At 45.8% G+C, this 206632-nt stretch overlaps 3 protein-coding genes and 1 long non-coding RNA gene across 9 annotated transcripts; all 4 read right to left on the reverse strand.

Moving 5' to 3' along the window:
- Window positions 1–16095: 16095 nt before the first annotated feature.
- INPP5K (inositol polyphosphate-5-phosphatase K) lies at window positions 16096–55065 on the reverse strand. 5 transcript variants are annotated; one of them, XM_048823820.2, is made up of 14 exons: window positions 54798–55060; window positions 54112–54189; window positions 41994–42101; window positions 40696–40804; window positions 37739–37855; window positions 37205–37380; window positions 34112–34223; window positions 33328–33437; window positions 29782–29808; window positions 27664–27856; window positions 24766–24903; window positions 24048–24131; window positions 21086–21190; window positions 16096–19546 (listed from the first exon to the last, which is right to left on the reverse strand). In XM_048823820.2, the coding sequence occupies exons 2-14, from the start codon at window positions 54123–54125 to the stop codon at window positions 19448–19450; spliced, it is 1392 nt and encodes a 463-aa protein (XP_048679777.1). In that variant the 5' UTR covers window positions 54126–54189; window positions 54798–55060; the 3' UTR covers window positions 16096–19447. The 5 variants fall into 5 exon arrangements, with proteins under 5 accessions (XP_048679777.1, XP_048679779.1, XP_048679776.1 ...); XM_048823819.2 differs by lacking the exon at window positions 16096–19546 and adding an exon at window positions 19556–20030 and having other exon boundaries at window positions 54112–54186; window positions 54798–55065; XM_048823818.2 differs by lacking the exon at window positions 16096–19546 and adding an exon at window positions 19556–20030 and having other exon boundaries at window positions 54798–55064.
- A 3475-nt stretch (window positions 55066–58540) lies between these two features.
- Window positions 58541–107727, reverse strand: PITPNA (phosphatidylinositol transfer protein alpha). The gene is given in 14 exon segments (XM_075120920.1): window positions 58541–61481; window positions 63682–63751; window positions 64505–64627; window positions 67314–67424; window positions 67683–67760; window positions 73329–73412; window positions 73846–73920; window positions 78889–78896; window positions 85442–85533; window positions 89794–89939; window positions 100962–100992; window positions 107531–107574; window positions 107576–107650; window positions 107653–107727. Coding segments are annotated over 13 exon segments (975 nt in total). The 5' UTR covers window positions 107713–107727; the 3' UTR covers window positions 58541–61481; window positions 63682–63703.
- Window positions 107728–108289: 562 nt separating this feature from the next.
- LOC125624049 (uncharacterized) lies at window positions 108290–115907 on the reverse strand. Its single transcript, XR_007353190.2, has 2 exons — window positions 115027–115907; window positions 108290–112272 (listed from the first exon to the last, which is right to left on the reverse strand). It is a non-coding gene; the product is annotated as an uncharacterized LOC125624049 (long non-coding RNA).
- Window positions 115908–125482: 9575 nt separating this feature from the next.
- Window positions 125483–182014, reverse strand: SLC43A2 (solute carrier family 43 member 2). 2 transcript variants are annotated; one of them, XM_048824332.2, is made up of 14 exons: window positions 181928–182014; window positions 178211–178407; window positions 166818–167022; window positions 165474–165529; window positions 164308–164384; window positions 155277–155369; window positions 152769–152902; window positions 152073–152272; window positions 151361–151507; window positions 136810–136948; window positions 136350–136482; window positions 134070–134143; window positions 132296–132419; window positions 125483–130501 (listed from the first exon to the last, which is right to left on the reverse strand). In XM_048824332.2, exons 2-14 carry the CDS (start codon window positions 178368–178370, stop codon window positions 130340–130342), a joined length of 1704 nt encoding a protein of 567 aa, XP_048680289.1. In that variant the 5' UTR covers window positions 178371–178407; window positions 181928–182014; the 3' UTR covers window positions 125483–130339. The 2 variants fall into 2 exon arrangements, with proteins under 2 accessions (XP_048680289.1, XP_048680288.1); XM_048824331.2 differs by lacking the exon at window positions 181928–182014 and adding an exon at window positions 180316–180520.
- Window positions 182015–206632: the final 24618 nt, after the last annotated feature.

The raw sequence follows: 206632 nt of genomic DNA on the forward strand, positions 1-206632 counted from the left end.
GTCCAAACTGAAATCTCAGTCTGTCTCTGACATCTCCTTGTAGATATGCCATCAGCGCAAACTCAAGAAGGCTAAAACAGAACTCCTAATTTTATCCTCCTCTCCAGCCACCCAAGTCCTCTCTGCTACTTCTTTTCTTGACCACCATTCTGCCCATAATCTGGGCGTCATCTTCGACTTGGACCCCTCTATAGCTCCTCACATTGAGGCTACATCTAAATCTTGCAAATTCTTTCTGCATAACATCTCTAAGATATGGTCTTTCCTATCCATCAAAACAGCTAAAATGCTCATCAGCTCATGTCTTGATTTTCCCACTTGGGCACCTGGCACTGGCCACTGTCGGAAGACAGGATACTAGGCTAGATGGACCTTTGGTCTGACCCAGTAGGGCTTTTCTTATGATTACTGCAACATCCTTCTCTCTGGCCTTGACAAATGCAATCTTGCCCTGCTCATATCCATTCTGAAAGCTGCTGCAAAGATAATTTTCCTAGCCTATCACATTGACCATATCGCCCCTTTCTTTGAAACCCTTCACTGGCTCCCCCTTCTCTACCACATCATACAAAATCTTCTTGTCTTCACTTTTAAAGCCTTCACACCTATGTTCATCCTTCCTATCCTCTTTCATTCATTATAAAAATATTGACTCCCTCCTCTGAGCAACCCATGATGCCAGCCTCCATCGCCCACTTGTTAAATTTTCAAACAAGCACATTCGTGCTTTCTCCCATGCTACCCCTCACACTTGGGAAAAGCTCCCTGTAAAAATCCCCAAAGCTACCTCATTATCTTCCTTCAAATCCCTCCTTTACCACGAGAGCCACAAGAAACTGGACAATGGCTAGGCTGCTGACACCACAGCCTATTATGCTGATCAGCACGGTTTCAATGTATTCCTGTGACAATTTGGGGAATGTCTGTACAATTTATAAATTGTGAGAGATTATAAACTCTTTGTATTTTAGCAAGCTGCAAACTCAATTTTGAATGTAAGGACTAGTTACCTTCTCTGGTGGCTCTTTAACCCCCACACTGAACTGAAATTTCAAAGGGTAGTGAAACCAGGCTGATAACAGAGGGTCACTAACTTGGGATAGTCCTCTATTCAAATGCAAACATCCTATGCAAAACATTGGCTCCCAACCAGGGAGAAGTCACCTAGCAACAAAGTCACCAGGTAAGGGTCTGGGATCACCTGAAGAGGCTGATCCACTTGACCAAAGGACTAAAAGGTTATAAAAGGACTCACAGGGGAAGACTAGGAGAGCCACACAGGAAATCTGGGCAGAAGGAGGGAAGGGGACAGCCTGGACAAGGTCAGAATAGGCAAGTTGGGGAGAGGGCAGGTGAAGCTCCATGTTTCAGCACACAAATCACACAGTGCAACAGAAGGATGCTGGGTGGCCCCAAAAGACTATGACTCCAGCCCAAAAAATGCTTCAGATTGGTGAGGAAACTGAGGCAGGAAATACCTATAGGGTTTATTATTTTTGTATAGATCTGTGTATTTCTCATGCTATTAAAGAGAAAGCAATGGTCATTTAGAATTTTGTGCTAAGTCTGTGTATGTTTAGTGTTTACACCAAGCACATGCCCTCTTAGCCCTGGTCTACACTAGGTCTTTAGGTCGAATTTAGCAGCGTTAAATCGATTTAAACCTGCACCCGTCCACACAATGAAGCCCTTTATTTCGACTTAAAGGGCTCTTAAAATCGATTTCCTTACTCCACCCCTGACAAGTGGATTAGCGCTTAAATCGACGTTGCCGGCTCGAATTTGGGGTACTGTGGACACAATTCGATGGTATTGGCCTCCGGGAGCTATCCCAGAGTGCTCCATTCTGACCGCTCTGGACAGCGCTCTCAACTCAGATGCACTGGCCAGGTAGACAGGAAAAGAACCGCGAACTTTTGAATCTCATTTCCTGTTTGGCCAGCGTGGCAAGCTGCAGGTGACCATGCAGAGCTCATCAGCAGAGGTGACCATGATGGAGTCCCAGAATCGCAAAAGAGCTCCAGCATGGACCGAACGGGAGGTACGGGATCTGATCGCTGTTTGGGGAGAGGAATCCGTGCTATCAGAACTCCGTTCCAGTTTTCGAAATGCCAAAACCTTTGTGAAAATCTCCCAGGGCATGAAGGACAGAGGCCATAACAGGGACCCGAAGCAGTGCCGCGTGAAACTGAAGGAGCTGAGGCAAGCCTACCAGAAAACCAGAGAGGCGAACAGCCGCTCTGGGTCAGAGCCCCAAACATGCCGCTTCTATGATGAGCTGCATGCCATTTTAGGGGGTTCAGCCACCACTACCCCAGCCGTGTTGTTTGACTCCTTCAATGGAGATGGAGGCAATACGGAAGTAGGTTTTGGGGACGAAGAAGATGATGAGGAGGAGGTTGTAGATAGCTCACAGCAAGCAAGCGGAGAAACCGGTTTTCCCGACAGCCAGGAACTGTTTCTCACCCTAGACCTGGAGCCAGTACCCCCCGAAACCACCCAAGGCTGCCTCCTGGACTCAGCAGGCGGAGAAGGGACCTCTGGTGAGTGTACCTTTTAAAATGCTATACATGGTTTAAAAGCAAGCATGTGAAAGGATTACTTTGCCCTGGCATTTGCGGTTCTGCCTTTGCAAAAGGTTTCTGGGGAGGGCAGCCTTATTTCGTCCTTCATGGTAGGACACTTTACCACTCCAGGCCAGCAACACGTACTGGGGAATCACTGTAGAACAAAGCATTGCAGTGTATGTTTGCTGGCATTCAACCAAAATCCGTTCACGCGGTGGGAGGAGGCAAAATGCGACCTTGTAACGAAAGCACATGTGCTATGTATGTAATGTTAACAGCAAGGTTTACCCTGAAAGAGTGTAGCGACTGTTTTATAAAATGTGTCTTTTTAAATACCGCTGTCCCTTTTTTTTTCTCCACCAGCTGCATGTGTTTCAATGATCACAGGATCTTCTCCTTCCCAGAGGCTAGTGAAGCTTAGAAAGAAAAAAAAACGCACTCGCGATGAAATGTTCTCCGAGCTCATGCTGTCCTCCCACACTGACAGAGCACAGACGAATGCGTGGAGGCAAATAATGTCAGAGTGCAGGAAAGCACAAAATGACCGGGAGGAGAGGTGGAGGGCTGAAGAGAGTAAGTGGCGGGCTGAAGACAGGCTGAAGCTCAAAGGTGGCGGCAGCGTGATGAGAGGAGGCAGGATTCAATGCTGAGGCTGCTGCAGGACCAAACCAGTATGCTCCAGTGTATGGTTGAGCTGCAGCAAAGGCAGCTGGAGCACAGACTGCCACTGTAGCCCCTCTGTAACCAACCGCCCTCCTCCCCAAGTTCCATAGCCTCCACACCCAGACGCCCAAGAACGCGGTGGGGGGGCCTCCGGCCAACCAGCCACTCCACCACAGAGGATTGCCCAAAAAAAAGAAGGCTGTCATTCAATAAATTTTAAAGTTGTAAACTTTTAAAGTGCTGTGCTTAAAGTGCTGTGTGGCATTTTCCTTCCCTCCTCCACCACCCCTCCTGGGATACCTTGGTAGTCATCCCCCTATTTGTGTGATGAATGAATAACGAATGCATGAATGTGAAGCAACAATGACTTTATTGGCTCTGCAAGCAATGATTAAAGGGAGGAGGGGAGGGTGGTTAGCTTACAGGGAAGTAGAGTGAACCAAGGGGTGGGGGGGTTCATCAAGGAGAAACAAACAGAACTTTCACACCGTAGCCTGGCCAGTCATGAAACTGTTTTTCAAAGCTTCTCTGATGCGTACCGCGCCCTCCTGTGCTCTTCTAACCGCCCTGGTGTCTGGCTGCGCGTAACCAGCAGCCAGGCGATTTGCCTCAACCTCCCACCCCGCCATAAACGTCTCCCCCTTACTCTCACAGATATTGTGGAGCACACAGCAAGCAGTAATAACAGTGGGAATATTGGTTTCGCTGAGGTCTAAGCGAGTCAGTAAACTGCGCCAGCGCGCCTTTAAACGTCCAAATGCACATTCTACCACCATTCTGCACTTGCTCAGCCTGTAGTTGAACAGCTCCTGACTACTGTCCAGGCTGCCTGTGTATGGCTTCATGAGCCATGGCATTAAGGGGTAGGCTGGGTCCCCAAGGATACATATAGGCATTTCAACATCCCCAACAGTTATTTTCTGGTCTGGGAATAAAGTCCCTTCCTGCAGCTTTTGAAACAGACCAGAGTTCCTGAAGATGCGAGCATCATGCACCTTTCCCGGCCATCCCACGTTGATGTTGGTGAAACGTCCCTTGTGATCCACCAGAGCTTGCAGCACTATCGAAAAGTACCCCTTGCGGTTTATGTACTCGGCGGCTTGGTGCTCCGGTGCCAAGATAGGGATATGGGTTCCGTCTATAGCCCCACCACAGTTAGGGAATCCCATTGCAGCAAAGCCATCCACTATGACCTGCACATTTCCCAGGGTCACTACCCTTGATATCAGCAGATCTTTGATTGCGTGGGCTACTTGCATCACAGCAGCCCCCACAGTAGATTTGCCCACTCCAAATTGATTCCCAACTGACCGGTAGCTGTCTGGCGTTGCAAGCTTCCACAGGGCTATCGCCACTCGCTTCTCAACTGTGAGGGCTGCTCTCATCTTGGTATTCATGCGCTTCAGGGCAGGGGAAAGCAAGTCACAAAGTTCCATGAAAGTGCCCTTACGCATGCGAAAGTTTCGTAGCCACTGGGAATCGTCCCAGACCTGCAACACTATGCGGTCCCACCAGTCTGTGCTTGTTTCCCGAGCCCAGAATCGGCGTTCCACAGCATGAACCTGCCCCATTAGCACCATGATGCATGCATTGTCAGGGCCCATGCTTTCAGAGAAATCTGTGTCCATGTCCTGATCACTCACGGGACCGCGCTGACGTCGCCTCCTCGCCCGGTATCGCGTTGCCATGTTCTGGTGCTGCATATACTGCTGGATAATGCGTGTGGTGGTTAATGTGCTCCTAATTGCCAAAGTGAGCTGAGCGGGCTCCATGCTTGCTGTGGTATGGCGTCCGCACAGAAAAAAGGCGCGGAACGATTGTCTGCCGTTGCTCTGACGGAGGGAGGGGCGACTGACGACACGGCTTACAGGGTTGGCTTCAGGGAGCTAAAATCAACAGAGGGGGTGCCTGTACATCAAGGAGTATTTCAGGCAGGACTGCACGGAGGGTTCCAATAAGAAATGGTGCACCTAAGTTATCGTTGTTATTGGAACAAGGAGGTTAGCCTGGCCTCTGATTGATACATGGCTAGATTTACCTCGCTGCACCTTCTCTGTGAGTGACTGCAGTGTGACCTAGAGGAATGAGTCCCCTAGACAGGGGAGGAGGCAAATGAGTACAAAACAAATCTGGTCTATTTCTTGTTTTGACCCACTCCATCTATCTTTTACATCTTTGGCTGGCAGCAGACGGTGCAGAAGGACTGCATGCCATCCACATCTCATGGCTGCTCGGCAGAAGATGGTACAGTACGACTGCTAGCCATCCCCATCTCTTGCCTGCCTGGCAGAAGATGGTGCAATACGACTGCTAGCAATCCTCATCTCTTGCCTGCCTGGCAGAAGATGGTACAGTACGACTGCTAGCAGTCCGTATCGCCTGCCCGCTCACCATAAGGCGGTTCAATAGGACTGACTGCAGGACTAAAGAGAATGACCTGGTCAAGTCACTCCAAATTTAGTCCCTGCGCCCATGTCTGCCCAGGCGCTCCCAGCCGACGCGGCCAGGAGCACCTCGGACACGATGAGGACGACTACCAATCGTATTGCACCGTCTGCTGCCAGAAGGCAAGGGGTTGCTGCTACTGTGCAGCAAAGCCGTACCGCGTCTGCCAGCACCCAGGAGACATAGGGTGACGGTTACCTGGGCGGGCTCCATGCTTGCTGTGGTATGGCGTCTGCACAGGTAACTCAGGAAAAAAGGCGCGAAATGATTGTCTGCCCTTGCTTTCACGGAGGGAGGGAGGGAACGGGGGCCTGACGACACATACCCAGAACCACCCGCGACAATGTTTTAGCCCCATCAGAGTGCTCCATTGTGACTGCTCTGGACAGCACTCTCAGATGCCCGATTGTTTGCCATTGCTCTGACGCTGGGAGGGGCGCTTACAGGGTTGGCTTCAGGGAGCTAAAATCAACAAAGGGGGTGGCTTTACATCAAGGAGTATTTCAGGCAGGACTTCACGGAGGGTTCCAATAAGAAATGGTGCACCTAAGTTATTGTCCTTATTGGAGCAAGAAGGTTAGCCTGGCCTCTGATTGATACATGGCTAGATTTACCTCGCTGCACCTTCTCTGTAAGTGACTGCAGTGTGATCTAGAAGAATGAGTCCCCTAGACAGGGGAGGGGGGGAAGCAAATGAGTACAAAACAAATCTGGTCTATTTCTTGTTTTGATCCACTCCATCTATCTTTTACATCTTTGGCTGGCAGCAGACGGTGCAGAAGGACTGCATGCCATCCACATCTCATGGCTGCTCGGCAGAAGATGGTACAGTACGACTGCTAGCAGTCCGTATCGCCTGCCCGCTCACCATAAGACGGTTCAATAGGACTGACTGCAGGACTAAAGAGAATGACCTGGTCAAGTCACTCCAAATTTAGTCCCTGTGCCCATGTCTGCCCAGGCGCTCCTGATCGACCTCACAGAGGCGACCAGGAGCACCTCAGACATGACGATGACGGCTACCAGTCGTACTGTACCGTCTGCTGCCATAAGGCAAGGGGTTGCTGCTACTGTGTAGCAATGCCGTACCGCGTCTGCCAGCACCCAGGAGACATAGGGTGAGACATAGCCTGAGCGGGCTCCATGCTTGCCATGGTATGGCGTCTGCACAGGTAACTCAGGAAAAAAGGCGCGAAATGATTGTCTGCCCTTGCTTTCACGGGGGGAGGGAGGGAACGAGGGGCTGACGATATGTACCCAGAACCACCCGCGACAATGTTTTAGCCCCATCAGGCATTGGGATCTCAACCCAGAATTCCAATGGGCAGCGGAGACTGCGGGAACTGTGGGATAGCTACCCACAGTGCAACGCTCCGGAAGTCGACGCTTGCCTCGGTACTGTGGAAGCGCTCCGCCGAGTTAATGCACTTAATGCACTTAGAGCATTTTCTGTGGGGACACACACACTCGAATTTATAAAACCGATTTCTAAAAAAACGACTTCTATAAATTCGACCTTATTCCGTAGTGTAGACATACCCTTAAAGAGATAAATCAGAAGGCACACACCTTTAGGTGAATTCTGGTAGATTCTGTGTTTAAGCAACACAGAGCCTGAAGGGGTCAGCACTGGTAACAGGGACAAGGCAGTTCAACCATGGAAGTATCAGCTCTCAAGACAGGATGCTAGGCAGAAGGACTGCACTCCAAGTGTGCACCTATTGACAACAACACTGGGAAAGTGCATGGACTCTGTTCAGTGGCTGGATCCCATCACAGCAGTCTGGTGAGTGGCCAAGAGGGGCTGATTGACTGGACATGTGACAACTCCCCCATCTGTATCCATCTGTTGCTTGTCTCATCTCCACCTCTGATCTCTCATACTTAGATTGAAAGCTTTTAGGAGCGGGAAGATAAATGTCTTTTGTTCCATATTTATACAGTGCATGAGGTCTGACTCGTTGACTACGGATCTGCAGCACTGTGATAATACAAATAGAATATTGCCAATTCTAGGCATTAATAATCATAAGTCAGGTGCTGCAAAAGCATGAGATTTTAAAAAAAAACCCAAACACATTTTGGGATCCTTCTTTTTGCCTTCTAGGGTAATGATGAGGTCACATTTTAAAAGTTTTCTCAAAAACCAAAAAGGCTGGAAAGGTTTTTGTTTGTTTGTTTGTTTTTTAAAAGAAAAAGTAAGCCAAGATTCTCACATTTCCATTACTCAAAGTGCTGGAACTTGCAGGGGGAGGGAGGGGAAGGGAGAAGAGGAGGAGATGGACGACACCCAACAGCTATCACAAGACTTGCAATAAAATAATGGAAGTTGCTAACACTGAAAAGCAAAGGAAAAAATTAAGCTCATACAGCACTGCAAGGCTCCCATCTGACAGGCAGTGGATCTCCCCTTGACAGTCAAGTTTGGGCAACTACAAATTAGGGTGACCAGATAGCAAGTGTGAAAAATCGGGACGGGGGTGGGGGGGAGGTAATAGGAGCCTATATAAGAAAAAGCCCCAAATATCGGGACTGTCCCTATAAAAGTCAGGACATCTGGTCACCCTACTACAAATAGGCTCTTGCTGAAACTACTTGTGAACCCCACCCCCTAGATATTCCACAATGCAACCACCAGCCTTCTGAGTAGGGTGGGCCAATAGCAGCACAGCTGCATGTGCTCTGCTCTCTGCACTAGCTGCCAATAAACTGCAGGGTGAAAAATCAAGGTATTGGTTACTGTATATACAAAGGTTTCAGAGTAACAGCTGTGTTAGTCTGTATTTGCAAAAAGAAAAGGAGGACTTGTGGCACCTTAGAGACTAACCAATTTATTTGAGCATAAGCTTTCGTGAGCTACAGCTCACTTCATCGGATGCATATATACAAAGCCTTACGTCCAGATTTCCTGAGATCTTATCTCCACCTCTGACCTCTCATACAATCTAAAGAACACCAACGCAAAGTCCCAAGGGTATGCTTGAAAGCAGGCTCTATGCCTCCTGAATCTGTTTCTTTGGGAAACAAACAGGAAACTGGCCACTTTTAGAAAAGCTAGACGATGCATCTATTTGACCAAGCTTTCCTGATCCACCACAATATGGAAAGGAGGGTGCTCTTTATCTCTCCTAATAAGATTAAATGTCTCAATTTAAGATTTATAAAGGTACTCGTACTTCAGTGATAGGTACACTAATGAATGTATTATAACAAACATTCTTGGGCTTTGCAGGAGCTCATAGCTATGCTACCTGCCACTCATTTATAAACAATAAACATGCTCTATACCTATATATTGTGCATATAGTTAGGCGATGAAAAACATACTTTATTACTTTAGCCTTATCCTCCACTCCTTTCCCCCTGGCCCCTTAGCTCAGTGGTTCTTAACCTGGGGCGCACGCACCCCAGTGCAAGATGCCCTTTCTAGGTGTGCGAGACATACCTGATTTTTTTAGAAGGTAAATCATCGAAAACACAAATTAAGCACAAGCATGTAAGTACAACTACTTTGTTTCATCAAACCTATGTATTTATTAACATTATACATTTAACAATTACTGTAATATACAAACAAAAATATATCTAGGTTTAAAGAACTGACCTACTTCAATGATTTTTGATAAGGGGTGCAAGGACATATCTTGATTTTTGATAAGGGGTGCAGGCTGCAGTAAAGGGGTAAAGGCAGAACCACTGCCTTTGCTTGTCTGTCTACCTGTTATGTCTGCTCTTTAACAAAGATAGTCCCTGTCCCAGAGTCATTTACTATACATCTGTATAGCATCCACACACAGTGGGGCTCTTACCTGGCTTGGGTCTCTACATGCTATTCTAATACAAACAATTTTACTACCACCTTTTAAAAATGCTCCTGTATTTATTAAATATAAGAATTGTTGAATTGTCCATCTAGCCTGGTATGTGTCTCCCACAGTGGCCAAGAGTAATACTGTATTTTATTGTGCAATGCCGTACCATAACGGGAAGTTTTCTTACCTCAGACAGTGATCAATTTATGCCCTCCTGTATGATCACTCAGTCTTAAAATTCTAAGAATTATCTGGTGTGCAGATACTTCGTTATCCTTCATTCTGTTGGGTGGTGTGTGGGGGAGGAGAAAAGGAAGAGGAAGAGCAGCTCATAAAAACTATAAGAAAAGCATAAAAGCTTCCTTATACCTGTAGCTCTGCCCTGAAACCCATACACATTTTTGGGTCAGCTGAGGTTGCTCATGAAACCTTATTGCTGCCCCTTTTCGACCTGAACAGGTAGTCAACGTTTGGGTCCCTGGATGTGTTCCAACTGGGAACAGAAGTTGGGGACAGTAAATAAAAAAAACCTGCATCAAAGAAAAACCTAAGACTGTACGAAGTCCTGTGTCTGAACATGGAGGGAATCAAAGAGCAGGAAACAGCTTCTTGTGGTCACAACACCACGAGCACTCTTTTAGCCAGCACCACAACACAAAAACTGCTTCCCAGGTTTCTTCCAGGGTCAACCACGTTGCTGTCAGCTGCTTGTTCAGGCTCTCTCTCTCAGGCTCTGTCTAAACTACAGACCTTACAGCAGCAGTCTCCTGTGTAGCCGCTCAATGCCAACAGGAGAGAGCACTCTTTGGCATAATTAAGCCACCCCCAACGAGCAGTGGTAACTACATTGGCAGGAGAGTGTCTTCTGCTGACACAGCACTGTCCACACCGGCACTTTTATCAGTGAAACTTATGTCAGTCAGGGAGTGTTTTTTTCCCAGACCCCTGACTGACAAAAGTTTTACTGACAATAGTGTTAGTGTAGACACAGCCTCAGTTTGTTCTTATCTGACCCCCGTTTCTGATCTCATTTCCACCTCCCTCCCTACACCTCTACCCAAAATAACACTCAGTCAAAAGCTCCTTGGCAAGTTCATAAACCTCTTTTCTTTTAGGTGGGGCTTATGGTTATGTTACTTGAAGAGTAAATTCACATCTAATAATTGTCATGGGTTTTACTCAACTCATTACAAGGTTTCACCCAGCTCAACCATTATTTTTGGCATTTCCTAATCTGAATGCTTAACAATGCAAACAATATTCACAACAAGTGGGTTTTGTTTGTTTTTTTTTAGAAAAAAATCCATAATTTTGTTTTCTCGCTAGACACCATTGGAACCATATATCCTCTGCAAGGTACAATGAAAACTGAAACAAGGGATTCATGTGGAGCCCTTGCCTTATTCAGTACGTGTCTTATGCAAATGAAACATTATGTCAAGTGCATAGTTTATCACATAAGCCAGTATGCACTGAATGAAGCAGAGCTTCTATGTGCTCTTTACTACAAAGAGAATGAGACTGATCTTTAACTGCATGTCATATTGCTCAGTAAGCCATGTATGCACATACATCCTTCCTTTGCTTAGAAGAAAGTAAACTGTGTTTAAAAATTGGACCCGGGGTGCAAAGATTGCATGAAATTAAATTTTCAACTCTTCTCATAAGTCAAACAAATCAAAACCAGTTTTCATCTGAACAATCAGCATTTCTGACTAAAGGCTATTTCACTGCCATCTTTCTAATCCCAGTTGATTCAGTATTAGAGCTGCTAAAAATGAAAAAAAAAATTATAATGGAAAGCGAATTTTTTTTTTGCTACTACTCACTCAGGTGAACTGTTTTTGCTTGGGAAAGTTAGAGAAGATTAAATTCTGGGTAGTGACCAGACATGGAAAAGTTCTACCTGAAAAGTGAAAACTAAGTTTTAGGCACGACATTAAGTCACCCATGCCCTTCAAGGACTCTTGGCAAACTTCTCCAACAAAGCAAAAACAAAACAACAGTGGACAGAGGGTTCATAATCACAGGAAGGTGAGTGAAAACAGATGTTTATAAGTCAAAGGCTTAGGCAAACTTAACTGTAGCTGTCACTAGCATTCTAACTATATTTACCATGCAATCTGGAGAAAAAAATATGAAAACAACTAGGGCCCTTTGGCTGTGCGGCACATACAAAACATTATTAGAGTAGCTTGCCACTAGCATGTTTGGAACATTGTTGTATAAAAATGCATCTGTCTGTCTGTCATCTGAGATGAAAGCAGCTTCTTTTGGTAATTTAGTTTTTCAAGGAAGGACATTCCCTCACTGCAACTTTTTTTTTTTTTTTAAAGCACACAGTTCCATCAAAAATATTTCTCCTTGTTGAAGTCTAAAAGCATGTCTACACTTACGAGCCCTACAGGTGCACCATGTGTGGTGCAAATGCTCTATGCTGATGGGAGAGAGCTCTCCCGTTGGCATAAAAATCCACTCTCACAAGAGGCAGACACTACATCGCCAGGAGAAGCTCTCCTACCAGCATAGGACTGTGCACACTAGCACTTATGCCAGTGTAATTTACGTTGCTCAAGGGGGTTGTTTATTCACACTCCTGCATGACACAAACTATGCTGGCATAAAATGTAATGTAGAGATAGTCTAAATGTTACCACGGATGGGGACTAAGGGAAGAGACACCACCCATTCTCTCTCTAATACCAATAATTTAGCATTTATATAGGGACTCATCTTCAAGGTGCTTTTAGAAACATTTATTCAAACTTCTTCCTCTCCTTGAGCCAAAGGAGAACCTCCTGCTCTTCACTGACCTTACCCCCCCCAGCAGTGAGCCTGTAAGCCAACGGTCCCCTAACTTTTCATGGTTATGCCCCCCCCGAAGTCAGGGCTGCAGCTCCAGGGGTGTGTGTGTGTATGTGGACATGGCCAAGGGGGCTGTGGCTGCAGCGGGGGGCAGGTCTGCGGCTGAGTCTGGGGGTGGGCCGGGAGCAGATCCACAGCTTGGAGCCAGGGCCAAAGTAGAGATGCGAGCGGAGCAGGAAAGGGTGATGCTCCCTTCCTGCCCCCTTGTGGGGCTGGCCTGAGCCCCACCATGCCCCCCCCCCGAACGTTCCTCCTAGCCCCCACAGGGTGTGTGCCCAAGTTTGGAGACCACTGCTAAGCAAAAAGCAACTTCCTGCCCTCATGTGCATCCTGCTCCACTCCCAGATGTTCACTCTCCATTAAGCTAGCCACTCCCTTCCAGAAGTTTCCCAGCCAGAGAAAAGGACAAATTTCTGATATACAAAGAACAGAGGGCTCAAAGCCAGAGGAAGGTGAGGACTGACTTTGTCTCTGGTGCTCTGGTCTATCTCCACCTTTCCCAAGCCACAAATCCGCCCCCAGACTGCCACTCTAACCCATACTACTCATGAAAGTGTAGGTTATTTTTTTAAAATCAGGCCCTAAATGTTAGTCCTGGAGTGGTATTTGTAGCAATTTGGCTCTAAAAACAGCTGTATCCTGCATTAGAGGCCAGACTAAAGTACTTTCCTCATTTAAAAACCCCCTGAAACTTCAAATCAGAGAGACTTCCCTTCTACAGTCAAACAATTTTTCTGATTATTTAAGGAGCAGAATAAATGAGCTCAGTGATGCTACCTTGTGGCTTACTTCTCTTGTTGATCATTAATAAATGCTAGAAATTGAAAATTGTATTGGTTTGCAGAGTCAATTGACCTCAACAAATCTGGTTTATGGCAGAGATGGAAACGCTGTTATCAGAGATTGGAGGATATCCACAATTCTAATATGCACTTATACTATCTTAAGTACAAGTGATCTGTTTTGGAGTCTCTTGCCAGGTTCTATTAAAAGAATAATTTTATTATAAAGGCACATAGTAATTCATGTTAATTCATGTTCATCACATCTTTATAAAATCCTAGAGATTATGGAGATTTTCTTGTTATATAAAAACAAAATCCGATCAAACTTTATAGACTAACCAAATAATATATATGTTGCATATTGGTCTATCTACACTCAACTTCCTTTAAATTCAACAGGATTCTAACCAAACGTACAATACTTTTAGTATTTTAATAATTCTGAAAATCTCAGAAAGAGAATGCAACAAATAATCCTGGCACAACATTAAGTAGACTTTAAACTACTGTACACATTGATCAGTTCTGCATTAGGAATCAGAGCTAGGTTTCATGGTGGGCAGCTAAATGTACAGCAGCAGTAAAATAAGATGTTATACAATATATAAATTATGGGAGGTGAAAATGCAGAAAATGTCATTATATGAAATGACATTAGATCCTCACCTTGCACTACATTTAGTTGGCCAACTTATCTCAAACAAGACATAGCAGAAATAGAAAAGAGCCAATGGGAATGGAATGAGGAGACATCAGGGTTGGAGATTTTTATATGAAACAAGATTAAAATGATTAGGACTAAAGTTTGGAAAAGTAAGGAAATATGTTGTCTGCCAGTTGGGCTCCTATTTATCATGTACAAGAAGACAAGGGCATTATGAAAACAGAAAGGCAAAAAAGCACCTAGTGTATTTAAAAAAAAAAAACCCACAACCAAACTTGTAACTAATGAGCCATGTGCCATTTGTATTAGCCAGATTTGGATACACAGAATACCAAAACAGACTATATATTCCAGCAATTTCTGTGAGTTAGCGTCACCTTATTTTCATCATCTGATACACTGCTTACCTCATAATTCTGTCTTTCCCCAAAGAACTGTGAATTATCCAGGTTTTTTTATTATGTGTGAGCTTCCAGAAGGATCTGAAAATCTTAAATGTGCTTTCATCTTCTCCCATACTAGTTAAAAGATATTTTACTCCATGTAGTGGGGCAGCTTCCCCACGCCTGAAGAACAGGGGTTAAAAGCAGCCCTGGAGAGGGCTGCAGCTGTGAAAGGCTAGGCTGATTGGGGAAGCAGCCACAGGTATGCCCAGCCCAATCAGGCCACAGCTGGCCCTATAAAAGGCTGTGAGCCTATAGCTGAGAAGAGTCTCTCTCCAGTCCTAGAGTGGGAAGGGCTAGCTGCCTGAGAGCAAGGTACCTGAAGCAGAACAGAGCTAGGGAAAAGGGAGCTCCAGCCCAGAAAACCTGCAGGCCCTGGTGAAGGCCTACAGAGGTACTGGGGCTAAAGAGGTGCAGCTTGGGGATAGGCAAAGGTAGCAGGTCCTAACCCCTTGCCAATGATGAGTGGCCATTACAGACTACAGTCTGCCCCAGTGAGCAGGGACTAGATGATGACTGGCAGTAGTCACTGAGGCAAGGTGGGTTTAGACGGTTAGGGGTTCCCCAAGGAAGGGAGACCCAGAGTGTGGGGGTACTGCAGGGGCAGAACTTTAAGGTAAAGAGGCACCAGGGACAAGGAGGAACATGGGGCCAGCAGCAGGCAAGACACTGGCCTACAGAGGGCGCGCTGTATGCTGAAAAAGAGCTAATTTCCAGACGACCAACAGGAGGCACCGTGCTCGTGAGGCTTTGCTTCGCTACACTCCAGGTTTGCAAGATGTTGTCTACAGAGCGTGATACACTTAATTTCCAGCATTACTGATAATGGTGATTAAAAGTAAGTCGCCTCCATGGACCATTTCTTCTCATACTTACTGATCAGAAGTTAGATCTAAAGTCATCAATCAGCAAAGTTCCAAAATCATCTGTTAAGAAATCTGTTCAAAACTGAATGTATTACTTAGGCCTTGTCAACACTTAAAACTTGTAGATACTGTAATACTTAGTGAAGATACTACCTAGGCCTACCTCAGAACTACTCCCATCAGCAGCAGTAGCTATGTTGACAGAAGCCCTTCTGTCAGCATAGCACTATCTACACCTGAGGTTAGGTTTGTATAGCTACGTTGGACAGGGGTGTGGATTTTCCATACCCTTGAGTGATGTAGTTACAGCAACATAAGTTGGTAGTGTAGATGAAGCCTAAGACTTCTATTTCACTAATTTATAAAGTTTTGGAAGGGCATTAAAACAGCTGTGCAGTATATGTAAGCCCTTTATGATATTTAAAGAAAGGTTTCCAGAAAACTACTCTATTTCCTTCAGGGATAAGGAAAATTCAAATGACACTACCATACCAGGTGAAATGTATTCCTGATATAACTAGGGATAAGTCCAATGAAGTAAATGGACCTGTACTTGGGTTAACTAGGGCTGAATTTGGACATACTTGCCACCCACATGGAGTATATGCTTTTTCTGTTGAACTATCAGAGACCTTCTTGCTGACCTGACTTACCCAGAACTTCAAAGTGCTACAAAACCAATGAGACTAATGTGTAAAAAAAAAAAAAAAAAAAACACCTTTCCCCTAACTCAAAAGATTCTGATAGAAGAACGCTTCAGCCTTATGCGGAAGACCAGATTAAAGTAGTTTCCTTCTGCCTACAACTTGCAGTCTGGAATTCAATACTAAAGTGACCCACCCCAGACAAGCGCCTCTTGCTTTTGCTCTATATATCCAGCATTCTAAACATTTTAAAGTTTCAGATTATTTTTGTACTCAGATACCCTTATAGCTGAAGGGCTTTCTGGCCCTTTAGGATCCAGTTCAATGGGAGAGACATTAAATACAGAACTCCTTCAAAAGGGAGAATTTTATTTCAAGATGAATCCACTATCTCCAAAGGAGAATTACATTACCCCTTGGGCCCTTGTTTGGAATGATTCAATCCCTTACAGTGTATTTATTACTACCCTACTGCAGCATAATCTCTTAATACAAATATCCAACTGCACACCAAAAATGGTTATCAAAGGCTTGTGTGAAAATTATAATACAGGGGAGAATTCCCCCTAGCTCCTCAAAAAAATCAGTCTTCAATTGTTTAAAATACAAGAAGTGATTAATGCACTTAATGGACTCTTCATCACCAAGACTCACTTCAAACTGATACATGCAGTGCATTAAAAAGTAAATGGATTTAAAAGCCATTTCTAAATATTATACAAGTAAATTAGTATTTAAGGAAAAAATTAAATTCCATCAAGAAGCTGCATGATATTGGTCACAAAATATTCTTTAAAAATCCTTTATGGATCAAGGTAACAGACAAAATTTAGAATTAATTTGCTACTGTATGTACAATGCCTAACAAAGGAATCTATAAATATGATCCAAAGCTCCTCACCAAGACCCTAGGGTATTCGAGTCTTATGTAGTTAGTGGATAAAGATCTTACTGTTGGAAAAGCCTACAACAGATGTGATTTTGATCAGAGTCCTGTGACATGAAGCCCTAAATTTATAAAGGGCACCTTCCAACTCCAATAATTGACCAATGGTCAGCCCTCACGTGGTGTTAAGAAGCAGGGATGTTGGGAACCATGTAAACTTCCCTACGTCAGTGTTCAGCTCCTGAAATATCTGCAGAGATGCCTACAAATGGAATGTGTGTCCTGAGCAGCAGAAATTGGATTTTGGTCCCCGCCCCATTACCAGCTGTGCTCAGGAATTTGAAGAACTCAGTTCCCTAGTCTTTTGTATTTTTCCCCATGAACCTCCTCATGGGAAGCATGAAAACAGATTTACACAATCAATTTCAAATTCAGAAAAAAAAGAGCTTAAACTATAGTTAGTTTTGTGACGCAGTAGGGGCATTTAGTGTATTTCTATTGAAAACAAACTTTGAAAAAGTTCTTTAGTGTAAAGCAAATTTTACACAACAATGGTACAAATGACAATACAACATAATCTCATTTTATAGCAGCCTATCAACAGGATTACATTTTTCATGTTTTATACGCAAGAACTGTATTAATTCTTGTGCTGGTACACAGTATCTTCTGCCCCCACACTTGCTGTTGGCAAGTGAACAGTTCCCAGTGCCAAAGCATTAAGTTCAGACACTTGACAACATAAATCTAACTATATGGGAACTTGCATAATGACAGGTTTCAGAGGAACAGCCGTGTTAGTCTGTATTCGCAAAAAGAAAAGGAGTACTTGTGGCACCTTAGAGACTAACCAATTTATTTGAGCATGAGCTTTCGTGCTCACGAAAGCTCATGCTCAAATAAATTGGTTAGTCTCTAAGGTGCCACAAGTACTCCTTTTCTATATGGGAACTAGAAACTTCAAAAACTAGGTGGTCTTTAATCCAAAAAGCTCTGACAAGCTAACCAGAGCATTCTACATGCTGCTATTTCCAAAGCTTAAAGCTAAGGCCTTCTGAACCCAGAACATCTTATACACCAGTCATAACTACAGCACCTTAAAACAGATTCAATTATCAGGGAATTCACTTTCTAACTCCAAAGGCCATGTCTACACTTGCGAACTTACAGCAGCACAGCTGTACTGATGCAACTGCGCCGCTGTAAAAATCGCTCATGTAGCCACTCTATGCCAACGGGGGAGAGCTCTCTCCTCAACATAATAAAGTCACTTCCACGAGCGACGGAACCTATGTTGGTGGGAGAAGCTCTCTTGCCAACATAGCACTGTCCACACCAGCACGTCTGTCATCAAAACTTACATCATTCAGGGGTGTGTTTTATATAAATTTAAATAAATTATACTAACAAAAGTGGTAGCATAGACAAGCCCTAAGATAGCTAGTCAAGGCTTCAAGACTATGAGCAGGAAGGAATCCATCCTGTTTCCCCCACCCATTCTCCAAAAATATATACACCAATGTCTTTTGTTTCTAGATCTCCTTTTCCTGATCTGAGTTTTGTATTTTCACTATTGCCATTATTTACAATACACTGAGAGATAACTAACAGATTACTTATCACAAGTTTGTATGTTACTGAAGTTGTGTACCCATGTAGAAAGCAGAGAATGGTAGCAAGGAGTCACAAGTATCCTTTACTGGCTCTGCAATCTAAGGGTCTATGGAGGTTTATGAATGGCCTCCAAAAGTTTCATATAACCTTTACACCCCTTCCTCCCCAGCAAATTAATTGCAATAAGATAACAAACCACTTTTTTTTTAAGCTTCTTTTAATATAATTTAACAGCTGGAAAGGAGGAGTTAGCATCATGTGACCAGTCAGCTCTTTGCCAATAAGTGCTCCATGGACCACAATTTAAGAACTATTTTAATGTTGGTAAGCAACAGCATTTAAAAAATTTATTTCTGAAACCACATGATATTGGATCGGCTCCAAGTTGCCAGCTAGTACAAAAAGGTCTGTCTTGTTCCTGGGGGTAATAGGCAAATTCCTCTATGATTTTCATTACCAATGAAAGAGGCATCAGAAATCACGTAAAAGTTTGGTTTGCTGGATGTATGCTTGTCTTTAACATTTCGAGCAGGGAAGTTATTCAGAAAGATTATTATTGAAATGTGGGGCAGAAAATAAAAAGGGTCAAAAGTCAAAGGAAAATCCATGTGACCCAAATACCTTGTTTTCTTATTACTTCTGTTGCCCTACAGTTGGTTGCTTCCAAAGATATCATTTGCTAACATTTATTCATCAAAATTCAAAAATACTTTAACATAAGCTCAATAATTGTATATCTAATAAATAAAACTTTGTTTTTAAAATAATTTCACTTAAGTTCTGAAACACTTAAAAAAAGTCCACTGCATGGTTACTAAAATATCTCCTACAAAAAGCAGGAAAGCAGCAGTCCTGGAAGCTGCTGCAGAATGCTATTACTTTAGATTAAATCACTGGAATAGAGATCTCCACTATGATCTCATGCTGGCCAGCACTGATCAGGACCTGTCATTAGAGCCCTGGTTCCATGCAGGACCACTAGAGAGTTACCTCCTATGGCGACAATAGAAATAGTCATGTCCACAAGAAATTACTTTCTACAGAGCTTTTAAAATCTATGATCTGAACAGCCCTACCTGTGGGACCCTTTGCACTGCCTGACTCCATCTCCTACAGAGGAAGGTCTATAATCGCTAAGAAACAGGGAAGGTAAGCATCTCTGACATCTGAATCAATATCACTAAGTTCTGACTTCAGAACTCATTATATGGCTCAGGACTGTGAGGTTTCTCTACGCCATTGATGTTTTCCTGTGCCATTTCCTTGTCTACTGATCTCCTGCTTGGCTGAATCTAAAAGAAAAGGAACATGTTTTAAAAAGTTAATATTTGACACACATTTAGAAACAGTGTTACTTTAACAGTCAATATACAATTAAATGAATTAGATGTCCCAAACAGACTTGCTCAGAACTGAGACAAGTAATACAAATAGATTCCATTTGGTGATGAATGTTTCATTGAGGTAACTATTTAAAAGTGTATGGAAAATTTTAAACTTGCACACCAAGGCTCTGACTATATAACATGAAAAAAAGCAAAGGCATGCCAAACAACATTCTTGCTTGAGTTTGCCAGACCTGTACAGTATGTTGTGCCCACATACAACAGAGCCACACTGCAAAAGCAGATTGTATTGGTTGGTTGCAACCCACAGGAAATCTTTAGCTCACATCCAGCTGAAATGAAGCAGTCTACAATGTTTTCTCCCTGATATGGGCAGGAAGCCACAAATGTTGCAGATTCCCCAATTCAGGCAGTCCTCTTCACTAGAGCCCTGCATGGATACAAAATCTGTATCTGCATCTGATCCACAAACACAGTCCATGGATATAAAGTGGATATCTTCAGATTTGAAGGGCTCTACTCTTCACTCCATTCCACAACGTGGTATTTTGAGTTTGAAAACCTCCCAAAAGCCCCTGCTCCCAAGAATAGTGCCGACACTGATGTTTCAAGCATCCCAGAGTACATAATCTATCTTGCAGCTGGGGCTATGTATGGATATGCCAAAATGATTCTGGCAAAGAACGCTGGTTTAGGGACAAGCAAGAAACAGACATTTCATGTAGTCTATGCATTTGCAACATTTTCCTCAGATAGATAACCTGCTGTTTATGTTTCAGTGTACCAGTATTTCTATAGGCTGTGAGGATGGGCCACCTCCTCAGAGATGGATGAAAAAAGGTCAGAGGTACGATGAATGCCTGGAGATGCAACTAAAAAGACCAGTCATCTGGAAAGCATTGCTGTACAAATGTCCTATAGGAGTACCTAAGGGGAGCTCAGTGATGACCAGGCAGTCAGAAACCAGGTAGCTCTTAGAAAATTAGGCTAAATTCCCATCTTTCTGAGGGCCAGGCATCTAGGTGACAGTAAGACTGAGGTTTCATAAACTGGAGCCTGTGTCTGAACTAGTTGGGCCTTATTTTGCTATGACATTCAGATATAATAAATACTCAGATTCCTTCTGGGCATTAGTACCTTTCTTTGCTTGAGGTTTACCACTACATTTCCCTCTTACATCTCACAGAATGCACAATTAACCCATGGAACTCATTGTATTGAGGATGTTGTGATGGCCAAAAGTATAACTGGGCTCAAAAAAAGAACTAGGTAAGTTCTTGGCGGACAGGTACATCAATGGTATTAGCCAAGATGGTAGAGGATGTAACCCCACGCTCAGGGCAAGCTCTGTCAGAGACAGGACATGGGCTAGATGGACTGATCCAATACGGCTGTTCATATGTTTTCACAAACATCCAGCTGCATATACAAGGAAACACACGCCAAGGCTCCTTCAGCATTAACCAAAACTCCAGAACATTTTACCTGGAAGGGCTGGCTGATACCAGCTATAGACTGCAAATTATGGCTATAATAACAAAGGAGAAACTCTCCTCCTGCATGGGGGATCTCATCAGCACTGATGTAAACCTGTCAACATGAAAAAAGGAAGACAACCATCAGCAATTTCACTGACAAAGCAATTAATAAAAAGCAGCCTTTACTATATACTAGAACTAGATCATAAAAAGACAATACTGAGTCTTTACAACAGATCCACTGTATGCATGTAAATCAGGGAGGAAGAAAAGACCGTTCTTAACACTTCATTCAGGGGCTAGAGCTTCATCTCTTTCAGGAAAGTGCAAAAATGCTTAGTCTTATTATTCTGCAGAGGCTTCTCTCAGCTCATGATATGCCAGAGAAAAAAAGTCATGGGCTACCACTCATCTCTCAATCTGTATTTTGGCTCAACTTTTTGTAGCTTGACATTAATCTCCCTCTCAGGAAGACCAAGTGGGTGAGGTAATCTCTTCTATTGGACCAACTTCTGTTGGTGAGAGAGACCAGCTTTCAAGCCACACAGAGCTCTTCTTCAATACTTCAGGCATCACAGCTAAATGCAAGGTGGAACAGATTGTTTAGCTTAAGTAGTTAGCACATAGTCTAAGGGACCATTCAAGGTAGAGTGGCCTGTTAACAACTTTTGTCCTACAACTGCAGAAGATGGGGGAGTGGGTTACAGATTGTTGTAATAAACCATAAATCCAGGGTCTCTGTTCAGTCCATCAGAGTAGCTGCCGTGTTAGTCTGTATTCACAAAAAGAAAAAGAGTACAAGTGGCACCTTAGAGACTAACCAATTTATTTGAGCATAAGCTTTCGTGAGCTACAGCTCACTTCATCGGAGCTGTAGCTCACGAAAGCTTATGCTCAAATAAATTGGTTAGTCTCTAAGGTGCCATTAGTACTCCTTTTCTTTTTGTTCAGTCCATGATTTTTAGTGTCTAGCAGAGTTATAATTTTAAGCTCCCAGGCTCATCTTTTGAATGTATTGCACTGGTTTACTTTGAGGATGAGGACTGATAGGTTATAGAGTGATCACTTTGTGAAAAGTGTTCATCCACAGGATAGGATGTTTTTGCCTTTTATCATTTTCCTCAGAGTTCATTCAAAAAGCACAGAGATTGTCTGGTTTCATACACATGGTTGTTAGGGAATTTAGTGCACTAGATGAGGTATGCCATATGTTATGACAGGTATATGTAGGATCCATGGGTCTTGAAAGGTGTGGTTTGCACTGATTGTTCTGGTAGGGTGTGGTGAGGCTTGGAGTTGGTGTGTCCTGGTCTGTGGGGAGTTTGCTTCCGATGAAGAGCTTGGAGAGGCTGGAGGACTGTCTGAAGGCCTGAAGCATGGGTGAACACTTTTCACAAAGCAGTCGAGACCTATCAGTCTTCATCCTCAAGAAAATCTGCATAACACTTTCAAAAGATGAGCCTGGGAGCTTAAAGTTATAATTCTGCTAGACACTAAAAATCATGGACTGAACAGAGACCCTGGGTACATGGTTTATTATTACAACAATCTGTAATTAACCCCCCCTCCCCACTAACCACCTCCTTTTGTCCTACAATTGCAGAGGTGTTAACAGGCCACTCTACCTCGAATGTCCCCTTAGAATATGACAGGTTTCAGAGTAGCAGCCGTGTTAGTCTGTATTCACAAAAAAGAAAAGGAGTACTTGTGGCACCTTAGAGACTAACCAATTTATTTGAGCATAAGCTTTCGTGAGCTACAGCTCACTTCATCAGATGCATCCGATGAAGTGAGCTGTAGCTCACAAAAGCTTATGCTCAAATAAATTGATTAGTCTCTAAGGTGCCACAAGTACTCCTTCCCTTAGAATATATGCTAACTACTTGTGCTAAACAATCTGTTCTGCCTTGGAGTACCTTTCCCAGACCTGAAGAAGAGTCTGTATGGGTTCAAAGCTTGTCTCTCTCACCAACAGAAGTTGGTCTAAGCAAAGACATTAGCTCACCCACCTTGTCTCTCTAATATCCTGGGACTGACATAGCTACAACTACACTGCACATCCATAAAAAGCTATATAACTACCCTCACATTTCACAGATTTTGAAACTATCAGTGACCAGGGACACCAGAAAATAACTGATTAAGACCTGCCTTGGCACTGTCACCTAAGCAGCTTTTCAGAGGTTCTGAGAATCTACTGGAGTGTTGGACTGGAAAATCTGATCAGTCTGTCCACTAATCCTGCATCCCCAAGATTTTGAGAATAAAAGGTCTACTTTATTTGCAATTAATTTGAACCTCTATTTAATCTGACAAAACCTCTGGAACTAAATAATTTGCATGAAAAATAATATAGCTTTCACCCTTATTTTGATCACTTTTAGAACAGTATTACTAAATAATTTAATCACTGTCTTATAGAAAGCTAATAAGATGCTAAAATTCTCAATGAGAAAAAAGGACCAAAGAAGATTACAACAAAAAGCGACATTAATGGGACATTTGATACACTATGACAAAACTATATGATATCCATGCTGTAATGAGCAACCCTAGCGGTCATAGAGGTAAAGAGAGTCAGCCACTTATTTCAGAGATAGAAGCAGATTTATTAAAATAAAACAACGGTACTGACAACAGTTCTCTATGCAATGAAGAGTCATTTCTGTAGAGGGGGGAAGAAATCAAGTAAAACACTGTCTTGGCAGCGCACACAGACCTGGGAGAGAAGTAAGAACAGAGAAAATGTGTTGCATCACTTTGCAAAAACCCTAATAAAATTAAGTCGGAGTGGTGAAGATGGGCTACAAAGACCAACTCCATTACCAGCTAGCATTCCTTCAGTTGAAGAAAGATTACTCTTATAAAGAGCCTTGAAAATGAGCATGGGAGAAAAACAACAGAGGCAGGAGCCCTTGAACCCAATAATATTAGAAGCCCACGCTAAAAAAAAATGGTAATTCCCTCACTTGAGTAACATCTTCACTGGACGAAATTTCATCATCTTTTACCCAGGTATAGGTCACATAGTCATTCACATGCCTGAATGCCACCTGCAGGGAAAGACAGAAGCCATCAGCTCTCTAAAAAAGTAAAGCAAGACACACTGGGGCAACATGGAAAACCTGAGAGTAAGATATCTGCTCTTTTTAGTATATATTACTGTAATTTTAACTAAAAACATTCATTTTAAAAATTAAACTATTTTCAAAACATGCACTGAGCATTAGTCAACAATTTATCGTGAGAGAGAGAGAGATATTTCTGTACCCTAAACCCTCTGCTCTCTTCCTTCCATTTCTGCTCTCCCTTGCTACATTATACCAGCAGACAGGGGCACTTTGGGGAAGAGATTATTCTTCACTATGTCTCATACCTAGCACATTGTGCATAAATAATATTTTACCACACTTTACAAAATATTATTTCTAGGGATGATAAAAATAATTATTTTTCTGTCCACCTAGGCATGTTACCAAATAACTAATAATTCAAGAGTTGGGTGGTTCCAGGCATATTGAAACTACCAGCGACTAGCGGCACTAGAGAATAACTTGCATTTTAGATCTCTAAATAAGGGAAGCATGCAATGCCAAATGAACTACTTCCCCACCACCAATCCCACATCTGCTTTACTGCAAAGATATTTTTATTCTGCAGCGAGGCATGATATTCTGGTAATGTCACCTGGTAGAGCCCAATCCAGTCCCAGGTACTGCTTGGAAATTCAGATAACGTGGAATAGCTGATTAGAACATCCCGTGCAGCATTCCACTCACCCTCAGGATTCAGAGTGACCAATGGAGTGGACAAAAGAGGCTTTATCTAGACAAGAAGGAAGACTGTTTTGAATATATCCATCAGTTAAGGCCTGTTCTACACTGAAAAATGATATTTACCTAGTTATGTTCCTTTTTCCTTACGTGAAAAATTAGTTTGGTCAACCTACCCCGAACGTAGACTCAGCTGGGCTGGCAGCAGAATTCTTCTATTGACTTAGTTACCCCCTCTTGGAGCGGTGGATTAATTACAGAAATGGAAAAAAAGCCCAACCATGTATGGCGTATCTGTGTTGGCACAGCTGTGCCACTGTAGCATCTACAGTGCAGACCAGGAGGTCTCAGCCTTTTTCTTTCTGAGGCCCCCCCAACATGCTATAAAAACTCCAGGCCCAGCAGGAAACAGAGGGGTGGGTGGGCTCTGGCATATTTTGACTTCTACTGGGGGGGGAGGGGGGGACCTGAGGGCGCTTGAGCCAGCTCTGCACCCTGGGGCCCAGAGGAGGAAGACCCACCTCCACCCCGACTCACCTCAGTGGGCCACATCTGGGTTGGGGAGGCGCAACCAAAAATTATAACTCAAGGGGTGGGGAGGGGCTCAGCATAAAGACTTTGAAAACTGCTCAGGGTGCAGGCAGGGGATAGCTAGGAGCTGTGTGCAGTGAGGGATGTAGCTCAAGGTGCAGAGAGAGGGGTAGCTAGGGGCTGTGTGAAGGCAGGGGGGTAGCTCAGGGTGCAGGGAGAGGGGGTTGTGTGCCAGGAGGGCCCCCACTGCAGTCACTGCTCCTCAAAGGCTCTCCAGGCCCTGCAGCCAGGTCCCTCCACTCAGGAGGCTCTTACCGACTGCGCAAGCAGCAAAAGGGGGCTGAAAGCTGAGGAGCAATCACAGTCCTGGGCACCAGCAGCAGAAGATGGGGGAGCACCATGGCTGCCTGCTCCATGGCACCAGCCAGAACAGCAGCTGCCCCACACTGCCTGGCTTCAGCTTCCCACCTGCGACTTCGCCAAGGGGCGGGGCCTGAGGGGTGCTGAGCTGCCCCCAGGACTGTCCCAGTCTGGTTAAGACACTACAGTTTTTTTTGGGGGGAGTAATGCCCCCTCATGCCCTCCCTAACTCCTCCCATGGGACTATGGGACCCCCTGAAACTGGCTCACATCCCCCCAGTTGAGAACTGCTGGTGTTGATTAGCCCCCAATATTTTACCTTTGGTACGCAGCAACATCTGTTGTGGGCCCTTAGTTGCATAGGGATAAGGGGAACATCTGACAGGGTAACCAAACGGATTGGGGGGGGGAATAGTAGACATCATATAGCTGGACTTCAGTAAGGCTTCCGATAGTCTCACGTGACATTCTCATAAGCAAACTACACAAATATGGACTAAATAAAGTTACTATAATGTGGGTAAACAACTAAATGAAAACTGTTCTCAAAGGAGTAATCGTCAATTGTTTGCTGTCAAACGGGAAGGACATATCAAGTGGGGTCCCACCCCGTTCAGTATTTTAATTTACAATGTGGATGATGGAGTGAGAGTGTGCGTGTGCTTATAAAATCAGGAGACGAGACCAAGCTGGGAGGGGTTGCAAACACTTCGGAGGACAGGATTAGAATTAAAAATGTTGATAAATTGGAGAATTGGTCTGAAATCAACAAGATTAAATTCAGTAAAGACGAGTGGAAGTACTACACATAGGAAGGGAAAATTAAAAATGTACTTATACAGAAAAAGGGGAAATAACTGGCTACACAGAAGTATGGCAGAAAAGGATCTGGGGGTTATAGCAGACCACAAATTGAATATGAGCCAACAGTGTGATGCTGATATGAAAAAGGAAAATGTCATTCTGGGATGTATTAACAGGAGTGTCATATGTAAGAAGAAGAAATAACTGTTCAGCACTATTCAGCAGTGGGGAGGCATCAACTAGAATACTGTGCCCTTTAAGAAAAAAGTGAACAAATTGGAGTGAGTCCAAAGGAGAGCTACAAAAATAAGAGGTTTAGAAAACATGACATGACCTGTGAAGAAAGGGAGAAAGAACTGGGCATCTTAGGCTACAAAAGAGACAGCTGGAGGGGAGGAGGGATGATAACAGTCTTCAAATATGTAAAAGATTGTTATGAAAAGGATAGTAATCAATTGTTCTCCATACCAGGGCAAAACAGGAAGTAATTTGCTTAGTTTGCAGCAAGGGAGATTTAGGTTGGATATCAGGAAAAGCTTTCTAACTAAAAGGATAGTTAAGCACTCGGGTGACCTATTATAGAGGTTGTAAAACCCCCATCACTGCTGAGACCAGGATAGATAAACACCTGTCAGGGTTGGTCTAGGTATACTTAATCCTGCCTGAATGTGGAGTGATGGACTAGATGACCACTTGAGGTTCTTCTCAGATCTACATTTCTATGATTATAATCAGGAGCAAAGGCTTAACAACAGGTCTAGAATCCCTGAAATACCTACCTCACTGTGTGTGACTTGCCTCTCAGGAAGAGGAAGCCATTAAGGAAGAGAAATTCTCAACCTGAGTCATGAGCCTAAAAGTCTGAGGATGAAGAAATCTTTGCTCATTTGTAAAAAAAGCCAGTGCAAACAAATTTTGTAATCCAGAAGAAAATATCTGAGACTGCAAACAGCAGGGCTTCATCTTGTTGTGTTTGTCACATTTCTGCTTATGACTTACATAAAAAGATTCAGAGAAATAAATTCCGTAAATTAGGATTAATTTTAGTTTTGCCTTTAAGATTACCATTTCTTAATGGGGAGATATTTGCTCCAAAATTATAAAAATGGGACAATACCTGAAGCCCGAAGGTTCCTGTAACAGGTTTGTGATCACTGATGCCATAGCTCATGTGACTGATATAGTTATTCAGGGTCACAGAGATTGTCTGCTCTCCTTCACACAAATCTCCATCCTCTGATGGATGCTGGGAGAGATTCTTCACCCTCCAAAGAATTCGATCTGTCCATGCTGGCTTCCGTTTCTTCCCACTACAAGAGTATGAGCAGAGTAGATGAAAGGAGGAGAAAAAACAGTGGCCAAAAGCTACAATGTTATGTAACTATATAACATCTATTCAAAGTTGATCCAAAATTGTAAAAAATTATTACAACATTCAAAGCAATCACATCTCAACTTCATTTTACAACTCTGCTCTAGCATGCATTACAGCCAGACCCATGGTTTATTAAATTCAATTGAACTTCACTGTAAGAGATCAGCTTTCATGAGTCCCTCTAACTGGAAAGAAATAAAATGAAAAAGAGTGTGGGAATGGATTAGTCAGTCAGTTTCATACAGGAAATGATGCTTTCTCCTAGAATTCTCTCCAAGAACATGCAAGAATCTACAGTTAATGCAGAAACTGTCCTGACCTCAAGCCAATGGCCATCCTATAGCACCCATCAGACATTTCCTGACTTTTGCTGATCTGTGTCACACGTTGAGTATTTTTTATATATTCTTGGTTCCAATATTTTTTAAAGAACAGAAATAATTTTGTATTAATAGCCATCTGGACAGCTTCACTGATGCTAATTATGTAGCTAGTAGTTTTTCCATACTATTATCACCTGTTACGTAGAAGAGACAGAGCAATGGATTCTGCCAAGCTACTCCAGTGTGTTATAATGATAGCATAATTTCTATACTTAGTACACAAGCTTTTCCCTAATAAAATGCTTTATAACATCTAGTAGAGGAAAGTTTGCGTACAGGCAGTAGATTCTTGCACCTAAGTAGCCTGCAACCACGTGTCATGTCATAACTGCAACCACTATGGTTTGGAGTTTCCTTTTATACCATATATCAACAAGAGAAGACACGAGCCTTTCCGGATTCTCTCTGTGATGGGAAGATAACTTTAAAGCAACAGCCCTCTTTATGGACATATCACTTCACAGTGAAATGGAGAAAAGATCATATCCTATGGAAGAGGAATTAGAATGCATTGCATTTAATTGAATTACAAGGGTTAAAGGAGCACGATGCGTAAGGAAAACTGTCAGTTTGACAACTTTCAACAAACTACCATAAACCAGCTATAAACTGCTCAGATTAAATTCAGCACCCTTCCCCCTCCCTACATGCAGGTCTGACTCACCTTAAATGAGAAATGGAAGGATTTTAAGTGATTAAGTAAATGTACACATGAGGGAACAAATCCCATGTATTCCAGTAGAAATACAAACTGACAGAAATCTTTAAAAGCTGCAATATGTCTGCTCTGCTGTGCAAGGCAATACGAAAATGAAGAGCCTGAATACAAAGTTAATACACTGTTTCCTTTATCTGATGATACGGAATAACCAGATAGAGAAGGGAAGCTCAGAACATATATACCACTATCCAGAACAATATAAAATATACCAATCCATTGAAAGATAGTGGTTGGCTGGTTTAAAGCATCCTTTGTGAACATACTCAGAATGCAAAAATGTCTGCCTGTCCCCCCACCTTAGGTGAATCAAAAAACCTGCATTAATATTAACAGAAATTGAATGCACACATTAGAGGTGTTTAAATGAAGTAACTTGAGTTACAAAGAGTTCATGATATTCATATTTAACAAACTAATGCCACATTACTGTGTCAAGATTTCTCAAGTTGCATAATTACTTATATTTGTTGGTTACCGAATTTTAAAGCAGGTTACACTACTGCTATCTGTTCGTGCTCAGGTAAAAAGCCCACTGCTTTCAGTCCAGACTAATACATTAAGATTAGTCTCAGTGATTCTCTTGACGTGCTACAGCAGAGAAGAAGATGCTACAACTTTCAATTAGATTCAGGAAATTCGTGCAGAAAATCAGAAGTCTGATTTTCAAGTATTTCACAAGAATCAAATCAAAATCTGAGCCTTTTTTTGATTCTGCAATATCTACAATCTAAGAAAGCCAGAGAGTCGTCTTCTTACTTAAACCAAAACAGTGTCTTCTGCCCCCTGAAAATAAAAATAAAGATAAGTATAAGACTCCTGATGGTCAGGAGCTAATTTCTCCATTGCAATGTGCCCTGCAGATCTTGTAAATAATAAAGCAATTTGGAAACAAATTAAATTCACAGATTAAATATTTTACAATCTTTATTTAAAAAGTTGTTTCAAACATAGCTTTATGGATGATTTAAAGCAGTGGTTTTCAACCAGGGGTATGCATATCCCTGTGGGTATGCAGCGGTCTTCCAGGAGGTACATCAACTCATTTAGATATTTGCCTAGTTTTACAACAGGCTACATAAAAAGCACTAGCGAAGGCAGTACAAACTAAAATTTCATACAGACAACTTGTTTATACTGCTCTATATATTATAAACTGAAATGTAAGAATAATATTATATTTCAATTGATTTATTTTATAATTTTATGGTAAAAATGAGAAAGTAAGCAATTTTCCAGTTAACAATGTGCTGTGACACTTTTGTATTTTTATGTCTGATTTTGTAAGCAAGTAGTTTTTAAGTTAGATGAAACTTGGGGGGGGGGGGGGTATGCAAGACAAATCAGACTCCTGAAAGGGGTACAATAGTCTGGAAAGGTTGAGTGCCACTGATTTAAAGCAACTAAAAACTTCCCTGTGGTGTCCCAGAAGTCCAGGAAAATAACGGACTGCAAATGTGAAGTATCATATATTCATTTATTTAAAACATCAGGTCATTTGTTTCCCCCCAGAACTTTGCAAGGCAACATTAGTCTCTGATGACAGTTTATAGGCCTAGTTTGGGCTTTAACGAAGTTAAGTGATCAGACTTTTTGGCATGCTGAACAATCTTACAAAGACAGAAACTGGCTAAGAAAAGGAAAATAGGATTTTCAACTGAGGAAAGTTCCAATGTTCTGTACTATGTCCAATGTTTCATATATTAATCTGGAAAAGTGGGTAAACGGTGTCAAAACGTGCTGATGACAATTATTTTGGTTAGTCAAAACTAGAGACGGGTAATGAACTACAAAAAGATCCAACAAAGCTAGATGAACAGGAAACAAAAAGGCAGATAAAATGTAATGTTAACAAATGCAAGGTAATGTACATTGCAAGGAATAATATAAACTACTCATAAACCTTAACGGGTTCTAGACCACTGGGGGGACAACTTGGTCATAGTGTGGCAAAAGTCTAACAGCAGAAAAAGAGATTTCATGTATAAAAAATGAGTGAGAAAAATACCACAAATATTACAAAGCCATTACATAAATCAGTGTAATGCCTTCAAAGGTATAACCAGATCCAGTGGCTAGAGGCTGATGCTACAAAAATTCAAATAGGAAAGTATGTTAAATTTATTTTAAGTGTAGCTGTGTGTAATCAACCATTAGAATGGCTCACCAAGGAATGTGATCAACTTGAAGTCTTTCAATCAAGAGTTGATGTCTTTCTAGAAGCTATACTGTAGTTCAACCTTAAATTACGGGGCTCCATTCAGGAATTACTAGTTGGATGGAGTTCTATGGCATGTGTCATGCAGGTCAGATTAAATGATCACAGTGACCCTCTTCTGACCTTAAAAATTGTATCTATGAATGCCATATTGAGCTCTGATAACTATCTCACAGAGTATAGTAGAAATAGAAGAGGGGCAGAGAAAGGCAACAGATGATTACAGGTATGGAGAGAATTCCGATGGAGAGGGTAGAAAAAATTGGGATTGTTTAGTTTAGAGAGGAGACAAAGACAACAGGACATGACAGAAATACACAGACTGAATGGTGTAGCCAAGATAAACCAGGAGCTCCTATTTATCTTATCTTCTCATTATACAAAATCAAAGGGACAGTCAATTAAATTGAAAGGCAGAAAATTTAAAACTGATAAAAGGAAAACATACATAATTAAACTGTGGAACTCAGCCACAGGATGCCACTGAAGCCAATATCTTAGAGGGCTTCATGAAAGGATTAGAGATTTATAAAATCATGACTGGTGTAAAGAAAGTAGACAAGGAAGTGTTGTTTACTACTTCTCATAACACAAAAACTAGGGGTCACCAAATGAAATTAATAGGCAGCAGGTTTAAAACATAAAAGGAAGTATTTCTTCACACAATATACAGTCGACCTACGGAACTCCTTGCCAGAGGATGTTGTGAAGGCGAAGACCTTAATAGGGTTCAAAAAAGAACTAGATAAATTCATGGAGGATAGGTCCATCAATGGCTATTAGCCAGGATGGGTAGGAATGGTGTCCCTCGTCTCTGTTTGCCAGAAGCTGGGAATGAGCGACAGGGGATGGATCACTTGATGAGTCCCTGTTCTGCTCATTCCCTCTGGGGCACCTGGCACTGGCCATTGTCAGAAGACAGGATACTGGGCTAGATGGACCTTTGGTCTGACCCAGTAGGGCCATTTGTATGTTCTTATATGGGTAACAGAAACATCCACAGTTGTATTAGATAAGGCACTTCTGTTTTTTTTAATGGGATATGAATTCATGTTTTAGCAAGAGTCAGCCACTAAAGTATGGGGTTTAGGAAGATAACCTGCCCACAGAGAAAGCATTTCATAGCTTTGTGCTCTGAGGTTTCTTGAATTTTCCTCTGAAGTATCTGGTATAGGCCATTCCAAGAGACAAAGGATGATGATAGTAATTCATTATGTTCTTATGAAGTAATGAAATCAGTTTTCACATTCAGATAAAACAAAATGTGTTTAGCTTTTTTTCTTAAGAAATAAGAAAATGGGTTCAAAATATGAGTGTATCAACCCACAGGGTATTCTTTTATTAAAAAACAAAGTTGGGCCCCTGAAGACAATGCTTTTGAATAAAAAGATTTGGTGCCTGCATTGTCCATTTAGCCCTTCCAAATACAAGCTCAGACCCACATTGCCACTCCCATTCCCCTCATGTGACATGGAAACAGATCTCTTCAGCCAGAAGACTTCATTTATTCAGCATTGCCCATTGAATGACCCAGATAAACTAATAGGTCTAACAGCCTCATAGTCAACATGGGGGACAGATATCAAAGACCATGGAAGGCTGAGCCTCCATAAACAGCCTTGCGTGGCCCCACCCACAGTCCACCCCCAGACCCCTTCCTGGTGCTGTGCTGCGGGGGGCTCTTACCCCCCCCATGGCTGGGGCTGGTCTGTGCTTTGAGGCTGATGGACAGGGGGCGCTGCCCACCTGGTGCTCTGGGGCTGAAGGGGGCACAGCACCTGCCCACCTCCTCAGTGCTCCAGAGCTGGGGCCGCAACACCTGCCTGGCACTCTGGGATTGGGGGCACTCAGGCAGTCCAGGGCCGGCTGGGGGTGGGGGGGAAGTGGCTGCGTGGAGGTTGCTGCTCTGGGCTCTGGCAGGAGGGGTGTGGCCTCCCCAAGCCCAGGGTTCACCCACTGCCCATGATAGTGAACTAGCAATCTGGGACAAATCTAGGCCTGTTTAGTTGATCAGACTGATGTTTACTAAGGCACAAGGGTTATCTCAGACCGTTCCCTGACTGAACACAATATATTGTGCTTTTTACCTCGTGTCATACACGTCAGAGTGAAGATCGAACTTGTAAGTGGGTTTAAACTGCAAGGGACCCTCTATAAATTCCTGGAGAAAAGCTTCCTTCTTCTTTGCTATATTTAACTGTAGAAATAAAACAAATGTTATAAACAATGTGATATAAAGGGAAACCTGTAAAGATTACGTTTAAAATCAGAGATTAAAGAATCATTCATGAAGGAGATGAGAAAGCATCTTCTAAAAAGGATTCAAAATTTTTTACACACTGCAACACATCTTCCAAACAAAATGCATAGGGGCTCCTTCGCTACTGCTAGAGCCTTTAAACTAACCCTTCTAGAAATACTGCAGCAGTTATTCTGGAAATGCAGATGTGCTAAGGCGAGCCCACTAATAGTTTAAACTGGGGGTGCGGGTAGAGAGACAGAGACAATAGGACAATTTACAAGCCAGTAAAGTTCACTGAAATCTTCAGTCAGCACTGCACCCGAGTCAGAATGAAACAGAGCAACAAATTATATATATATATATATATATATATATATATATATAAGTTAAGTAGGTAATATTTAAGACTGAAAAGAAAGACTTCACAGCTATACCACTCCCAGTAAGGAAAGAGTTAGGAATAACAGTGGGAACTCAAAGCTACTCTTAAGTTCGGCCTCTCTAAACAAGGGACCCTGTAGTCCCTGTAGGAACTTTGACAGAAGATGAGAGAGCAGAAGCGCCAATGTAAGCTATTCTTTAGTATGTGTCAGGACTAGAACCAGAAGAACATTAAAAAGGGACGATACCTGGTCCTTTTCCCATAGTAGATTGTATCGGCTATTGCTTATTGACTCTCGGATAAAATGTATTCCATAATCTGCTATCCGGAAGTTGAGATCTCCAAACCAGAAAAGAATGCTATTTAAAAAAAAAGGCAGTAAGTGCTCATGGTTTCCTATAAAGCTACACATACCTCTGTGTGCGGGGCGGAAATCATGAAGATAGGGCGAGATTACTATACCTTATTCCATTGCTTAGATACTTTTCTATACTTCTAATCTAAACACCACAAACAAAATCTTCATTTAGTGACAGTTAAGGTTACAGAACGTCATATCCACCAGTCCAAAACTTTAAAGGGATGGTAATCAAAATTAAATGGAAAGTTTCCTATATTCCTTGACACGTTCAACACTGCCTACTACACAACAAACTCCAGCACTCCACAAGGCCTATACTTTCAATTTCAACAGGGACCAATACTCATGGGCAGCGGGTATCAAAGGCAGGGGAAGGCTCAGCCTACCCAAACTGCCTCTGTGGCCCTGTCCACACTCCACTCCCAGGCCCCCTCCTGCTTCCTGTCGGGCCCACAGCTCTTCTTTCCCATGTGGCCAAGCCCCGGGCCAATGGCACCAGAACTCTGTGTGTGTGTGGCTGGGGAGCCTGGGCAGCAGTGGGGAGCCGTGGCAGACCCTCCACCTGCCTGGGCAGCCCCCAGCCCGAGTCCCCATCCCCCAGGTTCCCCAGCCGCCTGAGACAGGAGGAGGGTCCACAACTCCACACAGCTGCCTGAGCAGCTCACCTCGACCCAGCTCCAGCGGGGGGTGGAAGTGGGGAGCTTGGAGCTGCAGCCCGGCCACGGTGAGAGCCACAAGTGGGCAGCTGCGAGGAGCCACAGACCCTCCACCTGCCCCAGGGGAGGGGGCAGAAAGCCCAGGGGCAGGAATAAGGGCACGGGGTTGCTCTCAGCCCACCACACCTCAGGCTGGTGGAGGGTCAGCTGCAGCTCCCCACAGCTGCCTGCCCAGCTCTTATCATGGCTGGGCTGTGGCTCTGAGGTCCCCCTAACCCCGGCCAGAACCAGGTCTGGAGCTCTCCCTGACAACTGCCTGCCTTTGCCTCCACCTCGGGCGGCCCCCCTGACACACACACTTTGGGGATGGCTCTGGTGCCCTTGCCCAAGGCTGAGGCTAGTGGAGGCCGGCCTGCAGCCAGGGACCCCGGGCGGCTGGAGCCAGTGCTCACACTACCCACCCACCCGGCGCTCGGGGCTGTGCTGCCAGTTGACCCAGCACTCCGGGGTGGGAGTGGGGCACACTCAGCTGCCTGCCTGCTCGCTCGCCGGGTGCTCCAAAGTTGCGGGGGGGTGGGGGGGGAGAGAAGAGGTGCCACTCCAGGCTCCAGCAGGGGAAGGGCAGCAGGCCCCGGGCAGAAGGGATGGGCCAGCCAAGGGCCTACCCAAGCCCGCCGGTCACTCACAACCTATGCCAATACTCCAGTGTCATCAACATTTTGTGCTAGACTGCAAGTTTAATGGCACCCTCAACAATACTGAGGCAGAGTAACTTCCAAATGACCGGTGTATGTGATAATAAGCGGTATCAATCTGTTGATACCAGGACATCTTCAGACACTTAAGGTTTTGCACTATAGTGCAATTTTGATGAACCTGGGGTACATATTGCTTTTTTTAATTTGTTGGAGATGGGAAATGAAATCCTCTAGGAGTAGGTTATCGACAATGTTGAACACAATACAAAAGAAGCACGGAAATGAGCCTTTTCCTTTCACTTCTCAGTTCCATATTTAAGGTTTTGCCCTGCTAGGGAACGTCCTAATACTTTACTGAATGACAGCTAATTTATTAGGTTTTTTTAATATAGGGTTGGGGCACTTCAGTGGATCAGTAGCCAGAGAAGAAGAGATATCAAATGACTGAAATGTGAAATACTTATATTTTGGTGCACTGCACTACAGATAATGGGAATTTTTTTAAATTACAAAATATTTTCCTATATGCATTGTTGTTGTAGCCATCTTGGTCCCAGGATATTAGAAAGACAAGGTGGCTGAGGTTGTATCTTTTATTGGACCAACTTCCGTTGGTGAGAGACAAGCTTTTGAACTTACACAGAGCTCTTCTTCAGGTCTGGGAAATGTACTCAGGGCTTGTCTACACTGTGACATTTGTCAACAAAAGTTTTGTCTTTCACGGGTACTTAAAAAAAGCCCTCCCCTGCCCGTGAAAGACAAAAGTTTTGCTGATGCAAGTGGCAGTGTGAACGCTGCTAGTGGGGCTGGAAGTATTTTGTCAGCACTTATTGACAGAGAGCGTTCACACAAGCTGACTTTTAGCAACAAGGCTGTGTCGACACTTAAACACAAGCCCTCAGTGTGTCACACAAACACAATGTGAAAGACTGTTTAGCATAAACAGTTAACATATTTCAAGGAATTATTCAAGTTGAAGTGGCCAGTTAACACCACTCCATGGGAGCGGTTGGGGGTGTGCGGGGATGATGATGAACTCTTACTTTTACTCTTTAAAGCATTTTAAGTAATTCCTATAAAATTAAAAAGTAAAAACCAGACTAGTGGCCTGAAACAGATAGTGGAATATTTAGGTTAGAAATCTGAGAGACAGTATAACACTCAGGGCAATTAAGTAATAAAATAACTTGCCAAGAACTGGTGGATGGAGGCTCCATCAGTAGATGTTCTAACAAATCCATTTAGGTAGATAAAATTGCAAAAATGCAGCAACATACTCTCTACTCACAAAGAGAAAGGAGAATCTCCAGCATATATGGCTTTTATCTTCTAAAGGCTCCAACCACTAGAAAACTACATTACTCAAACTAGCTAACTCAATACTACTTGAGATTAGCAGAGAGTACAATCCTGCAGTACAAGCCTCAGACCTCCAGGAGATCTTTTCCAGCTCTTTCCATTTGAATTCAAGCAACACATCCACTGAAGAGACATTTAAAGTAAAAGTGTGACATGTGGAAGAAGTCCTCAGACAAATCTCTATTTAAAAGAATGTTGTGGAATGAACCTATGACAGACACTATTATCTCAGAAATGGTGCACTAGTACTTGGGTGTAACACTCACTCGTGGTCTAGAATATTTGGCACATTCTCATCTTCAAACTGCTGCATTTCCAGAATTTTCTCAAAGTCATCCAGTCGTTGCTCAGCATTCTCAATGTGAGCAGGCAAATGACAGTTCATGAAGCAGATCGTATGACCATAGAGGGACATGCGAATGGTGACTCCTCCTTTGTTCCCCTGAAGTGGAGAAATAACAGCGCTCTTTGAAGTTATGGTCAACAGCTGCAAATTTATCCATTGCTACAACATATGTAATTTCAAACAGTACTATTAAGGAATAAATATTTTGGTTTTGTTTTAAATTTACAAAAGCAATATTCAATATCTATCATTCAGAAATCTCTCAGCCAATAAACTGGTGAAATTCTGTGGCCTGTGTTATGCAGGAGGTCATACTACATGATCATACCTATCCCTTCTGGCCCAGGGGTGGGGGAAGAATCTATATTGCCAAATAAACCAAAAAGCTCCCCAAGAAATCCACATCATGTAGTCATGCAGTAAACCATGCCAGCAGCTCTCAGATATCCTTTACCCAATATCCATAAAGGCCTGTGCGCGTGTAGTGAGTGTGAATGTCCCGTATGAAGGGGATATGGGCATGCTTCACAAAGACCAGCAGAAGGAGTCCCTGCATTCGAATGGATGAGAGCTGCAAAAGATGAGAAAAAGGTCACAGTCAGGTTACATGGAGTACTTGGGATACCACAAATACTGGAGTCTGCTCCCTGGGCCTTTAGTTGGAGAAGGCCACACCCAAGGTTGCATATTCCCTACAGCAAGTTTGACCTAAAGTTTATGGCAAAGCACATACTGAAGAGCTTCTGAAAGTGCCACTGACTGGAAATTCTAAGGTAATCTCAAATTTAAAAAAGGAGTTATTTTGTTGAATTAAATATTAAACTGATCAGCACAGTATTCCTTGTTACTTAAATTGAAAGTACATACAATGCTGTCTCTAAAATTTTAATTTTCAAACGTATTGTAGAATTTTGTGCTGAAAATGCCTAATTGTATTGTAGAAAACATCAGAGGGAAACTGGAGGTTTGGACAACTGAGGGTTGGAGCTTTTGGCACCTAAGAAGGTACGAACATTTAACGATGTTTCTGCTGAAATAATCAGCAGAGAAATAGTTCATGTGGACCTTTAAAGGTCAGGTGCTCAGCACTTTCTAAAAGGCAGGGCCCATAAGTGCATCTCAAAATGGACACCAAGAATTGACACACCCAGCATCACTAGTCACTTTTGAAATCTCCATTCCAAAGAGTTCACAATTTAGAGATTCAAACAGACAACTCTGAAGGACAAAATATTTTTCTTGAGTTGGTATTAGTCCAACGTTAGTCCACGTCAAGTGTTTCATGTTACTAAACTCTGAATATCTAATCCCTGCATCCTGACCCCGCAATGTCTCCCCTTTTCACGCCATTTCCAAGTATGAAACTGGAGCTATGTCTATTAAAAGTGCGATCATAATATAGATAATACTTGCAAAGCACTCCTAAAGCTGTGTCTACACTGCCACTTTCAGCGATAAGTCATTCAGGGGTGTGAAAAAACATGCCCCTGAGTGACAGAAGTTTTAGCGCTGAAAAGCGCCAGCTACACTCCTGGCTATGAAACCACCACCTCATTCAGGGTGGCGTTTGGTTTTTTTTTAAATCACCAGGGGAGCTCTCCCCGGCCATAAAGTGTGTCTACACTGTCCACGCAGCAGTGCTGTCACGGTCATGCTGTAACATGGGCAGTGTAGACATACCCTAAGCACGGGCACAGCTTTCACCGGCAAAGCTGCGTTGAAAACCATTTCGCCAAGCAAAACAAGCTATACCAGCAAAAACTGTTTTGCTGAAATAACTGCCCCTGCACTAGGTTTTTGTACCAGCACAGCTGTATTGGTCAGGGATCAGACCCCTTCAGACCTGACTAATACAGCTATACTTGCAGAAGCCCCTAGTATAGGCATAGCCTGACCGCAGAACACTAATTGTATGAAAAATGACAGTTTTCAAAGGTCAAATATTTTTTTTCTGCCTCACTAGCCTACAGCTACTATCTGTAACAATACTCATGCTTAGATGGAACAAATCATGTCATTTCACTCAGAATCTGAGACCATACACAGCTGGAGTTTTTAGTCAAGAATAAGTTTTGCCAACTGCCCCCGCATCCCAGCATCGCAGGATGGTTACAAATGCTATTTAAAAGCTCAACCTCTAGCCGACGGGACTGTAATGCTAGGCATCTGCAGAACTGACTATCAGCAGTGCAAATACCCTTACTCCTGCAAGGAAGATTTAGTTTACTGAATGTTACTAAAGCTATGATGCCCAAGAGGCAAATAAGGCACTATTTCTATTTTAAGATGTGTTGAGATTCCATTTATTTCCAGAAATATTTGTCTAAAGAGAATCCTCATGGAGTTGAAAATCATAATTTCCCAGTAAGTATATAATGAAGTTCTCTTAGGAACATTAGACACAAGACTCAGCCTAAATATCTGAATTTCAGTGCTAATTCCATTCTGTTTGGAACTATCAGATAACAAAATACACCAACTGCAGTCTTTTAAATCTTCTTTATTAAATAAATGGTGCATAAGTGGCCTAAAAATTTCTCTCTTCATAAAGCCTGACCACATTTTAAGGTCGCTTTCACTGAATTCATTGATTACATATAGCCATGTGACCCAAGTTTTCATTATGAAATTCTAGACACTTCTTCAGAATGTCAAGAAGAACAGGTCTTCTGAATAGTGAATTCACTGCATTTCTTTTTCATATTTAAGCAGTTTATTTCCACTCATTTTACAGCTAATAAAAATCTTACCAAGCACCATCAAAAGCAATGTCATTCCTTGAGATGGCTATAATGAAAGCAGATGCCTCAGTAGACTATATTATTAGCAATTATAGTACAGATCCCAGTGGATGCACAGATGAAGGAAATATTCCAGAGACAAAAGAGAAATAGTCCTACTGTGGCCTCAAACACTATACTCAAATTAAATCCATTCATGTACAGCAAAACCTGAGGTAAACTTCTTCATTACTCTGTTCCTTTAGAAATTTACTCTCTTTGGAACATGAACAATATTACTGGGGATGCTCATGTGCATGGGGTTCTATGAGTCTGACACTATGGTAATGGGAACCATATAAGTACCTAGAAATAGAAAATTTATTGTCAAAAAATGTCATTACTCCCAGCTATTCAAAACTAGCACTGAAACGCCACAGATCCAAATCTTATTGCTAAAACTAAGAGTGCCAACATTAGGGAAGAATACTTCAGAAAGTGGCTGTGCCAACAAGCCAGCAGGTTACAAGTCTAACGGAAAAAGACTTGCGTATAGAGATAACTATCAGCATCTGTACAAAAATACTCAGTATCAGTTGCCCAGGTATGCCCGTTACCCACAGTAATCAGACTTTGGAGAGAAAAAATAATGAATGAAGGGTGCTAACCATTTATAGAATTGAGAAGTTACCTTGATATAACCCAAAGGAGAGAATACGGTCATGAAGAAAATGCTCCACGGATCATCAAATGCCAAGTCAGAAAGGAAATTTAGGATCTTGGAGTTTACCTCCTGTAAACTGAATACAACAGGGTTACTCATATATCCTGGGCTCAATCTAATCCATACTTTTGACAGAGTCCTCATAAATTTTAGGAGCACAAACAGGTAAGATTAACATCATGACATCCTAATAGACTTTCCTAAAAGCAGTTATAACGTTTCTTATTCTTACCTATGCATGATACAGTAGGCAGTGTAACCTATGTGTGGCGCTAACTTTTAAAACAGGAAAGTTACAGGGTCTTAACCAGAGCCCTGACCTATGCTCAATGTCAAAATTCATGACAAATGCAGGGTGACAGAAGGTGGAGTGACAAATGTTACCATTACAAGGTGTTGCTGCAACTTAGCTGAAGGAAAGAGAAGGGGCTGGGTTGACTACAGGGTGATCTGACAGATCAGAACCCCACTGGCACTGCCATGGGGTGACTGAGGCAAAGACAGAAACCCCTTAGAATCATAGAATATTAGGGTTGGAAGAGACCTCAGGAGGTCACCTAGTCCAATTCCCTGTTCAAAGCAGGACCAACACCAACTAAATCATCCCAGCCAAGGCTTTGTCAAGCCAGACCTTTAAAACCTCTAAGGAAGGAGATTCCACCACCTCCCTAGGTAACCCATTCCACTGCTTCACCACCCTCCTAGTGAAACAGTGTTTCCTAATATCCAATCTAGAACTCCACCATTGCAACTTGAGACCATTGCTTCTTGTTCTGTCATCTGTCACCACTGAACAGCCTAGCTCCATCCTCTTTGGAACCCCCCTTCAGGTAATTGAAGGCTGCTATCAAATCTCCCCCCTTTACTGACACAATAGGCAAGGAAGATTCTGCTCTAACACTTGGGTCCCCTTGGTACAACAACTGCCAGCAAGGTAAGAATTTTTAAAACTTGTAGATATTTGAGAATGTGAGCTTGTATCAAGGCACCTAAGGCCTGTAGTTCTGCTACATAAAAAGATGCAAGATGGGAGCTGGGAAAACAAGCAGACAGTTCATCACAATATGTTCCTAATTTCTATTCGAAATCACTAGCCCCCAGCCTTTGGACTTCTGCATTTAGTGATACTATGATCCAATGCTTCACCTTTCACAACCGTCACAGTAATTATGGCGGTTCAGAAGAACTGGGTAGTTACTGAAAAACAAAATTTTGGCAGTAAATGTGCAGAAAACTGACCACGGCATCATTTATCGCATACCTACCCAATAACATACATATCCATACTCGGTCCCTGTGAACTGAGCTGAAGTAAGCCAGTGACATCAGGAGGAGGAGAAGCTGTGCCCACATTCCAGGTTACCAAGTGCAGTCTACATATAAAAAATAAGACAAAATTGAAGTCTAAACAGGTGAGCACAGGAGGATCCAATTTTCCACTACAAAACTCCCATATGTGAAAAAAACCCAAGATTTACAAATAATGACAAATTGAAAACTATCATAAAAGCTATTTACTAGCTACACAAAAATTTAACAACTCGCCAATCAGAGAATGAAACCTGAACTCTTGGCACTTGTCTTTCAGCTTTTTCCCCCAAATCAGGAAAGCCTCATCTAGCGTGCGAGACACTTCCTCATGAATCTCATCATCTGAGCTGATGTCCTCCACACAAGCCATGAGTTGTGCCACTCGTTGTCGGAGCTGTAAGCGACCACTGGACCCTGTACTGCTGAAACTTGCAGAGCGACTGCGGAAGGGGTGCAGGCTTTCTAAATCAAACAGGGAGAGGGATGACGAATCCTGAAGTGCATCTTCACTATTCAAGGACGCCATCTGGGCAAAAGAGCAGCAAAACTATACTCCAAAGTGCCAGCCACATTTACCCTTCAAATCCTGAGTACAGGAAAACCCTCAGTGGCACACTCACAGCGTTTTTCAGCTCAAGTTTTAACTCTTGTGAAATTCAGCATTATTCCTAGCAAAAATGTATAGTGCTTCTGCAGTAAAGCAGAAAGAAATACAGCATTAAGATCAGTCACACCCTACTGCTTCTGACAAAAGCTGATGAGTCCTGCCCCACCTCACATACTAAACCATTTCTTCCTAACAGATTTAACTCTGTTAAGAGCTTGAGGTTTAAGAGAATTTATTGCTGATGTGATTTGAATCACATGTTTCTATCAGCTGTTAGAAGAAATGTAATCTCCAACTTCTAGGCATGTGCACTACTCAATTCTATCTGAGTGCAGCATAAAAAGCCACAAGGATCCTAGAGCGTCTGATGAGGGGTTCCAAAAACACAGACCTGCCACCTAACTTTTCAAACAGTATCTAATACTGTACAGTTTTCCGAGAAAGAATTATTCAATATTATTATATTGCAGGTGGTCTTTAAAATACTAAGCTGCTAATTTCCACCTACCTTAGGTTCACAGACAGCATCCATTACCAAAGTATCTGAATAACTTACAATCTTTAATGTAAGTATCCTCACAACATCTCTGCGATGTAAGGCAATACAGTAGAACCTCAGAGTTACAAAAACCTCAGGAATGAAGGTTGTTTATAACTCTGAAATGTTCATAACTTTGAACAAAATGTTATGGTTGTTCTTTCAAATATATTTACAACTGAACATTGACTCAATACAGCTTTGAAAGTTTACTATGCACAAGAAAAATGCTGCTTTCCCTTTATTTTATTTTTAAAAGGAATTTAGTACTGTATTGCATTTGCCTCTCTTTTTTCTCTGCTGCTGCCTGATTGCGTACTTCTGGTTCCAAATGAGGTGCGTGGTTGACTGGTCAGTGCGTAACTCTGGTGTTCAGAATTCTGTGATTCTACTATATTATTATTCCCATTTTGCAACTGGAGCACAGAAAGACTGAGATCACACAGGAAATCTTTGGAAAAAGCAGGGAATTGAACCTGCATCTCCTCGCTCTTAGGGTAGTGCCCTAACCACTGGAATATCTTTCCTCACAAGTTTCCCTTTGAAATGTTATACTGAAGTTAGCCAGAAGGTATAGTAGAATAATCTGATACTGCAGTAAGTGATGGGCCTTTCATATATACTACAGTCCACCCTCTACTATGGAAGAGATGGATTACCTGAGAAAACTCTCCAAATTAGCATTCAGAAGGAAAGCCAGATGGCGGTGAAGATACAAAGCCAAAAAACTATTGAATACGAAAGCTCAAGGGGAAAATATCAGCAAATATTGAGGAAAATTGAATTCCATGATGTCGCTAAACAAGAGAGGAAAAGGGCTGACAGCCTCAGGATCCACACCAAAAAAAATGAGAACATGAGAGGTAAAACCAAATCAAACATTTTGAGGTTTAAGCATTCTCATGAGCTACAGCTGTAGGACAAACTTCAGAGTAGTGAACGTATAGCTATAGAAACAGAATGCGAACAGCATAGCACCACAGGCATTAGGCAATCCCAATGGACGGTGTATAATTCTCTAAACACGTTTAGCACTTTGTAACTCTCTACCAATATTAACTGATCCTCAACGATCACAGTGAGTAGGTATGATAAGATCCTCACCTGACTGACAACACAAGTAAATTGTCTTGCAAAATAAGGAAGCTACTCAAGGTACTCTATTTTTCTATCATCTTATCATCATGGTGATCCAAGCACCTAGCGTGTCAGAACACTGTTCAAGCCAGGATAACCCTATTCTAGACATTTGGATCACTGAGCAGGGTATTCCCCACAAATGAGCCCTTCCCAAGCATGCTTTCTGCATAATGCTGATTTACAATAAGTTCCAGAAGATTGGAAGAAAGCTAATGTTGTGCCAATATTTAAAAGGGGTAAATAGGAGGATCTTGGAAATATAGGGCTGTCAACTTGACATCAATCCCAGGCAAAAAAAAAAATGGAATGGATGATATGAGACTTCTTTAATTCTTTATTAACCAAGGGTAATATAATTAACGTCAATAAACATGGTTTATGGAAAATAGGTCTAGGCATACAACTTGATATCATTTTTTGATTAGATTACAAGTTTGGTTGACAAAGGTAATAAAGTTGCTGTAATATATTTAGACTTCTGTAATGCATTTACTTGGGACTGCACACAATATCTTAATAAACTAGAACGATACAAAATCAACATGGCACACATTACATTGATTAAAAACTAGACAACTGACAGATCTTAGAACGTAATTATAAAAGGGGAATCATCAAGCAGCTAATGTATTTCTAGTGTAGTCTTGCAGGGACTGGTCCTTGGCCCTAGTTAACATCTTTATCAATGACTTGGAAAAAGGCAAAATAATTTCTGACAATGTCTGCATATGATATGAAATAGTTATAATGAAGAGAATAGGTCACTGATACAGAGTGATCTGCATCACTTGGCAAGCTACATGAAGGCAAACAATGTACATTTTAATATTACCAAATGTAAGGTTATATATCTAGAATGTAGGCCATACTTGCAGGATGGGGGATCTCTATCCTGAGAAGCAGTGACTACGAAAAAGACTTGAGGGGTCATAGTGGACAATCGGCTGAACACGAGCTTTCAGGGCAACACTGTAGCAAAAGGTTAATACAATTGCTGGATGTATAAACAGGAGACTACTGAGTTGGAGTAGGGAGGTTATATTACCTCTGTATTTGACACTGGTTCTGATGTCCACAAGGACGACGAAAAACTGAAGATGGTCCAGAGAAGAACCACAAGCATGATTAAAGGTTTGGAAAACATGCCTTATAGCAACAAATTCAAGGAGTTATAATATCTTAGCCCTGGTCTACACTAGGACTTTAGGTCAAATTTAGCAGCGTTAAATCGATTTAAACCTGCACCCGTCCACACAATGAAGCCCTTTATTTCGACTTAAAGGGCTCTTAAAATCGATTTCCTTACTCCACCCCTGACAAGTGGATTAGCGCTTAAATCGACGTTGCCGGCTCGAATTTGGGGTACTGTGGACACAATTCGATGGTATTGGCCTCCGGGAGCTATCCCAGAGTGCTCCATTCTGACCGCTCTGGACAGCGCTCTCAACTCAGATGCACTGGCCAGGTAGACAGGAAAAGAACCGCGAACTTTTGAATCTCATTTCCTGTTTGGCCAGCGTGGCAAGCTGCAGGTGACCATGCAGAGCTCATCAGCACAGGTGACCATGATGGAGTCCCAGAATCGCAAAAAAGCTCCAGCATGGACTGAACGGGAGGTACGGGATCTGATCGCTGTTTGGGGAGAGGAATCCGTGCTATCAGAACTCTGTTCCAGTTTTCGAAATGCCAAAACCTTTGTGAAAATCTCCCAGGGCATGAAGGACAGAGGCCATAACAGGGACCCGAAGCAGTGCCGCGTGAAACTGAAGGAGCTGAGGCAAGCCTACCAGAAAACCAGAGAGGCGAACAGCCGCTCTGGGTCAGAGCCCCAAACATGCCGCTTCTATGATGAGCTGCATGCCATTTTAGGGGGTTCAGCCACCACTACCCCAGCCGTGTTGTTTGACTCCTTCAATGGAGATGGAGGCAATACGGAAGTAGGTTTTGGGGACGAAGAAGATGATGAGGAGGAGGTTGTAGATAGCTCACAGCAAGCAAGCGGAGAAACCGGTTTTCCCGACAGCCAGGAACTGTTTCTCACCCTAGACCTGGAGCCAGTACCCCCCGAACCCACCCAAGGCTGCCTCCTGGACTCAGCAGGCGGAGAAGGGACCTCTGGTGAGTGTACCTTTTAAAATGCTATACATGGTTTAAAAGCAAGCATGTGAAAGGATTACTTTGCCCTGGCATTTGCGGTTCTGCCTTTGCAAAAGGTTTCTGGGGAGGGCAGCCTTATTTCGTCCTTCATGGTAGGACACTTTACCACTCCAGGCCAGCAACACGTACTGGGGAATCACTGTAGAACAAAGCATTGCAGTGTATGTTTGCTGGCATTCAACCAAAATCCGTTCACGCGGTGGGAGGAGGCAAAATGCGACCTTGTAACGAAAGCACATGTGCTATGTATGTAATGTTAACAGCAAGGTTTACCCTGAAAGAGTGTAGCGACTGTTTTATAAAATGTGTCTTTTTAAATACCGCTGTCCCTTTTTTTTTCTCCACCAGCTGCATGTGTTTCAATGATCACAGGATCTTCTCCTTCCCAGAGGCTAGTGAAGCTTAGAAAGAAAAAAAAACGCACTCGCGATGAAATGTTCTCCGAGCTCATGCTGTCCTCCCACACTGACAGAGCACAGACGAATGCGTGGAGGCAAATAATGTCAGAGTGCAGGAAAGCACAAAATGACCGGGAGGAGAGGTGGAGGGCTGAAGAGAGTAAGTGGCGGGCTGAAGACAGGGCTGAAGCTCAAAGGTGGCGGCAGCGTGATGAGAGGAGGCAGGATTCAATGCTGAGGCTGCTGCAGGACCAAACCAGTATGCTCCAGTGTATGGTTGAGCTGCAGCAAAGGCAGCTGGAGCACAGACTGCCACTGCAGCCCCTCTGTAACCAACCGCCCTCCTCCCCAAGTTCCATAGCCTCCACACCCAGACGCCCAAGAACGCGGTGGGGGGGCCTCCGGCCAACCAGCCACTCCACCACAGAGGATTGCCCAAAAAAAAGAAGGCTGTCATTCAATAAATTTTAAAGTTGTAAACTTTTAAAGTGCTGTGCGGCATTTTCCTTCCCTCCTCCACCACCCCTCCTGGGATACCTTGGTAGTCATCCCCCTATTTGTGTGATGAATGAATAACGAATGCATGAATGTGAAGCAACAATGACTTTATTGGCTCTGCAAGCAATGATTAAAGGGAGGAGGGGAGGGTGGTTAGCTTACAGGGAAGTAGAGTGAACCAAGGGGTGGGGGGGTTCATCAAGGAGAAACAAACAGAACTTTCACACCGTAGCCTGGCCAGTCATGAAACTGTTTTTCAAAGCTTCTCTGATGCGTACCGCGCCCTCCTGTGCTCTTCTAACCGCCCTGGTGTCTGGCTGCACGTAACCAGCAGCCAGGCGATTTGCCTCAACCTCCCACCCCGCCATAAACGTCTCCCCCTTACTCTCACAGATATTGTGGAGCACACAGCAAGCAGTAATAACAGTGGGAATATTGGTTTCGCTGAGGTCTAAGCGAGTCAGTAAACTGCACCAGCGCGCCTTTAAACGTCCAAATGCACATTCTACCACCATTCTGCACTTGCTCAGCCTGTAGTTGAACAGCTCCTGACCACTGTCCAGGCTGCCTGTGTATGGCTTCATGAGCCATGGCATTAAGGGGTAGGCTGGGTCCCCAAGGATACATATAGGCATTTCAACATCCCCAACAGTTATTTTCTGGTCTGGGAATAAAGTCCCTTCCTGCAGCTTTTGAAACAGACCAGAGTTCCTGAAGATGCGAGCATCATGCACCTTTCCCGGCCATCCCACGTTGATGTTGGTGAAACGTCCCTTGTGATCCACCAGAGCTTGCAGCACTATCGAAAAGTACCCCTTGCGGTTTATGTACTCGGCGGCTTGGTGCTCCGGTGCCAAGATAGGGATATGGGTTCCGTCTATAGCCCCACCACAGTTAGGGAATCCCATTGCAGCAAAGCCATCCACTATGACCTGCACATTTCCCAGGGTCACTACCCTTGATATCAGCAGATCTTTGATTGCGTGGGCTACTTGCATCACAGCAGCCCCCACAGTAGATTTGCCCACTCCAAATTGATTCCCAACTGACCGGTAGCTGTCTGGCGTTGCAAGCTTCCACAGGGCTATCGCCACTCGCTTCTCAACTGTGAGGGCTGCTCTCATCTTGGTATTCATGCGCTTCAGGGCAGGGGAAAGCAAGTCACAAAGTTCCATGAAAGTGCCCTTACGCATGCGAAAGTTTCGTAGCCACTGGGAATCGTCCCAGACCTGCAACACTATGCGGTCCCACCAGTCTGTGCTTGTTTCCCGAGCCCAGAATCGGCGTTCCACAGCATGAACCTGCCCCATTAGCACCATGATGCATGCATTGTCAGGGCCCATGCTTTCAGAGAAATCTGTGTCCATGTCCTGATCACTCACGGGACCGCGCGGACGTCGCCTCCTCGCCCGGTATCGCGTTGCCATGTTCTGGTGCTGCATATACTGCTGGATAATGCGTGTGGTGGTTAATGTGCTCCTAATTGCCAAAGTGAGCTGAGCGGGCTCCATGCTTGCTGTGGTATGGCGTCCGCACAGAAAAAAGGCGCGGAACGATTGTCTGCCGTTGCTCTGACGGAGGGAGGGGCGACTGACGACACGGCTTACAGGGTTGGCTTCAGGGAGCTAAAATCAACAGAGGGGGTGCCTGTACATCAAGGAGTATTTCAGGCAGGACTGCACGGAGGGTTCCAATAAGAAATGGTGCACCTAAGTTATCGTTGTTATTGGAACAAGGAGGTTAGCCTGGCCTCTGATTGATACATGGCTAGATTTACCTCGCTGCACCTTCTCTGTGAGTGACTGCAGTGTGACCTAGAGGAATGAGTCCCCTAGACAGGGGAGGAGGCAAATGAGTACAAAACAAATCTGGTCTATTTCTTGTTTTGACCCACTCCATCTATCTTTTACATCTTTGGCTGGCAGCAGACGGTGCAGAAGGACTGCATGCCATCCACATCTCATGGCTGCTCGGCAGAAGATGGTACAGTACGACTGCTAGCCATCCCCATCTCTTGCCTGCCTGGCAGAAGATGGTGCAATACGACTGCTAGCAATCCTCATCTCTTGCCTGCCTGGCAGAAGATGGTACAGTACGACTGCTAGCAGTCCGTATCGCCTGCCCGCTCACCATAAGGCGGTTCAATAGGACTGACTGCAGGACTAAAGAGAATGACCTGGTCAAGTCACTCCAAATTTAGTCCCTGCGCCCATGTCTGCCCAGGCGCTCCCAGCCGACGCGGCCAGGAGCACCTCGGACACGATGAGGACGACTACCAATCGTATTGCACCGTCTGCTGCCAGAAGGCAAGGGGTTGCTGCTACTGTGCAGCAAAGCCGTACCGCGTCTGCCAGCACCCAGGAGACATAGGGTGACGGTTACCTGGGCGGGCTCCATGCTTGCTGTGGTATGGCGTCTGCACAGGTAACTCAGGAAAAAAGGCGCGAAATGATTGTCTGCCCTTGCTTTCACGGAGGGAGGGAGGGAACGGGGGCCTGACGACACATACCCAGAACCACCCGCGACAATGTTTTAGCCCCATCAGAGTGCTCCATTGTGACTGCTCTGGACAGCACTCTCAGATGCCCGATTGTTTGCCATTGCTCTGACGCTGGGAGGGGCGCTTACAGGGTTGGCTTCAGGGAGCTAAAATCAACAAAGGGGGTGGCTTTACATCAAGGAGTATTTCAGGCAGGACTTCACGGAGGGTTCCAATAAGAAATGGTGCACCTAAGTTATTGTCCTTATTGGAGCAAGAAGGTTAGCCTGGCCTCTGATTGATACATGGCTAGATTTACCTCGTTGCACCTTCTCTGTAAGTGACTGCAGTGTGATCTAGAAGAATGAGTCCCCTAGACAGGGGAGGGGGGGAAGCAAATGAGTACAAAACAAATCTGGTCTATTTCTTGTTTTGATCCACTCCATCTATCTTTTACATCTTTGGCTGGCAGCAGACGGTGCAGAAGGACTGCATGCCATCCACATCTCATGGCTGCTCGGCAGAAGATGGTACAGTACGACTGCTAGCAGTCCGTATCGCCTGCCCGCTCACCATAAGACGGTTCAATAGGACTGACTGCAGGACTAAAGAGAATGACCTGGTCAAGTCACTCCAAATTTAGTCCCTGTGCCCATGTCTGCCCAGGCGCTCCTGATCGACCTCACAGAGGCGACCAGGAGCACCTCAGACATGACGATGACGGCTACCAGTCGTACTGTACCGTCTGCTGCCACAAGGCAAGGGGTTGCTGCTACTGTGTAGCAATGCCGTACCGCGTCTGCCAGCACCCAGGAGACATAGGGTGACGGTTACCTGAGCGGGCTCCATGCTTGCCATGGTATGGCGTCTGCACAGGTAACTCAGGAAAAAAGGCGCGAAATGATTGTCTGCCCTTGCTTTCACGGGGGGAGGGAGGGAACGGGGGGCTGACGATATGTACCCAGAACCACCCGCGACAATGTTTTAGCCCCATCAGGCATTGGGATCTCAACCCAGAATTCCAATGGGCAGCGGAGACTGCGGGAACTGTGGGATAGCTACCCACAGTGCAACGCTCCGGAAGTCGACGCTTGCCTCGGTACTGTGGAAGCGCTCCGCCGAGTTAATGCACTTAATGCACTTAGAGCATTTTCTGTGGGGACACACACACTCGAATTTATAAAACCGATTTCTAAAAAACCGACTTCTATAAATTCGACCTTATTCCGTAGTGTAGACATACCCAAAGTTTGTGAAGAGAAGGAGGAGGAGTGACTTGATCACAGTCTATCAGTACCTACAGTGGGAACAGAAATTTGATAATAGAGGGCTCTTCAATCTAGCAGACAAAGGTATAACAAGACTCAATACCTGAAAGATGAAGACAAATTCAGACTAGAATAAGGTGCAAACTTTTAACAGTGAGGGTAACTAATCATTGGAACAACTTATCAAGGGCTATGTTGGATTCTCCATCACTGGAAAGTTTTAAATCAAGATTGGATTCTTTTTCTAAAAGATCTGCTCTAATTCAAACACAGATGTTAGATTTGAAAGAGGAATTAATACAGGGAAGTTCTCTGGCCTGGGTTGTGCAGGAGGTCAGACTAGACCACTGTTTTTTAGCCTGGGATCCACAGACTAGATTTTCAAAGGGAGCCACATCTCCATTTGAAATTTTTTAGGGATCTGCAAATGAAAAAAAGCTTGAAAACCATAGACGATCACAATGGTCCTTTCTAGCCTTAAAAAAAATATAAAATAAAATTAAAAAAAAAATCTACGAATCTATATGAACTTCCAATACCGAAGAGTGCTTCTTTGAAGAAACTGAGTTAGTAATATTTATTGCAATAGTGCCTTCCTCACAGCTGTAGACAAACACTGCAGTTTAGCAAAACTTTTCCACAGCCTATGTTGCCTTATCTTCATTTGATTTATTTCCAGTAACTACAATTTCTTTTATTTCCCCTTAATATGTTTACAGAGATCAAATTGTGAGGGTTTTTTAAAAAACAATTATTTTACTTATATATTAATAAGGGATTTCCTCTAAGATCACATAAGCAGTCATTGGTGCCCTAGCTTTTCTCCTGAAAAGAATGGCAAATGGAAATCGTACACTTCCTTAAAATGCCTCAGTTGCTTGGTTCAGAGGGAAGAGAACATATCTGAGAAACTTTACAGAGGGCTTAATATCTTAGTCAAGTCCCAATTTAAGTTTTACACCCATTTTCTGTATTTCTTTGTCTATTATTGCCAATTACCCATAGTGGTTTGTAAACAGAAGCTTTCTCCATTCACTGTCAAGTCCACAGTCCAGTGCTTGTGACATCACAATTTATCCCCCCAGAAGCCATTATGTTAAAAATACTGGCCTGTAGCAAAAATAAAGTCAGAGACTCATTTAAACTCTTTCCCTTTGTATTTGCCAGTGAAGGGAAGAATTTTGGTTTCTGGTATGTTGTTCTGTATCTAAACAAGTACAGCAGATTTCACTCTCTACATTAAAAATTAAGAAACGGACCTTTTTTAAATTAGAAAAAAACCTGTTAAATAGTCAAACAATGTTCAGTTCTACTGTCTGAAATGACAAGTTCCAAAGTTTAAAAAGTAGAAAATCAGCTTTTCTTCTTTACTCCATGTGACTATGCAAAGTTGGTAATTAGTATAACTCCTTGCTAATGAGCTGGGACAATCATTACATGCTTCAGTAATTACAAGCCATTATATAAACTTTCAAGGGCTTTTATTTTATTTTTTTTTAAAAAGATCTAATCATGGATTTCAGCAGGTCATGAGATCTAATCTCTTCTCCAGGAACGGGAATAGCAGGTCCATATATTACTACAGTCATAAGGTTAATTATCACTGCTGACACAAACCACTAAGCTCCATTAGTAATATCCACTAATATTGTAGCTGCTGCATAAAACTAAGCAGTTTTCTGCAGTGAAACAGCAACTAGTATGAATGTGGGAGGTCTTCAGAACACAAACATACACCACCCCCTGAAGCCTGGAAGAGCTGGCTCAACAAAGTGCATGAAGACAGATGAAGATAATGGGTGAAAGAAAGAAGATGACCCCTGTCACAGATCCACAGTTTTTAAAAAAAGAAAAGGAGTACTTGTGGCACCTTAGAGACTAACCAATTTATTTGAGCATGAGCTTTCGTGAGCTACAGCTCACTTCATCGAATGCATACCGTGGAAACTGCAGCAGACTTTATATATACACAGAGAATATGAAACAATACCTCCTCTGTGTATATATAAAGTCTGCTGCAGTTTCCACGGTATGCATCCGATGAAGTGAGCTGTAGCTCACGAAAGCTCATGCTCAAATAAATTGGTTAGTCTCTAAGGTGCCACAAGTACTCCTTTTCTTTTTGCGAATACAGACTAACACGGCTGTTACTCTGAAACAGTTTTTAAACAGTCTCTTGCAGGAGCCCCTTTAGGGTGCCAGACCCCCAAGTGGTCCCACTCTTCCTTCACGGTAGGCCACACAGGCTCACAACATCCTAGATTGAGCGACTAGGTTCCAGCATTCCTGCTTTACACTTTGAGCTCTGCTCAGCAAATCTAACCAAGACAGACTCCTGATAGAGACTTGTATACTCTTCTGAGACTAATTCAACCCAGCCACTATTTGCAGTCACAGCCCAAACAGAACACAGCATTCAGAGTCCTTAGGTTAGTACAAAGAAATAAAAGTTAAAGCACAGTCCATTCTGGTCAAGTCACAATTCACCAGTCAAGCTGTAGTGAACTCCATTTTCAGGCTCTAGTTCTCTGACTTCCTTCCTCAGGGTATGCCTAAACTTAAACCACAGCAGCTGGGCCACTGTAGCACTTCAATGTAGACACTACCGATGCCAACTGGAGAGGTTTCCAGTGGCGCAGGTAATCCATCTCCCAAGAGGTGACAGCTACGTCAACTACAGAATTCTCCCATTGATCGAGAACTGTCTACACTGGGGATTAGGTCGATCTGACTGCACTGCTCATGGGGATTTGTCACACCCCTGAGCAACATAGTTATCCCGACCTAATTTTGGACCTAATTTTGTACTGGCAACCAGCGGCTTAGACTACCCGGAGAGCAAACAATTCTTCCCCCCACCCTGCATTGAGAAGCAATGCAAAGTAGGGGGAAACTCAGGCACACAGATACTTCACAAAAATAATACAAAAAAATTCCCACTTTGTCACAATCCCCAAATTCTGGAGCCCAATCCAAAACTCACTTACCTGAGATTCTTCATGATCTCTAAATCAATTGGCTAGGCCGGGCCCCTGGGTTCAAGCCTCACCCACCCCAAAGACCTGCTGAGAAAGTAGGAGCTCTTGTCAGGAAATGGGTATGTCAACAGGATGAGTGCCAGGAACCAACAGCCCAGTGGGATCCCAGTGTGCCCTCTCACAAACAAAAAAGGGAGTTGGGTCCCCTTCCTTATACATACGTATACAAGAGAAGAGGTATCCCTGGGCCCCAACAGTACACCAGAGGGGGGGCCCTGAGGCACTGCATCCCCCCGAATACCCAAATATATGTATTTATTTACATGGGGGTGTCCCCGAGTAATACCTCCTTCCCCCCCCCACACACACACACAGAGGGTATCACTTCCCCCAAGGTATATATGCACCCAGGGGGACAGCTGTCCCCAGGCCACCTGCATGCATGGGAGATGGGGGGGGGGGGTCATCCACAGGCCACACACCCCAAGTACTGGGGGGGGGGGGGGGAGAATGAGGATCATTCGCAGGCCCCCACACCAGACCCCTACATGCTCAGACAGGGGTGTTCCCTAGCCTCTCCACGCCCCCCCCAGCTCACACACCTAAGGGTTTACTTCCTAGTCCGCCCGCTGCTCCCGCCCCGCACCCTACGGGGGGGGGAGGGTTCCCAGCCCACTGCTCCCCCCTCCGCTCACCTCCTCCTCCCCCCCGGGGGGGGAAGAGTCCTTAGCCCGCTGCTCCCCCGCACACACACGGGGGGTCCCGACGCCGTCGGCCCTTCTCGAGCGGCGGGGCCAAGTCCCTTGTGGGGGGCGCGCCCTGTGCCAAGGCCGGGCCTGTCCGGGCGCCTGATCCCCGGCAGCGGGGCGCAGCGAGAGCCGCCCCGGCCGGACGCTTTCAGGCCAGCTCGGCCTTTGACCCGCCGCACCGGTGGGCGGGGCTCGCGCCCTGGATCGCCTCAGGGCGGTGTCGCTCGTGGCAACGCGGCCTGCGATGGCCCTGCCCACCTCCCCACCCTGCGCCGATAGGCCCACGTGACGGCGGGGAGGCCGCCATCTGCCAATGGGAAGGTAAGGGGCGGGCTTCCCTGAAGACGGGCGCGCGTGGGCTCCGTGCGGAGCGGGGGGAGTGAAGATCAGGTGACACAAACGGAGGTGGACGGGGGCGGGCAAAGCTTTTGGCCTGAGGCTCACAGCGGGTTTCCAAAATTGGAGAGAGGGGAGTGTGCCCCCCCCAACAGCCAGGCGCGGACCTCGCCCCCAGCCGACCGCCCTGCTTCTGGGCCCCTGAGAGGCCCCCGGGCCCCTGCCCCATCCAACGCCTCTGGTCCCTGAAAGAACAGGAGGACCTCAGAGACTAACCAACTTACTTGAGCTACAGCTCACTTCATGGGGTGCTTCATCTGTAGGTCGCTGAAAGCTTATGCTCAAATAAATTGGTTAGTCTCTAAGGTGCCACAAGTCCTCCTTTTCTTTTTACACCACACAACAGAACCACTAACCCAGGAACCTATCCTTGCAACAAAGCCCATTGCCAACTGTGTCCACATATCTATTCAGGGGACACCATCATAGGGCCTAATCACATCAGCCACACTCATTCACCTGCACATCCACCAATGTGATAGATGCCATCATGTGCCAGCAATGCCCCTCTGCCATGTACACTGGCCAAACTGGACAGTCTCTATGTAAAAGAATAAATGGACATAAATCAGACATCAAGAATTAAAACATTCAAAAACCAGTCGGAGAACACTTCAATCTCTCTGGTCACTCAATTACAGACCTAAAAGTGGCAATACTTGAACAAAAAAAACTTCAAAAACAGACTCCAAGGAGAGATTGCTGAATTGGAATTAATTTGCAAACTGGATTCAATTAACTTAGGCTTGAATAAAGACTGGGAGTGGATGGGTCATTACACTAAGTAAACTATTTCCCCATGTTTATCCCCCACCCCCACTGTTCCTCAGACATTCTTGTCAACTGCTGGAAATTATCACTACAAAAAGGTCATCCCCCCCCCCACTCTCCTGCTGGTAATAGCTCACCTTAAGTGATCACTCTTGTTACAGTGTGTATGGTAACGACCACTGTTTCATGTTCTCTATGTATATAAATCTCCCCACTGTATTTTCCACTGCATGCATCTGATGAAGTGAGCTGTAGCTCACAAAAGCTCATGCTCAAATAAATGGGTTAGTCTCTAAGGTGCCACAAGTCCTCCTTTTCTTTTTGCGAATACAGACTAACACAGCTGCTAGTCTGAAATCTGTTCCCTGAGGGACCCCCCCATCCCTTGACTGCCCCCTGCCGCCCCATCCAAACCCCCGCCGCTTCCCGACTGCCCCCCCCAACCCCCCTCTTCCCTGCTCTCACTGCCCCAACCCCTGTCCACAGCCCCGACCCAACCACACCCTTGAACTCCCCTGCCCCCTTCCCACGCTGCCTGGAGCACTGGTGGCTGGCGGCACTACAGCTGCTGCGGCTCTGCAACTGCACTGCCGACCGCTCAGAGCATCGTGCTGAGCCTGCGGGGGATGGCCTCCCGGCCAGGAGCTCATGGGCCAGGCAGGAGTGTCCTGGGGCCGGATGTGGCCCACAGGCTGTAGTTTGCTATCTGGTCACCCTATGCCAGAGGTGGGCAAATAGGAAAAATTCAGGAGAGAGTGTGGGGGGTAAGAGGCGCCTATATAAGAAAAATCTCCAAATATCAGGACTGTACCTATAAAATTGGGACATCTGGTCACCCTATGTGCGCATGACGGGGGGAGTAGCTTGCAGAACTCTCTGCCACTTGACAGCAAGGATTGCAAGTCTCTCCACCCCCACTATGCCAGTGGATATTGGCACAAGAGTCCAGGGTAGGATGACCAGACAGCAAGTGTAAAAAGTCAGAACAGAGTGTGGGGAGATAATAGGTGCTATATAAGAAAAAGCCCCCAAAATCAGACTGCCCTATAAAATCAGGACATTTGGTCACCCTAGTCCAGGGGCTCAAGCTGCCCCCTTCCTCTGCCACAACTAGTAACAGCCCCTATCCACAGAGGACTGGGGGCTAGATGGGCCGCTGGTCTCAGGGAGTCCAGATAGCCCCCACAGTCCAAGCCACACTGAGGAGAATGGAACAAGCCTACAGTGACAGAGGGCAGAAGTGGTGTAGGAAGATCACTGTGGTATTTTTCTACATTACAAACTCTGCTTGTTAGTCCTCCTGAAAAACACAGATTCTGTCAGCACAGCAGAGTGCGGGAGCCATAGGCAAACTAGAGAGGAAGGGCTTTAGTCCCCACCAAGAGCCTCCACCCCAGCTGGGAATCATGGCTTGGCAGCATATTTCTCCATTTAAAATAGACAGGAAGAGCTTGCACTGCCCTCAGGGCCGGCTCCAGGCACCAGCGAACCAAGCAGGTGCCTGGGGCAGCAAATGTAAAGGGGCAGCAGGACGTCGGACTCTGGGGCGGCAATCCACTCTTGGCCGGAATTCGGCAGCGGGGACGCAACTCTTCTTCGGTCGCTGGCAGCAATTCGGCAGCCACATCATCACTCCGCCTCTCTGTTCGGCGGGCAGAATTCTGCCTCCCCGTTCGACAGCAAGTTGTTGTTTTTTTTGCCGCTTGGGACTGCAAAAAACGCTGGAGCCAGCCCTGACTGCCCTCCTTTTTTCGGAAAAAAATTCCTTGAGTAACACATCTTTAAACCCCAGACAGGACACCCCACCACAAACCTGTCTCCCTTTTCCAAAGACCCCAGCTCTGGTCTGAGAATAGAGCTGCCACATGTGCAGGGGTAGGGCTAGAACACCCAGAATATTCACAGAAAGGAAGAGTAGCCCAGGCCCAACCCACAGTAAGAAAACTGGCCTGTGAAAAACAACATGAATAACCCCCAAGTGACATATGGTCATTCTAGAACTGACAGAACCCCTACTTTAATCTAATTTTCATGCTGCCCTTACTCCCTCTCAAATATAGAATCATAGAATATCAGGGTTGGAAGGGACCCCAGAAGGTCATCTAGTCCAACCCCCTGCTCAAAGCAGGACCAATTCCCAGTTAAATCATCACTACACCAAGATTAATATTAAAGACCAGCAAGATGTTCACATAATGGACTTAAGTAATCATATAATAGTTTTACCTACGTCTTCTCTAATATTAAAAAGCTAATATTAGATTGTAAATACAGGTAACATGGTCAGATTCTTATCTTACATCAGTTTTACAAACAGAGTAATTCCACTGGCTTCAGTGGAGTTACTCCTGATTTACATTAGTGTGAGATCAGAATCAGGCCTTGTTTGTTCTGTAAGGAATCCAGAAAACTGTAGGTCCTCTACACATAATTCTATAATCACTAAAAGATTTTACACGATAGCATATGTATGTGGAATACTAGACACACAAGGTATAAAACAGACAACAGACTCCAAAAAGCTCTGTCTAAGATTTTATTAGATTTGTTTCCAATATGCCTGTATTGGAAGATTAGGAGACAAAAGGCACAAACTCACATTAAAGAAACAACAAGATAATCTAATAAATTCTACAAAGTGTATGTTGTAAAAGAAATAGCACTATGAACCAATCAAAACTTGTCAGGGAATCCCAGCAGGGGCTATAGGAGGATAAACCCAGAAAGGTGCAAGTGTGCTGGGAGTACAGAGTGTCACTATGGCCTCCTCCATCAGGTAAACTCCAGCTAAAACATCCCAGCCCATAGGCCTCTCCACCAAGGCACCTGCTTCCGATCAAAACTGCAGTGTTTAAAATCCAACCAGGGCACCCGGATTGGATCTGAAGAGAATGTGACTGCACAAGGATCCCCCTAGAACAAACAAACATCTGATCATTAACCCCTCCAGAAGCCAGCAGGTTTTGGGTTCTTGCCAAAGCCAAATGCAAGAGATATACAGCACACTAACACAATCAGTGAAGATTGTTACATTTCGCCATGCTCTTACTAGTGGGAACCAAGGATCAAGACTGCCCTTGAGAGAGGTCTCTACAGGATCTCTCTATCCCAACTTTGAGGAAAACTTTCACTCTGGATAAACATGAATTTTTTTTTTAAATCATGTATTTAGCTTGCAGTTTCCTGCATTTTTTCCTGGTAATTACTGCTAATCAGGAAAGCTTTGTGTTTAAATACGAGCTTTCACCCTCATACACAATCTGTTTCTGATCCCGTCTTTAGAATCTGTTTCCATGGAGTTGAAATGTCAGCTAGAAAACCTCTTGGATAAAAACACAAGTATCTAAGAACAATCATGTTATATATATTTTCAAGGTTTTCCCCAAGTTAAGAATCCCTCCTTAAACTCTGCTACTGACAAGATGTTAACAAATCAATGTGTTAATTCTCAATTAAAATATTCTAGATTGAGGGAACTCTAGTAAGGGGCGTACACTCCTGGACTCTGCTTCTCAAACCCCTAGAGAAATAGTGCCACAAAAACAACTTTCCTGGTCCCAAATAGTCTTGAAGATTAAGGTTTAATATCTTAGACTATTATTTAATAATGAGCTGGTTTTACTTCTACCTCATGAGTATGCTAAAATCCACATCCCAAAAACCCTCTGAGGTCACTGAGAAGGATCAGCCAGAGTTATCAGTACAATTCAGAGCTTATTGCACTTAGACATCTGTAAGGCAAAAGAACAGATTTACCAAAAAAAAAAAAAAAAAAAAAAAAGGGGGGGGGTGGGTGGGGGGAGAGAATAAACTGCCTCTTGACTGAAAACCAGCCTCTTCCTCCAGAGCAAGCCCTGTGCATCTTTCCCCTGCACCGAAAACAATTCACCCCTGCACTTTCATTCAGCATGGCATGGGATTGATTCAGAAACTATTAGCTGATGGAGGTTTGTAAGAGGCGGAGTACAAACCGGGCATACTGCATGAAGCATTACTCAAAAAAACAACCCCCCCCCCAAAAAAAAAACAAACAAACCAGTGTAGAGGTGGAAATGGTAACATCACAGCTGCCTTTGGCATTTACATTTCACTTCACTTCACCCCAATACAGATAAAGGGAATGAAGTTTGATTACACAGCTGCTGGCGGAAGCAAGCCAAACACTGGCCTCTACCAATCAGCCAGGAAAGCCCTTGTTTCTCCTAGTCATGTTTCCTCAAGTATTTAATAAAGTAGTGTTTGTTTGATTCGTCCAGCTTATTTGATTGTCTAAAGCTGAGATACCACCATAAGGACACAGACTAAGAATGAGTCCTAGAGCTGTTTTCTGACACTCAGCAACATCCTTTGCAACCCTAGGAAATTGCAGTTGTCTTGTGCAGAGATTGCTTGGTCTTACATTTTGCCTTTTTACAGCATAGAAAGGCAAACTAAGTTCTAGCAATTTCGTAATGGGGAGTATGCAGAGAAGTATTATTGCTGAACAGCAGCACAGATCCAGGCATCTGAGCGTGATTGGATATGGAGATTATTTATGCCTATCAGCATCACAAAATTCTGCTTGTCCTGGGACACTCATTTTCTTTTGATGGGCAAACAAAATAGTGTTAGTTTTACAAATATGAGCAATCATAATAAAGGGCTGTCCAGTAGATTGTGAGATTCATCAGGTAAGTTATCATAACAATTTTAAAAGGCTGATTTATACACACAACTATAGAACACCAACATAGTTCCAAGGGCCAAAGGAAAGACGCATATCTAGACAAAAGATGCATTCAAGGTCTCAGCATTCGCACACAAAAGGACACCTGCTGTTCAGTCCCTTTAAGTTGTGTGTGTTTAGACAGACCAAGTAATGCTGTTGCAGTAGCCACGTATGATGGTATCTTAACAGCAGACTTGACCGTGGCAACACAGGAGTGTATTGGAGCCTGTATGTCAGTAATATCATTACCTTGGGAGCAAAAGTCAGAGCCTAGAATTCTGTGGAATAGTTTTGCACTCAAATAAATACTGACAATTCCCCTCTCCATAAATGGACACTCAAAGAATGGTGAAGGGCTTGGACAGGACAAAGGCAGCAGTTTATCCCAGTTTTGAAAACAAAATAAATCTAAAATCACCACATCACAAGACTAATTCAGCTAAAAATGCCACTTGGAAATCAAACAGGGACACATGGAAATTGGTCTGAACACAATGAAAAAAGGAGGGAGGAGTCATAAATACAGCAATCTATAAGTCACACGTCTCCAAGGAGCTGCCTCCTTCACATACGTGCTAACATTGGAGTGCTTAGTACCAGACTGTCTATTTGCTCACAATATTAAAGGGCATCTAGAATTAGCTATGGGAGATTTAAAATCGCCTGCCGATTGGATATAGAAAGGCTTGATCCAGAGATGGTCCATTGGTCAAGAGGGTGGAGTCTCTGGGCCTTCCTGCTGACTGTCTTGCAAACTAGGAGAAAGAGACAACAGGAAAACATTTTAAAACCATTTCTGAAATTAAATGTGCCAGTAAAGGTGCAATATTGACAACCCTGAAGGAAAAGTCCTTCATTTAGCCACAGACTGAACCCAGCATAAGCAGTAGCAGGACGGACTACTCCATTCTGTCCCATCAACAAGCCTGACCTAACCTAGCGCAGAGTTCAATCCAGAGTCTATCTGCAAATACTGCCAAAGAGGACAATTTATAATAGTTATCCAGCATGTTCCATCCCAAAAGACCTGTGGGACAAGGCCACTAACTCATTTCCAGATGGGATGCAGTAGGTATGGAAGAGGGAGAAGCAGAGTATGGGGTTAGGTAATGGACAGGAACTGAATTCAACTAGCAACTCAAGCGGGGGCTAATGGAAGGGAAGAGGGAGATGGAAGTTGGAGCTGCCACCAGAAGCCCAGAGACTGAGCCTGCAACTCCCAGATCAGCCAACAGGTAGTATGGCAAGGAAACAGGAGAACATTCAAGGCAGTGACAGCAGAAGAAGGAATGCAGGGCCACCAGGGCTCGGTGCCACAGCCCACCATTGGTAACCCTTCGAAACGTAGCTAAAATGGGGGAGCCACACTACACCAGAAATTCTTCTGAGAATGGAAACCTTTCCTTCCTTCCCCTCACTAACCCCCATCTTAGAAAGAGTGTACAAAACAAAAACTTACCCAAAAACTTTATTAAAGCAAACAAAGAAAAAATTGTGGAATTAATATGATGCGAGAACATATCTTCACTTTGCTTTTACATTCTTATCCCTTTCCCTGAACCTGGGTCTGTCTTGTCTATTTTGATTGTTTGCTCATCAAGGCACAGACCATTTTCTACTCTACATGTGTACAATACCCATCACGATATTGGGCAAAGGGAGGTGGACGATTTTGAGGAGCGGTTTATCAAGGAGGCAGGGTAAGAAGTTAGGTTCATTATGTTAAGGAATGAAGGGGAAGGGCTCATAGGAAAAGAATGGCAAAGCTATGATTTTAGTTGGCTTGGATTTTTAAAATTAAATTAAGATGATTTGGATGGATTGGAACAGAATAGGCTGGAACAGAACTAATACTGTCGCCAAAGAAATCGGGAACAATTTAAATATTAACAAAGAGTGAGATTAAGAAGATATGCCTATCATTTTACTGCCCATTTGGCTTGCATGTTGAACACCTTTCCCTTTGTCTATCTTACCTTTTTAGACTGTATGCTCTTTGGGGAAGGTACTACATCTTGCTCTGTTTACAAAGCACAGAGCACACTGTGGGAGCTACTGCCATCTAGATAAATAATGTACAGGCAGCTTCTATAACCTTCTACACTTTTTCCTCTTGATCAGTAGTGCCTTTCAGACATTTAGTTTCCACCATTTCCCCACTAATATTGCTGTAGTCATGGATAAAAACATTGCTTCCTATCCTACATCCACTCAAGTTTGCTTCATGTCAGCAGTGCAGAAGTATAAAAAAAGTTGTCCCCATTACCTGTACATTGCCTAAAACACTGGCACGAAGTCTGGCCAACAAGGAAAAATTGAAACATGCAAATACTTTGGTTCCAAGGATCAAAGCACTACAGTCAGCATGTCCACAGTGATGCACACAGAGACAAGACAAAAACAGAAGCTTAAAGAAACATCATCTATATCTTCCTTCTCTGTCCTGTGACCTATGGATGTTGCCCCAGACCTTTGCCCATTGATGAACATTGTTGCTGGGCACAATCCAGGCCAATACACCCTCAAATGTCCAAAGGGCAGGGCTGCTAGACTCAAGCTCATTTATTAATTATTTGAGACTATTGAAAAGGCCTCTAACAGGGTATGCAAAGTGATGGGTACATTACACAGAAATGAGGCATCAGTGTAACTTTGTGTTTACTGTTCTAATATGATGCTTTCCTTAACTTAACTTTCCTTAACTTTCCTTACTGTTCTAATATGAGCACTTTCCTTGTGCTCACAAACAGTTTCAAATAATTCTGAAACAAGACAGTAAATTCAGTTGGCAAGGTGAAAAGTGTATTCATTATCAAGCAAAATGAGCAGCTCTACAGATTTCTGACTTGCACAATTTCTGTACTGACTCCTTGCTAACGTGAATCAATTTGATTTTTGCTCTAAATAGCATTGAATGCCAAAACAAAGCGTATGACAGATACTCTGGGTACATACAGTGCACAAGGAGGAAGCCACGTTAGTCATCTGCAGCTGTCATTCCTTTCACAGGATCTTTTTCTCTCATCTGAAAGTAAGCAAGCATCTTTAGCTATTTGTTCCAACACATGCTGGTAATCGGCTTCCCTGTCAGCTCCACATCAAAGTAAGGGTGTGAAGGTGGGAGTTTCTTGGCCTCAGAGGTGAAGTCTCGCATCCCTGACAACTGTCCTAACGTAAAGCAGTTTGTAAAAAAAAAAAAAGCTGTGCAGGCCCCGGAACCATTTCTGGCAAAGCTGCAGCTCCTTTTAGGGCTCTGTTACCCAAAGAGCAAAAGGCACAGGGTACTACAATCAAGTACATTTTGAAGTGTGAAAAAATTACAAAGAATATTCATTGCGAGAGCATGGAAACTCCAGCACCAAACCTACATTTCTCAAAGCAGGGCCTTTTTTTTTTTTTTTTTAAATAAAAACACACACACGAACACCCCATACCCAGAGACTGATTTTGCTGATAACCTACTGAGACTCATTGAGCTGAATACTCATTAGAGTAACGAGTGAGAAGATATCTTAATTTATTTTAAAATAGTCCGTAACAGATCTTCTAAATTACCAATGAAACCAATAAAAAAGTTGTTCCAGAGCAATATAAAGAGTCAGTGCTAACTAGGAAGCCAGAACTCAAAAAGTCAGATCCAACCACCTAAACCAGCATGACCTGTGTGGTAAGCGAGCGTATTGCATAGCAAGGGGGTAGGCCTTCTTTCCCCACCCCATAGTAGGTTTAGAATACAGATACTGCCTCACAGCCCACACCTGCTCTCCTCCCCACTTACCTCATCCAGCTGTTTCTTGGTCTCCTCCTCCATCCTGCGAATGTCCTCCATAGTCAGATCAACCCACTTATCAAGCCAGCAAAACAACTGCCGGTGGAAATTTGTGAAAAGACGTTTCTCTTGCTGCAAAAACAAAGGTGAGGGAACAAACAACTTAAAGCTCAGGAAAAAGAATCCCAACAATTCAGCATGCAGAACAACATGTTTACAGTTAGTTAATGTGCACTGTCATAAAGATGTGTGCACTGGGAATTGCTACAGGTCTAACCTCAGTGCTTGCCATTTTGTTTTATATGGGAATGGGATCACTTTGCCAAGCATAGGAAAGCTACAGACGGAAAAAGAAAAAACCCAACTATTTCTGGTTCATTATAATTGAAATGCCCTTGCCAGAGAAACCATGGATGCTGTCATTCAGTGTTCTAGATTTTTAAACTGGACCATTTTGGGTTCTTACATATAGCCTGGGGTATGCAATAAGGTTTTCAGTGGAATTGGCTCAGCAGTCTCTTGAGACTACATAATAGGCTTAAAAGAGAAGGAATTAATAATTAGAGTTAGTGATTTGACATCTGTGATTCCTCTTGTTTAATTTGAAAGTCCATCAGCAGTGTCAGATTAAAGAATTTTGGGGCTCTGTGCATTAAGAGAACTCTTCCCCCCCCATCACACACACACACCTTACCTGCCTCCAGTGGGGTCAGGTCCTGCCTTTGGGGGTGGGAGGCCCTGGGGGATGGATTGTTGGGTCCTTCCCCCTGGGCGGAGGGGGAGGGGGTGCTGGAGAACAAGCCCACCCCACACTCATCCTGCAGCAGCACCAGTCCAGTAGACCTGGCTCGGCTCCCCCCTCTGATCCATTAGCGCTCACTACAGAATCCAGACAGGGCCTTCCACCTACAATGCCCCACCTCCTTCCTGGCCCTGGGTTGGTGGATTTTTGTTTGTTTGTTTGGGGGCGGGAGGAGGGGGGTGCCCTGCACAAGATGGGGATCGTGCACATAGTACCCATTGACTAACCCAGGCCTGCCCATTAGATCGTTTCCATTCCTGGTGTAAGAGGCAACTGTTCAGTCATTTTGCCTTTATGTTCTATTCCTTTCCCTTATTCTCTGCTGTGTCTACTTAGATTGTAAGCTCTTCAGGACAGGGACGTTGTTATTGCGCTTGTTAGGTATCACGCCCAATTTGGGTTCTTGATAAACAAGCAGCACTGAAGAACAGCACTGACTCTCCCTCATCTACCTTCCTGCATGGCTGCTGCACCTGGAGACTGACAATTCCTGCCAAAGTCAACGGAAACATAACGTAATCACCCAATGTCTTGAATCCCCAAAGAAATGCATCTTTTCCAAGCGCCCCATCCAGTGACCTGCAGCTGAATTTTCATTCATGAGGCTAGGACAGTGCAATCCATTCCTTACATAAAGAGGTAAACGCCTCAGTTTGACTGGACCTTTGTGTGTGAGAGAAATTAAGTAAGAGTTCCAGGTTTGTTTTTTAAACAACAACATTGGTTTCAAGGAAGGAGTTATGACCTGGGCTTCAGGACTAGCAGGGCAGGGCAGGGCACGGCAGGAGAATCATACTAAACACACTACTGAAGTAGAAGTGTGAGATTTTTTAACTCATCCGTAACTAGTTACAAGCACGTGAGGTTATTTTAACTGAAAGGCTTGCGTTATTTATTATGTATTATCCAGCAACATCCAAGATGAGTTAGCTGCTGTGCTCTGAAAGACAAGACACTGATGAAGAGTACAACGTAAGGCGCTCCTTTGTTCAGTTTGTTTGTTTTTTAATTAACAGTTGCAATCCCCTGGCAAGTCAAGTCATTCTCAAAACCAGAACCAAATTTTTTGGAGAAAAGTGTGGTTTATGGAACCTAATTATCCAAAGGAACCCCAGACACTAAGCCAGGGGTGGGCGAACTTTCTGGCCTGAGGGCCACATCTGGGTGGGAAAATTATATGCAGGACCATGAATGTAGGGCTGGGGCAGGGGGTTGGGGTGCAGGAGGAGTGCGGGGTGCAGGAGGGGGCTCAGGACAGGGGATTGGAGGCTCAGGGCAGGGGGTTGGGGTGCAGGAGGGGGTGCAGGGCAGGAGGTTAAGGGTGCAGTCTCTGGCCCAGCACCGCTTACCTTGAGTGGCTCCGGGGTGGCAGCGGCACGCAGCGGGGTTAAGGCAGGCGCCCTGGCCCCGCACTGCTCCCAGAAGTTGCCAGCATGTCCGGCAGTGGCTCCTGGGGGTAGGGTTGGGCAGGAAGCTCCACTACGTGCTTCTCTCACCTGTGGGTACCACCCCTGAAGCGCCCATTGGCTGCGGTTCCCTGTTCCCGGCCAATGGGAGCTGCGGAGGGTGGTGCGTGCAGGCAAGGGCAGCACATGGACAGGGATGTGGTGCCGGCCACTTCCAGGAGCAGCATGGAGCCAGGGAGGGCAGGGAGCCTGCCTTAGTCCCACTGTGCCATGGAGCTCACAATCCCACATGCCGGATTGAAAGCCCTGATGGGCCAGCTCTGGCCTGTGGGCCATAGTTTGCCCTCCCCTGCACTAAGGCAATGGAGACACTAAGGCCTTACAAACATACATTATTAGGCCCCTCCCCTACTCTGTCTCTTCCCTCCAAGGCCCCACCCACTGCTCACACAGAGAAAGAGGAGGTGAGCAAACGGGGTGAGGAGGAAAGGCCTGAGCAGCGAGTGGGGCCTCGGAGGGAAGAGGCCAAGTGCAGGCGGGGCCTTGGGGTGGGGTTGGGGAGTGGGGCCACGGTGCCATTGAAAACCCGATATTGACCAGGTTCACTTACCTTCTGTATAAAGTTCTCAACTTTATTTTGCAGACCCCACCACTTGAACTTGACTGTTACCAGTTTGTAAGCACACATGTACGGACAATCTGTCTGTTTCCCCAGCTCTTTCTGCAAAGAGACAAGGATGTTCATATGATGAGCTGAAATCAGAAACTCTGTAGGAACCTTTTTCTAGGACAGGACCCCCAGAACTTGTAGTCCACTCGTTCAGCACGCATACATAAGACCCTCCACTGACACAGATGAAAACACTTCCTCCCTTGTTTAGACAAATTAATACCCCAACCTCCATATGCCTGACCCATCCCGACAACCACACTCCAGTCACAAAAACAGACATGATGTGCTGAGGTCTGTGATCCACACCTTCCAGTTGGGGCCCAGAGGACCACGTCCAGTCTTGACAGATTTAAATTTTGCTGGGTCTTCTTCCTGCTTGTAATCCTGTTGTAAATATAAACATGTTTATCCATAAGAAACAGATCTTGGAGGACAGGTTAGTGTCTAGAGTAACTCAAAGATCTCCTCAAGACCCACTTTTTCCATGAAGCCTTTAAGAAACTGGCCAAGAGGAAAAAAATTCACTTCACCATGCTGTACATTAACCCTAGCTGAGTAAGAGTATTATAAAATTGATGTTACTTTTGTTACCCCACCAAATCCACTGGTATATTGTGTCTGATACTAGTTTGTAAGCTTTTCAGGACAGGGTTCACATTATCACCTGTATTGGGAAGCGACTAGAACACATGGCTCTTGTAAGAAATAATGTACACAGCACTCTAAGGCAGACATACCTTGTGTATTTCTAATCATCAATATTGGTCAGTGCTATAAAAACAGCATCACCACAGTACTCATGTCAGAATGCACTCCTACACTTCCCTGCATCATAGAGAATATGAAGACACTTTGTTTAAATCCTTATTTTCAAGGCCAATCTTCCAAAACAATTGCTTTGGAATTCAAGTTCCTTATTACTCAGACAAGAGATTAATTTAGAAACTCTAACCCCAAATTTATTTATTTTTAAATCCCACGATTTTTTGGGGGGACCAACTAATTTTAAACACTTGGTTTTGCCAATACTCACAATGAGACTTTAATTGCAAAAAAGCCATGAAATTCAGATTTTAAGTAGATTTAGTGGCAGAAGAGCGATTGAGATGTGGCACCTTCTTACTGAGACTTGTTTGTTGTGCATATTACAAGTAATAGCTACACACTTTGGTGACCAAAAAAGCCTTTACTCCTGGCATCATTGTAGAGCCAATACAGTGTGGGAGAGCAAGCTGAATTGTTCTGGAGCAACAGACTAGTCCAGTTCCATTCAGAATCCAAACTGTGCCCTGATTTACACCAATGTAACCCCACTGGAGATATGGAATTAAACTGGTATCACTCAAATCTGGGTTTTGCAGTCAGTTTATTACTAGAAATAATGCAGAAGCCACAATAAAACTTCAGTTGCATTCTGATGCCAGGCTAAATTAAAGAAAATACCTTTCTTTACTCCAGTTAAGTAAGTTTGACTTGAAAGGATTGAGTCACTGAACGGGGAACCCCACCATGCCATCTTTACAGATACTTTTCATTGCAGAACTGAACCTTAGGTTCCTACAGTGACTAACTCTTCCTGCAATAGGATATTAATTACATGATCACACGGCCCAAATATAATAATAAAACACGCTATGTCTGTGCATCTAAGTTACAGGAAGAAGGCAGTTTAAACAAGATAACGCAACTTATTTACAGTCTTACTGACGCAGCATAGAAAAAAGTGTAGTTATTTTTTATTCTATTGCTTTCTGAATAGCATGTCACCAACAGTGTTGGAACCTTGTAGTACACTAGATTTAATCAGCATATTAGTAAAACTTTAGGCTTGATATTGAGGTGGAGCATTATCTATGGATTCAGATATTGAGTTTCCTTATTTATACAAATCACAGAGACCTGTTATAGTAGAGTTAGTTTAAAAGTGAGGATCAGGAAACCTAGTGGTAAGCTTCAGAGTAACAGCCGTGTTAGTCTGTATTCACAAAAAGAAAAGGAGTATTTGTGGCACCTTAGAGACTAACCAATTTATTTGAGCATGAGCTTTCGTGAGCTACAGCTCACTTCATCGGATGCATACCGTGGAAACTGCAGCAGACTTTATATACACACATACACATATATAAAGTCTGCTGCAGTTTCCACGGTATGCATCCGATGAAGTGAGCTGTAGCTCACGAAAGCTCATGCTCAAATAAATTGGTTAGTCTCTAAGGTGCCACAAGTACTCCTTTTCTTTCTAGTGGTAAGCATTGCACATGGTTTGGATTCTTGTCTGTCTAGATTTATTTGACATGGTATATACCATATGTATGGTATATACCATTAGAAAGCAAGTGAGAGAAAGGAAAGGAATGGAAGAGGTTTAAAGTGCATAAACTTGGGAAACATTTTGAAAAATGTGAATTTAATGTTCACAACCATAAATTACCACCCTTTGGCGTCACAGCCATGAAACAAATCACTAGCTGCCAGTAGTATTTGGGCTAGTTTGGACTCCTTACCACTCCAACACACATTTTTGGAAAAAAAGGAGTACATGGATCAATGTGTTAAGAACAGTCTCTTCCCTTCCTCGCCCCCCCACCCCCATGCAGTCCTCTTCTCTTGCTCATCATCACTCATATTTCAAAATATCCAGATAAATGTGCCTCAAACACCTGTTCAAAGAATGCTTTGCATGTGTAATTTCATGCCTCGGATGTAACATGTAATTTCTGGGAATTACACTTGGAAGGTATGTGGGAATTATGAATTTTTTTTGTGCTGGGTACCAGTGTGTGTGTGTGTACACATATACTACTGATACGTAGATACAAGCTATAATTCCATGGAAGGGTTCTGGTGCCTAGACAAGTCACAAAGACAGAGCTCATGGAGATTTGGTGCAAGAACCTGAGATGGAATTGACTTATTACTGCAATTTAAAGGCGCTAAAGATCTGAATAGTGTGTCCATTTCAGACTATTGCATGTGTTATACTGAAACAAAAGCAACTTAATTCCCTTTAAAAGGTAAAGATACTGGAAAAAAGTTAATGTGAGGCATATAGCACCAGCCACCCAACTCCATAACCTTATTTTGTGAATTTCTTCCAGTCTCGCCTGTCCTCTTCTCCATTGTCTATTTTGTGCTGCTTTGAAATCCAAGCTCTTCAAGACAAGGACAATGTCAGTCCTTGCTAAGCAAAGTACTATGGCCAACTACAATGCTATATACAGATGAACAACACTTAACTAGGCATTTCTACCAAGCCCACCTTTGTAGTATCTAAGCACTGGATACAAAATTAAGAGTTACATCAAAATTGTCCATAAAGGACCCTACTGTTCTCTAGTTTCCTTTAGCCCTCTGCCACGCTGAGCCAGTAAGAGTTAAACAACCAGCAGGCTGTGTGACCTGAAAACAACCCACAAGGATGTATTAGAAGAGTATTGAAATGGTAAACAGGGCTAGTCCTTGTTGAGTCATTACACAAAGTAAAACTATTTCTAAAGTGATCACTCTCCTTACAATGTGTATGATAATCAAGGTGGGCCATTTCCAGCACAAATCCAGGTTTTCTCCCCCCTCCCGCACAAAACCCACTCTCCTGTTGGTAATAGCTTATCTAAAGTGATCACTCTCCTTACAATCGTTCACCTGCACATCTACCAATGTGATATATGCCATCATGTGCCAGCAATGCCCCTCTGCCATGTACATTGGGCAAACTGGACAGTCTCTACGTAAAAGAATAAATAGACACAAATCAGATGTCAAGTATTATTCATAAACCAGACGGAGAACACTTCAATCTCTCTGGTCACTCGATTTCTGATCTCAAAGTGACTATCCTTCAACAAAAAATCTTCGAAAACAGACTCCAACGAGAGACTGCTGAATTGGAATTAATTTGCAAATTGGATACAATTAACTTAAGCTTGAATAGAGACTGGGAATGGTTGATTCTTTATAAAAAGTAACCTATTTCCCCTTGTTTATTCCTCCCCCCTTCCTCAGACGTTCTTGTTAAACCCTGGATTTGTGCTGGAAATGGCCCACCTTGATTATCATACACATTGTAAGGAGAGTGATCACTTTAGATAAGCTATTACCAGCGGGAGGGGAGGGGGGGAGAGACACCTTTTGTAGTGATAAACACCCATTTTTTCATGCTCTGTGTGTATAAAAACATCTTCTGTATTTTCCACAGTATGCATCCGATGAAGTGAGCTATAGCTCACGAAAGCTTATGCTCAAATAAATTGGTTAGTCTCTAAGGTGCCACAAGTACTCCTTTTCTTTTTGCGAATACAGACTAACACGGCTGTTACTCTGATACCTATATCTTGTGAGAAGTTTAACAATGTGATCTAATTAGCTTATAGACGCTAAACTTCTGTTCCGGTCTATGATATTTCATTACTATATTCTATTGATTCAGAGATCAAAAGGAGATACTAACATGTAGTTAGAACTTGTGGTGTAATAATATCTTTGTCTTTATTTCTCTTTAAAGTTTGTAGTAAGCTACCTATGAACTGTTTGAACAGTTAATTGCCTTATGCTAATAAATACAAGTAGTTATTGATGTGTGCTTAGGAAACACAGATTTACTTCAAAGCAACAATGTACATTACTTATTCTTGATCCATGGAATGCCCTCTGTGATTATTTGCTGCCAAGAGGTTATCAGCTGAACTTCAGCTATAGAGACAGGTTTCAGAGTAGCAGCCGTGTTAGTCTGTATTTGCAAAAAGAAAAGGAGTACTAGTGACACCTTAGAGACTAACCAATTTATTTGAGCATGAGCTTTCGTGAGCTACAGCTCACTTCATCGGATGCATACCGTGGAAACTGCAGAAGACATTATATACACACAGAGACACATATATACACATTACATACACACATGGTCTCTGTGTGTATATAATGTCTTCTGCAGTTTCCACGGTATGCATCCGATGAAGTGAGCTGTAGCTCACGAAAGCTCATGCTCAAATAAATTGGTTAGTCTCTAAGGTGCCACAAGTACTCCTTTTCTTTTTGCAAAGACAGACTAACACGGCTGTTACTCTGAAACAAGTTATTTGAGCATAAGCTTTCGTGAAATTGGTTAGTCTCTAAGGTGCCACTAGTACTCCTTTTCTTTCAGCTATAAAGAAACTTTCGGGCCTGATCCTTACTATCTCAGATCTGCTTAAAACTTTGTCAGGGAAAGTCTAAATCACAAGACTGAGGTCTCCAGGTCTATTCTGGATTAGCCCTGCAATTCTCATGGAAGAATTTGAACAAAACTATGCACACGGACTGCCTACTGGGCTATAACCTATTGAACAGATTCTAGAAGGACTTTTACAAATCAGCAGCCTCACCATCTCTGCTATGAAACTGACATAAGAACATGATTCATCTCCGTATATATAATGATCTTTTAACCACAGTAACTCTTTCTTTTCTTTTTAAATAAATCTTAGATTTAGTTAATAAGGATTGGCTTTAAGCATGCATTTGGGTAAGATCTGAAGTATTCATTGACTTGGTGAGTAATGTGTCCGATCTCACGGGATTGGTTGAGCTTTACATATGGTGAATAAGGTTTTCACTATATCAGACTAGGCTGTCTCGGTGGGAGCCAAAGCCTGAATTGATTAAAGGGAACTGTGTTTTTGCTTCTTGGTAACCATTAAGGTGTTACAGAAGCTGCTTGATGAAATCTATTTATAAAATAAACCACCAGTTTTGGGGATCATCTGCCCTATGCTTTTCAGTTTGCCCTGATGAAGCATTCTCAGTGTAGCCCCTCCAGCGACCACAGTCACGCCCCCATTAAAAAAAGTCTCTCCTTCCCTCCTCACTTCTTGTCTGATTATCTGCAGGGTCATGCTAATTTTCAGAAATGAGGTTTGCATCAATCTTCCTTTTGTAATACTAATGCCATCACATGAAATGCTTTACCCACCAGCATACCTTGGAGAGCACTTGGTTCCGATCTGCAATGTCTATATAAATTGCTTCTACATTCTTCCATACATCTGGCTCTAGTTTATGAACCTGCAGTAGAAGTGGGAGCCAGATTTTTATTTCAAACCATCTACACATCATCCCCATGCCAAATTAGAATGGAGAACAGAGATAAAGATCTGAGCATCAAGCACCCATTAGCAGGGGGTCAGAGTTGAGGGCTTCACCAGTTAATGTTGAAACATAAAATCAGCTAAAGAAAAAGGTAATTCAGAAGTGAAGCTGCAAAACCCAACCAATTTCTGCACAAGAGCTTCAGAAGTACAGTTTTAATAAGCATCCATTCCCACCCAGAGCAGGCAAAAGGGAGTCTAATCATAAGGGGCATAGTCTCCTTGCTAGCCTGACATGAGGTATGTTAATCCCAGAAATGTGAAGAGAATAACAATACTGAATTCAAAAACAGGACAAGCAACAGATCTAGCCACTTAATGTCACAAAGTTCCTCACTGAAAGCACTTACATTCTCCTGCATTCCAAGGTCCGGTTTGTGCCAGGTTTCAATTTTGATCAGAAAGTCATCTTTCATGTACTCATTCTGCCATAAAGAAAAATTTTGGTTACCTGTTGGGATCCAAGAGACTAACATGATCTTATTGCTGATTGACTGATATATAGCAGCAAAGTTATCAGTTACTCCCAGACCTGGGACCAAGGTTTGAATGTAGTGACAATGTGATTTCAGATTTCTATTTGCATGTACATTTCTGAAAGTACCCATGACTGGTGGCCAGGTATAAGATTAGGTCAAAGCATAAGTTGTCCATACAAGACACTTAAGTCTGATACCCAGAGCATTGGAGTTTGTTACCTATTTCATTTACAGGATGTTTTACTTTTTTAAAGAAAGGAATGAAGACCCAAGGGAGGAAGCCTGTTTAACAGAAGTAAACCAGACTGCCAAATACAGCTTTGATTAGATGACAGACGTGGAAGAAATAGGGCAGAAGTTGGCTTTTAAAAGACAAAATGTGGATCCAGAACTGGATTCAAACTGTCCTTGGAAACATGCACCTTAGGGCATGGCTACACTTGCAAGTTAGAGCAAATTAAAGCAGCTCAGTGCACTCTAACTCATGACTTGTCCACACTGGCAAGGCACATAGAGCGCTCTGACTCCACGGCTACAGAGCTCCTGGTACTCCACCTCAGCGAGTGGAATAACATTTGGTGCGCCCACGTTGGAGGGACTCCCTGTCTGTTAATGCGCTCTGATCGGCCTCCAGAAGTGTCCCACAATGCCTGTTCTAGCCACTCTGGTCATCACTTTGAACTCTACTGTCCTGCCCTCAGGTGACCAACCATCAGACCCGCCCTTTAAATTCTCTGGGAATTTTGAAAATCCCCTTCCTGTTTGTTCAGCCAGGCGTGGAGTGCTCTCAGTGAATCTTTGCAGGTGACCATGCCTCCATGCGCCAGGTGATCCCCAGTATGGAGCAATGGCGAGGTGCTGGACTTCAGTGTTCGGGGGGGAGGAAGCTGTCCAGTCCCAGCTGCGCTCCAGCCATAGGAATTACGATACCTTCGGGCAGATATCAATGGACATGATGAAAAGTGGCCATGACCGGGATGCAGTGCAGTGCAGGGTTAAAGCGAAGTAGCTGTGGAACGCCTACCGCAAAGCCCAGAGGCAAATAGCTGCTCCGGTGCTGCCCCTGCGACCTGCCGTTTTCACAAAGAACTGGACGCGATACTTGGGGGCGACCCCACCTCCACTCCGAATACCATTGTGGACACTTCAGAGCACGGTCCAACATGATAGGAGGAGCAATGCGGGAGTGAGGGTGCTGAGGAGGAGGAAGACACGCTGGCATCCCTAGATGCATGCAGCCAGGAGCTGTTCTCAAGCCAGGAGGAAGGTAGCCAGTCACAGCAGCCAGTGCTTAGGGAAGGACAAACACCATAGGAGGCTCCTGGTAAACGGCTTTTATTTTGGGAAGGAAGTTATTCGGTGCGGGTTTTTGGGGTGAGAAGAGTTAGGGCTGCATGCATGCCTAGATGCTCTCTCACACTGCGGTAATCCGCCTCAGTGATCTCTTCAAAGGTCTCATCCAGAACTGGCAATGCGCTTGTGCAGGTTTTGTGGGAGAGCCACTGTAGTCCTTATCCCAGTCAGGCCACTGTGCCATGAGGGGCGGGGGGACCATTGCTACACACAGGCAAGCTGCATATGGGCTAGGGCAGAAGCCGCATTGTAGTAGAAGACCCTCCCTTGCTTCCCAGATCACCCTCAGCAGTGAGATATCTTCCAGGACAAACTCCTGGGGAAGATGTAGGGACACTGTTCAGCATAGGGGCCCCCCTGCAGCTGTTGGCTCTCCCTAAGGCACAGAAACCCAGAGGACAGTACAACCATGAAAGAATCAGTCCCCCTTGACCCTGTGCTTACTCACCATTTTGGGGCTCCCAGGGGTTATGTGCGCTTGCTTTGGGACGGGCAAATTATGCTATTGTGTAGACTGTGTTTGTCCTTCTTAAGTACAGGAGAATCATTGCTCTCTCTGGTGTGAACAATGCTGCCTCTGTTAAGTGTTACATTTTGCCTTTACAGATGCAACCTTGAGATCTCAGCATCTGTTTTATCACCGGCCAAGAGGCTGCAAAGAGTCAGGAAGAGGCCACATAGAACCAAAGAGGACATGCTGCATGAAGTCATGCAACACTCCCTTAATGAAAATCAAAAAGTGCAGGAGTGGCAGGAGAGTGAAAGGAGGGTCCACCAACAGAATGCAGATCGCTGGCACCAAAAACACAGAGCGGTTGATAAGTATCATGGAGCGCTAAGCGGACTCGATCCAGGCGCGGATAGCCATGCAGGCGGAGCACTACCACGTCCACCCCGCCCTGCAGCCCTTGTCCCAAAACTCTTTCCCTTGTGCCCCCATGTCACCTCCAACCCACTTTCCCTAACATCCAGGTTCTTACTGCCACCAGCTGCCTCCAACACCTGTAGCTTCCCCACCCAGCCCTGAAAACTAAGACCCTTATCCACTGCGCTCAACTCCCATCACCATGCAGTATAGCACTCATTGCACAGCACTCCAGACAGGAAGGCTGAGTATGATAACAGGACATACGCAAACCTGTGATTGTACCATTCCCCACCCCAGCCCCTTGCCCTTTCTGTTTCCCACGCAGTTGTTTCTCTTTTCAATAAATGCATTTTCTTTTCAATAAATGCATTTTTTTGCTTTGAAAACATTCTTTATTATTGCATAACGTAAAAGATACCTTAGCCCAGGAAAGAAACAGGCACTGCAAGTCAGTGTATCATATGTAGCAAACACAGATTCCTACTAACATTGGAACCACTGCACTTCACTCCCATCAAGGACACCCGACATTACTGGTGGCTTTCAGCCTCAAATTGCTCCCTCAAGGCATCCCTAATCCTTGCAGTCCCGCGCTAGGCCCCTCTAGTAGCCCTGCTCTCTGGCTGTTCAAATTCAGTCTCCAGGTGTTGAACCTCCAAGTTCCATGCCTGAGTGAATCGTTCAACTCTTCCCTTCACAAATGTTATGGAGGGTATAGCACGCGGATATAACCGCGGGGATGCTTCATCGGCCAGGTCCAGCTTCCCATACAGAGAGTGCCAGCAGCCGTTTAAACGGCCAAAAGCACACTCCACAGTCATTCTGCACCAGCTCAGCCTGTTGTTGAACTGCTTCTCGCTGCTGTCAAGGCTCCCTGAGTAGGGTTTCATGAGCCATGGCATTAAAGGGTAAGCGGGGTCTCCAAGGATCACAATGGGCATTTCGATTTCCCCTACGGTGATCTTCTGGTCTGGGAAAAGAGTCCCGGCTTGCAGCTTCCTGAACAGGCCAGTGTTCCGAAAGATGCGTGCATCATGCACCTTTCCTGGCCAGCCTGCATTAATGTCAATGAAACACCCACGGTGATCCACAAGCACCTGGAGAACCACAGAGAAATAGCCCTTCCATTTAACTTACTTGGAGGCTAGGTGGGCTGGTGCCAGAACTGGAATATGTGTCTCATCTATCGCCCCTCCGCTGTTAGGGAAACCCATTTGTGCAAAGCCATCCACAATGTCATGCACATTACCCAGAGTCACAGTTCTTCTGAGCAGGATGCGATTAATGGCCCTGCAAACTTATATCAACACGATTCCAACGGCCGACTTCCCCAGTCCAAACTGGTTAGCGACCGATCGGTAGCTGTCTGGATTTGCCAGCTTCCAGATTGCAATAGTCACCCGCTTCTCCACAGTCAGGACAGCTCTCATCATGTCCTTGCGCCGCAGGGTGGGGGCGAGCTCCTCACACAGTCCCATGAAAGTGGCTTTTCTCATCCAAAAGTTCTGCAGCCACTGCTCATCATCCCGGACTTGCATGACAATGTGATCCCACCACTCACCGCTTGTTTCCCAAGCCCAAAAGCTCTGTTCCATGGTGGTGAGCATGTCTGTGAATGCCACAAGCAATCTCATGTCATATGCATTACCCAAGTCGATATCATCGTCGGAGTCCTCACCATCACTTTGGATCTTAAGGAGTAACTCAAGTGCCAAACATGATGTGCTGGCGAGATTCATCAGCACATTCCTCAACAGTTCGGGCTCCATTCCTGCAGACCAAAAGGGAAGACAGAGCGCGCAGTACAAAAAATGTTGAAAGATGGCACCAATTGTGGACGGAAGCAGAGGGATTGCTGGGATCCTACTGATGCATCACGGGGTATTGGGACAGGACCCAGAATGCCCCACACATCCCGCCCCCTTCCCACAAGCCACAGCGCCAGAATGGGAAGAGGTGCTCTGCGGAATAGCTGCCCACAATGCACTGCTCCCAATGCCGCTGCAAGTGCCGCAAATGTGGACACACCAGTGCGCTCGCAGCTGTCAGTATGGACAGACTGCATCGCTTTCCCTACTGCGCTTTACAAAGATTGGTTTAACTCAAAGCGCTCTACATTTGCAAGTGTAGCCATGCCCTTAGTGTTCAGGTAAGCACTGAAACCAGACAGTACAGTGTGCAGAGCTTTCACCACAGCTACTTGAATTTCTCCTCCCTAATGAGCAAGAGACATCAGTTTCAAGCAATGACTGATATGACAGGAAAAGAAGAGCCACTATACATCCTTGGTGGGTGGTGTGGGATGAATCAAGACTAGTGAAGCATTTGGTAAATAAAAGGAGTTAAGGAATTTAGAGGGCAGGTTACTCATGGGATCACGTTGCCCAAAGGCAGCAGGACTGGATAGACTTGCTCTATGTTTGCTCCACCTATCTGCCATAATGGTTTGTTCTGAAACATGTACAGTCAAATGCCATTGCAGTAAATAAAGAATCATCTGTGTCATTTAATATATCAGTTTGTGAAGAGATGTTGAGACCCAGTTCCTCATCCATGTAACTGGATGACTGAGAAAGCAGCAACTCCACTAGCTCAGGTCAGCGACTTCCCTACACACACACACACTGCCTTGTACCAGACAGATTTACACACACTTCCAAGCACCACAGATCACTGATAAAAGCAATACTTACTGTAATGACTGCTCCAAGAAACCAACACATGAAAAGAAAGAGATACATTACGTTAATGAAAAAGAAAAGTTAACAGTTGCAACCACCTCCACCCAATATCAGCCACAAGGGGATAATTCTGGACAGTGCTCCCAGGCAGCTGCCAGTTTCATTGAAGGAAGACATCCATTTTCCCTGTCAGTGTCTATAGTCTGTCAAAAATAAACTTGCTCCACCCCACTTGAAACCCTCTATAAATTCTCACACATGGTGAAACCCAGACCACTACTAATTATGTGCTGCTACTGTTAGCTCCTGGATTTCATCCAGCTGGATGAGAAAATGGAAGAAGTTTGATCAGCTGACTGCATTTTAACAATCATTCTTCACCTTGCAGATAAGCCTCTCTCCAGTTGCAACTGAAAGAATGCTAGATTTTAAGCCAATGCAGACCTCATCACTCCTGCATGTGGTAACTGGACTCTTTGCCCTCTGCATCTCTCCTGCTTGTGGTAATCAGACTCCTTGGATAGCAAAGCTCAATTATTCAGAGAAAAATCAACTAAAGATCTTGTAACAGCCATAGACCATTCTATCTTGTGCCCTCAGAGTCTGTCAGTATTTCCATTATAAAATAATGATTTCCACTAAGTTAGAACAAGGCTGTAAAATCTGACACTAAAATGTGATTCACAAGGTGTCCACCAAGGAGACCATTTAGTCAAATCAATACTTTTTTTTTTTTTAAATTAAAGGGACAATAAGGACATAAGAGGTTTGAGGAGTGTCTAATACACAAGCCTGGGTATTATTATAGTAGGTATACTGGTCTAACCAGTAAGTTTCCATATTTAACATATACAGACATTTACAATTATTATAGCTACATGTGTGTTATATCTGCTCACACACGCACAGATCATATGGTGACATTCATGTCATAAATTGCATGTATTTATTTAAAATATTTTCTATGGCATTCATCACCATAGTCCCCGAGCACCTCACATCAACACATTTAATGCCACAACACTCTTGTGAGGGAAATATTATCCCCACTGTTCAGTTAGGGAAGGAGGCACACAGATTAAATCTATGACAGGGCTAGGAATTGCACCCAGCTCTCAAATCCCAGTCCAGTGTCTTATTCACAAGACCATCCTTCTTTATCCTACCATACTCCTCTGCTCTGCTAGAACTTGGACTATTCTAAATCTCTGAGCAGGTCTGGATAATGTTCAGATATCTCAGTGATAAGTGTTGTAAACAGTAAGTTACAGATTGAGACCTGCCGCAAACTGCCACTGTACTTTTGTGGTTTTTTTTTTTTTTTTTTTTTTTTAACTTCAGCCTACCTCAAAAATATTTAATTCTTTCCTCCAAAATTACACTTCCTCTCATGCACAAATGGGCAATATTCAGTCCTGGAACAATGGCAGGTTTCAAATCAAATACCTCATAGAGCCTGCAGAATTAGAAATGGGAGCTTTCCCAGCTTTCCACAACACCTGCTTTTAGCACTTTGTCAACGGGCTTTTCTTTGGCCCCATCACCATAATACCAGAGTGTCTCTCAAATATTAATGAATTGATCTTCATAACTCCTCTGAAGCAGGGAAGCAGCATCTCCATTTTACACACCGGGGACAAACCCAGTTTTTAAAAACATTTCCATTAAATTTGGATGCCCAACTTGAAACAGGAAGTGCCTGAATTTTCAGAGGTTCTGAGGGACCTACAGCTCCCATTGACTTCAGCTGGAGTTGCAAGTCTTGAGTACTTCTGGAAGCTGGGCTGTAGGTGTCTCAAACTGACACCCAGAAAATGAATACACAATTAGCTGACACTCCTGAAAATTTTTGGCAACAAGACATCCACAGACTTGCTCTGTGATGCTGGAAGAACCAAGGCTAGAACCCAGTTGTTCCGAGTGTCAGTTCAGAGCCTTAACCACAAGACTCTCTTTCTGAAGTTCCTTGCTTCTTTCTCTAGACACTTCCAACTTCTGTAGTAAATGAAGAAGTGGCAAAGAGACAAGAGCTTCAGATACTGCCCATAATACACACTGAACAAGGCAGCAGTTTTGTAAAAAATACTGAGTGTGATCACAATGCATATGCAAAAGGGGACAGAATTACAGGCAAACTTTTGAATACTTCCTTATTATTGCAACAGTAGTTATGACTAAAAATATTGTTTTACCTAAACTTATACAGGCTCTGTCTTTGGTAAAGCTTTGTAAGTTAATGCTTGTGAAAGTAATTAACTAACACCAACTTGAGACAGGCATAGTATGGGCAGGAGTTCCATTAACTTTTACATACAACTGAATTCACTTCAGTCCTAACCGTCAACCCCTTGCTACTCCAGTTCCAGTTTGACTGAGAAGCTGGTCAGTCATATCAGCCTGAACTAAATCGTTTAGCATGTTATGCTGTGTACACATGCAGAGATACAGGAGGCCATTATGTCAGTTCACTAAGTACTTGATCTTTCCTGAGATGAAGTGTTAATAAAATAAGCCATCATACCAGACACAAACTAGTTCTCTTTCCTACTGCCCTGTTACTACCAAGCCAACTAATCAGAAGCCTTAGAACTGCATATCTTGATTTAAGTCAGGCCTGGCATATTACTGAAACAGACTTTTCTATCAGCCCCCGCACTGGGAGTATGCAGCTGCCTTCTGCTCCAGCCCCCTCAACAATGCAGTTTCAAACCCATATTGTATTGGCATAACTGATAGTTGAGAAAGTTTTCATTGTATACCACCATTTTCAGTTTCAAAGAATCTGAAAGTTTTCCCTTTAAGATTGAAGTTTTTATTTGCTCTCAGCATACAGGTGAAAAGGTTTTGGACAGTCCAGTAAAACTGTATGACATGCTTTGAGAATCAGAGTACTGATGGGATGGAAGGGGAAATAGTTCAGGTCTTTCTTGTTTTGTTAACTCAACAATGGCTGTGTTTTCAAATTTTAAAAAAGGTCAGTGCCAGGAAGTTTAGGCCCAATGCTAAGTTTTATTTAAGTGGAGGTGAAAATCTAATAGAAATGTTTCCATGATTTAAAAGAGTAAATGAAACAGCTGTTTGGACTTAAGACATTCCTTGCAATGTTTGAAACCCAAATACTTCAGCACTGTTAGTACAGAACCAGAAAGTGAAACCAATCCCCATTCATTGTCCAAACTGAGTGAAAGGCAAAAAAGTAAATAGCATAAAATGTGAAAGATACGTTTTAAATAAATTTTTGAGTATCCCAAACTTTTATTAGTAATACAGTTAAGACTTTTTAGAAAAAATATTTTTAACATGACAGTGTCCCTTTAAATTTGCTTTCTATATGTATGAATGTAGAAAGTGGCCCAATCACCATAGTATCTAGTACCAGCTAGGGAAGCCTCAGTATGTCTACACTGCAGTTAAATGCTTGCAGCTGGCCCATGTCAGCTGACTTGGGCTGAAGCCCAGGCTCTGGGTCCCCACAATGGGGGAAGGGTGTTGACTCACATGGGCCAGCCACTGGTGTGTAACTGCAGTGTAGACATACTCAATGAGGCTTTGTTAAGCTTGAAAAAGCTGACTGGATGCTTCTGCATTACCACTTTGACAGATGCCCACTGGATTTGAATGTCCAACAAAACAGACACGTGAAGTAAGTTTTCTTTAAATTTGTGACCATTTCAATACTCACTTCATGTGTTTTGGCGTTCTCAAGTATGTGAAATAACGTCAACAAGCTCCATATCCCACACATTAGTGTCGCTATATATCCAAAGCTCTATTTGTTTGAATTTGGGCTGTCGATTAATCGCAGTTAACTCAACAAAATTAATAGTGATTAAAAAAAATCGCTATTAATCACAGTTTTAATCACACCAATTGAAATTTATTAAGTATTTTGGATTTATTAAATATTTTGGATGTTTTTCTATATATATAGTATAGTGTGTTGTAATTGAAATCAAACCGTGTATTATTTGATTACAAATATTTGCACTGTAAAAACTATAAAGAAATAGTATTTTTCAATTCACCTCATCCAAGTACTGTAGTACAATCTCTTTGCAGTGAAAGTGCAACTTACAAATGTAGATTTTTTTTTTGGTTACATAACTGCACTCAAAAACAAAACAATGTAAAACTTCAGAGCCTACAAGTCCGCTCAGTCCTACTTCTTGTTCAGCCAATAACTAAGACAAACAAGTTTGACGACATTTACAGGCGATGCTGCTGCCCTCTTCTTATTTACAATGTCATCAGAAAGTGAGAACAGGCATTTGCATGGCATTTTTGTAGCTGGCATTGGAAGGTATTTACGTGCCAGATATGCTAAACATTCATATGCCCCTTCATGCTTCAGCCACCATTCCAGAGGACACGCTTCCGATACTCGTTAAAAAATAATGCGTTAATTAAATTTGTGACCGAACTCCTTGGGGGAGAATTGTGTGTCCCCTGCTCTGTTTTATCTGCATTCTGCCACATATTTCATGTTATAGCAGTCTCGGATGATGACCCAGCACATGTTGTTCATTTTAAGGACAGATTTAACAAAACACAAAGAAGGTACCAATGTGAGATTTCTAAAGATAGCTACAGCACTCAACCAAAAGTTTAAGAATCTGAAGTGCCTTCCAAAATCTGAGAGGGATGAGGGGTGGAGCTTGCTTTCGGAAGTCTTAAAAGAGCAACACTCCGATGTGGAAACTACAGAACCCGAACCACCAAAAAAGAAAATCAACCTTCTGCTAGTGGCATCTGACTCAAATAATGAAAATGAACATGTGTTGTTTCCGCACTGCTTTGGATTGTTATCGAGCAGAACCATTCATCCGCATGGACACATGTCCCCTGGAATAGTGGTTGAAGCACGAAGGGACATATGAATCTTATGGCACATAAATATCTTGCGATGCCAGCTACAACTGTGCCATGAGAATGCCTATTCTCACTTTCAGGTGACATTGTAAATAAGAAGCAGGCAGCAGTATCTCCCGTAAATGTAAACAAACTTGTCTGTCTGAGCGATTGGCTGAACAAGAGGTAGGACTGAATGGACTTGCAGACTCTAAAATTTTAGATTGTTTTGTTTTTGAGTGCAGTATTTTTTGTACATATTTCTACATTTATAAGTTCAACTTTCATGATAAAGAGATTGCACTACAGTACTTGTATTAGGTGAATTGAAAAATACTATTTTTTTTTACAGTGCAAATACTTGTAATCAAAAATATAAAGTGAGCACTGTACATTTTGTATTGTGTTGTAATTGAAATCAATATATTTGAAAACATAGAGAACACCCAATAATATTTAAATAAATGGTATTCTATTATTTAACAGTACAACCAATCATAATCAATTTTTTTAATTGCTTGACAGCCCTAGTTTGAATGTAGCCTTGCAAACACAACATCAATACATGCAGTTTATCACATATTGAAATTAGATTTCTTTAATGTTTTGTTTTTTCCCTTCTCTATCCCTTTTTTTCTAACCCTCATTTACAAAACAAGGAAACTCAATGCAGAAAAAGCCATTAATGAAATGCTGCAGTTAAAAATGTTAAGTGCAAAGGTCGGTAAATTGTAAATATTGGTTCCCACAGCAACTGTACCTCTGCCAAAGGATAAATTTAATAGCATAAAAAGTAACCCCAAATATTACATAAACACAAGGAGAATAAGTTATTGTTACCATGGGAACAATAAATGAAGAACAGATGATTTATCCCTTGAAGTTCTCAACCATAACGTTGCAGCAATGTTTTTTCTACATGAATTTTAAATACTCTATCCCATAAGAGTGAAAAGGGGTTGTGTCATCTTCATGATCCACCTCAAGCAGAATCTCAAAGTTCAGTAGTGGATTAACTCTGCACTTGCTGTCTGAGATTTTGTTTTAGAAGTGGCACACTATTGCTTTTCCAGGGAGACTCATAAAACATGCTGCTCTAGTGTTAATACACCAGTATCTAGTTGTACTTTCAGTTCCAGCTTCACCATTTTTGATCTTACTATTGGAGAAATGACTGGGGCAATGATGATACTGTTCCCTTCAAATTGCATTAAGCAAAAGATAACCAGGTCTTCCCCAGCTCCTCTCTTACTCCATCTCTTTCAAATGTCTACACCAAAGTACTTCCATTGCACTAAAGTACATTACAGTTTCTCTGTCATGCATTTGCTCCCAGGCCACTAGAATAACCTCTCACAGTTCTAGTCATACTGTGGCTCTCCCACTACCAAGTCTTTCTCCAAACCTACAGTATTAGGGTCACATCCATTTCTTACTTTTGCCCCTTCTCACACCCTGCCCCTAACCAATCCCCAGGCTACTTAGGTTTCCCTGTTTATTAGCAGGAGCTCTGACTGTCATTATACTGCAGTGCCACTGTCAGGCAGGAACATTTCTTTTAATGCCCCCTTAGCTCTAAATTCTCATTTCCCGAACCACAGGAAGGGGTTATGGACTATAGACTGCAGGCAGCAGCCAAATCATCAAATTAACTGCCCCTCTTTGGTTAAAAAAAAAAAAATCATCCCAATGGTACAGACCTTCCCTATGTACTCACCAGTCCTGCAGTAGGGGTATGCATTCCAGGCTTTCTCGTGTATGTTCAGGGCTCCCTCTGGGGCTAGCATTCTCACAAATGATGGCACTTTGCTGCAGTTTGGGGAGTGGGGTGGGGGAGGAGAAGCAAGGTAAGAGTTTTTATATCCATGTTCAATTGACTGTGACTCAAACACTGTTTGAGACATGCAAGGCACCCACCCTGAAATATAGAATCATAGAATCATAGAATATAAGGGTTGGAAGGGACCCCAGAAGGTCATCTAGTCCAACCCCCTGCTCGAAGCAGGACCAATTCCCAGTTAAATCATCCCAGCCAGGGCTTTGTCAAGCCTGACCTTAAAAACCTCTAAGGAAGGAGATTCTACCACCTCCCTAGGTAACGCATTCCAGTGTTTCACCACCCTCTTAGTGAAAAAGTTTTTCCTAATATCCAATCTAAACCTCCCCCACTGCAACTTGAGACCATTACTCCTCGTTCTGTCATCTGCTACCATTGAGAACAGTCTAGAGCCATCCTCTTTGGAACCCCCTTTCAGGTAGTTGAAAGCAGCTATCATTCTTCTCTTCTGCAGGCTAAACAATCCCAGCTCCCTCAGCCTCTCCTCATAAGTCATGTGTTCTAGACCCCTAATCATTTTTGTTGCCCTTCGCTGGACTCTCTCCAATTTATCCACATCCTTCTTGTAGTGTGGGGCCCAAAACTGGACACAGTACTCCAGATGAGGCCTCACCAATGTCGAATATAGACCCCCATGCCCTGGATGCGTTTGCGTTTTCACAATTATCATCACTAGGAATGTTCATTGTTCTGTTAGTAGGATGCCCAGAAACGGAATAAATGTATATGGGCTAGGTGCCAACCCTTCCCTGCCTTGTACAGGGGAGCAAGGGCACACCTGATGTTGAATGCAGGCTGACAACTTGGAAACATTTTTCTACCCAAGCTTCTCCACCACAATGCTGGATAAAGAGGGTTATAATTAACAATCAAAACCACTACAGATTCTGGATTTCCCAAGACAGCAGCCATGTTTATGATGGGAAGCAGCCGTTAGCAACACCTGGACTGTACAACTTGAGACGAGCTCTGATATTATAACCTGTCATAACCACTTAGCTCTTACCATCTTTCCCAACTATTAGTCTGCTCTAATGTTCACAGCACAACTGGAGCTACTTACTATTGTTATTCCACTAACGGCTGTGATTTCCATCTATTCCACACCCCAACCTACCAGGGTACAGAAAATGTCTAAGTCTGTCCACCACACTTTGGTCACAGCAGGATCTACAGGCTGCTGTAGGAACACCTGAGAGTCTCAAAGTTTCACACAGTATAGACCACATCCTAATAAAGAGTCCTGTGGACGCCTCTCCTCATAACATCTCCGTCACAATTTCATTTTCTATAAGGAGACATCCCAGTGACAAACAGTCATTGCTTATATGGAAAACTAAGGATAGTAAAGTGTTTCATCAGTTTTTAGCTCTTCACTGTTTTGCCTGTTTTGAAAAGAACAAAAAACAGCATTATGTAATTTAATTTCAAAGCCCTCTTCCTATCCGCTTGTGACACAGAGGCCCATTTGTGGTTCACTACTCTCTCAGGCCAGACATACTCAGTACACAACACATTGTTGTCATAATCTGTAAATGAAAAAAAGGTGACATGTAAAATATCATTGGAAAACTAACAACTTGCTTAATATTCTTGTTTGAGGTATGCACATGGTGTGTACAAAAAGCTGTGAATATGTGCTAGAACTATATTCTTAAAATATGTTTGGCAAGCCATGCATAAGCCCAGTGTGCCCTAGACAAAGATAAATATATTTGTTTGTCCGTCCAGCCTGGTCAGCAGACAGAGACAATGAAGATCTATCTAGAGAGTACACTTATAAAGTTTGCGGACAATACCAAACTGGGAGAAGTTGCAAGTGCTTTGGAGGATAGGATTAAAATTTAAAATGATCTGGATAAACTGAAGAAATGGTCTGAAGAAAATAGGATGAAATTCACTAAGGACAAATGCAAAGTACTCCACTTAAGAAGGAACAATCAGTTGCACACATACAAAACGGGAAATGACTGCCTACGAAGGAGTACTGCAGAAAAAGATCTGGGGGTGATGGGATCACAAGCTAAATATGAGTCAACAGGGTAACACTGTTGCAAAAAGAACAAACATGATTCTGGGATGTATTAGCATGAGTGTTGTAAGCAAGACACGAGAACTACTTCTTCACCCCACACTGATTAGGCCTCAACTGGAGTATTGTGTCCACTTCTGGGTGCCACATTTCAAGAAAGATGTGGACAAACTGGAGAAAGTCCAGAGAAGAGCAACAAAAATGAGGGAAGATTGAAAAAATTAGGTTTGTTTAGTCTGGACAAGAGAAGACTGGGGACATGAGAATAGTTTTCAAGTACATAAAAGCTTATTACAAGGAGGAGGAGAAAAATTATTCTCCTTAACCTCTGAGGACAGGACAAGAAGCAGTGGCCTTAAATTGCAGAAAGGCCGGTTTAGGTTGGACTTTAGGCAAAAATTCCTGTCAGGGTGGTTAAGCACTGAAATAAATTGCTCAGACACATTGTGGAATCTCCATACTCGGAGACTTTTAAGAGCAAGTTAGACACACATCTGTCAGGGATAATACTTAGTGCGGAACTGGACTAGATGACCTCTACATATAAGGTAGATTTTATCTACATATAAGGTGAACAAAGCTATCAAGCAGGGGAGAAGACAGCACTGCATCTACACCCCAGTAGGCAAGAGAAATTTTATCTGGGCTATAAAGACAGGTGGTCTGAACCTCAAATAAGTAATGGAATCAACTGATTGTAAACAATATCACTATATTTTTAAAAAGTATATTAAGTAAGGTCTTTTCTCAAAGCTAATGTCACACTGGTGATTAATATTATTGTGAAATGTATGTATTAACACGATACGAGGAAATATGAATTCTTAACAGGTTCCCTCCCAGACAGAAAGGAATTTAGCTGTCTACCTCCAATGAAACTAAGCAAGGTGTGACCAAAAACAATGGATGCCCCATTTCCATACAAATCAGCAAGGGGATCCAAAATCTACAGGAAGGAAAGAGTAACATGAGGTCATCTTGAATCTGGGAACAAAACAGTAAGTTTAGGAAGCTATAAGGATTTAGGAGAAGCCATCTTGGCATCCATCTCTGGACAGACACTGAGGCCACAGCTGTAGCAAGCTGAGAAAGATGGGTCCTTCAACCAAATGGCCCAATTGAAAGAATTGCAAATTGGTAAGGACCTTCAACAAAGACTGTAACTTGTTAAGTTAGGTCTTAGCCATTAGAAAGCGTATTTCTACTTTTGTTTGTTTGTAACGCTAGCTTTATTTCTTCTACAGTACTTGGTATCATTTAACCTACAGTCCTCTTGTAAACAGAAAACAAGTTTATCAACAATAAACCAACTCCATGCTGTGCTTGAAGGGAAGGATGTACTTATCCCCAGTTAAATTAGTAAGCTAATGTATCTTCATCTCTTTAAAGGAGCAAATAAACTAATATCTCTCTGAATGCTTCAGGAGACAGCTGATCATAGCAGAGCACAAGGTTTTGGGAAAATTTGGGACTGGGAGTGTGTTGGGGTCACCTCTGCAAGAAGTAACCAAGGAGTGAGGCTACTGTGTTGTAGGCAGGCTGCTGGGGCCAGAGCAGTGAACCAGGGCTGCATAGCGTACAGTCACGGTACTACATGCTTGTATGCTGTCTGGAAGCATTCTGACAAGAGAACCACATGAGGAAAGCGGACTGATGCACTTGGGGTTACAGGGAAGGCAGTGTCACAACTCCTCACTGGTCCGGATTGCAGTCCTGAGTGTGACACCTGTAGCTCAATCTCTTCTGTTCCTTTCCACCACCTTGGTCCTCTGCAAGTGTTTGTCTATCTTATGCTGATACCCTGGGATATGTTGCTCCATCACCGAGTCCTCCTCTCTCCTGACTCATGCTACATGACTGCCCGTTTTCTTTTTCTCCCCCTGGCATTACTCCCCTGCTCAAGAGCCCAAGACCCAGTGATAGTTCTGAACTTCGCTGGTGATGGTGGGTGACAGTTTTAGTCCCACTAGTACTGTTCCAGTCCAGGAAGCAGTTCCTAGGTTCTTCTCTTTCACTGCAACAGCAAGCCCTAGCAGGGGCAGGTAAGATGACTCTGTTTCCAGTTGCTGTGAATCTATGAAAACTTGCATGATCTCTAACCTGTGTAGTGGTTTCCTAAATTGTATCCTATTTATACAGTTCCCCTTATTCTTTGATCCCACTCACAGCTGGAAATAGGCCATTTCTCCATCCCACATACCTCTGTAAATGGTAGATCTTGTGTGTGTACTGACCACGTTCTCCATCTCTCTCGTAGGGTTCATTCATCAGAACCTCCACTCCTTCACCTCCACCAGTTTCATTTTTACTGGCTTCTGCCACAGAATACAGCTGTCCCACTTGATACTGAAGAAGTTAAAGACACATTATTGCAATAGTCATAATTTAGATGGTGTCAACATAATTAAACTGCAAGAAGCTGGGGACAAAAATAAATGAGATGTGTCCCACTCCTAACATACAACCATGTCAGATATCAGCCAAAATATAAGCATTGGAAGATGGATACCACTTTTATATCCATTTCCATCTAAGTATCATTTCACTAATGACTTCCCTTAGGAACTCAACAGATAGCTCTCAAGTGTACAAGAAGGAGAATGGAGACAACAGTGATATTATCCTCCAACCTCTGCCTCAACCTCAAAGAAATCCAATATGTGGAGAAATTTACAGAGGAAACCAGAAGTGGGAGATGAATGGGTGTTTGGCTGCCATTTAGAAAGTGTCAGAAAAACAACAGCTCTGCAGTAGTCAAACCCACTCATTTCTATTCACTGTGTATAAAACCAGATAAGATGCATCTGCTGTTCAGGTGACATGCATAACACACACTCCACTAGTTCTCAACAGGCTCTGACATGTATACAGCACTTTGTCGTGAAGGATCCCAAGGCATCCTACAAAGGAATTTTCATTATGTGTTTACCAATTAAAGACAGCCATCTGTGGGTGGCTTCACTATTGCAGTCTCTATATAGTTCACTCCTCCCAATGTATCCAAACCTTCTCTCCTGCTGGCATCATAGCCATTTTCAGGCTACTCTTAAAATCCCTTCACTGAATCTCTATTTGCCTCCTGAACCCAACCCAAGCTCCCTGCTTTCACCTTCCAGGTTCTCCACAACCTAGCTCCTCCCCTCCTCTGCTCACTTTACTCCCACCCACATTTTCTCCTTCAGTCCACCTAAGTCCTTTCCCAAAACTCACTTCGAAGAGCCCTACAAAAAGCCTCATTCATGTTTAAAAGTCATAATTGAACAAGTTTTAGCTTCCCAAATGACCATATGATTCATATTACCCTTGTTCTCTTCCCCACCACATGTGCCATTATCTTTTGGCTAGAGGGTTATAGTTCAAAATGGTTGAATTTGCCCTAATTACACAGGCCCATTCCTTACTACACCTTCTATAGGCAGGCTCTTTCTGCACTGCACCCTCCTCCTGGCCTTTGGCATTACACTATCATGTAGGACACAGAGCCTTAAACATCCAGTAACATTCCTGCCCAGATCTTTGAGCCTCTCGCAAACACTCAAAATCTGACAGCCTTAGCCCTCTTTCTCCATCAGTACTGGCCACTAAATTCAACACTACTTTACACTGTACGGCCTCTTGCATATAAAGTATCTCCCAAATGCTTTAAAAAGAATACCAAAAGGAAATTCAGAAGGATAGGGGAGGTAGAAAAGAGGTTAAATGGGATGGAGTCATAAGAGGGAGGATGTTCTGGGTGGCAGAAGCCATAAAGGGATATGCTCTCTCAACATCAGTGGCATGACTATACACAGGAATGGAGAAGAGGGAGTGATCAGACTTGTCAAGAGAGATGTGATCAGGTGAAGCAAATCCATGAAGGATTTTCTGAACTTGATCCTGAAGTGGATCTGGGAGCCAGTGGAGAGGTCTGAGTATTAGGACATTGGAGTATTAGTCTGAAAGGGGATGTTCAAGATGTGGATGGAAAGTGACAGTTCAGAGAGGGGAAAGTATCAGAAGCAAAGGAGTGGTTGACCAAGGCAGTAAATGTAGAGAGCCTATTTGAAAGAACAAAAGGCAGTCGGCAAAATGCTAGGTAGACCAAAAAACATTAGCATCATAGCTGATGTGCGCATAAAAAAAAGAAATCTAAATGAAGTGAAACAGAGGGATCCACACTACCCAATACCCACTCTTCCCTTACCTAGGCAGAGAGCACAGCGTAGCAAGTAAGGAAAAACTAAATTCTGAACAAAAAGGAATAGGGATTAGTCATCGCTCTGTATGCCTAAACTAAGGCCTGGTCTACTTGTACCCTGAGCACTGTAGTTAGGTCAACTTAACCTCTGGTGTAGACACAGCTATGTCAACGGAAGGTATCTTCTATTGACTTAGGTATCCCTTCTGTCAATGCAGGAAGAATCTACACCATGGCGCTGCAGCGCCAGAGCTGTGCTGCTGTGGGTATACATTCCCTCAGACAAAATAAGCAGGGTGGTGATCAAAAAGCCTACAAAACAAAACCAGTAGTGACAGGGCAGCACTCTCAATTCCAGGCCCAGCAACAGCTGTTTGAAAAGAAGTATTTCCATACCTGCTAAGTTCTTTATCACGGCATCTGACATAAATGCAGCCCGTATGCATTGCAGGCTTTTTCCATCGAGTATTAACAGAACAAGAACAAATTTAGAAAGTAACAGCAAAGATCACCAGTAAGTGAAAGGTGATGGTGTGCCAAGGGTATGTCTAGGTCTCCTTCCCTTGGGTAGCCAGGGACAAGTCAGAGAGCACACCAGAGAAGATTTGCTCAAGTTCAGGCTCACTTCCCAATCCCTTTCAGCAGCACATTTAGCAGAATCATTGACTTTTTAGAAGGCCTCTGCATAGAAGTGCCCCAGAATAAAAACATTTATTTCTGTAATGATTTCTCCCCGCGCTCAGTGAAATGGAAAGTTCAGTCAGGGCACTGCTGCATATGCTCATACTGTTGCACTGAGTTGTGCAAACCCTTTACTTCTGAAGTAATTCTGGGCAGCTCCCTCACTGCCACCAACAAACTGGGTCTCATCCCATATCAAAATGCTCCATCTCTTGACTTTTCACACACTGCATTCTTTGTGGTTTCCTGTGGCTGACCCATAAAAGCAGAACACATAGTTCTCTCTGACAGAGAACTCAGTGGAGTTATGAAACAGGAGTTTATTTCAGAGAAGAATATATTGTATTTCCTTTGCAAGAGAAAGTGTCATCAACTCAGTGACCCCAGCCCTAGAAAGAGCAGATAGAATAGCTTTGCCCGTTCTGCAGCGTGTCTCGGGGTCAGGTCTCCGGGAGGTACAAACTAATCCCTTTTAGTAACAGTCTCTCATTCATTCATTCCACCTTAGGTATACAAGTCAAAGTTCAAGCCCTAAGAGGATCAGCCCACTGGGCTAGCATCTTTACCCTTTAATCTTCCCCGATATTCCTGATCCTTTAATTCCATTAATACAAGGGTACGACATCCAGATAAATTTGTCCATTAAATAAGAGCAGATCCCACAGATTCTGCTGGGAAATGTTAATAGAAAAACAGGCTGTGTCCTCCGAAAGTCTGAATCTTAGAACTGCTGGGAAGAGTAGGCACGACACACAAACTTGCTTTCGGAACTCCTGAGAGCTCTTGACTTCCACAGCCAACCCACAGCAGGGTCTGTGAAAGGCCTCTCATACAGAGATCAGAGTTCACTGTATTAGCAGAATTTCATGGACGAGGTCGGAATTCAACACAGCCGGCCCTTTTGGGGAAAAAAGCTGTTCCCTAGAAGCAGCTTAGAACTCAATATGGAAATAAAAGAATCCTTTGTGTTTGGCAAGCTCCTTCCCATGTGAGAGGACAAGGAGGCGGCAGAGAACTTGTACACACACAGCTCTAATCCATAACAACGCTTTCAAAACAGCAGCTGGTCAGACACCCACACACAGCTGGCCAAGTCCGTGCACCCAGTATTGCAAATCTCAGAAATGGAAAGAGCTCAAACAGCTAGATGGATGCTGGTCCGAGGTGCCCACACCAAAGGGAAGGATTCATAGAAAGACGTAATAGATAGCTTGTCTGCTCCCTGACAATGAAATATTGTTCCTACAATCCAGATTTTTTTTTTCCCAGTCTACATTCAGCAGGCTCATGGTCCAATAGATCCACAATCTGGAAGCTTTTCCTGATATTCAGCCTAAATTCTCGCACCTTATTCATACTTATAGTCCTTGAATCATCCTACTTTCTTCACCACAATTGGGACTTCCATAACTTCAGTATTCGTAGGTTGTCTCATTCTCACCTTAGTGTCACCTGGCCAAGTTATTTGATATTCAGCCATTATTCTTTCCTCAGAAGTCACAATTCCTCTCACCTTCCTGATCATTTGTTGTTTTCTCTCAACTCCCTCAAGTTTGTCAAGTTCTTCCTAATAATGAGGTGCCCAGAGGTACACAATATCCCAAGTATATCACATCAGAACCAAACAGACAGAAACTCTCTTCCCTACTCCAAGCCACCACGCCTCAAAAATCACATCAGTTTTTACACTGCCATATCACACACACTGGCACTGGCCCTCAAGCAGCAGTTCATGCACTGGATGTCCAGCTGCCAGGTCTTCCAGGATAGGTTTCCATCTATTAAACCGAAGTTGGAATTAGGTTCTCGTCTCGTTAGTCCATTTGTGCTTCATATCTGCCAGAATCACAAAACCCATAAACAGTATCACATGTGTCTAGTGAGAGTTTTGTGCATAAGAGTGAACCTATAATGGCAATAAAGGTGTAGTAGTTAATATACCTTACTTTCTGTAGCCTGGAAACTGAACCCTAAGAGCAGAAAACAGCCCAGCCAGCATCCTCTCCCCCAGGATTGGGAGTGCGTAGTCCACCGACCTCGTCAGGCATGAAACACAGTGTGAACAAGGTCAGCTCCCAGACTGCTGCGCTGGGCATCGCAAAATGGGGAAGAGATGGCCAGCCCTCTGTGGAGATAGAGGTGGTTAGGGACTATTTAGAAAAGCTGGACGTGCACAAGTCCATGGGGCCGGACGAGTTGCACCCGAGAGTGCTGAAGGAATTGGCGGCTGTGATTGCAGAGCCATTGGCCATTATCTTTGAAAACTCGTGGCAAACGGGGGAAGTCCCGGATGACTGGAAAAAGGCTAATGTAGTGCCAATCTTTAAAAAAGGGAAGGAGGAGGATCCTGGGAACTACAGGCCAGTCAGCCTCACCTCAGTCCCTGGAAAAATCATGGAGCAGGTCCTCAAAGAATCAATCCTGAAGCACTTGCATGAGAGGAAAGTGATCAGGAACAGCCAGCATGGATTCACCAAGGGAAGGTCATGCCTGACTAATCTAATCGCCTTCTATGATGAGATTACTGGTTCTGTGGATGAAGGGAAAGCAGTGGATGTATTGTTTCTTGACTTTAGCAAAGCTTTTGACACGGTCTCCCACAGTATTCTTGTCAGCAAGTTAAGGAAGTATGGGCTGGAAGAATGCACTATAAGGTGGGTAGAAAGCTGGCTAGATTGTCGGGCTCAACGGGTAGTTATCAATGGCTCCATGTCTAGTTGGCAGCCGGTATCAAGTGGAGTGCCCCAAGGGTCGGTCCTGGGGCCGGTTTTGTTCAATATCTTCATAAATGATCTGGAGGATGGTGTGGATTGCACTCTCAGCAAATTTGCGGATGATACTCAACTGGGAGGAGTGGTAGATACGCTGGAGGGGAGGGATAGGATACAGAAGGACCTAGACAAATTGGAGGATTGGGCCAAAAGAAATCTGATGAGGTTCAATAAGGATAAGTGCAGGGTCCTGCACTTAGGACGGAAGAACCCAATGCACAGCTACAGACTAGGGACCGAATGGCTAGGCAGCAGTTCTGCGGAAAAGGACCTAGGGGTGACAGTGGACAAGAAGCTGGATATGAGTCAGCAGTGTGCCCTTGTTGCCAAGAAGGCCAATGGCATTTTGGGATGTATACGTAGGGGCATAGCGAGCAGATCGAGGGACGTGATCGTTCCCCTCTATTCGACATTGGTGAGGCCTCATCTGGAGTACTGTGTCCAGTTTTGGGCCCCACACTTCAAGAAGGAGGTGGATAAATTGGAGAGAGTCCAGCGAAGGGCAACAAAAATGATTAGGGGTCTGGAACACATGAGTTATGAGGAGAGGCTGAGGGAGCTGGGATTGTTTAGCCTGCAGAAGAGAAGAATGAGGGGGGATTTGATAGCTGCTTTCAACTACCTGAAAGGGGGTTCCAAAGAGGATGGCTCTAGACTGTTCTCAATGGTAGCAGATGACAGAACGAGGAGTAATGGTCTAAGTTGCAGTGGGGGAGGTTTAGATTGGATATTAGGAAAAACTTTTTCACTAAGAGGGTGGTGAAACACTGGAATGCGTTACCTAGGGAGGTGGTAGAATCTCCTTCCTTAGAGGTTTTTAAGGTCAGGCTTGACAAAGCCCTGGCTGGGATGATTTAACTGGGAATTGGTCCTGCTTCGAGCAGGGGGTTGGACTAGATGACCTTCTGGGGTCCCTTCCAACCCTGATATTCTATGATTCTATGAATTCCTTCACCTGGGATTTTGAGAGGCATGACAATCATGTTCACTCTTCTGTGGCTTTGAACATCATCAAGTTCTTGTAAACAACAAGCGCAACATGGGCCCAGATCCCATGCCTTATCAGCTGGGCTAAATTACAGGAAACCGTTCCTCCCAATTGTGTCAGAATGCCACCACTCATCGTGAAGGGACTCCCAGCCGAGGGATAGGATAGCGAAGGTCTATCCCAGACCAGCATTTAACTGGGCAATCCAAAGACTCACCAACTTGATATTGCTTCTGAGACTTCCTAGCAGTTACATCCTATTCTCCTTTAGGGCAGCAAGGAGCCAATGGGGAAAGCACCCCTTCTGCTCCTCACATTACAGGCTTCTGAACAGATTTATAACTGAACTCTTTGGAATTCTGGATTCCTTCACTCCAGATCAACAAGTTCACTTAAGAGTTGACTGCAGGGCATCCTCAAGCTCAGAAGACAACCTTCTCAAACGCAAAGGGTGCCCGAAAGATACAAGTCCTTACATTGCCTGGGGCCTCCACTTTCTACACATACACAACCTACATTTCTAAATATTCATAGCACTGAATAAATCAGCAAGGGGAGGAATAAAACTCCAATAACATTCACTTTACCCTGATGAAGCTGAATCCCAGTATCAGAGAACTTAGAGAAGCAGAAGCCTGTTAGGTTCCATCCAGTCCAGTCTCCCGGGGGCAAGGGTCAGAAAGCATGTTCTAGTGCTTTGGCTCATCTACTTTGGGATGATCTGGCTCCCCGCAGACAATTCCAGGGCTGGAGTGACCTCACTGTCAGGAAGGGTTTCCTCACATTCAGACTACATTTTCCTTTAATTGATTAAATTCCTTTGCTCCTAGTTATAGCCCCTTGGATGCTCTTAAATGACTCCCCGTCCATCTGGATGTTTACATGTTTTGGATACCTGGAGAATCCTATTTCCTGCCAGTCATTGCTGATTCAAGATATATTGCATAATTAACTCTTTCCATCTTCCCTATAACTCATTCTCTCTTCCCCTGACCACTTCTGTTGCGTTTCTGAGTGCTCTTCAGTTTGGGACTGAGATGCCAAATGTTGAGGCAACATTCTAGGTGCAGTCAGATGCCAACTGCCTTTCACAGAGGCAGGATTTCAAAGACTTCAACAGCTTTACCTTGCATAGATGTCACCCAGGAAGGAGAACAATAGAGGACGATTCTGCTCACCCTTTATTAGTTCAGACAAACAGACTTATTTTTCTTTCTTTTGTGAACTGTTTGAAATACTTTTGCCTGCTGTGATCAGCTCTCAACTGCAGGACCAGAACACACTGTGCATGCACAGCATCACCTCATTTGACCATATGGCCAAAATGTGCATATGGGGGAGGGAAGAGAAATGTGTGCCCTCTTGGGATGGTCTTTAGGGAAAGGGACTAACATGATGCTGTTTTAGCCTCTAGGGAGCGAAAAAGCTACTAGAGGGCAACAATTATGTTCTTTTACTACCAGCTATATTTTCAAAGGAATGTGCTACATTCAGCCCCAGAGTTAAGGTCAAGATCAGAGAGGAGTACAAGGGCACCGAAAGGGTTGGATTTATTATAGTAGTGACCAAATGGATGGGGTTGCTGCAGTGAGCCAATCAATCAATCATTGGTTATGCAAGCAAAACTCAGAGCATGTGCCTCTTCAAGTCTGTAGCTGTTCCATTCAGAGAAAGGAAACATACAAACGAAGAGCATGGTACTCACAGCTCTCTCACCAAAAAGCATTAGAAAATTAAAGTTAACCCTGGACCTTGACATTTCAAATGAAAGGTTTATAGTGAGGCAGCAACAGAGAAATATATCCCGAAAGGAGCCCAGGCCTGGTGAAGCATCTGCTACTGACACGCTTTGGGACTGGAGTCATTTTCACTCCAACTCCTTGGCCACTTTGTGAATGTGAAGGTAGGTCTCTGGAAAAGTATTTATTCCCTGGCAGAATCTCTCTGCAGAGGAGTGGTGCTGAGAGCACAAGGAGGGAGGGAAGATAAAAGAGGGGTGCAGTCTCCGAAGTTGGAAGTCCAGGGAGCAGAACCAGTTATTTCTCCACAGCTGTCTATTGGCCAGTGAAGAAATAATCAGATCAGCTTCTCCATTATTAACACCCATTCTCAGAATTCCATCTCCTACACCCGTTAAAACTTAATATAAACAAAGCCAAAAAGTGGAAAGTAATTTTTACAAGATCTGGAAAAGACCTGCTCAGCTGCAAGTTCTAAAAAGTGTAGATACAGTGTTCACACTATGGAGTTGGATTAAATGATTGTGGGGGGCCTTCTTAAAATTTTCACTGCTGTTGGTCTATCGAACATGGATTCAGTGCTTTAGGAATTTTAGGTTTTGTTTTTTAAATGAAACCTAGCTATTTTGTTTAGAAATATGGTTTACATCCAAAGGGAGTTCACTATGCAGACTTGCAGTCTTCCAAGAAAAAGCAAAGTACATGTATGGCCCAAGAAATACATTTGAAAATAATTAGATAAGAATTTTCAAAACCAAGAAGGCTTGCTTTTTTTATTCACCCTTAATTCATTTAACCCCCTTGAGTTCTCTCCTTCCATGGTACCTAGATATTACAAGTTCCTAGAAATAATTAATTGTTTAAAATGCAAGTTATTCCTTCCTAATGTGGAGTGTCTTCTCTAGGTCAATTAGACTATGAATGTTTTTGGAGTAGAGACAGTCTAACTGTGTGAGCACAATGTCAGGACAAACATATTACTACTCTTAGGTAGACATGTATCAACCACATACCTTCTCTGCATTTCACCATGCACACAGCTCCCAATGTAGATGCTTTTGACAATGGATGTCTTAGTGGGTCACTTTAGCTAGTGCTGAGAGTGATTTAACTGCTAGAACAGATAGGACAAAACTGCATTCAGCACTGTTCCAGTAATCATGTTCTTGGAGAAGAGATTTGTCTCAACTACAATTAAGCCATTTTCAACATTACTGTGGGGTTGTGAGGGCAGGCGAAGGGAATGAAAAACAGAAGGACCCACTCAGACAATCATGGTCATCAAAAGGCCATTTTTCACAGTGTGAATAGAGCCATAATACTGTGCTGCTGTATAACTGAGAGCCAGTTCACAGCTTCAGCATTTACCTGAGCGACAATAACTCATGAGCTGCCACTCAGTGCTTGTCTACTAACATGATGTTAAAAGCCGATGCCCTGTTTAGACTAGGATTTAAGTTGTAGTAGCACACATTTATGCTAACATCACACCTAAAATCCTAAACTAGACAAGGCCTGAGGCTTTGTCTACCTGGGCAAAAAAGGTGTGTTTTTCAATTAAGGATATTTCTACATTTAAAACTCTACGGACACACAGCTGCGCCACTGTGGCGCTTCAGTGTAGACACTCACTACAGCAATGAGAGGGATTCTCTCATTACTGTAGTTAATCCACCTCCCTAAAATTCTTGTGTCAACCTAGCACTGTCTACACTGGAGGTTAGGTGATATAGCTACATCTCTTAGGGGGGTGGATTTTTCCTAAATTAACTCAATTGATTTAGAGTAACATGATTGAAAATCCTCTTAACACCTACACAAACACAGTTTAATCTCATTTGAACTCAGCAAGTTATAGTCTAGGGCCTGGTCTACACTACAAAGTTAGGTCAATGTAAAGTAGCTTATATTGACCTAACTCTAAGCATCTACACTCAAATGTAGCTCCCACTGATGTAACTCACCCACCTCAGTGAGAGGCGTAGCACTTAAATCGATGTAGTTAAGTCGATGCAGTGTCAGTGTAGAAAACTTAGGGATTGTCTACACAGGAAAGTTATACTGGTATAAACTAAGGTGTGAATTTAAACCGATATACACTATTATTTCAGACTAAATTAACCAAACTTTTTTGGGGGTAACTTAAACTCCTTCCAAAGTGATATAAGCTAAATCAGCAAGCAAGCAAGCTACTGTTATTCCAGAATAAAAATGTCCACCCAGGGAGTTATACCAGTATAACCCCCCTATTAGTTTAAATTCTCATCTGATCTTACATAGCTTTAACTGGGAAAATTTTCCCATGTAGACACACCCTTAATCTGAAATGTGTTACACTGTGTCTACAAAGATGTTAAGTATGTTTTCAATCAAGTTAAATTTACTTGACTGAACATTTCTTGTACTGTGATGTTTAAAAATCATAACAGCTGGTCATGGTTAACCATATGGTGGACAACAGGATTGACCATAACAAACTGACAATTTTAACAGTCCTCATCTACACTGAATGTTTAACGTTGTTAGGTAACACGTTTTTAACACAATTACATTTTCTACTGTAGAAAAACCCAGATTAAAAGGAACCTCAGAGATTCATTAAAGCTTCCTCACCTTAAAAGAAAAAACAATTATATTAGACAAAGAAGGAAGCTGTGCTTTGGAACAATCTGGCAAATTCAAGTTTATTATTAACTTCTCTAGGAGTTGTAATTCATGGATCTGAAAGCACTTTACAGGAGGAGGGACAATATCATTAGCCTCATTTTAGAGATGGGAAAACCAAGGTACAGATAAGTTAAATGATTTGCCTAAAATCACAAACTGAGTCAGCAGAAGAGCTAGGTACACAAACCCAACTCCTAGTCCTCGGTCTTAATCATTGGATCATACTGTTTCACATGCATTTCTTTCTTGCATTTCCTCACTTTTGTCGGCTGGTCAATCATAAGCTTAAACATTGTTTTGTTTAATCAAAAGTCCTGAAGAGGAAGTGGCAGGAAAAGGACTTACCTCCTCCACAGACACAGGCAGAATGACACGACTGCAAGAGAACACAAAACAGGAAATGAACTACAGCCCTTATAACTTGCACCACTTAGAACACACAAACGTTTCACACTGCAGACATAGCCAGGAACAAGTGTTGCTGCCTCCAGAACTCTGCTAGCTTGGGTTTATCTGCGTGATATACCAGTTTCCTTCTAACCTACCACAGTGTCTTTCCCAGTGTTTGCTGCCTTCCATTGGTCAGGTAACTCACAAAATGGCTTAATACCAAATCCGTAAGCATAAGTGAAATAACCTAATAGCAATCTTTGTATAAACATAAGGGCTATCTTCTCAGAGTACTTTATAAATCACACAAATCACTTCACCCACCACTGAATTCCAGCAGCTGTTTAACAGTGTACAGTGACAATAGTTTGCCAAGAAATAAAAAAAGTTCCTAGAGATAGCAGACTATATTGGGGAGAGGTATTTAGAGAGACAGTATAATTATCTAAGTACATTCCAGCCCCTTATCCTTGCAAGACATTTCACAGGCTTTCTAATAAAGCAGCAAGGACCACGGTTTTATGTCTCCATCCAGCACAGCACACCATGTGCCACTGCTAGAGCACTGTTTCAATGCTGGAGGAAGAGTGACCATTACTATCACAAACACCACTTCCTGTTGTACCCTCTGGCTTCCTTAGAGGTCTCCTATGGAAAAACTGATCAGGCTCAACTCTAATTGAGTTGTGAGATCTGATAAATGTGGTAATAAAAGCATAATAAGTGAACAAGACTCACTGAGAGGGCCAGCTTCCCAATTCCTCCCCCATAGTCCCTGTCTTCATGGGTCATGAGCAAGTATCACAATAATAACTAACAAATAAAATAATCAGAATAAGCTCTTGTATAACACTTTTCATCAGTAGATCTCAAACAGCTTTACAAAAGAGGTCAGTGTCTTCATCCTCATTTTACAGATGGGGAAACTGAGGCAAGTTGAGCTTAAAGAGACTTGCCCAAGGTCACCCAGCAGTCCGGTGGCACAGTTAAGACTAGAACCCAGGTCTTCTGAGTCCCAATCCAGTGCTCTAACCACTAGACTTCACATTAGTTCTTCTGTTCCCTCTATACCAATAAATATTCAGCTCAACATTTGCCAGCTCCCCAACGGTGGTCTGGCTGGTGGGAATAACACTTAAGGGATCTATAGCAAAGAATAGAATAACCTTCAAAAAGCAGGAAGAGACCAGTAACTATGGGAAATCTGAAGGGGGTCTGAGGTTTCCTGCTGTGCTCACAATTTCCACAGAACTGCTGACTACACCTGGAATTCCCTCCCTTGCCCACCCACTCTTCATTCTAATTCCTCCTTCCAGGATGCCCACCAATACCAGCTCGCTTCAGTAAAGGCACAGGTCACCTGTGCATTATATGCTTAAAGAAAAAGGGCTGTGCTCTAAATTCAGACCATCCTCTGGATCTCCCAATGCACACTCTCTCTCGTCTGAGTGGTCTTTCTATTCAGATTGTAAGTTCTTTTGGGTAGTGACTAATGTAAAGGTAACTCTGCATTCAGTAAAGGATAAAACAGAAATTACAGCTGACCTGAAGCATGGACAGGTTAAGATCACAGAGATATTTTCCAGAATATAACAGAGCACCAAATGAAGGAGTTAAATACAAATAGGGATATGGTCAAAAATAGAAACTACAGATGTCTATATAGCAATGAAAGAAGCTTCAAAACAAAGATAGATGAACTACAATTGCCTGGTAATGGCGTAGGAGCTTGACATAATAAGCATTACTGAAGAACGATGAGATGACCACAAAAAACCACCACCACCATCCTTAATTATGACCTGGGACACAAATACCTGAGTATAAACTATACAGGAAGCCAGATTAGGTCAGAGGTGGAGGAATAGCTTTATACCTAAAATATTCCAAAGAATCCAGTAATCTGAGTGGAGAAGACCTGTACAGTAAAAAATGTAATGTATAAAAATCAAAAGTCATAAATATACTGTCACGGAGTCCCTGGGCGATGGTCTGGAACTGCTCCCCATGAAGCCAGTCAGGACTCTGGGGCAGTCGCCTTTCTGTGAGCAGCCTGTCTCCAGGACACACAGCTCACACAGCTTCCACCTTCCTGGGTCTGACCTCGGAGCATTCAGCCTCCTCTGCCCCTCCGTGCGCTTCCCCGCAGCGAGTCCGCTCAGGCGGGGCTCCTGGGGAAGCCAGAGGGTCCTGCACCCCAACTTCGCAGTCAGACGTGACTCTCGGCCAGCCAGTAAAACAGAAGGTTTATTAGACGACAGGAACATGGTCTAAAACAGAGCTTGCAGGTACAGAGAACGGGACCCCTCAGCTGGGTCCATTTTGGGGGGCAGTGAGCCAGACAACCACGTCTGCACTTCACTCCATGTCCCAGCCAGCCCCAAACTGAAAACCCCCTCCAGCCCCTCCTCCCCTGGGCTTTGTTCCTTTCCCGGGCCAGGTGGTCACCTGAGTCCTTTGTTCTCCAACCCTTCAGCTCTCACCTTGCAGGGGGGGAAGGGCCCAGGCCATCAGTTGCCAGGAAACAGGGTGTTGGCCATTCTCTGTGTCCAGACTCCTGCACACACATGCCCTCTAGGGCTCTGCAATGATCATACACCCTTACTCCACCCCCTAGATACTTAAGAACTGCCTAGGGGAAACTGAGGCACCCCCACACTATTCAGAGGAAACATTAAGAACAGTCCCACTTCGTCACATATACTAACAAGGTAATACCACCAGCCTCTGGATCAGGAAAAGAATATTGAGCGCACAATGTTGAAGGACACCAAAGAGGCAACTAAATCCAATAAAGTAGGAATAGTGTATGATTCCAGCTATCCATATAGAGAAGCAATTTCTTATTACCTTAAAAGTTTGCTTTTTGGAACATAACAGACTATCCTTGACTAAGTCTTAAATCACATGCAGGAGTTGATTCAAGTTTTAACCACAGTTTAGCCACTAAGTAATTATACTGTGGTTACTATTAAGTGCAACATCGCTGGGGGAGGCATTATACCAAAAATTAGTACAGTGACAAAACTCAAAGAGGGGTTCTAAAAAGTGATGATGCTAGTCAAAAAGATCCAAAAAGGTCAAAACAAATGAAGCTAAAATCCTTAGATTGATCAACCATAACAGTCAAAGAACATACATTCCCCCCCTCTAAAAAAGGAATCAGAAAGGAAGAAACCCACCACGCCATGATTGAATAGCAAGGTTCAAGAGGTTTTTCAAGCCAAATGGGTATTCTTTACTAAACAGAAATCCAACCTGAGTGAAACCAACAGAAAGGAACACACTATGGCAGGTAAAAGAGAGGAAATTTGAAGTGGTAAGAGGACATTTGAAGAGCTTGTAGCCAAAGACACAAGAAGGACCAACAAGAAATTATTTTATAGCTATAGCAGAAAGCTTGTGAGAGTCTGTGGATCTACTGCTTTATCAGGGAGAAAAGGGAATAGTTAAAGAGAAGAGGACATTGTAGAGAAGTAAAGTGATTTCTTGGCATTACTCCTCACCACAAAGGATGCTGAGGAGCTATCTGTTCCAACCTACTCTTTTCAGGTAATAGAGAAGTGCTGTCAAACACTGAGGTATCAAAAAAAGAACTACTGCAACAAACTGACCAACTAAACAAGGCACCAGACCCAGATGGTACCTACCCAAGAGGTCAGGAAAATGTTAAGAATTAAACGACTAAATATTTTTATTAGCAGTGCAATCTCTTTAAAATCACTTATTACATCAGAGAGTAATGGAGAGTGGAGAGTAGCCAATGTTGTACTTATCTTTAAAATACCTACTAGGGGTAATGATGGGAAGATCAAACAGATGATCTTTACTTCAGTACAAGGTAAATTGCCTGAAATAATTAAGCAGAATTATGAAACATATAGAGAGATGCACATAAATAGGGATAAGCCAGTGCAGCTTCTGTAAGAGGAAAACTGATCTTTCAAACCAACTAAAATTCTCTGAGTATGTCAACAAAATAGGGTCTAAAGAAAAACTGATTATCCGGCCTTCCAAAAAAATCTTTGATAGAAGTCCATCGTGAGAGCTATTAAGGAAACTAGTACGACGCATGAGTTAAAGTACTATGATAACTTAGAAACTGGCTAAGTGATAAAAAAACAAATTAGAGTAAGTGGTCAGTTTTAAATATTGCAAAGAGCTGATACCAGAGTATCCCGACGTTCCATAACAAGACAAGTGTTACACATATATTTATTATCCAGATATGGGGGAGGGGGGAGAAAGTGGTGAGGAGGCAAAAATTTGCAGTGACACAAATTAAGCTTAGTCAAGACTAAAAACGACTGCAAGGACCATCAGAGGAACTTAAAGATAATTGAATGGGCAGTACAGTGACAGACTGAATTTAGTGTTGAAAATGTATTGTATATGTATAAGTAATGTATATTGAAAAGAATAATTTGAACAATTCAGTCACATTACTAGCTTCTAAGTTAACTGTAACTACTCAGGGAAGAGATGTGAGCATTACAGTGAACAGCTCAACGTGTAGCAGTAGTCAAAAGAGTACTCAAAATTTTAGGATGCATAAGGAATGGGACGGAAAAATGCTATGTTTGGTCCAAGTCACCAGATCTCAAAAAGGGTGTCACAGAAAATACCTGTACCGATGGGCAACAAAAGTTAGAGGGGCCAGGGAAAGTTCCACATTATGAGAGATTGAAAAGATTGACTGTTTGGTTTATAGAGCAAACAAATAAGAACAGGTATACAAAACAATGAAAGGACTAAAGAAGGTAAACTGGGTGCTCCATTTCCCCTCTCTAACAATACAAAAAGAAGGGCCATTCAATTAAACTGAAAGGCAGGATTTTAAAAAAGACAGCAAAGTATAAGTAGTCTGCTGAATTCATTGCCACAAGACGGAAGCGAAGACCTTAGCTGGACTCTAAAACAGATTAGTTATTTATATGGATAACGGCCCAGATCCTCAAAGATATTTAAGTACCAAACTCCCATTGATTTCTGAGGATCTGGACTAATGAGAATATGCACACGTTACAAGATTAAAAAAAAGAAGGCTTGTAAACCCTCATACTTCAGATATAAACCAACCTTTGATAGTGGGTAAAAAAAAACTGTCCCTATAAAGCAGTTTATTCTTTGAGTCCAGTACATGGATTCTTTTTCTTACACTTCCACTGAAGAATCTAGTTACAACCACTGTCAGAGACGGGATAGAGGACAAGATAGTACACTGGCCTGACCGTAAATCTTCCTTTGCATCTTGGACAGAACAGAGTTCACTAATAACGTTTTAATAGAAAGAAAAAGAGGACTCGTGGCACCTTAGAGACTAATTTCAGAGTAACAGCCATGTTAGTCTGTATTCACAAAAAGAAAAGGAGTACTTGTGGCACCTTAGAGACTAACCCATTTATTTGAGCATAAGCTTTCTAAGGTGCCACAAGTACTCCTTTTCTTTTTTCTTAGAGACTAACAAGTTTATTTGAGCATAAGCTTTCGTGAGCTACAGCTCACTTCATCAGATGCATTCAGTAGAAACAATTAGCTTGAAATATTCAAGACCAAGAGGGAAAAAAAACTATTAAAAGTATTGGAAAGGTAGGAGCTCTCCTGATGAGAGAGAAATGGTCAAATCAGAGTCACTGTAGGAGAAGGGCTCTCTCAGCAGGCCAATGCTGGATCGCTCATTCTGCTGCTTATATTACACCTGCAGGACCTGTCTATTGTCCTCAACAGACTCATGAATTTAAGCTACCCTCAGCTCTACAGCATCTCTCTCAAAGGACCTACAGTGTTATAGACTCAAATATCCACACAGCCAGAAAACAAAATCTGCACTAATTTAGTGACCTTCACCTTACTCCGCCCCCAAAGAGCTGCAGCACTCACGCAGTTATAGTGAACCGTCCCCAGCTTCATTCACACTCACACTCACACACACGCGCGCGCGGATGCGTCTGAGGGGTCAGTGTCACTGTTACATCACGGGGGCTCCCTGCAGCGTCCCTGCCAGTGTCAGGAGCGCAGCAAAGCGCTGAGCGGGGTCCACAGGCAAGTCCCCCTCAGCCCCCTTTCGCCTCCGCCCACAGGGCCCTGCTCCTCCGAGGCCACCCTTCGCTCCGGGCGCCACCGCCCCCCAGCGCGCGAGAAAGGGCCCAGGCGGGGGCTGGGGGGAGAAACGGAGCCTCCCCGGGTTGCCGGAGCGATCCCCCAGCGCCGGCAGAGAGGCCGGGCACTGCCCGCGGCAGGGACCCCGACGCGCTGCGCCGCCGGGCCAGCCAGGAGGGACCCAGCGCCCCGCAGCCTGCCCCAAGCTAGCCGCGCTGGCCGACCCCTGCCCCGGCCTCGCCGCTAACCGGCACCTAGACCCCCGGCCACGGGGCCGGGACCTGACCGCGGCCCGCAGGCTTCCCCGGGCAGGGGGCCCGGCTCGGCGGGCAGAAAGCTCCCCTCCCTCCCGGCCTCCCGACAGCCCGCGCGAGGGACGCCTGTGCAGCGCAGCGCAGCGCCGCCGGCTCCGCGGCCGCACTCACTACTCCTTGATTAGCACCATGGCGGCCCCGCCGCCGCAGCGTCTCCCGCCCGCTCCGGCTCGCGCTGAAGGTGACAGGCGCCTCCCGGCCGCTCCACTGCGAGCCGCACCGCGCGCGGGGGGGGGGGGAGCGGAGCGTTTCTGCGGCAACCATGCGTCACGCAAACGTACCGCCCTCATCATCGCGTGGAGGCGCGATCCTCCGCAGTGCCCCGCCCACTCACAGCCAACCTTAAGGGGACCGTCGCGGGTGGGTGGTGTCCAACGCGCATGTGCGCGGGCGGCGCCTGGCTAGGCGGGAAGGAAGGCTGGCAGTCGAGGGCTGCCGAGCAGCCGTCTCGCGCCTGGGTTCTGGCCGCGGGAGTCGAAGCTCGAGCGCTAGCAGCACCCCGGGGCGTCACCTTGCCCTGATAGGCCCGTGGCCTGCCACAGGGCTTGGTCGGGCCGGGCCTGAGGAGAGCTGGCCTCGCCCCTCGCAGCCGCGCCGCTCAGCCCGGAAGCTACCGACAGAGATGGGGGCAGGAGGCACGCCCAGCACAGGAAGCCGGAGTCCAAGGTCAGGATCGCCTCTAGGTAAACCAGGGACAGGCTGTTCCCCTCAGGGCCAGGGCTGGCCCCGCCCAAGTTCCCTGGGGCGAGGCGGCTCTGCTGGGAGGTGTGCCGGGATGCTCCCTCGGAGGCTGGGTAGTCCCGTTTTCTGCTCCTCCGAGGGGCAGCCCTGTTGACCATGTGGAAGAAAAACGCAGTCTTCACTCTTAGGTTGTTTACAACAAGTTGGAGACCATTTATTCTCAAGCAATTGCAAGCGGGGGAGGGCGCATGGACAGGGATTACCCCTTCCTAGGCAGGTCTCCGCCTGATAAACAGGTAGGGTCAGCATTTATACCTTTTGTTACATACAATAATGATCAACTGCTGCGTCTTGTTTATACATATTCCTTCCTGATATCTTACTTTTTTTCAGCAGTTCATGCTACAGTCTGTGTTCCATTCTTACCTAACACAAGCTCAAACAGCATCTCTTACAGTTTTCCCACTCGCCCAGGCCCTGCCTTAGTCTTGCGTTATTAGAGTTAGCCTGATTCTTGCTCTATAAGATATCTGCGTCCAAATCCCCTTTATCCCTTTTTCACTTCCCCACTCCTCCCTTTTGTGCTTCTAGCACAACTATCGGTCTTAAACCTCCATTTTCATCAAACCTTGTGCCATAAATATAAAGGGAAGGGTAAACACCTTTAAAATCCCTCCTGGCCAGAGGAAGAACTCTTCCACCTGTAAAGGGTTAAGAAGCTAAGATAACCTCGCTGGCACCTGACTAAAATGACCAATGAGGAGACAAGATACTTTCAAAGCTGGAGGGTGAGAGAAACAAAGGGTCTGGGTCTGTCTGGTGAGGCTTTCGCTGGGGACAGAACAGGAATAGAGTCTTAGAACTTAGTAAGTAATCTAGCTAGATATGTGTTAGATTATGATTTCTATAAATGGCTGAGGAAATAAGCTGTGCTGAATAGAATGGATATTCCTGTCTTTGTATCTTTTTGTAACTTAAGGTTTTGCCTAGAGGGATTTTTCTATGTTTTGAATCTAATTACCCTGTAAAGTATGTACCATCCTGATTTTACAGAGGTGATTCTTTTTACTTCTATTAAAATTCTTCTTTTAAGAAACTGATTGTTTTTTCCTTGTTCTTAAGATCCAAGGGTTTGGGTCTGTTGTCACCTATACAAATTGGTGAGGATTTTTGTCAAGCCTTCCCCAGGAAGTGGGGTGCAAGGGTTGGGAGGATTTTGCGGGGAAAGATGTTTCCAAACAGGCTCTTTCCTAATAAAATAAACCCGGTTAGACGTTGGGTGGTGGCAGCGAAAGTCCAAGGGCAAAAGGTAAAATAGTTTGTACCTTGGGGAAGTTTTAACCTAAGCTGGTAAAACTAAGTTTAGGAGGTTTTCATGCAGGTCCCCACATCTGTACCCTAGAGTTCAGAGTGGGGAGGGAACCTTGACACCTTGTATTTCTGATTTTAGATCAAATGGTTCAGCCTCATGGGCTTTGGTTGGATGCAATGACAACGCGCGGTTAGTATGAACGAGGAAGGTGTTGTTATTATTACGTCCTTTACTACTACTACAACAACAACATAATCCTAAACTGAACAATAAAAGCATTAACATTCCTAGTGTAATATGATGGGGTTGTTTTATAGCCTTAGTTACATAGCACAATGCATCATAATTAGTACATAATGTAGACACTCTATAGGCTGTATGAAAGGCATATTTTTCAATTTGATATATATTTTGAAGCATATGAATTTGACCTTGTAATTCAGAGATTTCCCGGATCTCTGGTAGGAATGAAAGCAAATTTTGGAACCGGTCTGGTACTAAGGCTGTCCAATTAAAGGGTATCTGAAACCTAAGGGCTGATTGTAGGATTCTAGCCGCAGGCCAATACATAATACGATTGCCCTCAGCAGTGGTGAGATTTAAAATGTATGTCTTGCAAAGTGGTGGCCTTAACATACACACAACTGTCATTAGCTTGGAAGAGCAGGTGTCTTGTCAGGGTAGTTCCTTGTCCCATACCTTCCCAACAAATGTCATGAACAGTGACAACTTCTCCTGGCTTCAGTGTTCATACACACTGAAGCTGTGGGGGTTCTAAAGGCCAGAGTGTCCATTGACTCCCTATCCAAACGTTGGGTGTTACTCCAGGAGCACTGACTACAAATCGGTTAGGCATACCAGGTAGTTTAATTTCCCAAATGTCTCTGTGAATTATCCAATCCCACATGCATCCTCCCCACAGATCCGGCAGGATTCGGTATGTGGGGGCCCACATCCCTTCAGTCGGTCTGTAAGCTTGGAAGGAGCACTCTGAACATCTGCACTTCCTCCCAGAAAATCTCCAAGTACGTCTCCATGGCCACAGATCAGATAATACTCCTGAAGTATCTGTAAGGGCAGTGGGCCAAGCCTGATGCTCCAGATCACTCCGAATGGCCATGAGCTAGTCATTCAGGAAATCCTAAATTTCTGAACAAGCCAGATCCCACTGCAGTGCCTTCCCAGCCTCAGTCATATTTAGCACCATCATCGTCAGAAGTTTCTGGGTCATTGAACTAAGGGCGGAGATAACACGTAATTCACCAACTCCAGCCTGTATCTGGGTTAACTGTGCTCCAGTAATAAGACCTGTGGCTTTTTCCAACTGTCCTAATTTTTTCTTTCTGTTGTTGGCCTTTATAAATATTCCAAATTGCAGCTGCGCTATTGGCACCATCCCATAGGTGTCCAGCCAAGTCCCTCTTCTTTCTAGAGGAAACCCAGGCCCTTTGCTGTGCTAACCTAATGGCAGCCCCTTTTGAGCAATTAGGATATGTAGAGGTGACCTGAAAACTGGATAAGGGCAGCATGAATTTTATAGTCCCGAGAGTAGTATTAATCACAGTCCATCGATATCCTAACACATCTCTCTTTGGTGAAGTACCATACCACATCTGTTGGCCAAACACTTTCATGTACTTCCAAGAGGCATTAGCATTAATAGCATAGGAAGGGGTATATTGTAATATAGTGCAGGTTAAATTATTAGTTACTGGGATTATTTCAGTACAGATAAAATTTCCGGTGGCAGAACAGACTCTTTGGGTATACATTTGATTATTCACTAATTAGGTGACCAAATAACAATAAGGGCCTCTTTCATCTAACATACTGCAGACTCTAGGAACGGCCATCATATCTACCTCGCTATAGAACCCATTAATCTCAATTTTCAATTCTTAGTGCTCATTTGTAGTGATATCACATATTTCTATTTCCACCGACCCGTTTGTTTTCCACTCAATTGTTCACTCATATGAACTATTCTGAACCTTAAAAAATAACTTTTCTGAACAAAAGTAAATCACTAAGATGTGAAGGCCTTGGCCATTGGGTTTCATTAGAATATACAGTATTGTCTGTATTTGGGTAAATTACAGGGGTGGTTGCAAAGGTGCAGTGGATGGTGGGGGTAATGTTCGTGGCAGCAAGGCGTCTTTGGTATTCGTCATCAGGAAGCCAATTAGGGAGTGCAGTACATTCTGATGGTACTTGTCGGTAAGCACAAAGCCCAGATCCTGGAAGAAATCCAAACCACCACTCCACTCCACATTCCCAAGAACGGTCCCTGCAGTTCCCTCCCTGCCAATATACAATACTCAGTTTCTTCCACCTGGGCCAATTTTTAATGTCCTTTGTCATCAGGAATTCCTGGACCTCGGTGGTTTCAGCAGAGCGAGTGTTCCTTCTCTCTTGGAACAGTCGTGGTTTAGCATTATACAGGGGAGAGGTTACTAGCACATCACTCTGTAATGATTTGCTTCTTGTAGCGAAATCCAAATGCATGGTAGTTCTGTCAATGACAAGGGAGAGGTTACTAGCACTTCACCTTGTCCTTTTCTCTTGCAATCCAGAAGGAACAGCAGCACCAGAAGGAGAGAGAGGCCGATCATCAGTCGGAGAGTCATCTCGAGATGGAGGGGCCTTTTTGCAGTGAGAAGCATGGGTCCAGGCAGTCAGTCCTTAGCACTTCATAGCGGTGTTGGTAGTTAACAGGATTTGGTAAGGGCCTTTCCAGCGTGGGGTCAGGGCCGTCTTTCGCTGATGGACCTGTATGTAGACCCAGTCTCCTGGTTCCAGCGAGTGGCAGGGGTGCTCAGGATCCTTGGGTAGTGCGTCTTTCACCTGTGTATAAAGAGACCTAACACATTTCATTAGTGCCTGACAATAATTAAGCACTGTGTCATCCATTAAATGAGTGTCCATCTGGCCAAGGGTCCGTGGAGGCACTGCCGGATGTCGCATCGGGTGCCCTGTCAGGATCTCATGAGGGCTGAGTCCAGTCTTTCGATTGGGAGTGGCCCTCATGCTCATCAAGGCTAATGGAAGGGCATCTGGACAATTTAAGTTTGTCTCCGCACAGATCTTAGCCAGTTTATTTTTCAGGATCCCATTCTAACATTCCACTGTCCCAACAAATTGCAGGTGGTGGGAACAATGGGATTGTGTTGGATCTGCAAGGCTGCACATAATTCTTTTATATGTCCAGTAAAATGAGTACCCCGATCACTGCTGATACCAACAGGTGTGTCAAACCTTGGTATAAAATCCTTAAGCAAAATTTTCACAACAGTCTTGGCATCTGCCCTTCTACAAGGGAAGGCCTCAACCCAGTTTGAAAATACATCAACTAAAACTAACACATACTCATAATTACAACATTGAATAAAATCAATCTGAATATTTACAAAAGGTTCCCAGGGAGGGGGATGCGCTGCCTGCCTAACTTTAACAGCTTTACCAACATTGTGCTGCTGGCAGATTGTACATTGTTGGCAACAGTGCTGGGCCACAGAGGAAAAATCGGGTGCAAACCAGTCTCGTTTAACTACAGCAATCATCCCCCCTTTGCTCACATGCACTCTGGTGCACGTGAGCAAAATAGGGTAAGAGCACCCTGGGCACAGCCAGGCAGCCGTCTGGGAAGCAGAAAGGCAATCAGGATGTAAAATGCACCCAGCAATACTCCAAGAACGTTTCTCAGCTTTTGGCGCAGCCTCTGTCACGTAATTAAAACCTTAGTATTCCCTGACAGTATCTAAAATACTTTGTATTCCAAGTTAAAACAAGTATCTGCAGTTTGGTTTAACCCTTCCATTTGGTTTTGAACTAGGCTGTCCTGTAGAAGAATTAAACACAACACAAGAGAAAAGACAAAGCCACAAGACAAAACACCACAAGGACATAGAACACAAAACACAATTTCTATTGTGCCGGTAAATGCTTGGTATGTTGGATTGCTCTTTAGCTGGCATTAGCTTTCTCTGATTTTCTGAAAGACGAAAGAAAATATTTCTACCCCTTCTGGGGCGATCAGTCATTGCTTAAAATATTACTTTCTTATACAAATACCCTTGCAGATTGCAGGCAAAACAGAGGAATTACCCCCATATTTTTCTGGTGTTTGTTTCATAGGCAGGCCAGCTTTCAGTGGCTTTTACCTTTATCAGTTGGGTACTTTGCATTATCTCAGATGTTTTCTGGCTTGCTTTTGGATCCAGAGCCATTCACAGATTAAAAATTTTTACTTAAAGGGACACAAGTAACTTTTACCAGGAGTTCTGATTGCCTTTTACTTGTACCTCCTGCTTTCAAAACACACAGTGATGTAAAAAGGAAAACACCTCGTATTGCAGCCCCTTGGAGCCTAATAGGCTTTTAATTAAGTAGCATTGTGTACTTACATTCCTTTCACCCCTTCTACAATATACACTGCACATGTTCTTTTCCTTAACATCCTTAACCCCTTTATACATTTTGGGTGGTTAAATTCCAATAGACACCCCTTATATTCTTTTTGCTAATCTGACTAAAATATTCATAGCCAAATGATTTCAATCAAATAGTGTCTTTGCCTGGATTTATTTCAGACATTTCTTTGGAAAAGGGCCCATTTTTCCTTCAGAATGGCTGCAAAGAAACCAAGAATTTTTTCTTTTTAGCGTTTTTACAAAATCCAATTGATGATTCCCTCCAACAACTACAGAGTTAACCTTTCACTCTCTTTCCTTAAATCACTTGCTTATTCTCCCAAAACGACACCCCAGTCAACTTAGATTTTTACCATTCAAATGATTGTTCCAGGGGGTTAAATTCCCCATGCCTATACTTACTGCTTTCCCTTAGTCCTGCCACCATGCCCCTCAGGGCTTCCAACCGGGTTTTCCATTTTTTTTTCTCTGCCTGCCTGGCTCCGATCCTTTTTTCCTTGCTGCACTGTCCCTTTCCCTGGGCACAGGCTTTGTTTCACTACCAACTTAGCAAGGTGTGTGGGCTCCTCAACCAGCCCCCACCCCTACTGGTCTCTTTCCTTAAACATTCTCATTCACAAGGGCTACCTGAGTCCTCCCCCATGAGGCTTGCCACCTGGACAGAACACACAGACAATTGGTGTTTTAACTGTTCAGTTTTCTCTAGCTGCCAGGTACACATCTCTTCTTATTGCCCAGTCCTGCTATGACCGGGGGTAGACTCACCTGCACCTTTTCCCCGTAGACTGGGGAGAGGAGGAATGCTAAACCTCTCTCCGGTTCTCAGGCATACTGTGACTGAGAGTGGGGCTCACCTTTAATTATGCAGTCCTCAACGTAAAATACCACCAGTGCTAGGCAAACCAACGTGAAATGTCAAGGGCAAAACAGAGAGATGATGTGCACTCTGCAGAGCTCCCCCCTCCACAGTTCTTCACCAAAACTGTGACAATCTACCTGTGCCTCAGTTGATCAGGCTAAGACTGCAGGATCGTAGGGGCGGAGATGAAGAGAACACACCATGTGACTAAATTTTAAAGCTTCATTAATAAAATAAACAGTGATGAGTGCGGGAACTGCTTTCACGTCACTCAAAGGAAGGAAGAAGCGTAAGTGCTCAAACCCTGACCCACTTTCATACTCACAAACATGCTGCCCAGGCTGGCCAGGCCCGGGGGTAGGAGAGACAGAGAGAGAGAGAGGGGTGGACGGGAGGTTATCCTGTGCACAGGTTGTCCAGAGATACGCTGCAAAAATCTCCAACTTACTTCCGCTCTTGGGAGGGTTGGTTGTGTTGTGGGTTTGTGTTTTGTTTTTTTTTTTATGCCCTGGGGTCTCTTGGGTCTTCCCTTTCAGAGACCTTTGCTCGGTATTCCAGTCCAGGCTGGCTGCCAGTGGCTTCTTCAGTGTCTGCAAACCACACCGGCTCCAAGGTTGCAAAGGCAGACTGTTGGGTCTCACTGGGCAGCCAACCTTTGCAAATGTAATCTCAGTCCTGCAATTTGTTTTGCCTCTTGTCTATATTTTTCACATCCAGCTGGGGTTGAAAGGCGTGTGTGTGCATGCGCTTGGCATGGTCTGTGTTGATTTTTGACCTTGAACGCAGAGCAGCTCTCTCTTTATCTCTAGGCCAAGCTGACTTTCAAATTAACCCATTCCTTTCCCTCCTTGCTTTCAGCCTTAACTAATTGGGGATATAAAGGAGCAGAGAGAGTTGCTCAGGTAGGGAGGCATCCGGATGCTTTGCATTTAGTTTTCAAATCCTGTACTTGTTTTTAAATTTTTCCTGGGAGTCCTTCAGACTCCGCACACGAGACTCGTGAGTCTCTTTGTGGCTTCCTCCCACCAATAAACAAATTTCTCCCACTGTATGTCAGAGGCTTTTGGTGATGTAAGGGTTCCTCTGAGGTATATGATTTTATCTAGATTGAAGGTACCTTCTAGTGAGAATTGTTTAGATGGACTATCGTGTGTAAAAATTCCAGTTTTCTAAATACCTGCAGGTCCTAGGACCATAATGCACATGCATATAGTACGCAGGGGTGCCCTTCGGTAGTGTAGGAGAATTCTTAGACTGTCCCCAATGCATTTTGCAGTCACACAGGGGAATATCCTGTCCGCTCAATGGCTCATAGGGGACCCCTGTCCATTTGGCAGCTCATAAATTAGGGAAGATTTTCACTCACACCCCAGGAAAGGGTCCACTGGGTCACAGTTTCCACCAACTAGCGGCTTAAGTCTGGACCTGGTCAGTGGCTCATAAGTAAGGAAAATTCTCTGCTGGGTCACAAAGTTTGGCTAACCCCCCTTGCTTTCAGAACTCCCACATGGGGTAGCCCTGGGGCAGCTGGAGTCGGCTTAAGTCCTGGACCTGATTAGCGGTTATGTCCGGACTTAATATAACCTTTCCCTTATTTGAGGCGGCAAAAACCCCTCAGCACCGATACATTAACCTTATTGAGGGTGGCAAGACTAAATCCTCAGTACCACTTCAAACTAACCTTATTAAGGGCAGCAACAGTTCCTCAGTACCACTTTGCATCTGATCTTGTTGCTTAATCAATAAGTTTGCATGGCGTAAGCTCCAAAGGGACAGACGGCCCCACAGGCAGTCCTCCTCTAATACCCCAATAAAGATTTCAAAGGGTCTCTTACCTCTGTTGTGATGCCATGGGGTTCGAAGGGGAACGGTCTGCAGTAGCTACCGCTGTCTCAACCAGGCATTACCATCCAAGTCACGGCACCAAATTGTGGAAGAAAAATGCAGTCTTCACTCTTAGGTTTCAGAGTAACAGCCGTGTTAGTCTGTATTCGCAAAAAGAAAAGGAGTACTTGTGGCACCTTAGAGACTAACCAATTTATTTGAGCATGAGCTTTTGTGAGCTACAGCTCACTTCAGCGGATGTATACCGTGGAAACTGCAGAAGACATTATATACACACAGAGACCATGAAACAATACCTCCTCCCACCCCACTGTCCTGCTGGTAATAGCTTATCTAAAGTGATCATCAAGTTGGGCCATTTCCAGCACAAATCCAGGTTTTCTCACCCCCCCACCCCCACAAACTCACTCTCCTGCTGGTAATAGCCCATCCAAAGTGACCACTCTCTTCACAATGTGTATGATAATCAAGGTGGGCCATTTCCTGCATAAATCCAGGTTCTCTCACTCCCTCACCCCCCTCCAAAAACCACACACACAAACTCACTCTGCAACAAGTCAGAGACAATTTATTCTCAAGCAATTGCAAGGGGGAGAGTGCACATGGCCAGGGATCCCCCCTTCCTAGGCAGGTCTCTGCCTGATAAACAATTAGGGCAAGCATTTATACCTTTTGTTACATACAATAACTATCAACTGCTGCGTCTTGTTTATTCATATTCCTTCCTGATATCTTACTTTTTCTCAGCAGTTCCTACTACAGTCTGTGTTCCATTCTTATCTAACAGTATCTCTTACAGTTTTCCCACTCGCTTCCCACTCGCCCAGGCCCTGCCTTAAAGTCTTGTGTTATTAGAGTTAGCCTGACTCTTGCTCTATTCCTAAGAAAACTAAGATATCTGTGTCCAAATCCCCTTTATCCCTTTTTTACTTCCACAACAAGTATGGCCCTTCCCTCTCCTGTCTCCCCCTCCCAACTCAGCTGGCGCACAGGCTGGTTCCTGGGTGCCTGGTCATTAAGTATTGTAAAAATAGCAATTAGGATAACTTTGGAAAGAGTAACTTACTTCTGTAGTTAATCTTTTAGCTTCATGTTAGCTGCAGTATCAGTAACCCCAAGCACTCAACCAAAAAAAGGCCCCAGAAATCTTCACACTTTGTGGGGGCATTTAAGCCAAACTCTGAGTATTATTTGCCTGCTGGGTTTTGAGCTTTTAGGTTACAATTGGGGTCATGTTTTTCCAGCATTTCTTCACAACCAAGAGGGCTATAAACTTTTTTTTATTTAAATGAATGCTGAGATTCTCACGTTCCCAATAGCTGGTGTATTAAGAAAAAGAGCAAATATCCTAAGAGTTGTCATAGAATCATAGAATATAAGGGTTGGAAGGGACCCCAGAAGGTCATCTAGTCCAACCCCCTGCTCGAAGCAGGACCAAATCCCAGTTAAATCATCCCAGCCAGGGCTTTGTCAAGCCTGACCTTAAAAACCTCTAAGGAAGGAGATTCTACCACCTCCCTAGGTAACGCATTCCAGTGTTTCACCACCCTCTTAGTGAAAAAGTTTTTCCTAATATCCAATCTAAACCTCCCCCACTGCAACTTGAGACCATTACTCCTCGTTCTGTCATCTGCTACCATTGAGAACAGTCTAGAGCCATCCTCTTTGGAACCCCCTTTCAGGTAGTTGAAAGCAGCTATCAAAGCCCCCCTCATTCTTCTCTTCTGCAGGCTAAACAATCCCAGCTCCCTCAGCCTCTCCTCATAACTCATGTGTTCCAGACCCCTAATCATTTTTGTTGCCCTTTGCTGGACTCTCTCCAATTTATCCACCTCCTTCTTGAAGTGTGGGGCCCAAAACTGGACACAGTACTCCAGATGAGGCCTCACCAATGTCGAATAGAGGGGAACGATCACGTCCCTCGATCTGCTCGCTATGCCCCTACTTATACATCCCAAAATGCCATTGGCCTTCTTGGCAAGAAGGGCACACTGCTGACTCATATCCAGGTTCTCGTCCACTGTCACCCCTAGGTCCTTGTCCGCAGAACTGCTGCCTAGCCATTCGGTCCCTAGTCTGTAGCTGTGCATTGGGTTCTTCCGTCCTAAGTGCAGGACCCTGCACTTATCCTTATTGAACCTCATCAGATTGTCAACACTCTAAGAATCACTGTGAAAACCCCATGTTAAGCAACCACATACCAACTGCCAGATCCACAAAAGGGGTTAGGTGCCTAACTGCCACTTTAGGCACCTGAGACCAAAAGTTTGCACCTCCGAACCATCCACTCATCTTGCCCAACCCTATAGGTGCCTGAATTCCCCAGGTGCCTACGTTTTCACCAGTAAAGTCCCCTCAGTGCCTAGGGTCCAATCTGGTATGTGATGTCAGAGCGTGGCTAACTTGCACAAACACAGAGGAAGTGGAGGTAGTGCTCCCTTTATACCCAGTAGCCCAGTGCAGTGTTTTTCAAAGGAAGGCATTGGGTCACTCTGGTCAGCACTGCCGACCAGGATGTTAAAAAGTCCTGTCGGCGGTGCTGTCCAGCTAAGGCAGGCTAGTGCCTACCTTTTTCCACATTGTGCTTCACCCCAGAAGCAGCCAGCAGCAGGTCTGGCTTCTAGGCAGCGGGGCTCCGGCCCCGAGCACCAACTCTGCACTCCCATTGGCCAGTTCCCTGACATGATCAGGGTAGTCACAACCTGACCACTAGCACAGAGAATCATTTTAATCTCATAAAAAATGTTAGGTTAGAGGCTGTTTCTGCAATGACGCAGCTATCATTATCAATAATAGTTATGTTTGACTCATTAAAACCCTTTTTGAAACAAAAGCTTGACCTTGGTTATTTAGTGTAAACTGACTCTGGGAAATAAAATGTTTCTCATCAATCTGTAATGTTATTCCTTAGGAGAACTGTCCCTGAGCCTGTCCATGAGTTTCTGTTCTGTAATAGGGTTAGTGGGTACTTTGGTGTGCGGGCACTGAGAAGCGTTGTCAGTGTGGGGGTCTGGTTGTGCAGTTACTTGGGTGTAATGACTAGAATGGTCATGATGTTAACCTGGAAGAAAGGGAGTCACTGAGCAAGTTTTCCCCACACTGGTGTAGTTATTGGAATGTGCTTCTTTTGAGTATAGTGTCCCTGTGGGTGTTCTACCGTAGGATGCATACACCCAGGGCCGTCCCTACCCGTACACAAAGTACATAGCTGCATAAATTTCCTGGTGCCCTACACAGCTGTGTGCTGTTCCAGCCCCTGCGCTGCCTCTTCCCCGTAGCCCTTGCTCCGCCCCTTCCGACCCCTGCTGCAGTCCTCACAGTCAGGCCCACCGTGCACTCACCAGGCAGCAGGAAGTGGAGTGACCTGTCTCCAACCCGCTCCGCTGGCTTGTGCTAGGGGGTGGGTTTCCCCTGGCCCCCCAAGCCTGCTCCTGCCCCCCCCATGGAGGCTTGGGGCCCCACACAGCCCCCCCAAGGGCGGCTGCATAGGCTAGGGACAGCTCTGCATACACATGTGCATTCTCAACCAGTGACTGCAAAGTAGCGTTTTCAGGCTAATGGCTGCACAGAACAGTGCATCATGCTGTGAACAAGGAAACATATGAGCCCACCACCAATCAGTTCCTTCTCAACCACCTGCAGTTCATAGAGAGTTCTGCTGCCTGCTGTATTCAGCTCCCTATCTTAACATGTAAATTGTGTGTGTGTGAGTAGTTACTTTATTTATATTTTACCTTTGTTTCAGTTTCTGTTAGTTGGGAAGAAGCAGGGTTCCTTCCTCTTCCCCGATTTTCTGTGTTAGGAGTATAATTATGACCAAGACACAGGGTTTAAGGTTGTGAGACTTGCCACACGTCCTTTCCCCACAACGATGGGCATTCCAGCTGCCTGCGAGATTTGAGGCACTCCTACAACCCTGCCAAACGCAAGGTCTGTTGGGATTTTCAGGCCAGATCCAAGAAGGACAGGAAGGTAGATTTAAGATGATAGTAATGGAGTATATCCTAGCTCACAAGGGATTTGCTCTCCCCACCACCCTATACATCAGCCTCTATGTCACAGACATCCTCAGTCACTTTTGCTGCTTCATGTGCAACCCTGGATAATAAGACTTCAAAAAAGAGTAAACACATCTCCCATCAAGGAATTGAAGAAGAGCATTGATCACCGCATAAATCCTAATTTCAAGAGACCTCTCATCGATGAAGGTCCAATTCCAATCACTCAAGGTCCAAGGAAGACGCTCTGCTTGAATATGCCTGCTGCAAGAACAGTTACTTCAGCGGCACCATCTGATGCCTTGAGGCACAAGGCTACCACTCATGCTCTGATATCTCACAGTACCTCTGAAAGGGGACATGCAAAAACAAAAGAAGGAAGCCAACCCTGGGGGGTAGGACTGACGGTAGGGGAGACAAAAGTATTAAGAAGGCATGTGTGTTTGCAGCCTGAGCCTGGAGAGCCTTTCCATTTCCCCTGCTTTTTATAATCACCCAGTATTATCCAAAGCAGAGGACTTAGTGGTGATGTGGGACTTCAACTACCCAGACATCTATTGGATAATCTGTGTCCTGATGTGTTATTTTTCCCAACAAATTCTTGGAATGTATTGGAGACAATTTTTTATTTCAGAAGGTGGAGAAAGCTACTGTGGGGAGGCTGTTCTAGATTTGATTTTGACAATTGGAGGAACTGGTTGAGAATTTGAAAGTGGAAGGCAACTGGGCTAAAAGTGATCATGAAATGGTAGAGTTCATGATTTTAAGGAATGGTAGGAGGGAGAACAGCACAATAAAGACAATGGATTTCAAGACTTTAGCAAACGCAGAGTTGGTAGGTAAAATCCCATGGGAAGCAAGTGTAAGGGGAAAAACAATTGAAGACAGTTGGCCGTTTTTCAAAGAGATGTTATTAAGGGCACAAGAGCAAACTATTTCACTGCGTAGGAAAGATAGGAAGTATGGCAAGAGACCACCCTGGCTTAACCAGGATATCTTCAATGATCTAAAACTCAGAAGTCCTACAAAAAGTGGAAACTCTGTCAAATTACAAAGGATGAATATAAACAAACAACACAAGTATGTAGGGACAAAATTAGAAAGGCCAAGGCACAAAATGAGATCAGACTAGCTAGGGACATAAAGGGTAACAAGAAAACATTCTACAAATACATTAGAACCAAGAGGAAGATCAAGGACAGAGTAGGCCCATTACTCAATGAGGAGGGGAAAGACAATAACAGAAAATGTGGAAATGGCAGAGGTGCTTAATGACTTTTGTTTCAGTTTTCACCAAGAAGGTTGGTGGTGATTGGAAGTCTAACATAGTGAATGCCAGTGAAAATGAGGTAGGATCAGAGTCTAAAATAGGGAAAGAACAAGTCAAAAATTAGACAAGTTGAGGTCTTCAGATCACCAGGGCCTGATGAAATGCATCCTAGAATACTCAAGGAGCCGACTGAGGAGATATCTGAGCCATTAGCAATTATCTTTGAAAAGTCATGGAAGATGGGAGACATTCCAGAAGACCGGAAAAGGGCAAATATAGTGCCCATCTATAAAAAGGGAAATAAAGACAACCCTGGGAATTACAGACTTGTCAGCTTAACTTCTGTACCCAAAAAGATAATGGAGCAAATAAGAAATCAATTTGCAAACACGTAGAAGATAATGAGGTGAATAAGTAACAGTCAGCATGGATTTGTCAAGAACAAATCATGTCAAACCAACCGGATAGCTTTCTTTGACAGGGTAACAAGCCTTGTGGATAGGGGGGAAGCGGTAGACGTGGTATATCTTGACTTTAGTAAGGCTTTTGATACGGTCTCACATGACCTTCTCCTAACTCAACTAGGGAAATACAACTTAGGTGGAGCTACTATAAGGTGGGTGCATAACTGGTGGGAAAGTTGTTCCCAGAGAGTAGTTTTCAGTGGTTCACAGTCATGCTGGAAGGGCATAATGAGTGGGGTCCCGCAGGGATCGGTTCTGGGTCTGGTTCTGTTCAATATCTTCATCAAAGATTTAGATAATGGCATAGAGAGTACACTTATAAAGGGTGTGAAACACTGGAAAGCGTTACCTAGGGAGGTGGTGGAATCTCCTTCCTTAGATATTTTTAAGGTCAGGCTTGACAAAGCCCTGGCTGGGATGATTTAGTTGGGAATTGGTCCTGCTTTGAGCAGGGGGTTGGACTAGATGATTACCTGAGGTCCCTTCCAACCCTGATATTCTATGATTCTAAGCAAGACAAGAAGTAATTCTTCCACTCTACTCTGTGCTGATTAGGCCTCAACTGGAGTATTGTTCTGGGTGCCACATTTCAGGAAAGATGTGGACAAATTGGAGAAAGTACAGAGCAACAAAATGATTAAAGGTCTAGAAAAACATGACCTATGAGGGAAGATTGAAAAAAAAAAATTGGGTTTGTTTAGTTTGGAGAAGAGAAGACTGAGAGGAGACATAAGTTTTCAAGTACATAAAAGGTTGTTACAAGGAGGGGGGAGAAAAATTATTGTTCTTAACCTCCGAGGATAGGACAAGAAACAACGGGCTTAAATTGCAGCAAGTGAGGTTTAGGTTGGACATTAGGAAAAGCTTCCTGTCAGAGTGGTTAGCACTGGAATAAATTGCCTAGGGAGGTTGTGGAATCTCCCTCATTAGGGATTTTTAAGAGCAGGTTGGACAAACACCTGTCAGGGATGGTCTAGATAATACTTAATCCTGCTTGAGTGCAGGGGACTGGACTAGATGACCTCTCAAGGTCCCTTCCAGTTCTATGATTAGAACCACAGTCTTTCAGGGTGAAGTTTGGCCTTAAAAAGGGAGTCCTAGCCCCTATCACTCCTCAAGTGGCCAGAGGGATCATTGTTGAGGCATCAAAGCCCTCTTGCAGGGGCTAACCTTGTATGGAAGTTAGGGGTATAGCAGAAGTACTTATTACTTCAGACATCTGGGTTACAGTGAAGCAAAAGCCCCATGTTAGAGTCTTATAGGCAGGGGTGTTGTTTTAAGGTTAGCAAATTGGACCTTTAATCAGTTTGGTATATTGTTCTTATCTAAGTCTCTACAGACAGCACAAAAGCACTACACTTCATGCACCTTTCAAAGGGCCTGTAACAGCAATGACACCTTCAAACTGTGAAGCAAACTTCAAATACTATATGGAAGATCATGGCATTCCTTTCACACAGTCACCACACAGCTGCTACATTAAAATGAACTGGTAAATATCTAGAGTCTAGTTTGAAGGGTGGGGGGGGAAGAGTATGGTAACAAGCCACACCTTTCTTCCAAAACAGATCATGCTTTCCTCTCCCTGCAGCTACAATAGGGTCATCTTATTTCAGACCGGTGGGGAAATCTATTACCTACCGTAGTCTTAGTTGGAAGTTACCTAGAAGAAACTTAGCATAAAACCAGCCTTCTGTGTGCTCAAAATTTATATGTACTATAAAGACTACAAGAACCACACACAGCTTACACTAATTTACCTAACCACGTTAGCCTTCCAAAATAGTGATATAGACTTACATTCGTTATGTTTACTTGAAGCTTTTGTCTGTGTGGGGATTTTGGCAGTTAAAGCTGGGATCAAAGCAGTGCTAAGAAATCCCTTTTTACAAGAACTTGGGGAAAGCAATACTAGAGCAAAGTCAGAGCATGGGGTGAGACAAACAAAGTTCTGGCCACACTAAAGCCCAGATGGATTCTACTACTTGGCAGTTGAGACTTGAGTTCCTACAAACTCAAGAGATATTGCTGCAGATTAGTCTGCGTGAGATATCCTCACACCCTCCAAATCTAGCACACAACACTTTAACCCAACACTCAGCCATTAGCTCAGGAATTATCTTGATAACAGCAACCTCCTATATGACACAATCACAAATGGTAGAAGGGCCAGGATCCCATTTTTTAAAAAAGTGTAGATACTTACACATCCCTCAGATTATTCTAGTTTTGAACCCAATCCCAGTCTTCTCACTAAAGTAAGAAAGCGTTGTTGTGTTAAAAAGACTGCAAGCTAGGGCATATAACTGGCTATCAGTAACTATTCTCAAAGTCCATCTGTTTATGCCAAAACCATGACCCCATCCTGCAGCCAGGCCCAGTGAAATAAAGCTATGATTTAGAATATCTTCTATAGAAGCCACATTTATTATGTTAAATTTAAAAAAAAATGCATGCACTTTTTATTTATGAAGGTACCAGCCTTCTAAAGTACAGGGCTCTGTTAAGTCAGCTACACAGAAAATTGTCCCACATAGTAACAGTTTATTTTGATTTTAAATAAAAAGTACCCAAATACTTATTTTTTAAGAACATTTAGCAGTAAAGGTATGAACTACATTTCCCATTTCCTTCAAGAAGTCCCAATAAGGATTTGGCATTCAATGAGAGAACACACATATACACCCCCAATTGTCTTGTATTTAACCTGTACCCTATTTCAGCATAGGGGACTACAGACAGAAAAAATTGCCAGAGCTAGAATTTTGCAAAAGTACTGGGGTTAACAATGCATACTCTTGCAAAAGTTGTCATCTCACTTACATGGAGGTCAGGACCAAGTCTATGTCTGATTGAAAAATGGTACCTTGAGCAGCAATGCACCCAACAGCACCATGCTGGGTCTGATGCAAACTTGACAAATTATTGCTAAACAAGATCCGCTCATGTTTCTCGGGGCGGGGGGGGGGGGGTGTCCTAATTCTGACCTCAATGGTTTTGACCTTAATTTTATTTGAAGTCTGGCTTTTTTTCATTAGCTTGAAAGACAGGATGGGCAAGTACCTCTTTGGTTAAACTGCAGTACAAGCCATTTGGCAGAAGGTGTTGTGTAATGCCTATGCTTACATCTCCTGCCCTCCCCCCCCCCCCCAAGAGATCAAGGTGGTACCTTTACGATTCTCAGCCTCAAAAAGACTATACTGATTAGTTTAATACCATATTTATTATTTAGATTACTGTAAGAATACACATCACTTTACAAACACATAAGATGACACAGACCCTGCCCCAAGGAACATACAGTATAACTCAGACAAATACAAAAGGCATAAGAGGAATGCACACAGCACTGGGAGGGGATTAATGCTTCAAGGGTGAAGAGAAGAAATGATTTTAGAGGAAGTAAAGGGAGGTTTGCTTGGCGCATGGGAAGTTGTTCCAAGAATGTGAAAAAAAGAGGACAACAGAAAGAAAAGGATTGGGTACAGTGCAGGACAGTGGGTGCTGAAGTAAGCACAGAAATGGGGTAGATAAGAATATGTATCTATAAAAGCAGTCACTGTTTCAGTTAGTTCCACAGAAGTGAATGTTGTGAAGTTTTAATTGAAAGGTGCTGTTTTACTGCCACTTCCCAGCAGAAGCACTTATCTAGTGATGTAGATTAATAAATTCATAACAATACATATTCATGTGGATACAGGCAGCCAGGAAAGTATAATTGAAAGGTGTAGCTACAAAAATATTGTAAGTATCTGCTTTGTCCTGCATTCCAATGTTTGTCTCTGTATTTTGTCTCCTAAACTAGTCAGCTTGTCAAAATGGAAGCTTTCTACTTTACCCATACTTTAGTGATGTTTTAATTATAATCTCATTATTTTGCAGTTTTCCTCTAAAAGACCTGTGGAGTAGAGGCCACTCTCACTATGTTAGGGGCTGTTATATTAATTACTGCAAAAGTGTTTAGGTCAGAATGAAACTCTCAGCAAAGTTTGCCTTTGTTTTCTGCAAATATCCACTGGCCAATCAGTTATACATTAAAGCCTGTTTTCAATACAGCTTTTGATTTTCAGAATCCTAAATAAAAAGACCAATCATATCCAAAAAAGTACCCCTATCAATGCCAGGAGTCACCCCAAAATGCAGGCACACCTTCTATACAGGCACCACTTAAACAGACTTGGAGACACATCCACATCATAGCAACAAGCATTTGCAGACCAGGGTGGTGTTCTGTTTTCAGACATTCAGGGGACATACACTGATGAGATGAGCTGTGTCTTTTTGGATTGGAAATGCATGGAGTTGTGAGTGATGCACAGGAAGCATCTGAACGCTAGAAAACGTTTTTTTTCTAGCAATTGGAGATTATGAAATTAATGCAACTCATTTGCTCAGAATTCAACATTATTGCATTTAAAGGGGCTGTGCACGCGTATTAGGGTTTCTTCTCTGGATCATGCTGCTGGACAGACTGAGGACAAATACCTCATTAAACTCACTCTGCTGTTAAGGAAACATGTTCATGGGCAGCTTAATTTAGGATAGCAAGACATGTTAAGTATGAGCGTCCTGGCAGAATACAGTTCCATGATACACAGGTAAGGACCATATTGACCACTGTAGGGATGAGAGTATTTTGGTTGTCCTGTTAGACCTTTACATATAGACATGAAAGTCTCTTGTTTCTCAGCATTTATACCACACTCATCACCATGGTATCTGAGCCCTTTACAATATTAAATATTTTAAAGCATCTTATAAAGCTAGGGTATCAAACAGTTGTGGACAGATCTGGTCCAGGTAACTTTAATTCATGAGAGCACCGTAACTAGATTCCCCACAATCTCAGTTTAATTTTTTGGTAAATGATGTTTCTAGCCTAAATGAGTGCAGAATTCCTCTGCCTTCTATTCAAGTGAATAGGGTACCAGTTCTAAAGCCTAGAGATCACACATCAATGTCAACATACTGTATGTTAATGATTGCATTGCTGATCATTTCAGCAAATGGAATAGGGTTGGAGAGAAGCCCTCCACAGGAGGGAATTAGTCATTGCAGTGGGGATGTAAATGCAAGAATAAATGGTTTAGTTACTCCATAAAGGCTGTATTGACCCGATTTCTGTGTAAGCCTCCCAGAAACATTAGTGTGGTCTCTGCTGTGGATCAAGAGGAATATGCCCCCCCCCAAATTTATATCCTAGTCCCCTTACCATGATTAAACATGGAATCTTGGGCTCTCCTCTAATGAATTTGAGACCCCTGTTAAGGTTTCCATGCAATAAGGTCATGCAGCTGGCAGACTGCGATTCTCAGACTGTCTGCATTTGTAAGGCGTGGAACTAAGGATTCTGGCTGCAATTTTCAAAAGCACCCACTAACTGGATGCTCAGAGACAGTTTAAAGGGGCCTGCTTTAGGGAGGGTGGGCGTTCAACACTTTCTGAAAATTGGGCCCCTTTAAACTCTCTCATATTGGGCATCTAAAATCAGTAGCCAGTTTTGAAAATTAGGTCTCTGTCTTTACCACATTATTCTCCAAAGCTGATGGGATGAGCTGACTGCAGTTCATGCCACAATTCCAACTCAAAGATTTTACTAAAAATCTGATGCAATATGTGAGCTGATCTTTCCTTGTTGAGTAAACAGTCCTGGAGTGAGCAGGTGTGCAATATCAGAGCATTTAGGTGTAGCAACACTTGGCAGTACAGGATGCAGAAATCTACAGAAAACCATCCAGAAATACTCTTATTACAAGGAAATTAAATTACTGCTGGTATGTCTTCCAAGCACATATGCAAATTTTTCTCTACTGTTTAAGACCTAAATTGCCAAGTTGAGCTGTGCTCCCTAATTGTTGCTTGACACGAAAAAAAAAAAAAAAGCTGAAAAGGGCAGTAACATCTCCAAAGCTCCTCAAACTTATAAGAAGCCACCAGAATAGAATAAAGTACTTTTGCATTGATGTAGTATTAAAACATAAGACATGGTTACTTTTGAAGTGTGACAACTGATGAAGGCAACATGTAAAAACCCACAAGTGTTTAAAATATACTCGTTAAGTGGCAGGAATCTATTCAAAACAGGCAAGCAGATCTGAAATAAATGTTTTGTCATTGTTTTGTAAATAGCATATGGGATTTTACAATACAGTAACACCAGAGGGCGCTGCTGCTCAATCATTATGCACTGGCAACCTAACTAACCCGATGAGTCTGTTAAGGATTCTAACAAAGTGATTCTTTTCCATGGTGCCATTCAAAATACCTTCAGAGCTTACTCTTTAAATGGAAAGGGTTCGGGTAGTCTGCTCACCTGAATGTTTTAATCCTGTATAGCAAAGCTGTTAGCTTTCCATTCTGACAAACTTTCCCTCTTCCCCCCCAGATCCAAGGTCACTTCCGACAGAGCATACAGATGCACCATTGTCTCTTAATCCCAGTTTGGAGTTACTGGACAGTGACAGCAGAGTCTTGTGCTTTTCCTGCCTGGTTCAGAGGGGACGTTCAAGAAACTCTCCCCTGTGCCAGGCATTGGAGATACTGTAAGACTGAGAAAGCACCACTACTACATTTGCTATAGAACACCAGACTCAGGGTTTTCCATAATCTCCCCACTATCACAAGTACTAGCTCAGCTCAGCCCAGCCAATAGGAGTATTAAGCATACCACCCACTGGCCTTTACCCAGGGTTGTGTAACCCTGTTCAGAGCAGGTCGAGATGGAACATAGGCAGCCTGTGTGCACTAGTGCTCCTATTGTAGAGCTGAGTCACTGATAGCAATAGCAGGAAGGTTATGGAAAAACAAAAGTCCAGTGTAGACAAGGCCCAGGAAAGGCATGGCTAGAAGAGATAAGCAGGTCAAGAATTCCCTTTGTATTCCCCTCCATGTCTGAGCAGAGACCTCCTCGGGTACCCCCAAGTCCACTTATTTTTCTGTGAAGTCTACCCAACCACACAGTCAGTGATCTCTATCTGTCTTGTCCAGAAAGAGCACAGACATCCTAGGAGGCTCCTCTTGCACTGCCAACCAGAAGCTTTTGGTCAGCTACAGGTAAGTTGGTGTTCAGCAGTTCAGAGTGTTGGATTCTCTCAAAGGGGGCTGTTATCTGAGCACAGGAGGTTAAGAGGCTACTGCTGTGAGGTCCTGCTGAGACTTCGTGAAATTGTCTAACCATGTCAATCTTCCATGTGGTCACAGGATCCAGTTACTACATGCAAGTCCAGTTCTGCACTGTTGGTTCTTTTCAACAGTAAGACAAATCAACAAAACCAGCACCTAGAAACAGAAAGTTGTTTTGAACCATAGGACCCAGTTTTGAAAAAGCCTTTCAGCTCTAATCAAAGATTATCTCCAAACTACCAGCTGCTGCTCCTCTCTTAGGGCCACTGCAGGGAGAGGAGAAGAAGAAAGGCAACACTTCCTAAAGCACTTAAGACAAGGTCCAATTTCCAGCTGAATGGTTCAAGACAGCAGACATCTTACCATGTAGACAAAGCTTACAGGCTGGGGTAGAGGACTCCCAGGCTGCTGGAGGGTGGTGAGGGGGAAGAGCAGTCAACTGGACCCTTCATTTTGGCACATGTGGCAGAATCCATTGCTCACTAACCATCTCTTTACATTATATGGAGAAAAAGTTTCAGCATCAGAGATTAGTGTTTAGCAATGAACTGAAAATCTACTTCTGAAGACACAGCACGAATTCCCCTTTCCAATGTTCACAGCACAGGGTTTTCAAGCAAGGGACTACAGTCCTGTAGCCAAGCTTGGTAATGGTGAGTAAAATGTCATTCTCCTGCAGCCAAGACAGTGCCAGTTAGGGCAGGCTTCAGCTCATTCAATTTGTGATCTGTGTAGCTTTTAGAAAAGGAAAGAAGAAGAGGGAGGCCTCCTCCTGGCATATACATCTTAGAAACATACTCCGTCTTCACTCTAAGGCAGCTGATCATGCTGTGTGAAGCTGGCAGAGCATGGAGAGAAGGATCATGACCTGGGCCAGAGGTAGACCCATTGAAGTGGTAGGGGAACTCATGAAGAGGAGGCAGTGTTTGAAGCACTGGCTTAAACAAAGGCTTCCTCATTGGGAGTGCCATTGATTTTGAGGAAGAGTTTGGCATCGTCACTTCTCTGCTGTTTCTCTCTTTCTAGTCTGCGTTTATAGCAGATCAGATAGACCGGCAGGCAGAAGCCCAGCATACTCACTCCAAGAAGCCCCACATTCACCTACAAGGACAGAGACAAGCAGCATTAGATAGGTAGGAAAGAGACAATCCAGTGACACACACCTAAAAGCCAGCCCCAGGGCCTCATTATTTCACCCACCCATGCTGGACGTGAGAGATGCCCTGCTCAATACATCTGCAACAGCCTACAGGGGGATTTTAGTTATACAACGTTGCCCATAGCTCTCTATGCAGATTCTGCTAGTAAATGCTGCAAAAGCAGGTCAGTCAGTGCCATGTTTGAAGAATTTCTTTGCTATACAGAAAGCCACGGCTGTGACTGCTCTGCCTTGCCCTATTACAGACTTCAGCCAGTCAATAGCACTGACATTTTCTCAATCTCTTATGCTCATGGGAAGGAGAAGGGGATTGGGGCTGTTCCATGCCAACACTGCTGGCCCTGCAGTTGAGCTAAGTACTAGTGGGAGTACACCCAGCATCTGTAGTGGTGGCTTTCCTAAGAGCTGGCTATCATACCCAGGAATTAAGCTTCTTCCTGTCTAGCTTGACTCCACTCACTCATGAGACTGCTTGCAGGCTTCCTCTTCCTCCTGCACCTCCAACAGAGCCATGTAATCCTTCTGATGCAATCTATTCTTGCCCCCTCTAAGCGGCTCTGTTTCAGGGCTTTAAGGCAAGTTGCCTGAGGCAGGGTTGGAGTGAGAAACCCCACATAGCCCCCATCCCGGACAGATACCTGACCTTCACAATTTAAGATTAGTGCAAGCAGCAACCAAAACACAGTGCTCGTTGGGAATCCTGAGGCTTGCAGCTCACTGGTGCGTAGTTCTGCTGCATTCACTGTCAAGGGGAGAGAGCGAGACTCCCACCTAAAAAATGATCTCACTACACCTACTGCACATGAACTGGCAACAGAAATTAATGCTGCAGCTTTCCTTCCCTTCCCCTCCTTAGATCCTTTCCATTTATACTGGTGGTTGTGGTGTTTCACTGTATAAATAATGAGCTTCTAAAAAGAAAAAAATCCAGCCTGTCTTCTTGAAGGCATTTAGGGCAGACAAAGACAAAACGGACAGGTCCAAGAACATACAGAATTCCTAACACATTTGAGAGCTGCTGAATAGCCTCTGAATACCGCCATCTGCACAGGAAAGGAACATCTCCTAGAGGGGCCCAGCATCACTGCCAGCACTCCCAAAGGAAAGACATCTGATTCCTCATTTTTATGGATGCTTACTCCTGACCTCTCAAGGAGAACATGAGTCCTATGACCCTACAACCAGGTTTCAGACCTGGGTCAGCAATCCACACCAGTCTCATGCTGCTGGAAGTGTGAACAGGGTTCTCCTCATCCCCATTTCCAATATAATCACTGGTCAGATTCCAGCACTCTCACTGCTACTTGTATAAAGAATCATCTACCCTGGAATGCCCAGGCACAGGGCATCAGCCAAAACTATGGCTTGATTTAACAGAGGGCTCATTAACTTTAACCACACATCTTATTAAAGGTAATGTGAGTTAAGAGAAGTTTAATAAGACAGTCTGGTCTGTGCAGGCATTAATTAGGAAGGACTATTAAAAAAAAAAAAACATACCCCAGAAATAAACAGCATTGCGCTTGGGTGGGCAAGTTGCCTTCCTCTAGAGCAGTTATTGGTCACAGTCTGAGGAGAGCAGTGTATTTGATGACCATAGGTCTGTGCGTAGAATCCCTTTCATTTTGGTTGATTTGTGAGGAAGGGATTCCTTTTCAACAAAATGAAACTGGACCTCACCACCAACCCCTCATGCTAAGTTTGGGGCAGACTATATTTACTCTTCCCTCTCTTACCCAAAGAGGGTCTCCTTTCAATGGTCCCATCAAAGCCAGGAACAAGGGCTGCTGCAGAAGAGCAAAGAGGGCACTGACCAAAGACTGCAGTCCCGTCAAGCTGCCAAACTGCGTTGAGGGGTATCTGTCAACGTAGAAAGCAACATAATTACCACACACCACCTTGAATCTTTTGTGCTACTCAGGGGACCAGACTGGGCATCTCTCCCAGCAGCAGGTTCCTAGCTCACAGCTCAGCTGTACAGAACTCAGGAATGTCTCCTTGTGTTTGAATATTATGTGTATTAAGATTGGCATTTAAGGCAGTGCAATTCAGGGTCCAAGTGTCTCTTCTCTGGATTATTCTCCACCTGAATTTTCGAATATAGGGTTGGGGGGTTTTTTTGTTTGTTTTTTTTAAACACACAAAATTGCAGATTAAACATAGTGCCATGGTCAGCACAGGCCCGTTTGGAGCGCTTCTCAGTACGCAAAGGAAACAAAAAAGGGTGAAAACAATAGGTTTTCATAGGGGCTTCTTCAAATTGTACATCCATCTGAGCCAACATCTGGGGCTGGGCCATCAGTTTCATTCCCACAGCTCATCTGGGCACAACAACTAACTCACTCTGGAAATCACCAAAACCCTGTACAACAGGTTAGTATGTGCCAGACATGTTTTCTTATTTAGAAACAAAGTCTGATCCTCTGTCAAATTCAACTATATTGTTGACTGGAAAGTTGTTGAGTAGTAGATATTACTTACAAAAAGCAAGTCTTGGGACAGGTTAATGTCTTTGTTTTTCCACGGTTGTGCAATTTTTTAATTTGACTCTTAGAAAAAGAGGTGGGGTTGGACAAAACTTCAACTTTTTTTTTTTTTTTTTTTTTTTAAATCAGGTTTGAGAAAACTGTTTAAACCAGGATGTTTCAGAAGTTGCAATGGACAAGTGGACTACTGTCTACACTGACAGGTATCAACACAGCAGAGGACTCCACATCTTTGTTAAAAGCTACCATGGAACTTAAAGAGGAAGACCTCTGCAAGCAAAGCCCCAGATAGATTTACTAATGGATTTTTGAGTCCAGGCAGTTAGGTTTTTTTTAAAAAAAAAAAAGTTATAGCAAAAGTTATTGATCTTTTTGTCTCTCAGTCCAAGAGTTCAGGTCAGAGGAAATGGATCTTCCCATTGTTACATAAGTTTTTTTTAGTTTTGGAAGAGAACACTGATGTATATATATTGAGAACTTGTATATGTTGGATACAGAATGGATGATCCACGCTACCGGGTAAAGGTGTGTAGGTCTCATTAACTATGTATTTATTTTGAGCAATGCTCTGACAAGCTGATAAATGTCTAGAAACAGCTAGTCTGCTCTGAGACCAGAGCTATGTGCTCCAGAAGTCAGAGTGCCCTGACCAATATTTCATCAAGACATGTACCTGTATCTACTCATAATTAGGGCGAGTTAGCTAAAGTTTCCAAGCTTTTTAACCCATATGATGGTGAAGCCAGTTTAGGACGAATTGCACCTGAGGTCCACATTAAGCATATCTGTGCTTGTTTCACTGCAATAAGTAACTACAGGTCAGCATTAGGCACAAGCAAGGAAAGTAATGGACACAGCAGTCCTGCTGCCAAGTCCTGTGGTGACCCAGAGTAAGCCATAAGTAGACTCGGTTGTTCCCTCTGACAGCAGGATCTCACCATCATGTGTCCCTTCCACCCTGGCTCTTTGAGTAAGCAAACCCTCAGGCCAGTCACGTGCTGTATATGAGCAAGGTTAGACTTACACAGCTGCATAGAGGCCTCCCACTGCTGAGTGGATGAATCCTCTCACAATTGTGTGCAAAATGAAGGAAAGGATCTGAAAGAAGCAGAAAAAATGCTGAATAGCAGTCCAAAACCACCACTCCACCTCTGCAACTGCTGCTCCTCCAGTTCCTGGACAGGCCTAAGCAGCTCCAGAAACGAAGCTCCCTCACACACTAGGGTCAGCGCAAGGAGAGACAGACAGTTCGTCTGAGATGATGGCACATTGCGCTTTCTGAACCTGACTTATCTTTTTCTCTTGAAAATTGTTACATGTCAGCTGAGATGTTGACAATTGCAGCAGAAGAGCAATCTGGTTTAAAGGTTCCATATAATAGAAGCATATGGATTACACTCTCGGATCTAACTGGCTAACATGGCCTGATCCTATCTACTTCAATGGGCTTTAGATCAGCCTTCTGGTACTCCTCATGGCTGAATGCCACTTACAATTAAGATCTTTCTTCCTCTTCTCTTTAGTCAGAACTGTGGTCCAACAAATCAGTACCCTCTCCCCAACACTAAGAAACAGGACACCACGCCCTAATCTTGTTAACATTATCATGTTTGTACTCTAGAATGCTTTCACCTCAAGTTCCTAACTCTGCCTGGAATTTGTTCCCAGTTACAGTTCCCCTTTCTGCCAATGAGTATATCCCACACTTCAGTCTGTCTGCAGAAGGGAGGTTGCTGTTCTGAAAGTGTATCCTCAGGTTTTACAATGGTTCAGGTTCTTCCATTACTGGAAATGCCAAATTTCAACAGAGCAGACAGATCTGCATGCCTGCTCTCTCCTTAGCTTTATTCACTCACTTCCAGTTTGATCCTCTCTAACAGCTTTGAGAGAAAAATAAAAAAGCATTCAGTATGTGCGGGGGGGGGGGGGGGGGGAAGGAGAGGAGCAGCTGGCATCCTCCCAGTGCATTTTGTGCTATAGAAACGTAGGGTTGGATGGAAACTCGAGAGGTCATCAAAGTCCTGTCTCCTGATGTCTCATGCCTCTTCCAGGTGCATACCACAGGCCAAATATTTACATATGTATAACCCCACTGACACTAAAGGGTGTAACTGAGGACAACATTTGGCCCACGACTTGAACTGTGGAGTCTGTGCAGGTATCATACTGTTCTGCTTTACAGATTTTCCAGGAACCTCCTGCTTATCTGTAGCTCAGACTTGGATTAGTAAAAGGCACTACTGACAAGAGCTGGTGCTCTAGGCCTAAATCTCAGGGTTTATTTATTTATTTTACATGAAAGTGTGTGTTTATTTGCAAGTATGAGGACTATAAAGGCCTGAAAACATGAACACAGTACAGACCAACTCAGTGACATCTGCCTGAGCCTGCAGAGCACCTAAAGCAACAATTCTAAAAGGTGTTAACTGCCCCAATACCTTTAACTGGATTATCTCTGAATCTCACTGCTCTGGGGGACCCTGCCAAGACTAGCCCAGCAGAGGACTCTGCTTGGAGATGCATCTCTACCATTACCAACCCCTTCCCCAGTGTTGCCAACTCTAGCGATTTTAGTCATGAGTTTTCCTAAAGCTCCAGCTTCTGGACTCAGATGATTATGGAGAGTCTCAAATTTCATTTAAATATAAAAGTAAGTTTCTAGTTTTTGTGGTTAATAAGAAAAGCTAGTAGACTGGTTTAAAACAGAGTTACAAGTAGTAAACATTGGGGGTCTGTTTATTTGCCTTCTAGTTTTTGAGTCTCTGACTCAGGATTTTTGAATGTGGTGGCCAATGCTGCATCATGGCTCTACTGGAAGAGCCAACCAACCCACCACATAGAGGTAGAGCCATAGTGTAGCCATGGCATGGGGAGTCTGGCCACAGCACTAGGCAGAGCCAAGGGGGACCCAGTTTGTCTTAGCCTGTCTCTATTGTTTCATTGCACATTTAGCCCAGGAACCATAGGCACTGACTTCCCCTCTACCCTCCCTCCACCCCAGGCCTCACCCCGACTCCACCCCTTCCCCCAAGCCCCTACTCCACCTCTTCCCCTCCCCCTCATGTGTCCTGACCCCGCTCTCCCCCCCACCCCAGCTGACCTGCTTGCTGCAAAAACAGCTGTTTGTGGTGGGCAGGAGACACTGGGAGGGCTGGCGGTGGGGAAGACAGAGGAGCTTGGCTGCCAGTGGGTGCTAAGCACTCACTAATTTTTCTCCATGGGTACTCCAGCCCTGAAGCACCTACAGAGTCGGCGCCTATGCTAGGAATCCTCCAGTACAAAACTCCTTTTCTGAAATACCCACCTGCAAGGGCAGGTTAGGAATGAGACAGGTAATTCCAAATCCAACTAGTAGTATGTTGGTGAACACAAAAGCTCTTGTGGCATTGGAAATCTTCTGAATCTGGCGATCACGTTTTTTCCTTTTTTTACCATCTCTGGAGGGAAAGCAAGGAACAGATCACACAGGCAGTGCAGCAGTAACTAGAACGCTCAGCTAGGGACCTGAGACGTTAGAGGACACAAGAAACCAAAATCCCCACATTGGCGTACCCGAGTCTTGGCCTGTACCTGAGACTCCAGCCTCATCTACAAACAGAAGTTGCATCATTTAACTAAAATAATTTATGGCAATCAGTTTAGTTTAATTGGTGCAAATCCCTATATGGACTCATATTCATCAGTTTACAACAGAATTAGATCGGTTTAGTTTAATTGGGTCAATTAAAGATATCAGATTGGACCCTGCAATATGTGCTACCTACTGATTAACATCACTCTCGTCAGCCTCTTTTGAGCCATCATCACACTCCTTCAGCTTCCAGTCCATGATGTATCCAATCATGGGGGCAGTCATCAAGCAGAGCAGCTGCAACACCCCAAAAACGGAGGTATAGAGACTCACTGCAGAGAAAAGAGATGACATGTCAAAGTCCCCCAATGGGACTCAGCAGTAAGAGAAAACAGCAGCAGGTCCCGTTTCATAACGACTGGTCATTTTATCCACCAAGGCCAGTCATTGCTAGCCTCAGACTAAGGGGATGATGGTGTTGTCCTATTTACTGCTCAGAGTCCCAGATCAACAGTAGCCCAAAAGGCAAAAAAGTGTGTTACAATGGATATGCCACACTTGTCCACTCTAGCCAGGATGATATTTTTCATAATTTCCAAGAAACAGTAACAACTAACAGTAGCTAGTTCCCAAGAGGATGGTACCTGGAAACTGGCTAATTTACAGGATAGAGCAGTGGCCAAAGAGTGGCACTATATCCAGCAGAGTGCAGAGAGGCTTCTGACTGCTAAGAATCTGCTGACCCTGCTCTGAGGAGGAGTAAGTCTTCCCCTGCCTGTTAACCTCCAGCTAGGAATCTTCTCCCCTCCCTTGCCCTGGGGTTCTAGCTGTGCCTCCCTCTGCTGCTGGTTTCCAATTCTGCCCTTGTGCTAAGAACTAGTAGGGGAAGTCATCAGGGCAGGGAGGACCCAGTGTGGGAAGGTAATCATGTTTTTTGGAAGACAGGCCAGAATGAAAAAGCTAGCTGCCTGCTGCGTGCTTAGGGAGGGGGCTTGTTTTGCTGAGGGAGAGGAAGGTGGTGGGAGGAGCAGGGGAGGAAGTAGGATTCCTAGCAAGGGAAGGGCCCAAGGGTATCTTCTCACTAAGGGCTAACTGTCAGAAGAGTAATCAGCAGAGACTGGTAATTTCCTCCCTACCTATCACTGTTTGTTAGCCACACACAGACTAGGATCAGGGATGGGTTTAGAGAAAGGAAGAGTTTTAACAGCCAGTGGTCAGCAGTCACTCATGGGAGTCTGGACCCTCAGTGCTGTTACTGCAGGGTTCCCCAAAGAAACACTTAACTGCACTGTATCTACATGTTTGTTAGACACACCGTGCAGCCAAGCATCACTGAAATACAGGAAGGAAGGGAATGTTAGAAATGTGCTAAAAAACACCCAGCTTACCTGTATCCATCACTGCATCAGCAAAGCAACAAAGCAGCAGCAACAAGAGAGCAAATATGGAAAAGCAAAAAGATTAGCAGCAGAAACCCCAGAAGCCTACTATACCCACCAGAAAGAAAAGGAGGACTTGTGGCAACTTAGAGACTAACCAATTTATTTGAGCATAAGCTTTTGTGAGCTACAGCTCACTTCATCGGATGCATAAAAGTGGAAAATGCAGTGAGGATGTTTTTATACACAGACCATGAAAAAAATGGGTGTTTATCACTTCAAAAGGTTTTCTCCCCCCACCCCACTCTCCTGCTGGTAACAGCTTATCTAATTACTGGACACTATGGTGCTAATAAGCAATGGTCACATAAACACCACCCTATACCGGAAACCTACTGACCGCTATTCCTACCTACACAGGATCATAGAATATCAGAGTTGGAAGGGACCTCAGGAGGTCATCTAGTCCAACCCCCTGCCCAGAGCAGGACCAATCCCCATCCCCAACTAATCATCCCAGCCAGGGCTTTGTCAAGCCTGACCTTAAAAACCTCTAAGAAAGGGGATTCCACTGTTTCACCACCCTCCTAGCGAAAAAGATTTTCCTAATATCCAACCTAAATCTCCCCCACTGCAACTTGAGACCATTACTCCTTGTCCTGTCATCTGCTATCACCGAGAAGAGTCTAGATCCACCCTTTTGGATCCACCTTTCAGGTAGTTAAAAGCAGCTATCAAATCCCCCCTCATTCTTCTCTTCCGTAGACTAAACAATCCCATTTCCCTCAGCCTCTCCTCATAAGTCATGTGTTCCAGACCCCTAATCATTTTTGTTGCCCTTCACTGGACTCTCTCCAATTTATCTACATCCTTCTTGTAGTGTGGGGCCCTGTCATAAATATAAAGGGAAGGGTAAACCCCTTTGAAATCCCTCCTGGCCAGGGGAAAGCTCCTCTCACCTGTAAAGGGTTAAGAAGCTAAAGGTAACCTCGCTGGCACCTGACCAAAATGACCAATGAGGAGACAAGATACTTTCAAAAGCTGGGAGGAGGGAGAGAAACAAAGGGTCTGTGTCTGTCTGTATGCTGCTTCTTGCCAGGGACAGAACAGGAATGGAGTCTTAGAACTTTTAGTAAGTAATCTAGCTAGGTATGTGTTAGATTATGATTTCTTTAAATGGCTGAGAAAAGCATTGTGCTGAATAGAATAACTATTTCTGTCTGTGTATCTTTTTTGTAACTTAAGGTTTTGCCTAGAGGGGTTCTCTATGTTTTGGAATCTAATTACCCTGTAAGATATCTACCATCCTGATTTTACAGGGGGGATTTCTTTATTTCTATTTACTTCTATTTTTTATTAAAAGTCTTCTTGTAAAAAACTGAATGCTTTTTCATTGTTCTCAGATCCAAGGGTTTGGGTCTGTGGTCACCTATGCAAATTGGTGAGGCTTTTTATCCAACATTTCCCAGGAGAGGGGGGGTGCAAGTGTTGGGAGGATTGTTCATTGTTCTTAAGATCCAAGGGTCTGGGTCTGTAGTCACCTAGACAAATTGGTGAGGCTTTTTACCAAACCTTGTCCAGGAAGTGGGGTGCAAGGTTTTGGGAAGTATTTTGGGGGGAAAGACGCGTCCAAACAGCTCTTCCCCAGTAACCAGTATTAGTTGGTGGTGGTAGCGGCCATTCCAAGGATAACGGGTGTAATATTTTGTACCTTGGGGAAGTTTTGACCTAAGCTGGTAAAGATAAGCTTAGGAGGTTTTTCATGCAGGTCCCCACATCTGTACCCTAGAGTTCAGAGTGGAGGAGGAACCTTGACAGGCCCAAAACTGGACACAGTACTCCAGATGAGGCCTCACCAATGTCGAATAGAGGGGAACGATCACGTCCCTCGATCTGCTGGCAATGCCCCTACTTATACACCCCAAAATGCCACTGGACTTCTTGGCAACATGGGCACACTGTTGACTCATATCCAGCTTCTCGTCCACTGTAACCCCTAGGTCCTTCTCTGCAGAACTGCTGCCGAGCCATTCGGTCCCTAGTCTGTAGCAGTGCATTGGATTCTTCCGTCCTAAGTGCAGGACTCTGCACTTGTCCTTGTTGAACCTCATCAGATTTCTTTTGGCCCAATCCTCCAATTTGTCTAGGTGTTTCTGTATCCTATCCCTACCCTCCAGGGTATCTACCTCTCATCCCAGTTTAGTGTCATCTGCAAACTTGCCTCCAGCTTTCACCCAGACCACACCACACAGTCCACTGTCTACAGCCAAGCTCTGCGATACAACCGCATTTGCTCCAACCCCTCAGACAGAGACGAACACCTACAAGATCTCTATCAAGCATTCTTACAACTACAATACCAACCTGCTGAAGTGAAGATACAGATTGACAGAGCCAGAAGAGTACCCAGAAGTCACCTACTACAGGACAGGCCTAACAAAAAAAATAACAGAACACCACTAGCCGTCACCTTCAGCCCCCAACTAAAACCTCTCCAACGCATTATCAAGGATCACGACCCATCACCCTCACAAATCTTGGGAGACAGGCCAGTCCTTGCCTATAGACAGCCCCCCAACCTGAAGCAAATACTCACCAGCAACCACATACCACACAGCAGAACCACTAACCCAGGAACCTATCCTTGCAACAAAGCCCGTTGCCAACCGTGCCCACATATGTATTCAGGGGACACCATCACAGGGCCTAATAACATCAGCCACACTATCAGAGGCTCATTCACCTGCACATCCACCAATGTGATATATGCCGTCATGTGCCAGCAATGCCCCTCTGCCATGTACATTGGTCAAACTGGACAGTCTCTACGCAAAAGAATAAATGGACACAAATCAGATGTCAAGAATTATAACATTCAAAAACCAGTCGGAGAACACTTCAATCTCTCTGGTCACGCGATTACAGACATGAAAGTTGCAATATTACAACAGAAAAACTTCAAAACCAGAGTCCAGAGAGAGACTGCTGAATTGGAATTCATTTGCAAATTGGATACGATTAATTTAGGCTTGAATAGAGACTGGGAGTGGCTAAGTCATTATACAAGGTAACCTATTTCCCCTTGTTTTTTCCTACCCCCTCCCCCCCTCCCGTTCCTCAGACGTTCTTGTTAAACCCTGGATTTGTGCTGGAAATGGCCCACCTTGATTATCAGACACATTGTAAGGAGAGTGATCACTTTAGATAAACTATTACCAGCAGGAGAGTGGGGTGGGGGGAGAAAACCTTTTGAAGTGATAAACACCCATTTTTTCATGGTCTGTGTGTATAAAAACATCCTCACTGCATTTTCCACTTTTATGCATCCGATGAAGTGAGCTGTAGCTCACGAAAGCTTACACTCAAATAAATTGGTTTGTCTCTGAGGTGCCACAAGTCCTCCTTTTCCTTTTGCGAATACAGACTAACACGGCTGCTACTCTGAAATCTGTATCCAACCAGGACAGATAGGGAGGCACAGATAGGATATGAGCTCACAGAGCAATTGCTTCATTCCACATCAGAACCTAAGATATAAAAAACTCCTCAACTAACGAAGAAGAGTTTACAAGCAGCATTGTGCAACAGCGAGCGTAGGCACAGGAGGAAACTCTGCTGCCCCCAGTTCTGGTGAGTCACTGGGGAATATTTCTCCCCAATGCTTCCCCCCCTGCCACTTCGCCACATCTCATGTGATTGTGGACTTGTGCATGACACAGAGGGACTGATTAATCAGAGCCAGTGCAGTTCTGGAATAAGGATCAAGAATCTGAAACTGCCCACTTCAGCACTAAGTGCCCACAACTGCAAGCAAAACAGGACTAAGTTCAGTCCCCTCCTCCCTATATGTCTCCATCACAAAGAAATACAAACACGTGCAATGCCCATGAGGCATGCTGGAGGCATTTGAGCAGAGAACTTAAACCCTTATTCTACCCCGTGTAGTAAGAGCGGAACTCCAGCTGCCCCTCATCCCTGCCATGGTCAGGAATGTTTGTAGGTGGGATCAGAACCTGGCACACTGTCTCCAGGTATCAGTAATCATAGAATAGAATATCAGGGTTGGAAGGGACCTCGGAGGTCATCTAGTCCAACCCCCTGCTCAAAGCAGGACCAATCCCCAATTAAATCATCCCAGCCAGGGCTTTGTCAAGCCTGACCTTAAAAACTTCTAAGGAAGGAGATTCTACCACCTCCCTAGGTAATGCATTCCAGTGTTTCACCACCCTCCTAGTAAAGAAGTTTTTCCTAATATCCAACCTAAACCTCCCCCACTGCAACTTGAGACCATTACTCCTTGTCCTGTCCTCTTCTACCACTGAGAATAGTCTAGAACCATCCTCTCTAGAACCACCTCTCAGGTAGTTGAAAGCAGCTATCAAATCCCCTCTCATTCTTCTCTTCTGCAGACTAAACAATCCCAGTTCCCTCAGCCTCTCCTCATAAGTCATGTGTTCCAGTCCCCTAATCATTTTTGTTGCCCTTCGCTGGACTCTCTCCAATTTTTCCACATCCTTCTTGTAGTATGGGGCCCAAAACTGGACACAGTACTCCAGATGAGGCCTCACCAATGTCGAATAGAGGGGAACGATCACGTCCCTTGATCTGCTCGCTATGCCCCTACTTATACATCCCAAAATGCCACTGGCCTTCTTGGCAACAAGGGCACACTGCTGACTCATATCCAGCTTCTCGTCCACTGTCACCCCTAGGTCCTTTTCCGCAGAACAGCTGCCTAGCCATTCGGTCCCTAGTCTGTAGCTGTGCATTGGGTTCTTCCGTCCTAAGTGCAGGACCCTGCAGTTATCCTTATTGAACCTCATCAGATTTCTTTTGGCCCAATCCTCCAATTTGTCTAGGTTCCTCTGTATCCTATCCCTGCCCTCCAGCGTATCAACCACTCCTCCCAGTTTAGTATCATCCGCAAATTTGCTGAGAGTACAATCCACACCATCCTCCAGATCATTTATGAAGATATTGAACAAAACCGGCCCCAGGACCGACCCCTGGGGCACTCCACTTGACACCGGCTGCCAACTAGACATGGAGCCATTGATCACTACCCGTTGAGCCTGACAATCTAGCCAACTTTCTACCCACCTTATAGTGCATTCATCCAGCCCGTACTTCTTTAACTTGCTGACAAGAATACTGTGGGAGACCGTGTCAAAAGCTTTGCTAAAGTCAAGAAACAATACATCCACTGCTTTCCCTTCATCCACAGAACCAGTAATCTCATCATAGAAGGCGATTAGATTAGTCAGGCATGACCTTCCCTTGGTGAATCCATGCTGGCTGTTCCTGATCACTTTCCTCTCATGTAAGTGCTTCAGGATTGATTCTTGAGGACCTGCTCCATGATTTTTCCGGGGACTGAGGTGAGGCTGACTGGCCTGTAGTTCCCAGGATCCTCCTTCTTCCCTTTTTTAAAGATTGGCTCTACATTAGCCTTTTTCCAGTCATCCGGGACTTCCCCCGTTCGCCACGAGTTTTCAAAGATAATGGCCAATGGCTCTGCAATCACAGCCGCCAATTCCTTCAGCACTCTCGGATGCAACTTGTCCGGCCCCAAGGATTTGTGCACGTCCAGCTTTTCTAAATAGTCCCTAACCACCTCTTTCTCCACAGAGGGCTGGCCATCTACTCCCCATGTTGTGATGCCCAGCGCAGCAGTCTGGGAGCTGTCCTTGTTAGTGAAGACAGAGGCAAAAAAAGCATTGAGCACATTAGCTTTTTCCACATCCTCCGTCACTAGGTTGCCTCCCTCATTCAGTAAGGGGCCCACACATTCAGTAAGGGGCATCCGATGAAGTGAGCTGTAGCTCACGAAAGCTTATGTTCAAATAAATTTGTTAGTCTGTGTCCGCAAAAAGAAAAGGACTTGTGGCATCTTAGAGAGACTAACATGGCTGCTACTCTGAAACCTACCTCAATATAGTTAAAATTACTTCTATACCACCATGGAAAAGATGGCACTTTATGATACAGACAGGCAAATTTCCTGCCTTAGACACCACAGGTGTGGACAAGAGGACCATGCAAGTCACTTAAGAGGTCACTGCACCCATCTTTGCTCTCTTATCTCTTAGAACATAAGAAGCTTTGAACCCACTGCTCTGTCCAGCTGCAGGGAGGTTTCACAGTGAGGTCTGAATCAGCATAATCTATGCAGGAAGCAGGATTTTCAGGAAGTATCAGTGTCAGATTGTAGCTTACTGATTTTACTCCCATTGCCTACCCTACACTCAGTCCTGTTCATGCCATCCTCTTGACTCTGAAAACATTTGGAACAACGATTGAGCCACTCAGCTCTCTCCTTGCATTATTCAGTGCAGCTGAGAGCAATTACAGGGTCTGTTCTGTGAACAAACCACAGTATGTAAAAGCAGCAGGAAAGGGTAAGTAATAAATGTATTTGTCCAGCCCTTCCCCTAACCCACATGACAAAAAAACTAGGGAAATGTGGTCTAGATGAAATTAAGGTGAGTGCACAACTTGTTGAAAGACCATACTGAAAGAGTAGTGGTTCACTACTTATCAGTGGTTCAGTGTCAAACTGGGAGGGCATATCTAGGGGAGTCCTGCAGAGGTCAGTCCTGGGTCCAGTAGTATTCAATATTTTCATTCAATCACTTGGAATAATGGAGTGGAGGATGTGCTTAAAACATCTGCAAAGGACACCAAGCTGGGAGGGGTTGTAAACACTTTGGAGGACAGGATTAGAATTCAAAATGATCTTGACAAATTGGAGAATTGGTCTGAATTCAACAAGATGGAATTCAATAGAAACAAGTGCAAAATACTCCACTTAGGAAGGGGAAAAAAAAAAATCAAATGCACAATTACAAAATGGGGAATAACGAGCTAGGTGGTAGTACTGCTGAAGAGGATCTGAGGGTCAGAGTGGATCACAAATTGAATATGAATCAACAATGCGATGCAGCTGTGAAAAAAAGGTTAATATTCTCGGTGTATTAACAGGAGTATCGTATGTAAGACACAGAGGTAACTGTTCCACTCTACTCAGCACTGATGGGGTCTCAACTGAGTACTGTGTCCAATTCCGGGAGAGGAACTCAAATGATAAAAGGTTTAGAAAACCTGACCTATGAGGAAAAGATTTTTAAAAATTGTTCCTGTTTTGTCTTGAGAAAAGAAGATGGAGGGGGACCTGATAACATATTTGAAAACTGTTAAGGGCTGTTATAAAGAGGACTGCGATACATTGTTCTCCATGTCCAAGGAAGGTAGGACAGGAAGTAATGGACTTAATCTGCAGCAAGACAGATTTAGGTTAGCTATGAGGTAAAGGTTTCTAACTCTAAGGGTAGTAAAGCTCTGGAACAGGCTTCCAAGGGAAGTTGTAGAATCCCCATCACTGGAAGTTTTTAAGAACAGGTTGGACAAACTCCTGTCAGGGATGGTCTAGATTTGCTTGGTCTTGCCACTACGCAAGGGGTTGGACTTGATGATTTCACCTGATCCCTGCCAGCCCTATATTTCTGATTTTAAGGGCTTGGCTACACTTGCAAGTTAGAGCGCATTAAAGGAGCCCTGGGCGCACTAGCTCACTACCCATCCACACTGGCAAAGCACGTAGAGCGCTCTGACTCCGCGGCTAGAGCACTCTGGGTACTCCACCTCAGCGAGTGGAATAATGTTTGGTGCGCCCCACTGGAGCACCGCGGCACCACTGTGGACTCCCTGGTCTGTTAGTGCGCTCTGATTGGCCTCCAGAAGTGTCCCACAATGCCTGTTCTAGCCATTCTGGTCATCACTTTGAACTCTACTGCCCTGCCCTCAAGTGACCAACCATCAGACTCGCCCTTTAAATTCTCTAGGAATTTTGAAAATCCCCTTCCTGTTTGCTCAGCCAGGCATGGAGTGCTCTCAGCGAATCTTTCCAGGTGACCATGCCTCCACACGCCAAGCAATCCCCAGTATGGAGGAATTGCGAGGTGCTGGACCTCATCAGCGTTGGGGGGGAGGAAGCTGTCCAGTCCCAGCTGAGCTCCAGCCGTAGGAATTACGATACCTTTGGGCAGATATCAAGGGATATGATGGAAGGGGGCCATGACTGGGACGCACTGCAGTGCAGGATTAAAGTGAAGGAGCTGCGGAATGCCTACCGCAAAGCCCACGAGGCAAACAGCCACTCCGGTGCTGCCCCTGCAACCTGCCATTTCTACAAAGAGCTGGATGTGATACTTGGGGGCAACACCATCTCCACTCCAAGTACCACCATGGACACTTCAGAGCCCAGTTCAACAAGGCAGGAGGAGAAGGAGGAGCAAAGCAGGAGCAAGGGTGCTGAGGCAAAGGAAGACACCCTGGCATCCCTAGATGCATGTAACCAGGAGCTGTTCTCAAGCCAGGAGGAAGGTAGCCAGTTGTGGCGGCCGGTGCTTGGGGAAGGACAAATACCAAAGGAGGTTCCCGGTAAGCGGCTTTTATTTTGGGAAGGAAGTTATTCGGTGCGGACTCTTGGGGTGAGGAAGGTTAGGGCTGCATGCATGCCTCGATGTGGAATAGGGCGTTGATGTGCTCTCTCACATCGTGGTAATCGGCCCCAGTGATCTCTTCAAAGGTCTCATCCAGAACTTGGGCAATGTGCTTGCACAGGTTTCTCAGGAGAGCCACTGTGGTCCTTGTCCCAGTAAGGCTAAGGTGTCCCTGCCACTGTGCTGTGCGGGGTGGGGAGACCATTGCTGCACACAGGCAAGCTGCATATGGGCCAGGGCAGAAGCCACATTGCAGTGGAGACCCTCCCTTGCTTCCCAGGTCACTCTCAGCAGCAAGATATCTTCCAGGACGAACTCCTGTGGAAAATGTGGGGATAGTGTTCGGTATAGGGGCCCCCTCCCACTGTTGGCTCTCCCCAAGGCACAGAAACCCAGAGGACAGTACAGCTGTGAAACAATCAGTCATGTTTGACCCTGTGCTTACTCACCATTTTGGGGCTCCCATGGGTTATGTGCGCTTACTTTGGGACGGGCAAATTATGCTATTATGTAGACTGTGCTTGCCCTTAAGTACGGGGGAATCATTGCTCTGTCTGGTGTGAACAATGCTGCCTCTGTTAAGTGTTGCATTTTGCCTTTACAGATGCAACCTTGAGATCTCAGCCGTCCGTGTTATCACTGGCCAAGAGACTCCAAAGAATCAGAAAGAGGCCACGTAGAAGCAAGGAAGACATGTTGCATGAAGTGATGCAGCATTCAAGTAACAAAAATCAAAAAGTGCAGGAGTGGTGGGACAGTGAAAAGAGGATCCGCCAGCAGAATAAGGAGCGCCGACAGAAAAGCGCTGTGCTCTGGCAGCAAAGCACGGATTGGCTGATGAGCATCATGCAGCGCCAAGCGGACTCGATCCAGGCGCTCGTAGCACTGCAGGTGGAGCCCTACCGCGCCTGCCCCCTCCCCCACAGCCCTTGTCCCAGAACTCTTTCCCTTGTGCCCCCATGTCACCTCCAACCCACTTTCCCCAACATCCGGGTTCTTACCGCCACCAGCTGCCTCCAACACCTGTAGCTTCACCACCCAGCCCTGAAAACTACAACCCTGACCCTCTGCGCTCAACCCGTCACCATGTAGTACAGCACTCATTGCGCAGCACTCCAGACAGGAAGGCCGAGTACGATAACAGGACATACGCAAACCTGTGATCGTACCGTTCCCCACCCCACCCCCTTGCCCTCTCTGTTTCCCAAGCAGTTGTGTTTCTTTTCAATAAATGGATTTGTTGGCTTTGAAAACATTATTGCATAAGGTAAAAGATACCTTAGCCCAGGAAAGAAACAAACAGACACTGCAAGTCAACGTAGCAAACACAGATTCCTACTAACATTGGAACCACTGCACTTCACTCCCATGCAGGGCACCAGACATTACTGGTGGCTTTCAGCCACAAATTGCTCCCTCAAGGCATCCCTAATCCTTGCAGCCCAGCGTTGGGCCCCTCTAATAGCTTTGCTCTCTGGCTGTTCAAATTCAGTCTCCAGATGTTGAACCTCCAAGTTTCATGCCTGAGTGAATCGTTCACCCTTCCCTTCAAAAATGTTATGGAGGGTATAGCACGCGGATATAACCGCAGGGATGTGTCATCGGCCAGGTCCAGCTTCCCATACAGAGAGTGCCAGCAGCCGTTTAAACGGCCAACAGCACACTCCACAGTCATTCTGCACCAGCTCAGCCTGTTGTTGAACTGCGCCTTGCTGCTGTCAAGGCTCCCTGAGTAGGGTTTCATGGGCCACGGCATTAAGGGGTAAGCGGGGTCTCCAAGGATCACAATGGGCATTTCGACATCCCCTACAGTGATCTTCTGGTCTGGGAAAAAAGTCCCGGCTTTCAGCTTCCTGAACAGGCCAGTGTTCCAAAAGATGCGTGCGTCATGCACCTTTCCTGGCCAGCCTCCGTTAATGTCAATGTAACGCCCACGGTGATCCACAAGCACCTGGAGAACCACAGAGAAATAGCCCTTCCATTTAACATACTCGGAGGCTAGGTGGGCTGGTGCCAGAACTGGAATATGTGTCTCATCTATCGCCCCTCCGCAGTTAGGGAAACCCATTTGTGCAAAGCCATCCACAATGTCATGCACATTACCCAGAGTCACAGTTCTTCTGAGCAGGATGCAATTAATGGCCCTGCAAACTTATATCAACACGATTCCAACAATCAACTTTCCCACTCCAAACTGGTTAGCGACCGATCGGTAGCTGTCTGGAGTTGCCAGCTCCCAGATTGCAATAGCCACCCGCTTCTCCACTTTCAGGGCAGCTCTCAATCTCGTGTCCTTGCGCCACAGGGTGCGGGCGAGCTCCTCACACAGTCCCATGAAAGTGGCTTTTCTCATCCGAAAGTTCTGCAGCCACTGCTCGCCATCCCAGACTTGCATGACGATGTGATCCCACCCCTCAGTGCTTGTTCCCGAGCCCAAAAGCGGGGTTCCACGGTGGTGAGCATGTCCGTGAATGCCAGAATCAAACTCGTGTCATATGTGTTACTTGAGTCAATATCATCGTCGGAGACCTCACTGTCATTTTGGATCATAAGGAATAACTCGACTGCCAAACACAACATGCCGGCGAGAGTCGTCAGCATACTCCTCAGCAGTTCGGGCTCCATTCCCGCAGACCAAAAGGGAAGACAGGGCACGCAGTACAAAAAACGTTGAAAGATGGCGCCAAATGTGGACGGAAGCACAGGGATTCCTGGGATGCGAACCAATGCATCATGGCCCATCGGGACAGGAGCCAGAATGCCCCGCATCCCCCGCACCCTTCCCACAAGCCAGAAGGGAAGGGGTGATCTGTGGGATAGCTGCCCATAAGCCCCACTCCCAAAGCCGCTGCAAGTGCCACAGATGTGGCCACACCAGTGCGCTTGCAGCTGTCAGTGTGGACAGACTGCAGCGCTTTCCCTACTGCGCTCTCCGAAGGTGGGTTTAACTGAAAGCGCTCTACATCTGCAAGTGTAGCCATGCCCTAAAGCACTGGTTCTCAAAGCGGGTCTGCTGCTTGTTCAGGGAAAGCCCCTGGCGGGCCGGACCAGTTTCTTTACCTGCCGCGTCCGCAGGTTTGGCCAATCGCGGCTCCCGCTGGCCGCGGTTCGCCGCTCCAGGCCAATGGGGGCTGCAGGAAGGGCGGCCAGCACGTCCCTTGGCCCACGCTGCTTCCCACAGCCCCCATTGGTCTGGAGCGGTGAACTGCGGCCAGCGGGAGCCGCAATTGGCCGAACCTGCGGATGCAGCAGGTAAACAAACCGGTCCGGCCCGCCAGGGGCTTTCCCTGAACAAGCAGCGGACCGGCTTTGAGAACCACTGCCCTAAAGCACATTTCTACACCTCTGCATCCTTCTCAGAGCTCTTCATGTGAGCCAAGCAGACACAACCCAGACAATACTAAGACTTTGGACAACCCTACTGTTTTCCAGATACTATGGAAACTCTAAGACAGCAGCTAGCACACTGGGTCCAGGCTGCACCACAGGAGAAATCCAGACGGTGGCACATAAACAGATACCAGGTCTATGGGACACAACCCATTTCTCAGCATTTTAGAGTTTTATCTGTTCACTTGAACTATTATGGGGTCCAAGTAAGAGTTGTACCAAGAGAATAAATTAGAAATTGTCACAAAACTTAACACTTGTGCTTTTAAAAAAAAAAAAAAGTTGGGACTAAATAAAACTAGAACTAACCTCAAGCAGTAAAACAAGCAAAATGGAGGAGAGTAACAGTGAAAGAAGGTTTCAGAGTAACAGCCGTGTTAGTCTGTATTCGCAAAAAGAAAAAGGAGTACTTGTGGCACCTTAGAGACTAACAAATTTATTTGAGCATAAGCTTTCGTGAGCTACAGCTCACTTCATCGGATGCAGTGAAGTGAAAGAAGAAGTGTTAAGTGAGTGAGAAGCATGGAACCCATTTTGGGAAAGGCATCCAACCCTGGGATTTGTACTATTTAGAGTTTAATGTCTATGTTGCCTCTTGAGCCAGAAGAGAGAGAGAGAGCCAAATGCTACAGTCTGTCAAGCACTGGACTGAAGAAACAAAGCAATTCATGGAATGCCGGGGCATTTGGAAATTCTTGAATTTATTCTCCTCTCCTCCCCTAGTGCCTCATGATTGTTTTTGAAAGAGTGCCTCTTGATTTATCAGCTTCACAAAATTCCAGATTTAACAAGTCCAAACCAGATCTTACTGCACAAGACAAAATTGAGCTATATTTTGTTTTGCAATTCAGAGTACTTTTATAAGTAAACTGTAAACTAAATGTACTCTTTCCTGTTGGCTTCCTTCACTGAATCAGGCACAAACAAATCCCAGAACAGAAGCTGCCAGTCAGCCTCCCAGACACACAACAGTATGCACAAGGCTATCATGACATCATTTCCCCTCAGTGCTTTGGAATGAGTTACAGAAAGGGAAAAAAAAAAATCCAATCTACTTTTAAAACTATCTGCAGTTGAACTCAGCTGCTCTGTATTTTGTGCTTGCTCATGATAAAAAATACCCAGTGAAACAGGTTTTTGTTATGGCCCTCCCTGTCCTGCCAAACTTGGTAACCCCTGTTTAAGGACACGACATGGAAAGTATTTAATAAAAGCTTGGCTGAAAATAACTTGATATTTGAGCGTGCACCTTCTTATTTGACATCTTGTTGCCCCTCTGCTTTTAGCATTTTCCAGCCACCCATCAGACCATGACAGCAGCTGTCGGTTACACTCTGACCACTGAGCTGGTGACAGGCAGATAAACAGAATGGCATCTGGTGACTAATAAGAAACCAACATCCCTGGTAGGTGAACGGTCAGGGTCATTTCCCTGTTTCAAGGGAAGAGGTGAGAATTCTTGGTATTAATCTACCTGTCTCCAGGTCTCCCTCCACAAGGAATCCCAGGATGTTGTTCATGGCCCCCATGTAGAAAATGAGCCTCAGCTGAGTGACGCACATGGTGATGAGGCTGAGTAGCAAAATGGGGCTGAAGACACTGTGCATAAAGGACGGAGATGCTGCAGAGGAAACAGGAGAGTCTCTGAATGAGGCAGCCTCTGGTAATGGCTATTAAACATATAGGACATCAGAACAGACTTTGGATTGTTTAGATCCATAGTCTTCTACTGGCTACATTACATAAACACAATACTCTAGGGACAGTCCAGTGGGGAGTTCAGCACCAGTGACTAACTTCTACAGAAGGGACTCCCTAAAAAAGGGATGATGTGGGGAGGACAACGACGAATAGCTGTAAGAATTTAGCACGTCAGTCTTTAGCTATAGCAGTTCATACTTTATGTACTGTCTATGTAATGTTCACCAGCACCCAGACATCTGCCAGGGCAGCAACATATGCCATCAAGGTCCGTGCATGCATCTGGGGGGGTTTATGTGGTCTCAATATATACTTATCTGGACAATGATGTGTTGCACACACGGGTTAAATTCACCACATGTAAGGGCCTGCACAAGGCCTAAGTATTGCTTAGCTCCTATTTTGAGGAGTTAAGTGGTGCACTGACCTTGTCCTGGCCCTTTGCACTAGGGTGAATGACACATGTACAAATCCAGAGACAATACCTGCATCGTCTGCTTGACACTTCACTTCCAGGTCCACTGTTGATAGACAGAGTTTGTTTCCCTCTTGAGCTGCCAGCTCCTTGGAGTTCTTCATGGAGCTCCCCACACTCAGACGACGTCCCACTGTGGTCACCTGCTTGTAAAACTGTTTCCCTGTAATTTTGTGGTCAAATCCCAGCCAGCTGAACTTGATCTTCACTCTGTGTGGCAGAAGAGAGGAGGGGGAAAAAAAAGAAAAAAAAAGAGAGTAAGAGCTGCAAAGCAGGGCTGAGATACATGGACTGATCTAAGGATATTAGAGTCACAGGATGCAGGAAGGTTGACTATGGATTTCCAGACATTGATTTGAACCTATAAAATCCCAAAGAGCCTGAGATCCAATTACCAAAGAGAAACCTCTCTCTCTCTCTGCTTTATTGCCACATCAAAGGTGCCAGAGCTGGAACCGCCTCAGTAGAGAAACGAAGTTGCTGCTAGAAGGGTGTTTGCTGTAGTGAGTCCGAGAGGCTGGAACACACCGTCCTCCCTGAATATCCAGAGTCTCACTAGCTAGAAGTCAACCATAAATATTTAAGATTAGGAATACAATGTATCTTCCTCTGAAGCAGCTGATGCTAGCCTTTCTCGGAGATTGGACTCCATGACTGATCCAATCCAGCAATTTCTACATTCCTAAGAGCAGAAGGAGACACTTACGTGTAGTCCATGTCTTCTGGTCCTGGGAATGGCTCCAGTGGCCAGTTGAAGAAACAGTTGAAGAAAACTAGCCCTGCACAGGATGCCCAGACAATCAGAATGAGGATGAAAGAGACACCAAAATCATATATAACCTGGAATTCACAACAGAATAATATCATTAGCACATAAAATATCCTACACTCTAATGTTTGCTGAAGTGGATTCAGGAAGAAGGTGGAGGGGAAAGCATGTGGCATTTAAAAACAGGGTTGCAAGGTGACATCTAATGAAGGAAGGAATTCTGTGACATCATGTAAGCACAACAAAAGTTTTGCACAAATTTATGACAGGTTTCAGAGTAACAGCCGTGTTAGTCTGTCTTCGCAAAAAGAAAAGGAGTACTTGTGGCACCTTAGAGACTAACCAATTTATTTGAGCATGAGCTTTCGTGAGCTACAGCTCACTTCATCGGATGCATACCGTGGAAACTGCAGAAGACATTATATACACACAGAGACCATGTGTGTATGTAATGTGTATATATGTGTCTCTGTGTGTATATAATGTCTTCTGCAGTTTCCACGGTATGCATCCGATGAAGTGAGCTGTAGCTCACGAAAGCTCATGCTCAAATAAATTGGTTAGTCTCTAAGGTGCCACAAGTACTCCTTTTCTTTTTGCACAAATTTATGTATACAAGACATCAGTTACAAGAAAAAAAAGGAGCTGCTGCTGAAATTGATACCCAGCTCTGTCAGAAACAATACAATAACTCCTCACTTGAAGTCGTCCCGGTTAAGGTTGTTTTGTTGTATGTTGCTGATCAATTAGAGAACATACTCATTTAAAGTTGCGCAATGCTCCCTTATAACATTGTTTGGCAGCCACCTCCTTTGTCCACTGCTTGCAGAAAGAGCAGCCCGTTGGAGTTGGATGGTGGGGGCTTAGAACCAGGGTGGACCGGCAGCCCTCTAAGTTCCCTGTGTGGCAACCGCCCAGCAGGCTAGCAATTGCCAGGCAGTGCAGCTGTCCCTCCCCCACTGCCCTGTGCTGCTCCTTTCCTCTGCCTTGGAGCTGCTCCCCTGGGAGCCTCCTGCTTGCTGTGTGCGAGGGGCGGAGAGGGGAGAGGAGAGAGAAGTGGTGTGCTAATGTCAGGGTATCCCCTTCCTCCCCACTCCTGTACCTTATCTCCACAGAGAAGTGGGGGGGACATGACAGGGCTCAGGACGGAGGGAGCTGGCTGGCAGCAGTTGCTATTTCAACTTGCTGATCTACTTAAATAGGCAATGTACTTAGAGGGGCAATGCGCATCTCTCTCTCACACACACACACACACACAGTGTGTCTCTGTCTCTCTCTGCCATGCTGTCTCCTCTCCCTCCATTCATGCTGCCTTGTAGAGCGTGAGGTTACATTAACAACAACACGTTAACCCTTGAGGGCTCAGCCAAGTGCCAATTTATCATTTAGCAGCAAGGCATTCCCTGGAAAATATCTCACCCTCCGACTTCACCACCTCAACCAAGCTTCAGCAATCATCATTGCTGTGTACAGTATTAAATTGTTTGTTTAAAACTTATACTCTGTGTGTGTGTGTCTGTCTGTCTGTCTTTTGTCTGGCAAAAAAAATTTCCCTGGAACCTAACTCCCCCTATTTACATTAATTCTTGTGGGGAAATTGGATTCGCTTAACATTGTTTTGCTTAAAGTAGCATTTTTCAGGAACATAACTACAACGTTAAGCGAGGAGTTAATGTGCAGTCATTTGAGAAGTTACATCTAGATCTTCTTAGGAAACCCATTAGGAACTTTGCTGCATGGTTGGTATAACTTGGTCTGACCGACTGTCTGGACCCATAAGAGTCTTGGATTTATAGAAGCTAAACCGTATTAATTTTGCCTCTGCGGATGAATCTTTGTCAGTGAGCACCAGTACCAATGTATTAAATAGCACAGACTTACTGGCTGTCCTTCCCTTTCAGAGCTCTCCACGAAACTCTCTAATTAGTCTTATCACTATCTGAAGGTGGACAGCCACCTCCAGATAATAATCAAAAGTTGATATTTTATTACAGTCGGTCCCATGGATTCCAGGATTTAAAATTTATATTTTTCAACTCCAGAGATTACTTATATCACTAAAGATGGAAAATGCTTTTGTTTCTTTAACACCACTATAATCCTATGACTTGTACACTTTTCACTGAAAACATCTCAGAACTTCTAAAAACCATCCTGGCCAGTTTATAGACCTATCTGAGGTACTATCTGAGCATCTCAAAATCTTTAATGTATTTATCCTCCCAACACTCAGGTCAGGTAGGAAAGGTCTATTATCCCCATTTCAAATGTCTTGCCCAAGGTCACACAGGAAGTCTGTGGCACAGCAGGGAAATGAACATAGGTCTCATATATCCCAGGTTAGCACCACCCTTTCTAATTACCATCATGCAGCATGGAGTCTAAGACAGCAACCTCAGAATTGAGGAGCCAAATTTGTCAGAGCTCAGGATTCCACATCCTCACCTTGATTCCAGGAAAAGTGACAGCCGAAGACGCGTAGGAGCCAATCATCAGAGCAATGAACGTGGAACGAAGATCACCAAACATGTTGGGCAGCTGAAAAGGGGGGGGGGGGGAGGAGGGAAGAAAAAACAAACAAAACATCTTGTTGAAACTGGACTAGGGGAAGAAGGAAGGAAGAGAAGAACATTGCTTTGAGAAGCCCCTGGCACCAAATATTTTGGCCTCTGGATCTAGGAAATGGAAGAAAATGTTAATTATTCAATAATTTATTTGGCTTTCCACAACAGTACACTGGGATGCAATGAGGCTGTGAAAGTGCTCATCTGCTCTGCTGCCTTTAGTGTTACCCCATCAAGGCTTGCCTACACAGGGAAGTTTACCAGTATATTTATACCAGTATGTCACACACTGGAAAAAGCACTTTAATTCCAGAATAAGAGTGCCCATACAGGTAGTTATAAGTATATCACTATAGTTATGCCAGTAAATTTCCCCATGTAGAAAAGCCCTTAATAACTAGCTTTTAAACCAAAAGAAACATGGCCATTGCTGCAGCTTTTCTTGCTGCCTTTGGGAGCAGGTCTTCTCTACACATTAATTATCCTTTGCATAAAGGTGTCTGTCTTTAACTCCCCCACTGCCCACTCTTTCACGATCGTATTTTCCAACGAGTTTCCATGTCAAACTTTGTGTTCACCACCTTTCTCTACACCTCTGAATTGTATACACCTCGGTCCCGTCTACTAGCTAGAAAAGGGGAGATTAATATAGATTAATAATGCCCCCAACCTCTAACACACACAACCCACAGGATACTGATCTCCACTCACTTCCATATTATTTCTCATTCTTCAGCATCCTAACTGCATCACAGTCCCTCAAACTCTAGGGGAGTTATTCCCAGCACTTTGTACAATGCCACAATTGTTCATAGATCATAAAGCCAGAAGGGGTCTACTTCTAAGACTGATAAATAAAGCAATATTATTTTATTTGCTGTTTAGGGACCTTGCTGAGCTGCAAAAAATTAGACCAAACCTGAAGAAACGAGCTCTCACATACGTGCGTTGCAATAGGAAAACAAATCCATTTTTCCCAGTAATAAGGCAGGCATGCCAGTCAGTGCCAAGGTGGGATCTCCTGCATGTTTATATTTTGAAGTCCTCCTGTAAGTGCCATCTGGCTCAGTTATGTATCATGGTTATTTCTCGTTACAAACTTTCGTATGGAATGCATCTCCAGGGCCTTGAATCATCTCAGAGCAGGAGCAGCAGTTATGATGTTTAGAGATTTAGGCCAGGTCTACATTACCACTTACATCGCTCAGGGGTGTGAATAAGCCATCTCCCTGAGTGACGTAAATTACACCGACCTAAGCACCTTTGTGAAGAGTGGAGAAGCTACCACCGCTCACGGAGGTGGATTTATTATGTTGATGGGAGATCTCTCTCCCATCAGCACAGAGCAGTAGTCTCCAACCTTTTTATGCACAAGATCACTTTTTGAATTTAAGTCCAACCCATGATCTCCCCCACCCCTTTCCCGAGGCCCCACCCTGCTCACTCTATCCCCCCTACCCTCCGTCGCTCGCTCTCACTCACTTTCACTGGGCTGGAGCAGGGGTTTGGGAGGGGGTGCAGGCTCTGGGCTGAGGGGTTCGGAGTGTGGGAGGGGGTTTTAGGTGGAGCCTGGGGCAGGGGGTTGGGGTGCTGGCTCTGGGAGAGGGCTCCGGGCTGGAGATTTGGGGTACAGGAGGGGGTGAGGGGTGCAAACTCTGGGAGGGGGCTGAGGTGGAGGAGGGGGTTTGGGATGGAGGCTCCAGCAGGGGGCTAAAGGCTGGGGAAGGGGGTTGGGGTGCAGGAGGGGGTATGGGGTGCTGGCTCCGGGAGAGGGCTCAGGGCTGAAGGTTTGGGGTGCAGGAGGGATTTGAGGTGGTGGCTCCAGGAGGAGGCTCAGGGCTGGGGTGTGGGCTCCCACCAGGCAGCACTTACCTTGGGCAGCTCCTGGTCGCCAGCGCAGCGGGGCTAAGGCAGGCTCCCTGCCTGCCCTGGCAGCACCACCCCTACAGCCCCCATTGACCACAGTTCCCTGTTCCCAGCCAATGGGAGCTGCGGGGGTGGTTCTTGAAGGCAGGAGCAGTGCATGGAGACTCCTGCCGCCCCCCAGGGGCTGCAGAGGCATGCTGGCCGCTTCTGGGAGCAGTGGGAGGCCGCGGCAGGCAGGGAGCCTGCCTTAGCCCCACTTCACCGCCCGACTTTTAGTGACTGGAGATCGCAATTGACTGCTGGAGGCTCCAGGATTGACCAGTTGATCGTGATCTATGGGTTGGTGACCGCTGGCAAAGAGCATCTTCACCAGACATGCTGCAGCTGCACCATATAGCACAGACTAGCCCTTACTCTACTTTTGGGGAAACGTGAGAAAACAACTTGGTGGCAGCAGGGCATGCTGCAATGTTCTGCAGTAGGACATGCCCACACCCAGATACCTACATCCAGAACAGCTGTCAACTGACTGTCCTAGGGAGGTGTGCATTGGAAACATATAAAGCGATCTCTTCCCAGGCATGAAATTGCAGCTCTGGGTGTGGTAGCCTAAATCTGCACCACAACACAACACCTGTCACACTGTAACCTCTCTGTCTTACTCTAGAAAGAAGCTGGTCCTTGTCACCAGGCAGGGAATTCAGCTCCTGTTTATTTAAATTCAATAATACCCTAAACCTAAATAAGCCTACAGAATTACAACAGCTGCTGCGGGAAGGGCTTCAAGCAGGGCAAGTACTCCACAAACACAGCTGCTTCATGGCTTGGTTTTCTTTCAAAGCAACAGAGATCACACAAAGAGCTTTTTCTACACAGCACAGAAGCAAGACTCAAGCCTAGGTGACACTTCAACCATAGTGGTTGGTGGCAATTTTTAGTAATGTGCTTGAAGAAGCAAAACAGTCTTTGCCATTATATCCAAGTCTTTTTATGGCAAGGAGGGAAGGCAGAACCTGTGCTCCTCTCTGCATTAGGGCAGAATTTTGAGAAAGGCTCACTTTCCAAAGAACATAGCTCCCATTTAAGTACTAAAACAAATAGCTGGATTTTCAAGAGAGTTCAGCATATTTGGATGAACTCTCTAGAAAACCTGGCCCCAATTGTTGGCCCTGACCACTTGATTATCTGAACCTGAGATTTTTGTGGGGGAGCGGGGTGGAGAAGGGAAGAAAGAGCTGGTCCTAAAAGGAAAACCTTCAAAATAGACCAGGAAAAGGGCACTGGTGCTATCCTCCTTCCATATCCTGTTTCCCCATCAGTGTTGCCAACTCTTGATGTTCGGTGTTTTTCTTAAAGCTCCAGCTACTAGGGACCGGCAGTTACACAATCAGCAGCTTTCATTATTTAAAAAAAAATATATTTTCTAGCTCTCATGGTTGCAGAAGAGGAGACTTGAAAAAGTGAACCATAAAAAGGCAGAGAGACCCAAAATTTTATTATTTTTCATATATTTTCAAGGCTATAAGGGACCATTTCATCTAGTCTGATTTCTTGCATAACAGGCCAGAGAATTTCATCCAGCACTTTCTGCATCAAGCCCTAAATTGTAGCTGAGCTACAGCACATCTTTTAGAAAGAAAGGCAATCTTGATTTAAAGGTTCCAAGTGACAGAGAATCCACCACATCACAAGGTAAACTGTTCCAGTGGCTGATCACCCTCACCATTAAAATTTTGCACTTTATTTCTAATCTGAATTTGTGCAACTTCTCAGCTTCCAGCCACTGGATTTTGTAATGCATTTTTCTGCAAGATTGAAGGGCCTTCCACTATCAGAAATTCTTTCCTCACATAGATACTAATGACAGTGATCATGTCACCTCTTTACCTTCTCTTGGATAAACTAAATATATTGGAGCTTCTTCCATCATGTAAGAGATTTTCCAGATCCAGAATAATTCTTGTACCTCATTTCTAAACTCTTTCCAATCTTGATGTGTGGATTCCAAAACTGGGCACAGTATTCCAATAATGGTCTCACTGATGCTGTATGCAGTGACAAAAAACACCTACCTACTCCTACACTACATTCCTCTGCTTATGCAACCAAGGATTATGTTAGCCTCTTAGCACTGAGAGCCCATGTTCAGCCAGTCACCACCATGACCTCTATGTCCCTTTAAGAGTAATCACTTTTCAAGATATAGTCCCAATCCTGCACATGTGACTTTATGATTAAAGGCCTAACAAGTGTTTTGAATGCTTGGGGTTGCAGTACTGAGACTTCTCCATGTAAAGAGGAGCTACAAAGTAAAAACAAAGAAAAGCATGTTTGGGTCTTCTTGCTTCCCCATAGTATATGAATGGGGCAGGAAAGGGCTGTGTATGCTTGGGTTTTTGGGTTGTTTTTTCTTTTATTTTTTTAACATTAGAAATAAAAGTTCTGACTTCGTGGTTTTTGCTGGGAGGACTGGAGAGAATTCATGGGAAATCCCAAGAGACTGAAATTGAGCATCTGGGAGAGGCATTTTTAGTCAATGTCTAAAACTTGTTTTTCTGTTAATAGCTATTTAATTTGAACTCCTTCCAAGCCCTAGAGAAATGTTCACTATGAAAGTATCATTCCATCAAGGCCAGGGGAAGTTCCAGTTCCCCTTCTCCAGGAAAAAAAAACAACTTGATATTCCGAATACTGCTTAGTAATAAAGACACTCACAAGGCTGCCCTTCCCCATTACAGAACAGCAGCAAAGGACACAAGCTTGTTTTCTATCCTATTCTCATTTTAAAATACAGCTGTTTTTCTTCTTGATGCTCCCTGCTACAATCTATAAAAGGCCCTCTGTGGTAATTTATCACATATGTTTATCTCCCTGTGCAGAATAGTTTGGCTTGAGCTCCCTGTGCTCTTAGATTCCTGTGTTGCAGTCAGCCACCAGCATGGATTGCTCTGTGTCCATTTACAAACGCCTGCTTACAATGGCTAAATCTAAGTCACTCCCTAGAGATCTCTGCATTGCACTGTAACAGGCAGAGTCTGTCTGACCAGCTTCCCAGAACTGGGAACACCATCACCAGCCATTGTTGCCCTCCCACTCTCCTCCCCAATCTGTCAGCCCTGCAGCTCAGGACATCCAGGAAACACAGATTGAGCAGGCTCAGACATTAGCTTATCAAAGATACTATACAGCCTGCCATTTGTTTTTTATTATATCCCAAGGATTTGTTACAGAGAAGGTTTCAGAATTAGGAGGCAAATTTCATACACAGGGTCCCACATCTTATCCCCCTTTGCCCTGACACAGCTGTTCATATGAAGCATTCTTCCTCAGGCATCATGGGCAGACTTCACCCTCTACCACAGCTGACAGGTAGGACCAACTCACACTTCTCCAGGACTAAGGGCAGCAAGGAGGGTGCCTGACTCACACACATTTGAGGTCAGATAGTATCTTTATGCACCCAGGTGGGGTTCCACCCATTGGCTGGAGTTGATAAGGGTGGAGCCACAGCCCAGGAAACAAGCAACTCATAGCTCAATACCTGTGACCCATCTTGTAAGGGTTGGAAACCTCATCACCATCAGCTACAAAGGATCCACTCCTTTGAGCAGTTAGTCTGAATAAAAATTCATCTTGACAAGTTTTCATCCACTGCCTTTAAAAAACAAAAAAACATATGAAGTAGCAACCTTCACCAGAACTATGGCTGCACAGAATTAGCTCTTGCAGCAGAGGGTGAGGCCCCTAGGATTTGCATTCCCAACCTAAGCAGCACTATAGGTCATTGCAATTGGAGGGGTGGTGAAGTCACTTTGTTTTTTCTCAGGACTTACATACACAAACATCTACGCACTCACCAGTCAGTTCCTGTACCAGCCAGAATGGGCTCCTCACACCACATTCAACTCATTAGGACTGGAGACATTAGTGCAGAAGCATCTGGACTTTGGGCAATGAATATCAAGCTCTTCAGATCTCCTTACCTAAAGCTCATCTCAGTCTCATTGTTCCCAGCTCACCTCTAAATTCCCTTCTCATTATGATCACACTGTGTATGTAACATCCACACTGCCCCAGAGCAGGAGGCATCCCCTGGTAATGGCAATACCTATATGCACAGCATTCATTCTCTGATTTTCCCCCCCCTTCTCACACCTTTCTACATACAGCTCATGGGAAAGGGCCCTCACACTAGTTCCCACATTTACATGTATAGCTATTACACGCCCCAAAGAGAATTTATGCAGGCAAATCAGCCTAATGTCTAACTTCCCGATCTATGCATGGAAATGCAAGTTTGGGGGTATAAAGACACAGGTCCAAAGTTAGAGACAAGTTTTGAAATGCTGGGTCTCTGGCCACAAGATAGGGCTCCTGCTGAGATAAACTGTCATACAAAAGAACTCTGAAGACCACTTCCCCACAGCCCAAGTCACAACTCTGGGTGCAAACTCAGTCCAGATGAGCACTGGCAATCACAAAGGTTTACTAATGGTTACTTTTAGAATGGTTTCAGATTCTAACCTTTATTCTTATAAGGCTTTACCTTCACCTCTGAAGACCAGTTTCCTTATTGCTTCTGTTCTCATTTGCGGTGATGAAGGTATTAATAGGCTGCTGGATTTCTCTTTCTATGAAAAGCTATAGACACATGAAATACTCACTTGCTGTATTATAGAGTGGCAACACCAAGCAGAAAAATATCCTATTACCTGCAATTCATAAGTGTCAGAGCACATCCACTTGCAACCAATGACACTCATATCTAAGCCCCCATAGCATTCCCCAGTGCTCTGACATTGCATCACAGACCTAGCCCCACTTATGAGTGAAAGTGGATTCTGCTCTAGATCAGACTCAGAGCTGCAAGCCTCTCTCACACACCCTCTAAGAGTACTTTGAATTTGGTCATATGGGGAGGAATTTGAAAGAAGCAGAGGAGTGCATAAGGGAGGCCTGCTGTCAGCCTGGTTTATTATTACCAATGTGCACTGCAATAAGTTTGAGCTGCCAGAGAGGACCACAGCTCCTGCAGTTCTCCCCAGGCCTCACCCAGTTACAATTATTTCAGTATAAGAGGGGCCATGCGTGGCATTTTCATTGCTAGTCAGACAGAATATCAGGAAAGAGACAGGTTTCAGAGTAGCAGCCGTATTAGTCTGTATTTGCAAAACGAAAAGGAGTACTTGTGGCACCTTAGAGACTAACAAATTTATTTGAGCATAAGCTTTCGTGAGCTACAGCTCACTAAAGAGACAGTTAAGGATGCCTACACACAGCCTCTCTCATATAGCATGCAACCTCCATCTCTCCAATAGTGACCCAGATAAACACAAAGTTACCAAACCACCACCCTTGACACTAACATGATATGAGTCACCTTAGCAGCCCCACAGGCTTATTCATGGGCCCCTCCTTGCTGGTGTTTGTCTCCTTATGTTCTGCCTGTGTCATACTCCATTTACCCTGTACACTCTTTGGGTCCAGGACTACAGCCAGGGTTTTCAGAAGTGGGTGTTTCATATTAATTTAGAAGCCAGGCTTTATACACATTTTTGAAACTTTTGGACTATGACTTTACTTGCTATCTAAAGCAGCTGCCACAATTCTGACATTACAATACATACAACAGCATCCATACCCAGCCTCTGCCCATGACAATTCACAGGAACTCAGTCTGTGTGTAACCCATAGGTTAGAGAGAAAATTAAAAACAAGGTGAAAGTGATCTGGGTCCAAACCTTTGAGACATTTTTGATCAAAACAGGTAATATAACTGCTTCTCAAGCAATTTTCTGAGAGATTTTCAGGTCAGAACACCTAGTTCCAGCCACACTAACAAGGGTAAGAGTAATGAGGTGAAAAATTCATTCTCAAATTGGTTGCTGCATCTGCTCCCATCTCTAAGCAACAAGAGCCCCAAAATGCAGAGAGGCAGCAGACTTAGCCACTGGCTGATGTTTGTGCTCCACTCAATGGACTGAGTAAACAGACATAAGTATGCTGCACAGATGGAGCTGGGCTGGGCATATTTCAACAGCTCAGCACTTCCAAGAAAAAGTCTGTCAGCACCTTGGAGTAATTCTCATTCATATAAAAGGGAAAAGCCCGTTGTGCCAAGGAACTCTCCTTCCCTGTCTAGGGAGGGGTGGGGTAGGGGGGGAAAAAAAAAATCAATCACACAGCCACGCTCAAAAGGAACTGGTCTGTACTAGTACTTGTCCCGCACCTCAGAACAACTCCCTATGCTGTTAATTGCTTTGTTGCTGGTCAATGCAGTACTACAAACAATAGTATCTGCCATTTACAAAAGAACAGTACTTCCCCGCCTTCCTGCCCAAGATTTCCTTACATCCTTCAACTTTCAAGAGCCTTGTGCTCCTCCACCTTCTCCTAAGAAGAAGCTAAAGCTAAATTCAGTGCATTACATGTGGACCCTGCTTCAGTCAGCTGCATTGCACATGTGTAAGTGAATGCAGAATCTGGTTCAAAAGACAGAAAAGAGCCTTCTCTTCCCTCTCACCAACTATCCCCACTGGTAAGGGACAGCTGAGCCCTGGGCTAACCATCCAATAGCAAGCTTTTCAAATAGAAGAGTCATAGGCCAACTACCCCATTCATATAAAAAAATACAGGTGAGCATGAATCTATTCAACTCAGCAAACAATGAAGGATCCACTCGGCACCTTCCTGCCAGTTCAGTTCACCAGATAGATAAGGGGTTCTCAAACTGGGGGTCACAAGGTTATTACATGGGGGTCATGAGCAGTCACTCTCTACCCCCAAACCCCATTTTGCCTCCAGCATTTATAACAGTTGTTAAATGTGTTTTTAATTTATAAGGGGGGGGGGCCCACACTCAGAGGCTGTGTGTGAAAGCGGTCACCAATACAAAAGTTTGAGAACCACAGACCTAGATAATGGGAAAATAATATCTCCCTATTCCCTATAGGTGGGGCCTTGCAAAGAACTGTGGGGTGGAAGCCAAAGAGGATAAATGAAGGGAGGGCAGATTCACAATTGCTCACATAACTCTCTTCACTTACCGTAAGTGAGGTAAAGGTCATGCACATTCCACCAAAGCCATTCAGAGCCAGTGAGATGAAGATCAGCACCGACAGTGCTGCAGTGGAAAAAACAAGAGCATTTACTGGATGGAATCACAGTGTCCCCAAAATCCTGGTTCCAACAAGTAGAATTTTGGCAGGACTGAGCCAACGTCCTGCACAGAGTGAAAGGCTCCATCCAAACTGGCTCATTCTAGATGCACACTGTTCATTCTAAGCTAAGGTCACAGGGAAAGAACTTCAGGTACTAGGAGAATCAGAATTCAGTGTGAGCACCACTTTGCAGAGCCGTGGACACTCGTTTTTCTCTGGGATGTGTGGGAGCCCAAGGTCTCTTCTCTTCCCCCTGTTGAACTGTCTCACTGGTCAGCATTGGTCTCAAAAGGAAAATTTACTTTTTAGAACTGGGCTCCAGGGACTACCTCACTATCTCAGCTAGAGGATATGGCTATATTTACCCTGGGGCTGGGGAAGCCTTGAACATTCAGCATTGGTTACTGCCCATCTCTTAATTCTGGAGGAACCTTTCAACGTTTTTTCTTAAACTTCTCACTGTGAGCTCACCACTGCTGAGGCATCTTACCCTGGCAAAAAAGAGTGAAGCTGGGAAAGACACAGCTGCCTCAGAGCCACCTTTGATACTGCTAAGCAGGGGACCGTACAAGCAGCACAGCCCAGAATCTTCCCTCTGGAGACCAGGCTTAATGCCCCCTCAACACACCACAGGGCTCTGTATCTCACTTGTCAATGGCAGGCCTGGTCTGCAGTGCAAGGTTATTAGACTTTATACGTGATACAAAGCAGGCGGGTAAGAACACTGGCAGGTTTTGGGTTTCTTTTTTTTTTAAAACTTTTTGCTCACAGGGTTCTTGGGATATGGGACTCTGGCTGCATTCCCATCAGTGCTTACAAGAGGAGCTGGGCCTGCCTTTGAGACCCTGCACCCTCCCACAAGGCAATAAGCAAAGTTTGTTCTGTACTTCTTTGGGGTGATCTCTTTAGCTCACTGAGGACACTATAATCAGAGTATGTGCCCTTATTTTAGTGTTCTCTGCACACTACAGCCCCCAGTTACTAGCTGAACCTTTCAGAAGTGCAGCAACCCCAAGACCCTTTCAGTAGAGTCCACAGAGCTCAGTACTTACAGTTTGGGTTACTAGCTCCATACGCAGTCATCACACAGGACACAGCAAAGCAGGTACTGAAACAGAACCAAAGCCGTTAGCCGCACGAAAGGAAGCCTGCTGTAGACAAGCTGCACTGTCTCAGTGCCTGGCTAAGGCTGAGACTTTGAGAGTTAATTGGCTGAAGCAGAATCTGGATAAGATGGAAGGGTTGCAGATGGTTTGGAGACAAAAATCTAGAGTAATGGGTGAAAGTTGTTCATGCACCTTCTATGGGTATTGAAGGGTCAACCTTTCCCAATGCAAAAAACTCAGACTTGAGGTCCTAACAGGTTCTGAATTTTCAGGCAGTGTCCCATAGGGTCTTCCCAAACTTCACCTGCATGCGACAAGGAGACTGCAACCACCTTTCCCCTAAGACATGGCTCTACTCACATCTATCCAGACTTCAGTCCCCTCCAGGTTGGTTTACTGTAAAGCAGCAGCTTGTCTGAAGAGCATTCAGAGCCTTCACCTGCCCACCTCCCAAGTGAGGCAGGTCAATGAGCACAAATACCTGCCCTCAGTGCTTTGCACAAGGTACTGGCTCAGTTCCAGGTGCAATTCACATTGTCTAGGTCTGTAAGTATTCTAACTGTCTGGAACCCAGTTACCCAAGAAAGCACTTCTCCCCTGCACTCTGTCACAGCAACTGTTAATACCAACTCCACATGATCATTTGAGACAGGAAGTGATGCATATTGTTCCTTTGCCACTTGAAAGCACAAGGGAAGCTTTAGACAGGCAATATGCAATTAACTCTGGACCAAATGGGGTAACATCCAGTTCTTGCAAGTCATGTGGGATGGGATAATTTAGTAACCACAAGCAAGACAGATCTTGTTTTCTTGTGTGATATAGCACCATGCTGGGGCATTGACTTAGTATCAGCTTGACTCCCACCCCTACTGACACAGTGGAAGAGTTCTTCTCTCCCCCCAGGACCTCATTTCCTAGGGAATTCAGAAACTCTAGGAACATGGATGTAAGTCCCCTCCTCTTCTCCTTATAGGGAGATTCAACATGCTAAATGAGTTCACCTGTCAGCCTCAGTCCTATCCTGTTCATGGCTGATGGAGCTCTGGGAGATTTCCAGGCCAGTCCAACAGCAAACAGGCTCTATTTTCCTGATGTCCATTTTACAAAGACAACAATAGTGGTCAGAGACCATAGAGATGATGAGAGCCCTGCTGACAGGCATGGGACAAGAACCTGAGTAGAATGAGCTGCTTGCTAGAAACCACTGAACTGTGGACTAAGCAGAACCTCTGGCTCAAAATTAACTTCTAGTTTTGAAACAGTTGGAACAGGCTTCATGACACCAACCTGCCAAGCAGACGCAGTTTGCGAGGACCATATTTGTCCATGACAATCCCAAGAGGCAGAGTGATTGCACTCAGCAAGAAGGATCCAATAGTAAAAGCCAGGTTCAGCATTTCGTCCTGCTCCTGGCAGATGAGCCACCCATTGATCCGAATCACAGCTTCCTGCTCTGTCCTGTTTCCATGTGCAGAGCTGGTGGTAAAATTATCTAGATGGGATAAAAGAGAAACATTGTTATAGTGTAGCGAGGAAGACAGAGCACTAAACCCAGTTACAAAAAGAGGGGCAAGTAGAACAGCCCTGCACATAGGCTGTTGCAACAAAAGGCACAGATCACAATTGCCTAGATACACAGTCAATTTACCCATCTTAATCCAGAATAAAGGTATGCACACAGATTTTCACCAAGATTACCAGACGTGTGAATTACAACCCATACAATTATTTCTGTTCTAGTCACTGGGTAGACAAGCCCTTAGTCTAAAACAATCATTTGAAAGCCTGACATTCAGATGAGCTATGTCACCTCAACTCCCTGCACTGTGATAGGAGCAGTTTAAGAACAGCCAGTCTTAATAGATGAATCTCCAGTTTTAGGCCTGACTCTCCAAGAGGGTGATTCAATAGCCTCCCAGGCCACTTATTCCATTGCCCCAATTGTTCTTCTAGTTATGAACCTTCCAAGCTCCCTGGATGACAGGGAAGGATGGCTCATCTGGGTTCTCTATATACTTGTAGACAGTTCTCCTTTCCCCAGACTTAAAATTTTCAATTCTCTTAACTCCCAAATTGTATTGTACAAAACATTGATCGTTTTTCTCTCTCGCTTTTTTTTCCCCCCTCTCTCTTGCCTTCAGGTGAAGAACGCCAGCTGTGAACTCCCCTATAGAATGAAGTTTGTTATTTATCTTACACAAAATGGCAACTATGGAATCAGGGCAGTTCGAAAAGGAGTTCAACATAAACCCATCTCTGTTTACATGAGTGCTTTCGCTGCCTCTTTCATTCTCTTGCAACAACATCCCAGAAAGGTTTTAAAGTTCTAAAAAGAAAGCATGCTGCATGATATTTTCATTAATATAAATTGCTGATGCACTCCTACATATTTCTATTTTCTGGCAGGATCAATTTTCAAGTCAAGTAAGCTTTGTTAGCATGACAAGGGATTTGGTCTTTCCCCAGCTGGAGAAAATCAATGTCATATAGAACTTTTCTATTGTATTTAATAACTGAAACTGCCTTCATGATAGTAAATATTGCCAAAGCTGACAAAGTTTAACATTCGAAGTTTAGAAATTTTTTTAAATGCATGAATATATAGGAGGAGAATGGTGCCCAAAATTGAACTCATTCCTTAGTGAGATCTAATCCGCCAAGAAAAAAAGGAATCATCTTGTGAGAGAGACTGCTGAATATGACATTTGCCTTTTGCTACAGCATTACCAAAACTATGCCTTTCATCATGCTCTCTAATCCTAGTGGTCCCACTGCCCAGCCACCCTGCAAGTCAGGCTTTAGTATATTTCCCTCTTACCAGAACCTCTATACCTTTGCAGAATTTAGTTATTGAGTTCAAACTAGTTCTACAAGGTTGTGCTGTGGTTTTAGTTCTATCTGCCAAACTGATTACTCCCAGCTTTGTATCAACTGGAAATAAACTCTGCTCCACCCTCCAGGTTTCAAATACCTACACATATTTGGTGACTGGGAAGGTGCCTTCTACATGCACATACCTAATATACAAGCACAGGTGCTCCACAGACCCCCCACAGAAGTACTGGAGTGTCTCTACCTTATTTCATCTAGGTTCTCTCATTAGCACTTTTACTAATGGGGTCTCAGGCTTCCCCTGGCAAGGAACAACAAGTTTTGACCTATTCTTCCTCTTTGTTATTCGCACCAATATTTATAAACCTTTATCCTGTCCCCTCTCTGTTGCCTGTTTTCCATGTCTTCATGTCCAGTTCCTTTGTCCATGTGACCCATTTTTTGTTTTTGGCCCTATCAGCACCCATTCTACAAGTGCAGACTGGAGACGGAATCACAGTGCCCCAGCAGCAATCTCACCACAGCTGGCACAGAGAAATCACCCCCTCATTTGAGATGTTCTTCACAAAAGAATTTCACATTTAGTGCAAATACTGAAGACCGGATCCAAGCCCTACCAGACTCCCATCTCCTGCATCTCACAGTACTTTATAAACTGTAAGCTTTACAACTCTCCTGTGAGAGAGGCAAGGGATACAAAGGGGTCACTTCACCCAGATCCTCAATGCTTTGGGCTATCTGCAGAGATAAGGTCATAGGAAACAGATGTGGGTGAAAGGTTAAACTCAGACAAACAAGAATTAGACAAAACAGAAATGAATTCCCTGTGTCAGCACTCTATTAAGATAGCTGCAGCGCTTAGTTGTGGGCTAGGAGGGAGGGTGGGAGAAACATAGGCAATGCAGTGACCTTATAACTTTTGATTATGCATGTCAAACAGTCTGGGAGCTCTCCGCAGGAGAAAAAGAAAACAGAACAGGCAATAACTTAACAACAACAATGAATGAACCACCATTAATGTTATTAGTGTTTATCCTTGCAACACAGACACTCATCATGTACTCCAATGAGAGGGACACACAAGCGTGAAGGGCAGACAAAGAGGGCAGTAATGTGGGGCACAGTCTTGGGAACAGTGGCCGGATTCCCGTTGAGATTAAACGGACTCTGTACAGGTCACTCAGCCAGAAATGTTTGGGAGCAGGGGTGCTGCACTTCAATTTGTGCCTCTGTAAATCATCTGGTTTTGTGTCTGCCTCAGAGGAAGACCCAGCTAATAGTACCAGGTAGAAACTAAGACACCACCTTATTGCAGAAAAATAGGAATTGCCCAGAGCAATTAAAGAAAACACAACAAAGTAAAATCAAAGTTGTTTAACTAGGGGCTCTGCATTTTGTTATTCAATGACCCTTTCAATGGTTTCTACACAAAAAATAGACCAGTGTATACAGGATATGCATGTCAGAAGATCAATCTGAACCTGTTCCATTTGGGAGAGTAAATTGAATAATTGAATTGAATAATGAGAGGTCCAGATGCACTGTACCCCTGAGAGGTCTCACACTATCAATCAACAGATAGGAATTAGCACCATCACATGACAAGGAGCTAGGATGAGATTACCCTGAATAGAAACTGGATATCTACTTTTAGGTGCCTGGCTACAGCAAATACTCCAATTCTCACTCACACACAGCTCACACCCTGATGTGGACCATTGCGTGGCAATATCACAGTGCCAGTCTCGATCTCTCGTGACTCTGCAGAGTCTGACAGCACCACCCTTTCTGAACTCTTCAGCCAGCGCCCATTTGCACCAAACAACATTTTAGGGTGTTCCTGAGCATGAAGTTCAGGAAGCTACAATTTGAATATATCAGAACAGAGATGTAGCCTGAACTCTGTTACACACTAGAGCAGTTTCAGATCCTTATTAAGAGAAACAACCAGCTAGTATCAGCAGTAATAAGATGACTCATTGCAGCCAACAGTTATTCCATTTACAGAACCTCCAATACCAGCTGCAGAACAACAGCAGCCTCACAGCCTAAGAACCAGCTCAAATTATTTAAACTCTTCAAGGATGAGGGAACTCAGGTGCAACAAAAGCCCTGCAGTGCCCATCAGAATTTGGTCATTTCTGGACCTGCATTCCCCTCCCCACTGCAAAAAAACTAGCATGTAGTTCCCTAGACCAAAAGTTAAGTATTCCATAAGAAGGTCGTTCAGTAACTCCCCTTTGCTAACTTCTCTATGCACCCTAAGCAAACAGTCACACCAGGGATGAACTTGGCCCTCCTAACAATGGTAACTGCCATCTCAAATCTTTTGGGTCAGAAAGATTTAAGCAACTTAGTCTAGAATCCATGGTGGGGGGGTGGGGGGGAAAGCGGGGAGAAAGACAACAGCTGGGAGATGGAGGGTTCCAACACATGCAGACTTTCTAATCTGAGATTTCTTTTGCAACACATACTTATAAAAACAGGTCAGGTGCCCAACTGTCTCTCATTCCTGTTTTTGCTTCCCATATTTTCTTTGATTTCTCAGACAACGCATGTAGAAAACTAGAGTGAAGGGGCTGTGTATGGGTGAACAACTGACTTGCAATACACAGGTTTCCTGTGTCCATAAGAATTTGGCTTATCTTTTTAGTACTTTATGCTTTACACTCTAAATTTACAAAAAGAAAAGGAGGACTTGTGGCACCTTAGAGACTAACAAATTTATTTGAGCATAAGCTTTCGTGAGCTATAGCTCACTTCATCGGATGCATTCAGTGAACTGCATCCGATGAAGTGAGCTGTAGCTCACGAAAGCTTATGCTCAAATACATTGGTTAGTCTCTAAGGTGCCACAAGTCCTCCTTTTCTTTTTGGGAATACAGACTAACACGGCTGCTACTCTGAAACCCTAAATTTAGTTTGTTCTCCAACCCATAACATGCACTCTGTCCACTTATACCATTATGATGAGCTTCCAGTTGATAGAATTTCCCTCCACCTGGATATTCAGACTTTCAATGTTAATTTTAAAAACTCCCCCGCACAGTATGATCTTGTGTTGCTGAGACAGTTACATGGTACCAACATCTTTCTCCTTTTACTGTGATTTCAGTAACAAGTGCTTTGCAATTCAGTAAAAACAGAACATTGCCATACAAATCAAACATTTACCATGTTTATTAGATTAATCATCGCAGAGTCACATGTCTGGCCTTTCCACAAATAGGTCACTTCAAACTGCTTGATTTGTAAGAGCCACTCATGGCTGCAGACTGTGGATATGTGTACACAGCAACTAGAGACATGAGGCTGACCTGTGCCGGCTCATGGGGGTTGGACTGTGGGGCTGTTTCATTGTTGTGTAGACATCCAAGCTCGGGCTGAAGCCTGAGCTCAGGCACCCTCCCATCTTGCAGGTCCTATAGCCAAAGCTCCAGCCTGAGCCTGGAAGCCTACACAGCAATAAAAGAACCCTGCAGCAGGAGCCCAAGTCGGCTGTCACAGGTTTTCCTTTGCGGTGTAGACACACCCTCACTCTGACGGGCTCCACAGCTTTAGTTTAGTGCTAAATTCCAAACATGAGTTAAAAGGCAACATTTTCCTTCTACTTTTTTGCATTACAGACCCATCAAGTTGTAATTCAATTACTACTTTTTAAATCACCTTTTTGGTATCCTGCAAACCTAACTAGCTCTTTATCTCTGCTCCTTGTGAGCAGATTATAATATACCTTGAAAAGACCTTGATCATCAGCCTCCCAACTCATATCAGAAAAAATGCAGCAATTTATGGCCCTGAACACATCAGGCTTCAGAGTCCCCAGTAACTGCCAGTAAAGGCTGCACATCCAGATAAAGTGTGCAGAATCAGCAGTCACTCAATGGGAAAAGTGCAAGTTCAAATAGTTTTGAAGGGCAATTAATAGTAAAATTAAAAGTGGAGCAAAGTGTCACTATTAGATTCCTAGCCAGTTTAGTCCAAATGCACCTACCAGAAAGTGCCCAAGGATGGCATCTAGCCCAGGACAGGAGTCCTCCACTCACCAACCTCATCACAGAACTCACTCTTTCCTAAGGCAGTTCTACACTTAAAATGCTGCAGCAACACGGCTGCATCACTGTAGTGCTTCAGTGAAGATGCTACTACTCCAACAGGAGAGTTTCTCCCATCAGCATAGTTAATCCACCTCCACAAGAGGCGGCAGCTGTGTCAATGGGAGAAGCCTTCCTGTAGACATAGCGCTGTCTACACTGGTCTGGTATAAACTGTGTTGCTCAGGGGTGTGGATTTTTCACAGCCCTGAGTAACAGTTATACTGACGCAAGTCTATAACATAGACCTGGCCTAAATAGTTTGTTACTTTGATTCTCTTACTTTTTCAGGAATTCCTCAGTCAGCATGGATTCACCAAGGGCAAGTCATGCTTGACTAATCTAATTGCCTTCTATGACACGATAATTGGCTCTGTGGATGAAGGGAAAGCAGTGGACATGTTGTTCCTTGACTTTAGCAAAGCTTCTGACACGGTCTCCCACAGTATTCTTGCCAGCAAGTTAAAGAACTATGGGCTGGATGAATGGACTATAAGGTGGATAGAAAGCTGGCCAGATGTCGGGCTCAACGGGTAGTGATCAATGGCTCCATGTCTAGTTGGCAGCCGGTATCAAGTGGAGTGCCCCGAGGGTCAGTCCTGTGGCCGGTTTTGTTCAATATCTTCATAAATGATCTGGAGGATGGTGTGGATTGCACCCTCAGCAAGTTTGCAGATGACACTAAAATGGGAGGAGAGGTAGATACACTGGAGGGTAGGGATAGGATACAGAGGGACCTAGACAAATTGAAGGATTGGGCCAAAAGAAGTCTGATGATGTTCAACAAGGACAAGTGCAGAGTCCTGCACTTAGGACGGAAGAATCCCATGCACCGCTACAGACTAGGGACCGAATGGCTCCGCAGCAGCTCTGCGGAAAAGGACCTAAGGGTTACAGTGGACGAGAAACTGGACATGAGTCAACAGTGTGCCCTTGTTGCCAAGAAGGCCAATGGCATTTTGAGATGTATACGTAGGGGCATTGCCAGCAGATCGAGGGACGTGATCATTCCCCTCTATTCGACACTGGTGAGGCCTCATCTGGAGTACTGTGTCCAGTTTTGGGCCCCACACTGCAAGAAGGATGTGGAAAAATTGGAAAGAGTCCAGCGGAGGGCAACAAAAAATTATTAGGGGACTGGAACACATGACTTATGAGGAGAAGCTGAGGGAACTGGGCATGTTTAGTCTGCGGAAGAGAAGAATAAGAGGGGGATTTGATAGCTGCTTTTAAACTACCTGAAAGGTGGATCCAAAGAGGATGGCTCTAGACTGTTCTCAGTGGTAGCAGATGACAGAACAAGGAGTAATGGTCTCAGGTTGCAGTGGGGGAGATTTAGGCTGGATATTAGGAAAAACTTTTTTACTAGGAGGGTGGTGAAACACTGGAATGCATTACCTAGGGAGGTGGTGGACTCTCCTTCCTTAGAAGTTTTTAAGGTCAGGCTTGACAAAGCCCTGGCTGGGATGATTTAATTGGGGATCGGTCCTCCTTTCAGCAGTGGGTTGGACTAGATGACCTCCGAGGTCCCTTCCAACCCTGATATTCTATGATCCCCATTTTCCTTTTTTAAATAAGGCTACCAAGGAATCCATAGTCTCCCCCTTGGCAGAGCATCTGGATGGAGATCCATATCATGCCTGGAAGGATTTCTGCTATGAAAAAAGCCAGGCTTTTTCTGAATTACAGCCCCTTTCAGGACTGATGTTGAAATCTCCAGAAACAAGTCTGCAAAGGGGACAAGGTCTAACTCTCTGCCTTTAGTCTGGAGGGATCACAAGGAACAGAGTTTTTGCTGATGAGAGGGAAAGCCCTGCTAGTAATCTTTAGCTAATTAGGAAATTTTCTATGCAATAGTCACGTGTGAGCAGCAGAGTCTGAATGACAAATGTTCAAAGGTTAAAAGTTATAAATTTTATTCCCCTGCCAATCTTTAGCTAGAAATCCCTCTCCTGTTTATATCTAACTATCCTGGCAAGGGCTACTGGTTGTAAATATTACTGGGTTATGCTGGGAAAAGGGGTCACCTACAGCACTTAATTCCAGTTAAATCAATGGGCTTAGGCAGATGAGAGAAGTTGGTTGAATTCAAGCCGATCTACTGAGGCTCTTATAACAGTATCCATCACAGTAGCATAGTTCCCATCACACAGGGAAACTGAAGGAAAATGATAGGGGAGTCTGGAAGTGGCCAAAAACTAAATGAGATCTTTGGGAAACCTAATTGCCTTTGAGCTTATACATCTTTTCCCCATTTAGTAGTTGTGATTATAGGCATCAGAATAAATAATTCCTAGGATAGGAAAGGGTGGAAAGAGGGAGAGAGAAAGAAAGAGCACTGATCATAATTGATCTATGGAACTCACTGCCACAAGATATCGAGGCCAAGAATTTAGCAGAATTCTAAAAGGATCAGACATTTATACAGATAAAGAGAACATTAGTTATATTAGATAGTAGTTATATAAAAGATATGGCTTATGCACTGAGGCATGAGTTAGCTACTGACAAAGTGAGGAAAAAACTTCCCTTGTGAGCAAGCTATCTCATCATTTTCCATGATGGAGGTTTAACACCTTCCTCTGAAACATCTGGCATTGGCCACTCTTGGAGACAAGACTAGGTAGACCATTGTTTTAAACTAGTCTGGCAATTTCTATGATATGGAAAACTGTCAGGACAGAAAGTATGTTAGAATATCACTGAGTTGGGAAGAATTTTGCGGGAGGAGGGGCAGGATGGGCAGAATATGGCAAAAAAAAAAAAAAAATCAAGAAGGATTACTTGGGGCTCACAATAAAGTTGGGTCCTGGCTAATTTGGGAGCCTGATGCAGGGGAGAGTATAAAAATCCAATGTTTCTGCTTAAAGAGGTGGAACTCTGGATAAGTTAACTAGGTTATTCCATGTAGATCTGCTGAGCCTCAACTCACCAGCACACAGCTGAGAGAAAACTTGCAATACCGCCTGCTGTCTTTCACTATCATACAAAATGGAATTTTCTAGAATAGTTAACTCAACCCAGGAAGCTTAGAAGAACTTGATGGTGGATAAAAAATGTGAACAGCTATCTAATTGGCAATCAACTCTTTATACCTTGTGCACAGGGAAGTACCATGGAAAACATGTAAATAATGAAAGGGCTCATGTCTACACCACAACTGAACACCAATGGCTGGCCCATGTCAGCTGAAGGACCCTCCAGTCTGAGCCTAAATGCAATTAAACAGCCCCACAGCTGACTCAGATTTGCAGGACTTGAGCTGACACAGGCCAGCCCAGCCTGTGTCAGCTAATTTTAGTCACTAATTTTAGTGTAGACACACCCTTAGTGGTGTCACCTAACAAATGGAGGTAAGAACATAAATATCCCAGATAAGCAACAGCTGGGATGAGAAGCATGAATAAACAGAGCTTTATTCACACAGCTGTGATAACCACTTAACAGCACATGAAGGAGGGAGATAAACTGTTTCAGTCAGGGACATAAGGTGTAAGTATCGGATGTGATGGATCAGACCATGGGCTAGTTCAGTACCCTGCCTCTTGAACTGGCAAATGCTAGATACTCCAAAAGAAGTCAGTCAAGCTACCCTTAATTAACCTAACCAACTGTGTATGCCAATTCCTTTCCACCCACCACAGGTAATCAGATTGTCATGAAGGATGGTATTTTACTACCTTTGTTCTCTTTATCTGCATGGTTACAGAGGTTATTAATGGTTATAAGTTTTAGACTAGAAGGCAGGAAAAATGCAATATACAAAACTTTAAGACTAGGACATCTTGCAGCATTCTACAGTCATCATGTATACAGTACATGAAATGAAACTTTAACCAGCATTGTAGTGCAGCCAAGCTAGGGTGAAAGAGGCAGATGTTTAGGGTGTAGCATTGCTGTATGTTGTTAGTTTAGGACAGGAGGATCCTTCAGCCATCCACTCTCATAGTCACCTCTTCCCTAAGTTTTGTTCACTCCCCCCAGACCGTATTCCTTCCACAACCACCAGTCAATCAGCTCAGACTGCTCTGCTGCTCTCAGCCCCAATCTGCTTCCCTGATTCATGCTTGGCCAATCGCGTCTAGAGAGACTCCAAGGATTCTGCTCAACTTGCTGCATTAAAAGTTCGTTCTTTCCTTTTGCCTCATCAACCAGTTTCCTCCCCTCCCTGACTGGCTCCACACATCTAAAACCCCCATCACAGCACTGCTGCTCCTCAAACTTGCGCCACCTCCTTCACCCATTTCTCTTTCAGCCCAAGATCTTGTCAAGTTTCTCAGAAGGTGAACAACTCTCCAAGGTGAAGGCCATCCTCCCATTCCCGCTGCTGATCCTCAGCTCACACACCCCTCCTTGCTCAGTCTAGGGGCACCTCTCCTCTCCACTCCCAATCCCATCTCCCTCCATCACAAGTGATAATCCAGCTAGCATCCTCCCCATATAACAGGGGCAGCCACCGTGTAATTCTTGGCTCATCACTTCCCTTCACCAGAGATTGGCACGCCTGGAGGAGCAGGTGATGCACTACAAGACAAGAGAGAAGTAGTAGGGAGCAGAATTGTGAAGGTACTCGGAGGTGAGGATAACAGACATGAACTTGATGGAGTGAAGCAGGGGGAGCTAGTAGAAGGATCAAAGGTGTGTGTGCGCATCATGATCAGAGCGATGGGCAAGGAAGATTACCTCAGCAGCAGCATTCTGAATGGACTGTAGCGGGTGGCATCAGCATTTTGGGATACATTTACATAGTGAGTGGCAGCCCATAGTGGAAAGTCTCACAGACCAGGTTGACAGACTCAAGCTTGTGAGGCTGGGGCTGACACGCTAAAAATAGATGTGTAGAGGTTACAGCTCGGGCTGGAGCTCAGGCTCTGAAGCCTAGGGAGTGGGGTCATCTTAAGAGCCAAGCCAAAATGTCTACACAGCTATTTTTGGCATGACCAGGGCTCCAAGACTCACTGCCATGGGCTGTGTAGATGCATGCAGGGAGACCAGTGGTGAGAGGTTACAGTAACTGGGGGAGAGAGGCAAAGGACATCTGGATGAACATTCCTACTAGCTGGACAGAAAGAAATAAGACAGATCTCAGAAACATTGTGGAGGGAGAAGTAGCAGGATTTGGCCAAAGCCTGGATGTGTGGGCAAGAGAGGGTGGCGCTAAAGGTGGGCCCAATGACTTTTCCCCAAACTTTCCTGCTTACGTGTTGCACCCCACTGGTTCTGCTTTCCTCCATTCCCTTTTGTCTCCTACCACAAGCAGCCCTGAGCTTCTCCCATATACATTGAGCATCTTCCCTGTTTTGTCACACTTTCCCCACGCCCACCTCTTTCCATAAACTCTAATCAACAGCATACCAGAACCTTCTCTTTGAAAGATCAGCAAGACCTCAGCTAGAGAGGCAAGGTAGAGGAAAGACAGTACAGAAAGGCTTAGGAGTCTTGTGTCTCCCTAGACTGTAAGATCCTCAGGACAAGGCCCAATCTTCACTCCCTCTGCAAAGCACAGGACATACCTAGGATGTTATATACAAATGTTATGTCAGCAAGTCTCCAAGGGAATCTAGGGAGGGAGAATGCATTCTTCCAAGTCTGATCAGTGCATCAACCCGAATCATGTAGGCACTCTTCACACCAGCACATACAGACTGCAAGCTGCTTTGCCGTGCCCCAGCCCTGACATATGTCCACAGTCAAATCTCCAGAACAACAGACTCATCTGAATTCATGTGAACAGCCCCCAGACTTCTTCCTTACCTGGTTCATGACATAGGTAGGAGTAAAATCCTTCAGATTTCAGCATGATGAGCAGTGATGCCCAGCCCAGAAGAACAGCAGAGAAGAGAAGATTCTCTACAACAGCTGTGCATGCCATCCACCAGCGTCGCCGATGCGCAGTAGCAAGTGTGGGAGCCATTGCAACACGTGAGGACTTATTTCTCTAGTATCTAAACCTGTAACAAATTGAAAACAGGACTCTTAAGTTTATCCCCATGTGTCAATATTTATAGAATTAGATATTCATGGCTCCTACTTGCAGGTAGAGGCTACATGGAACATAATTTAAATACAGATATCTTCTCTGACAGATGTGCAAAACTACACACTAAATCAGGGGTAGGCAACCTTTCAGAAGTGGTGTGCTGAGTCTTCATTTATTTACTCTAATTGAAAGTTTTGTGTGCCAGTAATACATTTTAACGTTTGTAGAAGGTCTCTTTCTAGAAGTCTATAATATATAACTAAACTATTGTTGTATGTAAAGTAAATAAGGTTTTTAAAGTGTTTAAGAAGCTTCATTTAAAATTAAATTAAAATGCAGAGCCCCCGGACCAGTGGTCAGAACCTGGGCAGTGTGAGTGCCACTGAAAATCAGCTCGTGTGCCGCAGGTTGCCTACCCCTGCACTAAATAGAAGCCATTGGGGCGTAAAACTAACCTCTGCAGAATGAAATTCAAAGAGTCAATGTCAAGCATGCTGCTCAGAAGGGAAGGGAACACAGGTGCACTTGGACCTGGCCTTATTATGGTCCCTCTGCTGCATATATTGCACTCCACGGGAGTGTTCAGCACTTCCGTTCTACCTGCTGAACAGCAGGTATGAAAGCACACCCTGGGTGAAACCATAGCAGGAGAGCTCTCCTACTGCCTGCTCAGAGTCCATTTTTATGGCAACCGCAGTGCCCTGCCTGCCACCTGTAGAGAGATGGAGAGAGAGGACAAGGCAGACCTCCTTTTTAAGAAAAGGAGTACTTGTGGCACCTTTCATCGGATACATCTGATGCTGTAGCTCACAAAAGCTTATGCTCAAATAAATGTGTTAGTCTCTAAGGTGCCACAAGTCCTCCTTTTCTTTTTGCGAATACAAACTAACTCGGCTGCTACTCTGAAACCTCCTTTTTAAGAAATACAGCAGCTTGCAGAATGGAGAATCATCCAACATATCAGTCTATCTGCAGCACTGATGGCAGGAGAGGTTTGGGCCCTGCAAGGGTGCTGATATGGTTATCTATGCCTGTTGAGTCTCAGCCATTCCTGATCATTTTGAGTCCATCAAGCTTGAGCAAATGATGGATTCACCCTACACTGGAGTGCAGATCTGCTCTGAAGAGCAACTGTGAAAGTGGTGTTTTAGAAGCAGCCACTGATTTTGGCTGCCCTATTTGAGACAGCCTGGGCTTAGTCTTCAAGAACTTTGAACTCCAAAATCAGTGGCCATTTATTTCAGTTCCTAAGCTCAGGGTCTCTACCTCAAATACCTCTTGGAAGATTTGTTGGTCAGGCTAGATCAGTGGTTCTCAACATTTCCAGACTACTGTACCTCTTTCAGGAGTCTGATCTGTCTTTCATATCACAAGTTCCATCTCACATAAAAACCTCTCCGGCTGCCCAGCTCAGAAGGCAGTGCCACCACCAGCAGCAGGACAGAAGTAAGGGTGGCAATAGCAGCCACCCTTACTTCTATGCTGCTGCTGGCAGGAGCGCTGCCTTCAGAGCTGAACAGCTGGAGAGCAGCAGATTTTGGCCAGGGTGTTCGTGTTGTTTGCAGAACGGGAGGACTATTTTTAAAATCCTGCTCCTGTCCCACCCTGCAACATCCACTCCCACATTGTTGAATTGTTATCCCTCTCCCACTGTTATGGCAGTGGGTCCTGCAAGACCCACTAGACCCCAGTCCTGCTGCAGGGCTCTAGAGCCAGTTGTAAACTTGGCAAAGAAGATGAATTGACCTACACCCTGGAAGACCTCTGCATACCTCCAGGGGGTACACATACCTCTGATTGAGAGCCACTGCTCTAGATGAGACTCATAGCCCTATTTGAAGAAGCCATTTCTATAGTCACTTTTCAGAGAAGAACTCACTTTAATTATGATGAGGAAAAGAAGGTCATGAGGAAAAGTCAGGAACGCCAGGGCTGCCTGTGATTACTGGATCTAGAGCAAGTCCAAACTTATAAGGTCTCTTCCTCCTGGCTCACACCCAGCATGGAGGGTCTGACCCAATTTACTAACAGGAAGCTTGAGCCTAATGCTGCAGTGACGGGCAGAACCCTGAACCCCTGGCCCCCTCATGCACTTCCCCCACTCACAGAACCCGCATGTCACCTGGCACAAGGTGCAGCCCTGCCCTGTCCACATGAGCTACCATGACCCTTCTTCACCCCACACAGACCCCCCCACTCCCCGCCCCCCGCCTCTGCAACAGCCAAAACCAGTCTGAACTGGCCAGAGCACTGAAAAGAGAGGGAAGAACAGGCTCTGGGACAACCATGCCAGCTCCAGAATATGCAGGGACTGACCCCCACATTGGGGATCACAGAATCACAGACTAGCGGGGTTGAAAGGGACCTCAGGAGGTCATCTAGTCCCACCCCCTGCTCAAAGCAGGGCCAACCCCAACTAAATCATCCCAGCCAGACACTGAGCCCCCGCAGCTGGCTCCAAAATGTGCCCCCAACGCTCAGCTCTCCCCTCAGCTCCCCCTTTCCATCTGTCCCCTCCCTCCTGAGAGTACCCCCAACTCCCCCTCTTCCCACTCTGGGTACCCCCACCCCCTCGGTACCCCCTGCTCCATCACTCCCCTCCCCCCTCAGAGGGCCCCCAACCCCCTCGGTACCCCCTGCTCCATCAATCCCCTCAGGGTGACCCCAACTCCCCCCTCCCAGTACCCCCACCCCCTCGGTACCCCCCTGCTCCATCTGTCCCCTCCCCCCTCAGAGAGCCCCCAACTGCCCCTCTTCCCACTCTGGGTACCCCCACCCCCTCGGTACCCCCCTGCTCCATCAGTCCCCTCCCCCCTCAGAGGGCCCCCAACCCCCTCGGTACCCCCTGCTCCATCAATCCCCTCAGGGTGCCCCCAACTCCCCCCTCCCAGTACCCCCACCCCCTCGGTACCCCCCTGCTCCATCTGTCCCCTCCTCCCTCAGAGAGCCCCCAACTGCCCCTCTTCCCACTCTGGATACCCCCACCCCCTCGGTACCCCCTGCTCCATCACTCCCCTCCCCCCTCAGAGGGCCCCCAACTCCCCCCTCCCAGTACCCCCACCACCTCGGTACCCCCTGCTCCATCTGTCCCCTCCCCACTCAGGGTACCCCCAGCCCCTCGGTACCCCCTGCTCCATCTGTCCCCTCCCCCCTCAGAGAGCCCCCAACTCCCTCCTCCCGGTACCCCCACCCCCTCGGTACCCCCTGCTCCATCACTCCCCTCCCCCCTCAGAGGGCCCCCAACTCCCCCCTCCCAGTACCCCCACCACCACCTCGGTACCCCCTGCTCCATCTGTCCCCTCCCCACTCAGAGTACCCCCAGCCCCTCGGTACCCCCTGCTCCATCTGTCCCCTCAGGGTGCCCCCAACTCCCCCCTCCCGGTACCCCCACCCCCTCGGTACCCCCTTTGCCCCCTTCTCCATCAGTCCCCCACTCAGGGTGCCCCCACCCCTCAGCACCTCGCCCGGCCCCGGCCCCGGCCCCGGCTCACCCCGCCCGGCTGCCCGGCGCGCGCTCTCCGGGTCTCGCTCGCTCCGGTTCCACCCGGTGTTTTTTATTCGGCTCCTCAGACAAAACAGCGGCGGACGGTGATTGGTGGCGAAGGGGCTGGAAACAGGCGGTGACCAATCAGCGCCCACCCGGCATGGGAGGGGGCGGACGCTCCGCCCCTGAGGTCCCGAAGCCGAGCGCGAGGTGCTGCTGCGGCTCCGGGGGCGGCTCCGGGCCAGTGGGCCCGCTGCACCCACCGCCCCGTGCACCCACCGCCAGCTAGACCCACCGCCCCGTGCACCCATTGCCTGCTGCACCCACCGCCCCGTGCACCCACCGCCCCGTGCACCCATTGTCTGCTGCACCCACCGCCCCGTGCACCCATTGCCTGCTGCACCCACCGCCCCGTGCACCCACCGCCCCGTGCACCCATTGCCTGCTGCACCCACCGCCAGCTAGACCCACCACCCGCTGCACCCACCGCCCCGTGCACCCATTGCCCGCTGCACCCACCGCCCCGAGCACCCACCGCCCGCTGCACCCACCGCCCCGTGCACCCATTGTCTGCTGCACCCACCGCCCCGTGCACCCATTGCCTGCTGCACCCACCGCCCCGTGCACCCACCGCCCCGTGCACCCACCGCCAGCTAGACCCACCGCCCGCTGCACCCACCGCCCCGTGCACCCACCGCCCGCTGCACCCATTGCCTGCTGCACCCACCGCCCCGTGCACCCACCGCCAGCTAGACCCACCGCCCCGTGCACCCATTGCCTGCTGCACCCACCGCCCCGTGCACCCACCGCCCGCTGCACCCACCGCCCCGTGCACCCATTGTCTGCTGCACCCACCGCCCCGTGCACCCATTGCCTGCTGCACCCACCGCCCCATGCACCCATTGCCTGCTGCACCCACCGCCAGCTAGACCCACCACCCGCTGCACCCACCGCCCCGTGCACCCATTGCCCGCTGCACCCACCGCCCCGAGCACCCACCGCCCGCTGCACCCACCGCCCCGTGCACCCATTGTCTGCTGCACCCACCGCCCCGTGCACCCATTGCCTGCTGCACCCACCGCCCCGTGCACCCACCGCCCCGTGCACCCACCGCCAGCTAGACCCACCGCCCGCTGCACCCACCGCCCCGTGCACCCACCGCCCGCTGCACCCATTGCCTGCTGCACCCACCGCCCCGTGCACCCACCGCCAGCTAGACCCACCGCCCCGTGCACCCATTGCCTGCTGCACCCACCGCCCCGTGCACCCATTGCCCGCTGCACCCACCGCCCCGAGCACCCACCGCCCGCTGCACCCACCGCCCCGTGCACCCATTGTCTGCTGCACCCACCGCCCCGTGCACCCATTGTCTGCTGCACCCACCGCCCCGTGCACCCATTGCCTGCTGCACCCACCGCCCCATGCACCCATTGCCTGCTGCACCCACCGCCACCTAGACCCACCACCCGCTGCACCCACCGCCCCGTGCACCCATTGCCCGCTGCACCCACCGCCCCGTGCACCCATTGCCCGCTGCACCCACCGCCCCGAGCACCCACCGCCCGCTGCACCCACCGCCCCGTGCACCCATTGCCTGCTGCACCCACCGCCCCGTGCACCCACCGCCCCGTGCACCCACCACCAGCTAGACCCACCGCCCGCTGCACCCACCGCCCCGTGCACCCATTGCCTGCTGCACCCACCGCCCCGTGCACCCACCGCCCGCTGCACCCATTGCCTGCTGCACCCACCGCCCCGTGCACCCACCACCCCGTGCACCCACCGCCCGCTGCACCCACCGCCCCGTGCACCCACCGCCCGCTGCACCCATTGCCTGCTGCACCCACCGCCCCGTGCACCCACCGCCCCGTGCACCCATTGCCTGCTGCACCCACCGCCCCGTGCACCCACCGCCCGCTGCACCCACCGCCCCGTGCACCCACCGCCCGCTGCACCCATTGCCTGCTGCACCCACTGCCCCGTGCACCCACCGCCAGCTAGACCCACCGCCCCGTGCACCCACCGCCCCGTGCACCCACCTCCCGCTGCACCCACCGCCCCGTGCACCCATTGTCTGCTGCACCCACCGCCCCGTGCACCCATTGCCTGCTGCACCCACCGCCCCGTGCACCCACCGCCCCGTGCACCCATTGCCTGCTGCACCCACCGCCAGCTAGACCCACCGCCCGCTGCACCCACCGCCCCATGCACCCATTGCCCGCTGCACCCACCGCCCCGTGCACCCACCGCCCCGTGCACCCACCGCCCGCTGCACCCATTGTCTGCTGCACCCACCGCCCCGTGCACCCATTGCCTGCTGCACCCACCGCCCCGTGCACCCACCGCCCCGTGCACCCACCGCCAGCTAGACCCACCGCCCGCTGCACCCACCGCCCCGTGCACCCATTGCCTGCTGCACCCACCGCCCGCTGCACCCACCGCCCCGTGCACCCACCGCCCGCTGCACCCATTGCCTGCTGCACCCACCGCCCCGTGCACCCATTGCCTGCTGCACCCACAGCCCCGTGCACCCATTGCCCGCTGCACCCACCGCCCCGTGCTCCCACCGCCCGCTGCACCCACCGCCCCGTGCACCCACCGCCAGCTGCACCCATTGCCTGCTGCACCCACCGCCCCGTGCACCCACCGCCAGCTAGACCCACCGCCCGCTGCACCCACCGCCCCGTGCACCCATTGCCCGCTGCACTCACCGCCCCGTGCACCCACCGCCCGCTGCACCCACAGCCCCGTGCTCCCACCGCCCGCTGCACCCACCGCCCCGTGCACCCATTGCCCGCTGCACCCACCGCCAGCTAGACCCACTGCCCGCTGCACCCACCGCCCCGTGCACCCACCTCCCGCTGCACCCACCGCCCGCTGCACCCACCGCCCCGTGCACCCACCGCCCCGTGCACCCATTGCCTGCTGCACCCACCGCCCCGTGCACCCATTGCCCGCTGCACCCACCGCCCCGTGCTCCCACCGCCCGCTGCACCCACCGCCCCGTGCACCCATTGCCCGCTGCACCCACCGCCCCCTGCTCCCACCGCCCACTGCACCCACCGCCCGCTGCACCCATTGCCTGCTGCACCCACCACCCCGTGCACCCACCGCCCCGTGCACCCATTGCCTGCTGCACCCACCGCCCGCTGCACCCATTGCCTGCTGCACCCATTGCCCGCTGCACCCACCGCCCCGTGCACCCATTGCCCGCTGCACCCACCGCCAGCTAGACCCACTGCCCGCTGCACCCACCGCCCCGTGCACCCACCTCCCGCTGCACCCACTGCCCGCTGCACCCACCGCCCCGTGCACCCACCGCCCCGTGCACCCATTGCCTGCTGCACCCACCGCCCCGTGCACCCATTGCCCGCTGCACCCACCGCCCCGTGCTCCCACCGCCCGCTGCACCCACCGCCCCGTGCACCCATTGCCCGCTGCACCCACCGCCCCGTGCTCCCACCGCCCGCTGCACCCATTGCCTGCTGCACCCACCGCCCCGTGCACCCACCGCCCGCTGCACCCATTGCCTGCTGCACCCACCACCCCGTGCACCCATTGCCTGCTGCACCCACCGCCCGCTGCACCCATTGCCTGCTGCACCCATTGCCCGCTGCACCCACCGCCCCGTGCTCCCACCGCCCGCTGCACCCACCGCCCCGTGCACCCATTGCCCGCTGCACCCACCGCCCCATGCTCCCACTGCCCCGTGCACCCACCGCCCCGTGCACCCATTGCCCGCTGCACCCACCACCCCGTGCTCCCACCGCCCCGTGCACCCATTACCCGCTGCACCCACCGCCCCGTGCTCCCACCGCCTGCTGCACCCACCGCCCCGTGCACCCATTGCCCGCTGCACCCACCGCCCCGTGCTCCCACCGCCCGCTGCACCCACCGCCCCGTGCACCCATTGCCCGCTGCACCCAACGCCCCGTGCTCCCACCGCCCCGTGCACCCATTGCCTGCTGCACCCACCGCCCCGTGCACCCACCGCCAGCTAGACCCACAGCCCGCTGCACCCACCTCCCGCTGCACCCACCGCCCGCTGCACCCATTGCCTGCTGCACCCATTGCCCGCTGCACCCACCGCCCCGTGCACCCATTGCCTGCTGCACCCACCGCCCCGTGCTCCCACCGCCCCGTGCACCCATTGCCCGCTGCACCCACCGCCCCGTGCTCCCACCGCCCCGTGCACCCATTGCACGGGGCGATGGGTGAACGGGGCGATGGGTGCACGGGGTGATGGGTGAACGGGGCGGTGGGTGAACGGGGCGGTGGGCGCACGGGGCGGTGGGTGCAGCGGGAGGTGGGCGCACGGGGCGGTGGGTGCAGCAGGCAATGGGTGCACGGGGCGGTGGGTGCAGCGGGCGGTGGGTGCACGGGGCGGTGGGTGCACGGGGAGGTGGGTCTAGCTGGCGGTGGGTGCACGGGGTGGTGGGTGCAGCGGGAGGAGCCAGTGGGCCCGCTGCACCCACCGCCCCGTGCACCCATTGCCTGCTGCACCCACCGCCCCGTGCTCCCACCGCCCGCTGCACCCACCGCCCGCTGCACCCATTGCCTGCTGCACCCACCGCCCCGTGCTCCCACCGCCCCGTGCACCCATTGCCCGCTGCACCCACCGCCCCGTGCTCCCACCGCCCGCTGCACCCACCGCCCCGTGCACCCATTGCCCGCTGCACCCACCACCCCGTGCTCCCACCGCCCCGTGCACCCATTACCCGCTGCACCCACCGCCCCGTGCTCCCACCGCCTGCTGCACCCACCGCCCCGTGCACCCATTGCCCGCTGCACCCACCGCCCCGTGCTCCCACCGCCCGCTGCACCCACCGCCCCGTGCACCCATTGCCCGCTGCACCCAACGCCCCGTGCTCCCACCGCCCCGTGCACCCATTGCCTGCTGCACCCACCGCCCCGTGCACCCACCGCCAGCTAGACCCACAGCCCGCTGCACCCACCTCCCGCTGCACCCACCGCCCGCTGCACCCATTGCCTGCTGCACCCATTGCCCGCTGCACCCACCGCCCCGTGCACCCATTGCCTGCTGCACCCACCGCCCCGTGCTCCCACCGCCCCGTGCACCCATTGCCCGCTGCACCCACCGCCCCGTGCTCCCACCGCCCCGTGCACCCATTGCACGGGGCGATGGGTGAACGGGGCGATGGGTGCACGGGGTGATGGGTGAACGGGGCGGTGGGTGAACGGGGCGGTGGGCGCACGGGGCGGTGGGTGCAGCGGGAGGTGGGCGCACGGGGCGGTGGGTGCAGCAGGCAATGGGTGCACGGGGCGGTGGGTGCAGCGGGCGGTGGGTGCACGGGGCGGTGGGTGCACGGGGAGGTGGGTCTAGCTGGCGGTGGGTGCACGGGGTGGTGGGTGCAGCGGGAGGAGCCAGTGGGCCCGCTGCACCCACCGCCCCGTGCACCCATTGCCTGCTGCACCCACCGCCCCGTGCTCCCACCGCCCGCTGCACCCACCGCCCGCTGCACCCATTGCCTGCTGCACCCACCGCCCCGTGCTCCCACCGCCCCGTGCACCCATTGCCCGCTGCACCCACCGCCCCGTGCTCCCACCGCCCGCTGCACCCACCGCCCCGTGCACCCATTGCCCGCTGCACCCACCGCCCCGTGCTCCCACCGCCCGCTGCACCCACCGCCCCGTGCACCCATTGCCTGCTGCACCCACCGCCCCCGTGCACCCACCGCCAGCTAGACCCACTGCCCGCTGCACCCACCTCCCGCTGCACCCACCGCCCGCTGCACCCACCACCCCGTGCACCCATTGCCTGCTGCACCCACCGCCCCGTGCACCCACCGCCCGCTGCACCCACCCGTGCACCCATTGCACGGGGCGATGGGTGAACGGGGCGGTGGGTGAATGGGGCGGTGGGTGCAGCGGGAGGTGGGCGCACGGGGCGGTGGGTGCAGCAGGCAATGGGTGCACGGGGCGGTGGGTGCACGGGGCGGTGGGTGCAGCAGGCAATGGGTGCACGGGGAGGTGGGTGCAGCGGGCGGTGGGTGCAGCGGGAGGTGGGTGCAGCGGGCAGTGGGTCTAGCTGGCGGTGGGTGCACGGGGTGGTGGGTGCAGCGGGAGGAGCCAGTGGGCCCGCTGCACCCACCGCCCCGTGCACCCATTGCCTGCTGCACCCACCGCCCCGTGCTCCCACCGCCCGCTGCACCCACCGCCCCGTGCACCCATTGCCCGCTGCACCCACCGCCCCGTACTCCCACCGCCCGCTGCACCCACCGCCCCGTGCACCCATTGCCCGCTGCACCCACCGCCCCGTGCTCCCACCGCCCCGTGCACCCATTGCCTGCTGCACCCACCGCCCCGTGCACCCACCGCCAGCTAGACCCACTGCCCGCTGCACCCACCGCCCCGTGCACCCACCTCCCGCTGCACCCACCGCCCGCTGCACCCACCGCCCCGTGCACCCATTGCCTGCTGCACCCACTGCCCCGTGCTCCCACCACCCGCTGCACCCACCGCCCCGTGCACCCATTGCCTGCTGCACCCACCGCCCCGTGCACCCACCGCCAGCTAGACCCACCGCCCGCTGCACCCACCGCCCCGTGCGCCCACCGCCAGCTAGACCCACCGCCCCGTGCACCCATTGCCTGCTGCACCCACCGCCCCGTGCACCCATTGCCTGCTGCACCCACCGCCCCGTGCTCCCACCGCCCGCTGCACCCACCGCCCCGTGCACCCATTGCCTGCTGCACCCACCGCCCCGTGCTCCCACCGCCCGCTGCACCCACCGCCCCGTGCACCCATTGGCCGCTGCACCCACCGCCCCGTGCACCCACCGCCAGCTAGACCCACTGCCCGCTGCACCCACCGCCCCGTGCACCCACCTCCCGCTGCACCCACCGCCCCGTGCACCCATTGCCCGCTGCACCCACCGCCCGCTGCACCCACCGCCCCGTGCACCCATTGCCTGTTGCACCCACCGCCCCATGCTCCCACCGCCCGCTGCACCCACCACCCCGTGCACCCATTGCCCGCTGCACCCACCGCCCCGTGCACCCATTGCCCGCTGTACCCACCGCCCCGTGCACCCACCGCCAGCTAGACCCACCGCCCGCTGCACCCACCGCCCCGTGCACCCACCTCCCGCTGCACCCACCGCCCTGTGCACCCACCGCCCCGTGCACCCATTGCCTGCTGCACCCACCTCCCGCTGCACCCATCGCCCCGTGCGCCCACCTCCCGCAGCACCCATCGCCCCGTGCACCCACCGCCCGCTGCACCCACCGCCCCGTGCACCCACCGCCCGCTGCACCCACCGCCCCGTGCACCCACCGTCCCGTGCACCCACCTCCCGCTGCACCCACCGCCCCATGCACCCATTGCCTGCTGCACCCACCGCCCCGTGCACCCACCGCCCGCTGCACCCATTGCCTGCTGTGCCCACCGCCCCGTGCGCCCACTGCCCCGTGCGCCCACTGCCTGCTGCACCCACCGCCCCGTGCACCCACCGCCCGCAGCACCCACCGCCCTGTGCACCCATCGCCTGCTGCACCCACCGCCCCGTGCACCCACCGCCAGCTAGACCCACCGCCCGCTGCACCCACCGCCCCGTGCGCCCACCGCCAGCTAGACCCACCGCCCCGTGTACCCATTGCCTGCTGCACCCACCGCCCCGTGCACCCACCGCCCGCTGCACCCACTGCCCCGTGCACCCACCTCCCGCTGCACCCACCGCCCCGTGCACCCACTGCCAGCTAGACCCATCGCCCCATGCACCCACCGCCCGCTAGACCCACCGCCAGCTAGACCCACTGCCCTGTGCACCCATCGCCCGCTGCACCCACCGCCCGCTAGACCCACCGCCCGCTGCACCCACCGCCTGCTGCACCCACCGCCCGCTGCACCCACTGCCCCCGCTGCACCCACCGCCCAGGCCCCTCGCCCTCCATCACCCAGTGCACCCATTGCCCGGGCCCCTCATCCCGATCACACAGTGCACCCATCGCCCCCACTGCACCATCGCCCAGGCCCTTTGCCCCCATCACCCAATGCACCCTTCAGCCACTGCACCATCGCCCGCTGCACCCATCACACACCGCACCATCGCCCAGTGCACCTATCACCTGGGCCCTTCACCCTCACCACCCAGTGCACCATCACCCACAGCACCATCGCCTGGTCCTTCGCTCCCATCACCCAGTGCGCCCAGGCCCTTCGCCTCCACCACCCAATGCACCCATCACTCACTGCACCCATCACCCACCGCACCATCGCCCGGTGCACCCATCACCCACTACACCCATCACCCAGTGCACTCATCACCCGGGCCTCTTACCCCCACCACACACTGCTCCCATCGCCAGGGTCCCTTGCCCCCATTGTGCCGTCGCCTGGGCTGCTCGCACCCATTGTCCAGTGCACCATCGCCCAGGCTACTCGCCCCCATTGCCGGCATCTCCTGGGCCTCCTGCCCCCACTGCACGGTGCGCCATCTCCTGAGTCCATCACCCCCAATATCTGGGCCCATCCGTGCACCCATCACCCGGGCCTGTCGCCCAGTGCCACCCACTGCCTGGACCCATCCCAGCATTCCCATCACCTGGGCCCTTTTATGCACCCATCACCAGGGTATATTTTATTGCCATGGACTATCCAAGCATTCCTTGCCAGGATGTAGCTAATTTCCTGTTACTACAGGATCTAGGCACCCAACACTGTGATGTATCTGGGCCCCCTTGAAAGCTCACCCCATCGCTTTATTGTTCTTATAGTCACAAAAATGTCACTACTATTTCACTGCTGTCTCCTTCTCCATCCCTCCTGAGTCACTAATGAGAACTATCACTCCCTTTCCTTTCTGTCACATCCTTTCCCCTACCTGTAGGTCTCCCACTTTTCCCAGTACTCTACGTTTTGATGGACTGACCTTGGTCCATATTCATGGTCATTTATGACTGGTATTATTTTCCAAACTTTTGGGCATTTCCCTTGCCCCTGTAGTCCACGTAACAATGATAAGATACAGGCTAGAAAGATACTGGAGAAATACAAGAGACTTATAGGCCCAGGGCTATACAGATCAGTTTAAGCACTTATATTAGGGCAAGACCCAACAGAAGTAAGTGGTTTAACAGAGTTAGCACAAGTAAGTAAAATAGCAGTGACCTTAAGTCATAAAATGGCATAAAACTTCGTTATATTTTGCAATATTCAAAATGCTGAGATTAAGCATAAAACTGTTGAAAGCTAATGGCAAGAAGTCCAGTTGGTACCAGTTTAGGATATTTTTGGAAGACAACATTAGCAGATGTCCAACTGCACATAGACATAGTAACCAATTGACATATATGCTAATGAGCCTAAACTAATTAATATAATAACCTATAGAATAAGAACACCCCAATATTATGAGGGTGAAGAAGTTGAGATGTGGTAAAGGAGGGAGGAGATGCTTATACGTATGCATGAGGAGAATTGGCTTATACATATATATGAGGCCTATAAAATATCTGGTCATGGGTTAAGCCGTTGGAGTCCTCCACTGGCATGCTGGAGTCAGACTAGGATCTGCCTCAACCTTTTGAGTCCTCCCCAAGGATAGAGGGAGTATACATATGTAATGGTGCTGGACATAGCTGTACAACTTCACCTTACTTGGGCTGGTTTACTTATAGGACTAATCGTCATGAAAATAAAGATTTTACAACTCCAAAGTCTTCTTTCATGTGAGTACTGTTGTGATTGTCATGCACATCAGAGCTTCCAATTGAGCATTAATTCTGATACTAGTGAGCCTGATCTTGGGGCAAGAACCCACCAGATTTCAGTGTTAATTAGGGATTCAAAGTAATCAGTATAATTAAAACATAATCAATGGATTTGGCAATACTCCCCTCTGAACTCTCCTAAATGTCTTTTGATCTTTTTAAATTGTGGTGTCCAAGTGGAAGTCATTATTCATCTTCAGGGCTGCCAAGTGAGCCAGTCTGACAGCCTTTGTTTTGCTCAGGAGACTCCCATTGCTAAAGTCACATACAGCCTTCACGTCACCTTTGTGGCAGCTTCACCTCATTGTCTCTCATTAAATTTATCATTGGCAATAACCCTTACACCCTCCTCAATGGTCCCATTTTCCCTATTCTGTATGTGTGTGAGAGATTACATACTCCTCGTTCTTTTTGCTGATACAGACTAACACGGCTACCACCCTGAACCCTGATACCCTTCCTATGTAAAGCAGGCTATAATTGTCGTTATTAGTTCTTAGTTTACTGATTTTGGGGCCATTTCTGTCTTGTACCATATATATTCAGTATTTCAGACCTGCCTTCCGGTGTATTTGTGATACAGTTTTGGGTATGGAACCAGGGAGATGGCACAGCGCAGAGAGAGGAAGGACCCTGACAGTGGTGGGAGAGAGGCAGCAGCATTAGACTGGTTGCCGTCTGAATCCACTGACTAAGCCTTTGTAGATACCAAACAAGCTGAAAACAAGAGATAGAAAAGTGTCAGTTGCAGCAGATGTAGCGTGGAAGTAACGCTTGTGGGGAGGGGCAGAGCCCTTCTAGAACTGGTTTGGGGAACTCGTCTTGTGTGCGCTGACGTAGGAGGCTCAGCTGCTCCACTTGCGGGATCTGGCCAGCACAGCCTGGCATCCTGCTCACAGAAACATTACCCAGGGACTGGCAGAGATTGCATTTCTGCAGCTGTGTGTGTGACAGGCAGGTGTAAATACTCATATCGTTCCATAAGGATTTCCACAGAACATTCCAGTTTCTTGCACCATCTCCAGGTCATCTTCCTGAACGCCAGGACAGTTAATTGTCCACACAGATCAAACACTTAGAAACATTACACAGAGTAATTGCAAACTTCCAAAGCCTCACTCAGTGTAAGAAACTCTCTCAATGGGGATTGGTTTTAAGGCAGTTTATACAAACTGGGAGGAGGTATTGTTTCATATTCTCTGTGTGTATATAAAGTCTGCTGCAGTTTCCACGGTACACATCTGATGAAGTGAGCTGTGGCTCACGAAAGCTCATGCTCAAATAAATTGGTTAGTCTCTAAGGTGCCACAAGTACTCCTTTTCTTTTTGCGTACACAAACACTGTTAGCAGGAATAGTGAATAACGCTAATTACTCTTAGGAGGTTTTTTTTCCCCCTTTTTCAACATCCTCATTTCAACTTCCATATCTATCACAGGGGTGGTCAAACTATAGCCTGGGGGCCACATCCGGCCCTTCAGATATTTTTAATCTGGCCCTCCAGCTCCTGCTAGGGAGCAGAGTCTGGGGCTTGCCCTGCTCTGGTGCTCCAGCTGGGGGCTTGCCCCACTCCATGCATGCTGTGGCTCCACACGGCTCCCAGAAGCAGTGGCATTTCCCTCCTCCAGCTTCTACACACAGTGGCAGCCAGGCAACTCAGTACGCTGCCCCCGCCCCAAGCGCCACCCCAGCAGCTCCAATTCAAACCACGGCCAATGAGAGCTGCAGGGGAGGCGCCTGTGGACGAGGTAGCATGCTGAGCCGCCTGGCCGCACCTCTGCATAGGAGCTGGAGAGGGGACATACCGCTGCTTCTGGGAGCTGCTTGAGGTAAGTGCCACCTGGAGTTTGCACCCCTGACCCCCTCCTGTGCCCCAACCCCCTGCCCCAGCCCTGATCCCCCTCCCGCCCTCTGAACCCCTTGGTCCCAGCCCGGAGCACCCTCCTGCACCCCCAACCCCTCATCTCCAGCCCTACCCCAGAGCCCATATCCCCAGCCGGAGCCCTCACCCCCCTGCACCCTAACACTCTGCCCCAGCCCAGAGCCCCGTCCCGCACCCTGAACTCCTCATTTATGGCCCCACCCCAGAGCCCGCACCCCCAGCCAGAGCCCTCACACCCTCCCGCACCCCAACCCCCAATTTTGTGAGCATTCATGGCCCGCCATACAATTTCCATACCCAGATGTGGCCCTCGGGCCAAAAAGTTTGCTCACCCCTGATCTATCCAATCCCTTAGTCCACCATGCCTTGCCCTTCCCTTCCCTCAACATTTGACTGTAGCCTTGATCAACCCTCCAACTCAGAAATGAGTCATTCTCTTGACTTGGTCTTCACCAAGGACTCTTTCTCTCTGTTGCTGAGTTCTCCCTGTCTGGTCACCTGGTCTCTTTGAGCAGTGCTCATCCTGATCCAGCTTTTCTGTGACTTCCAATCCATCAGCACTAAGGACTTCTCTGCTCACAGCCCTCTCCTCTCTTCCTTTTCTTCCAATGACATGGTTGTTGATTTTCTCAGGCCTTCATTCTCCTCCACCCACATCACTTTTGCCCCTCTCTTCCATTTTGAGGTCCACCCTGCCAGTCCCCAGAACTCACTCACCATGACATTGGCTTCCTCTGCTCCTGCTCTCACACTGTGGGGTATCACTAGAAGAAACTCTGTGATCAGGCTGACTTCCTCCCTTACAAATTAATTCTCTGGCGTCTTACTTGTTAAACAACTCTACTTCTCCAACTTAAATGGATCCCACATTAACAATCCCAGACACCTTTCCACCACCTTTGACTCACTCCTCAAGCCCTCCCCTTCTCTTGCCTTCTCTCCACACAGGATCTCACCAATTTCTTCCAGGAAAAACTGGCAAAAGATGACATGTCCTTCACACTGCCCTCCCCTTCTTACAACTTTTACCTCCCTTCTCCCATCACAGGCACAAAGTTTCTTGTCTGCTCTCCTCCTCTAACCCCTGTACTTGCCCCAGTGACTCCATTCCAAACCATTTCCTGGTCTACTTCGTGCTCACTCTCATCTCCCCTTACTCTTCTTAACTTCTCACTCTCTTCTGGTTCTTTCCCTTCACAACGCAAGTGTGCTTTAGTTTCTCCTATCTTAAAAAAATCATCTTGTTCCTGCTTGCCTCTCCAACTACCACTCCTTCTCCCTGTCGTCTCTAAAAGCTCATTGAATACGCAGTCTACAATCACCGTCCAGAGTTCCTCTCCTTCAATTCCATCCTAGACCCTCTCCAAATCTGGCTTCTGCCTCTTGCACTCTGCTGAAACTGCTCTTGACAAAGTCTCTAATGACCTCTTCCTAGTTAAAGTTAAAACCAGTACAGCATCCTCATCCTCCCTGACCCGTCAGCTGCCTTCAACACCATTGATCATGCTCTTCTTCTTGAAATCTTAGCTTCCATGACTCTGTCCTCTCCTGGTTTTTCTCCTCTCTGATCACTCCTTCAGTGTGTCCTTTGGAGATTCTTTTCAAACACCCCCCCGGCCCCGCCACCAGTGTTCTGTGGGATTCCACAAGTCTCTATCTCTCAAGTAATTGGTCCCCTTCTCTTCTCCCTTTACAGCTTACCTCTGGATAATCTCACTTATAAACACAAACTGATGGCTCACAGACCTCTCTACAGCAGACTTGTCTCCTATCCAATCTAAAACTTCAGCCTCTCTCTCTGAAATTCTCATGGATGTCCACTCATCCATTCAACATGGCTAAAACACTTCTCCTAATCTCCTCCTCCCTCCAAGTCCTCCTTGCTACCTCATTTCTTGATCACTGCGGACAGTACCATCATCCTGCCTGTCACTCAGCCCATAACCTCTCTTCTAGGTCCTCACATCCAGATTATGTCTAAATCTTGCAGATTCTTTCTGCATAACTTTTCTAAGATAGAGTCTCTGCAGTCCATCTGCACAGCTAAAATTCTTGTCCATGCTCTCATCGTCTCATGTCTCAAATACTGCAACATCCTTTTCTCTGGCCTTGACAAATGCAATCTTGCCCCACTGATATCCATTCAGGGTCCTGCTACAAAGATAATTTTCCTAGACCATGGCTTTGACCATATCTCCCCTCTCTTTGCAACCCTTCACCGGCTTCCCCTTCTCTATTGCATCAAACATAAGCTATCCACCTAGCGTCTTTTATATGTTGTAGAGCTGTCAGTGTTTGCCTCCAATCAGTCCATGATGCCAATTTCGATTGCCCAGTTAAAATTTCAAACAAGCACCTTTGTGCTTTCTCTCATGCTGCCCCTCACACTTGGGAGGTGCTTAACCCTTTATTATGCACCCTGGGACCAGCTTTCTGGCACTGAGTTAAGAGTTCAGAACATGATACCTATCAAGGACAAAAAACTTACATCTGCTGACTGTACCATCAAAGTCCATATTAAGGTAGGTTTATTGCCATATCTACCATTCTACTGAGAAAACACCTGTTCAACAACACCAAGGAGAAAGCCTCTATAAACAGGGAAATACATAAATATCCTGGGACTTTACCAAACAATCAAGTGATTACCCTTCTAATGTTCATGTAAATCTGTTACCCCAGATGTTATTCATATCTAGTATGCAGATTTATACAAAATAACAGATGTCATAGAATCATAGAATACCAGGGTTGGAAGGGACCTCAGGAGGTCATCTAGTCCAACCCCCTGCTCAAAGCAGGACCAATCCCCAACTAAATCATCCCAGCCAGGGCTTTGTCAAGTCTGACCTTAAAAATAGCTAAGAAAGGAGATTCCACCACCTCCCTAGGTAATGCATTCCAGTGTTTCACCACCCTCCTAGTGAAAAAGATTTTCCCAATATCCAACCTAAATCTCCCCCACTGCAACTTGAGACCATTACTCCTTGTTCTGTCATCTGCTACCACTGAGAACAGTCTAGAGCCATCCTCTTTGGAATCCCCTTTCAGGTAGTTGAAAGCAGCTATCAAAGCCCCCCTCATTCTTCTCTTCCGCAGACTAAACAATCCCAGTTCCCTCAGCCTCTCCTCATAAGTCATGTGTTCCAGTCCCCTAATCATTTTTGTTGCCCTCCGCTGGACTCTTTCCAATTTTTCCACATCCTTCTTGTAGTGTGGGGCCCAAAACTGGACACAGTACTCCAGATGAGGCCTCACCAATGTTGAATGAAGGGAAACGATCACGTCCCTCGATCTGCTGGCTATGCCCCTACGTATACATCTCAAAATGCCATTGGCCTTCTTGGCAACAAGGGCACACTGTTGACTCATATCCAGTTTCTCGTCCACTGTAACCCCTAGGTCCTTTTCCGTAGAACTGCTGCTGAGCCATTCGGTTCCTAGTTTGTAGCGGTGCATGGGATTCTTCCGTCCTAAGTGCAGGACTCTGCATTTGTCCTTGTTGAACCTCATCAGATTTCTTTTGGCCCAATCCTCCAATTTGTCTAGGTCCTTCTGTATCCTATCCCTACCCTCCAGTGTATCTACCTCTCCTCCCAGTTTAGTGTCATCTGCAAACTTGCTGAGGGTGCAATCCACACCATCCTCCAGATCGTTTATGAAGATATTGAACAAAACCGGCCCCAGGACCGACCCTTGGGGCACTCCACTTGATATCGGCTGCCAACTAGACATGGAGCCATTGATCACTACCCGTTGAGCCCGACAATCTAGCCAACTTTCTATGCATCTTATAGTCCATTCGTCCAGCCCATACTTCTTTAACTTGCTGGCAAGAATACTGTGGGAGACCGTGTCAAAAGCTTTGCTAAAGTCAAGGAACAACACATCCACCGCTTTCCCCTCATCCACAGAGCCAGTTATCTCATCATAGAAGGCAATTAGATTAGTCAGGCATGACTTGCCCTTGGTGAATCCATGCTGATTGTTCCTGATCACTTTCCTCTCCTCTAAGTGCTTCAGAATTGATTCCTTGAGGACCTGCTCCATGATTTTTCCAGGGACTGAAGTGAGGCTGACTGGCCTGTAGTTCCCAGGATCCTCCTTCTTCCCTTTTTTAAAGATGGGCACTACATTAGCCTTTTTCCAGTCGTCCGGGACTTCCCCCGATCACCATGAGTTTTCAAAGATAATGGCCAATGGCTCTGCAATCACACCCGCCAACTCCTTTAGCACTCTCAGATGCAGCGCATCCGGCCCTGTGGACTTGTGCTCGTCCAGTTTTTCTAAATAGTCCCGAACCACTTCTTTCTCCACAGAGGGCTGGTCACTTCCTCCCCATGCTGTGTTGCCCAGTGCAGTAGTCTGGGAGCTGACCTTGTTCGTGAAGACAGAGGCAAAAAAAGCATAGTGTACATTAGCTTTTTCCACATCCTCTGTCACTAGGTTGCCTCCCTCATTCAGTAAGGAGCCCACACTTTCCTTGACTTTAAGGGAAAGTTTATTATGTAGAATTTGTAATTACTTTTAAATATTATTAAATTGTAAAAATAAAACTAAACATTTATGTACAGTGAGCACATTAGCTAACAAAATGTAACTCCTGTTTTCTGATATAACATACAGTGCTTTCTGAGTCCCATGTAACTATTTTCATTTATCTTGAATACATAAAATTCAAATCTAAAATGTTCATTCAAACTGTCACAGCCAGGCAGCCTTGTAAGTGCTGAGTTGCATTTCATGTTGGGAGAACTAAAATTTGGCCTATCGTTTTCTTTATATCTCTGTTTGCAAAGTTGGAATCCTTTATACATATGGAGGGGTAGAGGGTAGGTTTCAAACATAATGCTTTTATAAAGAAAATTTCAGTATTGCATCACAGCTCTGTGTAATTAAATCTATAGTGGCAAGCCAGTAGGCCAGCTCTGAACACAATCAATAGCAAAAGTCCTACTGACTTTAAAGAACTGTTCCCCCTGTACTGTTTATACACGCAAGGCCCAATCCTGAACCCATTAAGAAACCAGATTTTAATTTAAAGTTTCAAACTTTTAATCTGTCACATTATGATGGTTTAATTGTAACAAAAGAAAAAAATTGAAGGTACGTTTGTAAGATGATCAGACTTACCAACCAGGGAAGCTTCTTTTACAGCAGTATAAATGGAATACAGTAGCAGCTACCCGGCACCTACCTCTGAGTTACTGCTGCGCTTACTCCACCTGCTGGAGAAAGTCCAGACTAACAAGATAAAATGGAATTTCCTTCCAGGGTAGCTGTGGCTGGATTGAATGAGTCTGTGTATCAGCATGTGTATGCAAGTAATATACAAAAAATATATTCTATCATATTGTGAGAATCTGCTTCCCAAGATATATAGGTAGTAAATCACAGATACATGTATTCTGCGAAGGGGACCCAACATTCAACACCATGCAGTTCCACCAGCACTAGTAACAGCAAAAGTACTATGGCAAACGAGGTACATGCCTTTGTCCACTGTGTCGCCTAGCCATGGCTCAAAGCAAACCTAGGTAAGGCAGTGGTAAAGACGCCAAAGCCCTGTCTACACTACAGCTTCCAATCTCGCTGTTATCAGTGGAATTGCACCCGTGGTGAAGTAAAGGGCTTATTTTTTCCAGTGAACGTGCAGTAAGAGACCAAACTATAAACTGAATTAACAGTAACAGGGCCCACCTTAATTCTGCTGTGATTCACTCACAATCCACCGCAAGAGTCCCATAAATCTCTGCACATAACAACTGTCCAACTTTCCCTCATCCACCTGCCATCTAGTGGGTGAGAAAGCAGTGGGACCAATGATATGATGCACTGCCTTGTGGATTTATCATTTTTATAAAGATATTATCACCTGAAGTATCAGCAATTCCAGGATAAAACTTAGACAAAAACCATAATCCTTTGATCAACTCTCCCTCACATACACACAAAGCTCAGCTGGCTCTAGTCTCATACCAGCCTCATTTTCAGTCATTCTGAAGATGAGCACGTTGTAGTGATTCTCTGAGATATGCTCAGGAACAAACAAGTGGGTAATATCTTTAGACAATCTAATGAAGGGGGAGACAAACCCCTATACACATCCACCCTTGCAGGAACAGCAGCAATGTTGACTCACCAGAACATTGCTATTTTTTATATTGTCTTTTTAATTATATAAAATTTTGCAGTGTTTATATCCAAACAACCATGTCCTCTCCCAATTCCATCTCCTAGCCACCCTTGTCCATATACTGCTTCAGACATATTTTCATCAGTGACCTGTTTAATATTATTAAGTGGATTCTTCTCCTTTGTGCAGTCAGGCTCAGGACCCTGGAAGAATCACCAGGGAGGATCCCCCCACCTTCTGGTTACTTTTCTAGGGCCTTCTACCCAAATCATGTATTGATTTGGAATATTTGATAGCAGCCCAGTGTCCCCCATTGCTTGTCATTAGCATTTGTCTATGAGGAAGTCAGTGCTCCATACATGTCAGGATTGTTTCTGTACTTCGGACAAGCAGGCTGGCATTATATTCTCAATTAAGGCAAACAGGCCAGGTGGCTCTCTGCTGCAGGAGATAGTTCTGGTGCCGACCAGGTTTTCTTGGCAAGATCATCTGCCAGGCCCTGTTAGCAGGTGCATTTTTGCAGGCAACTATCTGGACGTCTTTGAATCATGGATAAACCTTTCCTCATCAGTGAGTATTTTGCCAGAGAAGGGCCTGCATGACTTTGCCTGGTGGTGGTGGTTATGAGGTGGACAGTGCTGGTGGCTGTGATGTCTATTGCTCAGAGGCTGCTGTCACTGATGGAAAGAAGAAAGCAGGAGGATAATGCACTGAAATCAAAATCCCTGATGTTTTGTAACCAGTGTGAACACAGAAAAATCATTCTGTCTAGTATGTTTTCCTACCACGCTCATCACCATAGTATCTGAGAGCCTGCACAAAAGGAGATGAGTCCGCTGGAGGGTTATTCTAAGAAAGGTTAGGCCCAAGCTGCAACTCATCTTTGCTCCTTTTGTGCCTCTGAGTCCCTCACTCTGTTAAAGTTATCACAGTAATGCCAACCAAATAAAAACCTTTCAATTGCTCCAATAGCAGAGAACACCAACACAGCTTTGTTTATCTGCGTAGCTACTTGTCACTGACTATCATTAAAAAAAAAAGTGTTGATGGAATTTGGAGGATCAGAGCCAGAACAACAAAAAGGAGCCACATAAGGAACTAGTACTGCCCATCCACAGATTCTGGGCCATAGGTCTCCTACATGCAGCATACAAGCACTGGCAAAATGACATTAGAACTATCTTTAGAAAGAATATGGAAAGTGTGCACTGAAAATCTACCTCTCTCCTCTCCACCATGTGCTGTTGAGACATGAGCAAGAGGAGACACAATACCTCTGTGTCCTTCTGTCTTATCTGGGAAACACCAGGCTTAGCAAATTAGATCCTTGAACACAGAACACGTTCTTATCATGGTGAAGATCTTTTAAGCTTGATAGTTGTCTGTTTGACAGGAAAGACAGTCTAACTGCTGGCAGCTACTTTGTACACACAGTACCTGCAGTGAATTAGGTCACATGAGATTAATTTCTGGCATCAGAGTAAAAACATAACTCCGCTCACGGGATGTAAATATCTCATTCTGATTAGAAAAATGTCTGCATATAGAGCTTATTCTGATGCATTTCTGCCATTGTAATAAAATACCTTAAAAACAGAAGCCAATAATGTACCAAAAAGGGACTTGTTCACATGGGGCATGCGCAAAGCTAGGATTCTACTGGAATAACATTACAGCATTACATTCTATCTCCACAAACCCTAGATGATGTGGCTACAATTCTTGTCAAGCAGACTACAGGGCATATGGCAAAGGCACTTTAAACAAATACAACCATTTAGTTTCAAAAATGAAACACCCTGATCTGGATTCTCTTCAACCACCAATAAGGAAATAATGGATCCAAGGCACACAAGTATTCTCCTGTTTGGAGATGTTCTACGAGAAAGAAAAAGAACTCAAATCTCTGACCAAATCTGTTCCGCAAACTTTGACTATTTGAAAGCACTTTAACCTTGAAAGTCTGAAGACAAAATCAGTGACCTTCAGATCACTGAGATCAGCATAAGGATTAATAAAGGAGGTACAGCTGGTAATTTACTCATGCTGAGACATTCCCAACCTGTCCCTCTCTCACAGCTCTGTTGTTTACTGCTATTGTTGTCTCTGCATGTTCAGATTTATAAATGAAATTTAAAAATTAAACAAACCAGAAGCTGAAACAATGCACAGGACAGCAGAGCTGAGTCACCCTAAATCTCTGAGACTATTTTTGGTGATGTCTTTGTTTTTGTCGACCTGAACTCATTTTAGGCTTAATTAAGAACTGTTTACATTCAGAGGCCTCCGCATCACTCAGATTAACACAAGAAAACATACAAGAACCACATTAGACAAATCAACCCAAAACCAGTTCAGTGCTATAAATGCTCTTTGGACTTGGCTTCTTGAATTACCACCAGTTTCAAGTATTCCTAAGGTGCCTAACACCAAATCTCTTCTTACTCAGGGAATCAAATAAACTGTTTTCTGAGCCACTTTTAGCTCCCTTAGCACTGAGGATTGTCTCATCCCATCTCATCTTGTCAATGTACAGGGCTGGTCCTGTCCACCCAAGCAGGACTACCTCGTTGCCCATAGAATCATAGAATATCAGGGTTGGAAGGGACCTCAAGAGGTCATCTAGTCCAACCCCCTGCTCAAAGCAGGACCGATCCCCGACTAAATCATCCCAGCCAGGGCTTTGTCAAGCCTGACCTTAAAAACTTCTAGGGAAAGAGAAAGAAAAGGAGTACTTGTGGCACCTTAGAGACTAACCAATTTATTTGAGCATAAGCTTTCGTGAGCTACAGCTCACTTCAATCGGAAGTGAGCTGTAGCTCACGAAAGCTTATGCTCAAATAAATTGGTTAGTCTCTAAGGTGCCAAAAGTACTCCTTTTCTTTTTGCGAACACAGACTAACACGGCTGTTACTCTGAAACCTAGGGAAGGAGATTCCACCACCTCCCTAGGAAATGCATTCCAGTGTTTCACCACCCTCCTAGTGAAAAAGTTTTTCCCAATATCCAACCTAAATCTCCCCCACTGCAACTTGAGACCATTACTCCTTGTTCTGTCATCTGCTACCACTGAGAACAGTCTAGAGCCATCCTCTTTGGAATCCCCTTTCAGGTAGTTGAAAGCAGCTATCAAATCCCCCCTCATTCTTCTCTTCCGCAGACTAAACAATCCCAGTTCCCTCAGCCTCTCCTCATAAGTCCTGTGTTCCAGCCCCCTAATCATTTTTGTTGCCCTCCGCTGGATCCTTTCCAATTTTTCCACATCCTTCTTGTAGTGTGGGGCCCAAAACTGGACACAGTACTCCAGATGAGGCCTCACCAACGTTGAATAGAGGGGAACGATCACGTCCCTCGATCTGCTGGCAATGCCCCTACGTATACATCCCAAAATGCCATTGGCCTTCTTGGCAACAAGGGCACACTGTTGACTCATATCCAGCTTCTCGTCCACTGTAACCCATAGGTCCTTTTCTGCAGAACTGCTGCCGAGCCATTCGATCCCTAGTCTGTAGCAGTGCATGGGATTCTTCCGTTCTAAGTGCAGGACTCTGCACTTGTCCTTGTTGAACCTCATCAGATTTCTTTTGGCCCAATCCTCTAATTTGTCTAGGGCCCTCTGTATCCTATCCCTACCCTCTAGCGTATCTACCTCTCCTCCCAGTTTAGTGTCATCTGCAAACTTGCTGAGGGTGCAATCCACACCCATCCTCCAGATCATTTGTGAAGATATTGAACAAAACTGGCCCATGTGAAATGGTGTCATGTTTGAGGTATTTGTTGACAATGTATGGTTTAAAGCTGTAATTAAGGGAATTGGAATTACAATTTCCCCATTGGATATAAATTTATGATTTGGAGAAAATTTGGCAATGCTGCTTTCTACGTGAACTCTTCATGCTAGTCAGGAAAAATAAAATATTTTCCTTCAGCACTAAATTTACAAATCCTGTCATACAGAGGCCACTACAATTACATTTGCTCTAAGGTTCCCTCACACTTGCAGGTCAGTGCAGGTTTCCTGCTATATTAGAAACCTGCAAATAAACTCTACATTATAGCTTGGACCTTGTAATACATTGAGTGCAGCTGTAGAAATTAATATGTTTAGATCCTTCCACGTAAGCCAAAGAAGTTTGATAAACTTTTACAAACCCAGATATTCTCTGTAGATAAGATGCTAAAACGAATTCCACTAAGGCTGCTTTTGATAGTCCATGTCATCTACATGCGGTGTGACTGAGAAGAGAAATCCACTTTAGGGAAATCTCCCTGCACGTAGAGGGATGCCATTCAGCATTCTCCAACTTCTGAGAAGGCTGCTACCTGTGTGGGGGAAAAAACAGGAGTACTTGTGGCGCCTTAAAGACCAACAAATTTATTAGAGCATAAGCTTCCGTGGGCTACAGCCCACTTCATCGGATGCATTGAATGGAACATATAGTAAGAAGATATATATACACATACAGAGAAGGTGGAATTTCATACAAACTGTAAGAGGCTAATTAAGATCTTGTCCACTGTCTAAATTATCACTACAAAAGCTTTTTTTTTCTCCTGCTGATAATAGCTCATCTTAATTAATTAGCCTCTTACAGTTTGTATGGCAAATTCCACCTTTTCTCTGTGTGTGTGTGTGTGTGTGTGTGTATATATATATATATATATATATCTTCTTACTATATGTTCCATTCAATGCATCCAATGAAGTGGGCTGTAGCCCATGAAAGCTTATGCTCTAATAAATGTGTTAGTCTCTAAGGTGCCACAAGTACTCCTGTTTTTTTGCAGACACAGACTAATACGGCTGCTACTCTGATACCTGTGTGGGGTGAGTTCTGGGGGAGAGGTGACTTCAGGACTCACAAGCCACGAAGAGCTGTTTTAGATTACTGCTAAGAAATGGATGCAGAAGCAGAGTCACCATCACCCCTGTTTTCTGTTTATTAGAAAACATTTTAGTGCATGTGCTCTCTGCACTGTTCCTGACAACTCAGCAGCAGGTGTCATCTGAGGGTTCCTTCACTGCATTAACGCAAAAGAACTTGTGCACAATCCCCAGACTGTGAGACAGAGCTACTCTATGAGCCAGTATGCCCTGCAGGAGTTCTCCCCAGTGCTGATGGCAGTGAGGGGCCTGCTTCCTTGGCAGGAGAAGCACACATAAGCCTCTTGACTTCATGCACACACAGCCCACTTGATTGATGCCCACAGTGGCAATAATACCTTAGAGGGGAGCAGGGGAATGGAGCATTTTTTACTGCACAGCTGGTATAATGGCTACATTGTGAGATCTTGGGGGAAACAGACAGCTGCCTTCCCACCACTTCTTAGCACAAAGGTAGTGTTGTTGCACCTACAGGCTGAAATGCATTGCTCAGCAAGACAGCATTGGCAAGACAGAAAACACCATGAGGTGAGGGGAAAACACTTCCTGGGGTCCCAGAATCATTCATATGTGACTCAAGCGCAACTCAGAAGAATGCTCTTTGGAAACACTCTCCCAAGTTCCTGGAGACAGCTTTTGTCCTCATAGCCCCAGTCATGCTCTCCATCTGGGGATTTTCAGGAGTCCAGTCTCAGCTCCTTTGTGACATGGCAGTCTGGGCTCAGCAGCAGAAACTGGTTGCAGGGCTGTCTTTCTGTCCCACTTCCCCACTGGCCCGGCTTCTAATTTTAGGATTTTTGGCTGGTCCTATCAGTGCTGCTGAGTCAGAAAGAGAAACTGACAAAAAACCAAGACACATCTTTGGGGAGCAACTGACAGTAGTCAGGGAGGGAGGTGTGGGTGCTGCTCTCTGCAGCACCCATGGGCTATAGGGCAGTGATGACCACAGCACTCTCAGCACCAGTCAGTCTCTGTCTGTGAGCTCCCTGAATGGGGAGCCAAGCCACTGCTCCCTGCCCTTGCAAGCATATTGATGGCAGGGGCTAGCAGTGTGTTATTTCCTCCTGCAAGGGATAGAGATAGGGCTCGCCTGGGAGCTGCCAAGTGCCCTTAGCATGTGGGGCTAGAGGACTCAAGCCCCAAGCAGACACTTTCTTTGCTTGTGCATAAAGTCTGCTCTGCTCAGTGTGTTGCCAGATGAGGAGAGTCGGGAGTGGAGCAGGGAGCACTGATCCCTCTGTTTTCTACCAAGAGCAGTGGGAGGCTGCAGGCAAGACTGTCTTTGCAGATCTGGTTCTGGAGCCTGGCAAGGATTTGAAGAGACCCCTCTAACCAGTAAGGGTAGGAAGGCTGGTTTTAAGACCTGGGTTCAAGCCCTGGCTCTGCCACAGATTCCCTGTGTGACCTTGGGCAAGTCCCTTAGTCTCTCTGAGGCCTGCTCTACACTTAAAAGTTACATCAACAAAGCTACAGTGGCCAGGGATGTGAAAAATCCACAGCCATGAGCACTGTACCTATGGTGACCTAATTCCCAGCATAGAGGCAACTAGGTCAGTGGAAAAATGCCTCCATCACCTTAGCTACTGTGGCTCGGGGAGATGGAGGTCCTCCAGCGATGGAAAATCCCCATACATCACCATAAGCAGCACCACAGGGCCCTGTACAGTAGGCGAGCTGTAGCCTGGGGAGACAGCAGGTCCCTAAGGCAGGGGATGAGAGGGAAACATTCATTAGTGATTGTGAGGGTTGAGATACAATAGTGATGGGGCCCTGTGCGGGGGTGTTCACCCACACTTGCCCTGAAAGGGTTAATGCAGATTGAGAAGGGGGCTAATTAATCCAAAAAGCCACAGCTGAGGTCTCGGTGGCTAAGCAATCCCCTGAATGAATGAGGAAGGCCAGCTGAGGAGGAAGGAGCTGGGTTGGAGCTATACAGGCAGGAAATTGGCAGCAGAAAGGGGACTGCAGGGAAGGAGTTTGCAGTCACTCCCTGGGAGAAGGGAGGTGTGTCTGGAGCTAGAGGCAAGTACCCTACAGTTACTCATAGGAGGGGGGAGTTTGGGCTGGCAAATTCAGAGC

Source organism: Caretta caretta, chromosome 17 (genome assembly GCF_965140235.1).
Source record: "Caretta caretta isolate rCarCar2 chromosome 17, rCarCar1.hap1, whole genome shotgun sequence".
Classification (NCBI taxonomy): Eukaryota; Metazoa; Chordata; order Testudines; family Cheloniidae; genus Caretta; species Caretta caretta.

What these genes read in the sequence shown, in the direction of transcription:
- INPP5K (XM_048823819.2), bottom strand. An exon ending in TCTGACGTGTATGACACGAG is followed by an intron (nt 29,809 to 33,327) that starts GTAAAAAGCACA and finishes TTTTATTTTCAG; the next exon opens with GGGGCAGAAGACACTGTTTT. An exon ending in CAGGAACCTTCGGGCTTCAG is followed by an intron (nt 24,904 to 27,663) that starts GTATTGTCCCAT and finishes CTTCTTGTCTAG; the next exon opens with ATAAAGCCTCTTTTGTCCAC.
- SLC43A2 (XM_048824332.2), bottom strand. Translation starts at nt 178,370, where the DNA reads ATGGCTCCCACACTTGCTACTGCGCATCGGCGACGCTGGTGGATGGCA. An exon ending in CCAGAAGACATGGACTACAC is followed by an intron (nt 152,273 to 152,768) that starts GTAAGTGTCTCC and finishes TCTGCCACACAG; the next exon opens with AGTGAAGATCAAGTTCAGCT. An exon ending in GGAGGGAGACCTGGAGACAG is followed by an intron (nt 136,949 to 151,360) that starts GTAGATTAATAC and finishes TTTTCTCTGCAG; the next exon opens with TGAGTCTCTATACCTCCGTT.